At 41.7% G+C, this 265,474-nt stretch overlaps 6 protein-coding genes and 1 long non-coding RNA gene across 14 annotated transcripts; 3 read left to right on the top strand and 4 right to left on the bottom strand.

Moving 5' to 3' along the window:
• Positions 1-72,052: 72,052 nt before the first annotated feature.
• On the bottom strand, positions 72,053-114,215 carry phf2 (PHD finger protein 2). 3 transcript variants are annotated; one of them, XM_040003191.1, is made up of 22 exons: positions 113,604-114,215; positions 100,144-100,229; positions 99,898-100,012; positions 98,584-98,744; positions 97,173-97,314; positions 96,873-97,059; positions 96,569-96,731; positions 95,009-95,096; positions 94,615-94,721; positions 93,320-93,411; positions 93,130-93,219; positions 91,951-92,304; positions 91,359-91,475; positions 89,845-89,960; positions 89,450-89,628; positions 83,336-83,403; positions 80,835-81,001; positions 79,718-80,025; positions 77,259-77,354; positions 77,060-77,169; positions 76,666-76,978; positions 72,053-74,193 (listed from the first exon to the last, which is right to left on the bottom strand). In XM_040003191.1, exons 1-22 carry the CDS (start codon positions 113,699-113,701, stop codon positions 74,105-74,107), a joined length of 3,246 nt encoding a protein of 1,081 aa, XP_039859125.1. In that variant the 5' UTR covers positions 113,702-114,215; the 3' UTR covers positions 72,053-74,104. The 3 variants fall into 3 exon arrangements, with proteins under 3 accessions (XP_039859125.1, XP_039859126.1, XP_039859127.1); XM_040003192.1 differs by having other exon boundaries at positions 79,718-80,004; XM_040003193.1 differs by lacking the exon at positions 113,604-114,215 and adding an exon at positions 100,603-101,903.
• A 2,300-nt stretch (positions 114,216-116,515) lies between these two features.
• LOC120715915 (constitutive coactivator of PPAR-gamma-like protein 1 homolog) lies at positions 116,516-146,140 on the bottom strand. Its single transcript, XM_040003194.1, has 17 exons — positions 145,281-146,140; positions 143,884-144,130; positions 143,718-143,800; positions 137,968-138,096; positions 136,512-136,602; positions 135,681-135,769; positions 135,348-135,598; positions 134,188-134,275; positions 133,874-134,095; positions 133,567-133,738; positions 127,397-127,646; positions 127,153-127,267; positions 126,348-126,557; positions 122,982-123,180; positions 122,731-122,869; positions 122,234-122,330; positions 116,516-118,037 (listed from the first exon to the last, which is right to left on the bottom strand). The coding sequence occupies exons 1-17, from the start codon at positions 145,752-145,754 to the stop codon at positions 117,720-117,722; spliced, it is 3,174 nt and encodes a 1,057-aa protein (XP_039859128.1). The 5' UTR covers positions 145,755-146,140; the 3' UTR covers positions 116,516-117,719.
• On the top strand, positions 144,922-146,345 carry LOC120715944. Its single transcript, XR_005691769.1, has 2 exons — positions 144,922-145,140; positions 145,242-146,345. It is a non-coding gene; the product is annotated as an uncharacterized LOC120715944 (long non-coding RNA).
• Positions 146,346-151,157: 4,812 nt separating this feature from the next.
• Positions 151,158-171,250, bottom strand: cass4 (Cas scaffold protein family member 4). The gene is made up of 7 exons (XM_040003203.1): positions 170,428-171,250; positions 157,582-157,968; positions 156,844-156,927; positions 156,649-156,747; positions 154,252-155,544; positions 154,069-154,149; positions 151,158-153,936 (listed from the first exon to the last, which is right to left on the bottom strand). The coding sequence occupies exons 1-7, from the start codon at positions 170,428-170,430 to the stop codon at positions 153,532-153,534; spliced, it is 2,352 nt and encodes a 783-aa protein (XP_039859137.1). The 5' UTR covers positions 170,431-171,250; the 3' UTR covers positions 151,158-153,531.
• An 89-nt stretch (positions 171,251-171,339) lies between these two features.
• Positions 171,340-181,682, bottom strand: cstf1 (cleavage stimulation factor, 3' pre-RNA, subunit 1). Of its 4 annotated transcripts, none has more exons than XM_040003218.1 (6): positions 181,567-181,682; positions 181,030-181,214; positions 179,834-180,111; positions 179,555-179,752; positions 179,073-179,463; positions 171,340-171,905 (listed from the first exon to the last, which is right to left on the bottom strand). In XM_040003218.1, exons 2-6 carry the CDS (start codon positions 181,196-181,198, stop codon positions 171,646-171,648), a joined length of 1,296 nt encoding a protein of 431 aa, XP_039859152.1. In that variant the 5' UTR covers positions 181,199-181,214; positions 181,567-181,682; the 3' UTR covers positions 171,340-171,645. The 4 variants fall into 4 exon arrangements, with proteins under 4 accessions (XP_039859152.1, XP_039859149.1, XP_039859150.1 ...); XM_040003215.1 differs by having other exon boundaries at positions 181,030-181,242; positions 181,567-181,673; XM_040003216.1 differs by having other exon boundaries at positions 181,030-181,242; positions 181,563-181,665.
• Positions 181,683-188,246: 6,564 nt separating this feature from the next.
• znf831 (zinc finger protein 831) lies at positions 188,247-207,654 on the top strand. Of its 2 annotated transcripts, XM_040003171.1 has the most exons (5): positions 188,247-188,994; positions 189,253-189,460; positions 191,049-195,318; positions 197,280-197,554; positions 204,482-207,654. In XM_040003171.1, exons 3-5 carry the CDS (start codon positions 191,097-191,099, stop codon positions 205,334-205,336), a joined length of 5,352 nt encoding a protein of 1,783 aa, XP_039859105.1. In that variant the 5' UTR covers positions 188,247-188,994; positions 189,253-189,460; positions 191,049-191,096; the 3' UTR covers positions 205,337-207,654. The 2 variants fall into 2 exon arrangements, with proteins under 2 accessions (XP_039859105.1, XP_039859104.1); XM_040003170.1 differs by having other exon boundaries at positions 188,247-189,460.
• Positions 207,655-216,456: 8,802 nt separating this feature from the next.
• On the top strand, positions 216,457-239,337 carry LOC120715937 (endothelin-3). 2 transcript variants are annotated; one of them, XM_040003235.1, is made up of 4 exons: positions 216,457-216,737; positions 217,375-217,612; positions 236,036-236,194; positions 237,106-239,337. In XM_040003235.1, exons 1-3 carry the CDS (start codon positions 216,665-216,667, stop codon positions 236,190-236,192), a joined length of 468 nt encoding a protein of 155 aa, XP_039859169.1. In that variant the 5' UTR covers positions 216,457-216,664; the 3' UTR covers positions 236,193-236,194; positions 237,106-239,337. The 2 variants fall into 2 exon arrangements, with proteins under 2 accessions (XP_039859169.1, XP_039859168.1); XM_040003234.1 differs by having other exon boundaries at positions 216,458-216,737; positions 236,036-236,188.
• The last annotated feature ends 26,137 nt before the right edge of the window (positions 239,338-265,474 follow it).

The following is a 265,474-nucleotide window of genomic DNA, read 5'->3' as shown; positions in this document are numbered from 1 at the left end:
TGTGGCCTAGCTGAAATAGCTAAGCAAATAGAAATAACAAACATTACGAGTTAAATATATAAATCCTACTGAATAAATCCTACAGTAAGCTTATATCTTTGTATCTATATCCATATCTATATATCTGCATAAATAATTGTAACTTCCTTTGCACCATAAACAGTCGATATTAAATAATCTACTTTGGAATGGAAAAAATACACAACACTGTTTGCTCTGATGTTATTAAATGGATTTTAAAAAAATCCTATTCAGATTTGCCTGACAGCGTGGATGAAAGGGTACTTTATTTGATCTGTTTTTGTGTGTGTTATGATAACGCTGTTAGGGTATATCATATTTTTATTTTCTGGAAATATTCTAATAGTATCTCACAGGGAAGCTCACATTTATCCTTGGAAAATCCAGCACTGTTTAGACTCAGACTCATAATTCCATTAGTATGCAGCAGGAATACTCCAGGCCTAGTTATTTAAACAATGCCATTAAACCAGATAAAATGTGTGGTTTCTTCAGAGGCCATTGCAGCTACAATATCTTTTTTTAATACACCTCATTTTAATTTGCTTAACAACTTCCCATGTAATTATCACAAAACAGTAGTTAATGACTTAAATAGAAGAATAGACTTTTAGCACTTTATATAAACATACATTACAGACATGAAACGCACACACACTCTTGAATGGTTTTACACTGAAAATGCTGGAAAATGACTTTTAAAACTTTTAGTATTTTACATATTCTGGGTCTCACATCTTTTGCCAGAGGGACAGATCTGAGACCACAGATAGTGAAAGTGTACGTTTATAAGGAGTCTGTTTTTCAATTCTATTCAAAACTTTAAAACAAAGAAGTAGAAGACATATTTGTCGATGTGGCTTATCATTGGAGCATGAATGGTAGCATTTATTTTTATGGTAAAAGAAAATAATACCGTGCGCACTAAAAGAGGTCTAAAATAACATTAAAAATAATAGATGGCATGAATTTGATTTGACAACAGCTCACACTTTAGCTGAATTTATTACGCTTATATTCATGCTTTTCATTAGGCTATAAAACGGCCAATTGAGTGTGTAAATGAACAAAATAGATACAGCTGCAGGTTTTACTGGTGCCTAACAAGTCACTCCACAGCACAATAATATTTTATGCTGGATAAGTGTTTTATTTCATTAGATTTCATTAGATTAGATGCACATCTGTTTGTTCTCCAGTCTTGAGTTTAAGACATTTGTCAAGAATCAAATGCAGTGAGATAAATTACTGTCATGATGAAGCAGTGTCAGTGCGCCTGGAAGTGCAACACTTTTCCTTCTTTGGAAACTCATTAAACAAAGACAACACACAATATACTGTAGCAACATATATATGCTTATATTTTTAAAAAAATATATATATATAACAGGTATATTAGAGAGACACTGACACCATTTGAAAAAAAATGTTTTTTCAATACAAATACAGATCAAAATCAGCCAATCACAACTCATCAGCACCCACTTGGACAGTTTAAACCACTGTCTAAAAGTATGGCTTGCATCAGAAAGCATACACAAAACTGCAACTTGATCAAACAGTTTGTTAAAAAACAAAAAGCAACGACAACAAAAGCAGTTCAAACAACCAGAATAAAAGGTCAATTTATAAACATTTATACAAATATTTATAAAAATGTATAAAAATAGGTCAAGTTTGCAATTTGACCTATTTTTATATGCCTGCTCCTGTTTTTAAGCCAACTTCCACAAAAACTCTCTGGGCCTGATGACCTTGAAATGTTGCCCTTGGAAGAGCGTGGGATCAATAAGCAGCTGGATCATAATGTTGCAAACACCAGTGCTCGTGTGTGTGTGTGTGTCCGTGTGTGTGTGTGTGTGTGTGTAGAAATTGCTGTAAACAGAAGAACAAAGCCCAAAAGTCGAGCTCGTTTACTTCAAAGGAAATGTGTCTTACACCCTGTCGTCAATGTGAAAATTAAAGGTCTGAATCTCCCAGTTAAGATAAAAAACACGAACATGTTTAGCAGTTCCAGAATCCCCAGAGCTCATATCAACACACATTACACTTAACGCTCTCCTCCGCAGTGGCCACCCCTCCGAGCCTGCCTTTGTTTCTGTAAGTTTACGGAGCGTGGCGCAGACGCTACGTGCAGCCGTCGGTGTGCTGCATCACACCTCCTGGAGTTGCAGTGGAGAATTTTTAGAAGGGTGCCACTGTTTACAGACACATTTATTTACTCTATAACTCACCGATTTGACAACGTAGAGCAAGAAAGTCAAACTTTTCAAATCTCCGCTGGCCTGGTGACGGGGAGGAGGAAGACTTATTGTGAGGGCTTTTATTCACAGAGTGCAGACTTGTTCGCTGTGGAGCTCTTACTCTCACAGTGAGGAATTTTTTGAATCCTCCCTTCAAATATAAACTTGTCATTGCTTTACATTTCAAAGGCCTTGTGTTATTAATGAGAGGATATATTAATCAGTAACCCAAGTGCCATTATTATGTAGGCAAGCCCATTTCTTCATGGATGCATTGCAGTGTGGGAGTCTCATTACGTCGAAAAAGACCCACATACTGAATTTATGGATGGATGAAATAACTGTGCAAGTGTAACTATGAAAGCTTGTTCTTAATATTATTAGTTAGTGTATTAGTTTCAGTCTGTTGATGCCTCTAAGGCTTAATAAACTCTCTTTATTCATTTTTCTTTGAAAGAGATGGAATCCAGATTCTCGGGAGTCCTGCTAATCATCTGGGATGTTTTTTTTCCAAAGGGCACCTTTCCTTTACATTGTAGTCTCAGTTTTCAGTTTCACCCAAAGATCCACAGCTGACATGGACATCTGCAATCCCCCCTCCGCCATCGCACAGACACACACACACACACACACCGCCACCACAGTCATCATCATCACCAAAGCAAATGGCTAATCAGTCCTTACCCGGGATGTCAAATTTATGTCAGGGCCTAATCATATGCAGATTAATGACAGGTTAACCTAAACAGCAGAGCTGAGGTTGGCAAAAAGGTCCCAGAAAAAAAGGAAAGAAAAACACAAGCACATTTTAGAAATGCATTTGTTAATTTGTACATGCTGCAAGGTGAATGTGTGAGGTCGCCTTGGCTCCACGGTGCAGATAAGACCCAGAGCGGGCTGGACGACGCAGGCCTCGTCCACGTGCACGTTCCTCTCTCCTGGGCTTTGAGAGGGGGCCGAGTGTTGGACAGCAATGACTTCCGACATAAATTACAATCAGGAGGAAGAGTCGGCTGCCAAGAATCTGCAAATTCGGAACATCCATATAATTTAATCATTAAAGGGACCCTTTGTGGTGGCACGATAACGCTCTGATGCAAGCAATGAGAGGTTGACCCCAATTTTTATCGAGCGGGTGTTTATGGAGTCAAAAGGTCCGTGCTTAGACGCAGCACAGGCTTGGGGGTCTTGGACCGAGGGGGTAGGGGGAAGTAGCCGCCCCAACCACGCACAGGAGAAATTCTCCACGATTAAAGAGCCCCTGATTAATCTAACGTATGTGCCAAAACTGCACATGCGGCGTATGATCCCAATTAGCCTGAAACCCAACTCTGTGCAGGCCCAGCTCCACATTAGCTCTGCCATTCTTCTCTTTGTTTTCACTGGACGCTCCCTGACAACATGCCTGTTCCACATTACATCTGCTGAGACAAATCTAACTGAAAGATGTTGATATTGATGGCAAGATATGTTGTTGTATCAGTCAATATGTGGACTGATAGAAATGCGAGCGGGGCCGCTTGGACGGTAAACAGTGAAGAAGCCAACATGACTCCACTCTGTGATAGGACTGCCATTTTTTCCAGATACTCTCATAGTCATTAGGCATAATGTTCTAAATATGAAATGAAGTAATTACAACATGCTGCTGTCGGTCGCCAGAGGATCTGACAGTTAACGAGCCAGCATTCAAATTACACTTGGAAATGATTAGTAAATAAAAAAAGGCAAATTGAAAAAGTTTGTAAGATAACACCACGACCACAGTGGAAGCAAATGAAATTGGTTTTTTCCTCTCAGTTTTCTGTGTTGAGAATCTAGACGTGCACTGCATCAGTTGATACAGAGGTCTTTACCTCTTAACCCCTTGGTTAGATAGTGGTAAAGTCAAAATAAACAACCTTCTGGGAAGAATTTGGTGTCCTCACCAGCAGGCCCAAGCGTGATTTAACAACAGTAAATGATACGCTCTTCTCTGTCTAACAGTGACATGATAAGTCATAATAATTGACCAAGTGGTTAATTATTATTTTCAAACCATCTGCGAAGATTATCTGGAAAGCAGAAATAGTGATTAGAAAGCTTTCGAAGGTTTTGGTTAATAAACTATGTGTAGCATAGATGTAGGTTCATTTGAGCATGTGCGGGTTCTTCCCTGCAAAGGAATGTCTTCATTCTGCCGTTCTGTACCGCTTTGAAATAACTGTTCTCACTCTTAATCTTCTCCCTGCTATGTCACTATGAGTCTCCTTCCCTTTTTCCGCTTCCCTGATTCCAGACATGAGTTGAAGGCTATGTCTGCTATCAGGATACACACCGCTACCTTACCTTCGAGTCGTAGCAAGAAGAACCTTTTTCTTCCGTCCACATTGTATGTTGGTGCTTGGTGGTGGTGCTAACTCTCCTGTCATCTGCCATAAAATCCCAGAGAAAGAGGTTGTGTAAGTGATGTAAGTGAAGTGAACAATGTAAAGAAATGTAGAATAACTGGAAACATAATGTTTCTATTTCTGTTTTTTTCATGTCTTAGTTTGAGGACGGCTGTTGTTGTCATCACTGCACACACATCTGATTATTTGGTCCACTGCTATTTTTCATTTTCAGTAGACCCTGAAGTCCCATTCTTAAGGTGCATTGTTATTTAGTCTGTTTCCCAAGTTTTCCACCTCGACCGTAACTTCACTGCTTTGGATCAGTCTCACCTCTCTCATCAGCCTCATTTACTGCAGCACAAGGCAGCTATTTTTGGTGGAAAAGCTCTAAAACTTGACTGTCCAACTGCAAATGACAGCCAAAGTTTTCCTCTAATCCCAGTGGGTGGAGGCAGGTGGCAGCCCACCCCAAGCCTGCTTCTGTCCAGAGAGTTATTCCTTCCTTGTGCTGACTTATGGGAGAATTGTTGGTTTGCTTGACCCTATAAAAAACATTTAGCAGGAGCTCAAAACCGAGCTAAAAGGATGGTCAGAAGACTCCAAATGATGTTATCTTAGTTTCTGATGGTTAAGTTTCCCACCTTATATAGTGATATTTGGTCGGTGCTGTGATGAACGTTGTACCCTGTGATCATGGCTGTTTTACCCAAATATCCTTTTAACTTGTAAAAATCCTGCGTCAGAAACAGTATTCCACGTAGCTGGATTACCCTTTTGTAAATACCGTTTATGTTAAATTCACTTAAGAGAAATCAGAGCTAATCCCACTAGAAATAGGTAAGAAGTCACATCGCTTTATAATTTCCTCTCCATTAACCTCTGAACCAATGTCACTGGCAACCCAAATAGGGTTGCAATGTTCCCCCTACTTTTATAGAATTTAAATCAATTTAACAGAAAAACTGTGATGACGAAATTAATGTCCAAAACTTTATTTTTAAAGTTTAAGCCTAATGCTAGACAGGCTGCTGGTAACTAGTTGGATGTTGAGAGGTGAAGAAACTGTAAGTATGACAGAAGATGGCTTAGCTTTCCAGCAATTAGAGTCCTCATATGTCACAGAAAGGTATTATTTACCTGCATTTCTCTTAGTAACATGACTGGTCCAGCCGTCACAGTGTAAACATATACTGTAAATTAAAAAAATAATAATAATAATAATTTGATGATTTATTTCCTACGCCGTTCTCACTTATCCTGGCAACGAGCTGCAGTCACATTAACACATGGTGCGTTCACAGACTCTCAGCTGTACAAAATAGCTCAGAGACCTCCATTCATTATGAAGCTGAACTGTCAACACTCTGAGGCGGGAACATGAAGAGAACTGTGGGGCAACATTTGCAGTTTAAAGTGACGGGGGAATAAAGTCGTCAGTGTTCCGCCCTCCAGTATTCGACTCGTGCAGTGAACAGGCACTCACTCTGGGCTGCAGGCAAAAATAAATGCTATTTTCTGTGCGCACCCAGACTTCAGAGTCACGTTCCCATAATTCAGAATGACCACTCGGAACATTCTGGCTTCCACATCCATCAGAGGGGAAATTATTTTTCTGGGAATATCATTTATTTTACTTCCACTCAATCAGAAAATGCGGATGAGAAGTAATAATATAACTAATAAGCAAGTAAGCAACAGTGCGGAACATTTTATAGAGCTCTTACTGGCCGGTATGAGTTAATCGTGGCTGTGTTAGTATCACCATATGCTCGTCTAACGGTGTTTATGGTGTTGTGTGTGTGACTGAATTTATTGGAATAATTGGTTCAGTTCAATTTCAGATCCAAGAAAACTCATTGAAACAAGTCAAAGCGTTTACACCCCGACTGCAGCTGATAGTCCAAAGATCATTTAATCACATTTTGACTTGTCGGTCCTACCATAAATAATAACTCACATTTTCTCCTGTCATCATTACCACTAGGTTAGTAGTAATTACAAAAGGAGCAAAGGACTAATTGGTAAAATTCTATAAATAGATTCTGGCTGTTATTTAATGCATGACTTTAAATCTGTGCTCTTCTTGGGGAAAAAAACCTACGCTATGTTGATAAAGGGCCGTTCAGATTGGAAGATATGCTTACAAAGAGCGTAATATCATCACCACCACCCACAGTATATTTCAAAACTAATGGTGCTAAAGTATAGCTTCCTCCTGCAGGTGTCAGGTGATTTCCTGTGGCTCAGCTCGCAGCTCAGCCACGCAGCTAAGGCGAGGAGGCATTAAAGGACATAAACAAGACCACATCAGCGCACCGTCTCACCCGCCATGACGCTGCTCCGTTCTCAGCCCACGCTGCCCCTCCTGCTCTCAGCTCTGCGAGCACAGTTTGTAGGAAACGTCAGCCGGCGTGATTGATTTGAGATGGGCGATTCCCTGACTTCATGCTTGTATAAAGCAAGACAGCTGTTGGGAGAAATCAAATTCCTGCAGGAGCTGGAGGAATTTTCCATCTGTTTAATGGAGTCAATGCCTTTTGCGAGATGAGTAAATAAAAAAACATGTCCGAGTTGTGGCAGAAGGTCAGTGAAACCCTCATTATATAGCAATTACAGCACAAAACCCCCTTTCCTTTTAAAATCCAGCTTGAAAGTCAATCCCACTTTCCAAAAGTAAGACATGACAGGGCAGCAATTTAACTTTGGTACAGCTTCAAGACTTACAGAAACGGAAGGGGCTGAGCCTCCTAATAAGTTTGTCCTTCACAATCACCACATCTTTTATCTTTTTCCTCAAATATCTGCAGTCATTAAATGATAAATAGTTAAATGTTTAATGGTTTCAAAGGTTGGACTGTTTTCCTTTTGAGGCCCTCTCCCCCATAAAGTATACAAATTACAAATGCCCTGGAAGTTTGTCATTTCTTTCCAAGAGCTGTTTGGACAGATTCTTCACTACAAGCATATTATCACAGCATGGCTGTGTGGAAACAGCTTCACTTCTCATTAAAGCTTTCTATAATTCATTATATATCGTGTGTTCATATGGTGAGCTTCATTTAGATGAAGCTGATAGTCTCAAGAATTTCTTCTCAGGCTAAAAGCAGCGGCCGTGCAAAAGCCCTCTGTGACTTAAGTAATACAGATTATGAAAACAGATGAAACCCAAGAAGCGGAAACTTAGTTTGAATAGCAAAGAAACACTGTGAGAAAACATTAGAGCCTTTAACGCTACTGCGCTTTTGACTTTTGATTCTTATCATTCAGTAGAACTCTAGTGGTGGCAAAGCTAAGCACAATGTGTTTAGCTGAGAAAGTATTATCTTGAGTTATATTGTTATCTTAAGTAGTTTAGTCGAGGTTCATGTACTCGGTGCAAACAGGTGGGTCTGAAGAAGAAGCTCCTCTGAGCACTTCATTCTCTGATGGGTTGTTTTCTTGTGGAGTAAAAACCATCCATCTGTGTGCGTCCAACACTGTCTCCAAAACTGTCAGCATATTGGATTCTCAACTTTACATTTACAGGAAACATATTTTGTCTAAAATAACTTTACAAAGTTCAACAGACTTTGTAAAGTCATCACAACTGTTTTAAATATATAATCGCCTTTATGCAGTTATTATATGTATTCAAAACACATTGGTTTATAAGTAACGTTACAGACCTGCTTCACTTACAGACCACACAAATGATTCAAATTCACCTGCTTAACACCTGCATTAATTATGATTGGAGCAAAGCAGGAAGTGAGGATGGACTAATGGGAATAGTAAGCCTTTGCCCAGCATGATAAGAAGTAAAAAAAAGTGATAGTTATTAAATATCTATCTATCTATCTATCTATCTATCTATCTATCTATCTATCTATCTATCTATCTATCTATCTATCTATCTATCGATACTACATTTACTACATTTAACAGCAACCACGTGTATGTAAACATTTCCATTTTTATAATAATAGTAAACATTTCCATTTTTATAATAATAGGGACATTTATTTATTTGTTTATTTACATTGAATAAAGAGGAAAAATGACAGAAAATGGAAATCTGAGAGTTGTTGACAACTCATGAGGTGATTTTGTTTCTTTGGGAAGTTTAAAAGCTGTTTTTCATGATTTTGCTGATATAATTTCCTCGCAACATAAAAGCAACAACAACAAGAACGTGTACAACAATTATATTAAAATTGAAGTTGCTTATCCAACCAACATTAACTTAAGTAGTAAGAAAGAATTCATGTTTTTTCTTATTGCTTTTAGTCATTTACAGTAAATCAAATTCTACATTATGATCAGAAACTCCTTATTGTGCCTTCTGTCGCAAAAGTTTCTTTGCTGCCAAGAGCTTTAAATAACTGCAATGAAATATTATACAGTATATTAATGTGTGTCTTTGGAAAAGTATTGTTTTGACTTTAAAAGCAGAAATGCTGGTCCTGAGTCTAAAACCCACAGTGACAAAATAAAATCTGATAAACCTTGGAGAACCACTGGCTACTGCTCCTTAAGCTTTTTGTTTTGAATGCATGCTAAGAATAACTAAAGGCAACACTAATAACAACACAGATTAAAGCTGATATACGACTTTTGTCAACTCGGGTTACATCTTATTTGGACCAAAATGGCTCAACATTCAGAGAAAAGTCCTCTGAAAGGCTTTAACAGTAAAATCAACATGAAACATGTTTTTCCTTTCTGACAGGGAAGACAGTGATGATTTATACATGGGTGCAAACATGTCTGTGAATGAACAAATTACTCCCTTTACACCTATTATAAGTGCAAGAAATGTTTTCATAATTTATAGTACTGTGACAGCTTGACTGCAGCTGCATCATATTATTGCAATTATGAGTAATTCTGTAAACTAATGTCAAAGATATAAGGAAGAAAATGCAGATCTGGCATTGGTCACAATCAAGATTTATTTTTAAGGCTTTCAGGCTGCAGCATTACAACATGTCACAACAACTGGTTTCTGAACATTAAATGGATTCCACAGCTCTACAAGAAGTTGAAAAAAACATGCACAAAACAATCTTATTCTCCAATATCCGGCAATTGTTTTTAATTTTACAGCCTTCTGTTCTGTGTCCAATCCTCTTTTATTTGGTTTGATTGCAGCCTGTTGGAATATTCAGCACAGATTAAAATAGCAGAGGGGCTTGGGTGGTTGTCGACTGGAAGACACAACCGTAGTAATCTTCCAGATGTGCCTCACATGGCTCTGGAATCAGTGGGGAAGTTTCCTTGCAGGCCTTTTTTGGATTTCAGAGAAAACAATCAGAAACTCCTGGCACAGGAACTGTAAGTAATTCAATGATGGCCTTGGAGACAGTAACGAGAGGTGACAGTTATAATCAGCATTGTATAGCCGTGACTAGTGGCGAGATACGTGAAAGAGATTCCTTAACATAGATGTAGAAGAGCTGTATGGAAAACATGTTAGATATGACTTGAATATAAGTGATGGATCTAATCTCCAGTCATGGCTTTATGATCTGTTCATCAGTGCTTCTAATTTGAGACGACTATCCTCCAAAATGACATCTGTTTATGTTCATATTAAAAAGCCCTTTAATGACCTCAGTAATTACAAGCCTTGTCTTTTTGTTGAAAGGATAAAGGAGAATAGTGTGATGTAGCACAACAACAAAGGAGGAGGTTGGGGTAGATGGAGGGTCGGTAAAACGTTGCACTATAATACCTGTTTGTTTTTCCTTCAGTCTGTGCTGGTTTATTGTATTTATTGCAGTCTAGTTATTCCCTGTTCTAACTCTGTGGTAACCAGTGAAACCATCATGACCAAGTATTTTGTGGTGCAGTCTAACCAGCTGCACATATTGTAGATATGTTTGCATTGGTCATGTTTTGTTTTTTTTATGAATGAATTTAGCTCAATAACCCTGTTATACAAGAAATATAACAGTGATAGTAACAGGTGAGACAGCTGGTAACATGTTGGTTTGGAGTCATGGTTGCACTCACTCGCTTCTCTGGTTTTCTAATCATTAGAAGGCTGAAGCTTGTTAATTTTCCTACTAATGGGATGTGCTCATGTAAATAATATACAGTAGATACATTACAGGCTAGTAGACCTATTTGGACCCACAACTCCTTTCCGAGCAGCAACTTCCAAGCAAACCTGCAGTTGTTCTAATGCCCCACTGTGGCTGTGCTCAAGAGTGACTCAGTCTCCACAGGCTTTTATGTTGAAATACCCAAAAGAATATTTACAGACAAATACAAAAAAATTTTTTTTCTTTATGGATGGTTACCCCCTTCACTGGCTCTTCATTGTAGCTCATGTCACATAATTGGGAGCCCCCCACCCCCACATAATCAATGTGACAGCTTGCTAAACAAGCGTGCTAGTATTTGTAGATAACTTAGCAACCTCTTGTTCAAATATGCAACTCTCAAAAAAGATTACACTGCAAGACTGGGAAGAATAATGTTGAATTTTCAGATGACCACAATAACCATAATAGTAGTATTATAATATAATATTTGACCTGTAAGCGACTTGTAGTTCAGCGCAATTAACTACCACAAAATTTCGGTAAACAGAAATAAAACATTTGGATAACAAACGGCACTTTTTCAGGAGTAATACATGTAGCAAGTTCAGCTTGAATCAATATTCTGGTCACAACATACCAACTCTTATTGTTAATATTAATATCCAAAACATACATCACAGTTTACAGTTGTCACAGATGTTACAGCTGTTCAGTTTTCATGTGAAATTATGAGACTAGCAACATTTTTTCTTCTTCAAACTTCATTTTGAAAACGGGCTGAACTGATGTCTCACTGCTCGTGTTGATTTTTTGTGAACACATTTACAGGTCCTAACCATTGAATAACCAATTCAAATTATAAACACAAGATATAATAAATTGGAATTATCATTTAATCCACTGTGGTCAAGCAGTTTATGGTGGCAATAAAACCTTTTTATTGGTTTTGATCTACATTTAGACCTTTTTAAATATTTTAAATAGAAACCAGCCATGAATAGTTAGAGCGGTTCTAGCTCCAGGGTGACTCCTGAAGAAACTTCCTGCTTCTGGTTGACTGAGGATGAAAATTGTTTGAATAGCTTTAAGGCAGCCTGCAACACAGGTTAACATTGAGACTATTTTATTGTTTGTCCCTGCTGCCTCACCACCTTCACCTTTAAGTCTTACACGGACATGTCTGTAAAGGGAAAAAAATAGATTAAAATGATACGGTGCTTAAACTTGCAAAAGATTCATGACCTGTTAACACAGTGGGGGGCAAAGTCCGATATGCCAGCGCATCCTATTAAACCCAGGCAGGGTGTGCATTAAGGAGCTGGTTCTCTTAAACATACTGATCAAAATATTAATGGTCCCTTATAAACACTGTGCCTTTATCTGACGGGGATTTACTTTATAAAGACCTTAATCCAAGAGCGCAGAGCAGCTCTGCTCATTAGTACTGGCCTTTAACTCACACTCCAGGATGACATACACACAGGTGGACGCTGAGCCCAGAGTGACTATTGTGTTTATGTTATCTTTTCATAAGCTTTGTTTGAAATTTGTCAGACTGCATCACTGTTTAACCATATGCCAGTCAAACCTCACATCCCCAGATGGGTGCCTTTCTGCTAACCCTGCCCAAGGCTGTTCAGCCACACAACTTTTCTCCTGCATCCAGAGCACAAAAACACTATGCTGACTCAAATTTCCTTTTAAATGGAAGCGTATGCTGCCTACATGCAAAGGTTTAGGTCCCCCCATGATAGCTGCAGAGAAGCTGACAAGACAACACTGTAAACGTCTGGTTACAGGAAATGTGTATCAAACGTGCAAGCATGTTGTCCTGCTATAAACCTACACAATCAAGTGTAGGTGAAGAGTGAACAGTGAGGTGAATTCTCAAATGTATTTCAAATGTTGCATTGGCAACTGACAGTCCAGAGGCGTAATCGTTCAATGGTATAATGATCCAAAGCACCCCAGAAAATCAACAGCAGAATGGCTTATAAAAAAGCAAAGAGTCGAGGTGTTGCAGTGGTATAGACCAGCGGTCCCCAACGCCCGGGCCACGGACCGGTACTGGTCCTTGGGTCATTTGGTACTGGGCTGCAAGCATTGAGGCTCGGGTGTGAAATTTATGGTTTTCAGGGGTTTTTTATCATTGTTTTTTTTTTTTTAAATCATGTTTATCATTAACTCGGTTTCCCTGGGTCTTTTCCAGTGTGTTATGAATAAATCTTCTGTTTTTTTGGTACCGGTACTGGTTTTATTTTGTTGTATTTACCCGCGACACCTGAAAGGTCGGTCCATGAAAATATTGTCGGACATAAACCGGTCCGTGGGACTGCTGGTATAGACCAGTGTCCAGAACTCAACCTGAATGAAATCAGTTAAGTTATTCCTACTATGGTGGTGTCATCGGGTGTACTTAGTCATTCAGAGGACTCTTTAAAAACTTTATTTCTCGCATAATCACATTGTGATATATATGCATTTTGTTCTACTTGCTCTTCTCTACTCAATTCAAATGCTCAAATCCTCATTCACTTGTTTATACGTGTGCTTTTTTCCTCTGCTAATACTCAGTGTTAGGCTAACGATACTGAACTCAGAGTTCAATATTATCCTCAAAGGATATTTTGACATGTAGGTTGAGAGAACCAGGGACTGAACCACTGACCCTTTGCTTAGTAGACAATCGTCTCTTGTTCTTGAGCCACAGCAGCCCACAATTTAAAAAGAGGTCTCCCTCTCAATTGCTAAGGCATACTTAAAAGGCCATAATCATTGGGATTCACTCTCTAATATTATAAGGTTTACTGTACGACTATAGTGCCTTGAGGCAAGTGTTAGACCACAGCCTAGCTTTTGATATCCTTGACCACAATATTTTACTTTAGCGATTAGAAAACACCGGTGCTATTAAAGGAACTATGTTGCAGTGGTTTGAATCATATCTACATTAATGGAAAAAATATTCAAACCCCTGTTGATTTTGTAAGTTTGCCCACTAACAAAGAAATAATCAGTCTATAATTTCAATGGTAGGTATTTTGAGCAGTGAGAGACAGAACAACAGACAGAATGCATTGCAAAAAAGTGATGGTGACTATGGTCCCAGCTGCCTTGAGATCACTGACAGGTTCCTCCTGAGAAGTTCTGGGCTGGTTCCACACCGTTCTCATTGTCATTGAAACTCGAGGTTAGATCTGGCGTGGAGCTCCAGACCAAGGGAGTTATTTTATGGTTCTTCTATGTTGTCACCGTTGTCACCGTCTCACCTGATGGCTTGCAGATGGTCTTGTAGACCAGTCGAGCCTTTTGTAGGTCCACAATCTTCTCCCTGACATCCCTGGAAAGCTCTTTGGTCTGGGCCGTGGTGCAGAGTTTGGAATCTGGATAGACTGATTGTTTTGATGGACGGCTGTCTTTTATAATGTCAGGTCGTTACCTGTATAAATACACCTGGGAGCCAGAAATCTTGCTGATTCACAGGGGATCAAATACTTATTTCCTTCATGAAAATGTGAATTGATTTCATTAATTAACTTTTTTGAAATGCATCTTTCTGGATTTTTTTGTTATTGTTCTGTCTCTCACTGTTCAAATAAACCATTGAAATTACAGACTGATCATTTCTCTGTTTGTGGTCAAACTTACAAAATCAGCTGGGGTTCAAATATTTTTTCCCTGACTGTATCTGACAGATTCCAATTCAGTTCCACTGGGGTTCGGTGCTGGGACCAGTACTTTTTACTTTATACATGCTTCCCTTAGGCAATATTACTAGATAACACTGCATACATTTTCATTGCTATGCAGATGCTACCCTACTTTGCAGCCAGTTTATGCAAATCAACTGGTTAACCTACATGCATGTCTTAAAGACATAAAGGCCACCCGGGGAACACAGCTGAACAGAATCTAACTAATTAGACAGGGAAAGTAAAGCTGGACAAGCGACTATCAAAATAAAGCCGAAATTAGCAGGAAAAAAAGCAGGAAATCACTAACACTGAGACCAGGACTAATACATATGAACTTGAGACAAAGACAGAAAATAAATACAAAGACTAGACTGGAAAAACAGAACAGGATTAATAATAAACCTGTAAACTAAGCAATAGGGATACTAACAGCACAGACAACAGGGTCATCATAAGCCCAGGAACATAAATATAACACTATAACCACAATACAATACAGAATGCAAACCCAAAACGCACGATTATCAAAAATACAAAATCAGAAAACCCCAGATATCCAAGACCAAGCGATCATGACACTTACAGACTTTATTCTCCTAACAAACATTTCACTATCAGACTGCTGGCTCACCTGTGGTTACTACAGTTTTCAAACTTAGAATGGGAGGCAGAGGCTTCGGCTTTCAGGTCCCTCTAATATGGATCTAGCTCCCAGTTTGGATTTGGGAGACAGACATTACCGGCATTTAAGATTAAGCTTTATTTTTGACAAAGCTTATAGCTGCCCTCCCTGAAACTGGTTTAGTTAGAGGCTATTCTTCCTCACAGGGGGATTCGGCCTAACAGGCAACTGTTGCTGTGAAAATGGTACTATACAAAAAAGCTGAACTGAATACAACTAGGGGGTCCTTAAAAAAAGAAACATATGAAATAAAATAAAAAATATGCAGATAATACACTCAATAAAACAATTTATTATCAATTAACCTGTCAGCCGGTGATCGGCTGTGATCAGCTGATCACGGGGCCGGGGTTAAAAGAGAGACGCCACCCACCTGTTCGCCGCTCAGACATCATTCTCTTCGTGTCAGGAGCTCCGAAACTCTGCCGACGTCAGTCTCCGCCTGATTCAGCAACCGTGAGTGATTATCCCTTTCAATCCTTTTTCTCTTCCCGGCTCCACTCGCTCTCTGTCTGTAACGACAGTTCCGAAGCCACGCTTCGTGCACTGATCATTACTAGAATAACTGCGTGTCTGCTCCAAACCCACCGCTAGCCTTCGCCGCGCTTGGGTCTAGCCAGCACGCCACACGGGCACGCCGAATTACTGTGTGTGATCCGCCCGACCGTGACAGGATGTCTGAGCCGCATGTAGACCCAGCGGAATTCGAACGGCTGAAAGCCGAAGTATTATATCTTCGCGGTGTGGTGGATCGGATGAGCACAAAGATGGAGTCTCTCACCGAAACTGTCCTCCAGCTTTCCTCTTCCGTCACCTCGCTGCAACGTCAGCCAGCGCCGGTGAGCGCTGAACCCCGGATCGGACTACCAGATAAGTGGAACGGAGTAGACGGCCAGCCTGATGGGTTGCTCGCCACCTTGGACATGATGTTTGAATGTCAACCCACTAAATACGCCACTGCCCGTGCAAAAGTGGCAATGTTAACCTCTCTCTTGTCTGGCCAGGCTCAGGAATGGGCCGCGGCTCTCTACAACAATAAATCTGCAGCGTGTAATGACTATGCTCTGTTTGTGGAGGAGTTAAAGAAAACTTTCGTTCCCCCCAGCAGTGAAGTGGAAGTGGAGTCACAGCTGCTTCATTTACGCCAGGGCAGTCGACCAGTCTGTTACTTCGCCTCCCACTTCCGTACCCTGGCTGCTAAGCTACAATGGGGAGATGCTTCTCTGCGCTCCATCTTTCTAGAGGGACTGGCTGATTACATCAGGGATGAGATGGCCGGCCGTGAGGCCCCAAAGACCTTGGATGAGGCCGTGGACCTTGCCCTGAAGATCGACCAACGTGTGATGTCGCGGCCTCGCCATGCCCCCCGGGCCTCCAAACCCTTCCAGCCTCAGCGGACCACGTCGTCGCGACCTCCTCCCCCCTCTGATGGAGCCATGGCTAGCCCCAGCAGCACATCCAGCGAGGAGCCCATGCAGCTGGGTGGCCTCCCCAAAGAGGAGAAAGAGAGACGCTGGCGTGAGGGCCTCTGTGCCTACTGTGGATCAGCTCGACACCGTCGTCCCCAGTGCCCGCTACGGCCGGGAAACGACGACGCCAGGTAGACTGCGGGGGTGTCCCACCTGGCCCTTCCCACTCCTCTGACCCCTCTCGTTTTCTGTTACCGGTCACATTTCACCTGAAACACCAACAGCTCTCATCCGAAGCCCTCCTGGACACCGGAGCTGCCGAGAACTTCATCAACCAAAAACTAGCCTCTCGGCTTCGCATCCCATTGACTTCCGTCGACCGGTTCCTCCCGGTGACCTCAGTAGACGGGCGACCACTCCAACCCTACCCGGTCCAGTTCCAGACCCAGCCAGTCCGCATGTCTGTCGGGGATCATCAGGAGGAGATCCGGTTTCTAGTAGTCTCGGCCTCTTCCTCTCCTCTCATCCTCGGATACCCCTGGTTCCGTCAACATGACCCCCACGTCTCCTGGTCTTCCTGCCGGATCCTGGACTGGGGTCCCCGGTGTTGACGCCGCTGCCTTCTCTTCCGGACTGGACAGGACTCAAAGTCAGAAGAGGCGTCACCCCCGGAGCCCATCGATCTGGATAAGATCCCTCCGGCTTACCATGACCTGTCCGAGGCCTTCAGTAAGAGGCGAGCCTCTGCTCTCCCTCCTCATCGCTCCTACGACATGGCCATCGAGCTCCTCCCGGGAGCGGTCCCTCCTCGTGGTCGCCTGTTCTCGCTGTCACCCACAGAGAACAAAGCCATGGAGGAGTACGTCGCTGAGGCTCTCCAACAAGGCTTCATTCGCCCTTCTACCTCCCCTGCAGCTGCGGGGTTCTTCTTTGTAAAGAAGAAAGACGGCGGGCTTCGCCCCTGTATAGACTACCGGGGCTTGAATAAAATCACTGTTAAAAACCGCCATCCTCTTCCTCTGCTATCCACCGCACTCGATTCCCTCTCCCAGGCCTGCATCTTCACCAAACTAGACCTACGCAGCACTTACAATTTGGTGCGGATTAGAGAAGGGGACGAATGGAAGACGGCCTTCATCACCCCTAACGGGCACTGGGAGTATCTGGTGATGCCCTTCGGCCTCTGCAACAGCCCTGCTGTCTTCCAACACCTGATCAACGATGTCTTGCGGGACATGCTGGGCCGGTGGGTGTTTGCCTATCTGGATGACATCCTGATCTACTCCCGCACCGAAGTGGACCATATTCGCCATGTGCGGGCCGTGCTAAGCAGGCTGCTCGAGTACCAGCTGTTCTGCAAACTGGAAAAGTGTGCCTTCCATCAACGGTCCACTACCTTCCTGGGCTTCACCATCTCCTCCAATGGCCTGACCATGGACCCGCAAAAGCTCCAAGCCGTGACCCAGTGGCCTCAGCCCTCCAGCCTTAAGCAGCTACAGAGCTTCCTGGGCTTCGCCAATTTTTATCAGCGCTTTATCCGCAATTTCAGCACCATTGTCGCGCCACTGACATCCCTCACTAAACCAGCTAACCTGCCCAGGCCCTTCTGCCTCCCCCCTGGTGCGAAACAGGCATTCCGAGACCTTATCCGTCGGTTTGCTACAGCTCCCGTCCTGCTCCACCCTGATCCTGCCGGAGATTTTGTGGTGGAGGTGGATGCCTCCGATGTTGGCGCGGGCGCCGTCCTCTCTCAACATGGCCCGGATGGAAAACTTCACCCATGCTGCTATTTTTCAAGGAAGTTCTCTGACACGCAGCGACGGTATGGTGTCGGCGACCGGGAACTCCTAGCCATCAAGTGGGCCTTGGAAGAATGGCGGCATTGGCTCCTGGGAGCGAAAGAACCATTTCTGATCTGGACTGACCACCAGAACCTGATCCATATCCGTTCTGCCAAGCAGCTCAACCCAAGGCAGGCCCGTTGGGCCTTATTCTTCGAACCGTACAACTTCCACCTCGCCTACCGCCCTGGCTCCAAGAACACCAAGGCAGACGCCCTCTCCAGGCAGTTCGCCCAGGACGACTTCACGTCAGACCCTGGACCCATCCTACCGTCTCATTGTTTCGCTGCCCCCCTTCGGTGGCCCTTGGAGGACTCTATCCGGGATGCCCTGACCGCCGAACCGCCTCCGCCGGACACCCCAGCTGGGAGGCTCTATGTGCCATCCCGGTGCCGTCAGGAGGCCTTGCTCTGGGCTCACTCCTCCCCGCTCTCTGGTCACCCAGGGCCCGACAGGACCCTCCAGCTCCTCCGTCGTGCCTTCTGGTGGCCCTCCATGACTCGGGACGTCCGTGACTTCGTTTCCGCCTGTGACAACTGTGCTCGGGCCAAGTCCTCCACCCAGCCGCCCGCTGGCGACCTTCACCCTCTCCCTGTGCCGAGACGTCCCTGGTCCCATGTCGGCCTTGACTTTGTTACCGGCCTCCCATCTGTGGACGGTCTTGACACCATCCTCACCTTTGTGGACCGGTTTTCTAAGGCGGTGCACCTGGTCACCCTGGCCGGCCTCCCCTCCGCCAAACGGACGGCCGAGCTCCTCCTGGACCATGTTGTCCGGCTTCACGGATTCCCCAAGGACATAGTCTCCGATCGGGGGCCCCAGTTCACCGCCAGGTTCTGGAAGGCCTTCTGCCGCCTGATTGGAGCGTCTCCCAGCCTCTCGTCCGGCTATCACCCTCAGACCAATGGGCAGGTTGAACGGACCAATCAACAGTTGGGGCGCTTCTTACGGTGCTTCGCCTCCGCCCAACCGTCGCTATGGCCTCGTTACCTGGTGTGGGCTGAGTTGTCTCATAACCTTCACATCTCTTCCGCCACTGGCCTCTCGCCCTTTGAGGTCTGTCATGGTTTTCATCCTCCTATCTTCAGCCATCAGGAAGCGGAGGTCGACGTGCCTGCTGCTGAACGGATGGTCCGCCGCTGTCGCCAGGCCTGGATCAAGGCGCGGGCTGCCATTTCCCGGGCCAACGCTCTGTACACCCGGCAGCATCGTCGCCGCCACCGCCCGGGTCACCCCTTCCAGCCGGGGGACCGCGTCTGGCTCTCCACAAAGCACCTGCGGCTGCGCGGTGAGTCCAAAAAGCTCGCTCCCCGGTTCGTCGGCCCGTACGAAGTCACTGCCCGGCTCAACCCCGTGGCTTACCGTCTCCGGCTTCCGCCCGCCATGAAGGTCCATCCGGTTTTCCACGTCTCGCAGCTTAAGCGGCACGTCGCTTCTTCAAACGTTCTTAGTCCTGGGAGGATTTGCCGACAAAAGGAAAATAAGTAAATATAAGTAATAAGTATCATTTAACCAGTCTTAATTGTTTGTTTTGCTAGTTTTTCAATAGCTCTAAAAGTCTTTAGGTGAATTTCTATACAGCATTAATGGCAACCTCAGAAAACATCGAATCTCACATAGTCAGCAAATATGTGAAGTCTGTACTGTTTGGTTCAACTCTGGACCTTTCAGTACTAAAATTATTTGTAATAATTGGACGCTTTTTCAGTGCAGGCCAAAATGATGGTGAACGTTGCCTAAAAATGTCCTGCCCCTGCATTTATCTAAAGCTCTATAATTATGCTCATCATTAGGATCACTCATCAGACAATTTTGGAGGTCCTACAGTGAAATTAAGATGTTAACAGGTCAATTGTTTCAGGAAATGCAAAGAAGGAAAAATCATCCTTAGAAACCTCAGTCACTTGATGTTTTTACTTTGCATGCAGCATTTAGGAGTCGACTTTCCCCAGAAGACTGTCAGAAACAAGCTCATAAAGGTTCACTAAACTCTAAACTTTCCTTCGGAGGACACGCTTGTTGTGTTGTTGCACTAAAAAAGGACCACAAATCAAGGCAAGAAAACGCTAACTGAAGCTAGCTGTTGTCCACAGCCGTGCACCGTGCCATTTTAGACAACCGTGAGTGCAGCTGTTTGAACAGATGTAAGGCAGAGTGACTCAGGAATCTGTTTTGAACAATCATCCAAAGATTAAGGACGTTAAAAGCAATTGCGAGCCTTTGTTTTGACAAGCTGAAATATTCCTCAAACATAATATTTACAGCAGACAAGCATCTTCACACTAGACACTAGACTGCATGGATGAGCTCCGTAAGTGCCTTGCATCAATTTAGCCTTGTAATGTCCAAGTTGGATCTTGAGCTGTACTCTTGTCATCAAAGGCCATAAATAAGGTGAAACCTAATGTGTTTCTCTGTTGCCTTCTTCTCTGTTATTGTAAGCGTTACTGGATCTAATGATAGAGAGGCCTGGTTGGCGGTATCAGCCTCGGCTCCCAATCTAAACACTCTGACAAAGTGCAGGTGTCCGCAGCCTCCTCTGGCAACTCGGTGGAAAACATTAGATTGGGGCAGGGCTTCCTTTATAGTTCTTAAATCGAGGTGCAGGTCAAGGGCTCCCATCCGTGGCTCTGATCAATACTGTGACCCCAGCAGTCTGCCTGGAACAGAGAGAGAGGGAGAGAGGTGTAAACCAGATGCTGACCGATGACCCTCCTGCCAGACATGCTGCACCTACAAAGGAAGCCTCTGATGGATGGCAGTTCGAGATTACTCTTTTTGCATGTTTGTATATAAGAATAGTCATTTCCCAGCACTTCTTGTCTCCTCAGTATACAGCAACTTCCTTCTTAGGGTTTTAAGGGCATCCATTTTTCAACCACTGAAGTTAAAAGAACGTTGAATACGCGTGCTTTTACTGCTTTTACGATTTTTTTTTTTACACAGTTAGCGTAAAGTACATTTCAAATGAGTTGGCTTTAAAAAAAAAAAGATTTGAACTCTTTTCTCTTGTAGATTTTATTATGGCAGTCAATGCATTACTGCTGATAGAGCTATACCAACATGGTGGTAACGCACTAGCCTACTTAATGTTATGGGACTGAATATACACTCAGCTACAGGTTTGTTAAGTACACCAGGCTGGAGGTCCTTTTGCTTTCAGAACTGCCTGATTTGTTTTTATTTAACAAGGTGCTGGAAACATTCCTCAGGGATTTTTCTTTCACATTGGCATGATGACATCACACAGTGGCTGCACATCCATGATGTGAATCATTCCACCACATCCGAGGTACTCTACTGGATTGAGATCAGGGGACTATGGAGACCATTTGAGTGCAGTGAGCTTTGAAATATGGCGTGTTATCCTCCTTGAGGTAGCCATCAGAAGATGGGCACACTGGACAAAAGGGGATGGGCATGGTCAGCAGCAGTCCTCAGCTAGTACTAACAGGCCCACACACAAGCCTTAATCATCACAAGGCAGCATGGATCCATGCATGAATTTGTTTACCCCAAATGCATTTCAGCAGAAATCGAGACTTGTCTGATCAGGGCAACCTTTTTCTAATCTTCTGTTGTCCAGTGTATGTGAGCCTGTGTGAACAGCAGGCTCAGTTTGCTGTTGTTAGCTGACAGAAGAAGCACCCAGTGTGGCTTTCTGGTTCCTGTTGTGCATTCAGACATGCTCTACTGAATACCTTGGTTGTAACGAGTAGTTTTGTAAATTACTACCCCCTCCTTATCAGCTCAAACAGTCTGTCCATTCTTCTTTGACCTTTGACATAAAGAAACATTTTCATCTGAAGAACTGCTGCTCGCTGAATATTTTCTTTTCAGACCATTCTCTGAGGATTTCAGGAGCTTTCTTCCACTTTATGATGCAAGGTTTGAACTTCTTGATCGTATCTATATGTCTAAATGCACATGCATGAGATATTTGTTAGGTACACCAGTTCAACTGCATGTTAACACAAAGTGTCTGGTGAGTGTAAAAAGCATACGTTGGGCACGCTATATCAAAGTTTTAAATTTCCTGTTCCTTTAGCAACTTAAAGTGATACATTATTATTTATTTAGTATTTAGTTATTAATTAGTAGATATTAATTACTGCATTTAGTAACAAAGCTTGGTGTTACATGTGCAGTCTTACACTTGTGGTTGGTCAGTTTCACATACACTAGCCCGGGTGGAAGTGCTTTAAAAAGTTCTTTAAACAAGGACCTGTGATTGCCGGTCATCACAGGCTCCTGTGCTATAATGTCAAGCCCTGTTTTTAGCCTGGTGCAATAACATCTTTTTCTCCTTCATAACAACTGAGCAGGAAGTGGCTTTACAAATCTGTTTTAATTACATCACTACAGTGTCGTGTGATAGTTACACGTCCTGGTTTTCCTCATGGTTTCACACAGATGTAAATATAAGACACATAACACAGTATTGTATTAAGCATCTTTCGTTAGTTAGCATCACTAATGTTAGCTTACAGCTGATGGACGCAACATGCTGTGACGTCTCTGAAAAAAGGAACATTTTTCATAATGTTTTTAGGTTGTAAAACGACGACAATAAGAAAGACAAAACTCATTTGTGATAAAAACTTTAGCCATTTTTTCCCAGTAAAGAAGAGCAAAACAGTTAAGTGCGCCGCCAGAGTTTGACCCAAGTGAGTGCAATCCACTCCCAGTGCGTTACACTAACAGCCACATTGCCCACGCTTTGTTCTCTACAGTTTAAGAACTTTATCTACCTCACATCCATGGATGTAGGAGGAAGCCTATGTAAGCACAGCCAGCGTTTCAACAAGCAACCTTCTTAATTTTTCAAACAAGCAATTTTTAAAAACATCGCTCATACTAAACTGAGAGGAGTGGACCACTGTTGAATGCTTCAGCCACAATAACACCAGTTAGCCATTATTAAAGCTTGCTACATGCACTGCAAACCACTATTATGATATATTCATCATGACCAGCTACTTATTTTCATTGTACTTTAGCTAGCAAAAGAACATTTACCTGGTTGTAGGCCGATGCACATACTGTTACACTTACTCTCCACACCTTTGAAGAATAGCAGTGACAGTTAGCAATCAATGTAATCTCACACGTTTGGACAGCTCTGAAAACATTCCACACCTCCCGTCATGCTGGAATTAATAACTGCTGATTCGTATTTAATGCTCGATTGCTTCTCAGTCACTGCAGACAGAGCAGTTCTGTTTTGTGTTGACAAGAAACAGCCTGCTGATACAATCAGTCATTTTTTGTGCTTCATTCATCTGTGACAGATTTCATCCTTTTCAGGAGAATCACTAAAGACACCAGAAGTCATCTTTGTGCCTGTACTATACCCACTGCAGGAAGACGGCAGCGTTCACGTCATTGTTAGAAGTTGTTAATGTTTCTTCAAGATGCCAAAGCAGCAACTCCATGGGATGAATAAATCCAGTCAGCCTTGGATCTGAGTCATGAGGTTTCAGGTTTGAATGGATCGTGCCATCATTCATCATGAATTCATATCTTTCAATAAGACATTTGTCACCATCTGTCAAAGTCATAGACTGAGCCATTTTCCATGTCTTCAGCCTGACCACCTCACAGATGAACATTAACGCTAGTTTGCTCGAATAAAGCAGGCCATTTAAACAAATGTAATCTACTGCAGTACAAAACCGAGCTTACAACTTACAACCGCTACTGTAAACTTTTGTATCGGAGATTAAGACTTTCTATGGCTATTTTATAGAACATTAATTGCTGAAAAAACATGCGCCTGTAGAGGCAGGGGGTTTAGGCTAGCACACAAACTCCACTATATGTGATTGCCACACCAGTCCAATACCATTGCCAAACTACTGTTAATCTTACGATGTCCAAAGTCACTAAATTCTCATTTAGTGACTTGTGACTGCAGTGGGTAGCACCATTGGCTCATGACAAGAGGACCCTGGCTTTGAACCTACCAGGCTGGCTGAGGCCTTTCTGTGTGGAGGCTGAATGTGTTGGGTCTCACTTTGCACACTGGCTTCCAAAGACAATCCAGAACTGCTGATTTTAAATTGGCCACACTATCCATCACACTACGACTGCTGGCACAGGGTCCTGCTTACAGATAAGTGGAAGAAAATTTATAGATTGAAGGAAGGATGCCCCAAGTGGTGTGGGATCTTGACTGAGAACAGAATAAAAGGCAGCCGGGAGCTTTTTGAAATGTCCTTTGCAAAGCCTGGAGAAGTATTTCTGAAGACTACCTAAAGAAATGACAGGAACGCTTCAGGCTTATGGTGAAGTCTGGACTCTGAAAGAACATTTATCATAATGTCCATTTGATTTATATTTAATCAAGACAATGCTCATGCATGGGCAGTTTTTTTCAGCATGCCTCATTGTTAATCACACTGGCATTTAGTAATAAAATAAATGGTTTATTAAACAAACAATGAGACCACACACAGATATGATACTCACCCAGTGCCTGGGACAATATGTTTTGTCTTCCATACTAATCACTATGATCCCATTGTAGTTGTAATTCTGTGCTTTGCAGTCATCGGGAACCAAATGTATTATTTCACCATACTGTTATGATAGCCTAATTCCCTGGGTCTGCCCCTCAGCATGTGAAACACAGCATAAACTGACATACAAACGCAAACAGCCGAGCAAGCCGCAGGTGTTAAAACACTCCATTGAGCAGCGGGTAATTTTGACATGTTTTTGTTTCATTAACGCTGCATTAATTCATCTGAGCGTCCAGTACACCTGCACTGTGAACTGAGAGATTTCCCTCAATACTACGGCATTCTTCAGTGACAGCTTGACATGTCACGGCGCTCTTTCTCCATGTCCCCACCTGTGGTAGTCACAACAATGTACCCCTCAGACACACACACGTTTCTCCATCCCAACACCAATCTCCTAGAGATGTTGTTTTGACAGACTGTGTTTAAAAGACAGCTGCTGGAAGCGTAGCTCAAAGTGTCAAGCATCATGTAAGAGGTCGCCTGAATGTTGGCTGACACAATCAAATTGCAATCCATTAAGAGCTCGGGGATGATAGCAGCAGCAGTTTGTAACTCATCAGCTTTGTTAATGGCCTGTCTTAATGTTCACTGTTAGCTGATGTCATGGCACGCCAGTCGAGTCTGAATACATAAGTCGGAATGTGTTCTGTCGTGACACGCAGCACTTACGGCAAACAGGATCATTTTATGATCATGTCTCAGTGACTCACTCGAAGGTGCCTCGAGGTGTGAAGTGACAGTCTGGATAAACAGGAGGTGCTTCTAGTGTAGGCACTCTAACATATTTAATTACTCTACTAACTAAAAAGAAAGTATGAAATATGCACAGAAAAAAAATGCAATTGAAAAAGCAGAAGGTTGTCTCTGATTCAGATTTGTGGCCAGGTGATTGAGGATGAGGAAAAGGAATATGAAACCACAAGGGTTTTTGCTGAATTTTATAAAATTGTTTTGAAATGTATCTCATTATTCATTCTTTGACATAGCAAAACAGAAAATATCGACAAGTCCTAAACGTTTCCAGTTATAAGTCCAGCTTGCTGAGCTACAGGTTACATGCGATCCAGTAATCCTAGAGGTTTTCTAAACCACCACATGGCCTCACTATATCACTGAATCATGCAGTGTGTGTTTTAAAGTATCCACAGCTTAGTTACTTAACTATTACTGATCACTTCTGCGTCCTTTGAAGTAAAGAGTTTGCTAATCTTTGTGTTAGCAGTAGGTAGGCTATCTATAACTTACCTTTTGTCACTTTCTCATGCATGACATGAACCCAGTTTGTTTCTATGCAGCCCTGTGACAAATGATACCCTTACTGCTTCCACAGAAATTAAGAGGATAAGCAAGGTGCTGCTAATCAAACACATCTGATTAACTGTTCATCAGCAAGTGTGAGCACGCCTAATAAAACACAAGTGGCAGTTTCCTGATCTGGAGGATTCAGGTGTGTGTTTACATAGTGCTACAATCTTTTCAGGATGTCACAGCAAATTCATTCCAACCTCAAACAAAAGCTACATCAGACTCTACAGGTCTTAATCTGTTAAATTTCATGACAATACAAAGGGTTGCAAGAAGAAAGCCTCTTGTCTCGTCTGTCTCTGCCGTATATATCACATGTCAGCACAAACACCATATACTGACTGTGAAGTAAGGTGGTGGAGGGCAGCTGATTTCCATTGCTTTGCAGCCACAGGACCTGAGCGTTTGAAGTCACAGCTCCTCCTTATAGAGGCAAATCTGAGGCCATCTGTCCAACAGACAGATCAACAACAACAGGAAAACTGCTGCAAGCAACAAATCTACAACAGAAAGGCTGGAAAAAGAAAAGAATCAAAGTGTTGCAGGGGCACAGCCCAGTCCAGACCTCAGCCTGATTCAAACGCTGTGGCGGGACCTTAGGAGAGCTGTGCATAAACAAATATCTGCAAGCCTCAATGAACTGAAGCAGTGCTGTAAATCATTACACATCTTCATAGAATCATTAATTTGTCTGTTACAATACTACAAACATTAGCATAACAATAAAGAATGCTTGATATTAATATATTTATATTTATATCAATCTATTAACCAAGTTAGCATCTTTAAATATCTTCCTCTTGTACATGTCCATAAAACGTAGTCAGTCAGCTGCTGTATTCCCTGTTCTTCTACACAGTTCAGTTGTTTCTGCCTTGCTGTGACAACAGAAACATCCTAGCTAACTATAACTATAATCCATTGTTTGCCAAACCTGCAAGTCTAAGGTCAATGGGAACTGTTTGTGTATAGCAGCTGAAGAAATATATTAAACATCTGCCTTCTTGTTACTGCAACGTTGTGGCCATAGTCAGCTGTGGTTATTTCAATCTCATAGCAGAGTAGTGCTCTCTGTCTCTGAGGGTGTTTCTGTCTCCTGTTAAGAGGCCAGCAGCTTTGTCATGGCACGCCAGTCGAGTCTGCTTGTGGATGAATCTCTGGGCTTTGACGGTAAACTGAGGGGAGACCAGAGTGAGAGGCGAGCTGGTCTGCTTTCACTGCTCGCAGATCATTTACAATCTATACTTTGTATGGAAGCACATCTAGCATTAGCGAGAAAACAAGCTTTAGTGATTCAGCAGCGTGATAGAAGTTTCATCGTGTTATCCACCTTAACCAACATGTGTGATGCAGAAAAGATGAAACTGGAAAAATGTGTTAATTAATCCTTTAATTTATTAGCAAGAAAAGCTGTGACGATGATGGAGAGTGGAAGCAACGCTGACAACGCTGGCCTTTCCCATCACTGTTAAGCACTAAATGAACAATGCTATATGATGGTTCAAATTAGCCATGTATACCTCTGGGCAACAGTAATCCAATAATTTTATGCTTCTCTGATAATTGAAGTGCTGAGTATGAACTTGAAAGTATTTTTCTATTGTGGCATATCTTCATTAATGCTGACCACGGCACCTCTGCTCTAATTAATACTTAGCAGGAGTTATAGACATATGAAAATGAGTGACATCACTGACCACGTTGAAGTAATAAGGGTGAACACAGTTTAATTTGTTGCTTCCACTGATGTGCACTTGTTTGAGAAGCGCTCATCATGCTTGCCCCCCCATGTGCTTTTTTTTGGCCAGTATCATAGCAATGAGGCTGTATTTGGCTTTGGGTGGTTCAGTCATGGTGGCTGAGTGACGTGAACCTTTGCTGGCCCCTCTTAAAGAGGACATGCTGATTAGGTAATCACCTGTGTACACAAAGCCCGCGTACTCCTTTCCCTCCATATCCTCTTTGACAGGCATGAAGGGACGACACAGTTCTGCTTTCACACCCCTTTTCATCACAGCGCAGATAACAGCTTGGCTGCAGCCTGCTAGATGGTAAAACATATTTACTGTCTGAACAGAGACCCACCAGGTGAGGTCTGGCCTGGCCTATTGTCCGTGCGTGGGGAATAAAGGAAATGATGAAAAGTTAATCTTTTAATGTAGGCCACATAGAAGCTAATTATTGGCTTACCTCTGTTGCTACAAAGCAGGTTATTATATTTTATGAAGATGTTTTCTGGTTAGTCCATAATGCAGCCTTCAACTTATATGGTAACATTTCCCAATATTAACCATGTAATTTTTGAGTTTTTGGGTGTATTTTCCAGTATTTAGTGAAGAAATACATAGTGAAACTGAAGATTTTAAAAGAAAGTAGACACAAATAACAAGTCAACCAAGCCAAAAAGACAGGTAATGAGAACCTGTAGGGTATATTAAAGAAACGCCAAGACATGGCTACACAAACATTTTCAGGTCTTAAACAAATGTGTGTTTTGTGTTGTGTCCTGTGAACTAAAGGCCACACCAAAGCTCTGTGATATATATAACAGCCACCAGTTAAAAATAATGTGTAATTACAATGTAAGGAGCAGAGATGGGCAGCAACGTGCTGTAATCCGATTACTTTTTCAAATAACGAGTAAAGTAACGGATTACTATTGCAAAAAAGTAATTACATTACTGTTACTTTCCCGTACGCACGCTGCATTACTGCATGTTACTAAACCATGATTTTTTTTGCAAGAGTGTCTCATGACAATGACGTACGAGCGTGCGACGTCCGTGGCAGCAACAGACGTGTGCAGATCAACAATGGATAATAAGGAGTGCAGGAGAGAGTACGAACGTGCAGCGTTTAAAGCGTGGAAGTACTCACATTACTTTGAGTTTGATTCTGTAAAAAATTACAAAAACATTAGCATCTGCTGTTCACTCTGCTGTGGGAAGAAAACGTCTTTCTACAGCAAAAAATTAAACTTAATCTGAGCGAGCTCCGAGCACGCTGCCACAGGAATGTGACATTCACAGAGAAACCCCCGGATCCTCCCACTGACATGATCACTGTGGCACCAGGGCAAACCTCCACCCGCCCCACTCCTGCTAAACAGGTGACAACAGATTTAAGAGTGACAGGACTCAGTGCTGCTGAATCTTTGCTTTTATTTATTTTTTGCTGTGTTTTGCTTGCATCTATTTGAAAGAGTGTAAACACAAAACTTTATTTTATTTTATAAGATGGAATCTGCAGAAAATAGGTTTAAATGTTTACCCTTTAAGACCTACCATAGAACCAAGTGCGCCAGAGCTTATCTTTATATTTTTACATGTTGTAGTGCCATTTTTGGGAGTATTTCAAGTTGCTATACATCAATACAACCATTATAGCCCAAATTTTTATAATATGTATGCATTAAGTCCATAGTAACCACACAAATTGCAAAAAAAAGTGCAATAAACTACAAAAAAATTGAAAACAATTTTTGGGTTTTGTTTTTTTTTACATATATTTCTAGTTAGAGAAACTTAAGAGGTTGATCCCTCAAAACTGTAAATACAAAAAAGTTGCACAAAATAGTTTCCAACCACGGGAAATTTATTTTGAGTGTCTTCATAGTTTTATCTTTGAGATACACCAATTTTTATATACTGCAGGAAAAACGAAAATAAATATTATAATGCAAATTTGCAAAAAAAACAGCATCAAAATAAACTTTTTACAGCAGTGCAACTTGAGTTCTAAGCATCTCAGAAACGATACAGAAAAGCATGAAGTCAAACATGACTTTTAAAAACAACAGTGTAGGCTTATAAGGCCCTAAAGGTAAAAAACAAACAAACAAACAAAAAACTACCTTCCGTGAAAATTACATCACTTCCGGTTTTGGGCAGGTAATGGTGGACATGCGATAGTTCGTGCTGAGGTCTATTGCAATGTATGAAGTGTTACGGACAGCTGATCGGATCGGCAAAGCGTGTTTCTGGAATATTATGTTTTGTTGCTGCAAGTGCTTTTATGTAATTTTTGCAAAGCTTTATGTGGAAGGAAACGGTGACCTAAGATGTGAGTACAACTCCTCCAGTTTCATATGCAAAAAAGATTATTGTGCTAGCTTACGTGGTTGCAGTGCTACCGGGATTTAAAAGTAATTACGCAAAACGGAGCGTGCTGCTCTGACCGGCTTTAAAGGGTTAAACACATTTCTTCTTGCATATAATATAATTTTTAGTTGATGCAATGTGCATAAAGTTAAAAGATTCAAACTAATAAAACAAGTTTTTAAAAGAGACTTTTTCATTTGATCGAATTTTATATGATGGATTATGCAGAAAAAATAGAACTGGGCTGAAAGGTCTGTTGCTTTACAATGTATTCAGGTTGTGTATCGTGTTTTTAAAAAGTAACTAAGTAATAAAGTAAGTAATTACTTTTGAAAATAAGTAATCAGTAAAGTAACTGGATTACTTTCTTGGAGAAGTAATCAGTAATTAGTAAGTAATTACTATTTTCAAGTAACTTGACCAACACTGGTAAGGAGTGGACGTTATAATACTCTGTGATATCCACTGATAGCATTGTGTTATGACAATGTAAATAGCAAGCTTGTGACGTACTCGTGGCATAAAGATAACCCGCATTCTTTTAGCATACTCTGAAAGTAGTCATTCCTATCAGAAAGAATCAGTAGGTCATGTGTCAGTGCAGCAAACTGCTGTTCACAAATGTGATCTCAGCCACACGCACTGCCTGGATTGCCATTCATGATACGCTAATTAGCTTAGCACCACTAGCAGACGAACTGGCCTGGTAAGGGGAGAAGGCCCCGGATGGACCGGCTGCCCTCAGAGTTCTGATGTGGCTCAAACCTGCGCTGCTCAGCAAATTGATTCAGTGGCACGCTCCGCGCTGAATAAAAAGAGCAGTGAGTGGGGGCAGTGAGAGACCAGCAGTCCATTCATTAATCACTGAGGTAAACAGGCCATCCAGTGACACCTGGTCGGGTTAATGCCCAGGACCCCAAAGTAATTACCACTCCCCTCCCCACCCGGCCCCGGCCAGCCACTCACATGAAAGCTTGTGATTATAAAGGAAATGGGAATTAGCAGAAACATTTCAGAAAGGCGGGCTCCAGTTCGCTGGTAGTGGAGAGGGCTCGCAAAAAAGCAGGGAGGGAAGGGGAAAAAAAGTCGGTAGAGATGTGGACTGATTGGAGTTTTCCCCAAGGGGCGTGAGGAAGGGGGGGGGGAGGACGATGGCGGGGTGGGGGCGGTGGTGGCAGGGGGTCAGGCCCACACCAAATTAGTAGTGTCTGTTATTTGAAACCAAAATAAAGCAGGAGCAGCAGTAAATGATTTCCCCAATGCTGGAGTGCCTTTCTGGGTTCTCTGTTGAAATTACCGAGAGGCCACTTCGCAATTAGTGGTTTGTTTCTTTTAGACTGAAATATGGCCATAATTCATAGCTTTCAAGCCATTTCATTGGGAAGATGTATTGGCTGGCCAAAGTGAAGAGGTAATTGTAACACATGATATGGCAATTTGTTACCCAAGCAGCAAGTACACAAGGTATTTGCATGGAGATGTATAATGGCGAAGTGGTATTTCAAGGAATAAAAGCCATTTGTTTCCAGTCGGATGTAACTCAAAACTCAGCGTTGCAGTTATTGTGCATCTATTCATTAGAGAGGTTTGAGGTGTAACACTCCAGTGTGTTGCTCAGCTTGTAATGGTTCCAGTTAGTGTCTTTAATGTCAAAATGAGCTAGGACGTAACATAGCTTACATTTCCTCTAAAGCGAATGCTCTCCAGAGCTTTGGCACAGTCAGGGCGAGGCCTTCATCTCCACAACGCTTTGTGCTCTCTAAAGAAAACAGGTATCGGTTACTGTGTGTTTACAAAAGCAAGAAAGAAACATTATTTGATAATTCTGGATGTTGTTCTGCACGCTAGGTGCCCTCCAGGCCCTTTGTTTCCTGGAGATTAACAAGCTAATCTTCTCGCAATGACTCATTACGCTCTGTATGTAATAATTACTGTGTGAAGTAATGATCTAAATACAACTGTTTCCACTCATAATGACTCTTTCATTTTCCAGAACGTTGACCTGGCTCGGCAGCAGTCGAGCTTTTTTTTGCCAAAGTGGATGCAGAACATTAAACTCCTTTTCCCTCCCCCCGCTCGTCACAACATTTACAGTAAAACTTCATACTTCCCAAGTGACTGCATCAAGGTCAGATTTTCTCTTGGTGGAAGTGAGCATGCAGCTTTAATGCATTTATATAGAGATAATATGTTGTAGTAATCTGCAGGTTAAACTTTGGCAGAGTTTCCTGCAGCAGACTGAGCTCCGTCTCTCTCCAGCCCTCCGCCTGTACCGCAGGGGCTATTACACAAGTCCCTTAATGACACTTAATGATTTAATTGTGCAGAAATCATGGAAACAAAGTGATACATGACTTACTCGTGTTGACATATAGCAGACGCAAATCCATGTGTTCTCTCTCCCTGAAAGGAGGGACTATGTGCTTCTCTCGCCTCGCCCTGTCCCTCTCACCTAGCTGCTAGCACTTCATTACGGCTAACCACAGGTATTTAAATCAAACGTAACCTACAATGCTAATTCTTGGGAAAACAGTCGGCGATGTTGATCGTCACAACACTGGAAACCTGTGGTTATATGCCCTCAAAGTGAAAGCCAAAGCCGTGTGATGATATTTTAGGAATAATGTGGTCTTTATCACATTTTTAGGTTGTCGCTGAGCTTAGCCTTCTCCTGCATGCTCCACTTGTTTCCGGAGGTTTACGTAAAATACTCAAAATCCGGAACCATCCCAAGGCAGAATCATTGAAAATGGTAAGCAGATTAGCAATTAACCGCATCGCTGAAATTCTCAGGGATGGGAGCGCTCTCTCGTACATCTGCTTGACTGCTCCCCAGCTGGTGATAAATGGAAAACTACACTTAACATCCTCGTCTTTTTCTTTTTTAAAATTTGGAAATGGGAATGTTTACAATTACTCTGCAATAAATGTGGCTTCAAGTGCACTTAAAGTGACAGCAAGAGTGGGTGTAGAAGTCCACTTTTGGACTGAGTACCTGAGGATCTACACCCAGCAGCTTTAGCCTTAAACTGTATCAGAATCAGCAGCCCGCTATCAACTGTTAAATTCATTTTAAATGGCTGAAAATCTGACATGAAAATATGTTGTCCAGGTAAAGTTCAAAAGGAAAGGTGACTCGAGCATCATGAAGCGACATGTTCCAGTTGCTGCTTTTTTCAATAATGACATCCTGCCCGTTGCTGTCTTTATAATGGGGATCATTTCAGCCTGACACAGTGAATGTCACAACTGCACCACTCTCCCCATGTTATCACCCGGGGCAAAAACAAGCAAGCTGTGGTCAAACGTACCAAATCACACTTACTGATTTTCATATATGGACACATTTTAACAGCAACAGAAACTGTGTGAATTTTCATTAGGATTAGAGGATCTGTCAGTACTGGGTACAAATTCAGTACCAACTTTAAATATTGTGTAACTACTTTTGGATCATAAATTGCAAATAAATACATTCAAAAATATGAATATTGAACTTATATATTGACTTATTTTAATTAATAAATAGAAACCAAGAAAAATGCAATGAAAATTTAAATAATTAAGTATTTATGTTATTTACCTGACTTATTTGCACCATTTCCATAGCTCTATTTAAAGACTAGTACATGCACTCATAGCCTGAATGGTTCATTGTTGCACATATGTACAGATATTAGGTTCAATGATCCAATCCATTTACAAATTGCAGGTTTTTTTTATTAGATTTTTGCTTACACAGATTGTGTGTACAAAATGAGCAGCATGCAGGAAGTGAGTTTACTTCAGATGTTTGTGTCTGAACCATGAACTGTAACTGAAAACCTAAAAAGCTAGAAGAGCTAGTATCTGGGTCTGAAAACTAAAGCCAACATGAAAGTGCCTTCAACTTGCATTCTTCATCATGATCACCAGGGGGCGACTCTTGTCGCTATGTGTAAAAAAAATACTACTCACCTTCCTTGATCTAGCGTCCGTAAGCAACTATCTGATGACTTTATGATGTCTTTTATCAGTTTCTAGTTAAAAATATTGTTACATTTTTATGAAATATGGAACCTATCAGCAAAAAAAATGATGATTAATAATGGTGGAGTCAACCTCCACTGTCAGATCTTCCTCATGCTAGCGGGGCATAGTTTTAAAAATCTAAGTATAACTTCAGCTCAAAACTCAAAAATCTCCAGCTTTGCAAACCAATGAGCCATGTCATGTGGCGAAATCCATCTTTTATATACAGTCTTTACCCCCCAAACACAGCCAGAATGGGGTGTGGCCAGGGAAAGTTTGGAAGCAGGCTCGATATCAACTGGTATTTATGTTTATGGTACGCTATGTTTCCATCATTTGACTCCATTCATTACAGCTGACAGAAAGCACAGTTGGACCAACCAGCTCACTGTAACCTTCATTAAAACAGCAGGATTTCTGTGTTGAGATTCTCACAATAATCAGAATTCTTGCAAACAACATTTGTAAAAGTGTAATACAGCAGTTAAATGAGTTATTAATACAACTTGAAATGTGTGACTGTGAGACTGCGCTGGGGAAAAATTCACTTCAAAATCCCGGCTACGTCCCGCATCAGAGATGTGCCTCGTCAAACCTCTGATTATTTTGGTTTTTGTAGTAACCCATGTTTAACCTACTGATACCCATGGGAAAAAACAAAACAATTTTCACCATAGGCCTTACGACACTGTGTGCCCTCCCAGGGTTTCTCCAGCAGCCGAGTTACTTTTGGCTAACGCAGCCAGCAAAATGAACTTGAAGGAATTCCCCCTGGTAAACTGAGCTGCTACGAGTTGAGACACAGCAGTAGGAGGGCAAAGGCCCCTCTGGCTGGCACACATGGTCAAAAGCAGCAGAGTATTAGAGTTAAGGATGAAGCTTTGTGTGACCTGCTCTGCATGCATGGTTTTAGAACTGATGATTCAGCTGTTTTTAATTGTTTTAACATGCAGAGTCCTTCTGTCAGACTTCCATGACTACACAGCAAAAACAGGTAACTTTACTCCCTCCTGTCCTGCTGATTTTTTGCTCTTTGGTGCCTCCTCCTAGTTGGATCTGAACTCAAGTCATTCATGACTTCATTGAAGGCGCTTCATTGTGTCTGCATTGTTTCCTGTGCAGCATGACAGCTCTGCATTAGGAGCAAAAGGAGACTGAGGGGCAGTTTTTTTCACCTGACAAAAGTTAAGCACGAAAGCGCATTGTCCTTGCAGTTAAAATGTTTTGAAGTCATCACACTTGGCTGTTTTTAAAGATGGATGGGATGGCTTTTAAAGAGCTGACGTGAAGGAGTGCAGATACCATGATTAAATATGTCTTGTATACAAAAGAGATTTTATTGCTCCATGGTTTCGGACAAAGCCATCAGCACAGTGCACTTTTCCACTGGGTGCTTAATGTAAATTCCTGCACAGTGTTTATAATTTCCACAGCAGGTGATTCACTCAATCAAAGAGGGAGCTCCACTTTCCACAGAGCCTGGACTAAACCTGAAATTGCATGTAACATCAGAGGAGTACAAGGTAACCCTGTTTCCCAGGATCCACATTTATTCGCATCCAAAAATAAACCTGATTTGAGCAGCTCACAGATGAGGTTAAAATAGTTATCCAGCTGCAGAACGTACGCTGAATTAACAGAGGTTTCTGCATCGATAATCGTCAATCTTCCATGTCAGAGAGGGTCTTCGGTGCAGGTCAGAGGCTGCCACATGTAATCAGGGAAGATCACAAACTGTCCTGGGGAACCAGAGAGACTCTTACCAAACCCAGATGGGATCGCTGTGGCACGTGGACGTCATACATTACCTCAGTCGCTTGTAGGAACAAGCGAAAATAAATAAAAAACACTCCTATACATCTGATCTGTGGGTCCTGAATTTCACTTGTAATTATATTTTTTAAACAGATACAGATACATATATCTGTATCTGTATACATACATATATATATATATATATATACATATATATATATATATATATATATATATATATACATATACATATATATATATAGTCTTTGGTTTTAAATAATAATTTCACTGCTGACTATTTCTCACTAAAGCTTATATGAGACCCAATTACTGCATTTTTTTAAATGATTAAAAAAGCTATAGGTTTGATTTACCTCCATGGTTAACACAGGGTTGTGTCAGGAAGGGCGTAAAGCCTGTTACACTGTGACAACCTTTGAGAAACAAGGAAACAGCTGAAAGTTTGTTATAAAAGCATTTAATTTCCCAAAGAGTAATTAAAGTATCCCCTCTGGTCTCTGCTGCCTATAGTCTGGTATCGGACACAGACATGCATACAATGTTCAATATCAGTATATCCAAATACAGTCAAAGGGAAATGAAAAGTAAATAATGAACCAGAATTTGACAACAAACATCAAAGACAAACTGGATTAGAGTTAGTGCATTTTAATATCTGCAGATTTCTTGAAGGAACCGTGCAGCCATGCATCATATAGTGTAAATATACACTTTGCATTTCTTTCTTTTTCTCCTTTTTCTTGTTCATGTATTTAGTTTAATTGCAGTCGTCTCGTTTTTTGCTCTTTCTCTCTGGTCTCTTTCTCTTCATTCACAAAGCTCAAGCTTTCCTTCTTTTTCTAAAACAAAGATAGTTGTGATGTAGTAATAAATATATAAAACCGTTCTGAATGAAAGAAAATGTAATATTTTTACAAACCACGGAAAATCTCTTAATGCTGCAGTTGTTTATCCCGTATCCCCATTAGGCTGGAAGACAAGACTACTCTTTGCACTTTACAGTATGGAGGCTCACGCTGCTTTGCATTTGACTCCATGTGCTTTTATTTAAGAAATACCTTGAAGGCCTTGCCAGTTTTCCTTAAACTCATCAAAATCAATACACTCAAGTTACCTGTCTCCCAAGTGTAAAGATTTGTGACATGTTTTGTTATATTGAGTCTTAAATGGTTTCAGCGCATGTAAAACACTGAACATTCACTTACAGCAGTGACTTATTACCATGCAGCCATTAATTCTGCTCACTTGCCCTCAAAAATTAAAGCAAATGTCCTCGTGCCAACTGCACTCTGAAATATGAGGTTTCCACACAGGGCCCTTGTGAAGTGGATGTAAACTCTTAAAACCACGGCAGCGCCGTGTTGAACTTGAGCTGTTTGATGTAGGCATGCCTCTGGGTTATCTCAACAAGCACTGTTTTTAAGATTTTCTTCACTCGTATCTGATCGGGTATGAGTGCACGAGGATTTATTTATCTTTTTTATTTGGAACTGAAACGTAATGAAAAGTGATTTTTCAGACATACACAGCCTAATTCATCTGTGGAATTAAATAATCTTTATCCACACTGCACACCCACATGACACACCACAGTGATTAAGCCATTCCAAACAACAAAAGCATAACAGTGCAAAGATGTAAAAATGTATATATAAAGATCTATCTATCAGTGCACCCTCTTTCAATTATAAGGCCTTATCAATCAGGACATAATGAAAATAATAATAATCTGCTTCTTCTATGTCATTTTGCAATACAAAGTCAGTACAACGTGTCTGTTGTAGGTAGCCAGGTGTTGCTAATCACAGGCACTTCATTAACTGATCATCAGCAGATGAACCTCTTTAAAAGCAGCGGGTTTGGCCGTTTGTTGGTCTGCAGGAAAGACAAAAGCAATGATTGTAACATTAGGGGAACATTAGGCACAAGTGATAAAACTTTAAAGACAGCTGACAACTTTCTCAGGCGTGAAACTCACCCCAACCTTCATTTATTTACACGCTGTTTTCACATATTTTACCAAACACAGCATTATAACAAGAGAACGTCTGCGTTGTCATTACATATGTGACCTTTTGGTTTCATTTTTATATCTTGTTTAATCATCCAGGTAAGAAAATCCCAGAAAGTTGATTCTGTTTCATCACTCATCCATGTGACTTCTGCAGGAATATTTTTTGCAGTATTCATTTTCACATCATAAAGTCTGAGTAACACTGCTAACTGTTGTCAGTGTTATCACTAAGTAATTTTTGCTATTCATGTCAGCCTTGAATATTCACAAATGTCAGCGCTATTTATTCAGAATCCCAACATTCATAAACGTATTAGCACGCAAACGTACAAACAGCGGTTCAGATGGTTAAACGAAAGATTTAATACGTAAACATAACGCCGCTTGTCCACATCATCATATTACAATATACAGTTTATTACATTTTAGTCTGGTTTTGAGAAAACATCATAAATTTATGAAAAATTTCTGTTTATAGTGAGTCATTCAGACAGCAATACCCCGACATGTGATTGCAGTCATGGTTTGTGTTTGTGCAAAATAAACAGGTCTGTGTTTGTTTCATTGTTTTTAGTGCTGCACACTTTGCTGACATCCATCAGCCCTGACCTCCTCATTAAGATGCTTTGCAGTGTTAGAACAACATCACACTCGGCCAGCTTTTGTTTCATCGATCATAAATCACACGGCCGTTACGTGTTCTTTCTTGTCAGGTAAATCAAGGCAGGGATCTTTCCAGGATTTTTTAAATGGGGTATCACAGGAAGCCCCAAGAACAGGGCAGGGTGATAAAAAATGGCATGGACATGGATTTTAGGATCATTTGCGGCCCTGTGGACTCACACACATGCATGAGCTGAAAAGTGGCTGCACATGAAACATAAGTTTGTATTGAAAGCACTCTTTAAGTAAAAGTCATAATCCTACGTTACAACTAATGTACTAAATGTACCTTTACTGAATTATAATTATTAATTATGTTGCAGCTGAAGATTATTTTATTTACTTCTGTGTTACTGAGCACTTTATGTAGAATAATACTGCATTATGTACTGAATATAATAAGTTACTAAAGTTTTAAAAGCTTCAACATGAAGAAAGTGCAAATACTTTTCATGCTTGCACAATATTTTCAGTTCCTATTGTGACTTATTAACCATACATTTAGTACATAAATCGGGTTTGAGTAAAGACAATAAGTCTTGAGTGGTGCTTCAGTTGTGATTTGAATTGCAAATTAAAATCAAACTCTTGGAGAGTAAGCGGGTGAAAAACAATGTTCAGCTTCAGCTGATTTAGCTTGTTTTACTTTCCTCTCTTTCATCTCACAGTCGCAACTTTAATTCTACCGCTGATGCCTGATGGATAAGTGCAACAGGCCTGATTATAGAGCTGACAGTCAGAAGAAGACATAATGAAGACACATCTCATAAGGCGAAAGGCTGTGCTCGCAGAGGCAACTAATTAACTGTCCATCTCTCGCAGTATTACAGTAACAGTGATAAGGTGGAACATGTTCACAGCTGCACCCAGTGCAATGCTCAGATTGCTCAAAGCTGCAGAGCATTTCTTATTGTCCTGCATGCAAACATTTTGTGATCACTGCACAAATACACTACATAGGTGTCCATGTCAGTCTGAAAACCTGATCAACAAGACAGAAATCCCACAAAGGCTCATAACTGCATCTTGTTAATCCGAGCGTGGAAAGCAAACACCGCATTAGCTACAGAAACTGCAGTCATGCTAAATTAGCCGGCCTGACAATCACACGGCTGCATGGCAGACTGGGAAGATCCACGTGATTCTCCCGTTGACTTTGAGTCAAACGTTTAAAAGGGCAGAAAGATTTATTTTGATAAGTCGGCACATGTCAGATGGCAACAGCTTGCCTGAAACTGCACATTCAATACTGTCTAATAATGCGTGCAGGGGTTTGGCGAGCGAGACTGGGTGGAGTTTGAGAAGGGGCATTCCAAGTTTTCAAGGCCTGATGAGACATTGTTAGCCTCAACATAGCTTCAAAGTGATATCACTTCTGAAAAGGTTTAAAAAGTTAAAAGCATAAATGATGATTTCAAATGAAATCATCACAAAACCTGCTTGCAAAGCTGTTGCATTTATCCCCACAAAAAACTGCTGGAGACGTGGAACAGATGCTTTTTCGCTGAGGATACTTATGAGTGTAAATCATAACATTACACTGGCTTAATTCAATAATTTGATTTTTATATGGTTTACTCACTGTCGTGGCTAAGCTGGACACCTGAAGAGAAGAGAGGCATTTACGCATTTTTAATGTCTGTTTTGTCAGTGGAGCTAAACTGATGACAGAATTTGATGATTCTGCATTAGTGTAGCTTTGTGTATACCCAGCATCTATGTGAAACAAAAATTTGAGGGATGCAAATCTCTTTCTATGCTCTTTTCCTGGATAATTGATCATTTCTGACAACTAGTTTTTGTGTAATGGACCATTCTACTACCTGCAGCTAGAGGCAAGGACATAAAGTGTAGCTATATAAGCCCCGGGGTGTCAGAAACATGTGAAAGTATATCCTGCCAGGGCTTCAGGACACTGACTCTGCCTTAAAAAGTGAACAATGCACTTTCTGGAACCATTCCTCCTCTCTTACCGTACCACTGTATAACCTCCAAGATATTATGTGGTCCAGTGACTTTTTGTTCAATCGTAATATCACATCACTAAAATTACATCACCGCACACGCCTCATTCATTCACCAAATCCTTACATAAATGCTAAGTGATGCAATAAATAAACTGTCTATTAGCGGTTTACACGCTGCTTTAGCTAACGACCTCGTGTCGCTAACATGGCATCTATTAGAATGAAAAAGGTGGCCTATCTCCCCCTACCACCACTTCCCCTGCCGGTGGCGGACTCCCTCAGGTGTCGGTGCGTTGGTGGTTCTTTGTGTCCGGGGGTGGGCGTCCAGGTACACACCGGCTCACTCCTTGGCGGCCGCTTATCGGGGCCTGGAGCCAGGGGCTCGCTCAGGCCACTTCGGAGGCGGGGTGCCCCCGGCCTCTCGGCCTGGGGCTCGGTCACTCAGGCACGGCTGGCTGCCGGCGGAGCTCACGGGCGCGTCACTGCAACTCCCCCTGGCTTCTGCTCCATGGCTGCTGGGTGAACCCTCATCTGGGACTCTCCTCAGCTCTTTCTGGGACAGTGGCGCGGCTGCCCCTCTGTTGGTCTTCCTTGGTCTCTTGTGTTCTGGGGGCCTCTGGATGTCTGGAGTTTTGATCTCCTCCATACCTGCTTCATGCCCTGGAGGACGGGGCTGTGGCCCCCCCCCACACTCTCTAGCAGATCATTACATGAAGGAACCTTTTAAAAAAAACAAGCGCGTCCATGCTCACAGGTGTACACACGGGTGATCACACCCACAAACTACACCCTTTTTGGCTCCTACCTCAAAGCACACTGTGTTCTGTTGATCTTACGTGCTGCACAATAATGTTTAATATTTAGTATTTACTGTCATATTCCCATATATCATTGTGATGTTGTTTATTCTATTACTCTTGTTCTCTTCTGCTTGTTTTCTTTTTTCTTTCTCAGCAGGTGATCCAGGTGATCGATAGATGCATTTTTTATTTCTTTTTTTTTTTTCTGCTCATTCTGTTGGTTTTTGTTTTTTGCCCTTCTCCCCCGTCCCTCTTCTCAGCTGTTTCTCTTCCCCTCTTTCTTTCTCCCCTTCTTTCCCCCAGTCAAGTCTGTCCCGTATTCAGTAAGTGAAAATAAAATAAACAATAAAAGGTGAATCAAATGGACCATTACGGCAAGGCTGGGATGGTCAATTTGGTAAAGTAAATCCGTTGGGCATCTTTCTTTGCCTTTAGACAACAATTCTGATGCAAAAGAGCCAAACGGGACAGGCAAAAAAAAAAGAAAAAAAAAAAAGGAATGCACAGGCATAGCTGAAAACATTTGCATTTGCATTCTGGGATTCGTTGCACAAAATATGTGCCGTAGGCTAACTGCTAGGTATAAATATTGAACAGCTGTAGATAAGGACCATAATGCAAGCCATATTTTACAAATACAAGAAGGGTATATGTGTACATTTTATTTTGTATATTTGTTCAAGTGTGGGTTGACACCAGTGTTTAAAGATGACAAATTACTTCTCACAGTCTTTTGCAAAAATGCTAACTGTGTTGTATGTTTAATAATAAAGCAGACAAGCAGGTCAAAGAAAATGACAGCAGGAATGTCTTAATTCCAGTGAATCAGCTTTAAAATAAAGCTCTGCACTTGCAAAAAAAAAAAAAAAAAAAAAAGAATGAAAAAGGTGGCTCAAAGTGCAGCTTAGCATTTGCTACTATCTCTGTTTTATCTTTAGTAACTACATCACTGTCTTCACGTGTGTCAAAGATTTCATATCAGTTAAGACTTGGAGTCCTGATATGGCAAATTCAGTCATTTCATTTCAGTCTTTTCTCCCTGATACTGGTATAGCTCTATCACTACGGCCATTTTTCCTCTGCATGTCCACAACTACATGTCCAGTTGGTTAGAACTCAACAAGTTGTCTGTCTGTATTGGAAGTCCCACAGGATCTTAGTTTGACCATTCTCATCCATCATAGAGTGTGTATCCCATTTTGACCTCCTCTCTCCCCAACTGGTCACAGCAGATGGCCCCGCCCCTCCCTGAGCCTGGTTCTGCTGGAGGTTTCTTCTTGTTAAAAGGGAGTTTTTCCTTCCCACTGTTGCCAAGTGCTTGCTCATAGGGGGTCATTGTTGGGTTTTCTCTGTATGTATTATTGTGGGGTCTGCCTTATAATATAAAGCGCCTTGAGGCAACTGTTGTTGTCATTTGGCGCTGTGCAGTTACATTAAATTCAATTGAACTTCCAGGCTATACTCTATATGGTTAGGCTATATGGTTTGGGGGATTCAGGCCTATGCAGAACAGCAGTGGATACAGAGCATCTCCTTGTGCAGTTGGCATGAAGTTGGCCTTTAGTAGGCTCTTAGGATCCTGTTGATCTTGTATAGTTCTAGGCATCCCAGGATCCATGTGTGAGGCATTAAGTCATAGGCCTTCTTGTAGTCAATCCAGGGGGTGCACATGTTGGCCAGTCTGGTCTCAAGTGACTGCTCTATCTACCAGGCGCTGGCATTTTGCCCCTCTGGTGTTTGTGTCAATTCTTTTCTGGGCCATGTGTTTTGAGCCATGTGTCTGTTCGTCTTAGCTGGTATGATACCTTCCAGGAGCTTCCATGTGGTGCTGAGGCAGGCTATTGGGTGGTAGTTGGAGGGGATGAGACACTTTTAGGGATCCTTGGGGGTCATGACTGTCCGGCCTTCAGTTAGCCATTTCCAATGTGCTTCATCTATTAGCAGTTGGTTCATTTGTGGTGTCAGGTGCTCATTTAATGTGGTTAGCTTCTTTAGCAAGTAGGTGTGAATCATGTCAGGGCCTGGTGCTGTACAACTCTTTTTTCCTGAAACTCTTTCTTGGATGTCTGCCACTGCAATGTTTACTGAATCCTGTTCAGGAAGGTTACTGTGGTGCGCTCTTAGGTCCACTAGCCACTGAGCATTGTTGCTATTTTATACAGCAGGTAAAACACGTACTGATCATGTCACCAATTTCATACCCCACCAGCTGCATGTCTTTGGACTGTGGGAGGAAGCCGGAGTACCCGGAGAGAACCCACATAAACACAGACAGAACATGCAAACTCCACACAGAAAGGCCTGGGCCTGGTAGTGGAATCAAACTCTGGACCTTCTTGTTGGTGCTGATCACTGTGCCACTGTGCTGCCTATCACCAACTACCCAGTTCCATACTTCATGATTCTCATGGGGGTTATTGCAGAATGAATTTGGGGCCAAAGGGTCATCTGTTTGATAGTGTTATTTGTATAAAAGTGTTTACACCATCTTTACCAAAATATGCAATCAGTAGAGTGAAATCTAGACATATTGATGGACACAGCATTCAAATACAAATAGTGCTTCAAATAGGTCCATAACAGTCAAAAACCTTCAGTCATTTCAATTTGTCTGCTCTCTCTTTCAACTGCTCCACTTCCTCTCAGATAAAAGAGAATTTAGACCAGTTGAATGCTCATTATTTTCTAACATTTACGTGATTGTGGACCTTGAATTTATTTCCCAGGCTAAGACTGTCAGAGTTCTGCTGTAAAGTCCTGACGTGTCTGAAGGAGAACATTTAGTGGGAACATGTGCCGTTCTATGTAAGCTAGGGATGTTTCTATTTAATGGATAGGGTTAAATATTCACTATTCAAGTTTATGATTAACATCCTACAATATTCAAATGTTGTTTTAAACTTTGGTGAAGTTTATAGGACTGCAGTGGGCCAAATGTAAATCTGGTTTTTAACTTTTTTGATCACCCCTCATATATATAAAATTTTCTACATCATTAAAATCACTGACAGGTAACATAATTAGACCCGATCATCACATTATAGTGTAACGTTCTGGAAGTTCTTTGGTTCAGTGCATCTTTAAATTAATACACAAAAACATATTTGCATGAAGAGAAAGAGACTGGAAATTTCCCTGAGGCTGTACTAGCCTAGATACTGTTGCAATACAGAATGAGCACAAGATCATTTCAACAAAGAGATTTTTCACCCATTGACCTCAAAAACAGACACAGTAAAGCATTTTAGCAACAGGTTTGTGTTTGAATCGTGATTATTTCCTCATTCATCACTTGCGTGACAGGTTTATCCAAGGAGAGGATATGCCTTTTGTTTTTTGGGTTTTTTTTGTTTGTTTTTTTTTGTTTTTTTTTTGTTTTTTGTCCCGTTTGGATCTATAGCCATCAGAATTGTTGTCTTAAGGCCAAGAAAGATGCCAAGCGGATTTATTTTACCAAGTGGATCGTCATGGCCTTGCCATATTGGTCCATTTGATTGACCTTTATTATAATTATGAATTTATTTTATTTTCAGTTGCTACAAACGGGACAGACATGACTGGAGGATAGGACAGGGAGAAAGAATGAAAGAAAGAGAGGGAGAGAAAGAAAACCAAATGGGAGAAGAGACGGTGAGAAGGGGGAGAAGAAAGAAAAAAAAACCAAACAAAACACCTGGATCACCTGTATGGAGAAAAAAAACAGAAGAGAAAGCAAACAACAAAGAGCAACATAATAAATAAAAAAAAAACGGCACCATCACAATAAACTAGCTAGCAGTAGATATCAGTAGATACTAAATAATAAACGATATTGTGCAGCACGCAAGATAGACAGCGCACAATGTGCTTTGAGGCAGCAGCCAAGAAAGCTGTAGTCCGCGTCTGTGAATACCCGTGTGTACACCTGTGTGCATACCTGTGTGGATCAGCATGCTTGCATTCCAAAGGTTTCTCCATGTAACGATCTGCTAGGGAGTGTGGGGAGCCACAGCCCCGTCCTCCAGGGCATGAAGCAGGTATGGAGGAGATCAAAACTCCAGACATCCAGAGGCTATGGATGTCATCCAGAGGATATGCCTTTTGAAATAGTCCTATTCACTGCTTGTGAATCATAAAGACAGATAAAACACAGTCGCTTCACGAATGATGGTGCTTGTGTGAAGCAAATGGCCCGTGGCGAAGTTCAAACACCGACACTGGAAAGAAACTGGTTTGTGAGTGTGTCATAAATCTCGGAGATACCGCGTGTGGTGACACTGTATCCACATTTCACACTTAAAGAAATCACAGGCGCTAAATAGCTGGTTATCATTCACCCTGTTCAGCAATTAACTCATTATTGGCTGTGTTTACAGAGGCTCTGGTGTGAAGGAATTCCCCTGGAAATAGTGATTTCTGTGCGCTCTGGAAATCATTGGAAAACTTTGTCCACCACAGTTAAGTTGTCTTCTGTCGTTTTTTGTTGGGGGGGGGATTTTAGCAGCCCTGCAAATAATATTTCATATGTGGCTTCAGACTGCATATAGCTTCCCACAGGGAGAGCAATACAAACACAGCAATTACAACTGCTCTAGAGAATCAACATTACAGCAAAAAAAAGGAAGCAGACTCTAGTCCCCACCGTGTAAGCAGTGCCAGAGGTTATTGTGTTCCCAAGCTTAATTATCCAAACTGCTGCTGAACTACACTGTGAAGCGTTTTGTCACTCAGATTTAAAGTTTGTGAGAACCTACAACATCCTAGTGAAATCTACATGTGATGGAAAACAATGCAGCCTTGGCTTTCCCTGGACGCTGTTATACGGTTACAAACTGGATGTCTTTTGTAATTTCCTAAAAGCATAAAATCTTATAACCACACTTGGAAACTTCACGCTGAGCTTTCGCTTGAAAAGAAGAAGTGTGTAATCATGTGTAGCTGCAGTAATTTCTTAAAGAACGGTGCGTGGAGTCCGTCAGACTTGAAGCTGTCACTGCAGGCCGTATTATTAGCATACAGCAGGCATCTTGCTGCATGTTATTTTCCTGGTGGGTGGTCCGCGCTTTGCTCGATGTGGAAACTGAATTAGCGCCCGGCCAATTTTGTCTGCGATCTGGAAACATTCTTTACCTTCCAGAAATGAGCTTAATATAGAGCTGTAATAAAACACCTCCAGCCTCTGGCGTGTTGTTTTACCAAATAACATCTAACTGCCCATTACTCCCCATTAAGGCTAATGGTCACACTAATTAGGATAATTCCATAAAAGGCCCTGTGTTTAGACCAAACTGTGGATGAGTATTAACTTAATGACAACAGTGACCACTCTCAAACACTGCCAGTATGCCCCTTTTGTTTTTTGTTTTTTCAAACCCTGCTTTTGGTCGAGTCAGTGTTGAGAAGCGCTCGCTCAGCTCTGTGAGGTTGTTGCTGCTCATGAGGTCATGTTACACTTCATTTCTCTTCATAATGTAACAGTCAATTAAACTGGTTTTAAATGCTAATGATGTTTGTGTAAACAGCAGGATTGTCATGACAGGCTCTTATTGAAGTGATAATAATGGGAACTGGTGCTCGAGATGTTTCGGCTGCTTGTTTGCTTTTTTTGCACATTTATGATGCATGTAGTGACAAAGTCACAGCTAGGTTTGTAAAGCGCGTCATTTTGCCCGACCTTCTCACACCCTTCATCTGACATCTTGCAACTTGAATTTTTATTTCACTAGATGAACATTTGTTTATTTATTTTTACCAGTTTTGGTACAGTTCTCGAAGTACACTAGCTATAAGTTTCCCCTTCCATGATCAAACTAGGGCTTTTTCACATGTTACCCACTACGCCACTGTGGTAGGATCCAAATTTGTCAAGTGACCAAAATGATTCCAAATGAAAAGTAAAATCGATGTGTAAGTACACAGTTTACTGATGTTCAGAAAAATGCTGCGATGGACAGGTGGGGTTGAAAATCTTGGTTGTGTAACCCGTTCTATCTGATGAGCCAACAACTCTTTCTTCTGAGGTCCTTGCTATGACTTAATTACTGTGACACTTAAATAAAAATAGGGTAGCCACTCACATCCTGTTTTGCATCCACTGATTGAAGACAACTGCGAATGACCTCGTGGTCCATGAGGTTCACATACAAATACCCGTGCAGATGCAGTCATGCCCAAAAGCTTGATATTTGTTGATTCAGCTTCTCTTAATCTATTCTTAAGATTGTACTTCAGGACCAGTGTTGGTCAAGTTACTTGAAAAGATTAATTACTGAATACGTCTCCAATAAAGTAATCCGGTTACTTTACTGATTACTTATTTTCAAAAGTAATTAGTTACTTTATTACTTAGTTAATTTTAAAAAACATGATACAAAATCTGAATGCGTAATAAAGCAACAGACATTTCAGCCGCGTTCTATTTTTTCTGCAGCGGTCATGTCAGTGGGAGGATCCGGGGTTTCTCTGTGAATGTCACATTCACGTGGCAGCGTGCTCGGTATTTGCTCAGATTTGAAGTTAAATTTTTTGCTGTAGAAAGAAGTTTTCTTCCCACACAGAGTGAACAGTAGACGCTGATGTTTTTGTCACTTTTCACAGAGTCAAACTCGAAGTAATGTGAGTACTTCCAAGCTTTAAACGCTGCACGGTCGTACTCTCTCCTGCTCTCCATATTATCCATTGTTGATCTGCACACGTCTGTTGCTGCCACGACGTACATCATTGTCATGAGACACTCTCACAAACAAAATCCCGGTTTAGTAACACAGCGTGCTTACGGGAAAGTAACAGTAATCTAATTACTTTTTTTGGAATAGTAATCCCTTACTTTACTTACTGAAAAAAGTACATCTCTGTTTAGGACTCATGATGTTTTCTGGGACAACCGTGGCTCAGGGGGTTGGGAATCGCATCTGTAACCGGAAGGTCGCTGGTTCGATCCCCGGGCTCTCTGTCCTGGTCGTTGTGTCCTTGGGTAAGACACTTCACCTACCGCCCACTGGTGTTGGCCAGAGGGGCCGATGGCGCGATATGGCAGCCTCGCTTCTGTCAGTCTGCCCCAGGGCAGCTGTGGCTACAACCGTAGCTTGCCTCCACCAGTGTATGAATGCGAGAGTGAATGAATAGTGGCATTGTAAAGCGCTTTGGGTGCCTTGAAAAGCGCTATATAAAGCCAATCTATTATTATAAGTTAAATCAGCCCCGTCACAAATTTGACTCCAAGAATATCGTCACGGTAACGCAGAGGCTGAGGTCGTCCGTTGACCGTGATGCCAAAATGATATAATTGGCTGCTAACATCCTTAGATGCTAAAAACAAAATGAGTTTTCTGCCCCCCACACTGTCTGTGTCACTCAGTTTGATCAGTTTGCCCAAAAACCTCCTGCAGCGACGGTGTGACGGAGCGACCCTGAGCAAATTCCAGAGGATGTGTTTTTGTCGAACTGAAACACAAGAAAGTAATTGACTACAGTGGAGCAAAGAATGCTTTTAACACTGTTTGGATTTTCCCCCCTCTTTCATCCAGTTTCCATGGAAACTCTTTGAAATCCTTTTAGCAATCAAGGCGATTTTCTCTGGATGTGCAGCACAGTTTTTCCCAAATGTTTAGAGCAGTTTAACGCTGTAATTTTTTGTTTTCATAAGCGAAGCAGCATGAACACACAGAGAGCCAGCATACCGTATTAATTGTATTTTTGCGGGTAGTGCTGATTGCCAGTCTGCATTGCCACTCATTAACACTGGCTCTGGAATGGCCGCTGTTGTCCCAGGTGCTCTGTGTTTGGAGAGAGAAGGCTTCCAACATTAAATACTTCTCAGAGGAAGTCTCTCCCAGGGCCAAGGCTGCGCAGCCAGACCACATTGAAACACTTTCTGTGTGCTTTTACTTCCTCCGCTTTGTGTTGTTAAATGTTAGGATTTATGTAACGCTGATCACAGCAAGCACTGGGCTGAAGTCACAAAATAAATTTGAAGGCTGAGTCAAGAGCTGGAATCGGGAGGCAAGTCAGAACAATTAGCATTGTTTTTTTTACCAGAGCATCCAAGGGTAGTGCGAGCGAAGCACGCTCCAGACATTTGTTTGGATCTCTGCTATGTAGCTTTCAACATACAAGATTAACCTGAATTGTTGTCAACTGATTGGATGGAAATTGTCGGATTAGTGCTTCGCTGTTTAGGCTACAATTGTCATATACAATAGACACAACAGCTGCTGCAGACTAGCAGGCCCAGCAGAATAATGCGGTACTTCCCTCTCCTACAGCATTATTGCATTTTGCTCGTTTTTGCTCCACTTGGAGCCAGAAACGAGCAGATGATTTGCAAGAATCTCCAACAGTCTTGCCATTTCCATGCTGTGCTCATTTCGACTTGTGTGAGGCTGTTAAATGTTGCTGGCAGCACTCCAGCAGGCCTAATAAAATAAGTGTTATTATTTCTGACTGGACTTTTGAACGGCGGCCTGAGCCAATCGTGCTCGAGTGTATGTGTGTGCGTGTGCTCGCTAGGCTCAGCGCGGCTCAGGTCTTCACCAGCTGAGGAGCCACTAAATGGAGTTGATTAGTGCAATTGGAGTATTCAAGAACAGAGCAGCTGCTTTGATTCGGCCTGATTGCTGTTTGAAGGAAATGGCCAAGAGAGGCACTGTTCTGTCAGGAACTGTTTGGAGGACTCCAGATGCCCCTCCCCTGCTCACACACTCACAAGGACACACACACACTGCTCGCAGACCTCCCACTCACATATTTTCACTTCATACTCCTCAGTCCGCTCAATTCAACTCGTGCCATTGGAATATTAGCCGTGTGTCAAACTAACCATGAAATAATGAGAGCAGTGCCTCCAACATTAGCCCATCGACTCATGCTGGCTCTGAGCGCTCCGCAACCAAAATGGCACAAAGAAACACACATGCTGTGGACTCAAACTTGCTTTAAACGAGTTCCTTTAAGTTCATTTATACTACTTTTGAAAGTTTACCGACTGAGTTATCTGTACTTCTGCTGAACCTTTCTACCAATTTATAAAAACCAGTATTCCCAAAAAGTGGGATCACTGTCTGTTAAACTGTATGTAGTGTTTGCAGCGAGTCTTGCAGTCAAGAGACTCCATGGAGTGGAAGATTTGGTTTTGCTTTGCAGCCACAGAACCTGTACATTGCAGTTGAGTCAAATGTGAGGCCATAAGCTAGAACGTGGTCATGCAACTGGACAATAATCCCAAATATACCAGCAAATCTACAACAGAATGGCTGAAAAAGAAAAGACTCAAGGTATTGCAATGACCCAGTCAAAGCACAAACCTCAACCTGATTAGAATACTGTGGCAGGATTTTACAAAAGCTGTGCATAAACAAAAGCCCCGCGAACCGCAGTGTTGTAAAGAGCGGGCCAAAGTTCCTCCACAACAATGTGAGACTCTGATAACGTCATGCAGAAAATGATTACTTCAAGTTATTGCTACTAAATGGGTTTAGCTTTTCATGGGACTGCAGAGTTTTTGTTTTTAATGTGTTTAACTTAAAACAGTTCTTCTAATTTATTTAACATATCCTTCTTTAGCACAGCGAGTAAAATCATATTGTTAGATGCAGATTGCACATTTCAATCAGCTGCATTCGGTTTTCTTAACCTTCCCAGTTCAAATGCATAATCCCAGCTACGGTAGCCAGTGTAGGACAAACAAATCTGTAGTGAATCTAGGCTTACCTCAACTGCCAATATGCCAGGTATTCACATGTATTTACTTTGTAAATCTTTGTGAAAGGAGTCTTTTTGAGGCTTACTTGTGTCCAACAACAGCGATAATGAGTTATTGAGAATATCTTATTTAGGGTTACAGACAAATCAGTGTATATTTAAATACCACATTCTTTTTTTTTCTATTAATAAACCTCAAAAAATTACTTAATGAACTTTTAAGTAGTATGCACTCAAAATGGACTGCACTCTGAGGTTTTTTACACAGGACTGCCTCGTGGTTTTTAGCTTTCTGTCTCACTACATACGGTAAATACTACAAATAAGTACTCAGCTTTTTAAAAAGGCAGTCATAGTGATGTTTTCTGATATTACTGTTTATAAAATTCTTAAACTGAAGTTAACCTAAGGTTACTTTTAAGTAAAGACAACTTTTTTTATACATTGCAACTCTGAGCAGTCTTAAATTGATTAAGCAACGTTAAGCTATAGAAATACATCCATGCATTTTAAATCATTAACACAACATTAAGTAAAAAATCTAAGATAAACTTTATGGTTTCTATTGAAGAAGTGTTATTACACAAATCAAGTAATGTGCAGCTTTGGTGCAATTAAAAAAAAATAGAATTAATTAAGTTCAGCAACTCAAATCAACTAAACTGTATACGGGTACATTGTTTGCATGTACAGGGTGGCACAGTATTCTTATATGCTTCCTAAAGCAGACACCTACATCAGCCACTATAGCAGTGACCCTCTCAGTCCTGTGATTTTCACCCGAGCAGATCTGTGCCAGCGCGGCTGGACAATATCAGTCAGGCATAGCGATGAGGATCACCTTCCAGATCTGCTGGGTAGATGCTCATTTTTCCCCTTTCTCACTGGCGCTAATTCTTAAGTGATGAGTGCTACGCTCCCGATAAGCCATTTCAAAAGACGAGAGAAATGAAGCGAATGTGAAAAGAATCAGGTTGTGCTGTACTCAGGTGTGGCTGCTTCACGTTTCCCTGCTAACTGTTTTCTTAATCCTCAAAAAGTATCCCATAAAAGACATGGGAATTCATACACCGCGATGATTTTGTCACACAAAACTCTTGCTCAGACGTTTCCACCAAAAGCCACAGGCTCACCAGAGGCAACCGTGCAGCAGTGGAGCTGCAGTACTGTGTGTACTTTGTTCTGGCAGTCACTCACCGAGCTCAAACACATTACTTCTCCAGCCATGCCAAGTCTGCAGGAATGAATGTACATACATGCTGCTGTTTCCTCTGCCTCCCCTGCTGCTGTTGAAACATGAATGACTCAAAAGCAGTTCGGCGCATATTTCACTAAGCTCGCTCCTTCTCTCAGAACCAATCAATCAAATGCCATTTATGTAGAAGGGTAACATACGGTGAGGTAAATGCAGTATTATTGTGTAATCCCGCTTACTTTTATCTGGAAATTACCCTCCAGTAAAGGGAATGTCAGGGGAGGAAACAGATTTTATATTCCAAAACTGACATTAATTTGCACTTAATAACAAAGTATCCATTATATTTCTATTTATGTTTTCTAAAAGGTCAATAAGAAAAGATTTTATGTTCACATAAATTCTTTGTGAACTCACCAGGAGAAGTTTAAAGGACCATTAATGGAACTCTACTTGTTCACTTCCTCTAAATACACTGCTATTTACAGGCCATTGCTGGTGACAGGCAGTACTGCTAGGTTAAATATGCCTTCCTTTATGCTCATTACATACATGTCAAGTGCACAGGACCTGCCTCTAATTTACATCATTAGGCCTAAAATTATTGCTTCCTTCAGTTATGGCAGGAACCAGATCTAGCAGGGAAAATGCAATTATCATGCTCAGAGTGATTCCAAGTGGAGAAAAAACATGGATTTCTGACAGCAGTCCTTTAACCTCACAGAATTTGAAGCTTTTCTGGATATTTTTCCGAGCTTTGGCTAAAATATAAAATCTGACTAAAACGGTGTGGACTGTGGAGCGGAAAAGGAAAGCCAGACCTTCTTCAGGAGATCAGAGTTAAATGGAGGCAAGACTGAAAAAAGTCTGGAGTAGGTTGTTAGGTGTGCAGGAAACAGGGGGTTGGGCACATCTGAGAGCAATCCCAGCATGTGACAAAACGCAGACATAACAGTCTGCTCAGACACTTGTTACCCCCACATAAACACTTGCCTGAGTGAGATAGCGGTGGAGGGTACAGCAGTGGAGGGCTTGTGTCAATCTGTCATTTATCAACCACTAATTAACTGTTAATTTGCCAACCTTTGGGTTCAAGCATGCAGTCGATTTATTACTCCCAACAAACAGTCACTCCTGAGGGGTCCCGCCGCCTGCTCACACCGACCAGCTCACGGCCTTGGAGAGCCCTGCGTGAACCATCTGCTCCCTTTGTTCACCTCTGCTATGTCTTTTCAGTGATGGAGGTGATGGAGTTGTAAGGCTTGTTGTTATGTGTGTTTGTTTATTGCTACATTTAAAGCGATGGCTTTTCATTTCCAAAGATACAGCAGATACATAACACACAATGTAAACATAACGTTAGACTCTATTTTTTTAAAGGGAGTTCAAAAAGTTGAAAGCTCTCGTACAGCTGTTCCAGATGTTATCACGAAGATAAAAGAGAGAGGTGTTTCTCTCAGAATAATACAATACAGAATAATAATCAATTAGCAAAGATATAAGGGCAATAAAAAAGGCTGAAGTAGTTCTGCCCAGAAAAGAAAGATAAAAATGAGCTATACATGTTGTTGAACTCACCTGTGCTCACAACAGTTTTAGCTGTGTGGTGGTCCCATTATCCACGTAGAGATGGTAATATATGCATCTTTGTTTTTTTGTCTTACAGGATCCATAATGTACATCATCACATTATTGTTTAAGTGCTCAGACAGAATAAGCCAAAGATGTTAGCTTAGTCCTTTTCAAAATGAAAGCTTTTAAACTGTAAAATAACTACCCAAAGGCATTCAAATATTGGCTGTCACCAGATGATTTTGCTTTTCAGACTTGGCAAGCTAGCGAGGAAATATGTACTGTATGCTAACATGTTAGCACTTAGCATGTTAGCATGTAAAAATGTACATGTTTATATGCTAACATGTTAACACTTATTATGTTAGCATGTACATGTTTATATGCTAATATTTTTAGGACTTTGTGCTCTGTTACAGTAGCTATTAAATACTTAATAACTAAAAGTATGCTAGCATCGGCCCTAATGGTAAATGCAGAAACATGCATGTACGTGTTACTTTTGCACTATTTTAAACATACCGGTAGTTTATATTTATTTTTGGGTCCAAAGAAAATTTACTTTGCATAACATAACAAATAATCAAATTAACTCTGAAGCTAGCATGATGCTTTTTTAATATTATTACTGCTATTATAAATTTGGTAATGTTACATATTAGTGTTAATGTGCCATGCATACATCATTTCCTTAGGGAGTATTCTGATTCATATTTTTGCTAAAGATTAACCCACGATCCCATAAGTCCCGCTTTGATCACTTGTCAAACACAAGCATGAGCACATTTTGGGTAATCCTTTTCGTTCTGATACCTAGACTGACCAAAATTGATAAAACTGCCTAAACTGCTTATTCAGTCTGACCCAAAATTAGTGATTGAGACTACAAATTCAGCAGGAAAATGTTTACAAAGGCTAAGTGAGATCATCGTTTGTGGTTGCAAGTCTTTTTGCAACCACAGGTATCACCTCCCCCGGTAGCCTTTAAAAAGAATGCACTTAAAGAAGGCACTTCAGTGTTTTACTTGTCAGAGCCATCTGTTATACTGTAAATACCTGCCAGCTGACACCAGCTCCAGGGTTGTCATGTGGCTGATGGTATTATGTCTCTCCCATCAGGTTACTTCTTTAATATTTAACATGCAAATGTTCATCAACAATATAAAGACACTGACAAGCTTACACACTAACTGTAACATAAATATATAATACTGTCATATTGAAAGCTAAATACACTGTGCATGGCAGCAAAGAAAACACACTCTTGCCATTTAATAGTGATATGTGATGAAAAATGTCTTTGACTTTAGAGCCAAGTCTGTAAATTATTCTGGTGAAAAGCTGTCAGCGAGTGAAATATTCAGAATCCGGTCCATCCTGATCGTTTTCTTGGCAGACAGCAAAGGGGGGGTGTTGGTGATATCTGAGAGTGGGTGTTCTCCCGAGTGTGTGTGTGTGTGTGTGTGCCAGTGCAAGAGAGTAAAACAAACATGGGTCTGCCTGTGTCCATGTGTGTGTGTGCTGACAGCAAAGGCTATTAAGCCAGCAGATGGAAGCGCCTACCACACTGAGGTGACAGCACATGTCAGAACGACAGAGGAAATGCCCCCATAAAGCATCACTGTTGACAGCTACAGCTTGGGCTGCCCGACACCCGACATGAAGCTCTGCGCCTGGCCAGGTCACGTCTGCTAACACACACACGCACCCCTCACAGATCAAACCATTCTAGCGGGAGGACAGTTCAACAGGTCTCCTCAGAACCACCACAAAAGCCTCCAGCCTGCACAGGATGGTTGGTGTTAGCTTCAGCACATACATCATACATGACAGCAGGCCAACATTAGAATCCTCATTCTGTCTGCTGACAGCGAGAGGAGGGAGATACGCTCTTGCTTGTTGTGCAAATGGGAAATAATTCCAATAATAAAACCAACTCTCCACACTAATCTGTTCCTGTGCATGCTCCACTTAAACATAATTACAGTGAAACAGAATGCGTGGGACTAATCCCTTTAAAATGAATCAGAAACTCAATGATAAATCTGCAGCTCATGTAAACAGAGGAGTCCAATGAGGGCTATTTGAAATCCTAATTTCTCAGGCTAATCACCTCTCGGAGCAAAGACAGACTGGGATTTCAGCGGTTATTACGGAAAGGTATGCCCAGAGATAGCAAACTCAAGATTGGATTCGGGTGCCCCTTCACACACACACACACTTTCACCCACTTCAGCAATTACGCTCACTCAAGCGCGCAAGTTTGAAGCCTGGTGCCAAATGAGACCGTTTTGCAGGGATTTCACTTCCTTCTGCAAATCTCGGAGGCACTTTTGAGAAACGACAGACTATTTACTAACAGTCTGATTGCATGTGTTGTGGGGCAGAGGAGCAGCACACCTGTTGGACACAGGCACACAGACGCACATACACAACGTGAACGACAACCTATGTGGAATCAAAATAAAGTAGCTGCAGTGAAAGCTCATAAATTTGATCCGCCCGTCCGCCCCAGCATGAGGGCTTTGAACCTTTCGGCACTGTATTTACCTCACCCTTACATTGCCATGTGATGATTAACATCTGCATAAGTGATTAATCCTCGTTCCATGTAATATTTGTGAACCAGGTAAATGAAGCCTCTTTTTCCAATTTGCCTAACATATTTGTCTTGGGATTAAAGTGGCTGCATTTAGCGGCTGCTCAAACATACTGCCTCACTGTGCTCACCATTAGACTGAGCATGCCTGATTGAAGGACAGGGCATGCTCAGTCTAATGCGCCCTCTCACAGTCCAACCAGAGGATTTCCTTACACCAACACCCTGGCCGCCGCTCGCTTGATCAGACCCAGGACTCAGTGCATTCATCCCCTGAGCGTACAGAGGGAGGGGGGCGTCAGCGTGTGAGAGCTCACCTCGGTGGTAATGACAGCCCACTGAAAGCAGACCTGCGGTGCGCTCGAGCTAGCCAGATCTTTTCAAGATGCCTGCAATCAGGTGCTCAGGACCATGTCATTGCACTGGCACACAGCACCGGTTCGAGCCCACTGACGGGCGACGCTTCCTCAGACTGTTCCTCGGTGAAAACGCGTGAGTGGGCGGCTTGGCTGATGGGGATTCAGAGTGAAAATGTTCTTGTTCTACTCCTGGAGTTTTTTGGCCTCTTTGCAGAACTCCCACTTTGCCAACCGTACTTTTCACATCCAGCTTAATTATAACTGAGAGCTGCTGGATATTGCTTTTTCTTTTTGAGTGTTCAAAGCTTTGAATGCTAACTGTTGTAAACATCAGAACCATTAAATGTGCTTTACATAATCTTACTCAGGGCAACGGTGAGGCGCATCTCTCTGAAGTTTATTTCCTGTAACACATCATTTAGGGCCAAGCGTTCCCAACAGGTCATTAAAATCCCTATATAAGGACAAAACTGCAAATGTTTGTGCCACAGGCTGGAAAAACAGCGTTCAATCAAAGCACTTTAATTTTAATCATTCATGTTTCCCTTGCAGTTTGCTACCCACACTTTGAAATTGAAGAAACAAAAAATAAACACAGCGTTTCTGGTAAAGAAAACACGGACAAATTTACCCCACTTTGTCTTTCTGTCTGTGATTGTTCCATGTGCTGCCCACTCCAACACACCCACTTGTGCCAGCAGAAACATGCCACTCACCCACGCACGCACATACAGGTCAGATATGGAGGGAAATAGTGCTACCATTTTCATATTTTCCCACATTTGTAAAAACAAAGTTAGATTTTGAGAAACCTTGACACACAGTTTTTCTCTGCCCTTCGAGATGACCCACAGGAATAATCTCTTTGATAACTTTAGGGAAAGTTCACAGTCTCAGTTCAGGTTAAAGCACCTTTGTCATAATGGTATAAGGTATCCAGCATTTGATTGACCCATCCATCCACCCGGATCGCTCTGAGGGGGTCGCAAGAGGGAGTCATTGGACATTTCTTTTGCTGAAATGACTCAAGAAGCCACATTTCCTCACCTACAGTATGTTGTAATCATGGATGTAGCTACAACACTCAGCCGTGCTTCTATTACTGGTCACTCATTGTATTGCAGTCAAAAAAAGCCGTTTAAACCATCCTTAAACAATTCAGTTTTTATTTGTGTAGCAACAGCAACACTCACCCCAAGGAGCTTTATAGTACGAGCTAAAGATTCTACAGATGTAAAAGTGTTAAATCTCTTGTCACAATCTCAGAAGCTCTGGGCTGAGTGTTTGTGATGTGACGTTGTTTTCTGGGTTAAATCAAGACAGCAGCCAAAGCAAAGCTTTAAAAAGACATCCCATTCATGTCTCAAAGGAAAGGAAGGAAACTTGTCTTTTTAAACTACAAAGACTAGTATGAAAAACAAACAGAACTTTTGAAAGTTTGGTCGACCAGATCAAACCAACAGTTTTTCCAAAACACGTTTTTGATGTACAGATTATAAATAATGCTGAGCTCACCTGTATACTGTCCCCGGGGAGTTTACGAAAGTATATTTTGGACAAGACTTAGACATAAAAGGTCTTCCCAACATAAGAAAACATTTTATGCTTTAAGCCAATCTCAATGTTGTTTAGATGTCTGACAAAGTTGTGTTCAGTAAAGATGGCTGTGGCTCAGGAGGAAGCGCAGGTTTGCTACCGATCAGTGGTTCAAACCCTGACCTTCATGTTTCAGTTACCCTTGGGCAAGCCATGCAACCCCAAGTTGTCCAAGTGCATGAGTGTGTCTATGAGTACAGAATATTAGTGAATGAGGCTTATACTAAAAAGTGCTTTGAGTTCCCAGTTTGTGACATGAAGACACATCTTTTTAGCAAATTAACCAACTAATATTTCAAATTGTACTAACCACCGATAATCCTTCTGAACTTCGACTTTTTTGTATTATACTTTTTTATCAAATAGAAGAAAAAGAAGATGAAATCTTCTCACCTGACTAACAAAGAAGAGTCTACCATGACTCAAAGTGAAGATCGAACATGCTGACATCCATTTCTCCTCCTACTGAGCTCACGTTCATCGAACTTACCCCATTAGGCAAAATCTCGTATGGAGATCCACACCGAGGGCGACTTATGGTCATTTTATTTTTCTACTATTTCCAACACCAACAACTGTCACCTTCTCACCAAGCTTCTTGCTGATGGTCTGGTAGCTCATTCCAGCCCTGCACAGGTCTTATTCATGAGGTAGACACTGATTTTGTGGACATGTGCGCTTTTTACCTTGATTGATTGTAATCTGTGTGCCACTTGGGCCCACATCCAGTCTGTGGGGGGCAGAATTCTGGTTCGGTCACCAAATACTTATTTCGCTCAATGACATGCAAATCAATTCGTAACTTATATATTGTATCTCTCTCCATTGAAATGAAATTACCATAAAAATGACTGTTAATTTCATTGTAAGTGAGCCAACTTACAAATTCAGGTTCAGATACATTTGCCTTCTTTACTGGAATAATATGACCAACATAACTTGCATTGAGATGGTCGGAGACACATCTATTGTACGTGTACACAACTTTAACGTCTTTGTGATTGACGAAGAGTTACACACGTGACCAGTTTTGACTGAGGAGATGACCTCAGTCATTCAGTTATGTTTTCTTGGTGTCCAGTTGTATGGCGTCTAGGACAATATACGCACTATTTTTCCTCCATAGTCTTAGGTCTGCCATACGAGGTGTTGCCGTGAGGCTTGGGCCATGTGCGGACACTGTGCAGGCTGCTCTGTGGTCCAGCCTGCTCTGCAGCCCTCTCTGTATTATTACAGCTGTATGTGTGCCAGCCGGGGGAAATTTGTCTGCAATTCACCTGAATTAGAAGCGCTAACCCAGCTCTCCCGTGGCATGCTGTAATGGTTTGTTTATTTTTGAGGTTTTGCTTTTAGCAAATCATTCCTTATCTGTCATTTGCTTATTGTCCCATTGAGAAGCTCCAAAGGGGCTTGGCGTGGGGGCGGGAGGTCGTTAGCGCGCGGCCCACGGAAAACCCCACCTTTACACTCTTTGGCTAAACAGAGCGACTCTGTATGGGTCACACATCCATCTAAGTGCCTGCTTGATGTTTTCTCTGCTCCACTCACCCTGGCTTTTTGTTTATCTGGCTTGTTTAAGATTTCCAACAAAGACAGACTTTGAATAAATGCCACTGTTATTCTAAATGAAAGATTCAACCTGCCTAAAAATAGATCTTGATTATAAAGAGTTTCTCTCTGCTCACGCTGACTGCAGCACACATTGTTTTAGCAGCGCAGCTTAGTCTGTAATCAGTGAGGCGGGCTCTGCAAATCCCCCTCAGTAAGCCACATGAATGAGGCCATCAAGATGTAAATTATCACATGATTGTCTATAAATCATGTCATATGGTGCACAAATATGGTAATGTGGTGAACATCTCAAATCACTGAAACGCTATATTTTCTTCAGACAGCTCAAATGAGCATGGGATAATGTTATGCTTATCAATTTTCCATTACGTGTTTCATTTTCTGGGGTCACTCAGAATTTGCTTGTTTCCATAAACAACGTTAAAGCGATTGGCCGAGAAAAAAGAAGGATGAGGACGATGTGAAATCGCCCAAAGGGGAAGAAATAATTAAGATACAAACAGCCGTTCTAAGGGGGTTTAACGGGAGTGACACAGCGCTCCTTGATGTGTGGCTAAGTGTGTGTGTAATGGTCCTGCAGATGTCTTTAGCTTTCCTGCCTATTGAGATGTGGTTGGTGTGGGATGTGGATTGTGTTGGGTTTTTTCTTTTTTTTGTAGCCGGGGTTGAGCCGGGCAGCTTTGCTGTTCTAAATCAGCGCGTCACACACCACTGCCTCCCTGTCAGAGGTCTATCTGCTACCACTTACTCAGAAATGCAACAAATTTTCTTATAATTGCTTAAAATTCTGTCGTGCTTGTAAATACTTGTGCTTTGACAGTTCATTTATTTTGTTTGATTGCTGCCGACTATATATAGCGCAGGGCCGCCTGCATGCAGATTCCATGTGTCATCCAAATTCTGCAATAAGACAAAAGCAGCTGTGATGATTATCCGCTGGTTTCAGGGTGTTTATTTACTCACTGAGGTCGAGGAGAATTCGGCTATAATTGACATGCGTTCGAGCTCGGGATGGCATCCCTTATGGCTTTCTATGGGAGTGTCTGACAGAAGCATAGAAAGCTCATTATCTTGCTTCTCGTCATTTTCTAACCCCATTTACTGTCAGATGCGATCAGGTTTGGGAGCTGGTGCACAAACGCAAACTAGTGGAACCTTTCAGACAGAGTAGTGTTAAGTACTGGATCTTTATCGAACCTCTGAGTTTAATCAGGACAGTCAGTTTACAATATTTATTGCAACACTTTACTTTAAACCCACGTGTGCAGCTCATGTGACTCTGAGCTATGAAAACTCCTGAGCTGCATTAGTTGCTTTTGGGGGTTTTTTACACACTGGTACTGAGTTTTAAACTTATTTTGGGCAGCTTTTATTTTCTGTGTGACAAGAATAAAATGTTCAGTTTTATATTTTATTAAATTAAAGATGCCACAAACAATATTTTGTGTATAATTTAGGTGCTAAAATGGGAAATGTGAAAGATGTTAAAATTTGAAATCTAATTTAATTTGCTTCAACATAAAAATGTTTCATGGGGCATCTTTAAAGTCAGTGGTGGATTTAGAACATTTTACATGGGGGAGGGTAAGGAGGGACACGAGTTCTAGGCAGGGTGGCAGACAGCTCTTCAGGTAAGCATGTGGAATATTTTAAAATATTCATTCTATCATTATCTCTTCTAAGAAAACAAAGCTTTTGGACAAAAAAGCAATTAGCAAATACAAGTATATTAAGGACATAATTTTTTTTTTTTTTTTTGGGGGGGGGCAGCTGAGGGAGGGCAAGCCCCTCCTTGCTCCCCTGTAGATCCGCCCCTGTTTAAAATGACAATAAAACATTATCATGTGGACATGAACATAAAGTAAAAATAAATTAAAATGAATCCACATTCAAATATTGCCCAATTCTGCAAATCCCCTTTGCTCAGTCAAGTGTTTTAATGTCATGTACTTTCTTGATTTGCTTTTGTTGCTTTTATTGCCCATGTCATCAATCTTGCTTCCACCCACATAAAACTGGTTTTTGGTGGGAAACCTCAGCATGACCTGTGCTAAACAGCAGACAGAGCGAGGCTGGTAACCAGCTAATGAACACGGTCGAGCTCGAGCGTTAAACATGGTGCAAAAGTGAGCCAAAAGAATAACTTCCATTTAAGGTTAATTTTGACTTATTCGTTGAATCTGTGGCTACATAAGTAGCTGTGCCAGTATTTACACCCCTGTGGCTGTGTAGTTACATTTCTATGAAAGGCACACGTTAGGGATGGACACACACACACAAAGCAGCCAACAAAGAGAAAAACATTGTGTTGTTCTTGTGTAAAATAAATGCAATGTTTATTCTGAGCCAATTCAATTATTTGTCCAACATTTCCTAAAAGATCATTTAAAAAAACATGTTTTTTATGATTTATTTTATTTAAAAATGAGTGAAACAAGATTACATTGTGACTAAATGACCTTTTAGAGGCTTTTTCTTCGAAGGCTCTTTACTCTCCGTCTATTCTCTGACACTTCTATCCAAGAATTTGTCCACCAGTGACAACAGCTGCATCTAGGCCTCATCTCTGCTTCTCCAGCACACGGACAATTAAGCACAAAGGAGTGACAATGTGGCTGCTGTCCATCCCGAGAGAGCCTCCAGCGGCTGCCACGCTCCATTTCAGCTCCACAAACACGCAGTAATGTTGTTCTGATTAAAGGCCTGATAGTGTGGCTGTGGATGAACAGCAACTGCTCTGCAGTCAAACAGGGTCACTGATTCTGTGGGAGTCAAGATGGGAAGATGAAGCCAAGACTCCTTCAGATACAATCAAATATGTTTAAGGGATGCTTCACTGATTGCACTTTAGATGGATTACAAAGATGCCACTCGCTTTGACAGATTTCCACAACAACGAGTTCTAAGTTGTTACAAGTGATCCTAATGCAACACAGAGCCTCAGGGCTCACACTCAACTATGGAAACGCCTAACGAAATAAAAATAAAAAACAAAATCTCTAAATATGGGATCATTGGTCTGATGTAGGAGATATAAAATGAAAAAACGGTGGCAAAATTGAAAAAATAGAAATGTTTTGACACCAAAACTCAAAGTTATGAAATAAAAAAACAGTCTTTAAAAATTGTCACGTGAAAAAGTAGAAAGATTTGATGATTCATATTATGTAAACTATGTAAGGTAAAAAAAAAAAATTATTTGAGGCAAAAAATTAAAATTATAAGAGAGAAAGTGTAAAAAAAAATGTATTATGTAGTAAAATATGAAATCATGTTGAAAAATACATAAAAATATTTTTTTAAACTTTGATTTTTTTAAAATCAAATAAAACAGATAAAAACTTGATATAATTATTGACCAGTGAAAAACATTTGGTCAAATTCTCAGCTTAAATGTCACGTTAACGCTCAATTTAAATATCAATGTTGTTATTATAAAAACAGGTCTCATTAAATACAATCGACTGGAAAAAGAAAAAAAACGACTCGTTCAGTCGTTTCCATGTCAAAGTCAACAGGTTCATACAAACCTTTAAAAATCATTTGAATGTATTTTCTCTCGTTGGCCTAGCATCACGTGGCGAGGTTGCACGCTGAATGCCTCTTAAACCATGGTGGCCTCCTCTCTTCTCTTAAACCAGTGCCTGCAAGATAACTGCACAGCATTCATCTTCATAATAAAGCCTGGCTGGATTTGTCCCCCATTTAGCCAGGGCTAAAGGAAAGCATTACAGCCAGCAGGCATGTGACCACATAATTTCAGCCAGAGAGGCCTATGCTTCCTCTGTTTGCTGTCATTATGCCCTCTGTAAGCCACATAAAGGCCCAGCCATCCTGAGGAGATCGCTGCACTCCTCACTGCTCGGCCTGATTGGCTATTATCTAAATGAACCAATGTTCTATATCAGGACTTCTGACTACATAACTACCCTGTTAATATTCAGAGGAAGTGCTGGAGGTCAGGGAGCTCTCAGTCGCTTGACCTCGGGGTCGCAGGAACCTGAGCTGCAGAGTGGCACATGGCAATGAATGAGCCCTAATGGTTTAGATGGTATCTGTTACACAGCCGGGAGAAAGCCAATCTCTCCGGGCAATCTGACTGTGGAGAAAAAGCAGAGGCTCGAAAATAAACCCCACTTGTTTCAAAGTAGGATAAAGCTGCTTCACCAGCGCCCCACTGAAATACCCATCTAGAATGACGAATAATTACACACAGATGACCGAACGGCGGCTTCAGATGCGGCGCGCCTGTACGCGCAGTGTGCAGCCGCAGTTGTTTCGAGAAACTCGTCCAGGAAATGCAGTGACTGATTTGGATTGTTTGTTTGTTTGCTCAGTGCTTAAGTGACTTCAGCACCTTGTTAAGGAGGCCACATGCTATCTGGGGGCCACTCTCAGGAGCCTGTCTGGAAGGATTAGGTGAGCATTTGCTTCGTTTGGGCCTTTGTGCAGACGTTTAAGATACTTGTTGATGCGTGGCGGAGCTTTGAGTTCCCTTAAAATACTTTGGTAAACATTGGGCTTATCCGCAGCAGCAAAACCATAACCTTAAAGAGCGCTTTCAAAAGCAATTTCCCTCCCATACTATTGCGTGTAAACAGAGTAATTGTACTTAGGAGACTCCCACTGTCAGCTGAGTGTAATTTAAATCCACATCATCCACAATGAAATCAGAGCCACTTAAATAGAAATAGCAGTGTCACTCAAAAATATTCTTAGTACTGCTGCCACTGCTTATGTTAGAATTTATAGTAATGGTGTTATTTAAGGTTTTTCTTAGTTTTCGGCTAAAATTGTAAAATAAGCTACAATTTTCTTATTACAGATCCATGTGATACTTGGATAGCAGAACTTTTGAAGAAGAAAAATAAACAAAAAGAGCACTGAGACATGCTCAGATGCCTCAAGACAGTTCATATTTTAAGGTAAAGATCCTGCAATAGCAAAACCCAAACCCTTGGCGACAGCAGGGAGGAAGAACTCCTTTTTAACACCAGGGCCAAATATCTCCAGCCAAGACATGTATAGAGACACCACAAATGACAAATATAATGTCAACAAAGCTTCTTTAAACATTTCTGTACTGTAATTTTTACGGTGGCCCTGAGAGGCCAAACGAACTGCAACTTAAGAAAACACAAGCAACAAGAAAAACGCTGCAAAAGCACACAAAACACAACGGAAACAGATTTCCAAAGCACAAGGGAAGTAACCTGACAGACCAGGTGCAAGAACCAAAATATGCTAAGAGTTGTGCTGGGAGACAAAAGAAGTGGAGGATCTGTCAGTTTTGTGAGGAAAGAAAAGATGAGCGGTAAGTGTGTTAGCCTAATATTAGCCTAAAAATCCGTCATCAGTATCACATGAATCATGATAAAACACACCTACCATGTTTTGGGTTCCTGCAACTGGTCCGTTGGGTTATTGTCTCCCCAGAAACACTTCCCTTGTGTTTTTTCCTATTTCCGTTGTGTTTTGTGCGCTTTTGCAGCGTTTTTCTTATTGCTGGTGTTTTCTCATGTTGCAGTCCGTTTGGTCTCTCAGGGCCACCATAACTTTTTCTGTATAATGACACATCTGTTATATTAAAGCTACTAAAACTACAACAATATTACCATTGTGTCTGTTTGCATTACAAGTCATTACCTCTAAGGATAATAATGAAGTACTGCTCGACTGAGCTGTTCCCAGCAAAGAAAAAAACCTCTAAAAACAACTGGTCAGCTTTGCTAACACATGTTTGCATTCATACATTTCAGAGCTAAACATGTCGCATGTGTTGTTTGGCTCCGCTGTTTACAGGGCGCAGTGACAGCGTATAACCTCGCCCGCCCCCGTCCACATCCCACACACACACATAAAGTGTGTTAACCTCTGAAGCAATTTGCATTTATTTACCATGTGCTGCTACATGCGTCCCGAGGTTGGAGTTGGATACAAATAATGTGGAATGAAAAAGACGCAGGAGGTCTTTTCATTAGAGAAGGAAAGGCGTTTAACCAAGGTCCTGTGGAAAGATGTAAATGTGCTGCAGCTACCAAAATATGGATTTACAAAACGTGGCAATAACAAGGAAAATGTAAGAAGAAATTTCAACTCCATTTGTAATTCAGAAGGAGATAACTGATTTTTATGCATTTTAAAAATATTTATTAAACTGAACTGGAGTTAATGGTTGAGCTTGTGTGGTCCCACCTGAGGACTCCAGTTCCACCCAGACAGAGTCATGATTGTGGTTATAACAGAATTACAGAACCAGCTTAGTAAGAGTAGAGCATCTAATTTCATCTTTAGTTATGGTTAGCTGTAGCTGTTTCACAAAGCAGCTCCTCAGATATGCAGTTGTAATATATTTTTGTTTACCATTAGCATCACCACGGTTCCCTCAGCGAGAAACAGGATCAGGATTTTTCCTTTGGCATTCTGGATTATTGGAGATAATAAAGTGTAGGATACTTTAAGAATAAATAAATACAGACATGCTCAAATTTGGCATCATTTACTGTTTTTCACTGGAGCTGACCAGAATTTGCTGGAGCTTCTACCTAATTGAAATCATTTTAATATCTATAAAAATCACAGCCAGCTGTGTTTGAACAAGCCCTACAAGCACATTATATTTATTTATTTATTTAATCAGTGGCCATTACTATTGCACACTGCGAGCTGGTGTTGCACCTGGAGCTTAAGTCAGTTGTTACAGCTGACGGGAAACCATCTTTGAATAATTTATAAAGACAAGAAAATATTTTCCCTTTCTGTCAACATCACACAAATTCAGTATCAAAAAAGTGGCACCTGCAGTTCAGCTTGGTTGTTTTTCATAGAAATAATCCACTGCTGCATTATATAATGACATCTCACTCATATCTCAAGCACTGAGTGTGTGGTGATATTTTAATGAGTACAATTCTTTAATGTGGCACCGACTGAGACAAAAAACCCAAATGAACCAAAACTGTCATGTCTTACTGAGACGGCTGCTGATAGACGCTGTGACCACTTAGTGAATAAAACAGCCTTTCTGCGGAGGCCTTGATCACGCTCACATTAATGATACTTTCATTTGGGTGGGCTCTTGCTTCACTTGTGACAGTCATTTCCTTGATGGGCAACAAAAATTAGCGATGACGTGTTGTTTTCCAGGTCCAAGATTTTAGGCCTGCCAAAGGTTAAGGAAACACGCCGCCATAAACGTGAGCCTCTGTGTTTGTCTTGAAACTGGGCAGCAGTTCCTTGCACTTCTCGAGCTGTCGGACATTCGTCTGCTGCCGAGGCAATGCTGTGTTTTGTTTGACAACGGTTTTTAAGTTTCAGCTTCCTCTCAGTGCTCGACTGCAGGAGAAGACTTTTACAGTGTGAGCCTTGTTGTTAGAGCAGAAGGATGCCAGCATGCCTCACCTGCTGAATCAAACATGTACCGTGATAATCGCTGATGGTAAGTAATGAAGTGTATCTGCTCAGGCTGCTCTGACATAGTTATACTTTGTTTGACAACTTTAGTTTTTTTCAGTTCTCCTGGGATGAATTGTATGAATCCATGACATGTTAGAGGCACCGTTTTATTTATTTTCCAGTTTCAGGATCCTTTTCAATTAAAGCTTGTAACAATATTTGACATAAGAAAAAGATTATAATCTGAAGCATTGATTAAATCTGTGGTCTTTAGGTCTTTTTGGGTTGGCTCATATAAAGAAGGGCTGATCCATCCATTCTCTTCCACTTATCTGATTTAAGGATAGATAGATAGATAGATAGATAGATAGATAGATAGATAGATAGATAGATAGATAGATAGATAGATAGATAGATAGATAGATAGATAGATAGATAAGTATTATCTGAAAAGTTTTGTAAAAAATACATAAATAAATATAATAAAAATAATAACAGTAGTGCCTGACACATGCATGGACATAGGGAGGGTCTAACTGTAAAAAAAATGATACAAAATGAGCACTAAACATTAATTTCACTAATATGTGCTCTTGTTAGACGGCCTGTCATAAAAAACAAGAAAACACAAATATTTTAGAAATCCTTTAAAACCTTTTTTAAACCAAATGTTTATGTGACGAATAACAAAATGCATTCAGGTTTGTACTCCCAGATTTAAGCTGGCACACTGGAAATGAATCAAGCATTCAGCCCCTGTACATAACTGTAATTTGCAGTCTTAACATATGAAAAACTATTAATATGTGTTACTGTTTTTCAGCTACAAACTGTAAACTTGGAAATGTATGGATGCTATGCTGCAATAGACAATGGCTGCTGGGGAACATAAGGCACTGAGCACCTCTACTCACGTCTTTGTTCATCGCTGCTGCATCCTGTTAACTTTTGTGTGTGTTTTGTCCTCGCCTCACTGGGCCACAGGCAGATCGCTGCCTGCTTCTGTTGGGGTCTCATCCTGTATAAAGGGAATTCTTCCTCCACACCGTCACCGCCAAGTGCTTGCTGATTTCGATGGGGTTGTCTCCCTAACATGAGGCTTGAGGTGAGTCTTGCTATGAAGTGATGCTTTATGAATACAAGTGAATTAAATTGCAATAACATTAAAAATAAAAATCCATGTCTTAACATAGAACAGGCGCTTAATCTTGATACTTTGTTATGTGCTGATATTAGTCTTGGACTTATTTCGAGTTAACAGCCATGGGGGGTTGTAGTTCTTTCACTGTCAAGGTTAACTTGACAGATTGTTTTTTAGGAAGCAACCTAGAAAACACAGGAAAACGGTGTATCTTTGTGCGTTTGGGTGTCAGCAGAAGCCAGACATCTCTCTGCACCTCTAAGCTTCCCGCCAGCAGAGGAGTTCTTGCTGGCTGACAGAGCGGTTAATCCACGCAGAAGGGAGCAGCTCCAAACAATTGCTGAAAATTGCAAGCGTTGAGTATGCCACTTCTCATCACGAAAACAGGCTCTGTAAGCTTTCCCAATGTGTTGGTAGAAGAATGACTGCACATTATTGCTAATGACAGGCCTGAACTGGGAAGAAAGGGATGAATAAAAGGCAAGAGGAAAAGTGTGGTCGCGGTGGTGTTTGAGGGGTGATCCTGCACCATTGCACGCCCAAACAAAAACAAAACTTAACCTGACATTCCTGCGTAATTTACACATCTGGCACATTTGTCTTGACCAACTGGGACTTCCGTACAGGACCGAGGGGGTGTTCAAAGCAGTGCAGGGCAGCACATTCACATCTGTGATCGCTAAGGCGCCGCGGCACGGCCATGAGAGCAGTTACACTGTAACACTCTGCAGGCATTGTTTTTAATACGCTGACATTTAAATTGTGATCCCACTTGCCCTCTGGAGGGGACAGATTTTGGCAAAGAAACAAGTGAGGAGAGGTGTTAAGGGAGCCGAAATTAAACAAGGGAACTAAGATTTTTGAGCATGAACAAAGATGGTCTGGGTGCATTTGAAAAATCTGTTTTTCCTAATTCTACATTTCCTACAAGTGAATTGTTTCCTTTTGTATCAGCTACCCTTAACAATTACTAAATAATAACTCAATACTGACTTGGTTCATTTTGTGCAAATAATCACTGCAGGTAAACAATCATTTGAAAAACCTAATGCTAAAGTCAACTTGTTGCCCTGTCGTGTGTGTAGCTGTGGCCCGTAATCAGCGGGCCGATGATGCTCGGCGGCGCAGCACTTTCTTTTCCTCCCGTGTGCGAAAAAGATCCTGAGAGGACAAACTGTGCATGAGATGCTTTCATTTGTCAGAGCACTTTGGCATTTTTGTGTTAACAATTAGCTAACAATAACAACTCACTTTGATGCTAACCAGGGTGGAAACGGGGTCACGACCTTTAACAGCCGCCTTGCTTCGCTACACCCACAGATCTCCTTCTCTCTCTCTCTCTCTCTCACACACACACACACACACACACACACACACACACACACACACACACACACACACACACACACAAATCTAATGGACAAATTCAATAAAACACCAGTGTGGGGAAATGCAGATTCCCATGAAGGTTTAATTTTGATTAAATCAATTGTGTCCAGATGTGCTATTAGTCCAGGCTTAAAACGGCAGGAAAGGAGCGACACAACGTACGAGGGCCCAACTTTCCTATTACTGCAATCAGTGTGTAATTACGCAAATGAAGAGTCCATTGACTTATTTTTGTTGGAGACGCTTGTTTTAAATGTGCTGATTAATTTTCTTATGATGCCTTCATTCATGGTTAAGTCGCTCCTTCTCTTTGAGATCGGCTTTCTTTCCTTCTCGGTGAGAAAAATTTGGTTAATATGAAGTTTGGTGCAGAATGTTTACGGTGAGAATCCAAAGAAAGGATCTGGTGCTGTCAGCAAATGTTTTCAACACATTGTTAAAAAATGAGAAAATGTAAAAACTGTACAGCAGCAAAAACAAAACTCCACTGTCAGCGAAATGTGAAATGAAATGAAAAATGTTTAACTTGAATGGTGAAGCCTTCAGATGAAGCACATCCTGTCATCTGCCAATTATCACTGCTGTGTTTTTATTTGAATCCTTCATTTCTCCATCAGTAATTTTACTCCACTACATGTACTTGACTGTTTTAGTTACTTTTCTGTTTAACAGTGCAAATTTATTCTTAAAACAAAACCAGGCCAAAGTCCACAGTGATCACATCAGCTAACAGCCAATATTTTTCTAGTATTTTTACTGACCTTTACTCAGTTTAAGAATTCTACTTACTTTTAAGTTGTAGTTTAACAATACAACGTTTTAAGATTTTCCATTAAAATAAAATAACAGAATAACTGATAGCATTTCCAGTCATTTTACTGCCCTACACACGAATAATCATTGTTGTTTCAGGGCTTCACTACAACTTAACTATTAGTGTTTGTTCACATCTGTGGGGGAAATATCATATGTAGGACATGGTTTTCTTCAGGGTTTTCTTCCAGAAGGCAAAGCCACAGTTTTATTTTTTTTAGTTACAACACAAACTGTAACTAAGTATTTTTTTAATCAAGCAGAAAACTGAAAATAAAACAAACAAATAAAAAAAAAAACATTAAGCTGTAAATCTCAAAACAATGAATCATAAAAGTCTACAGTTACTTTCAGATGTGGCACAGACATCAGTAAGTTCACCTTTAAATCCTCATCCTCAAGAAACAAGCATCATACATCATATATATATATGATGTATGATCTTTGTATAAATAAATACGTAAGTGTAAATAAATAAATATATATATAAAGATTTTCAGATTTCTTTAATTCTACAATAGTATTATTGCATCAATAATCCTATCATTATGAATTATCTAGACCTTTTTTAAAATTGTATATATATTCTATAATTTGGAAAATACAAAAACATATTTTTAAAAAATTACATAATTACACTCATTATCATATATATATATATATATATATATATATATATATATATATATATATATATATATATATATATTTATTAAGCTTAATGTCAATGCACCTCTACTCTGAAGAGTAATTAACGTAGCCATTATTACTAACATCCTCTCTGCTGCTAAAAATCGGCACCTATTTCTTGTATTTCTCCATGTGCTGGACTTGAAAGCTTCCTCTCCATAGACACATTTTTTGACTCCATCTAGTGGCACAGACTCGCTGTTGCTCCACTCTTGACTGTCTGACTGCAGATTTAAGAACAACGTCAAACGTCGCGAGGCAGTAAAGGTTTGATGTAGCTCTCTTCACTGAGCACATTCTGCGTCTTCACTTCTTGCGCACAGGACATTTAACCGCAGCCACACCTGCTGTGAAAAAAGTCGGACTGCTTTGGAGCGCTTTTTAAGTTAATACAGTTTTAATGGTGTTGACTTTGGCCTGGTTTTAATTAATGACTCGGCTAGAGCTGTGGGAGGAGTCCAAGAGCCCGATGATGTGCGTAGTGCTGGATTTGACTTTTAAGCAGGACAGTGTCAAGCAGGAAAGCAAAGAGAAACCATGTTTAGTGTTCACCACACAAACTGTCACAACGCAGGTGGGACAGGAACACATTACAAAGTAGGTTTTCCACAGTAACTGTATTGCAAAAGTAAACAAGGCGGACAATCATATCATTCAACAACAATATGTTTGTTCCTCAGAGTTGAATTTGCCATTTCTCCATGTCTTAGAAAAGTGAGCTATGATCTCCAACAGAATCGTCTAAATACAGAAAAATATATTTCAGGTCAAAAAGGATTGTAAATACTTGGTAGTACTGTGAAGAACAGTAAGGGAAGACAGCTACAACAGGTATCATTCACTGTCCTGGCACAGTGGATGCATTTAATAGGTCGGACATACAAAAATAAACCACAACAAAGCAACACACGTATTGTACAAAATAAAAACCTGAAAAGAGTGTTTGATCAGAGCGTTTCGGAGACGAAAGCAGAGCGCACTGAGACCATGTCGAAAATGTCCTGACCAAAATAACGTGGAAAAAAAACACAACCCAAGGTGTGATGGAGGTGTGGACGCGGCTGCTTCGAACCATAATATCAACAATAGTAATGATAATCATGTCACATTGGAAATGGTTGGAGACAGGGTGCAGATAAAAAAGTTTGCCAACGTGGGTTCTAGTGTGTCAAATGTCCGTGGCGCCCCCCAAATACACAAACGCCTAAAAAAGAAAGCAACAAAAAGTAAAGGGTAAATTCACAACTTGATGAAATATTCAAAACCAAAAGAAAACAAAAACTCTTTAGAATTGTACAAGTATAAAAAAGCTACAAACATTAATAAATTACATCACTGACACATAAACACTTCACAAGGTGCTAGTAAAATAACTCCAAAACCCTTCAGGATACTAGAACTCGAACAAGAGGCTGGTCATAGAAACTTTAAGTGTTGCTTTTTTTAATCCTTTTATGTAATTTTCCCTCAAAGCTTCGTCTCTCGTTCAGACAGAATCACAATACAATTAGCTTTGTGTATGTAAGGCCATATGACAATAAAATGTATCGTGTCTTCGATTGTTTTCCAGGCAACACCTTTACGTCTAATGACAACATAATACTAATAATAATAAAAGTGAACCTCTGTTATTAAAAAAAAATACAAATAAAAATTAGGACTATAGTGTATATCCATATATATACTTTTATTCATTTATTCTTATTAGCAAAACCGGTAAAAATGCTGAATGAAGCCTTAAGGGGAAAGGATACAAAAAGTAGTAATTTAAAAGGCTATGTACAAGCTACATTCTATATACTGTGATGTGTGAAGCTATAAAAATGCAGAGATGCGCCTATGTTGTCGGTGCTGCCTGGGAAAGCAAAAGAAGAGAGAAAGTATCCCCATGTAACCGCAGACGTGACGTGGATGAGGCTTATCATCAGCGCCGTGTAGTGTCAGTAATCCTATGGCCGGTCCTCCTCCGTCTGACTGCGTTCGCTTTGACAAACATCTGGACGGCGCTGCCCGCGATTCGCTTTTTGTGCTTTATAGTCGCTCCTCATTTGCGATCCACGGCTCGGCACAAACGAACAAAGGTTCCCGCCGACAGAGACGCACGCGCGCTAATCGATTCTGATCAAACACGAGGACGTTGGGAAAGGAGGAGGTGAATTTTCCCAGTTCAATCGAGCGTGGCAATGATAAGCCGCATCCATTTAGTAGGAAATAACCCCCACCCTCAAAAACAAACAAACCAACAAACAAACAAAAAAAACCCCTGACCCAAGCGCACATGCAACTGAATACATGCAAGGGATACTTTCACAAATCTTGGAATGACTGCAATGTAATTCTACTTCATGTTTTAGCAACCCCTGATAAACTCACAGCTGTAGTAAAATGAGACATGTTCTCTTAAAAAATATTTATAGTAGGTTCTGTACACTTTTAATATCTGAAAGTTATAAAGTATAAGTAGAGGCAAAAACCTATTTGACTGATGTTCTTCTTAGAAATTCAAAAATGCATGATTTTCTTCTTCTCCCATCTCGTTTCAGTCTTTTATCTCTTTTCCACGTCGTTGGCTTTAATCGGTGAACGGGGGGGTGAGGTTGGGATGGGACCCAGCTTGTGAATTCCCAGTCCTACGACAGTCCGCTGCATGCTACAGAAGGAGCTTTCCATTTCGATGGATCTTTAAAATCTTTCCAAGTCTCTGTTTGGCTGTTGCCATGCCTTTCTTTAGCCGCTTAGCTGCAGGAAAGACAAGAAAAGACAAGAGGTAAGATGCCGAGCCAGCTTACAACATCTTGTTTCCAAAAATGTAACAAAGTAATACATCCTGACATGTTCGCACCAATATTTGCTAGCTTAGTGGCCTTTATGCTGGAACATGTTCATTGGCCTAATAGCAAAAACATGTTTAACATACTCATACCCAACAGGAGCCCCACAGGGCAACAACAGCACCTCAGGCGCTTTATATTGTAAGGTAGACCCTACAACAATACATACAACAATCATATGACCCCCTATGAGCAAGCACTTTGGCGACAGTGGGAAGGAAAAACTCCCATTTTAACAGGAAGATAGTGATTTTTCATCAACACTGTCTGAACATGTTGTTCCAGACTTTTGCTTGTGTCCAACAGACAGTGGAAAGACTTACGCTCACCGCATACTTTGTTAGGAATGTCCGGTCCAGCTACGAAAGACAAATATCTAATTACACAGTCACATGTCACCACATGACCTTTTGAAGTTCAGTCCAAATAGAAAGGGGAAAGAAAGGTGATTTAAGTGCCTCTGAATGGACTGGTCTGAGAAACTGCTGACCTACTGGGATTTCCCCTCACAAGCATACAACCATCACTAACACAGAATGGCTCACTAACACGCTCAAACAGAGAAACTATCCAGTTGGTGGCAGTTCTCTGGGTGAAAATGCAATTCAGTTCAATCTTATTTAAATAGCGCCAGATCACAACCACAATCGCTTCCAGACGCTTTATATTTGACGGTAAAGACCCTACAATTACACTGATAATAATGCCTTGTTAAGGGCAGAGGTCAGAATGGCCAGACTGCTCTGAGCGGACAGGACAGCAGCAGCAACTCAAATAACCCCTCACTACAGGAAAGGCAAGCAGAAGAGCATCTCTGAACCCACGCCATGTCAAACCTTGAAACAGATGGTTACAGCAGCAAAAGACCACATGTGGGTTAGTAATGGAGTCAATCACTAATGTCATGTTTGTATTATTGATTGATTGATCATACTTTATTCATCCCGAGGAAAATTGGGTTAAGGCTGCCAGCCGTGCCAGCGCCAACGTTTATATTAAACATTATAACCGTTAAACACACAGGAGTGGCTGTAGCTCAGGAGGTAAAGAGGTCATCGTTGACTTTACCTCTGGGTGCTGCAGTCTACATACCAACTATACTTGACAACATACTGACCCCAAGCTGTTCTCTGATGCTTGTTAGACACAAAGCGTAGCACACAGTGCCTGCATGAATGAGACTAGTTTTACTGAGTGCTCAGGTAGAAAAGTGCTATATAAGCATTTGCATTTGTAATATTACTACTTTGCTAGTAACATTAGGCAGCATGCAAACTCAGATCATGCAGCTCGCTGCTGCGTTAAGTGTTTGTCTAATCAAGCCAAACTTGGCTGAATGGGCCACGAGGGGATAACTACAGTAAACAACAAGTGGGATTTGCAGCAGTGGGACTGTTTGTGCTTTGGCATCTTTCTTCTGGCTAATTTTAGTTAATGCCAGTGCGCCTGCTATTCTGACAAAATGGGCACTTTTAAAAGTTAATGCCAAATTATAGCATGTTGTGTTGTGGCCAGCAGAGGGGAACAAGACAGATCGTTTAAAATTCTGTTAAATAACATGTCTAAATGTCATTTCAATACTGGCGGGAAGAACCACATGCAAATGTAAATTAAAAAGCAATGCATTAACGAGAAGCAACCTAAAAGGATCCCTAGAAAACCTTTAAGTGAGACGCATTTCCTGGAGGAGGGAGTCACTCCCACTAAGTATCCATCATTGGCAGTTCACAACAGTTCACACAACTGTCTCTCATTACAATAGGTTGCATTTTGCATGCTCAAAGAGCAGCAGCCGCCAAACCAAACTGTTATTTGCTAATTATTATTGATTACTAGTCCGGATGAAGCTTTAGAAATTGTAAAAGAAAAAAAAAATCCTGGAAAGAACTTTCATTTGGCAAGATGGAAAACATTCATTTCCCTGAAAAACTGCTCAATTTAAAAGCCATTAGATATTCATTCATTACTGCTCCATTACTGAAAAGCTGCTACAAGAATCTCTGTGTAAAGAAGGCGAGTGATTCAAATTTATTCACGGGAAGTGAAATCTTAATCCCACAGATTACTAAAGCTTTAAAGACGTTACACGCAGCATTTGAAATTTTCTAACGAACAAATAGCCGTGCCTGTGCTTAAAGGGGACCTATTATGCTTTTCCTTTTTTCCTCTCTCGGAAACACACTGTTACACTGGCGTTAAATCGCTCATAACATACACTGCAATGGTTTAAAGGGAAATATATTTAGAAGTCATCACTGTGAGGCACAAAGTTCTGTCTGTTTCTGCAGGACCAACAACCAGTGACAGTTGCTCTGAGGATGACGGGACCATCCGTTGTGTATTTTCTTCTGCACACTCCACACTCTGTACACATGCTCACCTTTGGCGTCTGCTGAGCCCACACGGTCACCCTTTGCCATGCCACTGCTGTTGGTGCTTGTGGAGTTGGTGCTGTTGGGAGAGGACATGGACGGCCGTCTCTGGCTGAGGAAGACCCCCGGTGCCATGGGCTGCGGCCCTCCCGGTGACTTGACCGTTCCAGTGTTGAACTCGTGGTCTGTCAGGCTGCCGTCCTGGGAGTCCAGATTGTGCTCCGGCGAGCTACTGTCCTGAGAGATTTTCGGGGGCTCCTCTATTACTAGCGCCTTCTTTTTGGTGCTTTTCTTCTTCTTCTTGGTTTTTTGTTGTTCCTCCTTTTGACACATCATTTTTTGTTTGAGCAAAATGATCAGAAATATCTACAGTTGTGTAAGAATACAGTGTAAGTAATTTACCTGGTGGGAAAGCTTTGCTGCAGCCGCAGCCAGGCCTGTTTCTATGGACGCCACCCGGGCTCCATCTCTGGCTGGCCGCTCGTGTCGGGGAACTGATGGTCCTACGCGGGCTGCCAGGACATCCATATTGGGGTTTAGAACATATTTCGTTCATAAAACTCTGAAGCCAAGATGCTTCTTAAACAATGCCAGTGTTCACCTGTGGGGCTGTACGGAGTGTCGTCGCTGCTTTTCCGTTTCTTTGATCTCGATTTGAACACAGGATTATCCTCTTCGGACTCCAGCGAGGGGTAAACTAAAATCGAAACGTGGAACAGATTACTCACATGTCATGCATGTTAGCTCATTGCTGAGAAGTTGCAAAGAAAAGCTGCAATTACTTCAGTTTTCTGTAAAACGGAGGAGGTGGCAGCATGCGGTGCAGCTGCAAAGCAGCTGTTGACTGTCGGTTCACAGTGTAGCCATTCCAATCTAGACCTTTTAATATCTGATAATTGGATGATCAAGATAAAAAATGACCTGTTTATAAAAGCAGAGCAGAGTGCCAGTCTGCGGGAGAAGCTTCGGGATTTCAGAGCGAGAATGTTCGTGCTAAGAACAACTAATTGGACCAATTAGAAGTTCAAAAAGCTTGTAAAATAACCGTTTGGAACGCGTGTTAATCGCTTATTAACAAGCTAGGAGGCTCCAAACAGCTGTGTTTGGATGGGCTTCACAGGGAAAGCATTTTGCAGGAAAAAAAGATAAACTGGAGCAAAAAAACCCCAAAGAGACGCACGAAAAGTAAACATAAGCCCGTGTCACGTACACGTAATGAAAAGCTCCAGGCCAAATTGAGAAATTAAGCTCCACAAGCAGATACATAAGGGGCCAATTTGTTTTTAAAGCACCTGTTAGCAGTAGTGAGGATCAGACATGGCAGATACATTATTTTCTCATTCATGCGCTTGAAAAATGACACCAGATTGAACTCACAGAGCTCCGATCATCTGCACTGTTTTTAGTTTTTGAATAAATCAGCCCTCCTGCACATTCAACTTTATTGATGTAGAAAACAAAACGAAACAAAAAAGCGCAATAAAATAATAGTGAACCACTAAAAGTACTGCAATTTAAAAAAATATATAAAAATAATAATGTAACAAAAATGTGTTTTAAGGTCCTTTAAGACCCAAATAAATATAAATGATAAAATATAAAGACATTGCAACTACTGTGTTTTAGATTTATGCATTTAGAAACAGCAAAACGTGAGAAATCTCAGTGAGGGAGTCTTTTCATTTTTAGTTTTTCCAACAAATCCTACAAAATATGATTCAAAATGATTGAGGATTGCACTCTTAAAACTGTTCGACTGGTTTTGATGCCACGGACACGTCCTAAAATTGGCAGATTGGGTCTAACAAAGAGCACCTTGTAGAGGCAGAGCTCCTTAATAGTAAAAAAGGGCAAAAAATGCATCTTCAAATAGCTGAACAATTTCAGAATAATGTTCCTGAATGCAAAGCCTTTGACGATGGCATCGTGCGTCATCAGAAGAGTCGGATAATGTGAAGAAATCAGTGCTGATATCTGTGATCTTCAGGCTCGCGGGGAGCTCTGCAGTAAACATGGATGTGATTCTCTCACTGAAACAATTGCACAGGTTACTGTCTGTGAACACAGTCACCTTTAGTGCCTTTAGTTACTTTTAGGATCTTCTGATTCTAAATCCTTTGTATCAAAACTAAAGTCTGATTATGTCTGAATATCTGTTTTTCCACTTAGCCAAACAGTTATTCAGTTCAAAGCAATTTTCAGTCTCTTGTGTGGAGCTACTTTTCATGTAATGCTTAAAGACAATTATTGGTGCATTAATATGAAGGTGAACAACAGAACAGTTCCAGTACAAACCTTCATGAAGCTCGTTTTTAAAGCGTGTATTTGTTTACATTTTGCAAACCATCTCTTTGAAGCTAACAGACGCAATGACAACATCCTGATACACATTCCCATTCCTGATCCTGATTACAAGAATGTTTTACCATGATTAAAGTTATCCCACTTCTAATTAGAGAAATCTCTTTACGTCTGCTCTCCAAAGTCATTCATCCTACGCCCTTCAAAGCTGGTGGGTGTAATCGGGTGTAGCGCTGAGTGAGAGGTTGTTTGGATGAGCTGTTTTAATATTTTGGTTAAAAGGTGTTTTCTGTTAGAGTGACGGCTTCCTGCTCCACTCTGTGTGTAGGGGGAGGAGCACACATAAACATGCATGTTTTTTTGGAGACATTTTTGAGGTTAATGCAATCCCAAGACTCCAGCATATGAAATGTTTACCTAGTTTCATCACTCTGATGGTCTAAGCTTAGAAAGACAGCCATCCAAAAACACACTCACAAAAACACTTTTCGGTTTGTGTTTTTGTCTCATTTTCAGCATTTTCTTTGGGTTTCCTGTGGTTCTGCCCAGACAATAGGTAGGTGTGACTTATAAATTCATAAAGTACACTGTAGCTGAAAAAAACACATCCTGGGTACAATAGGGCAAAACAGGGAATGCTTTGGAACTTGACCAGCACCAGTATCATGGAAAAATGACACTCGTTACCGCCGTCACCCCACCCTGCCCACGATGACAGGAAAATAAGGAAACAACAACAAGTTGGCATTTGTCGCTTACCGTAATCCGAGTCCTTGAAACACGCATCCATGTGATCTTGGTCGTCGTCATAATCTAGACTCTCAATACTGCTGCTCTTCCTGGGTTTCTTTGGGAGACGTTTAGTCGACCGCTTGCTGTTGTTTCCGCCTCCTCCTCTGCCGGCCTTCTTGCCGGCCTGCGAGCTGTGCGAGTTGTTCTTCGACTGGCCGTTGTTTTTGGCCTGGCTGTTGCTCCACGGCTGCTGCAAGCTCTCTGAAGACGACAGGTTGGCCATGGACAGCATGCCCTGAATGGCCTCCTGTGTGCTGGGAGATGCAGGTGGCTGACTGTAAGTATGTCAATAAGAAATACACAACAACACAGCCATTACATGGTGGTCAACACGCTGGCAGAGGTCAAAGAAAGAAAGAAAGAACTGAAGAAGGCTCTGAACCAGATCTCGGTGTAAGCTAGATTACAAACTGTGCCTCAGTGGAACAAAGAGGCAGGAAAACTGTCAAAAACAAATACCCTCTTTAAGACATCGCTCCCAAAATGAATCCACACACCCATTAAGCTATCACCTGCTGAGCTGCCACAAGAAACAAAGCGACTATCACACACCGCTATAATGAAGCTTCAGCCCCTCTTCAAAGCACCAACGATGTGAGAAATTAACATATTTCATCAATGTTTTCTTTCTTTCTTTCATTGCTCATTTGTAGCTTTCAGTGTGGTGGAAATAGACCATCAAGAGCTCGCAAACAGCAAAAGGCAAAGGGAAGAGCCTGGAGCCACGCAGCGTTTGATAGATTAACACGGGATGAAACAAACACTGACTTAACACAAACTGCTGACAGAATCGGTGTAAACTGTTGCTCCAGCCGCTAGCTGATTTTTCAGCTCTGAGCGAAGCTGTAAAATTCAGCTTTTTCATCCAATTACGTCGCCGCTGAGTAGGCCATTTGTTTGTCAGTGCCTCGGTCCATTAAGAAGAGCTAAAATTCATTTACTGAAGGAAAAGGGGGTCCAGCGGGAGCCATTTAGAGATTAATGCTGCACATGTACTCTAACTCAAATGAGTTTAGAAGTCCAAGTTCTGCTGGTGTTGATGGGAATGCAGCAGAAAATTGACATGGGGGTTAGGTTAGTCTACCTGTTGGTGCCGTAGTCGATGCCACCCACTTGCTTGCTGGCCTGCAGCAGGTCCAGAATTCCTGCGGCGCTGCCGCTCTTTTTCTTCACCTTGGAATTGCGACTTTTGACCTCAGGCTTGGCCTCCGTGTCTATGTGCAGCGTCTCTTCATCTGAGGAGTCTGTGCTCTGGTGTTGAAGGAAGTGAACGTACAGGAAAGAGATATGAGAGAGACTTCAAGTTTCTTTTCTTTTCTGGCAAAAAAAGGAAAATCCATGTTCGCTTTTCCTGTAATGGCTTCTTTACTGCAGTCTCACTGTTTATCATAGGACTGCCGCCAGAAAGTCTCAGTAGGAGGCCCCAGGGCACAAATGAGCCGTCTGCCCCCGTCAGCCCCCTTTTTAGTTATTCACTTTAACATAAATGTTTTTAGAACGATGCAAAAACAGGCAATATTGATATTTGATTCTTCTGCTGTCGACTACATTCTCATTTACTAACCTTACCCCACACAAAGACACTCTAAGCAAATGTAGGGCACTTGCAGCCCCTCAGGACTGGACCCCTGGGATATTTGCCCACTTTTTCCATCTGCTGATCCAGTATGGAACTACAACCTCGTTTCGAAGAATAGATTTGTGAATAAAAAAAACACATTTTAATGTTAATAGTGACAGTTTATCTAACAGCTCTATTTTAATGCCGCCGTGCTTTTTTAGTTGTGATGGGGCATTTTTTTAAATTTCAACTTTCTTTGTACAACACTACAGAGATTTAGGACGACACCAGCTGCTTTAGTGTTAAATTATCTTTTGACATCATTTCATGAAATGCCAATAGTTAGTGGGGGACACATGTGGACTGTCACCCAGCCACTTTAGCATCAGGGCTCTTCTTCTGTGGTTCTGTTCTATTGGAGTGTGTATAGCAAGCAGTTTGATACTGTCTTGCTAAAACATGTAAGGCCTCGGCTGAATATTTTGTTGCCTAAATGGCAGCATGTGTTTTTATTAAACCTGAACATATCATTTAGTATTAATGGTGCCTTCACAGGTGCACTCATGCTTCTCATGCCATCAGAAGGCAGCATGAGCAACACTTTCCACTTTAGTCTTTTGGAGCTCAGACGCAGAAAAGAAGGCAGAGTTTCTGGTTTCTTCTTTGTGTGGGGGTCTTTAAACTTCTTCTTAAAGCCTTGCTGGCTGAGGGCTTTCAGATAGTGATAATCTAACACTGGTTTTCAGTCTTGTCCCTTTGCTACATAGATTATTTTATATTCTCTTAATCAATAATTAATTGCATGAACCACAAAAAGAAGCCTTAAATCAAATGTCCTCCTCATCGTGATGAACCTCTTCATATCTTCTATTTTACCAGAAATGTTTAAGCTACTTTCTTTGCACGGCTCTGTCACAGCAGGAATAGTATACACACGTTTCATTTAACAGGTTTTTATACCAAATGCTCCCAGTGGATGGTGTCGTGTCACATGTTGTATGAACCACTACAATATGGAGTCATTATATTTACCTATATCCAGTGTGATTAAATAAAAATGTTCCTAATTAATCACATTAGAGCTAAAATGTTCTTTGTCCTTTTTTCAGTCTTCTGTTTTCTCGTCCCAGCTTCTTTGAAACATGTTGTTAAATTCAAAAATATAATTTTTTCATTAAAAAGACAAAATTCAGTTTTAACATCTATTTATAATCTTTCATTTTAATATGTATTTAAATGAGTGGCATGGCATCACAACAACACAGAATTTGAAATATCCGGGGAAACTGCAGATCAAGGCTGTGATATGGTTTCTAGTGACCTCTCATTAGTAAACTTGGTCTAGGCTTTTTCTTCCTCTTCCTCCATTCATGCCACAGCTCTTTCTCTCATCAGTGTGTGTGGCTCCACAGCACAGGAAGTCTCCGCCTCTGAGTTAAAGGAGCACTGCAGAATTTTTTCACAGTCTGTTTATGTATCACATTAGCGTCATAACTGCTTAAGTTTTATGGATAAAACGCCAAAACATTAAATTCTCTGTTAAGTGCAAAAACTTTACATTTATCGAGTGTGTGCGTCTGTCCAAAGTGATTCCACCACACAGGTCGTGTGTATTATTTTTTGGAATTATTAGTATGCTTCATCAGCACATAGCAGGCCTTGAACTTACTGTAGGTGGGCAGTGAAAGTTATTTTACAAATAATAAACAAGTATAAAATATACATTTTTACATTTTGTCATTCTGTTTGAATGTCTCATAAATACTGATGTTCATATGTTAAAGCTTAGTGTAAAATGTCATCATATATAATAAAACAAAGGCGCAGAACTGGAGCTTACATCTTACTGCAGTTTGCAAAAGGACAACTGTTTATGAGAATCAACCTAAACAAAAATTTAAGCACTAAATCCTAATTTTGTATTGATTATTTTTCTCATTAACGGTGGGAGGCTGACGATTTTCAAGCTGGGCCTCAGTGTTCCAACGTTTGGGAATAGCAGATACAGGTGATGTCGTACATACCTTAGTCACCGAGGGTTGAAACTTTGTTTTTTTGGCTGGCTGAATAGGTTCTCTGATGTCTGATAAAACTAGGGAAAAACAAATGTAACAATCAGCACCATAACATCGGAATTAGTAACATTTTAAGACTAGTCTTCCAATAAGACTAACAACTAGGGATGGGTACCGGTATCCGGTACCATTATGGCACCGGTTCTGACATAAACGGTAGTAACCAGACCGAAAAGCAGCGCACATTTCGGTGCTTTATTTCCCTGAGATGTCACACACTTTGGATTCTAGCCAATCATTTTACCTTTGCAAGCGTAGTAGGCGGGGCCAGGTATGTACGTTCTTTTAGAGCAGATTAAAAATGCCCAAAGCGAAGCGGTCAAAAGTCTGGCTGTACTTCACAGCAAAAGATGCAAACTCAGCAGCCTGCAACAAGTGCTTTAAGCTGATACTGTCAAAGGAGTATGTCTGTGAAGGTTCTCAGTCATCCAGGTCATCGTAGTCAAAGGAGCTTGCAAAGAAAAGCGTCTGGACTTCTTTAAGTTGCTTGAAGACGTTTCACCTCTCATCCGAGAAGCTTCTTCAGTTCTAAGGTCAAATGGTGGAGAGTCCCAGATATAAACCTAGTGGGAGTTTCCCCCCACAGAGGGACAAAAGGACCCCCTGATGATCCTCTAATCGCCTGAGCCAAGGTGTGAAACTGGGCGTGGGTCCCAATCAGCCAGAGTTTCGGGTGAGTTCATTGTGAAACCTGGCCCCACCTTATCATGCGAATTCCTGAGGTCAGATGGCCCAGGATGTGAGTGGGCGTTAAGGCGTCTGGGGAGGGAACTCAGAACTGGATTATAGATGGCAGAGAGTTGGTGTCGTAAACCCCCGCCTCTGTTCAAAGATGGTCGCTCACAGTGGACATAGATGGCTTCTTTCACTCCTCTTTCAAACCATCTGTCCTCTCTGTCCAAAATGTGAACATTGGCATCCTCGAAAGAGTGTCCTTTATCCTTAAGATGCAGATGGACTGCTGAGTCTTGTCCTGTGGAGGTGGCTCTTCTGTGTTGTGCCATGCGCTTGTGAAGTGGCTGTTTGGTCTCTCCAATGTAGAGGTCTGAGCATTCCTCGCTGCACTGTACAGCAAACACCACATTGTTAAGTTTGTGTCTTGGCATTTTGTCTTTCGGGTGAACCAGTTTCTGTCTGAGCGTGTTGCTGGGTCTGAAATACACTGGGATGTCATGCTTGGAGAAAACTCTCCTGAGTTTCTCTGATACACCGGCTACATAGGGGATGACAATGTTGTTGCGTCTGTCCTTCTTATCCTCCCTCGCTGGTGTCTGGTCTTCTTTTCTCTGCCTCTTTGCTGACTTTAAGAACGCCTATTTAGGATAGCCGCACGTTTTGAGTGCTTCCTTTACATGTGTGTGTTCCTTCTTTTTTCCTTCAGGCTTAGAGGGAACATGTTCTGCCCGGTGGTGTAGGGTCCTAATTACTCCAAGTTTGTGTTCCAAAGGGTGATGGGAGTCAAAGAGGAGGTACTGGTCCGTGTGTGTGGGCTTCCGGTAAACTTCGATGTTGAGTTTGCCGTTCTCTTCAATGTGCACAGCGCAGTCCAGGAACGGCAAACAGTTGTCCTTTGTGTCTTCCCTGGTGAACTTGATGTTTTTATCCACAGCGTTAATGTGCGCAGTGAAGGATTCCACTTCTTGTGTCTTGATTTTGACCCAGGTGTCGTCCACATATCTGTACCAGTGGCTGGGTACGCTTCCTTTGAAAGAGCCAAGAGCCTTCCTTTCCACTTCCTCCATGTAAAGGTTGGCTACAATAGGTGACACGGGGGAGCCCATGGCACAGCCATGTTTTTGTCTGTAGAAGCCTTCGTTGTACTTGAAATATGTAGTGGTGAGGCAGAGGTCTAACAGTGTGCAGATCTGATCGGGTGTGAAGTTGGTCCTGTCCTCCAAGGAGCTGTCTTCTTGTAGTCGTTTTCTGACAGTCTCCATGGCCTCCGTGGTGGGTATGCAAGTGAAAAGAGAGACTACATCAAAGGACACCATGGTTTCATCTGGATCCAGGGTAAGTTTCTGGACCTTGTCGGTGAAGTCGGTGGAGTTCTTGATGTGGTGTGGGGTGTTCCCCACGAGAGGCGCAAGGATGGTAGCAAGGTGTTTAGCAATGTTGTAAGTGGCTGAGTTTATGCTACTGACTATGGGTCTGAGTGGGACAGCTTCCTTGTGGATCTTAGGAAGTCCATAGATGCAGGGTATGGCATCCCCTGGGTAAAGGCGGTGATATGTAAGGCGGTCAATAATTTTGTCCTTTTCAAAGTCTTGAAGGCAAGCTATAACTTTCTTTTTGTAGCTGCTTGTGGGGTCTCGCTTCAGGGCTTCGTAGGTAAAGAAACACACACATGTAAAGGAAGCACTCAAAACGTGCGGCTATCCTAAATGGGCATTCTTAAAGTCAGCAAAGAGGCAGAGAAAAGAAGACCAGACACCAGCGAGGGAGGATAAGAAGGACAGACGCAACAACATTGTCATCCCCTATGTAGCCGGTGTATCAGAGAAACTCAGGAGAGTTTTCTCCAAACATGACATCCCAGTGCATTTCAGACCCAGCAACACGCTCAGACAGAAACTGGTTCACCCGAAAGACAAAACGCCAAGACACAAACTTAACAATGTGGTGTATGTTGTACAGTGCAGCGAGGAATGCTCAGACCTCTACATTGGAGAGACCAAACAGCCACTTCACAAGCGCATGGCACAACACAGAAGAGCCACCTCCACAGGACAAGACTCAGCTGTCCATCTGCATCTTAAGGATAAAGGACACTCTTTCGAGGATGCCAATGTTCACATTTTGGACAGAGAGGACAGATGGTTTGAAAGAGGAGTGAAAGAAGCCATCTATGTCCACTGTGAGCGACCATCTTTGAACAGAGGCGGGGGTTTACGACACCAACTCTCTGCCATCTATAATCCAGTTTTGAGATCCCTTCCCAGACGCCTTAACGCCCACTCACATCCTGGGCCATCTGACCTCAGGAATTCGCATGATAAGGTGGGGCCAGGTTTCACAATGAACACACCCAAAACTCTGGCTGATTTGGACCCACGCCCAGTTTCACACCTTGGCTCAGGCGATTAGAGGATCATCAGGGGGTCCTTTTGTCCCTCTGTGGGGGGTTACTCCCACTAGGTTTATATCTGGGACTCTCCACCATTTGACCTTAGAACTGAAGAAGCTTCTCGGATGAGAGGTGAAACGTCTTCAAGCAACTTAAAGAAGTCCAGACGCTTTTCTTTGCAAGCTCCTTTGACTACTGTCAAAGGAGGTAACACCTCGAATCTGATGAAACACCTGGCGACGTATAGCATTTTGTTAAAAGCCGAGAAATGCACCGTATTTGACAGCTTGCTGCGAGACCTCACACTGTGCACATCTACTGCGGGTGTGGTGCCTGTTATCGAACCCGGAGTTAGCAACATCCCCCAAAAACCCGAAGAGCAGAGTCCTGGCCCCTAGCCCTGCCAGTGTAGCAGAAATGATGACGGATGATGATGCAGCAGCAGCCGTTCTTCTCTGCGTGAGTAGCTTAATGTTGTTTGTGTGTAATTTACGTTGAGTAGGCTAACCACGTTATTACATTAATGCATGTAAGGTGAACTAGCAAACATCATCATAGCTACATGCAGCTGTCTTCTTGTTTGATGGCAGATGCTCCCTTCACCCTGGCCAAAAAGGCTAAAATGACCAAAGAAAAAGTGGAAAACAGCTAAACATAAAACCTAAACAATACCCATCCCTACTTACAACAACGCTGTGGTAACTCGTGCTACCACAAGTTAGAGATTTTTAGAGTTAAAGTGGACACTTTTGTTATTCATACTTCGTCTTTAGCTGAATTTCCTTCAGCTACAGTCACAAACGAGCTGTATATACAGTGGGGCAAAAAAGTATTTAGTCAGCCACCGATTGTGCAAGTTCCCCCACCTAAAATGATGACAGAGGTCAGTAATTTGCACCAGAGGTACACTTCAACTGTGAGAGACAGAATGTGAAAAAAAAATCCATGAATCCACATGGTAGGATTTGTAAAGAATTTATTCGTAAATCAGGGTGGAAAATAAGTATTTGGTCAATAACAAAAATACAACTCAATACTTTGTAACATAACCTTTGTTGGCAATAACAGAGGTCAAACGTTTACTATAGGTCTTTACCAGGTTTGCACACACAGTAGCTGGTATTTTGGCCCATTCCTCCATGCAGATCTTCTCGAGAGCAGTGATGTTTTGGGGCTGTCGCCGAGCAACACAGACTTTCAACTCCCGCCACAGATTTTCTATGGGGTTGAGGTCTGGAGACTGGCTAGGCCACTCCAGGACTTTCAAATGCTTCTTACGGAGCCACTCCTTTGTTGCCCGGGCGGTGTGTTTTGGATCATTGTCATGTTGGAAGACCCAGCCTCGTTTCATCTTCAAAGTTCTCACTGATGGAAGGAGGTTTTGGCTCAAAATCTCACGATACATGGCCCCATTCATTCTGTCCTTAACACGGATCAGTCGTCCTGTCCCCTTGGCAGAAAAACAGCCCCATAGCATGATGTTTCCACCCCCATGCTTCACAGTAGGTATGGTGTTCTTGGGATGCAACTCAGTATTCTTCTTCCTCCAAACACGACGAGTTGAGTTTATACCAAAACGTTCTACTTTGGTTTCATCTGACCACATGACATTCTCCCAATCCTCTGCTGTATCATCCATGTGCTCTCTGGCAAACTTCAGACGGGCCTGGACATGCACTGGCTTCAGCAGCGGAACACGTCTGGCACTGCGGGATTTGATTCCCTGCCGTTGTAGTGTGTTACTGATGGTGACCTTTGTTACTTTGGTCCCAGCTCTCTGCAGGTCATTCACCAGGTCCCCCCGTGTGGTTCTGGGATCTTTGCTCACCGTTCTCATGATCATTTTGACCCCACGGGATGAGATCTTGCGTGGAGCCCCAGATCGAGGGAGATTATCAGTGGTCTTGTATGTCTTCCATTTTCTGATGATTGCTCCCACAGTTGATTTTTTCACACCAAGCTGCTTGCCTATTGTAGATTCACTCTTCCCAGTCTGGTGCAGGTCTACAATACTTTTCCTGGTGTCCTTCGAAAGCTCTTTGATCTTGGCCATGGCGGAGTTTGGAGTCTGACTGTTTGAGGCTGTGGACAGGTGTCTTTTATACAGATGATGAGTTCAAACAGGTGCCATTCATACAGGTAACGAGTGGGGGACAGAAAAGCTTCTTACAGAAGACGTTACAGGTCTGTGAGAGCCAGAGATTTTCCTTGTTTGAGGTGACCAAATACTTATTTTCCACCCTGATTTACGAATAAACTCTTTAAAAATCCTACCATGTGGATTCATGGATTTTTTTTTCACATTCTGTCTCTCACAGTTGAAGTGTACCTCTGGTGCAAATTACTGACCTCTGTCATCATTTTAGGTGGGGGAACTTGCACAATCGGTGGCTGACTAAATACTTTTTTGCCCCACTATACTAACTCGTGACAAAACAGGGCTTGCTCTTCTTTAACAACACATTATGTAAATGCAAGTAATTCGACTTGAATTGCCGAGACTTTTTTCTTTTTTGTAATTTTACTGAAAATTTAGTCAATCATCTGATAATTATGTCATTAAAAAAGTAGTCATTTTACAGTTAGGTCAGCAATCAAAACAGCAGTGATGCTTTGTGCCGTGTAGGCTGATGTTGTCACGGTTCTTAATCTCTCAAACAAAGCTTTTTTTTCCAGATGTTAAGCAAAAACTGAAATGTCAGAATGGTTGAACAAAAGCCCGGCTTTAACCATTATTTATGTACAAAAATAAACCAAACTGTTTAATGCATCTGTCTTAAAAAATCATTTTACAGAGCTAAAACATGCCCCTAAACATGTTTTTAATTTAGAACAGGAAATACCAGATCAAGAGTATATCAACTTCAAGTCTAACGCTGAGTAAATCTTTGGCACTTTTTGATACATACGCATTGAAGCCGATACTCTGAAAATTGCCCAGTCTAACTTGATAATTTAAACAAACTGAAACACGAACCAAATAAGCCCAAAATACTCACAGGAAAGATCTCTCTTAACAGTGTTCTTTTTCCGTCTGATGGGGAATTCGTCAATCTTCAGCTCGCCTTCATCTGAGACGTACTCATACTCGTCTATCACTGGCTTGGTTTTGTCCTCTTTTAGGTTTTGTAATGATCCAAAAACACTTGAGTTGGTCTGAGGTTTCAGGGTCTTGGAGCTGAAAATGAAACCGCAGGACAATAAGGGAGTGATACGAGGCTCAGCCAGGCGCTCGCAGCGAGAAGTCCTTGAATTAGCTCTAATGGATATGCTGCTGATAGCCACATGGCTCTACAATCACCAAAATACACCACATGAGAAAGCTGGCGTGCTCGTCTCTTCAAAGACCTGAAGTCGAACATTTACGTGGCGATCGCAGCCATTCCATACATACCTCAGCAGTTTCCTGTGAGACATAGTAAAGCTGAATCTGTCTTTATTGCTTGACAGCAGTGTTCTGTCAAATTTGCATTCCTCCTCCATTTTCAGCAGGGAATCGGGTTTACTATTCTGCAACATTCCAAGGAAAATAATGTCAGAGAAGCTAAAAGTAATCAGCGTTATGTTAAAGAACAGAGAGGATGACAGATATCTTGGTGTCACTATTTCTGGTTCACTGCATTAATGAGAACACTTCATGCCAATTTAAACCGACTCTGTACTTTTATTTCAAAGGAAAGATTAATTGCATATAGCTATGTTCCCTCAGTTCTACAGAGCATCTGAGCCTCTCTTAGCTCACTGTTTTGATTCTAGCTGAAGTTTAAAGGAAATGTGGCCTCTGTCTCATGCCTTCATTTTTACACTTCAATGTAAATGTAGCTACCTGGAACTTAAAAAAGTAATCGTATAAATGAAGAAATGATCTAAAACTTGGCACATAAAGATTCTCGGTCCTTGTGTACTTTAGGAAACCTGTTAAACAATCAGAATTAAAAAAAAGAAAAGAAAAGCCGCTGTCATTAACTGTTTCATCAACTCTTAAAATAAACCTTGCTGTTAAAAGAGTGAGCACCTCATGATGTTAAACCCAACAGGTCAAATTTTCTGACCCAATTTTCACTAAACCAAATCCACAAAGAGGAATGCAGAACGACTGCCATGAAAGTCCCCACTGATCACACTGTAATTAACTGAAACCCAAGAACATCCATTTTCACATTTTCAAATATTCACTCCTCAGCTGTTTTTGTTTCCTACGCGCTGTAATCTGAAACAGAAATTTCACACTGCCGTGCGACACCGACGAGCTTTATAGACCTAACAGAGAAGCTGCGAGCCTCTTCACAAATGAACAGTGATCACAAGTGAAGATGTGGTCGTCAGTGACCTTGGTAAAGGTCTAACGGGGTCTCTTCCCCATCTGTAAATGTTTGGCCTGATGTGAACGAGCAGTGGGATGGAGGTCCTTGGAGGGGTTTAATACATTCCACAGCAGTTTGGCATTGTATTTTCCAAGAAACTAAAGCCCTCTAATGTCTTCCGTTCACCAAAATTACACTTTCTTTTTCTCCCCGCTAAAAACTTCCTCCTGTTGTTCTACAATAACGCTACAACACGCTTTAAAAGGAGATGGGGGCATATGTAAATACTTAGATGGAATGCACTGGATATGGACATGGCGTAATTTCATTAGGTAAACTCTGGGAGGGCGGACGTTTCTGGAGAAGCCCTGATGAGGTGCAGGCCTCAAATGTGCGACTTGGGCCGCATCATTACTTTGGCTGATTGCTTTGAAGTGAAGTGTTCAAATCATTGTTGGATGGTCCTGCATTTTTTCTATTCAGCTGCTCAACTTGTAACCTTCATAGCTTATTGCCTAAAGAATTTCAAATGCATTGGCTGTTGCAGGCCAAGGCGAAAGTCTTCACCACCATTAGTTTAAAATAACAGCTCCGGTAAACTTACCTTGTACTTCCATTTCGCTTCAGTCTTGTTTTTATTCTGCTCTCTGATATCAAACTTTTCCACATTGTTCTGCTTTGACATTTCCTTCTCAGACATGCTCAGGACATTCTTAACAGCCTGGAAAATGAAAGCAATTACAGAGAAACATAACAGAACGATCAATCGGTGAAACTGTTCTGCCCTGCAAAGGCAGAAAGTGGAACTGCAGAAAGAGTTTAACTGAACTGTGTATCACATGTCTAATCTATAAAATCTTAATTCAATGCTTATACATACAATCATTTTCACAGATGTTATGTTACACCTCTGCAGTTAAAAAACGATGACCTGGTATATGACCGAGCAACGGCCACCCTTACGTAGACATAGACGCACTTCTTTGATTAAAAAAAGCCTGTTTAGCATGTGCACCAGTTAATGCATACTAGCAGGGAAAGCTGTGCAGCCAGTTATATATGCTAACACTTTACAGCTGCCTGCAGGCAGCAGCTGAACATTTCATAGCATAATCAGATACAGAACGGTTGACCTACAATGAGACTAGAAACCATCATTTCTATAAAAAAAAGTGCTAACATAACTAAATGCTCACCTTAGGCTTTTTTGGCTGGTCCATTTTACTCAAAATGTCCTTTGCATGGGACTCCAGCGCAGCAAAACTGGAGGGTTTAGGAGGTGGTGATGACTCCTTTGCTGACTTTGCTTTCTTCTTTCCTCCTTCCTTGACCTTTGGCACCTTTGGAGGCTTGGGCGTCTTTGAAGGTTTGGGAGGCTTGGGGGGTTTAGGGGGTTTAGGGGGTTTTGAGCTTTTCTTTCTGGACTTCTCTCTGCTGGGTGAGGGGACATGTGCTGGAGACACGGCTTCTTCAGGCTCGGACTGGGTGGACAACGGTTCCTCAACTGGTACCTTAATTGGAGCTTCGCTTTTAATGGCTTTTGTTGTGTTCTGTAAAAGAAATCAAGGTCAACTTTTGACTTTGTAACCTGCCATTAAACCTTCTGTGACTTTATTAAACCTAAATTAGGATTTTGTTTTTATTATTTAACTTTATCACTGGTGTGATCATTTACAACACTTCAGAATGTAGTCACCTGGTACTGAACTTTATTTTCTACATAAAATTACCTGTCACAGGGCTAAAACATGGACACAGACACACCTACGGGCAATTTAGAGTGACCAGTTAACCCAACTCCACTAACTGCATGTCTTTGGACTGTGGGAGGAGAGAGAGAACCCACGCAAACACAGGGAGAAAATACAAACTCCACACAGAAAGACCCCGGCCTGATGGTGGAATTGAACCAGAGAATGGGACCTAGGGACATGTTAGCTAAATGTTAGCTGTCGGCTAAATGTTAGCTGCTAAGATTTGGTTTGCTTTTAGTTGCTACCACATGTAACAAAAGAATAACTTTTTGCCAAAAGAAAGTTCCAATTTTAAAAGTAAAGAAAAATTTAGTAAAGTATTTTTTATCATTGAGATTAGCGGAAAGACAAAGGCTTCATAATCTGCAGAACATCAGCCTTCTTTGATGGCAATAAAATGTTCATTTTTCTGCAAATCTGACATTTGAGAGTTTATGGAGAGGCCTAAGTGGAAAGGGTTAATTTGCAAAAACCAAATATGAATATTAAGCTTTTTGATTAGCAAAAATAAGGCATCGTCCTCTAGACAAACCTCTATGGTTTCCTATATGTCATAATATGAAACATTAATTTCTCCTGGAGCCAAAAAACTATGAAATTACCACCTAGAAATAAAAATACCTCTGACAATCTGATCTCTTTGGCAAGATCCTTAATGAGTTGTGATGGCTTCATGTTCTCTGGAAGCTCATCTTCATGTTCCAGGAGAGCCTGTTACAAAAAAACAAACAAATACAAAAGAAGTTTCTAAGAAAATAGACAGATACATGACACTAGATACACTCTATTTTGTATTTAGTTGCCTCCATACCTGCTTCTTAGTCCAGGCTCTAAAGGCTCCATTGATGATTTTGGCACCATGTATCAGGTATGGAGCTGGCTGCTTATTCGCTTTATGTAAACCTACAGAGCAAAGAATGCAAATTTTATCACTGAGTGAATCATGGCCTTTGAACTGTGAGCAGCTGGGACTACTGCAGTTAAAAAGAGCACAACGGACAGTGTAAATTCCCAGTGGTGGCGAGATTTACAGGATCTAACTGAAATAAGCCTTTGATCAACAGGAGAACAGCTGAGAGAAGATAAAGCTACTGCACTCCTCAGTGTACAGAAGAGGGACTCCCATCAACAGGGCGACTTTGTGTTTAGACAACACTGTCCTGTTACCTTAATTCAGACGTGCAGATCAACCCCAACACAGCCAAGCGGCATGTTAAAGCTCTTAAGGTGCAAGCCACCATCATCTTGCTGCTTTACTCAGGATATTATCCTCTACTAGACCAGCTTTTCATGACTCACAATCCCTATTTATCTCACGCTGAGCCTAGCGCAGCTCTGTGTGAAACAAGCCTCTCCCTTTAAGGCCACCGTTTCTGTAAACCGACTTTCCTGTGACTGGCTGCCCCTCACAAACAAAGGACTAGTGGGTGGGGCTTCTGAGATTACCATATTGGGGTGTATTTCCTATCTTTGAGGAGAGCAGAAAATCACTGCCTGAGAGAGCCGTCTGAAGGATTACATGCAAATACACTGAACTCATTATTTGAAGCCACGTTCAATATGTGTGTCCACGACTGAACCGTATACTACATATGACAGAAAATAAGGAAAAGCATAATAGGTGGCTTTTCAAAAGAATAATGGCATATTAATGATAGAGCTTTATAGTTTGGAGGTGGCGTGCACCACACAAAATCACAATCTGGTTTTAACACATGAACATACACAGAAAATGCTGGAAACATAAACAGTTGGGCCACGCCAGCTGAAGGGAGTTTAAACACAGGCTTGTAATGGAGCAAGTGATTCTAGCTGGGCCAAACCTTTTGAAGCTAATCATCTGTGAACTCTGCGATTCACCGATTTAATGACTGAAATAATATTAGAGCATCCAGCTCCTCATCTGCGCTGCAGACATGCAGCCACATGCTGAATGTGCAGCCCAGAAAAAAAGATGCATTTCTGACAGTGTTTGTGTTTTCTCCGCATTCACGCATTCCTCTGGAGAAATATCGAGTGAAACGAGGATGAGTGTTTACATTAGAGTACCACACACCGGGGCAAAGCCGGAGTCTATAACTACACCGACGCAATTTGAGACTTCACCTTTGAATCGTTCGAGGAGGTGTCGCCCCACATACCAGCACGCCGTCTCAAAGTTGGGGAAAGGAGTGAGAGTTTTGACCTTTAGCCGTTTTTCGATTTCATATGCCCTGAGGAAGATAAAAAAAAGGTTTCAGCTAAACATCATCACGGATTACTAACAAAGGATGGAATTCACAAAGTACTTCCAAAGAGGGAGAATTCATAAACAGATTTGGTGGAATTTGGAGCAGGAAAGAATTGGAAACTACTGAATAATATCAACCGAGGCCTTTAAGGTCACACTAGATCACCACAGGAATGTCTGCAGGAGGCACGGTGGTGGATCACATTATAACCCAGTGCACTAAAAACAAGCGTAAAGAATGAATGTGTGTGAAAAGGAAGGTGCCCAAACCTCATCTGCATCTCCACACTGAGGTTGTGGACAAAGTGTCCAGAGAACGCCAGACAGTCGACAGGTGTCAGTATTGCATTGATCCAACCTGAAGGAACCAGATGAGACAAGATAATCATCCAGTATTTACAAGAATAACATCAATGCAGCATTCTGAATGCAAACAACAACATTTCTTGCATTTTTATTGTTAAGGAAGTATTACCTGTATACTAGTGCTGTCAGCGCTAATCTCGCTAAAATGACGTTAATGCCATAACCGCATCAACGCGGCAAATCTCTGTTAGTGAGTTAACGCAGATCGCCCTGTGGGAGGGGCTGCATGGCGCTAACGTGTTAACGAGCTAACCGCGCTGATGCGTTGATGCCGTGCAGCCCCTCGCACGGGGCGAGCCACGTTAACTTGCTAACAGAGATTTGCCGCGTTAATGCGTCTGTGGCGTTAACGTCATTTTAACGAGATTAACGCTGACAGCACCAGGATATGCATGTTTTATGACTAGCCACATGGCGATCTGTCCTCGCCGGCTTTAAGACAAGATAAGGGTAAAATAAGAGAGTCCAATTTTAGGCTACGTGGCAAAAATATCGGTCACTGCAGTTCAGTATCAGATCAGACCAAGTAACAAGTCCTAAACAATGTGAAAAGGAGAAGCTGCTGAAAGTGGACTGCAAAGCGGCTTGCAGTTTACTTTGGGAAGTGCACCTTCTGAGAAATGTAACTACACGTCGGGGCTGACACAGTCTGCAACTACTGTGATCAGCCTGTTCTGGACCACTGAGTCCTCTTGTGCATTTCCAAATACTTTTTTTGAATTCATCAGTGAGAGAACAACAATAATCGCTTCAGTATAAAGAACAATAATCACAGCATCGATACAAGAATCACAACTGTCAGCAGATTCCTAGAGGGAGAATAGATGTGAGGGAGTGTACAAAGAGCTGAAAAATCTGAGGGACAATTATATTTGCTTCTGGGGAAAAAACTAAAAAACCCGAAGATACAGGCTCTACAAAGATTCCCCGCACAAGTGTAAATCAGGCCAACGTTATACATGATGCACCAGCTGAAGATAACAGCTGAGCTATGAGTAAAAAGGGGCTCATACTGACTATCTTATTAGCTGTTACTCAGCACTTAGCTAAGTTAGCTTCTTTTCCCACATGTTTGCACTGATTAGGAGATGCTCTGTATCTCATTTTACATCTGTATAGTGACAATAAAGGCATTCTATTCTATTCTATTCTATTCTAGCTGCTGCTCAGGAAGAAGAGCAGGTCGTCAGCAGATCACAAGGTCGGTTGCTTGACGCTCAGCTACACCTCAAACTACCCTTGGGAAAGAAAAAAAACTGGCAGGCATGTCCGCATTGGCCTTCGTGCTGACCGTCTGATGATAAAATTTACATCACTGAGACCAAAGTGGACTCACGGACACGGGAAGTATGATTCCTGCTTGTGATTGAGTCAACAAGGCTTCTGTCTGTCCCATTCATTCATGAGAACAGGAAAAGAGCGAAACATGTTCAGCTAGACTCATGAGAGGAGACCAGCTCTGACCTGATGGGATGAACAGGGACTGGCCTTGCTTCAATGTGCATTTGTAACACTTGTCCACCTGGTCAGCAAAGAACATTTCGCTGTGATTGGACGACGACCTCCAGCGCTCGTACAGAGACAGGTTGGCCGAGGTGGGCTTAATGAGGAAGAAGATCTTTTCTCCCTGCAAACATAATCACAATTTCCAGCGTCATCGCCATCATATGAGCAAAGGAGTGAAATAAATTCCGTGTTTCCTGTCAAAGCCTCAGAATCAGTGCCGAATATATTTTGACTTCCCATCATCCCGACACACTTCTCTAACCTTGAGAACGTGGTACCAGACAGAGGCGCCACCGCACTCGATGTGGAAGTCTGTGTAGCTGTCTTTAACACAGATTAGACAGTATTTGGTGACTTTTGGCTTCCCGAGCAGAGCGTCATCGGGCCAGTAGTTTTCTACCCAAGATAACCGCCGCACAATCTGTGGACTCTCCACTATGCTGTTCATCCTGTCCCAGACAAACAGAAAAAGAAATTAGCACTGTGAGTTTTCCATGCAGCCGGCATCTTTAGAAGCCAGATCTCATTTTTCAAACATTGCCTTCGGGCAGAGAGCTAGTACCTCGTGTCAGAGAACTCCAGGTTGATGATGTTTAATACTTTCTTTCTGTTTGTGCTGTAGTAATAGTCGACAAACTCTTTGAGCTTCATCTTGCTGTCTGTCTGCTTCGTGACATCCACCACATCCACGCTGACATCGGGACCTGAGACAAAAGCCAGGGGTGAGGAAGACACAATAAAACGAGCTGAAGGAAGAGTAACCACCTACAGGCTAAACATTTTCATTAGACGGAAAACTGTTTAACAGAAAATGTCTGCAGCACAGAGAAGACAAGAAGAACACGCGCGCCCCCTACTGAAGCGCCGAGAGCATTGTACAGCTTTTTGTTTAATCATGTCATTTGTTTTAGTTTTAGGTCATCGACTAAAACAAATGACATTAGTCATTCGTTGTGCCAACATTTCCCTCTCATATTCACACACATGCTGCATTTTAAAGCCACAGCCGGTGTTGGCTTCAATCGTGTTTGTAAATGAAGATGCTCTTATGACTGTTAAAACAGGCGATCTGCACGCTTTGTAAAATGTTAAGAGTATAAGATCTAATGTCAGCAAACAAAACTTTTCTCAGCAGTGAAAAACGCAGAATTACAGCAAAAAACATTTATAATATTAACATGGATCTCTTCCAATAATAATATGCATCTCCATCCAACAACAAGAAGCCAAATCACATTAAATTTTCTCAAAAGATAATAATCACAATGTTTCATGCAGTGAACTGTTTTGAACGTTTGGAAACAGCAGGTTTGAATGGCTAACAAATGCTATGAGCTACGCTTCAAGACGTGTGTTCTTCAGTTAAAGTGAGTGAAATTCTTTAGCTGTTACTTAGCACTTAGCTAAGTTAGCTGTTCATTACACCAAAGCTATCTGACTAACATTAGCTGACAACTTAGCAGTTCACCTTCTTGTTCAAATGTCAATTCTGACATGTGTAACCTGATGTCAGCTGAAAGGTTAACGCTCAGCCTACACGTTCAATATCTTTATTACTGTTAAATTACCTTTAATGTTACTACACTACAGTTTTTTGTTTGCATATTTTTGTTTTGTTTCTCTTTCCCATTTGGTTTTAATCAAGTATTTTGCAAGTACTCACAGTAAGCTTTGTGTTTCCCTTCTCCTTCATGGACTTGCATGTACTTGTCCTGGGCTGTTAGATATCTTTACTTATAATTATTTTATATGACTTTCAGGACATACTGCAGTATGTCAGCAAGAGCAGATAAAGTAGTAACAAACAGATGCTGTTGTAATGCACCAGCCGCAGTGGCTGACGTTAGAAGAGTAATAGAAAGAGCAATAGCGGCTGCCTCAGTAGAAGTAACTGTGAATGCAGTGGTTGTTATAGAAGGATTAGTACTAGCTTCAGCTATAGTACTGTATGGTTTGGTGACAGATGTTCTTACCAACATAGTTCTCCACATCACTGATGTAGAAGGTGGGGGCGGGCATGGACATGCCCAAACCCTCTTTCTTCTGAACCAGGATTGGTTCATTGAAGCCGTTCTCCTCCAGGTAATCCATGGTCAGCTGACTGCCACTGAGCTTCACCACTATGTCATCAGCACTAATAAGCACACACAGCCAGATGAGGAGAGAACATCTTTAATGTGCTCTAAGCTGAAGAAACAGAATCACATCTGAGCTCTATGTGAGCAGCATGTGACACTATCTGAAAGCAGGTCTTTGAAATGTTACCAGGCAGTGCCCCCTAGTGGAGTTATTCAAACCCGGAACAATACACGCAATATTCCTTCATCAGTTTGAGTCATAAATATGATCACTTCAATTATAAAGAAACCTTTACTCTCACCATTTTATCTCATATTATTTAAGTCGAGCCACATATTTACAACACCACCTGAGCACAACACATCTGATGGTCTCAAACACATTAAAGCAAGAAAGTCAATTTGTTCTTTACAATAAACTGTACCAGGTGATGGTCTTATGAAGCTGTGGCTAAAATAAACATGACACACACTGATTTGTTTACACTTTTCACACTGCAAAATCCCATGTGTGATGTTTTATAGTATGAATGCCTGGGTCAGTAGGGGTGTGGCCAGATACAGTCAAGGAATCAATTCAATTCTGTTTTATTTATGCAGCGCTAAATCACAACAACAGTCACCTCGAGGCACTTTATATTGTAAGGTAGACCCTACAACAATAGCAAGCACTTTGGCGACAGTGGGAAGGAAAAACTCCCTTTTAACAGGAAGAAACCTCCGACAGAACCAGGCTCATCTGGTTTTAAGTTTTCATTTTCTTTTTCATCTCTTAACGTCCACCAGTATGGAACGCCAGGACTGCCATAATGAATTAATTAAATACACCATTAAATAATTAATTAAATGTGTCAATAATTAATTAATTACATGTGTCATAACTATTTATTTAATTAATTAATTCCAATTTTAATTAATTATTGCCACATTTAATTAATTATTTAATGGTGTATTTAATTAATTCATTATGGCAGTCCTGGCGCTCCATACACCAGTTGGTTTCACAGTTTCACTTCTAACCCTCCTTATGGAACTGTCTAGACTGACTTTTCATTTTGTCTGTTTAACAAAGTGTAACCCAAAATAAATTTAACAGATACAAAAAAGGAACTCAGAGAGGCCTAAAGTTTTCTTACTGTAGAGGAAGAACATGAAAAAAGGAACTGTAATGCGATTGTTCTCATGTAAGGAGTTGTTCTGTGTTTTTACCTCGGAAACGTTCTGCTGCGGAGCTCCTTGATGAAGACCTGACTGCCGTTCTGAACAGCTTTGATATCTGTGCTTTGGCCTGTGTCATGTTTGCTCCAGTTCTTTTTCTTTTTCACTAGAGAGCAAACAGAAAGAATCAGTCAGAACTTGACAGCAATCAAATCTAAATTGTTCCAGTAAATGAGAAGATGTGGAATGATCACACCACAGCAAATTTCAATCATTTGAATCAGTGCAACTCCTCACATGTGGATTTGCCGTGGGTCTTCTCGCAGTTTGGGCAGTGATAAATGTCGATGTCTGGAGCATCGTCTTCATCAACATCGACGCAGCTGAAATGAGAGAGGAAATACTTTTCAATGGCGCGGAACAGCCTTCTGCACATGAACTAAAGTGTGACTGGCTGTGGCCAATGGCTGCGAGGAAAAAGCTTGGGTAGATTATTTATCTTGGAAATGTAAATTTTAAGAATTAGGATTAAATCATCCTAATTCTTAAAATGAAGTACAATTTCAACAACTGGTCTGTTCTTCCACATTATAAAGAACTGCTTGTGCAGCAAATTTAGCTTTCAGCGTTTTCAACTGTAAAAAAAGAAAAGACGGGATAAAATAAATAGGAAATTAAAAAGGAAATTTTTTGCTATTTCATGAGATGTTAACATTAAAAAATGCCAGAATTCCTGATTATTTATCTATTACATACTTAGGTCTATGGGAGGTCATGACATCTCATGGTGGCGTCTTTTTCAGTAAAAAGACTAAAAGTGAAAAAACAGTTAAAAGTAAAAAATTTGAAGCTGCCTTTTGAAAAAACCTTAAATTACTGAAAAAGATTCAAAACTTTTCTTCTATATTTATATGCATATAAATCGATTTTGTATACGTCTACAATAGAATTTGTAGTGACAGAGGAGGAAAGAAAAATCTACACTCCAGCGTGGTCACCAACCAAAGAACATCAGCATGGTCCTTTGAAGTGATGCATGGTCTACGCTGACAGACAGCAGAGGGCCATCAAGACCTCAGGACTGGAACATGTATCAGTAGCCTATAAATATCCATCTACACAGATGCAGACGCAGTCTATATTGTAGCTCTGTGGTTTGTAGCACGACTGTAGTAAAAGGAAATGTTGGTTGAATTAGCACAAGGGCAAACTGCTAGTCGTGAGAAAATGACTGTTGCTGTTGCAAAAGTTGCACTTTTGAAGTGAAGAAAAAAAACAAGAGTTTTGCAGCTCAAATGCAGCAAAGGAAAAATCACCAAAGATATTTCAAGAAAACTTTAGTGTTGTTTGTTATGATGACAGTGATGCGCAGCTCTTCCCTTCTCTCTCTAACTCCTGCAAGTCCAAATTCCTCCCGTTTGGAGCCGCTGTTCTCAAACTCGGTGAACTGGGAGTTTCTACACAATGTATTCTTTTGACTCTTTGTGGGAGCTCCACAGCTTTACTACCAGGCCCTCTCACATCCACTGAAGTCACACAGAAGAGTGGGTGGGTGTGTTTGGACAGAGGGACACATGGCTCTTCGTGACATTTTCACATCAGTGGCTTTAAATCCATACTAAATGTGAAAAGTGCACAATTGTCAGTAACAAAGGAAATTATCGACACGTCTCACAGTGACAGACTGAATTCACACTCATGTTACCTGTTGCTGCCTCAGTTTACAAAGTGATTGTAACAGTGCAGGATGTATTTTTAAACCTGGGTCAGGTCTGAGCTACACCAAAGTTCTTTCATCTCTTTGTGAGTGCTGTATTTGAGCAGTTCTGAAACTGACTTTGACCTTTTACCCTCCTGTGTGAGGCACAGCATTGATGCTTACAATATCATTCTTCATTTTACCACAGGTTCACACAATTCAGTGCACAGTATGTATCTCACTGTGGTCAAGTGTATACTTAATATAGAATATAAGACAACAAGGATTCCTGTGTAGTAGGGCTGGGCGATATGGCCTAAAATCCATATTGAGGTATCATTTGAAGCATGTGCGGTAACGATATATATCGTGATATATTCTTTTCTTCTATATACCATATTTTCCGCACTATAAGGCGCACTTACAATTCTTTAATTTTCTCAAAAATCGACAGTGCGCCTTATAATCTGGTGCGCCTTATTTATGAATTCTGGTTGTGCTTACCGACCTCAAACCGATTCTATGTGGTACATGGCGCTCAAAAATCTATCTAAAACTGTTTTAGTACGACTTTGCTAAGCTACGAAGCCGCACCGATTGATGGATTGTCAGAGCATGACAGCTATCGCAGTCTCGCAGAGTAATCTGGGTCCAAAACGCCGTCCACTTCAGGTCCCAAAGTCTAACGAACACTGCTGCATCACTGAGAGTTAAAAACTGTCTACATTCTTTCATCTTTAATAAAATCATCAGCGTTGCTGCTTTACCAGGTTTAACAATTAAGTTTAACATCCAGGCATCCATGAAAACAGAATTTATTAAATTTAACGGAGTTAGAAGTTCGCAGGAAGTTAGCAGGAAGTTAGCTCGCTAGTTTCCACCTAAACATGACATACCATGTTCTGACTGAGAGATTTCTGAAAAATTAAAATGTACAGTTCTGCTATCACTTCCAACATAAATGAAGACAGAAAAATAAACAGCAGTGACTTTTTTAGGGTTACTGAAGTTGGGCTAGCTGCTATATAATGTTGTGCTACGTGATTGCTAGCAACACAGCTATGTTAGCATAACATAAACACAGTGAAGCTGGAGGGATGAACGCTAACTTTTTTCCACTCGATAAAAGTTAAGTGAGGGTTCCTGATGGTTAGAGACAAATGCAATCACATGGCAGGATGTTGTAAATGGACCAAACTTCAGTCAGGAGAACAACTGAGATAATCCATCCACAATACGAGGTTAGTCATTAATATACTGCAACAACATGGGAATAGAGCAGCTGCGAGAGAATTCAGCATTAATGAATCAAAGGTAGGGAAGTGGAGGAAGTGCAGTTTTTGGCTTTTCTCATATTCCAAAACGTGTTTCGTCTCTTTGCTTTTACTGTCGCCCGGCATTATTTGGAGATGATATTGTTTGCAGCCGCTGCAATGCTTTCGGCCAAAACAGGCGCAAAAACAGGCGCAGCTTGATGACACCATCAACCCCTACTGTGTAGTGTGTTTAATGCAAAGCTATTTTAGTACAAACCTACTAAGGTTGGGCGATATGTAAAATTTTGCAGCCAACAATCGTCAGTCCAATAGCCGACGATAGGTGATATATTCGCGGACGCGCAGACTTTTTGATGGGCAGAGCAATGTAATCATGCATGGACTTTGTGCGTTTAGAACACAGAAGTCCAAACATGGACAAACTAATTACCAAATTGCACACTGGAGGAGAAATGGACTGTTATCTCAGCGAGATGGTCATAGATGGAGAAGACAATCAACTGGTTTGGTGGAAAATGAAAAACGTTTCCCATTGATGTCACACATGGCACCAAAATATCTGCGTGTACCAGCCACAAGCACACTTTCAGAACGCGTCTTCAACACCGCTGGTAATGTTGTTAACCACCTGTGCACACTGCTAAAACCTGAGAAAGTAAACATGCTTGATTTCCTGTCAAAGAATTCATGCATTTTGTTTGGAGGGAATATTTTACCTTCTTTTCTTGTTTGTTTCAGTATTAATGTAGCTACTTTTTGGATTATTTATTTATTTATTTATTTATTTATTTGAGATGCGCCAAATCGCACAAAAGACTTATGTTTACGTTGGAGATTTTTTTTTTAATGTTTGCTGGAAGAGACATTTTGATTTTTAGCTAATTTGTTGTTTGGTCGAGTGTGTGTCGAGTGACAGATACGTTTTTATTTAAATAAAAGGCTTTTTTTCTGAACATAGGCTACTGCTGTTCTTTTTTCTGTTATGAGTTTGAGTAAATGAATCACTGCTGCATTTGAGTGCACTCCGAGGAGGGTGCCGTTAACACAGCGCTATTATTTATTTCTGTTGACTGCTTCTGTTGGCTTCAACCAACATTATCAAAAAAATTACTCATGGACAAATAAATAAATAAATGGCCCTTGTAAAAACTATCAACGACAGGGCAGCCCATCAACGATAGTCGATATATTTGTCCAATTGCCCAACTTTAAAACCTACAATAAGCAAACTGGAAATGAGCATAGGTTTCAGTAAAATAGTATATCAGCTGCTTCTTATAAAGTGCTTTTCTACTCTACCTGAGCACTCAATACAATATGCCTCAGTCACCCTTTCACAATAGAACTTTTTTCTATGCTTTCAAACTGATATTCATGCACATTCACTTGGGGTTAGTATCTTGCCCAAGGATATTTGGCATGCAGTCAAGGATCAAACCACCAATGTTCCAACTAGGAAGCAACGTGCTCTACCTCTTGAGCTACAGCCACTTGTTATCAAAGTCCCAGACAAGTGAAATGTGTAAGCATTTAAATGGTTAGTAAGAAGAAAAAGACGGTTAGATAAAGAAATACAAAATAATACATTCGTTTATGATTATTTTGTCATGACTTTTTTTTAGTATAACAAACAAAAGCGAGCTACTTTACAATGAACTACACTCTTGAAGAGGGGTGTCCTGGCACAGATTCCAATCCAGCACACTGGAATTGGAAAACGTGAGCATAAATGGCATAAATTTTGGATGTTTCCTACTGATAAGGACCTGACACATGGCCATTCATAAAAGATGAAAGTAATTAAGTTTTAAACAATTAAATAACAGAAACATTACTGGGTTTTATACAGCCCACATGAGACCAAAGCAGGGTGTATGTGGTTCAAGACTAGTTTGACATCCCCATTCTACACACTTTGCTCTTCTGAGTTGCAGAGTAACCTTAAGAAATCAAGCTGAACATATTTAAAAAGCCAGTGATATTCATTTTCTGAATACAAAATGCTTCCTCTCTGTTGTCTTAGTCTTATAGATCTTCTAATACCAATAAACTTTTGGATATCTTACTTTATGTGTAATACAGAATGTAGCTCTAGACCCAGCAGTCTTAGCTAATTATAGGCCAATCTCCAACCTTCCTTTCATATCAAACATCCTTGAAAGAGTAGTTGTCAAACAGCTAACAGATCATCTGCAGAGGAATGGTTTATTTGAAGAGTTTCAGTCAGGTTTCAGAGCTCATCACAGCACAGAAACAGCTTTAGTGAAGGTTACAAATGATCTTCTTATGGCCTCTGACAGTGGACTCATCTCTGTGCTTGTCCTGCTAGACCTCAGTGCAGCGTTCGATACTGTCGACCATAATATCCTATTAGAGCGATTAGAATATGCTGTAGGTATTACAGGTACTGCACTGCAGTGGTTTGTATCATATCTATCTAACAGACTCCAATTTGTTAGTTATGGAGTTCCACAGGGTTCCGTGCTAGGACCAATTCTGTTTACATTAAACACAATTCCCTTAGACACTATTATTAGAAAGCAGAGCATACATTTCTACTGCTATGCAGATGACTCCCAACTTTAACTACTGTAATTCATTATTATCAAAAGTCCTAAAAACTCCCTGACAAGCCTTCAATTAATCCAAAATGCTGCAGCAAGAGTCCTGACAGGGACTAGAAAGAGAGAGCATATTTCTCCTGTTTTGGCTTCCCTCCATTGGCTTCCTGTTAAATCCAGAATTGAATTCAAAATCCTGCTCCTCACATACAAGGTCTTGAATAGGAAGGCCCCGTCTTATCTTAATATCCATATCACCCCATTAGAGCTGCAGTCTGCTCTCAGACTGCAGTTTTACTTGTGATTCCTACTATATTTAACGGTAGAATTATAGGCATAGCTTGCAGCTGTCAGAGCACTCTTCCAGGTTCCAATTTGGATTCAGGAGACAGACACTGTCTCTTTACTTTTAAGATCAGGCTTAAAACTTTCCTTTTTGCTAGAGGACATAGTTAGGGCTGGATCAGGTGACTGTGAATCCTCCCTTATTATGCTGGAATGGGTCTTGGCTGCTGGGGATTCCATTGAGTGTTTCTTCTCCAGTCACCTTTCTCACTATGTGTTTATACACCTCTCTGCATTTAAACATTAATTAATTATTTAATCATTCATCGTTGGCTCTCTTCCACAGCATGTCTTTTGTTCTGTCTCCCTCCCAACACAGAGCACAGACGTCTGTGCTGTCAGAGCACAGCGTTAAAAGTTCTGCCACCTGCATGCTCAGCAAATTTCCTCAGGCTTTTATTGTGAAGCAGTTGCAGGATGTGTTGAATTCGGCTTGTGATATGTGCAAGACTTGCTGACAACTGTTTCTGTACTATGCAAGTCCCCATACATCCAGCTATGTAAAGCCGGTGAGCTTTAGTCCTGTTTGAACTCTCTGTTTAGCTTTAATAGTGCATTTATTTTACCACAGTCAATCCAGCAGTAAGAAGTTCATATAAACCTATTGTACAGCAACTCCCCAGGACCCAGTGTGGTCAAAGGGGGCCTTCCCCTGTGGATAGTGTGGGAATGACACATAATGCAACTGTGGTTCTAAGCAATGACCACACCAAAACCATGGTTTTAGTTAAAGCTTTAACACAGTCAACGCCAGGACGCACTGATGAAGCCATTCTGTGAAAGAAGACGTTATATCATAAAGCAAACGTTTACAGGTGGCATGTTCTTGAAATCAAGTCTCCATCACCAGCTCGCAGAATCTGTTTTCTTACAGTACATCAAAATATATAAACATATATTTTTATTAGGCAAAGTGTCTGCCGCTGTGAGGATAACATCTATCTACCAAAAAAAGGTGTTGTATCTTGTTCTATATAATACGTCACACTGAACATCGTCCAACAAAGTGCAGATTTGCTGCAGGGCATGTTTTCAATAAGTTAAACAAAGCTCAAAGTCATCAAAACCTGCTTTTAGTGTTGAGACTTGTTTGCTCTGAGGAAAATTGCAACCATTTGGACACCAGTTTAGCTTACTGGCAGGCTGCTACCACATGACCAGAGTCTGACCCAGCGCTGCGTCTTCCCAACTATCTGTCTCCGCTTTCCTGTCTATCTCCATTATTCCTACCCAATAAAGGCAAAATGCCCCCCCCCCCCCCAAAAAAAAAAAAAAAAGAATTAAAAAGTTTCAATCATTTCAAAAAAGTGAAAGAGATGGTTTTCAAGGGCATTGGAGGGCTGTGTAGTCAGTGTGTGCCAGGGCAGGGAGCAATGATTAAATACAATAAGTACATGTATATACAATCATGTTGGCTAATAAGTAATTGCTATTAATTCATCTGATTTCAAAAAGCTGCCAGATAATTGCTAAATTATCAAGTTGCCATACATTCTTTCTTTAATTTATAATGTTACTTTATGCTGAAGACTGCAGAAGCTCCTAACTCATTTCAATGCTCGGTGTTCAATGACAATAAAGATCTAATCAGAAAATGTTTTTTAAAAAGTGGGGAAATAATTATTTGATGTCCTGCTGAATTTGTGAATTTGCTCACTTACAAAGAAATGAACAGTCTACTTTTTATTGTGGCGTTATTTGAATGGAGAGAGACAAAATATCCTCTTAAAAATCCATAAAAAACACATTACATAAAAGTTATAAAATGATTTGTATGTCATTAAGTGAAAATGGTATTTGAGTATTTGGTGAAAAAAACATTGTTGGCAAGAACAACAGTAAGAACGTCTTGTAGTTGGTCATCAGGCTTCTACACGTCTGTGGAAGGATTTCGCTGCTCTCCTCCTGCGTTAGACTCTCGAAATCCTTTAGGTTGCTTGGCTGCTGCTTGGCAACTCAAAGCTTCAACTCCCTCCATAGATTGTCTATAGGATTGAGGTCTGCAGACTAGCTACGCCACTCCGTGACCATAATGTGCTTCTTCTTTAGCCACTCCTTTATTGCCTTGGTAGTACCCATCTACGACCCATCTTCAGTGCAGAGGGAAGGAGGTGCGTGTCCAGGACTGAATACTACATTGACTCGTCCACTGACTTCTTAATGCGGTGAAGTCATCCTGTACCCTAAGCAGAAAAACAGCCCCAAAGCACTTGACAGTAGGTATAGTGTTCTTTACGTCATACTCTGCTTTTCTCTTCTTCCAAAGCTGATGGGCTGAATTAGTTTCATCTAACCATTTCATTCATAGCACTGAATCACTGAAATGTTCACTGGCACAGGTTCACAGGCGTGTACATGGGCCTTCTTGAGTGAGGGGAGCCTTGCAGGCACCGAGAGACTTCAGTCCATCCTCATGAGGCAAGATCTTGTATGGCACTCCAGACTGAGGGTCATTTCATATTTCTTCCACTGTCAAATAATCGCACCAGCAGTTGTCACCTTCTCACCAAGCGTCGTGCTTCCAGGCTCGTGCAGGTCTACATCTTGTCCCTGATGTCCTTTGATAGCTCTTTGGTCTTGAGCTGGTGGTGGAGAGGTTGGAATGGAAGAAATTGATTCTGTGGACAGGTGTGCTTTATACACATTAGCTGAGATCAGGAGTACCTGTAATTGATTGATTGATTGTAATCTGTGTGCCCATGTGGCATACAACCAATCCTGTGGGATCAAATACCTTTTTCACTCAATTGCATGAAAATCAATTTATAACTTCGTGACATGTTTGTTCTGGATTTTTGGTTGCTAGTCTGTCTCTTTCCATTAAAATGACATTACTATAAAATTTGAGACTGTTTGTAAGTGACCAAACTTGCAAAGCTGTTTCCCCCACTGTAAACACAAACACATGATTTCCTGATTTCCTGATTTTCCTGATTTCCTTTCCTGATTTCTTCCCATATTTGTTAAGATTGTCATACTAATTTAAACATGCACACAAATATAACACAAGTAAATACAAAATGCATTTTAAAGGAAAAATGATATCCAAATCTACCAGGTCCTGTGTGATAAAGTAAATGCCTTACATATATCTAATCACCATTGATAGCGAGAACTCTAATCAAGCATTTGCATTGACTGGCAATGAGTCTTTCACAACGCTTTGCCTCACTTTTCTTTGTAGAATTGGTTTAATTCAGCCACATTGGAGGGTTTTCAAGCATAAAGGACCTATTTAAGATCATGGCAAAGCATGTTGACAGGACTTAAGTTGGACTTTTACTAAGCCACTGTGTATTTTGGATCTTTGTCCTGCTGCACAACCCAGTTGTGCTTGAGCTGATGACATTCTCCTTCTAGATTTTCTGGTAAAGAGCAGAACACATGGATCTATTAATTACGGCAAGTTGTCCAGATCCTGAAGCAGCGAAGCAGCTTCAGACCATCACACTACCACCACTATGACTGATAGGATGTTCGCATGATGTTAATAATAATCATAATAATGGATTGCATTTATATAGTGCTTTTTGGGGCCCTCAAAAAGCGCTATAGTGGAATTGCAATGCGCTTTGCAATTCCACTATTCATTCACTCTCACATACTGGTGGAGGCAGCTACAGTTGTAGCCACAGCTGCCCTGGGGCAGACTGACAGAAGCAAGGCTGCCATATCGTGCCATGGGCCCCCCTGGCCATCACCAGTAGGCGGCAGGTGAAGTGTCTCGCCCAAGGACACAACGACCGAGACTGTCCGAGCCGGGGCTCAAACCGGCAACCTTCCGGTTACAAGACGAACTGCCAACTCTTTGAGCCACGATCGCCCCATGTTCTTTTATGAAATGCTGTGTTAGTTTTATGCCAAACATCCAAAACCTGAACTTTTGTCTTTTCACTACACTGACACTAACTGAGGTAACTGACCTTCTGGATGAGCTGTCGATACACTCATGGAGTAATTCTGGTAGGCCAAAGACACACATGTGTCACGGATGTTCCTGCTGATTGCTTTGCTACTTGTTTAAACACACTTTAAATAGACAAAGTTCAACATTGTCCAAACAAATACACTGTGTGCATTTTAGTGGCTATATGAAACCACTAATTATCTTCCCTGTTAAACAATTCATGTTTTAAATGTCGCTCAGTTATGTAACACTTCGCGCTGTGTGTAACTTTGCAAATGCACACAGTGTCAGATTAGTTTTGTCTGCTAGCTAACCCCAGCAGTGCTAGCAGTCCTAGCCTTGGCTTCTTCAGTGCTGGTGTCCACACATCTTCGTGAAGAATGTGGTTACACCTGGTTTCAGTTGCTTGGTTTTATTCCAGTTTGACAGCCGTTCGTTTAAGTAGAATAGAATAGCGCCAGTTAAGACGGCTGTCCTCTGTTTACTTTCCCTCTTCGAATTTACAACTTCACTACACCATGAAAATGCAGAGCATGGTTAATGCCAGTGTTTCACTCATTCACATGCATTAACTCACCGTGGCTGCTGGTCAACGCACAAATTCAAAGTAAAGAACGTTTTTGTTACTAATTACCACAAGCATAAAGTGAATTCATGCAGCGCCAAAATAACTGCAAACATCAAGTGGGAAGAACAATTGCTCAAAATTGTAATAAGGTAATATATAATATGTATTACAGTATTAGTTTAAACATTATTTACCAATACCTGATAACAAGTCATATCACAGCCATGTTCAAACACTATTCTCTTGAAATACATAGTAACATGTTGTATTTTAATAAAGAATTATCCAGAAATATTTGGTTAAGACAGCTTTTGTTACAATTTGACGGACTTTAAATACATAAATGTTGGTGTTAAGCAACATATCAGTTGTCTTGGAAAGGAATGGCCTTGTATAGCATTTTTCAGTCTTGTTGACTCAGAATGTCACAACATCAAACATTTTGTAGTCAGCGCCAGTACGAAGAGAATTAGATGATTTCAGCCATAATTATTTATTAAAATGTGATTTAAGCCACTGACATGGTGTTGGTAGACCATTTGTTTAAACATTATACTCAGTTGACAGAACATAGACTGAGATGTTAGGATGACTGACAGGCAGCCTACTGACAATCCTATAAGACATAACATTAGTTATGTCATGTTAGCTTCAGCATATATAATGTTAACCACTGCAAGCATTTTAGCCTTTGGATCATAACTGATTTTACAACAGCAATGACAAGTGTCTCAGACAAAGTGGTAAAATGTATTTCATGATAACAACACAAACTACTTCCTGATATAACCCTTACAGCCCTTCTTATCAATAAGTCAGGGCTGTAAGAGTTGTGGCAGCTGCACTAGTTGCGATCTTCAGCTTATAGTTTTTGCTGTTCAATGTGTTGTTTTTTCTGTGCTGGTGGGCATGTTGCATTTTCAGAATTTTGGTATTCTTTTATTCTACGTGAACACCCGTCCAGCTCACATCCATGGGTAAGAAAATCCATGGATGGGCAGAGTGCAAACATACAAACTAAGCAGAAAGGACCTAGCTGAGGTCTGAACCAGTTATTTTATTTTCACTGTAACAACGTGTTCTAAATCCTTATTTTTACTTTTTTTTTCTTTTATCTAACAACTGGTCACCACCTCCTGAGAAAAATATTCCAACTACTGCTTTTTGGATAAGCCATCACCAGCTAGCTTTGTCACTAATTGTGGGTTTATTGTAGGTTATTTGCTGAAAACAGCTGCTTGCTTTTTGCATCAAAGGTTGATAAGTGCAGTGAGACTGAAGCCAGGTGGTAAACTGAGCTCCCACGAGTATTAATAATGAACTAAAACAGACTAAAGCAGCCTTCCTCAATAAAGACACTTTTATTATAAGGTTGATTTTTATTTTTAAAAAAAGTTGCCATTTTAAAAATGCAACAAGTCCGAGGCTAACTCACTTGGTTTTGTTCATTTAACATGAAGATAAAACAGAAATGTACAGTGAAAACCAGACAGTGTGGTTTTAGGAGCAGTTAGCGTTTGAACTGTTTCCTGATCAACAACAGCTGGGTGCCATGACTGCAAGCAGCATCTCCAAAGCGCTGTCCTGAACACTGCAGTGACTCAACTGTGGCCCAAACCAAAATGACTACAGGATATAAAAACGAATGCATAAAGGTTGTAGGAAAGTAGAGTGTTGTCAGACATGGCAAAGCTAGGCTGCTGCAGCTCTTTGTAGAACGATTGTTTCTGACTCTAACAGCCAATGTATATGTGATACCCATACATGTATGGATCACCATGTGTATAAGTCCCGGAGGATTCAGTGATCACTTAGATGATAATGATTAGATTTTGTTCAAGTTTCTGTTACATCACATCATCATGTGTGGACTCATGCTAAGACTGTGAATCATAATTATATTGATGATACATGTGAACTTAACACATCCGCTCCTAACAGCTGAACATGTACATGAATATTATTTTAAAATGCAAGTATTTATCAGTGGTCTAATATTAATTTGAGAAGAAATGCATTACTCGGTCCAACATTTGTTAAATTTTTTTTAAGGGAACCTGATGTTAGTAACCTGATTTATTCCTCATGATGGTCCACCTCAGGGGCCTGAATAATTGGAGCGCCAATGTACGGTGTGTGCAAATCCACTTTAAATATACTTATGGTTTGAAAAATGCAGTTATCCATTTTTATCAGGATCACAAACTTACAGAATGTGACAGGTAAGTGAAAATGTGTGATGCAGGTAATAACACAAGCAGAAATACGATGTTCCTGGGGGGGAAGAAACAACATGTATTTTGCTGGTGGTTTGGCTTCTAGGTCTTGGACTATTGCCATCCCTTAATTCTCGAATGATTTAGACAGTGTGATACAGACAGCGGGCAGCCGGCCGGCGGAGGAACATTAAAGGGTTAACGTTCAGGCGCGTAAATACTGTTCAATGCTCTGAAGGGCTTGTTCACCGAAAGAAACGCGATTAACAAATGACGGGTTAACAAAAAGACAGGCAGTGAGCAGCCGAACAGCTCTAAACACCCCAAAGCAAAGGCCAGTCCAGACACAGACTCGTGTAAGAACAGATATAACGACAGCAGGCAAAAACGAAAGGATGATAACTGGGATTTGGTTGAGACCATTACAGTGTGTGTACAGCAGGGAAAGTGATGAGCAGCGGCGGGCGATACGTTTCGCACTATACTCGGGGAGACGTATGAGCTAACAGTCGTAGTCTACACTAGTGACAAACCAGTCAAACCAATACTAATAATTATTTCCCCTCCGCTGCTGAAGCTTAGGACATCCAGCACGGGCTATTGTCAGCCATAGCTGCCGCCTGGCAGGAAGACTGCGGGGCTGAGTTCGGGAAGCTCGGACTCGAGTCGTGATTTTCCACCGCGCTCGGTTAACACGGCCGGTGAAAACTGGAAGAGCGACTCGAATGTGACAATATTTCCCGGCAATAGGCACGAAATGTTGCCCTTAACGTGTCTGGAAGGACGAGCATTTGTCACAAAAATGAGCGGCGAGTTTGCGGAGGCTTCCCCCGCTGTCGTCCGCTCCTTACAACGGGAAGGCAGGCTGGGGCTATGCGGGGATGTTAAAGAGCCGTTAAGTGCAATTAATAGCCGAAGCTCACACCGAAATCCTCCCATTAACCACCGTATTTATTCCAATAAGGGAAATCTGTTTTGTGTTATTCGCGAAAAAATGTCACAACCCCGGTCGGCTATATATAACTCCGCCTTCTTCTTCTTCTCCAAGCGGCCTCTCTTCAGATGTAGACGGGCGACTGAGAGCCACAAAGCTGTCAAACGCAACCGAGACCTCGCCATTTTTGTTTGTTTCCCACAAATGCAAACCGCCCCAAAATACAGTACGGCGAACAATCGAGACTTACCTGCCGTGGAACCAGTCCTTGCAAGCATCGCACTCGATCATAAACTGGGTCACGTCGTAAGGTAATCTGCAGATGCAATATACTGGTACAGTCGCCATGTTCAATTCACAACTACGTCGGGATAGACTGGGGGGGCTGCAGGAGGAACAACGTCCTGCAAACAATATGATCCAATATGATCTTCCCCAGAAAAAAAGCCAGGGGCAGTCCCGCCGGACACATGAACCTAAGCGCACAGCTCCATCACGCCGCGGCCGGGCTGGCGTTTGTGCGGGGAGCTAGAAACGATGGAGGCTCGTCGTAGCAGGCTTTCCTCAAATGCATTATTATTGTTATTATTACTATGTGCATGCCCCCTGGTGACTGCGCGGCACCGAAGCGCTCATATTAGGAGCCACAAGAAAATGTAGTCTCGATGTCGCTGCGAGGTAAATAAATAAACAAATGTAAGTTACGTCAGGGAGCAGCTTTAGATCCGATGAATGAGCGTAAAGATCGATCTAAAATGGACTTGCGGATTTTTTTCCCCTGTGGTGGAACGCTCAAATGCCGAGAAATAAACGCTTTCTGTTCCCAGACAGTTTATTGTTAATCGATGAATACAATTTAAATGCCGCGTTCTTAGCCGCCATTAGGAAAGATATAATTGTTTAATTATTACATAATCTGTTATTACGGAATTACACACTATTTCCGTACATCATGATATCCTCTCTATAAATACAGTTGTTATTATTATTGTTGTTGTTATTATTATTACTACATTTCATGTATTTGGAATTTAATAATAATAATAATAATAATAATAACACAATCATAAAAATATTTCAACATCATCTCAGCAAAACAGAATCGAAATCAAATGTCATTTTGTAATAAGGTAGTTGAACTATAAGCTTGCAAGAACAGATGATTCCCTGTCAGACACATGTTGCATTCTTCACCAGTCCACTGCCCTTCCTGGCTGACTGATTATAAACCAGCATGAGGTTTTGTCCATGACACCAAATCTCAGTCTGCACCTTTTTATGTATTAAACAAGCCATTTTACAGTGGTGTGAAAAAAGTTTTCTCTATGCAGCCTCACCTCTATGAAAGCAGAAGAAATTCACCCCCAATCAAACCATGTAATCTTCAGGGAAACTGCAAACCCCCCGCTACAGTTAGCATGTTAAACATGTTACATTTAGAAAAAGACCAAACAACTATGGCTTGTCTGAAAGCCTTTTGTCTCTAAAGAAAACATGGCAACATTGCTTTGGTTTGCAAAGTTGCATCTGAAGAAACCAAAAGATTACTGAAATAATGTCCTTTGGATCGACAAGACCAAGGCGAAGAAGTTTGCCCAAAAACCCAACACAGCATATCAGCATAAATACTGCATACCATCTGTAAAGCACAGTGGTGGGGAGGGGTGATGATTTGAGCTCGTTGTGCAGCCACAGGAACTGGGTACCTTGAAGACATTGAGCTGACCATAAACTCCTCTGTCTACCAAGGTGCTTGAGCATCAAATATGAGGCCATCTGTCCAACACCTAAAGCTCGGTTGAAGCTGAGTCATGCAACAATACAGTGATGTCAAGCACAAATCTGCAACAGAATGGCTGGAAAACAAAAGAATCAAGGTGTTGCAGTCACCCAAAGTCAAGAACTGAAATGCTGTGATGGCACCCTAAGAGAGCAGTATATAAATGAATGCCATCAAACGTCAATGAAATGAAGCAAGGTTGTAATGAAGAGTGGGGCAAAATTTCTCAAGAACGATGTGAGAGACTGATAATGGCATACAGAAAATAATTACTTCAAGTTTTTGCTAAAGTGCTTCTACGAGCTATTAAATCATGGGATGTGTACTAAGGTTTTTCCATAGAGTCCAAAGAAAACGTCCTTTTTCTTACAGCTGTTAACGTGAGGGTTCCCAATGGTTAGGGACAAATGCAATCGCATGGCAGGAAGCTGTAAACGGGCCAAACTTCAGTCAGGAGAACAACTGAGATAATCCATCCACACTACGAGGTTAGTTATTAATGTACTGCTGCATGTGCTGGGCTGTAGTTACATGTGAGGTTTTAAAAACTGAGCTTTAAAACATGCTGCAGATGAATAGTGATGATAGAAACCGAGAGAAGCCGACAGTGATCACTGACTTTTTTTAGGGGCTTGTTCAGATTAAATAGAAGAAGATACAAAGCATTAACACATGTTAAAAACACAACAGCCTTAATACATACATGCAGAGTAGTTTGGACCTGGAAACGGGGTTCATCAGGTCATCACTTAAAGACCGGATGACAACTTTGTTTGTCACAGAGCTGTGTGGGAGATGACCACAGTTTGTGGTCTCTTCTCTTTCACCCAACAAGTAGTTACATCATACTGCTGCACCTCCCCAGGTGTAGTTCTGACAGAGGTTTCTTCCTGTTAAAAGGGAGTTCTTCCTCCCCACAGTTGCCAGGTGCTCGCTCTCTGTCCATCTCTAATATTGTGGGCATTTTTGGATCACATGGTAAATACACTGACCTTATTATCTGAAACTTTGGCCATGGTTAATATGATCATCCACTCCTGGACAGTTTATGTATGATAGATAATAAGGTAAAGTACAATAGGCAGCTTCATCCTGGGCATCATCCATTCTCCCTGGGGTACCCAGCTCTCTTCCCTCCTATGATGGTGGGGGAGTAAAAAGTGTGATATTGCACCGCTATTCTTGTGCCAGTAGCTTACTAGCTTTTGCAGTGTATCTGCTTAGCCTCGTGGAAGACAGGCAATGGGTGTAGGTGCAGAATCTTTCTTTTGACTGTCACTTGGATATAAAAAAAATAAAAATTTGTGTAAACTTAGCAGCCCACCACAGTGTTATGACTACATGTCCCAGTGTTAAGAGAGATCAATAAACCACCAACAGTGTGTACTAAAAGAATATAGTTTTATTAAGCATTGTAGCTAAGTTGCCTTCAAGTACACCACACCAACATCCACGAACATTCAACCAAACCCATCAGCAGTTCATTCTTTTACAATCCAAGAGTTAGGCGGAAACTCTGATCAACTTACACAGAAGGTAACCCATTTAGCTCTTGCAAGGGGGACAGGGGTAGGAGATTACACCATCTCTCCAATCACTAGTGATAGATGAAAAGCTTTGGCAGTATTAAGTGAAAACATGAAATGATGATTCTGGTGAAGAGGAATTACAAGTGTATAAATAACACTAAAGGAAATCTCCCTAATGATTACTGGTTAATGGCTAAAGTTTTGATTTAAAGGTGGAGCACGCTGCCTTTTAGCTACACAAAGGGTGAGTTTCATTTTTTTGACTAAAACAGGAAACAGTAACAGAACAATATAGCATGAATACACTACTCCAAAGTGGCTAAATAACCTTTTTTTAATGCAACAGAGGTCAATATCACAAGAAGATTCCAGGTTAGAACAACTACTTTTTGGGACTTTTGTTGGTATTAGATGTTTCATTAATTTGTAATTGGGCACCGGGAAGAATGGAAGAAAAAGGACAGCATGCATAATAACTACACACTGGTTAGACTGCGAACCATGCAGAAGATTTCTATCAAAGTGGCAACACTACAGCTCTACATCTTCGAGTACAGCTCAAAACCCCAATTCAAGCTTTCTTTGTTTGCGTGTGATTCGCGAGCTGTTTCTCGAGGCGTTACTTACAGTTACATAAGCGAAACAGCGTGGAGCTCACGTCTAGTGAGGGACAGAGCTGTTTAACCATGAACACAACTCAAAGTGGTGATGGAAGCACAAGATTATGCCTCACTTGTTTCACTGAGCGGTTACAATGACAACACAAAATCCATACCTGCAACACGGTAAGTACTAGAAGCAGGTCAAACACAGATGAACTCATATTTTCAAATTAAAGCGTCTTCAAGCAGTAACCCTCTGATTTGAAGTGACAAGGGAGTGAGTGACTCCAGGTTACCGGTGTTAGGATCTCGTGTGTTTAGAGAGAGGGATCCGAATTACATCTCGTTTCTTTGTTTGAAAAGAAAAAAGTACAATGAATGTAAGCTTTCCATATTTCCTCGTGTTCCTAACCTTGCTCCATGTTTCATCCTTCACCCTCTCTAGAAAAATAGGTTTAATCTTCTGTTGAGACAGTGACCTCTAGACCTTCATCTCTATGGCAGCCACTGTCTACATTTAGTGCATTTAAGTGAGGATTAGTATTGCACGTCTTGGAGTCACTGCTAAAGGCACTTTCAGGTTGGATGAGAGCCCCACATTCCTCTCTCTCTCCGTTCAGCTGCTCTGGCTCCTTGTCCTCCACACCGTTCTCCATGGCTAAGCTCTCACCGTGCTGTGCAGGGGAGGATTTCTTTTCCTCCTGCTTGGGCTTCTTTTGGTCCTTCACTAGGTTGTTTCCAGATGTTTGAGCAGGCTTGTAAGCAGGCTTGCTCTGGTAGACAGACAGAAAAAATGACGGTGAGGGTTCTTCAAAGAAATCCTGAGAATGCAGACTTTATCATCCACCCATTTTTTTCTATTTATTGCCATTTGGACACGGTGCCCATGCAACATGTCCAAAAGGCATAGCTCTAAACAGGTGAAGTGTAGGAATAAAATGCATGGATTACACGCCATCTCAAAGGTGACACTGTCTGTTACTTAAACTAGTTATGCTAGAAGAGAAAGCTCAGCAGCATGCAGTCATGTAGCTTGCCTAAAATATAGCAAAGCTCGAAAGGGAACACGACTGGCTACAGTGACTTAAAATCTTTTAGGAAAAAAGATCAAAGAACCCATTTGGTTCTTTGATCTTTAGACTCTTATAGACTACATAGATAGAAATAACTGAGGGACATAATTTGCTTCAAAAGTGAAGTCACCCCTGTTTATTTACTGTATTTTGCCTAATGTGTTGTCAATGATGCACATTGACACTTGTGAAATGAAGCAAGCTGTTAAGTTTTGCACAGTCCAATGGCTCTAACCACGTGTAACATCTCCATATTGAGAAAGGTTTAAACACTATAAAACTGCTTTCAAATAGATTAAGCAAGTAGAGCCTGTGGTGTGATGGTCATCAGTTATAATATGATATTTTTAAAAAGCTGTAGATTTCTGAGTTTGGTAGGTTAAAAAAAATCTCACCATTGTTGTTTATACTGCATTTATATAGTGCCTGTTCACACCAATGGTCATCTAAAGAAGAGCCTGTAATATTAAGAGAGGGAGAGAGCCCCAGCAATCTAATGATCACTTGCACATGGCAAAGGTGGGGAGTAGGGCTGGGCCATATCATACCGTTCACGGTAACACCGGTGTAATGTTGGGCAACGAAAATGAAATATCGCGACAGAATATGAGTAAAACGCACATGCGCAGTGCCTTTGTTTTCATACGCACATGGCGGAAAAAGCATGACGGCGACAGAGAATGAGAAGAGCGAAAGCGGATCGTTGAATGAAACAGATGAACCAGAACTGGTTTGTAAAAATGCTGCAACTTCAGTGGTGTGGAACTGGTTTAGCTTTCGCCCGTCAGATACACAACAAAGCACTATTTTTGGTAGAGCATGCTAGCGGGCCGTCGTTATTACCGTGTTTTTTGGAAAATACGGCACACTTAAAATCAATCCTTTGATTTTTCTGAAAATCGACAGAGCCCCTTATAATCCCGTGCGCCTTATGTATGAATTCTGGTTGTGTTTACTGACCTCGAAACGATTTTATGTGCACGGCGCTCAAATATCTGTCACGTTTTAGTACGACTTTGCTAAGCTACGAAGCCGCACCGCTTGATGGATTGTTGGAGCATTACGGCTGTCGTAGGCAGGAGCCTCGCGGAGTGATACGTACTGTGCTTCAACATAATATTATCGTATTGTGTGTGTATAACCTCTTTTTAAGTTTTGTGGATATTAAACATGGTTATGCTGAGGATATGTCGGCCAGTTTCCACTTGGTTAAACTGTCAGCGAGGAATTTGCATTTGCAGTGTTAAATTTTTATATAACTTTAATGCACATATAAAAAGCTGCTTGTTTAAGTGAAAATACATTGATTTTTTTTTTTGCACTAATAAAGTTGTGGAGTTGTAAAGTATTTTGTCTAGTGTCAGTTATATCGTCAGTTATATCGTTATCGCACATTTTCAAATGTATATCGTGATAAATATTTTTGGTGATATCGCCCTGCTTTAGTGGGGAGGAAGAACTCACTTTTAACAGAAAGTGGTCTCTAACAGAACTAGACCGCAGACAAACAGCCATCTGCCACGGCTGGAGAGAGAAATATAGAGGGACCGAGCGAGGTGAAGAAGATCGATTTTGGAGACAGTGGCACTGACAAAGACACAGGAGGCTAAGCTGAAGACAGCATGGAGACAAAGTTAGAGGCAAGGCTGAGATGGCTTAGACATAAACAGGGACAGTGAATGTACTGGACAAAGCAGACCTCAGAGAAAAGTTATGGATGCAGTGAAGGAGGACATACAGCGCGGTGGTGTGACAGGAGCAGAATGATATGGACAGGCTGAAGCAGGTGATCCGCTATGGCGCCCCCTAAAGGGAGCAACCAAAAGAGAGACCAACAGCAAAACGCAAACTATAAGATAGAGAAGATATCTAAAAGAAATCAGCAGGTTTTGTGAGTACTTGGAGTACATGCATAAAATTCAACACCAGAAGTGCTGAAAACAGTTGTGGGTCTTCAGAAGATTGTCATTTTATATCAGCATTTTTCTACTCTTTACTCAGAAAATATCAGACAGAAAATATCAGACAGAAAATATCACTCTCATTGTTTCTTTTAGATGATAACAGTCAAATACAGCCATTTTTATACTGGTAGAAATGATGATAGTAGATGTTAGATGCAACCAGTCAAAGACCCAGAAGGCACTGTGCACTGTGATGACCTTCATAGGTCAGAAAATGTCGGAAACATTTAGAAACACAGAAACAATGAAAATAACTTGTGTGTTTTCAATGGTGTGATACAGTAGAAGAGGATATTTAGAGCTTATTAAGGCCCACATGTTACAAAAGTCAGGACAAAAATCATGTGCGGCACAGAAAAATGCATTTGTGGGTTGGAAGTCCTGCCAACAAACAAAAGGACTCAAGAGTTATTTAGAAGTTAATTAGCAGCAAAAGGAAGCCCAGAGACATGCAGGGAGCCTGTTTAGTTCCCTCTCATGTTCCCATGCTGAAAGCTCACACAATGGTTATGTTCTGGTTTTGCACCGTAATTAAACAGTGGAAAAACCAACAGCTGCATCGGGAGTTTTGTGAGGTACCTTCCTGGGAAAGCAAACTACAGGCTGAGCTTCAATTTAGGAATTATTCATTTCTCTGGTACCAAAATCCACGTGTGACAAACACTGAGAATTTCAGACACTGATGATAAACTTGAAGATTAAAGCTTCAAATGGTCGATGATGGTCAATAACCAATGATGGCAAACGTACAGTCACTATTGCTTTGGTCAGTATTTTAAACTAGATCAACACAATTACTTATTAATATAAGCATTCAGGTTTCAAACTCATAAACAAGCTTTTACACTGGACTGTAGTGCAGTGTGTCCTTCAAAAAGATGAGAAAACTGAAAGCAGACAGAGATCTAGCAGTGGCCTGACAGATACATCCGGCACTAATTCATAAATAACACATTCATCTGTTGTTCTTAAAGAAAACAGAACGAAATGCTGGGATTTGCTACACAAGAGCTGGACTGAAGATGTGGCAACAGGTCTGATAGAGCGATGAATGAAATGTGAAATTTGGCCTCAAATCGCTGCCTGTATGTATGGAGGTCAGTGGGGTACAGTTAGGTCCATACATATTTGGACAGACATTGTGGTTCTGTACATTACCACAATGATGAAGTGCTGACCTTCAGCTTTAATTCAGTGGGTTGAACAAAAATAACACAATCTCTTCATTTCAGGGGCTCAAAAGCAACAGGACAGATTGAATAACTGAAAATAAAATGTTCATTTCTAACACTTGTATGAAAACTCTTTGCTGGCAAAGACAGCCTGAGGTCTTGAACTCATGGATGAACTCAGATGTTGGGCTTCCTCCTTTTTAATGCTAGTAAACACTAGTGTGCCAGTGCCGCTCACAGCCATCACACTGCCTCTGTGCCATGCTTTGGATCATGAGCTGCACACCTTCTCCACACTTTTGCTTTTTTTTCTTCAACTCCTGGCCTTTTATCTGCTTAACTGATAATGACATAACAAAGGAAATGCCCACACCTGTCCGTGAAATAGCACTTTGAGTAAACTGTCCAATTACATTTGGTCCCTTTAAAAAGAGGGTGGCACATGTTAAGTAGCTGAAACTCCTAAACCCTTCATCCAGTTTGAATGTGGATCCCCTCAAATGAAAGCTGAGAGTCTGCACATTATGTCCATAGTATATCTGGAACATGTTTCAGTAAACAGGTAAAAAAAACTAAACTTGTGTCAGTGTCCAATATATATGGACCTAACTGCACAACAGTTAGTGTTTATCTGTTGTGCTGGGGATCCTGTCTGCATCGATGGAATTAGAAATCCAGAGCAGTGTTATTGTTTCTTTCATAGATAATGTTTTTTTTCTGCACAGTCCCTCCAAATAAAATGAAATCATGACTGACTTACCAGGTACGTTCCCTGGCTCTTGAAGGTTCGGGCGTGGTACCGTCCTCCCCGACCAAACGTCCTTATGAGCGGTGTAGAAATCACGCCTCTTGGACGACTGCAAGAAACAGACAGATTTCCACTGTAGATTCATTTTAATCTGCTGTTTTTGCCACATTTTGAATCTCTACATGAAAAACAAGTAGTTTTTACATGAGCTTATAGACAGGAAGGCTTAGACCATACATCAGGACCAGTCATAAAGTGTATTACAAAGAAACCTGATCGTTTTACACAAAGTTCAGATTCGAAAAGTCTAGAAAAATGTGTGAGTTCATGCATCGAGCCGTATTACTTCACTATGGGCGCGATATGCTGATGTGAATGACACAGTCTCATTTTCTGCAGTTGTAAAAAGAAGAAAGTGGTGTTTTCCTAGTTTGCTCGTGTAACGTAAATGATGGAAAAGTCTGTTCTCAAAGTAATATGAGCGAGACGTTCGATCTTTCTGCCGTTACCCTCTGTTTGGTCCACCGACAGACACCACCTGCAGAGGGATGCCTCCTCTTCCTCGGCTGCGTCGTGTACCAGACCACTGACCCACCACAGTGCCGGCGATCTCCAGCTTCCCACCTTGTGTTTGGACTGCTTCCAATCCTTACAGAAACAGCGAGAAGTTGGCATCAAATGTTAAGACCACGCTTTGTTTCTGAAGACTTGTGAGAAATGACCTTAATCTGGGCTACATGTTTTAAAGAGCAGAACTCACCGGGCACCCCCCTGCCTCTCCCTGCAGGAGGCGTCATTGGAGGCGGATTGTAGAAATAACCAGTGGGAGGGTAGAAAGGCATCCCGTGAGGAGGCAGAGGTGGCGGTGGGGGGAAAGGAGGCAGATGAGGTGGCCGAGCAAAGTTGAGACCTTCCAGGATACTCTGACGCATCTTTTCCACCCTGGCCGCCAGCTCAGCCTGAAGAGAGAGATATCACACAAGCACTGGCTTAACATAGAGAGCTCTTTTTGTCTGTGCAGTCATCAGCCTCTTGAATCAGCAGCTATAAAATCAATATCACACTGCTGTCAGTTAAACACAGTGCCTCCCTTTAACAGCTTCATTAGATCAGCTGCGGTGCTCGCCGTCTGACAAGAAAATGTTCAGTGTCTGATTAAATCACGGTAAAATGAAACTGGCCTTTCGCCTCGATTCATGAGATCTGGGACAACAGGTGCTCAACAGTAGTTTCAACAAAACAACAGGAACAGCCTTAAAATTTTTAAGAATGCGTTAAACTAAATGTGCAGTTTTAAAGATTAATGATATGTGTGCAGACTACCTTCAATCTCAGGCATCTTCAGTCAGTTCCCTATTTTCAGGCACTCAGTAGACGACCCCCACACTCTAAAGCTGCTGTGTTGTGGTGACCGTCGAGGCCGTTTGAGTGCAGTGAACTCATCATCATGTTCAAGAAACCAGTTTGGAATTATAGGAGCTTTGTGACACTGGTGCTTACGCTGCTCGAAGGAGCCATCAAAGATACGTACACTATGGTCATAAAGGGATGAACGTAGTCAGCAACAATACTCAGGCTGGCCGCGATATTTAAATGATGCTGAACATATGTCCACACACCACCAGCAGCTGCTTCAACTGCTAATACAGGCAGGATGGATCCACGCTTTCATGCTGCTAACACCAAATACTGATTTTAGCATCCAAAATGTCACAACAGACATCGAGGCTCAAACCAGGCAAAAGCTGCTCAATCTTCTCATCCAATTTTTATGAGCCAGTGAAAACTGGAGCCTCAGTTTTCTGTTGTTAGCTGATAGAAGTGAACCAGTGTGGTTCTCTGTCTCTGTAGTGCATCTGCTTCGAGATTTGTGCGTTCTCCTGCAGACCTCGTCTGTGACAAGTGCTTATTGAAAACATTTCCCTTTAGCTTTTAGCCTTCTAGTCATTCTCCTCTAACCACAGACATAAATAAGGCCTTTCCATCAAGAGAACTTTTTTTTGGACCATTCTCCGTAAAACCTAGAGATAGTTTTCAGAAACTTCCCACACAACTAAGACCAGCCTGGAACTGATAACCGTGTCCTGTTTGAAGTCACTTAAAACAATTTTGTTTCTCATTCTGAGTAGTTACATATATCGCTACATATGTAGCTACTCTTCTGAGTAGCTACTGCTTTGCTGAAGAGACCCTGCCCTCTATGGTCAGTTTAAGGAACTTCATCACCAGTGTGGAAATCACGCTTCCTTTCTCAGACACATTTCAGAGCTAATAAAATACAGCAGAATGCTTTTCTAGGCAAGATGCTGGAATATTGTTAGCTGTTCTTTGCCGTTGTTTAATAGCAGGTTGTACCCATTTTTTACACTCCTTCATTTCCAGTTGTGGTCAGACGTTTACATACACTCGTGGCATGAATGTTACAGCAATTTTAATGATTCTTTTGAACTGTTCTGTTTCCAGGGTGGAACAACTGTACAGCACACATCTTTAATGATTAAAAAAACTGGGCAATGCAAAGGTTTGAATTGATTATATATACAGACCTTCACAATAATATCCAGTTAAATACCCATTACCAAGTTGTACCTTATCCAGGTGCTTTTGTTACCAACAAGCTAAAACTGTATGATGTTTGATGTGTGTCCTGTTAGAACAACCAACCGTGTCCATGTTTCAGTTTCCCAAGCGTTCTCGGAGCCTTGGTGGGTTGTTCCTGAAAATCCTAACCAATTTTCTCTCATCTGAGGATCACAGTTTAGGCCTTCTTCTTTGGCATAATGGTGACAACTTTAAATAACTTGTACTTACATACAACTGTTTTTTTTAACTGGCACTGAGAAACCTTTCTACAATTCTCCTTTTAGCTCTTCGCTGAGCTCCTTGGCCTTCCCCACTGTTCTGAGTACTGCTCCATCTAATGAATGCTGTCAAACAAACCCTATTTATGCTGGCTAAGAGAAACAACCTGTTGTAGTCGATCATAATCACTAACGAGAAGTTAATAGGCCTTGGCCTTCTCTCTTATTAAAACAGTGAGCAAATGTAAATATCTGAGCTTTTCTTTATATTTTTGACCCTGTGTGGATTACAGAAAATTCTAAATTGTAAACCTTTTTTTAAAGTCATTAAAGCAGCTATGCAATTATTCCACCCTGGAGAGAGAACAGTTCAAAGAAATCATTAAAGCCCCAAATTACCACAGCACCCATGCTCACGATGAGTTAATGCAAACCATAACTGTAAGTCTTTTAATCATTTTTACATGTAAGTAGGTCCAAATAGGAAAAGATGGCTCTGCACACACCACAGTCAGTTGTTGGACTGAAGATGCTCAGCTGGAAAATTAGAACATATTGCCCAACTCTAATGTGAGCATGAAGGTAAATAACCAATAGCGGCACTCGGGGACGCATATACTTATCCCTCTGGGTTTGTTCAAAATCACGACCCTTTCAGTTTGTTTGAGGCCAAAAGTGTCCACCGACAGATTAGGTCTGTAAGTTTTATCATTTTTATGTTTTTTTGCCATTTTTTCTGCATAAAGCTTTTAACTAACTTTAGTTTTTTTCATAAATATAAAATAGTTATTACGTTTTACATTTTTAACCCTTTAAACACCAGTTTGTTTGTCCACTGCACTAGCTGGAAGACAACCTCAAATCTCACAATTTTCTATAATTGCATTGCTACTGGAATTTCTTGTATTATTAATAGTAGAGTCTGGGGCGTGTAATTGATTCACATGAACATTGATTATAATGCATTGTTATTTTTGTGCAGGGAGAGCAAAAACATAAAAACTCCCTCTCAGCTTGTTCATGGCCACAAATGGCCACCATAAAGCCCAGAGGGTTGAGTTTTGGGCAAATGGTATTCTGTTTATATATGTTTTGAACCCCATACAGGACACAGTTTAGGGTTTGTTTTGTTCAACTGTTTGATTCCCTGAATGTCTACAGCACAGCTTTGAGAGTGTAAAGTTAGCATCACTCATTAAGCTACAACAACAATATTAATGGCAAATACAGCAGGCTCAAATACACTAGAAGCATGAGAAAACCCTATCCCAACCTTGATACTGGAGCGTATTTTGCTGACGTGAGACGGGTGCGGCTGAATCTACCTGACCGTCACAGAGGTCGATGAGCTGGGCCTTCTCCCTGCTGGCCCTGACGAGTTTATTCTGAAGCAGCTTGCCATCAAAGTACATCCACGGGCAGCAGTGCTCCCAGGGAATCGGCTGCCCGCATGCGTCATTGGCGAACAGAGCCATGTCCACGCCGCTCATGAACATAGCAGCCAGCTGGACTCCCCTAGGGTCCAGGTTGTCAATCTGTGGAAGCAAAATATGAAAAACTTCTAAAATGCTGAAATGAAAATAAAAAACTACCAACCCCTAACAGCCCTGCTGACCATTCAGATTGAAACGGGGGAACTGCAAAGCGAAGCACAGAGCGGGTGTAAGCAGCCCATTCACACTCAGCTGCTAAAACACAGCGACGAACAAGCTAATCGAGCCAAGACAGAAAGCCAACACACACAACCCAGATGTTCTGACACAGGCTGAGGGGAGCTACACACACAGAAACCACAAAGAGGAAAGCGCACAGCTCGTGTGGATGGTTCAATTAAAAAGGGTCAAATCGATCCAGCTTCTCTTGAATTTATAAACCATCCACACACGTCACTGAAATCCCGCAAAGCTCTACAAATACATCTCTTAACACAAAGCTACAGCTTCAGTAACAACAAGCTCTGCAAAACAGTGTTTTGCAGAGCTTGTTTTTAGGAACATGAGGAGTGTCCAGAGAAGAGAAAGAGGTGGAATACAAAGCAAGGGAACGGCTGACTGAGCAGCAGATTATAGCCGAGATATTCCCGGATGCAGTTCTCAGACGCTCCTCATATAATCAAGACTATAAAATCACCTTAAGTTCCTGCAGCTGGTCAGGTTCATAAAGTTTAGGAGAAAGTGCTTGAGCTAGGAAAGCGTCAAGTTCGTAACGACGCAAAATTCTTACTCCTGGCCAATGTAACATAAACCTGAAGCAAAACACAGAAGATTAACAGTGTTACAGAAAGCGGGAACCGATCGAGCCCGTCCTCATCAATCCTCACTCCCTTAAACTTTAGCATCGCACTGCTTCCGGCTGTCAGACTGTGGCTACTCACCGGAGCACACAACACAGCACTAAGAGGGGCGTGGGGACGTTGTCGGGGTTCAGCATGGCCGGGGTGTCAGAGCGCATGCAGGCCAGGAACGCCCTCATCCTGCGGTTCTTGTCCTCCACGGCTTTCCCCAACCACAGCTTCTTGAGGTTGGGACATGTCCACTCCCTAAAGGACAGAGCCTCCACCAGCTCTGGAGTGTGGGGAGATTTGCCTTTGTAGGCAGCCCACTCTTTAACCATGACATGTGTGTCTGCAGGAGGACAAAAAATAGTGAACGATTCGTACTTTTATAGCATGTAAAAAAATATGTTTAAAAGCCAGCTTTATATCAGTATTAGGGCTCAATAGCTGTTATTTACACGTTGATCATGACTCAAAGGTTCCAGTCAAACCTAAAGACATAACAGGTATCAACAGTGGTCGAACGGACCGAAACCAGAATCGGATGATTTTCACCGATCTTGGCCTAGACCGGTGACGAGTCAATCGCTCAAATCTGATTATATGCTGGTCCCTTTCATGCACAGCGGTCACTCGCACACACTCACAGCCAGATGTGGTTAGCATGTGGCTATGGCTGTAATCGAGTTCTTAACTTTGGTGAGCTTTGTGTCTTCTTCATTCAAAGTAAACCCAAGTCAACAATACAGAATGTAAGCTAGTCTGGGCAGGCAGGTAAAAATAATATTTAGAGTTTTCCGAGGTGAGGAGTTTATTTACAGTGTTCTCTGTGACATGTGAAAGTTAGACCTCCATATTAAACAAACCAACACAAAAAAGAAGCAGCACACATCATCTCCTCACCAGAAACAACCTCTGACTGACTCTATGCAGGCTGTCAATTCACAGCTAATTAGTCTAGCCGGTACCAACAGCTCAAACCTGTAAATCTAACGTGTACATATGAAAATCTCATAACAGTCACTAAACACTCACAGATCATTAACACAGCTAAATGGGTCCCTATAAAAGAAAAATACACATTGAAAGAAACAAAAGAAAACAATTCTACAAGTAGAGCACCCTTCTGCTTGGTTTAGCGCAGTGATGTCAACAATGACCTGCATGGTGGCTCAGAACAAACAAACACAATGCCAAGTGGTCAGCGCTGTTGCCTCACAGACTCCACACAGAAAGGCCGGTCTGTCTGTGTGGAGTCTGTATGTTGTCCCTGTGTTTGTGTGGCTCCTCTCCGGCTTCCTCCCACAGTCCAAAGACATGCAGTTAGTGGGGTTAGGCTCAGTAGTGATTCTAAATTTCCCATAGGTGTGAATGTGAGTGTGAAAGGTTGTCTGTCTCTCTGCGTTAGCTCTGCGACCTGTCCAGGCTTTACCCTGCCTCTCGCCCCATGGTAGCTGGGATAGGCTCCAGCCCCGCGCGCCCTGATGTGGATAATTGGAAGAGAATGGATGAACAATATTTATAACAATATAATACTATAATTATGACTGGTGGTGGTCAGAGGGCCCGGTGGCGGCAGTGTCCGGCAGCCTCGCCTCTGTCAGTGCGCCCCAGGGCAGCTGTGGCTACAATGTAGCTGCCATCACCAGTGTGTGAATGGGTGGATGACTGAATGTAGTGTGAAGCGCTTTGGGGTCCTTAGGGACTAGAAAAGCGCTATACAAATGCAGGCCATTTACCATTTGTACATGCTTTGATATTAACTGCAACATAATGCTAACACAAAGAAACCAAGTTTAGTATGTGAAGCTATAGCAAATACGCACATGTATGGTAGAAAAAACAACATGATGGACAGTGGTCCCTCGCTGTAACGCTGTTTTGTGGATTTTCTTTTGTGCAATTTTGCATTTTTAAAAATTCTTTTTATTTTTTTACGGCGCATTGTGTTCTGCGTCCTGATTGGCTGTACAGTACTGAATGCGTTCAGCTTGTCAAATTTACATAAATCTTCGATCCTAGCAGTGTGACTCTGAAGTGATGCACTGTATGTTTCTAAGTTTTCTCCACAGCAAACACAACAATGTCAACGAAACGTTTTGCACCGTCAAAAGCAGCTGCGGTAGCACCCAGAAGGCAGAGGAAGATGCTAACCATCGCACAGAAAGTTGGATTTCTGGACATGTTAAAGGAAGGTAAAGTTACCATAATTTTCAGATTATCAGAATCAGAATCAGATCAGAATCGTGTTTATTGGCCAAGTATATGTGCAGACACATACAGGGAATTTGGTTCCGGTAGATGGTGGCTCTCAAGCACAGCAATGTAGATCTCACACACACACACACACACACACACACACACACACACACACACACACACACACACACACACACAAGTGTCTATATATACACATTACACATACATACACAAAGCTATGTAAACCAACTATAAATAACGAATCTAAACTTATATACATAAAATACAGAAATGAATGAGGTGGAATGAATACTACAAAATGTACATAAGGTGCAGCTGCAGTCTGGCAGTGGGAGCAGTGTGACAGGTCAACTGTTAAGAAGGGAGATGGCGAGGGGAAAGAAACTGTTCCTGTGTCGGGTGGTCCTGGTCTGCAGGCTTCTGTACCGTCTGCCAGAGGGCAGCAGATCAAAAAGTCTGTGTGCAGGGTGTGAGGGGTCTGCGATGATTTTCCCTGCCCGTTTCCTGGTTCTTGAGAGGTACAGATCCTGGATGGGGCAGGGGCGTGCCGATGATCCTTTCTGCTGCCCGTACAGTCCGCTGCAGTCTGCTCCTGTCCTGCTTAGTGGCTGCTCCATACCAGACTGTGATGGAGGAGCACAGGACAGACTCAATGACCGCAGTGTAGAACTGGATCAGCAGCTCCTGTGGAAGACTGTACTTCCCCAGTTGTCTCAGGAAGTAATCCTCTGCTGGGTCTTTTTGAGGATGGAGTTGATGTTGGTCTCCCACTTCAGGTCCTGGGAGATGGTTGTACCCAGGAACTTGAAGGTCTTCACAGTTGACACAGGGCTGTCTGATATGGTGAGGGGGAGCAGAGTTGAGGGATGTCTCCTGAAGTCCACTGTCATCTCTACAGTCTTAAGAGTATTCAGCTCCAGATTGTGCTGACTGCACCAGAGTACCAGCCGCTCAACTTCCTGCCGGTATGCAGACTCATCACCATCTTGAATGAGGCCAATGACAGTGGTGTCATCTGCAAACTTTAGGAGTTTGACAGCAGAGTTATTGGAGGTGCAGTCGTTAGTGTAGAGGGAGAACAGTAGTGGTGAGAGGACACATCCTTGAGGGGCACCAATACTGAGGGACCGGGTTTCAGAGGAAAGGGGGGTGAGAGGTGTGGTGGAGGTCGTTGAGTCTGGATTGGGGAGGGTGGGGGTGGTCGTTGAGTCTTGATTGGGGAGGGGCAGGGTGAAGGGGGGAGAGGTGGAAGATGTGTTGGGGGTCAATGTCTGAAGCAATGTCCCTGGGGAGGGGAGGGTGGGGCGTGGGAGTCTGTCCGTCTCAAACCTGCAATAGAAAGTGTTTAACTCGTTGGCCAGGTCTTTGTTTGCTTCAATAGTGGGTGGGGGGCGTCTGTAGCTGGTGATTTCCTGCAGGCCCCTCCACACTGATGCAGGGTCGTTGGCTGAGAGCCGTTCTTCCAGCTTCTGGGAGTAGATCCTTTTAGCTGCTTTGATCTCCTTGGTCAGTGTGTTCCTGGCTTGCTTGTACAGGACCCTGTCACCACTTCTGTAGGCGTCCTCCTTGGCCTTACGAAGATGTTGAAGTTTAGGAGTGAACCATGGTTTATTGTTGTTGTATGTGCAAAAGGTCTTTGTTGGCACACACACGTCTTCACAGAAACTGATGTATGATGTCACAGTGTCCGTGAGCTCATCTAGGTTCTCAGATGCAGCTTCAAAAACAGTCCAATCAGTGGAGTCAAAACAGTCCTGCAGTTCCTGCTTTGCTGCGTTAGTCCACTTCTTCACAGTTTTGACTACAGGCTTGGCACGTTTGAGTTTTGGCTATAAACTGGATAAGATGGACCATGCGTGATCAGAATGCCCAAAGCTGCCCGGGGCACAGAGCGATAGCATCTTTAGAGTGGTGTAACAGTGATCCAGTATGAGTGGTTGCCTGTGTGGACAACTATATGTCTGCCCTGGTGGGCAGACTAATGCTGTCTGATTTAGGGAGTCGTAGTTTAGGTTTCTCTGAAAATCCCAGAAATTGTAAAGGATCCGGAATTCCTCTCCAGGGAGTATCTGGTCAGCCGCTCGCACGTGCGTTGTTCGCGTTGGCCTGTGGCGGATGTAACCCGACCGCATGAAGGAGAAACCCCGGGGATAAAAGGTTATTGATAGAAAACTTCCAAGTGTGGGCTGCAGTGTTTCTGTACACGTGACTCGTACACCAACCTTCATTAATGTGAAGCAGACGCCACCCCCTTGTTTTCCCTGAGAGCTCTGTTTCGCGGTCCGCCCGGTGAAGTTGGAAGCCCGGCAGATTTAAGACAGCGTCTGGGACTCGCTCACTGAGCCAGGTTTCAGTGAAGCAGAGGGCAGCAGAGCGTGCAAAGTCCTTGTTAGTCCGGTTTAAGAGCAGTAATTCGTCGACTTTGTTTGGAAGAGAGCGGAGATTCGCGAGGTGAATGGAGGGGAGTGCCGTGCGGAATCCTCGCCGACGTAGTTTCACCAGCGCACCGGCGCGACTCCCCCGTCTACGTCTTCTCCAGGAGCCACAGAGAGCTGCTGCGCCTCCAACTAAAATCTCCAAAAAACTTTCCGGGTTTGTGAAAAATGGATAAGAACTATAGTGAGATGACTGCCTGATGTTAAGCAGTTGATCTCTGGAGAAAGTGATGTGGTCTGAGTGACCAAAAGCGCAGAAAATAAACAAAAACAAGAAAAGTGCGAGAGAGCGCAGTACCGAGGCTGGATGGCAGCCATTATAAGGCGCATTAAGGCGCATTAAGCGAAACAAAACAGTCAGATAAGTCAAACTTTACTCAGCTCATTCTTCTTGCTTCCTCTACTTCCGTACCATTGATTTGTTTATGTTGAATTCTCTGGCAGCTGCTCTGTTCCCATGTTCTGGACATAAAACAGGGTTTGATCCTTGGTTTCATTCTATAATACTGGACTGATTCTTCTACGAAGGTTTGAACTTTGAGAGTTTAAACAAGAGAGAAAAAGTGTGAAAATGTTCGTGCCTGTCTGAGAAAAGTGTATAAAGTGTGTAGTGACGGGTTTTACAGCCTTAAATCATCTATAATAATTGTAAAAAATAAAGCTGGCTACTTCGCAGATTTCACCTGTCGCTGGTTATTTTTGGAACATGACTCCCACAATAAACGAAGGACCTCTGTAGTGTGGAAAATGAACTTGTAATGAAATTATAAAAGTGTGACAGCTGCTCACCCACTTTGTCACAGAGAACTACCACAAAATGGTTTGTAGCAACAAACTTAACAAGACACTTGAGCTGCTGACGTTGGATATTCTAAACAAGCTGACAAAGTAAAAGTGTCTGAAGTTGTTTGGAGCTCAGAGCCAGCAGCCTCGGTTTGAACAGTCAGAAAATCTGTTATGAGTTATAGTTCTCAGAAAAAAAATCCAAATCAGAATTAAGAATTGTCCGACACAGTTGCTACCGATGCACCTGTAGATAACAAACTAATGCAACAAAAGAGCTCTACTTATGGACTACACATACTAGAGTAGCTTTGCATGGTTCAGTTCAAAATACTCTGTCTTATACCAGCACAACCCCACGCATGCCCACACTCAATAGTTGTGGATGAACAAAAAACGTTTCCCTCGTGTGTCCCACAGCAGTTTTGCTCCTTTTGGGCTCCTAAGAGGAATTCTGTGTGCAACCCATACTGTTTGTCTACAAAAACACTCACTGGCCCATGTCTGCCCAACAACAGTTTTACCTCTCAAGGTCCCAGTGACTATTTTCTAAGGGCCCTGGCTGCTGTGGCCCCAAGTGGGCACACCCGCTTGGGGCCTGTGTGGGTTTGCCTTGTGCACACAGCCCCAGTGAGCCCGCACGGGCATGTTTGTTGGGACATTTCACACCAGCCTCATTATTTGAAACTTGAAACCAGTACCCCTAAGAGGGAAAAAACAGTGGAAGTGTAGAGCCCTGCTCTCAGTCTTGCTCTAATCTCAAAATCCCCGCCCGTGAGTTTTCACTACAGTGTTAAACAGACATAAAGGAGCTGTTTGATCATAACTCACACTCAGGGAGGCAGTTCTTCCTCATGGCGAGTCTCTCAGCCTTCTTTCTGGCCTCTGACAGGCTGAAGAGCACTCCGTAAACATACTGACGGATAGGTCGAAACAGTTGCACTGCTGAAGGCAGGTCTTTGTTGGCTTCATCTTCAATGGTGACAGACAGCTTAATCTCTCCCTGCAAAGGCACACTGTTAGATCAGTGCTGGACAGTGACAAAGGCCGCTCAACACAGGCACTTCACATTCTACCAACATGCAGAGTTTGTATATGCCAAATACAACACGTCAAAGATAAAAGCAGTCTAGATGACCTTAGTGAGGACGTGGTAGACGTAGGGGTACATCAGGCCCTTCTTGTGTCTGTGCTCGGCAACCCGCAGGACCTCGGGGGCCGCGGCAGGGAGAGGTGGGATGGTAATGTCCATATGGTTCCTGGTGGGCATGGAGAGCAGGGAGGGGATTTGTGCATTCGAGCCTTGGAGATCTCCATCCTGTGACCCCAGGTTCACAGCAGAGGTCCCACACAGGTCAGTCTGAGGACACAAGGGGGTGTGGGGATGTTCAATCAAGTCTATTGTCAGATTCCCCATCAACCAATATGTAGTACTGGTCAAGCTAGACTCACTTTCGCCCCTTCACCTCTCTCTGGTGTGTTGGAAGCGTGAGCAGCCTGTCCATTTTTGTGCCATTCTTCAGTGTGCTTGCTCACGTGACTAGAACAGGGAAACAGGTTTGTTGCATTTACAGGTAAGTGCTCAGCATTACTGTCTCTTACAGCAATCAGCCACAAGTCAAATAAACTGCCATTCACAATGACTATAATCTTTTTGGCACAACATCACACTAAGAAACCTTTGACCCTTTACTTTGTCACGTACTACCTGCCTACGCATCATTTCCAACAAAGCGTAGCGGTTCTTGATCTTGGAACCAGTCCAGGGAGGAAACCTGAGCTGGTGACAAAGTCATGGCAGTCAAAGGCTCAGTGATATGTGCAAAAGGGAGGCTTATGTGTTCTGATCGCATGAAAAAGCTACTGTGTCAAAAACTTGAAATGTGTCTGTTTACTGCAGTTTGTGGCTATTTAACCACAGACCTGACAGAGTGCCCAGAGTCCACTGGCAAAAGAACCCACAATCGACACATCGATGTCAGAACAGGACTGAGCGACCGAACAATCTGCTCTGGGCTGATGAATAATATTTCAATCGTGTTGTGTTTCTCTGATGGCAGCAGGATTGTTTATAGGAAGAAAGAGCGAGCCAGCCGAGACCATCCACCGCTCTGTGGATTATTCTGCTGTGGAATCTTTTGCTTCCATCTATAAAGGTCACAAAACCCAAACATGAGGTCACTCTAACCCCAACTGTATCCCTGACCTTCTAACCCTAAGCCCATTTGCGGATCCAGATGACACCCAGACTGGTAGAGCAGGTTCTTCAAAAGCTGCAAACCAACTCTACCCTGGCTGCTGCTGGTGTCTGTCTTAATGTGATAGCTGTCACCGATGCATGCTCTTTCTATGCTGGGCTCACGCTGCTGTTCTACTCAATTTCTACATATTCACATAAAAGAGCCAAAAGCTGCCAAAAGCAAATTTACTGTACTTTTAGGCCAGGTCCATTGGTCCTGACTGAATAAAGCACAAACTAGCTTTAGCTGATTATGAACAGGATACAGCTACCTTCACCTTTGTCCTCTCCCACTGCTGCTGATCTCAAACAGTCAGTGTAGCCGCTGATGAATCGGCACACCATCAGTGAGGACATGCTGTGCTCTACTCACTTGGCAGTTGTGCCAGAGCTCTCATCGTTCTCTGAGGAAGACGACGTGGAGGAGGCATTGAAGAAAGGAGCCTCTATGTGGTTGGGGCTGCCGGCTTGCCTGGGGTTAATGGGAGAGGATCTCTCATAGAGGGGAGTGTGCCTCCCTTCAGGAGAAATGCTGCTGAAGCTCTTTTGCTCTGGGAGAGCTTTCTCAACCGAGTCCACAGACTGGCTGCCCTCCACCACAGCGTCTGTGTGCGAGTGCTGGACCTGAAGGCAGGGGAGACACAGAAGCATCAGGAAAGCTGAGGCAGCTGGAGCACGTTGCCGTGGTACTGGCTGGATTTCTTACCCCGTGTTTGTCAGGCTGTGGCGCCTGTGGAATGGCGAGTAGTTTAGGAGATGGCACTGCGGCTGGCACCCCCATGTGTTTTGGTCTAACTGTGAAACAAACACAAAACCTCTAGTTCATATGAAAAGTAACTTCTACACTTACAAACGTAGATATTTTATGTGCTTCATCACATTCACACTGAAATTTGATAGTGGTTACTAAGTGGCAAAGAACCGTGTAGGAGCAGTACTGCATTTGAAGAGCTTCAAATAGAACCGAACACAGAGCCAAAGAAAATGCACCTGAGCAGGTGGACTGCAGGCCGTCTTATTCTGAGAAGCTCTTTCACTGTTAAAATGATCAAATTTAGTCCAGTGAGTTTTGATACGTCTATCTGAATATGAGTAACAGACTGTATAAAAAGATGGAAAACACTCCTTTATATTTGTTCAGTGCGTTTGACCTGCTGCTTCGGTCAGCAGTGACATGTCCAATCAACTCAGTTTAGTTTTATGTTTTTTAACCTCTAAACTTTGAACTCTTTGTGTTAAACTCCCCATAAATAACATTTACAGTTTATACTTTTCAACGTTATCTACTGTACATCCCCCACACAGCAGCGAGTCTCCGAACAGACGGAACCCAAAAGTAGTTTAATGGAAACTTTAAAAAAAGTATCATCTCCGACACGATTTTGATGTAAACTCAAGTTAAAGCAGAAACTCTGCACGTTAATGTCATGAATGATATATTAAAGTGTTGAGTCTCAGCGCCGCGTCTCGACGGATCAGTGCTGCTGACCCGAACTCCAGAGTTTTCAGTTTATGGTGAGATGAGGCGAAAACCCACCCAACTGTAGAGGTAAATGTTGGGGCTGGTTGGCCACTGAGTAGTACTCCACTGCCTTCTTGAAGCGGAAGATTTTGTCATCAGTGCAAGACTAAAAGAAAAAAATGAGAGAACAGAGTATTTCTGTCTAAAATAAAAAAATCTCCAAATTCACTTTCAAACAAGCAAATTCTTTATTCCTCTTATCCTGATTTTGACCACTTTCTACTAAAACATGCAGTAAAAATAATATACATAGCTTAGGTAACTCAAATGGAATCAATCACTGCACGCTCAATAATGTGTTTAGACCACTTCATCATCTTCCCATTTTCTGAGCATCCTGCTGGATCCTCTGCGACTACATATTTATCGCCACAGCTCAGATCTCACTCTGATCACTTATGTGTCGGTGTCACCAAAATAAAGGAGTAAAGGACAGAAACTGGCCATACAACTAGATTTAATACCAAACTGAAGCCATAATGAAGAGAGACCACCTGTCAGAACCTGTTTCATAATCAATTTTCCCAAAGCTTTCTATTGTTTGTGGTGTAGTGTATGCTAAAGGAGGCACGCGCATGCAGTCTAACTGCACATCTGGCAGATCAACAGTTTTTATTTAGAGCACGGACGTTCTGCATCTTTAATCAACAGGACTACATCTGAAAACTGTCAAATCACTTTAGCTGGCTCTAGCTCCATGACCCATTCACGCCTGTTTTTTCTTGCTCAGTCAATTCAAAGTCACAAAGAATCACTTCAACATGATGTGAACTGGATTTATTAAAGGATGATCAGGATCGACTGTGACTGCCTGAAAATCAGAGGGATTTTTAGCTCACTGATGGGATTAAATGTCGTCATTTGGAGCTTCACAATAAATCGAATCTGTTTCACTAGAGTGTCGTGTTTCATAACCACATATAAGCAAAACTTGATAAACACAGGTTCAGTCCCACATGCTTTCAAATTAGTGTTTGTGGAGCAGTTTCACTGATCCATCATCAATTGGTAGAAAACAGAAGAATGATATTTCTGCCTGGCGGTTCGAGGTTAATGTGACTGCACTGGGAGAACTGCTCATTTATCTCATCTATATCATTTCTTTCCCCCCGAGCACTGGCTGTGTATGAAGAAGGGCGAACTACATGAGGACGGATTTTAAACATATGAAACTGCCACTGCTACCCTTCAGCTTCCAAGCAGATACACCTACGGTATGAATGTCAAAATCCTGCGTTATTGCATTCACAAGATTTTCAGAAAAGGTGAGTAACAGAACTATAGCTCTGAGGCGAAAATAAGTCAAATGCAGTGTCAAGCATACTGTTTTAGCTGGTCCAACCACTTACTGTAAAGCTAAATCATATGAATCTGTAAATATCTCACTGTTTGCATTACCAAGGGTAGAGGGGATGACAGGCTGGAGCAAAACATTCAAACTTTGTTCAAAGGGCTTTTGGAAAGTTCATACCTGTGAATTCTTGAAGATGTCCTTGCCAATGGTCTCCAGGTCAGTGATGTCGGGGATGCTGCGGACATAGTCGGCCACGGCCTTGATTACAACATCACAGGGAGGAAGCACGAGCTGATGGGCACGCACCTGTGAAAGACAGATTGTCCTGAACGCAGCCAAAGCTTATATAACCCTTCACTGCATAAGAGGGAAGGTTACGAATCAATAAGCACAAATGATTTAAGTCAAAAGTAAAAGTGTCTTCTTCCTCTGTAAGTAAAGTGTATCTGAGAAGGATTCAGGCTCAGGGGTGTCTGCTGGTTTGTGAACATGTTCAGATGTGTCTGCAGTATGTCCACATCAAACTGAAATGTCGACTACTGTAACACTCGTGCACAAAAAGCTTAGATTGTGCTTCGTGTTGTGAATCATTCCACCGTAACAGTGTCAAGTGAACTTTGTTCATTAGACTCTCTGGTGCCACGACAATGAACTCACTTAAGCTGGAATTAATGAAAGTGAGGCTGCTTACATTTATGCGGCAAACAAAGAACTTTGCATGTTATCTTTTATCATGTGCACATCCACACACGTCCAAGTGAACTCGCCCATCCGCAGCACCACAAACAGAATCTGAGTCTTGTGCTGTCAACTTGAGAGCATTTTGACAGCTTCATCACTACATGAAAGAGAAGACTGTTATTTTGAGCAAAGAGGTTTTGTCCGTGTCAAACTGTGCATGGACTGAAGATTTCCAATCCTGCAAAACATGGCTCTGAAACACTCTGTGGGATCTGGACGGTCATACAGACACCATCAGAATCAATACAACAAGCTTTGTGACAGAACAGATATAAAACCCATTAAGCACATGCCTGTTTTGAATGTGAATGCTCTGGATATTTCTACACAGCCCTGTGGTTCCTGTGACTTTCATGGACCCGGGTATGAGGTTTATCCGAGGTCATATACGCGAAACGCTGTTTACACGGAAAACAGATGTTTGGGTTCTGCGTGTCCTGTGTACATAATAAATACTAGTATCCTGGTAACTGTGTGATGTTAGTTTAGGCAGGTGTGATATGTCGAGAAACACAAACAAATAGGTAGATGTACCTATAACTATTACCTGAGGGCAGCTGCTGAAACTTGCTGGTACTGATACCAGGATAGCATCATAAAAGGGAGCCTAAGTGTGCTTTTCCTTATGACAGCAGTGATGTTAAACAAGGCGAGTGGCTGTGGCTCAGGTGACAGAGCGGGTTGATCACTTAGGCAAGACAGTGAACCCAGAATTGCCTCTGGTGTGAGTGTAAGTGCTAGATATGTATGAATGCATGTGTGACTGGGTTAATGAGACTTGTAGTAGAAGTTTTAGTTAATTTACCATACCACAAGCACTTTGCAATAATCTAGAGATCTCAGACCTACCATTTATCAGCTCAAACATCCAACGACATGAATGCTTTAAAAGCATCAACATCAGCTCTTCTCTGACAGCATGGTGGGAGTTTCTAAAATTGACGGCGTCTTCATTAATCCCATGCAAACGTACACCTATCTGGAACAACCCTGACATATTACAACAATAATATGATAAACTTTTCAGATTGGAGTGGTAAAGGAATCAAATATTTAGAACATATACTAGAAGGAACAGAATTTATCTCATTTGACGGACTAGTTACACAATATGGGATCAACAAGAAAAGATTTTTAGAATATCAACAAATTAAATCCATAGTAAAAAAGAAATTTAAACCGGGTCAAGTTGAACTACAAACACCACCAAGTGTGGTTCAATTTCTTACTCTTAAAACCCCCAAATTACTATCCAAAATATACAGAATGCTTTCTAAAACAGATGAATCAATATCACTTCCTATTGCAAAATGGGAAGCGGATTTATCAGTTAACTTAGACCTAAACTTCTGGTCTCAGATTTGCTTAAAAACCTTTCATCTAATTAGAAATCCCAGTCTTCAATTAATTCAATACAAAATATTACATAGAGTGCACTATACAGGTCATCGGATGTTCAAGATGGGCTTTACGTCTACCAACAACTGCTCACACTGTCAAACCAATTCACCGGACAATTATATCCACGCTCTTTGGTTCTGTCCACCAGTTCAGAAGTTTTGGCGCGAGATATGTGAAGACTTATCGAAGTGTCTGAAATGTAACATTCCAACTTCCCCCTTAGTGTGTTTGTTGGGCAGCTTAGATAATGTCACTTCAGAAAAGAATATCGCCCATATGGTTTTCACTGCCCTATGCATAGCCAAGAAAACAGTCCTCATGAACTGGAAAAATAAAAACAATCTTAATTCTAACCAATATAGAAATTATCTATTAGATTACATTAGTCTTGATACAGCCTCTGCCACCACATCAGATCAATTGCTCTGGGCTCCTTTGATCAGCTCCATCACCTAGTGGGGGTGGTGGGGGGTCATAGTTTGGTCCCGCCTTCACTGTTGTGATTGGTGTGGGGGTAGGGACAGGCTTAGGGCGTCGGGGGGTTCCCCGGAGGCATCTTCCTTGGGGGGCTCAACCCGGGGTAGCGGTCGTGTCCTGTTAGGGGCTCTGTTGGCTCTCAGGTGACTGTTTCCTCGCGGCTGCGTGCAGCGGGGCTAGGGGAGGGTCTGTGCTGACGGACGTGGGTTACTGACCTGGTAGCCTGGCTGCCCCTGGGTGGGTCCGGGATGGGCGTGAGGTTCTGGGGGCGCGCCGTCTCTGGGCTGGGGCCTGGGCTTCGAGGGCTTGGGTCCTGGTTGGTGTGTTGCCGGGGTTGTGGGCGGGTGGGTGCATGGGGGCCCAGCCCTGGAGCAGGGTGCCGCCGGTGCATCGAGCCACCTGGGGGGCTCTTCAACTGGTGGGGAAGATTGTCACACCTTGCAGGAGCTTTCCTCTCCTCAGGGGCTCTCTCTGCAGGAGGGGGAGATACAGGAGAGGTGGAGGAAGATCTCAGCCTGGGCGTCTATTGTCTCATGTAGTCTGGAAGATGAGTGGATGGTGGGGTGGGTGCAGTTTTCTCTGTGGTGGGGTTGGGTGGACTGTCCTGGGCTCTGTGGGGCCGGGAGGCGCTGCTGCGCTGGGCACCGGTCTGGATGGGCCTGGGCCCCCTTTCCCTGGCGGGTCGCGGAGTATGGGGGTGCCTACTGGGGTCAGCAGGGGAGCTGGCCCCAGGGAGGGGTCACCTGCCCCTCCCTTCCTTCCCTCCCCATCTCCAGCTGCCTCACTCTTCCCGCTCCACCACAACCACCCACACATGCAGGGCCTTGGAGTAGGGGTATGTCACCAGGGTGCAGAGGAGGCTACCACCCCCCCTGTCCCCTTCTGGCTGCCTCTGCCTCAATTTTATCCCACAACTTAGACATTCACATTACTCACACTCTCATTACACATACATATAGGATCTTGGGGGTGGGCACGATACACGGAGTCCAAATTACCATCAGGGTGTACACCCCACCCCTGGCGTCGTTGCCCACCTCTCAATGTTAAATACACGTAGACATTGAGGGCCAGCAGGAGGGACCACGCGCTTACCTGCTGCTCTCTGGCAGGTAGCTCCATGCCCTCCTGGGTTTTAAATGCACCTTAGAACACACATGCATCAACACTACAATGAGCGGGTGGAGGGAGGTTTGGAGTCTTCTCTCACCCCCATTCTCTGCGACCTGCTGGAGCGGGGGGCTAGGAGGAGGAGTTGGCCGTCCGACTGCGGTCTGGAGTGTGGGGCCTCCCTGCTGCTGCGGAGTCGGGGCGGTCTGCCTCCCCCCACCGCAGGGAAAAGGGTAACACCACCTGGGTCTGGGTGCAGTTCCCCCCTCCAGGGGCAAGGGTACCTAGACCCGGTTTGTAGAGTACGCTTGGGGAGTGTGATCGTGTGTACAGCGTCTCTTTATGTCTGTCTCCACGTTGGTTGAGTGTGGAGTAAGTGTTTATGAGAGCATGAGGGTGGGAATGGATGTTTGTGTCTGTGTGTGCCTGTATTTCTGTGTCTATATGTCAGGTTGGGTGTCAGGCGCCACCTCTCTGGGGACATCTCAGGCCCTCCAAGGTTTGGAGGCCTATCTCCCCCTACCACCACTTCCCCTGCCAGTGGCGGACTCCCTCAGACATCGGTGCGTTGGTGGTTCTTTGTGTCCGGGGATGGGCGTCCAGGTACACACCGGCTCACTCCTTGGCGGCCGCTTATCGGGGCCTGGAGCCTGGGGCTCGCTCGGGCCACTTCGGAGGTGGGGTGCCCCCGGCCTCTCGGCCTGTGGCTCGGTCACTCAGGCACAGCTGGCTGCCGGCGGAGCTCACGGGCGCGTCACTGCAACTCCCCCTGGCTTCTGCTCCGCGGCTGCTGAGTGAGCCCTCATCTGGGACTCTCCTCAGCTCTTTCTGGGACAGTGGCGCGGCTGCCCCTCTGTTGGTCTTCCTTGGTCTCTTGTGTTCTGGGGGCCTCTGGATGTCTGGAGTTTTGATCTCCTCCATACCTGCTTCATGCCCTGGAGGACGGGGCTGTGGCCCCCCCACACCCTCTAGCAGATCATTACATGAAGGAACCTTTTAAAAAAAAAAAAAACAAGCGCGTCCATGCTCACAGGTGTACACACGGGTGATCACACCCACAAACTACACCCTTTTTGGCTCCTACCTCAAAGCACACTGTGTTGTGTTGATCTTATGTGCTGCACAATAATGTTTAATATTTAGTGTTTACTGTCATATTCCCATTTATCATTGTGATGTTGTTTATTCTATTACTCTTGTTCTCTTCTGCTTGTTTTCTTTTTTCTTTCTCAGCAGGTGATCCAGGTGATCGATATATGCATTTTTTTTTTCTCTTTTTTTTCTGCTCATTCTGTTGTTTTTTGGTCTTTTGCCCTTCTCCCCCGTCCCTCTTCTCAGCTGTTTCTCTTTCCCTCTTTCTTTCCCCCAGTCAAGTCTGTCCCGTATTCAGTAAGTGAAAATAAAATAAACAATAAAAGGTGAATCAAATGGACCATTATGGCAAGGCTGGGATGGTCAATTTGGTAAAGTAAATCCGTTGGGCATCTTTCTTTGCCTTTAGACAACAATTCTGATGGCAAAAGAGCCAAACGGGACAGGCAAAAAAAAAAGAAAAAAAAAAAAAGTTAATTTACCATTAAACATAAAGGTCAGTGTATGTGCAATAATCTGAGAGCCAAACGCTCAAATTAAAGCCGACTTACAGGGACGGAGGCTGGACCTGGAGTCCCGTTACCAAATCCAGGTTGAATAAAACCAAAAAAGAACGATTAAAGTTTGATTTTAAATACTCTGATCATGTTTACATGTGCTAACGAAACAACTACATACTTCAAAAACTTTATCATAACCAGGACACGAGTCCATGCAAACACATCTACTGGTCTGAAGTGGGGGTGCGCTCAAATGGGTGATGTCACATAGATGCGAGTACCAATAAAGACGAACTAATAACTGGTGTTGAATCCTCTGAAGCTGACAGCTGGTCACCTGCAGACATTCCAGGGTCCAGTTGCCTAGGTAACGCCTCTATTTTCTACCAGGTCATATGTCAATCAATGAGATCCTGCGCTGTTGCTGGTAGCTACTTCAGTCTAGGCGTCGCTGGCGCTTGCTACCATATGTTTGAATGCAAAACATGTGCACTTTTCCTTCCCATCAGTCAAGGATGTGCACTGCACGAGCAAACGAATGACCAGTAACCATAATATTTAAGCACAAGGCCGACAGCTCTCGCAGCTCACAGAGAAAGTCCTTACCTTCAAAGATGCTAAGGGATGCTCTGGTCCAAGTAAGCTCCAGTGAAAGGCAGCCAAGTCTTCATCAGGCAGTAAGTGACTCCCTGTTAAAAAGAAAACGTGTATCCGTCAGCCTCACCGGGGCAAACACTTCCACCAACACACTTGCTCAAACTACAACACTAACCTAAAAGCGATGCAAAAATGACAAAACGATTGGGGCTGAGATCGAGCTGCCGTGCCACTTCATGCATCAGGTACTGGCTGGTGGTGAGGTTTTTGCCGTTGCGGCTCAGTTTGAGGATGTGGGCGTTGAAGTAGTATGGGATATTGCTCAGGGCGTAATCCGAGTCGTAAGCCACCAGACCATGGAAGCCACTCTTCCTGCATAAGGCTATCACTTCCAGGTGGTGGTCCTCCACACTCTGGACAACCTGAGGAGAGCCACAGACAGGAATTGAGCTAACGCCTCAAAACAAACCTCCTTACAGACACCAGTGTGCTAAAGCACTCAAAGAATACGCACAGGAAGAAAACTACAGTCGAGGAGCACATTCGTGTGAGCTGTTGGTGAGTGAGCCTTGCTCATAAGTCCCGTATAAGTTTTCACACTGGAGTTAAGTTTTTATTATTTCACTGTTATCATCCTGTGGGCAGACCGAAAATTACAATACGAAACACAACTTGATTACTTTTTGTCAAACGTGTACCAGTAGGACTGGAGTCTTCTGTCTGTATTCACTGTTACAGCAGAATCACTGTAACCACAACACTTTCACGTTCACTTTGCTGCCTGCTTTGTGGTCACGCTTGAACAGGCTACTAAAAGAAAGATCCTGTGTATGCCATCTTTATTAGGATTAGTACAAATATATAAACAGTTCAGCCATATTGTCAACACATCACTATCATTGCTCTGAAGAGCCAGAAAACATGTTTCTGACCTCAATGACCTGCAGGTCTGTGCCTCAGGTAAAATTAGGGTTTTATTTTTGGTGTGTGTGTTAAAAAGAACACACACTACAAGTCTTAAATGTAAGTGTGAAGTTGTGGCGTACTGCATTAATTTACCAGATTCCAACAAATCGAGCAGCTGTGTGATGGGAATCACAGCTGAGGTGGAGGCAGAGACACTGTCAGAACTTTCTACTTTATCTCATCAGCTCATCGTTTTATTAACTGAGCAGAAAGTATCTTTACAGTTAGTAGTTTGTTTGTTTTGAGATTATTTAAACCTCAGCCATGAAGTTACGTTCTTCCAGTGAAACAGGGACTTGTTCGTTTATGCCAAACCTGTCTGGACATCTTTTTGTTCACTCTGTTTACTTCTGTCAGATGGGAGGACAAACAGTGATCGCTGACAGAGGGGGGCCAGCATCTGACTCAGACCAGCAACCTGTTGGATACTAGTCAACCACCGCAGTTGCCCACCCTCGCACAGCAGGTTAGAACTTGTCTAAGTGTGGGAACAGCATCCTATCGTGGGTCAGGATGCTGTGGTGACATGGTGGGCAGCTAGCAGGCTAACTCGGGCTGTGTCCACAGCTCAACAGGCAGACACTGCCGGGCCGAGTTTCCACTCACCCCGACGCGGAACTTGAGGAGAGCAAGTCGGATGCAGTGGGCCATACACACGGGAGGCAGGAACCAGACTTTGGGCGGTGGGGTGCCTTTATTCTGGACGTGGCTGATGATCTGCTGAGCGGTCTGCCTCTCGTTCACCTGCCGCTTGACCCACTCGTGAAGACGGCCTTTCTCCAGGGCGCCATTGAAGCACACCAGGAGCTCAATGTTCCCGTTGAAGCAGGCCTGGGAGAGGGCGGCCAAGTAGCCCAGCATGTGGTTCCACTGGCCCCCGCAGACCCAGTCGGTGTAGAAGCCCCCGTAGAGTCGATGGAGGCAGTTCTCGGCGTCCACCAGCAACCTAAGCGGACTCTGAGGGGGTTTCTGCCGGCCACCTCCAACCAAACTCCCCCGGGCCAACCTCTGGAGGTCCACCGGCACCACAGCGCTGGGACAGTGCTTCTCAATATACTCCAGGAAACCTTGCACACCCATGTCGAGCTTCTCTTAGAAAAGACGGAAACTTAAAAGTGACGGTAAAGAAAGCTGGCTATCATAGGAAAATAAACCGGGGGAGGTTGCAGTGCGCCTCTCCCCCAGTGTGACTGACTGCTAGCTGGAGATATTACCGGAGTTGCTGTAATTACAAATGAAATCAAACACGCCTGCTATTTAAATGTGTCCGCTTTCCGGTGAGTTGTTGTTGTTGTTTGTTGTGTTTATTAATTTGGTTCATGGCTTCAAGATGCCATGTGTCGCTTCACGAAGCCATGACTGCGATCCTTAGTCTGTACGGGAGGAGAGCGAGAGGGAAAGCACGTGACGATATGACGCAAGGCACGTAGGCTCGAGAGGCCCACGTGAGAAGCAAGAGAGTACACTGTCGGTGCTTCGCTGTTTGTTTGTTATTGTTGTTGTTGTTGTTGTTTGCCTGAATTAAAAAAAAATAAAATAAAATCAGAAAATTAAAGACCTTTTATACAGAGACTGTATATGAAACATGACTACCGTTAGCTCTGTAGTTTTGTGATCAGATTTGGTCACGAAGTGAAAAATATGGATGTGGAAGGTAGTTCTGTTTTATTTTTTTTTTAAAAGAAAAAAGATGCGATATCAATCCAAATATATTGATGGCTATTTTATTTCATGACTCTGTGGCTGTTGCTCCAGACTGCAGTTTGTCTGTTTCATTATCTTGTGACTTTAGGGTAGAGATAGATGTTATGTTAAGGTTACCGCTCCAGTTTGTAGATGAGTGTGGCTATTATTTTCTTTTTTTAGTATAAAAGCTAGAAGCAGTGAGATTGGGAATCAAAATTTCACATTTTTAAAACCTACTGCTGAAATGTGTTGAGTTAAAGACTCAACACAATGGTTGGTGTTGAGCTGCAGAAGCTAATGGGACAGAAGCTAGCCTTGAGAACTGTCTGGCAAAGGTTGGATGTGAACTATCTTGGCAAGTTTCACTCTTTGGGTGTAAAAGCGTTCCTTCCTGATTTGTGGAGGGAGGGGGTGAGCAAAGGTGCAAAGTTGAGTCTCTGTACAAAAAATAGTGTTCTTAATAGCAGTTTGGTAGTTTTCCATCTGCTACATGGAAACGTGTTAGAAGTAACAACCGATCTAGAAATGACAGCTATTTCGATATTCAGAGCTCATTATCGACAAGTCCACCACCCTCTCACCAGCTGGTTATAACAATGCATTAATAAATGTGTTAATGAATGATACAACAGGGTTTAATGGCATTGTTTTACGAAGCCTTGTGAACTACTTGGTTTAACTTAACAGTTAACCCCGAATTTCTCCTTATCTTTCTGAACGCTTGGTTAAGAGTGAAAAAGCAGCCAAAATATGGGATTAAAGTCATTTCCGTTCAGTGTCAACAGAGGGCGGCATCCAATCAGTAACTGCACGTGTGAGCAGTCTTTCGGTGGTTAATACACTCTTTTTTGTCATAAACACGCATGAGAATTTCACTTGCATTTCCAAGTAAATAATACTCATTTATTTATCGATGAGCTGGAAACGTTTGTGAGCCCCCTCCCCCTTAGTCTCTTAACCAGGTGACCAGCAACAGGTTAGGGTTAGGGTCTTGGTGGCCATAATCCTTAGAGGTTACAAAGTTAACTGGTTAACATGTGGCTCTGCTTTAGCCACATGTTAAACAGGCATTTTATTAGAATCTACACATTACATTTCAGAAAGGTTCAAATACTGTAGAAACAGGTGGTTAACTAAACTCAACCCCTGGGTTTCCAGCGACCTGGTGGATGTTAAGAGGTTTGTAATCCTGGTATTCTTTTATATTATATGTTGTAAGTTTTATAATAGAGTGAATATAAATACTCTTCCTTTTTGCTCAGCACTTTTTGATATTGACCCCACTGATTCCAGGCCTAGTCATTTCTGTGTTTGGCTGAGACTTTTGTCTTTTCTGCGTATCACAAGTCTAAAAACTACAAAGTTATTATGTTTGCAACCCTTTGTAGCTTTTCACGTGGTCCTTTAAAATCTCACAACGTAAACTACAATCGCTGGACTTACAGTATCCTGGACGGCAATGTTTTTGCCAAACTAAGTCTTCAGTGTGACGGTTAAGAATATGAATTAGTAGTAAAATTCAAACCATACAACAATATATTAAAACTGAAACTTGTGTTGAGACTGATGTACTCCCCATTAGCAAACCTTCGGGCTGAAACTGAAGCCAGTGTCAAAGTAACAAAAACTGCAGTTCCTCTAATGGCTCCAAGAGGCTTGTTTGGAAAGGCTGCTGCGAGAAAACAACTGGACTTCTGGAACTATGGACCGCATTTACTAATATGTGCTTAGCAATGATGCTAAACTGCACAAAAAACCAAAGTGTGAAAGCAAAATGACTCTTTGATCTGTCCTATATTGTTCTTACCACCATTAACATGTTAATAAATCAGAGTCATTCTGAACCAATAGCCCTGTACCTGTTTACCAGTTGCATACAATCTGCACAACCACAATCTGCTCTCTATGAGCAAATTCATTTACCTTCAGATGAAGCAAATAAAGCAGTGACGATGTTGTAAGACAGAAGCACGCACCTCTAAATGGAAAGTCATAGAAAGTCCTGACTGAAAAAACCTGAAATAATTGTCTGAAGAGGAAGCCAGAAAAGGAACAACTTTTGAGTGTTTCGAGGCTCTGGTTAAAATAATGAAGGTTGTGAATACTGTTTCCCCTGAAGCACTCACAGTGATGTGTGAACCTGTCTAAACTACAAGAAAAAGAAGAAACCAACATCAAGCAATGATATAAACAATGTGAATTTAAGATAAGATCAAATGAGATAAGCAATACTGGAATATCTTTAGGCTGAAAAGGTTCAAGCTTACACCCTTCACTCCACCAGGCCATCATTGGTTGATCTAGATGGTCAGAGGAACTTCTAATGTTGTTCATAAAGTACAAATCTAAACAAATTTAGGTACATAAATATTGATAAATCACTGATTTGCATTCTTACACATGACTTATGCACAGGTTTGTGCATGCACACGGTTAGTAAGGCAGGACCTTTGAGCTGACCATGAGGTCCTCCTTATCCATGCACACTCCAATGAACTGAAGCAACGATGTAAATACAAGAGGGACAAAATTCCTTCACAAAAACTTTCGACACAAAACACTTCAAGTTATTGTTGCTAAAGGTAGCTCTACATTCAGTTTTCCATTTTAGTTTAGTTTTTGTTACACAATGACACAGTGGAAGCGTTTGTGTCTTGCGTTCCATGTGGTTAAATCATTTCATAACCTGGTAAGGTTTCTGGTGTAATACGATGCACACATAGCTCTAGATTTGTCCACCATATACTAGACGTGGTACAACCACTGGTTTCTAGGGAAATGTGTATTCCCCGACGGCTTGGCAGTTGTTTCTGGAGGTTGTTGGCACTCGGTGGGTGAGATCAGTTGATCAGTGATTGCTTTGTTTGCTAGCAGATTTCTATGGTTGCCTGTAGTTCTTCATGCTTGTCTGGAACCACTTGCTAACTCCCAGCCAAATGATCAAAAGAAAAAGTGCAATGCAAACTGGGAGAAGAGAATAGAGAAGGTAAAAGTGCCTCAGAGGAAAAGCCAGCAGGTATCAAAAGAATCAAAAATTATTGTAGCTATGCATCAAATTTAAATCAGCAAAATTTGAATGAACATCTCATAATTTGTGAGAAAATCTGCCCGAACTGTTGCTCGCCCAACTTCATAGACAACCAAAACAAAAGCTTACAGAGATGTAAAACATGTATTGATTGAAAATAATCTTCCCCATCTTTTGAACAGTGGTCTCTCTAAAGGTCTTTTTGTTCATTCATTTCATTGCAGTGCTGTGTTTTTCACCACAGACATTATATACTACCAGCAGTTTTAAAGGTAGTACCCAAGCAGAAGAGTGGGAGGTAAAAGGTTAACTATTGTGCACAGTCCACAGTTAGGAAAGACAGCATACCACCCTAAATCCAGTTCCTGTTCTGTAATGACTCGGATGTCTAACAATCACTTCAGGGTGTAAAAATGTTTTCACGCTTCAGTGACAGAAATAGAACAATTACGCCATTAATGGTTGTATTTCACTGTAACGCAAATGGAACGAAAAGAAACTCAAAATAGATTTTTCAAATGAGGTCCAGTATTGAAGCAGCAGAGACTGAAATATCCTGATGTTTAATCTCCAGTGTGGGTTAAACACCGGCTTCAACTATCCTAAAATGCAGCCAGTAGGATTTTTTGTGACTTTGCTTGTCTGGTAAACACTCATGTCTAATTAACAAGTTTAATTTTATATTTCCTTGTAGCCCCTTAGCCTTTTTTCTTTTTAAAACAACTAAACTTTTCTGTTTAATCGGGCCTCTTGCTGATATTCTTTTGATATTGTGTTTGAATTGTTCGTGACTGTTATGTCTGTGAAAAGCACTACATAAAAGAACTTTACTTGCTACTTACCGTCAATTATAGATGATCCATGTTGTTGTCATGATAACCACTTCAATAAAAGTTTGAATTTAAAATAACAAAACATACGTCATCCAGTCATTTTCCTTATCTTATCTGAAGTCAGGTCACGCAGCAGGCAAAGCAGGGAAGTACAGAGCTCCCTCTCCCCACCAACTCCCGCTTATCCGGAAAAACATCAAGTGGTTCCCAGGCCATCCGACAGATGCCATCTCTGACCCAGGAGGTGACAGCCTCAGACGGCTCCTTTCAATGTGGAGGAGAAGCAGCTCTACTCTGTCGCTCCCAAATGACTGACCTCCTCACACTGTTACTAAGGGAGAGCCCGTCCAGGATTCAGAAAAAGCTCATTTCCATCACCCATAATCTAATTTTATTAGTGTTAACGGAAAATGGCTGTATAACATATAGGAAATAATAATTTACTGGCTTTTGGTCATTTATGTGCGACTAGTCCAGTTGTCCTGTTGCACACATCCCTAATAATGACCTCGGTAAGGCTTTCTCCTGGCAACCGTTCTAAACAACCCATATGTGTCTTTATCTAACTTTAACCTTTAACATGAGGCCAGGCAGGTCCGGATGGCTTTTTCTTTTAATAAATGTTACATCCCCCAGGAGGATGTCTCTTCTCCCTACTAACCCTTTGTTTTGTCCAGGCTCCACCTCCTCTGTCCTGATTGGATGCTGCGCAGAGTCCGGCTAATTGGTAATCAGCAGAGCACTATTTAAGGCCTGTGGAGCTGTGCTTCTGTGCCCTCTGGCCATTTTGGTTGCCATACTTGTGCAGGCCTGCATGCCTCTGTGTCTTGTGTGAGCATTGTTGTTTCATGTTCGGACTGCTTGTAGGGGAGAGCTGCCTTTTGTTTTGACACCCTGTTTTCTCCTGTTTATGTGTTGTTAGGTAGGTTATGGTTATAGGTTGTATATTTTGTTTCTTTGGAGTTAGGTAAGTTTCTTTTATTTCAACATCAGGGATGTTTTGTTTGTTATGTTGGCCTTGGCTCTCCCTGACGTTATACCTCAGTCTGATCCCATCACCAGTATTAAATAAACCTTCTAAAATTACCATCTTGGCTCCTCCTTCTCTATCCACCTTTATGTTCGTCCCTTCAACCCCCTAGACTAGCCAGGGGACGTAACATAAATGAAATCATTTAAAAACTGAATTTTTATTTGCTCCGGTTATCTTTGTCTAATATTAAAATTTGAAACACTTAAATGTGACAAATATGCAAAAAACAAACAAACAAAGTAACTAAGAAATCAGGAAGTGGGAAAAAATACGTTTTAATGGCAGTGTAGCTGATTTTGAGTTTGTTGCAGTTCCTCTGAGCATTGCAGTGTCTGAGTTTGAGCTGAATTAGCTGGGATGATACTTTTAGGAAGATTGTGTAACACATTCACAGAGAGGGCAAGTAATGAAGTACAAATACTTTGTTACTGTACTTAGGTAGAATTTTCTGAATTATCTGTACTTTGGTTGAGTTTTTATTCATTTCTAAACTTTTTTTACTTCACTCACTACATTTTTAAACAAATATCTTTCCTTTCTACTCCCCACATTTTCAAAACAAGCTTCTTACTTTAGGTTTAACACATTAGAGGGACGTTTTTATTTGCCATCACTGGAAGCCTTCAAACATCAAACTGATTTATGACACCATTCTGAGGATTAAAGTGGATCTGGAACCTCGTTTTTGGTGCAGATTTCTAGAATTTCTAGCCAGCGCTACAGATAGGAGAGAGCATAAATGGAGTAAGTGCCAGGTCATTTCAAATGTAACCTTTCTATCTGCTAACAGCAAACACACAAACTGTGTGCAGTTTGTCACACAATGTGTTGCTGCTGTGTTTCACAGGGAAAGAGGAGAAAGAGAGCTAACTTCACTCAGAGATGGAGTCAAGAGAGGGGAAAGACAGGACGGAAGAAGAGAGGTTAGATTTGGTAAGGTAAGGACTGCTCAGTGACATTTGATAAAGTGGAAATTTAAAGCTTACGTGTAATGTCCTGATGTTTTAAATCAGATAACAGATCTGTATATGATGTGAAGTTGTTTTCATATTGTGAACTGTCCTGCAGAAAACAAACTGAGGCCTTACTCAGCAGTCGCATGAAAACGCTCGGCGGTTTCGTGAAGGAGTAACAGGTTAGCTTGGTGTACTGCGTACATTTTCAGTAAAGAACTGTGGTGGGCTGGTGCTCAGTGGCTGTGGTGCTCATGGTTAGAGTTATATTTGAATCTGAATTTAAGCTAATGATATTTATCACATATAAATGATATTCATGTATTTAATTTCACCTTTACACTAACTGTATACCATTAACCTTTTTGACATTTATTTCATGCTTTAAAGGGCTAATGCATGGGCGGTAAATCCCCCTCACAGTGTTTTGTTGCGTGCTTGGCCCTGCTGACTGAATGACAGAATACCACAGAAATTTAAAACAGAGAAAACAGGCTAACTGGCTCACAGAAGGCAAGTGAAAATAAATAAATAAAACAGAAGTACTGAAAAGAACATCCAGGCGAACAGGTAGAAACAGAATACAAATCTTCCCCTTTGATCTCATGCAAAAGCATCATTTCAATACCAAGAACTAAGATAGCCGGCGGAACAGTTTGTAGGGGTGCAATGTTCTCATTTCCAGTCCCTTTTTAAAAAATCTATTTTCTATAACATGTTAACAAAGCAGAAAAATAAAGTTTTCAGTTGTGTGTGTCTGTGTTTTTATTTCAATATCAACAGAACTTCAACATATGTTGTACTCAGTCTTTTGTCAAGTAAATTTTGGGAATGCATAACAAATGTTTTTTGAAATATTTACATAGATATTAACAAAAAGTAGACTGTAACAACATGCTACTCAGAAGAATATATTCCATACACAATATAACAATATAGTAAAAAAAAACAATGAAGAAAAACACAGATAACCAACAAAACTCAAAGAATATACATTTCCCATAAGTCTAGAAAAAAATACTTTATACTCTGTACTTAAAATGCATTTTAACATTGGCTTAATTACAGCATCTTGAATGTGCAATTTATATTGATACTGCCTTTTAGTACAAATGCAATACCTTTTTGAAATAACCTGTGCCGGCTTTTTTCTACAGTTGTTAATATTTAAACAGCAACCTGCATTCATCAGCAAAAGCAACAGCATAGTTAGGCTCAGAAGTTGTACACTATAAACATGATTAAAAAAGAAATAGCTACATGACTGATGAATAAAACCTTCCTCTTCACATAGATCTGTACGCTTGATGCCGTGGGCTCACCCTCAGAGATCAAGCGATAGCCGAAAGTGCTGTGCTCTCTGGGCCAGCTGCATTGCAAACTCTTGAGCTTCGTGAAGAGCTTGCTTATCAGGAAAGTGCAGTGCCGCCTTCTTGGTGGCCACAGCTAGCTGCTTCAGGAGAGCGCACAGGTGGTTGCTCTTACACAGCAGACTTTGGTTAGACCCTTTACGATGGGCTTCCCTGTACAAAGTGTCTACCAGTCTCTGGCCCACCATAATCACCAGCTTACTTTGTGAGATGAATTTCTCTGGTGGCTGGCCATCCTGAAGGCTTGCCACAAATCCACCAATGGCCTTTTGGAGAGCACCAAAGTAAAGTCTACAGTGCTCTGACATGGAAGATAATTGCTTTTCTTCGGTGCCAGAGTCGGAGGAGTGTTGCTTGGCCTGGGCAGGGGAGAAACAGAATAAAGGTAAATAAAAGCCTTCTAGACTGGTTTGTCTGCTTCAGACTAAAAATCCTTTTATAAATTAAAAGGTCTGTTGTACAGGACTGTGTCAGCTAATGAGGAGACATACCTTCGTCGTCTCTGTTCTTGGTGTGACATTCTCTTTAGGTTCCTTCTGCACTTCCTGCTGTTTGTTTTCCTCTTTCTTGGTCTGAGGAAAATTCAAAGCCAATATATTAATAAGTATGCAGCATGGGTTTCTTGTGGCTAAAAAGTCATCTTTGTATTATGACAGAGGAGCAGAAGTTGATACCTGCAGCTCCACGTAATCGTTGTCATCCTCAGCTAAGTCCCCTTCTTGTTTGGTTTTGTCAGGACATTTTTTTTCTGGAGGATCCGTGGTGTTTACAGACTCTTGATCTCTCTGAGGAGTTCGGAACAGAAGCTTGCCATTGGCGTTGATGATCGATACTAGGCGCTTTACATCGTCTGGAATAGTTCTTGCCACCATAACAAAGCGCTCCAATTGGTCAGGTGTCTGGACCTTCCCTGGTTCCTGACTGAGCTTATTTAGAGGCCATTTGGCCTCATTCAGATTACTCACTGTTTGTTGTAAAATCACACCTGAATCCTCTATGATGGAAAGCTGTTTAAAGAGCCTGGTCTGCAGGTTGGCATCAGTCAAACGACGGGCATTTCCTTTAACATCTAGGGCAAAGTTTAGGAAGCCTGTCAGAGAACAAACAATCAACTCTGCTGCTTCTTTGATCTCCTTGAGATGTTTCTCCAGATGTTCCTTACACCTCCAATGACTGCTGACAAAATGCATGAGTTTGGGCACAGCTTCACAAACAGACTCCTGCAAGTCCAGCAGTTTGCGGCACGCCTCATCCTGACCGAGTGTTACTTCTCGCAGAAGCTCGGGGGAAGAGGAGCTCAGGGCCAGAGAGTCACAGGAGCTGTTGGAAGAGCTGGAGGCCGTGCTGATTCTTTGATTATCTGCTGCAGACAGATGCTTGTTTCGACCTTGCTCATCTTCACGCAATGCAGTTTGCCCGCTTTCTTGAATGCCGTGAAAGGTTGTACAGACCAGAAAGTTCCTCATCCGCTGCAGACGCACTCTTTGGAGTTCAAAATCATTGCTTGAGTTACCCCTGCACTCTATGGGGTTTTGATCATTGGGCTGATCGGTGACACCTTGGATGAGGTGTTCCTCCTTGGCTGGAACCACATATACAGACTCTTCTGTTGGCTTCGGGGTTGGAAGTTTGTTGTAATCTTTTGGTAATACTTTTGTTTTAATCTGGATATCGGGAGATTTTGGTTTGGGTATATCATAAAGCAATATAGGTGGACTTTCTTTTCGATGTGCTGGAAGAGTGTCATACATCGGCCTGGAAATTGATTTGCTGGACAAGGTATCAGAGATGCCACAGGATGGACTTTGTTTCTCAGGTCCCACTGGCACATCATAGATCAACTCAGGTTTGCGAGAACTGGGAAGGGTGTTGTATCCATCTATCATTTTATTTCGGGATTCTGTGGCTGATGGAACGGGGATGTCATAATTTGGCTCCTGAGAAGGGGGTGGTGGGACCGGATACACCTGTGAACAAGAACAAAGTTGTTCAACACTTAAAGTACAAGTCCTACATCTGTTTTGCGGGAAACCTGACAGTTGAGCTAGTGCCCTGGGACTTTTGTTTCCCAAACCCGATCCAATGAAGCATCTTTTGGATGTTCAGGAGCAAACTTGACTCATAAAGGCCCAAATTAGCACTTCATCGACCCCAAAAATTTGCTGGTAACATCCCAGTGCCATAAGTCAGATCTATGTCCTTACCCTGATAATCAGCAGTACTTTGTTAGACAAAGGAGTAACAGGCAGGTTAATTTTGATGTTTTGACTGATTTTCTGTATTTAAAAATAATAACAGACCACATTTATAAAAGGCACCAATCCTTGCTTCATTAACCTCTTAACATCTACCATGCTAGTTTTGTTTTGGCCAAATGCCAAAGGAAAAAAAATGTTACAAAATATTAGATTTCAAAAGAAATCTTCATACATTTTTACATCTCAGGCTTCATGTTCCAAACAGGTGAAAATTTTATAGAAAGGATGGACATTAACCAAATCTAAACCATATTAACCTTTGAAAGATATTACGAAATGAATGACTTGGTAGAGAAATTTATGGAAGAGGATTAGCGCCACTGGAAAAAAGTGGGAACGTCTTTTTTTCCCCCTTTTCTAGAATTCTGAGAAAAAAGTCAGAATTCTGACTTTAATCTCGGAATTCTGACCTTTTTCTTTTCAGAATTCTGGAAAATAAAAAAAAAGATGTGCTCACTTTTTTTCTCAGTGGCCCTAACAATCAAAACTGCTCCCAGCATTCATAGATGTTTACATCTGCGCTGTAACTGCAATAATTTAATCAACCGATTCACACTACAACCTGCGTTTGCCTCTTATCTGTAGTTACTTTTATTTAATTTAATAACTGTTTATAGTAACCATTGTTCTTGATGTAAATATGCATGAAATAAATTGTGTATGATTCTGTTCTGTGTCCTGTGTACTGTTTGTTTGTATATGTGTCTTTCTGGCTGCTGTTACAACCAAATTTCCCCTTGTGGGACAATTAAAGGCTTATTCTATTCTATCCTCTTCTGTAGAAATGAATCCTCTAAAACATCTGAAACTTACATAAGAGTCTTCTGGTTTGCTGCACATTAAAGTCTCCGGAGAGTTAAGGGCCTTCTCCAGAACTTGCATTCGTAGCATCGGTGTAGGAGGCGTTGTCTTCTGCGAATAGCACATTAGAAAGAAAATGAAGCTGTCGGACCAAAGCCCAATCAAATAGTATCATCTAAAGTTATCTTGACTTTGAGACATTCTTACAGTGTAAAAGGAAGCTTTTTTTGGTTGGTTCGGCACATCGTACATCTTCCCATTTGGACTGGATGCTGTACTGAAGGATGAAGGCTGCAGACAAAACAGTCAGGCTGTAATATTGGAGTTGACTGGCAGCATTTGCTCTGCTTTGATCAAAGCCACTTTTCCCCACTGACACATGCGTTAACACGTTTATGGGGACAGTGTTTGCTCTGAAGCCTGTTGTAAGTGCTATTATTCATACACCTTGCCAATTAATGCAGCTCTGTAATGAAAACCATGCTGTTCAGCGACAATTAGGTAGCTACTGTAGAGAGAAACAGGACTTCCCTGGAGCAGGAGAGGAAATGGTGAACATGCGGGAATATATCCCCCTCCTTCTGCTGCAAAGGCAGCCGTACAGACACTTCTGTTTTTCTGGGGTCCCTGTCAGCATGTGCTGCTGTTTGCAGTTAAAAGTGTCTGAAGTCTGTGTCTGTTTGGCTTTTACAGGCCCATAAAGACCCCAGCGCTGCATGCCTGTCCCCATGGAGAGGCCCCTGGTCTCCATCTGCAAGCTCTTTTGTCAGCAGGGGTTTCATTTCTACAACATTTCTACCTCTCTAATCATGAGCATTAACACTTCCTAAGAAGCATGAATGACTTTGACCTTGGACAAACAGACTGGCTATCAGCTACAACGAGCTCCTTTCCAAAAACTGCAAAATAATAATTTTCTAAATATAGAAAAAAAACTACTTGTACCTTGTGTGCTTCGGGTCCTGGTGCTTCTGGACCTTTTGAAGCCAATAAGTGAGCAGAGGGGACCTTGTAGATCATGTCCATGCGTTCATAAGCAGGACTGCTGGTGGTTCTGGGGATGCTGGGTGTCTGGTAGATATTTTGCACACTGTCATCAGTTTTACCATGAGTTGACCTGGGCACTTCATGCACTGCTGGTGTCACCATCTGCGGTAAGAGCTTTAGTCTGTTTGCAGGTGCCAGGCCATGTCGTCCATACAGAGAGCACATCCACCACCCGCTGGTTCCAGCCACGTTTGGATTTATCACTGTGAGGATGTCGCCCTTTCTAAAGGCCAGTTCATCTGGACACTCTGCTGTGTTGTCATACAGAGCCTTTGCTAATTGGTTCTAAACAACAACAAAAAAAGAGAGACAAATGAAATAAGGGTTAGAAGGTTGCATGTGGTACTACCACACAGGAAATAGGCTGTGGTCACGTATAATGGTATTTCCTCTTGCAAAATGTGAGTCGAACTCAGTCGTCAGACTCACAGGGGAAAAAATCATAACCCGATTGAAGGTCTAATTCTTCAGTGGCAACAATGCCAAGCCCAGCTGCAAACCCTACGCTAGCCATAGTCCTGTGTTTTAGGAATAAGCAAAAAATACTGTTAACAGCTTCTGATATGCATCACTTATACGTGCGTTTTGTTTCCCGATTACCAATAGTTGGAAAAGAAACTAAGATGACTTATTATGATGGAAATGGTGAAGGTCAGGATTATTACCTGTAATAACTTAGACTCCAGAGATAAATTAACTTGTTAACTTCTTTCAGTGACATATTTCTTTGCTTTCACTTCCAGATTGCACTTCCTATCGAGAGAAAAATAGAAAAGCTTCCCCTGTGGGCGATACATTTTGCTAAACTTGTTTTGAATCCCAGTTGCACTTTCTAAAAGAAGAATGGCTGCTGGGTCTTGTGAATGTTTTGTAGCTAAACCACTGCCAAGCATTGGTAAGCATTGTTAGCCATCGTTAGTTCTCGATTCCATAAAAGTACCCAGCTCTTCTATGTGTGACATGTGTATATATAACATGCGGTGTGTGAGAGTTTCTTGCAGCTTAAGCCTTGTTTTCTGTGGTACCCGTGTTGTGGGGAGACATTCAGTATGAGAACACAGATGTCACACACACACACACACACACACACACACACACACACACACACACACACACATCTAAACCAAAAACAATGGGCAGTGTTGAATGCATAGCAAATAGTGGTATGGTGTGCAGCCACCAACTCAAAAGAGGAAAGAGAGTTCAGGCACTAACTTAGCTCATAACTCTGTTTTCAATTCTTGTGAATCTCGTGCATATCAAAGGTTTTTTCATCTATAAATTTAATTCACTTTGACAGTTTTGAAAGGAGCATGGAGAGCCAAACCACTAATTTATTTGCCTGTAAGCAAAGACGTGGACATTGCTACTGACATTATGGGTTGTGTCTTAAATCATGTTTTTAAGACTCGAAGATTTTAAGTTGAAAGATTTTTTTAAAAAGGCATGTGAAAAGGAGTGTTTTTGGTTAACGACATGTCTCTCACAAGTCATTAACTAATTAGCAAACCATAGATAAAGCTTTTTAAAATGTTATCATGCAGAATTTGTGATTTAGCCCATAAACTCAGGAAAGCGTTGATGCATTTAAGTGTACTGGCCGTGTATACAGCAGTGCTTAAAATATTTTAACCATCATATCAGTCTCTAGTTAACACTGACTTGAGTGCTAAACAAAAATAGAGAACAACTTTTTTCTGGTGGTCATGCAGGTTGTGCATAAACTTCTGGGTTTCCATGGTAAACTGGTGGGAGACCAGCAGGTGAGACAGGATGCTGCTGGATCAGCCTTTACTTTGAGATCAGCTGTGATATGAGCTTTGTGTGGAAACACAGCTAGCATTAGCAAGTAGATAAGCTTCAGTGATGTGTAAGAGATGACTTTTCTCTCACTTAACAGCTCGGTCAGCATATGTGATGCAGAGAAGATCAGTTGTTAACTTCTTTAGCATTTCAACAAGGAAAGCTGTTGGTCTAGTGTAATAAACAGGCACGGCTCAGCAGCACCTTCAGATTAGCTGACTGAATGAAACACGTTTAAGCAGCCCACACTTTACCTTCATTTTTCAATAATATTCACTGTAGACATCGACAGTTAAGCGTGTCACAAACTGCTCGAGCCTTTTAATTCAGCTGATTTTATTTTTTTTATTTGTATATTTTAATTTACTGTTTTTAAACAGTAAATCAGGCCTGTGTTTCTGTTTATTTTTAGAGACACATGATGCCCACAGGTCAGCCATTACAAACTGATGATTTATTGAATATAATGCTGGACACTAAACAGAATCTAAAGTATTTAAAATGAGCTTATGATCTGAAACATACGCAGCAGTAATATTCATCCTTTTAACACTGATTAGGAACATTTTTCACACCTTCTGTAAAAATCACAAAATACCACTGCCACTGCTGTAACCTCCTTTTAATGCTGTTTAAACATTAGAGTCTATGGGAATCGACTCGCTTTTTGAGAGTCAGATGACCGCTAGAGGAAGCGCAGTTTTTGGGTCTTTCTGGTGGTGTAATTTCTCAGCATCAGACGTTTCCCACTAACTTGTGACTGAAAAGCTTCTGAAAAGCTTCAAAGATTACAGATTATGCTATTAAATTGTTTGCTCACACCTACTCCTGTTCTTTAAAGCTAATACGTATAATGAAGGATAGCTGGGTTACTCAAACACAGTTGCACAGACGTTGGGATAAACAAATACCGACATGACCTCCCGCTGATAACTCTGTGTGCGGGGAGAGGTTGGGGCAGGGGTACTGTGCTGGCTCTGCCCTCTCTCTGAGGGTGAATCTTCTGAAACAAAGAGCCCATTCAACATCAGAGACCAACACGCTCAGCACCTGTTGGGATGCGGGCCTGTGTTGCACACTGACCACAGCAGACCACGGCCTCCTGTCAACACACACGCGCAGACACATGCAGCAAGCCTCAGCAAACTCCCTAATCCTCGGGGTCATGCTACAGACGTGCAAGTGAAATACACAGGGTCCGATGACAGTCAGGCACCGTGGCACTGCGATCTACTTTCTCCTTATAATAATCATGCACATTATCCTGAGAGGACAACTGCTGAGCTTCATTATAAACTATCCAAACTCTGTATATTTAACACCCATAACCCATGAATGCACGTAAAAAGACTGACCTAATTGTCGGTGGCCAAATTTCATATATAGCCCTTATTTGAATGACACGCCGTCTGACATTTATAGGTCGCTCGTCCTCGGGCGGCACATGCACTCGTCCGTCCTTGCCTTGTGGCCGTGGTTCTGTGTCTGTGTGTTGATCCCCGAATATAGTGACAAAGTCAGATTCAGCTGTGACTCTTTTGGATTCCTGCACGCGCCTGCTTGTGCAGATCATGCCCGTGGACAGCTGGGCTTCAGCACTTCAGCTGGACAGCTGCCTCTGCCTCTCCCATCTCTTCTCTGTCCTGTTCACAAATTAACATCAGCTCACCAACGCAAGGAGTGGCTACTAAAAGTCAGGTGTAGAAGCCAACGAGTTGTAGCGGTTGTACATCGTGCGCTCTAAAGATAAAATGTCTTGTTCCAAATCTCACCTCACGGAGCGACCTGGATTAAAAACAAATCTGACACGTTTCAAATGATGTGTTTATTTCTATTGTATTAATTACATAGATTAATGTGTTGTTAAAAAGGTGAAAGTGAATTGGTAACACTGATGTCATTGTACCTCTTTTAAAAGGTCAACAACAGCAATACCAATGCACAAAAATACCGCATTTATTTTAGTCATTGTCATGCCAGGAAGCATCATGACTAAATGTGAAACAGTGCCACTGTCTCAAAATGATATCATGTTAGATTTATTTAAGCAAACAGCCTGGTGTCCAGGATTGAAGTAGTTCAAGGAAAGGAAACTTCTTGATGTTACTCCACAGATATATGACACAAATGTTACATGCTCACATCTCTGTGATGGGCCTTAGGATGGACACAGAGCTCGGACAACAACCGGTGTCAGCGGTCAGGGAGGGGACGTTGATCTTAGCTTACGCTATAGACTCTTCTTCAACGATGCCGTTCAAAAGCCCAAAACAGGTGCAGCCTTGCTAATGTAACAAAGACAACTGCAAGTATGGAACAAAAGAGAGAAACTCATAAACCACAAGTCCACACAAACAGATCATTCAGTTATAGAATTTCACAGTCAATTATGTATAATCGACCAGCTTCGACATGTATACACACACGTATTAAAATATGAGCACATATTTACTGCATAGGTGGTAACAATTCAGTCATTTCTAACAACGAAAGCACAGACTGCTCGGTCATCATAACGTCATCATTCAGACCCTGCACTCTGCAAAGTCGGTGACGACACTGCTAAAGGTCTTGGCGTACACGGCTCTGTTCTTTCCTTCCTCTTTTTAGCTCCCTTATTTTTCTGTTTGGCTTGCTAACCATAATTTGTACTGCCATTGCACCATTGAAGTACTCTGTAAGACACATGCGGAAAAACAACTCCTGGGAGGGAGGGGCTTATTTTTGTAGTCATGTTGATTGGGCCTTTGAGTCTTTGACTGCCAAGCACATGGTGACTGTGGGAAGGACAAACTCTTTTTTAACAGGAAGAGGTCTTTTGCTAAACTAAGTCAAAGAAGGCAGGTCATCTGCAGCAGTGAGGGGATTTCAGAAAGACCGGCCTGTCTCAGAGCTCTCCAATGCCCCATTACTGGACTTCTCGAAACTCACCTCTCTAACAAGGCCAATGTTTTCATGTGATCCATTTACTTTTTGTAAAAGTTTCCTACAAATGAAGATACAAATCTTCATTACTATTAGAAACTGTTAGTGAGGTCCAAAATGCAGTCCGTCACAGGCTGTGAGAGAGTTCACATAGAAACTCGCTGCTTCTTGTGTTTATTCATAATTCTACTGCCAAAGTATTTTGTAACCAGTGACGCACATTCAGCGGGTATTTTGTAACTGTACTACAAACTGGGAAGATAACTGGAACTTTTCTTCCTGTATAGCCAAAGAGCATCGTGCAAGTCGTATTTATGTGGTAGTGTTTACTTTTAGAGCCAGTGGAACATGAACAAGCTTAGGATCAGTTCCTAGTGTGGGAACATCCCCCTTTTGGTTGACCAAGACACGAACTCGGGGTCAGGTCAAAGCCTCGTCCATTATACCTTCAATGCAAATCTGTCACACAGGACCAGAGATGCACTAGGATTTAAGAAACAAAAATTCTTTTCCCAGGCAGAGTGGTGGGAGTGCAGTGCCGGAGATGAGACATGGCTGAGATCAACTCCTGTCTTTAATGTGTAACGGAAGTCAGCTTGTAAATATGACATATTAGAATTTCCCACAGAAACAAAGACAGTGTTGGTGGGGGCGGTGTGTGTGTTTGTGTGTGTGTGCGCAGATGGAGACAGAAGGAGGAAAAAGCAAAGTGTAATATCCCCATAAATTATCATTTGACACGTGTGGAATCTGTCTCTGGTCAATCACTTTTTCAATTTTAGATGATCTTCAGATGTGCTTCGTGGAAATCACTTTTGTCAACCTTCCCCCAACCCAAACAAACCCAAGAGGAGGTCAACACAGACTCTGTGGCAGTGACACCGACTCGCTGCAGCTGCCCTGGTATTTCCTGTACGGGAACTGGTGAGAACTATGTCAAAAACTCAACTAATGAAAACTTCCAAGCAGCTTTTGGTGGACTGATCTATGACTGAACTAAAGAAAAGAGACATTTAAAGTTTCAATACTCTTTTTCTACTGATGGAATAACTATTGGATTCTTTTGTTAAACCTGATCTCAGGATTAAAACTAGTAAGAAACAAAATATTTCCTTTTACAAATTAAAAGCGGATACATAAGAAACAAACGACACCATTTGGAAATTCGATGCTGCTGATGTGGTTTTTCTGCTACACTTCACTTGACAAGCGCAGCGTCTGTGGCTGAAGATTGAAGCCAACTCCAGTGTGCCAAAAACTGCAGTTTCTCTATTGTCTGTATGAGGCTAACTGTTTGTACAGCATAAACCATTAAATGACTCTAAACAAGAATTGGGTGCTCAAGTGTGAATTTATTTTGGACTCCCTTCAAGCGTGGTCAGGTGTGAGTCTTCAATAAAGCGGTGACGCATCCGAACAACTTGTATCTGTTTATTTACAGGGAGTGCAGAATTATTAGGCAAGTTGTATTTTTGAGGAATAATGTTATTATTGAACAACAACCATGTTCTCAATGAACCCAAAAAACTCATTAATATCAAAGCTGAATGTTTCTGGAAGTAGTTTTTAGTTTTAGCTATTTTAGGGGGATATCTGTGTGTGCAGGTGACTATTACTGTGCATAATTATTAGGCAACTTAACAAAAAACAAATATATACCCATTTCAATTATTTATTTTTACCAGTGAAACCAATATAACATCTCCACATTCACAAATATACATTTCTGACATTCAAAAACAAAACAAAAACAAATCAGCGACCAATATAGCCACCTTTCTTTGCAAGGACACTCAAAAGCCTGCCATCCATGGATTCTGTCAGTGTTTTGATCTGTTCACCATCAACATTGCGTGCAGCAGCAACCACAGCCTCCCAGACACTGTTCAGAGAGGTGTACTGTTTTCCCTCCTTGTAAATCTCACCTTTGATGATGGACCACAGGTTCTCAATGGGGTTCAGATCAGGTGAACAAGGAGGCCATGTCATTAGTTTTTCTTCTTTTATACCCTTTCTTGCCAGCCACGCTGTGGAGTACTTGGACGCGTGTGATGGAGCATTGTCCTGCATGAAAATCATGTTTTTCTTGAAGGATGCAGACTTCTTCCTGTACCACTGCTTGAAGAAGGTGTCTTCCAGAAACTGGCAGTAGGACTGGGAGTTGAGCTTGACTCCATCCTCAACCCAAAAAGGCCCCACAAGCTCATCTTTGATGATACCAGCCCAAACCAGTACTCCACCTCCACCTTGCTGGCGTCTGAGTCGGACTGGAGCTCTCTGCCCTTTACCAATCCAGCCACGGGCCCATCCATCTGGCCCATCAAGACTCACTCTCATTTCATCAGTCCATAAAACCTTAGAAAAACCAGTCTTGAGATATTTCTTGGCCCAGTCTTGACGTTGCAGCTTGTGTGTCTTGTTCAGTGGTGGTCGTCTTTCAGCCTTTCTTACCTTGGCCATGTCTCTGAGTATTGCACACCTTGTGCTTTTGGGCACTCCAGTGATGTTGCAGCTCTGAAATATGGCCAAACTGGTGGCAAGTGGCATCTTGGCAGCTGCACGCTTGACTTTTCTCAGTTCATGGGCAGTTATTTTGCGCCTTGGTTTTTCCACACGCTTCTTGCGACCCTGTTGACTACTTTTGAATGAAACGCTTGATTGTTCGATGATCACGCTTCAGAAGCTTTGCAATTTTGAGACTGCTGCATCCCTCTGCAAGATATCTCACTATTTTTGACTTTTCTGAGCCTGTCAAGTCCTTCTTTTGACCCATTTTGCCAAAGGAAAGGACGTTGCCTAATAATTATGCACACCTGATATAGGGTGTTGATGTCATTAGACCACACCCCTTCTCATTACAGAGATGCACATCACCTAATATGCTTAATTGGTAGTAGGCTTTCGAGCCTATACAGCTTGGAGTAAGACAACATGCATGAAGAGGATGATGTGGACAAAATACTCATTTGCCTAATAATTCTGCACTCCCTGTATTTGTTGTTTGTGGACGAGTAAGAACCCAGACGTTGTCTAATTTGGGGCTTGATGCTCTCTGCAGCAACACTCAGTCTTGTCTGTGTTAAGTTGCAGAAAACTGTTTGTCAGTCCATTAGAACAGATAGTTTATCCAGATTACAAGGTTTAAAAGAGAGGTGCAATTGGATATCATCTGCATGCAAATGATAGGAAATGATTTTAAAACTAATAATAATAAGGCCTAATGGCAGGATATGTAATGAGAATAACAAGGGGCTTAAAACAGATCCTTGCAGAACACTGCATGAAAATTCAGCTACATCTGACCAAAAGGTTTCCACTGACACCAAAGTGTTCTATTCGCCAGAATTGAAATGAACCATTTCACGACAGATCTGGAAACCCGGTATCAAAGGCTGAGCTACGGTCTACACAAGAACATGCTGTACAAACAGTAAGCCTCATATGGACAATAGAACAAGGACTGAGCAGTCACCGCTATCTGCGGCCATCGAAAGGTCATTTGTGACTTTAAGGAGAGCCGTTTCTGTGGAGTGCAACTTCCTAAAACGCGATTCAAAGTTATCAAGAATATCATGCTTCTCCAGCAGCGCCTTCCTTACTTGTGACCAAACAGCTTTTCCCGATCTGTGTCTAAAGACACAATTTTTAGATGTACCTTGCAAACCAAACGTTCTAATTAGAAAGCTTAAAGTTAAAGACCTGATAACTTAGCAGTTCATGTCTAAACCACTTGTGGATCTGAAAAACCAAAGTGTTAAAATGACCAAAACGCTAAAAGCGGGGCTGTGCTCAAAATCAGCGAGGGCGCGCCTGTGATACAGACTACAAATGGTAAATGGTAAATGGCCTGTATTTGTATAGCGCTTTACAAATGCACTACAGTGAGATGCATCTTTCATCTGCAGAGGTGTAGCATGAACAGTGGTTGACAGGCTGGTCAGAGTGAGGAGTATTTCTACAGATAACACTCGGGCTGCAGGCCCACTGTTTCCCTGACAGGAACTTATCTCATTGCTTGCACTCTGGTTTTATTTATAGTCACACTTCCTCATGCTCATCTTCTGCATTTTCTCTCACTAAAGATATTCACTACGGGATTGCTCAACATATTTTTTTCTTTGGGATCATTTTGATGCGTTAGTGCAGTTGCAGTAGTGAAGAGCAAGGTGACCGTATCAGCTCATTTTTGCAGTAGCCCTTGGGTGTCAAACATTCAAATTTCATGTTATCGACGTGTTTTCTTTACTTTTTGCACTCGAATACGAAAAGGGAGAGACGTGCATGCAAACAGAGGGATTACTTAAATGTGCTTTGGTGGTGAAATTTGCAGAAATGTAGTAAACTTCATACGTAACTTCACTGACAACTGAGGAACTAAAATATTGTTTCCTAAATCAAGAATGATCTCATGAGCTCAAGTATGGCCACTGGGAAGTAAACATAGCTCAGTTTATTTACAAAAATCCCCACCGGGGGACTTAAATGACAGAATATATCTTTAACATGAGCTTTATGCCACAGAAGCCACAGGGTTTAGGGAGCATGTGGGGGGCGCTCACTATGCTACTGACATACTTACCTCAAAGGTTATACAATCTTGAGTTCATGAGACCTGCGTGTTCTATGAAATTAACATTATATTCAGTTCATTAGAACAGCGGTCCCCAACCTTTTTTGTGCCACGGACCGGTTTATGTCTGACAATATTTTCACGGACCGGCCTTTAAGGTGTTGCAGATAAATAAATACAACAACATAAAACCAGTACCGGTACAAAAAAATAAGATTTATTCATAACACACGTGAAAAGACCCAGGGAAACCGAGTTAACGATAAAAACGATAAAAACCGATAAAAACCGATAAAAACCCTGAAAACCATAAATTTCACACCCGAGCCTCAACCCAGTACCAAACCACTAACGGACCGGTACTGGTCCTTGGTCCGGGGGTTGGAGACCCCTGTATTAGATGATAATGTTTCAAAAAGCCAAAACAAACTTTTGAAGAGAAACTCAAAGGTCTGATTTAAAAAATGAAATCTGCCGTTTTGTCGGCAGGCTGATATTAGATGTTGGCTGATCTGCTGACATTTATGACAGCAGACATTTATACTCTCTGTGTCTTAAAGATAAATGAAATGTAGGCCAGTATATCTGAATATTGAAATCACCAAATATTGGTATTGGCCTTGAATATTCTCTATCAGTCAGGCTCTATATAAACAACTATTTGTTGTCCGACTTAGGATGCTTCAGTTACGCTGTTGTGGTATAAATTTCCATTACATGAAAGTACAGCCCAACACTAATACATCTGATATCTGAGCGTCTGCTTTAGCGTCTTTTTCTTCACATTCTTTTGTTTTTCACTTCATTTCGGAAATTTTTAAATTATTTTTTAACATTGCAATTTACAGTACATGCATCTAGGTAGGGCTGTTGCATTGGCTACTATAATATCTCTTTAGTAGTGGCATAAGCTGTTTTTTGGTCACTTGGGGGAGCTCAGCAAGCTGTGAGAGAAACTTAATTTGGCCTCAAACGACTTCATAAACACATCTAACTCTTTAGCTCATACAGTAACACACTGTGCGCTCAGTGAAGCTTTTATTTATTGCTCCTCACTGATGGGAGTAGAAACCAAAGCAATAAGCTGGAAGACACAATAAAATTCCCTCACATGTGAAAAAAAAAGCCATGTAAGGAATGGGCGAGCGTGAGCATTCTCCTCGTGTTTGTAGCTGATGGGTTCGTTTTTTTGTTTTTTGTTTCACAACTACCTTTTTGCTATTACAAACTTGAACAACTTGATCTGTTAGCTATGGTTTTCAGATAAACCTCCCACTAAATGAGCTGGATCCACTCATTTATCATTACTGTAGTAATTAGTAAGTACTGTAGTCTGTTTGAGGAGGATCCAGTTACCTACTTTATTAATGATTTCCTCAAAAGTCCTCAGGAGTTAAACGCATGACTGAAGATCACAGGAGTTAAATTAGCTCAAGAAACTTAGATCAGCTTCCTTTTGTGGGTGATGTTGTTGCCACTTCTCCACACCAGCCTCCTGCTGTGTAAACCTCTGTGACTGTGCACTGACTACTGCTCTCAGATGATAAAAACAGACACTAAGCAACACACTAGGCGGCTCAAAATAGCTTTCTGCATCCTGATAAAGGCAGGGATCGGGTATAAAACAACCTTCATGTAAGGGAAGTTCGATTGCTTAAACAGAGTTAGTCATCAGCCAAGCCAGACAGTATTTTTAAAGGGAAAATGAATAAGATGAGCACAGTCAAACTGGTTGCTTCGCTTGGGGATTGTCAGAGTGATGCATATTCTTTCCCACCACTGGTAACTCCAGATAGGGTTTGGGAAGATTGCGCTCTGCTGTTTCATTCATCATATAGAGGTTTTTAAACTTTTTCTACCACCCGACCTTACACACTGACTGGCCTGAGAACTGTCCAACGCAGCAACTGGAGCAGAATTCTCAGCTCACTTTAATGCTTTCCACATCTGCTGTTGGCCGCAGTGCTCCCCTGATCCGCGACTCTCAGAGTGCTTCAACAAACACTCGTTTCTGGAGGCAGAATGGTGAAAATACACGATGACAACCGTGATACGGTGGGAAATGGTAGGATTCATTACCCAACTGGTGTGGCCTATATTAATGACGCTGAAGGTTCTCAGTCATCCAGCTCATCGTAGTCTAAGGAGCTTGAAAAGCGTCTGGACTTCTTTAAGTTTCCTTGAAGATGTTTCACCTCTCATTCGAGAAGCTTCTTCAGTTCTAAGAGCGATTGGTGGAGAGCCCCAGATTTTAAGCCCTATGGGCGTGTCCCCAAGAGGGTCACTGACCCCCTATTGATCCTCTACCTAATCACATGAGCCAAGGTGTGAAAACGGGTGTGTGTCAGAAAAGGTATTACAGTATTAAAGTGTGCGCAAGCCCTCCACCAAGTTTGATTTCTGTAGACTTTTTCAGCATATTCCCAAATGTCACAGTGACTGCCTTTCACAATAAAGGCACACAAAATAAAGGCTCCAATAAAATGATAATGGAGGACACTGTGTCATAATGCACATGTGATCCTCTCAGGAGATCGCCCGCGTCCCTCTCACCCTATCCCAGCATCCCCTCCTTCACTACATTGTGAACCTCCTCTGTGGTCTTCCTCCTGCCTGACCGCTCCATCCTCACCCATCTCAGCCTTTCCTCTAACTTTGCTTCCAAATTGCTCAACCTGAGCTGTTACAATAATAAATGATTGTGTAATTGTTCTTTTTGTGCGTATGACAGTTCTGGTTACTGACTCATCATTCACTTGTATTTGGAGTTTAATCAGTTTCCAAAAAAGACAACAAACAAATCAACAACTTGACTAACACTTATTTTCTGTAATTTGCTATCGATATTAGGATAATATTATAGGGATTTTCTTTAAAATGAGGATAATCATTAAGTTCTGAAGCTGCAGCAGCCCTATTCGAAACAATCATAGTGTTTGGGCTTGAAAACCACAAACATATCTAGAAACCACTGCATTAGTTGCTGCAGTAACTATTTTTGTAACACGTAGTTGATGAGTGAGCTGAGGTTGCAATGCAATCACGCCAAGAAAGTTGATTTTCCACAGTGCGTAAAGTTTCGGTGATCAGATGATAGTTTGAATATTAAGAGCTTGTGTCTGTTGGTTTTATCATTCTGAAAATATCCAGCTTCACATCCTCAGTTATCTGCGGCTGAGCAACTTCTAAAGGCTTTTGTGTTAATGAGGCTCTTAGAGTTTCCCTCTCAGCTGTGTCAGGATGGACTCAGGTTACAGCCTACAGTAGAGCAGGTCACAGGGGTGTGTGTAGAAATAGGTGGTAGCCGACACCGCGGCTTAAAGCGAAAGCCGAGCAGGTGGTCTACAGGCACATTCCTCTGACGGCGGGACACAACAGGGTGGATGCTGCATTACAAAGTAAAAGCTGAGTAACCGTTGAAGCGCAGAAGCAGCTGCAGCACTCACCATGATCGTTAAGGAAGTAGCTGCATCCACACAGAGAAATAAATCCGTCTGCCGAGGGTCGCAGTTTCAGTGAAGCGTGTGTGTGTGGAAAGTCTGCGTGCTGTCCTCTTCCTCCGTGCCTCACAAGCATATTGTCTGAGCTGTCACGGCGAGCCCGGCTGTTTTACACAGGGCGGAGAAACTAAGCTGCTTTCCCGCAGCCCCATTGGTCAGAGAGACACTCCTGCACACACTCACACAAACTTGTGCCCCACCCACTGCTTTTCTTTATGTTTTAACCCATCTTCATGGCACTCTGCACTTCCTTTACCCTCAATTTTTCTTGTAAAGCAGAAGTACCCTGCTCATCACTAGTCTGCCCTTCCAACTAACTGAGGGAATTTTTCTCATTGCCTTTTATTGCGTTTCCTCTTTATGTTTAAATATGGAACATTTCTCTATATTTGTGACTGATTGGTTTGGTTGGGTTAGCCAAGAAAACGGGGGTAGTGACTGTTGAAAGCACAAATTCTTGGGACTTTCCTTATTGTTGTCTGAATGACATACGGCGGGGTCGGGGAGAGCTGGGGAATGCAGAGGGGCGATGGGGCAGCCTGACCTTCCAGGCAGAGGTCAAAGGCCACACCAGAGAAGGGAAACCAGGAGCTTTGAGAAGTTTGCTTCTTTTTTCCCCTCTTTCCTGTTTTTGAAGATAAGACCAAGCAAGTTTAGAGGGATCGCTTAAGCTTAACTGTGACAGAAAGTGCGAAATGGCTCTGGCTGTTTGTGTGTTGTGTCCATTTGGTGCTCCTGACAGGTTGCCGCTCACTTTTTGCGGCAACAACTGTTCTTAAAATATCGACAGGATATCACTGAGACTGTGTTATAAGCTCTGAGGGGGACTTTACGCCATCAAATTCATAGGACAGACAGTTTTCCTTTGGATTGTTTATTAAAATCAGAATTACAACATAAGGACATACACAAAATATAAAAGTGGAAAACTAATCAAACCTGCAGAATGATATCTAAGAAATGTGAGGAGAGTGTTACCACTGAAGTTTCTACACTCTTTAATAGGTCATAAAAAAGAAAACCACATGACTGATTTTTCCTCCTAAGTACTGTCTCTCTGATTCCACTGTCCTCTTTCCATTGAACTGAAAATGATTGAAGAAGACTGCGAGTGTTTGCTGAGGTCAGGGAAGGCTTCACAAGAGTCAGACATCCTCTTGTGGCTCAGTCTGTGGTTGTGCGGCGGTACCAGAAACGGGCCCTGAAGTCATCACTGCAGGTCATGAAGCCCGGGTTGGTTGGTGAGTGGACGATGCAGCGGACAATGTTATTGTGACCCAGAGACAGCAGGTTTTTCCTCTCGGCTGTGCGGGAGTCCCAGCAGCAGAGGCTGATGGTGCGCTCGTCGGGCAGCAGCACGTAGTCCTCCGTGTGGTTGAACACGCCCTGCGTACGGTGCATCTGACGGCCGCTCAGCCCTGCGCCTGCAACAGATGAGCCCGACAGGTCAGTCTAAGTAACTGAGCATTAAAAAAAATGCTGTAATCATTTTCACTGTACTTTCAAGTAAATATCAGCTGATAAATACTGTCCTTACTTCCCATGCCTATCAGCTATCATGTGTACTAACAACCGATACCCAAAAACTAAAGTGCTCAAATTATAACAGTGAAGGCCAGATTGTGTGTTACCGAGTTACTCTACAAACATCCAAGTATAGTCAGTCCAACTCAAACACAGAAAATAAGTCAAGCGTTGGAGAGATGCCAGCCAGAGCCTGACCACCGATGAGGAAGCGCTCACAGAGAAACAAGATATTTGGGCTCACTTTAGCTTCTGTCCCTTAGAACAGAGATGGATGTGAATCTGTTTCAATTCAGTACTTTCACATAACAAAAAACTGTCTCATTGGTGAAATGATGTCATGGTGAAACAAAGTGAACTGAGGATAGACACAATATTATTACTGCCTAAAATCACAGACACTGATTCCAAACAGGTTTTCCTTTGGGCCTTTAATAATGAGCATCTCTGTGCATGTGTGGTATCTGTGTAACACACTGTAGTATGTATCTTCTTAGATGCACAGCACATCCCTTCCTGAGAGTAGGCAGCTCTCAGAGACATGCGACCATAAAACATGTGTAATTGATAAATTGTATAGTTTATGCCAGTTGAGCTGGATTCCAGCCAGTCTATGCTCACTGCTACTGCCCTCATGCATGTGGCGAGTGTCAAAAGTGATACTGTGAGTGCTGGCGGATGGTGTGTTTTGTTATCATTTTGGTTGGTTGCGAACCGCTAAACTGTTGAGACTGAACAGGTTGGATCCTACAGGTGTTTCTATGATGACTCACTGCAGAAGTGGAGCAAGAGAGCTGCAATAGTTAGAGAAAACTTTTCAGCAAGCTTTTTAAATCTTTTACAGGAGAAGAGAGCAGCAAGTCAAGCTTGCCTCAAGTTGTGTAAACTATGATGACAACACAGTTTGCATAATAATAACCAAAAGCGCAGACTATAACCGTAAGCCACTTTGCAACCCACCTCAAACGTAGCTCCTCCTTTCATGACGCCTGCTCTGTTCTGTGCTCACTACTTCACCGTTTTGCTTTCCCACTGTGGACATAGAATAGTGGGTTTTACGGCTCTCTAATAATCACCTCTGACTACGGTGGCCCTGACTGAATTAAGCTTGCACGGATACACCAAAATATCAGCTGTGGCTTGTAAAGTACACATGTTATTTATGTGATCAACACACAGAATGCCATGATTCTGTCACATTGACTGCCATTCACAAAAAAGGCAGTACAGATGAGTTGCAACACCTCTAACATCATCACACTGAGCTGTGTACCCATTCCTCTGCTCTTCACTCAGCTGACTCACAACTGCACAGCAACACATAACACCAACCACATTATCATGTTTGTTGCTAACACGACTGCGTTAGCACTGATAAGCAACAACGATGATTCCGCAGATGCCGATGAGCCAGTAGCTGTCAAACTGGTGCACAGACAACAATCTCTCAACGTCAACACAACTAAAGGTCAAAGGAGCTTGCAAAGAAAGGCGTCTGGACTTCTTTAAATTACTTGAAGACGTTTCACCTCTCATCCGAGAAGCTTCTTCAGTTCTAAGGTCAAATGGTGGAGAGTCCCAGATATAAACCTAGTGGGAGTTTCCCCCCACAGAGGGACAAAAGGACCCCCTGATGATCCTCTAATCGCCTGAGCCAAGGTGACTGAGAACCTTCACAGACATAACACAACTAAAGAGCTAATGTTGGATTTCAGGAAGACCTGACCCACTCATCATAAACTGAGATTGTTGGAGGATCAAGTTAGTCTGTGTCCATATAACTGAAGACGTCTCACACAAACAACACCATCTCCTCAACAAAAAAAATTGCTGCAGAAACTACACTTCCTGAGAAGGCTAAAGTTAACAAGCGGCTATGCAACAGCTTTTATCCCAAGGCCGAAAGGCTTCTCAACACCAGGCTGCCTACCAGAATCCTCCTTACTGCCACACCCCTCCAATAACTGACTGATAGAAACACTCACTAATGCACAGACACTATATCCAAACGACATAGACTGGCAGTCTTATACTGATCTTGAAGAATGCACCTGACACCTGTCGTGGTCATATCTCTAAAGTCAAGGCATTATAGTCAGCTTAATCAGCTGTTTCTTCTTTATTGCACTTTTTCTAATGTAATTTATATGTTGCATAAATGTTTTGCATATTTTATATTTTCCAGTTGGTTTATGGATTATATATTTATTTTGCATTCGTATTTGTAAATCTTGGCATCTGAGCATGCTTTGTTATTTGCACTGTGTGTACACTGTGTACATGGCAATAAAGTTTACTTTCACTTAGCTGCTATTTGTCTTTGAGCAGCCGGGAACTTTTCTTCTTCTTGTCTCCAGTGACTGATGGAAGTGGACGTGGAGATGACTTGGTGACTTTAGGAACTATTCATGTAGTACAGCATTTGATTGTGTGCCTACAGCTGCCTGATGTATGTTAATTTGCCACCATAAGAATGGTGATTGCATAACTCTAAAAATGAACCACATTGCAATCTTGTGCATGCATGAATGCTATTGGTTTGTCCCTGTACCCGTAAGAACATCACAAAGATGGAGAAATCTTCTCCACAGGCTAATTGACAGCGTGTTTATGGGTCAGATTAGAAGTTGCAGGGATGATGTGTGTTGCAGATCTCATTACAGATGCAGACACATCTCCAACCTAGAGCGTTACCAGTAGAAATCAATGCGATCTCTATAACACTAAGATCTCCAGCAGTGATGACTTGTCCAAACTTTGCCTGCAGAGTAATCTCACAAAGAATAACAGTACTTTTATCTCATACTGAGATACAGGTTACCCAATTTTCTCCTTTTTGTAGACTTAGGACATTCACAGAGCGCAATCACGGCAGTGTTGCTGATTCCCTGCTAATATCAAATGCATAAGTGCTGAATGTTAGCAGGCAGCATTGTAGATAATATACTTGCTATATGACAGCAAAACTATAACTACCAGCATGTGAATGGGCAGCTGTGTAGTTAGGACTGCTTCTTCTTATACAGCACTTGTCTAGTCTAACTGAACTCACCTCATTCACAACTATTCACACAGGCATGTTTTTCTGCACCTAAATCTAGCACTGGATGCATCGGAAAACTACTTGGGGTTATTATCTTGTCCAAGGATCGAACAGAAACCTTCCAATTAGCTGATACTTAGTAGACTAAATTATACAATTAAGCTCTGGTTTCCTGGGTAACCCTTTTTTAAAATGTGTAGCCTGTGTATAGGCCACACATTTATCTATAGTTATTAATTACTGTTAAATAAGCAGGGCCTTGAAGCCAAGAGGTTTCTTAAGAAAAGAATCAAAACCACATTAACAATTTTGAAAAAATCCCCCCAGTCTTTGAGCACAACGCATTACTACATCACTGTGTCTGCACCCACCACCCCCGAATTCTCAAAGCACGCCACAAGGGTTTTCTTATCAGATAAACATTTACAAAAAAATCTGAAACTATGATCATTCTTACAAAGGAGGAAGGAAGTGGCAATGCAACACGTCTGCAGACCCTCCAACATAGCGTCATCAGGCTCTTGAGTTGGCAGGAGTTTTTGCAACATTTATCAGAACAGTAGTTGAAGACGGAACAGTCACGATTACTCATAATCTGACTCAGCGTGATGAAGATTGTACTTTGTAATGAAAGAGAATGAAATCTTTTTATTTTTACTGAGATCCAGCACTGCCAGCTGAAAGCTACTGTATATTTAAAACACAGCGTGGACCTCGATCACACTGATGTCCCAACAGCAGGTAATATGTAGCATCACAGAAAATAAACCAGTGAAGGCACAATGACCTGGTTATTGCAATAAAGTATAATGTAATCCAATCAGCTGACAAGTTCTTCACTGCAGTTAGAAACATTAACTCAGCATTGCTCTGCTAGGGGGCAGTGTAGTCTTCACAAGCCAAAGAGCATCAAACCTAAACAGGCTGTAAGGGAGCAAGTGTGGCATGGACTTTCAAATCATTAACAACGGCAGATTAGGAGAGAAAAAATAAATAACACACACACTTCACATTTCACTGTGTGTTGTACTTGTTTAACTATGCACGTGTCAACTAAACAATCTTGAATCTTGAACAGCTCATGCTGCTACACCACCATCCATAGATGACACTTATTTCTACATCTCCTCACTGTACTTGTCATTTCTCTCGTGAGTTACTGAGGATTTTTGATTTTTTTTGATTTTCCATCAGTAAGCTCTGCTGTTTTTGCCTCTGTTAGCTCCTTTTCACTGCTTTACTGAAACTATATATTTATTCTCTAAATGATCAATGTGAAATGGCCAAATATTACTTGAAACAGATACTGGTGATTTTAAAAATGTAAATAAAGCATAACTTATCTCGTGATAAAAACTCCTTGATGACAGCACTGATCATTTCTATTCTACAGAAATGGTTTTCATGACCAACATAAACCACATCCCGGAGCACTTCATGCACTTTTTACTGTGCTTGTAGCACTTTCAACTAAACGCACTTAACCACACAAACTTATCATAAATTTCTCTTTCCTGACTGATGAAAATAATCAGGAGCAGAATGCTTGTAACATTCCATGATTTTACAGTGTCCAAATAAAGCTGCATGCAGCCTGTGACTCTATCAGAGGGAGAATGTTACAGCCCACCACAGACGGTGTTATACTGTCACAGCAACAGGATAACACAGCAGAGAGAGCAGCACTAAGCCACGAGGACGCTGACACACTTCCTGTTGAAATGCAGACGCTTTTTTTTTTTTTTTAAAAATCTCTTAAAAATGTTTAAAAAATACTTGAAGTTTTATTTGACATTTTTACAAAATGACCATTTTGAGAATAAATATATAGTTTCAGTAACAGCCATGAATAGCAGTGAACAAAGGTAAAATCAGCAGTGCTTACTGATGGAAAATTGAAGATATCCTCAATCAACTTGCCTCAGTATCACTGTCACAGATGTTAGATGGTAATATGTTAATATGATAAACATCAGGTAAATTTGCAGTGACCAGTGACCGTGGTTCAGTTGTTCAGGCAGTGACTGCAGAGGCAGAGTCCAGTGACTCTGTCACCCATGTTGGCCTACAAAAGTTTGGATGCTTCCAAACTTTTGTAGGCCTTTGGATCGCGTCCAGTATAACTGTTGATAACATAATGATATAAAGTGTGTGGCATTTGTTTGTTTACTTATAACTGTCATAGTTTATCTCATCTCCATGACATTTAGTGGGTTTTTTACTCACTTGACATGTTACGCATCTAAAATGGTTGGGAAGTGATAAGGGGTCACATGCCTGCAAAACCTCTATAGATTAGATATTTCTAACATCGTGTAGATGGTATCTGCAGAGTGCGTTGAGAGAAATGACAGTACAGTGAGGAGATGTAGAAATATGAAGGGTCGTGTGTGCAGACAGCAGTGTTGCAGCATGAACTGTTGCACATATGGAAGCGTAAACAGAGTTTATGCTTAAGAGTTTCAGACGCCACTTCTAAAAAAACTGCCATTTTTATTGATTTGAAAGTCCATGCACACTTGCTCACTTCCACTGACTGTGGATCTACTGTAACATTATATAGTTCCCATGCTACAATACTGCTACCATAAGTGCTTTGTCTCTTTCACAGCATTACACAAGTCATAAAACTGTAGAATAACACGTGAAATTTACAAAGCATTGTGGATCCATGTGACAAAGTGACAAAGTGACACCCAGCTTAAGTCCATTCAGCTCATGTTTGTATCATCTTAGTGTCTCTCCTGTAACTGCAGCTCATTCCTCTGGTTTTTACAGTGTTGAGCGCCACGTCTCTTTTTTCCTGTATTATTTCCTTCTGATTTGTTTAATTAAACACTATTAAATGTTTCATTATTATAAAAAAATTAAAAGGCGGATAAAATGGCATCATAAGTGATTTTTTTAAACTAAGGCGACCTCTAGTGCTGACTGACAAATAGGATCCTTATTACCACTGCATTATGATCATGCTTGATGGAGACGTTACAGAACAGTGCCTAAAAGCTGATAAATAGGAGTAAAAACCCTTTTTACTCAAGCATGGCACGCTAACACTTATCAAGATGAAACACTGCATATATCCATTTAGGAATTTTAAGGGACAAATGCAAAACATAACACTCTGGATTTTCACACACACACACACACACACACACACACACACACACACACACACACACACAATGTGGGAGAAAGCGCATTTTAATTACGTTGACGGCAGCTAAGCTCCTTACTGTAAGTACTATCCAAGCTCTGTCATTTAAATCCTAATAAGAATTTTTAATCAAACCACCTGTTCAGCAGCTGGAGAACAGTAAGCTTTGCCACTGCTTCCATCCACAGCACGGTTATGAAACTAAGAATTAAAAATCATTACAAAAAAACAACACAGGGACGGCAAACACATGATCCATGTGAAATTCTGTTCAATAGTGCCAATATGATACACAATCGTGTGTGAAATATAGAAATATAGATGCTGAGTAACATAGCAAAGTGTTAACAGCTGGGCTTCAGTCAGAAGCTGTGTGGATGCTTTCAGTTCTTTTTTTAAGTTTTATTTCTGTGCTGGACTAAAAACAGAAATGACATCCATGCTGAAGGTTGTAGAGATGTACAGCAGGCACGTTGTAGAGGTCTGACTCCTCGTGCCAAATAAACTTTTGTTAAAACAGCCAGAGAGCTGACTTTTTTAGTTGGTTAGTTTGTGCTGTTTACTTTATTTCTTGCATTTTTTTCTCTTTTCATATTCTATACACTCGTGACAGAAACAATACATTTATATAAACTATATTTCTGGTCATATGTCTCAGCATGAACAGCTAATATGCACACTAGATAAATGTAATTCTTGAGTGTTAGAATTTTAAATATGAATTTGCCATAAACTTGTTATAATATTTATTTTTTATAGGTTTTAAATGTTGCAAGTAGCTCACTATAGGTAAGTTATGCATCAGCAAACCTGTGACTGTGAATGCTTCAACTGCCATAGTTTAGAATAACAGCAAATCCTCCCTACCTGTGTACTTGACCAGAGTCCTGCCTGTTGAGATCTCCCAAAGTTTGACCACCGAGTCTTTCCCACTGGACAGGATGTACTTGGAGTTCTTGGAAAAGATGGCGGAGCACACCTCCGCTCCATCATGTGCCTTCTCAAAGGTCGTCACGCAGCGGTTAGAGACACCGTCCCACAGCTTGATGCTGCCGTCCTTGCTGCAGGTGACATAGCTATTAGCTGTGGGGTTGTAGCTGACCCCGCTGATGGTGTCTGTGTGCTGGTCCAGTGGGTTGCAAGACACGAAGCACTGGAAAGTGTTGACGTCATAGAGGCGCAGGGTGGGGTGCTGCGTCCCCACTAGCAGGAAGTCACCAGAGGGGTGGAAGGAGATTGAACGCAGCATTTCTGCTTCCTGTGGGTAAATCGATAAGACGACAACTGGATTACAAAGATTTGCATTTATATACATCAGCTTTGGCACTTTGGATTTGAATATGTCCGACCTGTATATATTTAAAGGCTCTTTTTGCAGAGGGCTTGGAGTAGTCAAACAGTTTGAGGGTGTAATCTCTGGAGCCAGATGCCAGAATCTGTTCGGTGGGATGGAAGGCAAGGCAGGTGACTTCATCGACGTGGTCGTACAGCGTCCGAATCACAGGGTGATTCTCCATGTTTTGCTGCGCCGTCTCATTCATCATCACCTGATGTATGTAGAAATGAAAAAATGTCAGTGCACTGGCTTAAAAACATCCAGCATGCCTGTGCTGTCTGAGCTGCCTCACCTCAATGGGCATGGCACTCTTCGCCAGCATGCGCTCAGTATCCAGGATCTTGATGGAGGCGTCAGCAGAGCCTGTAGCGATCAGCTGACCATCTCGACTGTATGTAGCAACGCGGCAAGGGCCCTTGTGAGATGTGACGTAGCAGGTCTCATACTCTGACGCCTCTGGAGACATGGTCTGGACGTCTGCATCAAATTCCAGATCGATGCCAACACCCGGGGCTACAGTATCTGAGCGACCGATCGCATACTGAACAGCACTATCGTCATTTTCCATCCCTGTAATGGATTATAGGTTGTAGTTAGGATCTGAAGACATACAGTACAAAAACAAGATGTGGATGAAACAACTGCTACAAAAGGCCTGAGAATCTGAGATTATAACCCCAGATAGAGGAGATTAGATAACTAGATAGACAGAATAAATAAAGCCAGTAAACGTAGCACCAGTAGAAGACTTGAAAAATCTGCCCTAAAAGAAAGTCAGTCACGCTATAATCAGTCATGTTTTTCTTTTTCAAGCTGTTTTAGTGTGTTCAGTCTGAGCTTCATAGTCCTGAATCTTTGTCCTAAGGGCAGAGGGGAAAAAGACAGTGTCCAGGGTGAGCTGCATCCATTACGACACAGCTGACTTTTTAGCACATGTTTCGTGTATATGTCAGTCAGAGGTGGCAGACTGGAGCTAACCTAGCAGAAAAATTAGGAGGCAGCTAAAAGCAAAGGGTCAGCAGTTTGGAGGCATTTCACACTGCTACGTCTACTACGTCAGCCTCTTTTCATATCTTTGCAAAAGTTTTAACTTAACTGGAAACTGTGGTTATGCCACATGAGTGTTTCGGAGGATGCAAAAGGGAAAAGTCCTGCAACTGTAAATGGTGCTGCAGTATGGCACACACTAATGACTCTCACTTTCAATCAAAATAAGACCAGTGCAAACAAGCAATGCATGCAGAGCAGAGAAGAGTGTGACTGATAGATGATCCCAAAGGTCTTACTGAAGTGGAAGAGTGCATTCTTCAAGCAAGTCAGAATTAGCATTATTTGTTTCACTTCAAAAACAGCTCGTCTTATAATTAAGCAAAAGCTATGACGTCGGTGTCGGCTGTTTCTTTTAATTGCACAAAATACTTTTAGGTATCCCCCACCCTCCACCCCAAGATGCTGTTTTCAAGATCAGAATAAGGTCTCAACTCTTACCTATCTTTGCCAGCTGCATGAGCTGCTCAGAGGGAGACACAACGCTCTGTGGCTTCACCTCATTGATCAGACTGTTGGCGATGCTAGTGTATCCATCGTAGAGCAGCTGGCTGATGATAAGCTTGTACAGGTGCTGTCGGTCCTTCAGAGTCGGTTTGGGACGAAACATGTTGGGCCACTGTCACCTAAACCGGGTCGTGACAACTGTGTGAACTAAAGTCGAAAACAAAATGTTAACAACCTGCCCCAGGTCTATATTAGCGGATTAGGTTAATGTCAAATCACAATATTAGCGAACACCGTTAGCTGTAGGTATGCTAACAGTGTGGCAGTTATAAGGAATGAATGGATGTGTTAGCCTTGCAGCTAACACATCTAGCTTTGTTGCTACAGCGATGACAGAACTAAAAAAGAACAATGTGTCCATTGTGAACCATGAGCCTGTGCATTGTCCAAAAGAAGCGGCACATGCTACTTAACAACATAACTGTAAAAAATTATCTGTTTTTAACACTGAAACACATAAAACATACCAACCCTCTTAAAAGTTCCAAGTGCGCTTCTTAATCCGAACGTCCGTTACGTACTACGTATTTTGCGCACTACGTCACCGCACAGAAAAACATCATATCCGCGCGACGCGTTTCTGGAGCCGCCATCTTGCTCAGGGGCTCTGGCTAAGGTTTTGGCCTATTCCGATACAAAATACCACGCTTTATGCTGCTTTTTGTTGTTCAAATGAAAATAATAATAGAATAACGTTCAGCTAGTGAAAGCCGTTTAATTTGATACATCATAGTTAGAAATCCTTTTAAGCTAATGGTTTATTGACCCCTGAAACCAAATGAAGGTAATGCTGATTAGAATACGTTAAATAAAAAAGAACATATAAAGTAATGTATTGAAAAGATGTTGAAAATTAAGTTTGTCAGTTCACTATATCTGACATTGTGCCCTGCAAATTATTGAAATGAATTATGAATTATTAAAATGAGCACATTGTAAAATATTTCTCATTTCACTAATGCCTTATACATTAACAGTTATATATACCCCAAACTCCGTTTTTAATAGACAAAGATCCCGTTGGGGTTGCATCAGAAAGTTATGGTACAGGCTTTAGATGGACTTGTGTGAGGATTCTCAAAGAAGACATTTGTGGATAGAAGCCAATGAAAAAAAAGAGTTTATATTGGGCCATTTTAAGTCTGACAGTAATCTTGCATTTTAAAGTCAGTTTGTACAGCAGAATTTCACAAATTCATCTGCAGAATTGATACATTTGAAACATAATTATTACACAAATATTTTAGGACAGTAAGACGGGGTAACAGTGACAGATGGTTTCAAGGTGTGGTCGGATTATATCAGGGATTGATCCACCCCCTAACTGTTTGCAGTGCTGATGGACAGGTTGACAGATGAGGTCAGGCAGGAGTCTCAGTGGATTATGATGTTTGCAGATGACATCATGATCTGTAGTGAGAGCAAGTGGAAGAGAGCCTGAGGAGCTGCTCTGGAGAGAAGAGGATTGAAAGTTAGTAGGAACAAGACAGAATACATGTGTATGAATGAGGGGGAGACAGATAGAAAGATGAGCATACAAAGGGTAGAGGTAGTGAAATTAGATGAGTTTAAATACCTGGTTTCAACCATCCAAAGAAACAGACAGTACACAAGAGAGGTGAAGAAGAGAGTGTAGGCAGAGACGAGTCAGTAGAGACGAGTGTCAGAGGTGATTTGGGACAGAGGAATAGCAGCAAGACTGAAAGGAAATATGCACAAGATTAGCTGCTGTTATGTGTGGTTTGGAGACAGTTACACTAACAGCAGGGCTGGAGGTGTAGCTGGAGGTGGCAGAGTTGGGTATATCAGCTCAGGTTCAGGTTGAGCAGTCTGGGGGCAAAGTTAGAGAAGCAAGACTGAGACGGTTTGGACATATGCAGAGTAGAGATAATGGATATGAGATGAATAGAGGAAGACCTGAGAGGAGTTTAATGGATGTAATGAAGGAAGACATTCAGAGACTTGGTGTGAGAAAGGGAGCAACCAGAGGAGAAAATATCACTACTACCAATAGTAACATTGGTAAGTAAAAAGAAATATTGCAAAAAAAAAAAAAAACAAAGAAAAATTTTAAAAGCCAATCAAAAGTTATAGTTAGTACTTTTATTGCTTCTGAAGGTGCAAGTGAAGACCAGAGAGAGATGGTGAGCACGTTCATAACATGTCTGTTTCTATTCTGGGACAGGATGTTGATGTGATGCAAGTACCTGATGATCCACTCAGGCACCAGGCTGAACTGGAACACCAACACGTTTTATACAACAAGACGGGTGAGCAAGCTGTATTTCATAAGGAAGGTGAGATTCTTCCAAATTTGCAGTGAAATGAGATTTTCTGTCTCTAATATGTGCTGGTGTGCTGGAAAGCAACATCAAAGGTGGCGACACGAGGAAACTGGATAAACTGATCAGAAAAGCAGGCTCTGTGATTGGCTGGACACTTTGAAACTGTGGTGGAGAAGAGGTCATCCATCATGGCTAATCCTGACCGCCCTCTGCATCACTATAATAATAACAACAAAAACAACAACAATAATATTATTAACACAATTCTAACACTTTTAATGCAAATACGTTCTATTTATGGGTTCAAGACTTTTTGTCAGCCATGATCCAGCAGAGGGCGCAAAAGAGCACCATCTCAGACACAAAGGGAAAGAAAAGAGTCAAATTTCAGATCACTTTCTGATTCTTTGATTAATGCTGGTTTGCAGTTTTTACACTGACGGGAGTGTCAGTGATGGCAGCTGGTTGTGGACAAGAGTGGGACATGAGGCTGCTGTGCTTAAGCTACTGGGAAGATGAACATGTAAGTGGTTATAGGCCTGCAGCAAATCCCACCCACGTACAGATGCACACACATTAATGCTCAGTTACCACTTCCTGTAATGTGGTTCATCACTGCTAGTGCTGGCCAAAAACAAAGAGACAAAATGCACCGTAATACAATCAGATTACAGGGATGATGGTGGAAACCTGCTATGGAAAAGGTAGACTTTTTTGAATGATCCCCATCAAACACCGATGAAATAGGCAGAATACCTTGCAGTCCTTGCAGTGCGGGTACATTTTGAAGGAAGCTGATTGTTTTCTGTCATTTCTTATACCGCTCCAGTGGTGGATGCTCATATTTAACATGGCAAGAGCTTGAAATAATGAAATCGGTGCATGTATAATAAAGCTCAGAGTGAAGTCTGAGCTTCACACTGATCGAAACACTTTCTGACGGTTTTTTACTCTCTGTATGCTGTGAGAGGAGGTATCCCTGATATTGTCAACTCAGGCACAAAGGTCATGCTGTGAGCACAAAAGCCCCACCTACCTGCTGTTCAGATCTGCTGTTTACAACCACTAAGACATGGGGCTGAAAATGTCTATTTAACGTTTTGCTGCATAAGAACATTTTTTGTTACTGATGTTGTTTCTAGAAGTATTTAGTACTACTGTGGTTATGCCAACATCCACGGTGTGACTCAGCATGTGTCAGACACTCCCAAGAGCAGCTGGACGCACATGGATAAAAGTCTACATTGCACCAAACAACCATCTCTCTTAAACTATGTTGTGCGTCGGCAGCTGAGAGGCCAGCAGGAGCAGAAGGAACATGTTGTTTGTCTCTTGTCGCTGCTGACCATCAGCTGTAAAACTCGACTCAACCTTGTATCCTAGTAACCTGAGCAACACAGCCAAATAACAATTTATCAACATCATCGGACCTGCTGACTTTTTTTCAGCAGACTCCTGCACACATCCACACACTGTCATTTTGTTTCATCTGACTGGGGCTTTAAAACCATGCACTAAAACTGTGCTTCCGCCCTACAGGGCAGTGTGCAGACTGTAGAAAACATGCGTGGTAGGAGGTGTCTTGTTGCCATGTCGACACAAACCATGCTCTTAGCAGACCGGCCTCTAGTTGCCTTGGAGACCGGCTAGAGTCTGTGGCGGTGGAATGATAGAAAAACACTTTGTTTTTTAACAGCAGATGTCATCTGATAATTACACGGCTGATCCCACGTGATGACATCATGTTCAGAATAACAGCAGTAAGGATTTGACAGCAAAATTAAAGCATTTAAAGAAAGATTTTCATTAAAGGGGACATATTCTGCTAATTTCCAACTCCATCTTTCTATTCTTGGAGTCTATAAGATTCCCATTTAAAAAAAAATTGTGTCTGTCTTATAGCAGGCCTTAATGTAGTTTATATTATGTTATATATTATGAAACATGCCATTTTAGTTTCCCTTCCCACTTTGTTAAGGCCAACTTTGTTCTGTTTGGCTGCTTCTTGCAAACAGAATGTTTGAGTAGCTGGTGGGCGGGGCCCAAACTGGCAACATTAGAGATGTTTTTGGTTGCTTAAATATATATTAAGATAAAAATAGAGAAACTGAATTTATATGTGTAGTTAATAGTTTTGTGTTAACAGTGGATCGATTTGCTTGTGTGTATTCATCGTCATAGTAACAAATTCATGAAAGGCCCAACACGGCCTGTAATTAAATACATGGACTGCATAGTCACTTTTTGTGAAACTGGCCAGTAGACTCATAAAAATCTGATCCTTGAGAACAACTTAAACATATAAAACAACATTAGTTTGCATTTTTATACTGAATTGTTTTAACTAAACCTAACCAAAGATACAGAACTGTAAAGTGAAGACAGAATGAAACAAAAGAGGACAAGTGAACAATCTTTAATAAAGGACAGTATTTAAGGTTTGACTTATCCGATCACAGCATCCAATAGTGTTTAAACAATATAAAACCATGAATTCAAATCACATGTATTAGTCTGATCAGCTGCATCTTATTATTTAGTGGGAAGTGAATTCAGATGTTTGTGCTGTCAGCATTCACAATACAAAAAAGGTTGTTGATATCTGGATGTTAAAAATACTACACATTACTCTGTTTTTGTTCTCACCTGTCCACATTTAGTTTGTTTTTACCCACAATTGCAAATTTCCTAGCATCTCTTTTTTACCCATGTTTTTGTGGTTAGCCCAGTTGCAGAGCACTGGCAGAACTAGTAAATGGTTGCATGTACGGTGTGAACACATAAGCTTGCCATTAACATTTTAAGGCAATATATATATGTAAATAAATACTAATGTTAAAAAGTATAAATCATTTATTGTTAGGTCAAATGTTTGATTGGATCCAAATGATGACTGGTCCGTAGTCTGCCACTGTCATATCAGCTTTGTTAGGGAGTGTGGGCATACTGAAGGCTGTGTTAACTAGGGGTGCAACGATACACAAAATTCACGGTTCGGTTCGGTTCGATACTTTGGTGTCACGGTTCGATATTTTTTCGATACAAAAAAAATGTTCATGCCTTTTTAATTTGTCATTTATTAAAATTATAAATATATATTTTAACTCAAAAGTACAGTTTTTAAATTTAACCCTAACCCTTGTGCGTGTTTTTTTATTTTGACAGCGAATGCGCACCTGCGGACCACTTATGTGCAGCCCTGGTTATTTAGCTCGTCATATTGCAGCCACAGAAATTCTTTTGTCCATGAAACCATAAAGCTGCACTTTCTTTTTGCCTTATAGTCTGATTTGTCATAACTTTTCCGTTTTGTGGTAAGCTTTTCTTTGGCTGTCACTTCTTCACCCTGACCTGTCTTATTTGGCTCAGCAGAACTAAAATATATATCCTGCTGCTTTTACACACGCACTCACATAAGCTCAGCGATTCTCTGCGCGATCAACCTCTCACATGTTTAAGCTGCTGCGGAGATTTCACTTGTCATGTTTGCATAGTAAGCTAACGATTAATAAGACGATGTCAGAGGAATTGGTGCACAAATTATCATCACTCACAGATCACTGCTGTCGCTCTCTATACACAGTTCGCACGATTGCAAAGTGAAAGCAAAAAAACAAGCGCAAATTCAAACGCGATTTCAATATGTCACATACTGACAGTGGCTCACCGATGCCAATGACATAATTACCCAGCTACATTTCTGAAAGAATGCAAAAGCATTGACATATATTTTCTTCCTACAATAGCCCGACGGGCAGGGAAGAGATAGATTTTGGTAGCCCGACTGAAAAAATCGCTAGCTCCAGGACGTCGGGCTAGCGATATTGCAAGCCCTGTATCTGATTGAGGAATCACTCATCTTTGGAAAAGAGAGTTTATTACAGAGAAATGGCTCCTTCCAAAATAAAAGCTATACTATCCGCTTCTTCTGGGCTATATTCTCAGCAGCATAAGGAGAATCATGTGCTAACAGCTGTCTAAATGACTCGGCTAAAGTTAGTAGCATGCTTGTTGTTTTTTGTCCTTTTGCACTAGGATGATGTCGGCGTAAATGTGCAGTCATATTCGTTGTGTTCCCACTAGTGCTTTCAGGTTAATCTCGTTGAAATGACCTTAACGCCACAACACGGCAAATCTCCGTTAACGAGCTACCGCCGATCGCCCCGTGCATGGGGCTAGACGGCAAACACGTTAACGAGCTAACTGCGCTAACACACTAGTTCCCACCCATGTAATTGAGCATTGCGTGGCACATCCAACATACTGTTTTACTTTAGTCCATGACTCGCTTACCTTCAGGGTCATACGTCACATGAAAACCAAAATAATTCCAAACGCCAGATATGAATGAGGGTGGGGGAGGTTCAATTTGCCATGTAAGGAGAGCTTAACTTCTGTCTTGCTAGCTTGCCCTGCGCTCTTCCTTCTGACTATGCTGTCTGTGTTGAGCGCTCAGTGGATCTGCGCTCGACAGTGCAGCCTAGGCGGAGTAGTCGAACGCAGATTCACTGAGCGCTCAACACAGACAGCATCGTCAGAAGGAAAGTTGATAAAATAAATTACAAATGTTGTATTGTTCGATACATATGCGTACCGAACCGAAAGCACTGTATCGAACGGTTCAATATCGATACGAATATCGTTGCACCCCTAGTGTTAACATCTTGTTGGACTGCTCCTTTGAAATGCAGTACGTGTCCATCTCCATCATCTGGTGCCGTAGCTATGGTAACGACATTTTCTTTCTGTTAGCATAGGTACTGTAGTGTGAAGCCACCTGCATTTTGCATTTTGTCACCAACCCTGAAATTAATTATTCGAAATGCAGAAATAAATATAAATAAATAAATGTATAAAAGTGATGCATCTCAAATGAAAATTAATAGAAATTAAGGATGCATGCGTTGAGTCATACTTTTGGCATTGTTAGTCTTCCATACACATGTGGGAATTTGAAGGGTAGGTGTGTAGCCACAGGAAAAGAGCTATGATCTAATGTGTTGCTTGTTGTCTGAGTCTTTAACGATGGTAGAAATTTCACCATTAGATATTTCTCCTTGTTTTCCACTGCATTGTTTGAGAACAAACTCACCACATTCTATCTTTGCCAGTGTACTCTGGTTCAAGCTAAGGAGAGCTACTGCCAAAAATAACTCCTTGTCCTCACTATTTTCTGTCTGAAACAGATCAATACAGTCAACAATCTCTCTCCTAATATGCAGTCAGTCTCAGCAAACCAGTAACAATATATGGAGCAAACCTATGTGAGTCCAAATGGGATAAACGAACATTGCTTTACAAGCACGTGCATGTGAACTCATGTACTTCTGCACAATAATACATGCTGTCTGACGGGGGCTGTTGTTGGAGGAGGGAAATTCACTCCAACCTCTCACAACTCATCCATTTGTTCTATGCTTGAGAGAGTGAGAGCAGCACACGTGCAGCCAAGCAGCCACATCAACATTAGCTTTGCTGCACCCTTGTGTATGTGGGTGTATGAAATACGATGTGTGGGAGGAAGTAGGTGGGGGGCAGCGAGCATATAAGTGAACCAGGAGTCTGGTACTGCCTCAAACTGTTGACGGTAAAGTCAGTCATTCAGCCGCTGAAGGTAAGCTTGCCTTTGTCACTGCACTTCCTCTGTCCTAGCCCGTTGCTTTCACTTTTTTTTTCTGTCCAACTGTGTTAGCCTCGTATCCTTCCATCTGTGCTTAGGGCCTCACCGCTCATTCACTCCCGCTGATCTCTTTCTGTATAATCTATGTTTTCAACTTGTCCTCCGGAAGTCTTTGTTTGACAGTCACACACACACACCCAGCCAGCCCTTCTCCTTCCCTCACTCCCCTCCTCTCTGCCTCACCACTTTCAGAGTGCATCTTCTCTCTCATTTGCATTTCTTCCGCTTCCTCGTGACAAGAAACAGTTCATGTCAAAGAGCCGTGAGAGAAGATCAGATTGGAGAGGTGCTAGATGGCAGAGCAACACGAAAGGAGCAGGTACACAGAGGATGGGCCGGTTCACTGTGAATGGCTGTTTAGACTGGATAATTATCAGTGATTGGAGTGCAAAGCGAGACGGTAAGTGACTTCTGCTTTATTGTCTTCTGCTGTTTTTTCTTCTCTCAATTGTTGCGCCTGAGTTTTGACCTAGTTAAACACACTAAGTTCTGGTTTCTGGCAGTGCTGTTCTTACCTAAACACTGTGATGGCTGGCAGCACTGTCAGATATTTCCTCTTTTCAAACTTTCATTTTATAAAGTCACATCCATAACTGGAAATGACATTTTCACTTTCCACAGAAACATTTAATACGTCTTCTTTATGTCCCCATGTCGAGAGATTTTTGTGATGTTTTGTTCTTAGTGCAAGCACAGGCTGGTGCAACTTCTTCTTAAAACTAACTCGCACATCTTTAACCTCTTAACAACCATTTGGTCAGTAACAACCAGGGTTAGGGCTGGAATTTAATTTTTTTTTTGACACATCATAATAAATACAGAAATATCCAAAAATTACAAGTTGTTACTCTTCAAGTTTTAAGTCGGCTGTTGCAAGCTTTTCCACTTGGTGTTCCAGATATGAGAAAGGTGGATGCTCACTAAACCCTAACCTTTATCTCTCACTTAGACTAAGCGTGCTTATAGGATGAAAGCTCCCTTCATTTCTCTTCCTACATGAAGTTGCAGCATGTGCACCATATGACATATTTACATAACGGTAAGGAAGTGAAAGCACATTACAGCAGGAGGGTCGAGCTCCATGAATAATGTTGTAAAAGTAAGACACACTCACAAGGGGCTCTTCGCTCACTCAGCCGAATGTGAGCAGAGACCAACTTTCCTCAGTTCACAGCACCAGAAAAAGTCTCTGACGTGGGCGTGCTCATGCTGTACAACCAACAAAAGAACGTGTCGAGTGCCAACTGTACTTCTGTGGGTTAAAATATGCAAAATCACCATCACAGCAACAGGAAATGAAATTTTCTCACTCTAATACACAGCTCCCCTTTGATTTGATTTGATCTGATTATTGCACCAATATGACAGTCAGTCAGGACCGAACGCTGCCACATGATACATGAACATCAAAGGTTTGCCTTATAATTGATGCAGACTGGTGACAGAGGTAACAGCTAATGCCAGCAGACATACTTGATTTGGCGAGATAAAAGCCCGCCCCAACACACAGACACACACACACACACACACCACTGTGACACTACATGCACGTATGTGCACATTTCTCTCCATGGTTTCGACTAACATTTCCACACGCAGTGCACATCTTAACCTGCCACTGAAATGAAAAAGGAGAGCTTGAAATGCCTTTGCTCCCACTGTGGATATTATTGCTCATTATCACAGTGATATTACTCAGAACCAAGTGTGTTTTCATTTTTTTTTTACATTGCAAAACACATCTCCCTGGATTTTTATCAGGCAAAATCCAGACTGGATTAATTGCTTTATTAGCCATCTGTCCTGGAGAATATTGCATATCTGTCATCAGTACTGTGCTCATTTCTTGGGGCTGGTCACCAGTTAAAGAACAAAACATACTCCAAGAGTAATCACATTTTCCTCTTTAAGTGAGATGTAGCAAAATTCCTGCCCCCTTTTAATCTAACGCAAACTGAGGTCTAATGCAAACTGTTCTTATCTTACAGGTAATTAGAGACCTGCCACTGGTACATCACGACAGCAGCAGTGTTACCATGGAGACTGGCAAGCCAGGATTGGCGAGTGCTCCAGTGCACATCAGCTCCGTCACAGCGCAGGCAGAGAAAAGGATGGATGTCCAGGCTCCCCTGACGGCTGTTTACATCCACACAGTGCCTGCGCTGCCCGCGCAGCCTTACCCTCAGCCGCCTGCAGCTGCTCCAGAAGCAGCCACACTCCATCTGGGCATGCCGCCGCTCTACACCAAGGAGACATTTCCCATCCTCACGCTCCATATTGCTGGTGGGTTGCAGTCTCAGCCGGGATTGAGCCTGGCAGCTGCTGCTCCCGCAGCCAAACCCAAGTCTGCAGGAAAGCACGTGTGTCCTCACTGCGGACGGGACTGCATGAAGCCCAGCGTGCTGGAGAAGCATCTGCGCTGCCACACGGGGGAGCGGCCCTACCCCTGCACCACTTGTGGAGTTTCATTTAAGACTCAGAGCAACCTCTACAAACACAGACGTACCCAGGCACATGCACGCCTTTCACTGGAGTCAGAGCAGAGCAGCTTAGACAGCATGTCTGGCTCAAGAGAGACTTGCACTTCCAGTTTGTCTCTGGAGGAATGCGTCGAAGAGCCAGGCAGCACAGAGAAGGACTCCTCACTATCTGCTGCTGAAAGCACCGGTCCAGCCAGTACTCCAAAGGTCTGCTCTGTGAAGACACAACGCTGTGTGCAGGAAGACAACGAGCTGAGCCTCACAGTTCAAAACTCAAAACCAAATGGAAGCGAAACGGTAATAAAGGAAAGTGAAAAGCTTCCACCGAGTGTTAGTAGACACCTTCCCCTTCAGAGACAAGAGGCCACGCTGTTTTCCAAACAGTGGGAAAGCTCAGTGTCAAGAGGGAAATCGCAGAGTCACGAGAGCACAGACTCTGGCTTCAGCGAGACTAGTGACCACTATCCAAGCCCTGGCAGTGTTTTGCTCGATCACAGTATGGATTCAGTCGCAGAATCCACCAAAGAGCATCTTGAAGAACCCGCCACCAGACGCACACCTACAGAATCAGATCACGGCAGACAGGAGTCCAAAGACTCTGCCAGGGAGCAGGAGCAGAAGGCCCTAGAGGAGCGCATATCTAAGCTGATATCAGATAATACAGCTGTTGTGGAGGACAAACAGCTGGAGAATGTGAGGCCACGGAAGACCGTTTTATCAAAGCAGGGAAGCATCGACCTTCCCATGCCATACACGTACAAGGATTCATTTCACTTTGACATGAAATTAGGTCAGACTCAGAATGTTTTGTCACAAAGAAACAAGAAGCCAGGGATTTACAGTTCTGTGCCCACTCAGCGCTCCTCCACCATGGACCATGCCCCCTTGACTCGCAGCAATTCCCTCCCCTTCAGTGTCACCCTCCTGCAGCCCGAGAGAAGCAGCCCAACCTCCTCCAATCAGAGGGATTATGTAACGCTAGTCCGAAGGGGAAGCTCTGGCCAGATCAACCCAACAGGTTTCACGATCAAGCCTGCGAACCAGCAATCATCCACCCACCGCCCACTGGTCCGGCAGACAGCCGTAGACTGCAACCACGCAACAGACGGTCTCATCAGGAATTCATCTGTGGAGGAGGCGTGGAGCAGCAGCCTCAGTTGTGACGGGGATGGCGGTGACATTTGTGGAGAACCGAGCAACAGAAAGTTCCGGAGGAAGAAAGCGCAGAAGTTCGCCTACAACAAGTGGTACATGTACGGGGGTGGAACATTTAAAAAGCTATACAATGCTGAGAAAAGTAGCGATAACAGTGTTATCAAAGGCAGGAAATGTTCAGCAAACCCTGAGCATGAGCTTGTTCAGGGTCTGCAGAAAAGGGCACCGCTGGCAGTAACGACAACAGGTTCGACAAGCAACGGTACCACAGTTGGCCCTCCTGCCAATCTCTCCTTTGTCCCTGCTGTGGATTTTAATCTACAAACTAACTCGCTTAATTCATCATGCCTCGCTCTCAAAGCTCCACTCAGGAGGAATCTGTCTTTGTCAGTACTGCCATTACCTTCTATCGGCTCACTGGTTAGTCACAAAACAGACTGTGTGAACAGACCAGAAGCTGGGAGACTGATGAACGAAGACAAAAAACATAGTGTTTCCACATCGCAGCTGTGCGGAGCCCATATTCCTTCAGACAGGAAAAAGCTGAGAACTGATGACAAAATAATTTGCCCTCTGCAGATGGAGACTGACCCAAACACAATGCTTGCTCATCCCACACCCTCTGTCACTCAGCAGGAAGCGAACCTCTCTTACATCAATCTTAACAACAATCCACAACATACTCCGCTCAAAGGGCCTCTTTTCAAGTCGGGCATAATCAATGCAAACACAACCTCTGTTAGCACCTCAGCAACTGCTTCTAGTCCCCCTGCTGCAAAGAACAGCTTCCTGCCCAAGTACCAACTCAAGTTACCCAATGTTGCTGAACCTGATTTAACTTTTTCACCACAAGTTGTGGATAAACCACCAGGAACTGAAGCCCACACTTTCACCTCAGTTCTGTCATCTCCTCACATCGAGCGCAGCGTGACCTCGGTCACAACGAGTGTAAAGAACTGCAAAGACCCCACAGCTTCACAGCTGGGGCTAACTTGTGATCTTAAGAAGACGAATGCTTTCAGCTCCGCGCAGGACCAGCTTGTCTCAACAGTTTGTCATGCTGCAACATCACGACTCAGTCAGAATTTGCCAGGTAGCGTAGCTGTAGTGCACAAACAATTTGCAGCAACCACAATAACCACAAGCTGCCTGCAAGATTATCAGGCAGGATTATGCAGCACTTTGATCCAGCCTTCGAAATGTACGACGTCTGCACAGCAACCCAGACCTGTTGCACCTGCTGTTGCTACACTTACCGTAACCACAGCGAGCAGTCAGACATCTGCCACTGCCGTTAAAGCTGCGTCATATGATCAGTCTAACCCTCCACTCTCTCACATACAACTCTCAGCACAATCAAACCTGCTGAATCCTGTTAGCGTACCACACGTTAGCACAAACACCCCAGTGGTGCCTTGTCACATTGTACCGTTTGACCAGGTACAGCCAGCTGCTCAGAACGTGTTCCATGTGCACACAGCAGACCTCCAGATCTGCCTCCAGATCATATCTGATGAGCAGTTAGCCCTCATCGAACCCCAGATAGAGCGTCTATCGGGTACCAGTGTCTCCCAGAGACAGGACACTGAAGGTGGGACCTTAGAAGGTGTCCAAAGCAAAACTCTGGGCTCTTTTGCTGCTGAAAGCAACAGTGAGGCAAAAGAGAGTGCACAACCCAGACAACAAATGGACAAAAATGAGTCTTTCCCTGCTCTTACCACTGAGAGAATAATGACTTCTGTGCCTTTGCAATTTGGGAAAGCAGAGCCAAGTTCCCACCTGGCTCAGCAAAGCACTTCCACTCAGGCTGCAGCATCAGCTGAATCTCTCCCTCCGCCACTACACCCACACAAAAACAGTCATGTAAACATGGTCACAGAGACTCAGAGCACTGCGGGTGATATAATGTCAACTTCTGCTCTGCTTGGAGGTGTAAAGTCAGGAAGACGACAAACTTCAGTGGAGGAACAGACTCTCTCTCTGAACCGCTGTGCTGAGGAGCAGGTTTTGCTGGATCGGAGGGTCAGCCAAGGTGCAACCGTCTTGCAAGCTCTCTCTGGCCAACACAAGCTCAGCAGGAGCTCTCCCTGTTCCAGCACAGAAAATCACAATAACTTGAAAAGTGAACTGCTGTGCAAAGAAGGCCAACATAAGCTTAATAATCAGGGCGACTCATGTAATGTCAGCATAATGAAAACTAAGGGCAAGGCCTCCGAATACAAAGGAAGCAGGTTAGAAAGTGGAGAGCACTGCAGCCATTCTCCCTCTCCTGCATGCTCTGATAAAGACTCTGGGTCAGTCTCTTCACTTTCTGTCAATAAAAGCAAAGCTGTGGGACAGCCAAACCCACAAGCATCCATCTACTGCAGTAATCAAGTGGAGCCCACAATATCTGAGACTTTGAATCCATCCAAAGATACAAACATGGGATGTGACAGAGTCGGATCTGTAGGTGATTCCAAAACTTTATTGGACATCACCCCTCATGGATCACAGGATGTAATCAGCTCACGCCACTCAGAAAAAAGACCGACTCACTTTGCTTCAGCGTCCTCGAACATCCAGGTGGACAGATGCAAAGACAACACATCTGTGTGTGCAAGTATTCAGAGCCAGACAGCAGGTACAATTCACTATTTAAATGTATTACGTAACATATATGTTATTATTGCTTCCTACAGTGCAGTTTAAGAATATGACATCATTTTTGGCTCCGCACTGCAGTACAGTGGATTTAAATACAACATGGAATGAGAAAGGAGTGCCTGCTGTCCCCAAACTGCACCTGTCCCCATCTCTTTAAAGTCAACTTAAAGTAATGTGCTGACACTGACATGTCAGTCAATATTAAATTCAAAATATAGGTTAGCTGACAGACATACACTCAGTAAATGATAAACATCTAGCATTAAGATACAGTATAACTAGTATGTTTTATTTGACAGTCATATTTAATTAAGATTCTGTTAAAATATTCCACTTCCTTCTGTTATGTATCGTCATACATAGTCTTAAACTGACAAATTGTTTTAAAACAAGGTGAACTGATACGGTGAAATACAAATACTAGAAAATACGCATGCTTTATTGCAGTTTTTGCATTTTTTCTCTTTCAACACTAGGTGGCACTAAAGATTCACAGATTTGCAATATGGAGCTCTGGTCTGTGCTCGCACAATTACCCAAACTTACAACTTACTGGGAATCAAATGTTTAGGCGAGCAGGGATTTGAATTGTAGGGAAAACAATCCAGTGGAGTTTCATCTGGAAATGTTTCTGTAGCAGAACACGATATGGCTTCAGTTTTTGATCATCTTTGTCCTTTTCCGCTGTGACGTGTGAGCTGTTCTCAGGCTTTCATGCAGAACTCGTGTGTGTCCCACAGTGTTTGAAAGTGTCATTTGATCACCATCGCAGCATGGATCACATACTTTCACGCTTTTTAAATGAAAGGACTGAGGGATTTCAGACAGCTACAGGGTTAAAGGTCACCCCAGAGAGCAGAGGATAAACAAAATGCCTGCCACTCATTGACCTCCAGCTACTGCCTCCTGGGTAAAGGGGTTTGTACCTGTCCTGTATCGCTGACACAGAGGTTCAGACACATGGTATCTGTCTGCATCTGTTTACCGCTAATAGGATTTTCTTGTAGTTTGTTATCATCTCTACCAGGCTAGTGGCACTGATAAAAAAGGTAGCTGTGGACCACAGAGCTTGCCAGGTTAAAAACATTTTCATTTCAATTGTAGTCATATCCTCAAATGCATATAACAGATGTGCACATTTATCTGTGTGTGGCACAAGAATGGGCACGCCCACTGGAAAAATATCTTTTTATCGCCCAGTGAATTCTTGTTTTATTGCTTTTACTTAGCTGGAATAAAGAGCTTTGGTTTCCACATTTATGCTTCTTCTCACATCGTAAAATCTCAGGTGCCCTTATGAACCAGCTTTCACTTGCTGTAACCCTTCCTCTCCCCCTTCATGTTGAACAGGGACCTCTTTATGTTCACCTGGTTTTATATAAAAGTTGTTTTTTAATAAAAAATCTGTTAATGTGGCTGATTAGCATGCAGCCAGAACAGTATCTGCAAATTAGGTTCCTTCTGACCTGTCGAAGAAGAATGTTTGAGAATGTTTTGTTGTGCATTTTTTGTGTAGTATAAGTAAAAGGGAACAAATCGTTCCAAGCAGTATCCCATTCAAAGTTTATCCTGATGTAACTTAGGCTGTAGCAGACTCATGTTGTTATCCTCCAAAATTATTGCCTCTTTAGTATAAAATCCCACTGTTGTTTACTGCCTCACCACTGCAGATACATACTTTGTCTAACCGACCCATCTGAAGCCTCATGTGTGCTCCAGATAAACTTAAATACCTACCAGAAGGAAGATCAGAGTAAAAGCTTCTTTCAACAACCAGCATGAATAATATGAAGAATTACAGTGAACGCAATCTGCTTCAGTGTTCATGTGTGGCTGACTACTGCTTGAAAAAAATGCAGAATGACTGATAAGCAGTAAAACTGTGGATTCAGTTCCTAAAGAAAACAACTGCTTTTTCATTTGTTTTTCTTCCTGGAGGGCTTATGGAGGGAGCCTCCCTGGCGAGGTGTGCAGCCCAGAAGGAGCTGCAGATGCAGGAACATGTAAGGACTCCCGGGCAGCCAGACAGCACAGACTGGAAGCAGAAGCAGAGCCAAGGGGCTGAAGAGAAAAACCACCAATGCCTGGGAGAGCGAGGTGACAGTGGGGTGACGGGAGAGGAGGAGAACAGAGGAATCAAAGCAGACAAAGCTCCAGGACTGTGGGGGAAGGCCGAGTCAGACTGCAGATCCACAGTTTTATCAAAGGCAGAGGTGAGAGAGAGTGCATCTAATCAGGATCCGTGTTTACTATACAGTTCTTTTTTTCATGTGGTCTTAGTGTTTACAACACACATGCTGATTTACAAGAACAATTACAACACAACAAAAGCAAAGCCTCAGAGCCGCTTAACCGCCAACATCCAAGTTTTATATAAAATTTACAGTTTTCCGAAAATGAAACGCTAATAAATAATAAATAATAACCTCTCATGCTAATAAATGCATGAGAGGTTATTGAAATGTACCGTACTCTTGATTCTAAAAAACGTACCTGATGACCTGCATTTTGGGAACTGAATGTTTAAGAGTTTACATATAAAAGACTTGTATCTGCAAAGGAAATAAAAACTCTATCAAACTCAAACTCAGGAGAATTTGAATGTTTAGACTTCTAAAGTTGAGTCAGTTTTATTGGATTAGTTAATTAATTCAAGCTCTTAGGAAAAAAGCCAGGCTGGAAAATAGAAAAATGAAAAACATAAAAGTATAAAACCACGTAACACAAGACAGAGAGAGGAAGCAGGAAGTTACAGTTAGAGATCGTAAACAGCACAACTATCACTAACCTTTCTCTCCAGCCGTCACCAGCATGCACAATGAGTTAGGAAAATAAGATGACAAGGATCAAATCAGAATTTAACAGTCCTGGAGTTGACCCCACTGTATTCTCTCTAATTTGCACTTTGCTGCAAGGTTATTAAGCTCTTAACATCTCTCATTTCAAATGTAGAGTCAGGATTAGGATTTAGTTTTAGAGACCCTCAGTCTGTTTGGAACACCCGCTGAAAAATCTGGAATTGCAGAAATTCCAAAACAAATCATCAGACTTCATTTAAATACAGAGTCTTATTCTTCAAACATGTCCTGTTTAACACGTGGCTAAAACAAAAGCCTAATGCTAGATCAGTTGAGGTATGAGGTTAACTAAACGTATCCCCAGGAGCTCATCTCTCTGGCTTTAGCTACACTGGTTTTGGTCCCTTTAGACAGAATAATGAAAACACCATGACTTGGATTATTAGTCTCATTACATTAGTCTATGCAAAACTCTTATAGGGTAGGTACAATATTGATAAATCATAGCACTGATAATGATATAATCAGTTTATCATACCTGTTCTATCGCCTCCTCAGCCACTGTAGAGCTGGTTCTAAATCCATCAGCTGCTGAGGCTGCACTTCTGCAGTAGCCTTGTTACTTCCTCAGACAGAGGCAGTGGTTAAAGGCTCATGGAGCTGGCTTCTCTAATATTTCAAGATGGGCTGTTTTAAAATTTGTTGTTGTATCACTGCTTTTCTTTGTGAGGATAAATGATGAAGAAGACCATGTAAGGAATGTTGTCACTGACAGAATAGAAATGGGATGTTTTTAGTTTATAAGATTTACATAAACACATGTGCAGTAACGCGTTACTGTAATGTTTTTCAAGTAACAAGTAAAGTAAGGGGTTACTATTGCAAAAAAAGTAATTAGATTACTGTTACTTTCCCATAAGCACGCTGCGTTACTAAACCGTGATTTTTTTTTGCAAGACTGTCTCATGACAATGACGTACGAGCGTGCGACATCCGTGGCAGCAACAGACGTGTGCAGATCAACAATGGACAATATGGAGTGCAGGAGAGAGTACGACCATGCAGCGTTTAAAGCTTGGAAGTACTCACATTACTTTAAGTTTGAGTCTGTAAAAAGTGCCAAAAACATTAGCATCTGCTGTTCACTCTGCGTGGGAAGAAAACTTCTTTCTACAGTGAAAACTTAAACTTCAAGTCTGAGCGAGCTCTGAGCACGCTGCCACGGGAATGTGACATTCACTGAGAAACCCCCGGATCCTCCCACTGACATGAACGCTGTGGCACCGGGCAAACCTCCACCCGCCCCACTCCTGCTAAACAGGTGACAACAGATTTAAGAGCGACAGGACTCAGTGCTGCTGAATCTTTTATTTATTTTTTGCTGTGTTTTACTTGCATCTATTTGAAAGAGTGTAAACACAAAACTTTATTTTATTTTATAAGATGGAATCTGCAGGAAATAGGTTTAAATGTTAAAGAATTTCTTCTTGCATATAATTAAATTTTTTGTTGATGCAATGCGCATGAAGTTAAAAGATTAAAACTAATAAAACAAGTTTTAAAAACAGACTTTTTCATTTGATTCAGTTTTATATGATGGATTATGCAGAAAAAATAGAACTGGGCTGAAAGATCTGTTGCTTTATTACTTATTCAGTTTGTGTATCAAGTTTTTAAAAAGTAACTAAGTAATTACTTGCTTTTGAAAATAAGTAATCCGTAAAGTAACGGAATTACTTTTTGGAGAAGTAACCAGTATTTAGTAACTAATTACTTTTTTCGAGTAACTTCACTAACAGTGCTCCTATTTGTATGACCTCATTATTTAATGTTTAATACGACAGTTCACCATTGTTATATACAGAGATGGGCAGTAACGCGTTACTTGTAACGCGTTATTGTAATCTGATTACTTTTTTCAGGTAACGAGTAAAGTAAGGGATTACTATTGCAAAAAAGGTAATTAGATTACCGTTACTTTCCCGTAGGAACGCTGCGTTACTGCGTTACTAAAACCGTGATTTTTTTTGCAAGAATGTCTCACGACAGTGACGTAAGCGAGTGCAACGTTCGTGACAACAGCTGTGTGCAGATCAACAATGGATAATATATCGAGTGTGGGAGAGAGTATGAGCGTGCAGCGTTTAAAGCGTGGAAGTACTGACCTTACTTTGAGTTTGATTCCATAAAAAGTGACAAAAACATTAGTGTCCGTTGTGCGTGGGAAGAAAACTTCTTTTTACAGCGAAAAAAACCCCTAAACTTCCGAACAAGCACCGAGTGCGCTACGACGTAATGGGAAACTCACAGAGAAACTTGTGGATTCTTCCACTGACCGCTGCGGCACACCTGCACCAGGGTAAACCTCCGCCTACCCCACTCCTGCTTTACAGGTGAAAATAGAGCAACAGGACCGCTGAGTCTTTGACTTTATTTATTTTCTGCTGTGTTTTACTTGCATCTATTTGAAAGAGTGAGTGTAAACACACAAAAAAATATATTTTATTTCATGTGCTGGAATGTGCAGAAAATAGGTTTAAATGCTAAACTAATTTATTCAAGTCAGAGAATGTTGCATATAATTAAATTTTTGCTTGATGCATAAAGTTAAAAGATTAAAACTAATAAAACACATTTTAAAATGGGACTTTTCCATTTGATTACATTTTGTATGATGGATTATTCAGAAAAAGTAGAATTGGGCTGAAAGATCTATCGCTTTATCACCTCTTCAGGTTGTAAATCGTGTTTTTAAAAAGTAACTAAGTAACTAAGTAATTAATTACTTTTGAAAATAAGTAATCAGTAAAGTAACAGGATTACTTTTTGGGGGAGTAATCGGTAATTAGTTACTGATTACTTTTTTCAAGTAACTTGACCAACACTGGTTATATATATGCGGGTAATCTGCAAAAGCAAACAGCCTTTCCCACATTGACTCAGACACATAAACAAAGCTTGTTCTTGTACTGTACCAAACATTATTTTGGATACTTATTTATTTACTTATTATTGCTGTATTCTTATTTTACCAAAGAGCGTGAGGTAGGTGATTCTTCCTCTGCTGTTTGAATATAAACCCTCTCAAAACAAAGTCACCACCCAAATCTACACAGTAAAAACACTCTCACACTGTGCACAATCCTTTCCAATCCAGCAGTCTTTTGCAATACTTTTTACCATTTTAATTTATTCTTTATCTACTAAAGTTTGCCACAAATCCCTGGTGCAATAAGGCCGTCCTTATTTGGGGATCATATAAAAGCAGGTTTGAGGCACACTGGGTTGTTACATCACATGATTGTTTTTCATTTTTTAACACATTTACCAAACAAAGCACAACAGCCAAGCCAGAATTTGTGTTCTTTCATTCTTATGAAATATTTGCAGCACCATAAATATAAAACCTCCCAAGATGTGTCACAACACAGAAGAGAGTGGTGCAAGAAAAAAAAAGATTTATAAATATACTGAACAAAAAAGTGTATACTACCAAGCCACACACAGGGGCAAATATTTTGTGAGAATTTATGGGGCATTTGCACTAAAGCAGCAATAAATTCAATTCCGCAGTATGTTAATACTAGAATTAGGCAGCTGACAGCAATTACAAGAGTTTTTTATGGCAGTAATACTTCTTCTGGATTTCGAACTTCAAGTCTTATTATAAAGAAGAGTGTTTGTCACAGCAGGTCTCTATCAAATTCAATAGTATTTAGAAGTGGGTCACATCAATCCTTTATGCAAAATGTCAACAAGATCCACCATTTTCATTCAATTAAGTTTCAGTTCAAATGTATTTGTACAGGGTCGAATCACAACGACAGTCATCTCACTTCACATTCCTTGTCTATGTAAAAAGCAATGCACGGTATTCTTTAGCAATTAGGTTGTTCACTCCTCATTTGTATTAAGTTGGCTCCAGGCAATACAATTACAAATCAAAGTGTGTTGGTATCAGTGAATGTTGAGTGCAGTAATGTTGATACAGATGTTCCAGAAAGTGTTACAGCTGCATGTCCAGCATGTGGTGCAAAGGGTGTTGGGGGTTTATGAATTATCAGTGTCGTCTGTTGGCTAGCTTATTATTCCAGCTAGATATCTGATGACCAGGAGGGTGTATGTATTGAGGGCTTCTCAGCATCTCCCTTGCCTTCTGGAGGAATTTGGCTGTGGCTGCCCTTTTTGCATGTTTGCCATGGTCTAAGGAGCTTGGAAAGAAAAGCATCTGGAATTCTTTAAGCTTCCTTCAAGACATTTCACCTTGAATCCGAAAAGCTTCTTCCCTATGGGAGTGTCCCCAAGTGAACCCATTGTGAAACCTAGCCCAACATGTGACTTACTGAGGTCAAATAGCCCAGGATGTGAGTGGGTGCTAAGGCGCCTGGTGTAAATCTGGGACTCTCCACCAATTGCTCTTAGAACTGAAGAAGCTTCTCAGATGAGACGTGAAACATCTTCAAGGAAACTTGAAGAAGTCCAGGCACTTCTCTTTCCAAGCTCCTTAGACTATGATGACCTGGATGACTGAGAACCTTCACAGACACGTTCGCCATGATTCTTATTGGTCTGTGGAATACCCAGGTACTTGTAGCTTTCCTGTATCTTGGCTATTCTACCTTCTGACATTCAGTCTAGATCTTTCCTCTTTTTGCAACCATTTGGCCACACTTATCCAATCAAAATGACATGTCTATGTCCTTGCTGTAAATCTTGGTGAGGTGGATCAGTCAGTTGATGTGTTGCTTGTGCCTGGCATACAGCTTGATATCCAGCAGGGACAGGATGTGGCTGATGGTCAGTCCACTCCTGAATCTATATCTGTATCCACTGGTAGTGAGGAACTGGTTCAGGGGGTCGATCCATATCCTGAACAGCAGTACAGACTCTCCATCGCATGGGTATATTCTGCACTTGGTGATGACTTGTGCGACTGTCTTGGAGCTGGCCTCTCTAGTGTTCCACAATCCCACTGAGTTCCCAATGAATGTTATAAGTGCACTATTAGCCACGTCCAGTATCCATGTTCGGAGCATTGAGTTAAAGACTTTCTTCTAGTCAGTCCAAGTGGTGCTCAGGTTGGTCTGCTGGTCTTAAAGTTCTGGTGTGCAGCCCTATCCACCAGTAGTTGGTGCTTTGACTCTCTGGTGTTATTTCCAATGCCCTTCTGAGCTATGCTTATGCACTCACCCATGTGCGCACTCCGGTTGGTTGTTATGATGCCTGAGAGGAGCTTCCATGTTGTGCAGAGGAAGTTAATCTGTCCGTAGTTTGATGGTGTCTTGTGTTGATCCTATGTGATCAGAATTGTTCTGGCCCATGTTAGCCAATCTGGATGAGTACTTGCTGTTATCAGCCCATTTATTTGTGCTGCCAGGTAATCATAGAGTGCTGTTAGCATGTTCAGCCAGAATGGATCGTGTCAGATCCTAGCGCTGTCCACCTCTTCATTGCATGTCTGCCTTTGTGATGTTAACTGGTTCTTGGCATTGCCATCTTGGCCTTTGTTTGTCCAGTTATGGCCATCATGTTGTATTTATTCATCCAGGACCTCTCACTCACAACACCCTACTGCACCTCAGTTGGGTGGAGCGTTCTCTATATGCATTCTTTATTTTTATACCCAAGTGTTCCTGGGATTACTGCGGCAGTACCACTACAAGCTCAGTGGTTTGAGTGATAATGGTAATGGGGGTGGTATATCCAGAGAAGATCAATATCCAAACACTGCTGGGTCATAAAAATTGAAACTAAAAATTGCTGTAAATACTTAATACACTGGCAGGATACTAGACTAGCCCATGTTGACAACTTTTCCTGAATGATTTTTCTGTAAGATCATTTTACAACAGTTGTGTGTGTGCTTGACCATGGTAGTTGTTTATGTACATGCTTCTCTGTCCAAGTTTGAATAAACTTTGAAGTTTGAATAAATGTTATGAGCTACAGAATCAAAATGAATTGAAGTTATATTCCTGTATTTTATTAAATAATTTAAAAAAAATCACATGTATATAGACATGTTTTTAAATTTCTGAATAAGTGAATAAGTTGTGGTCAGTTGACTGAAGTGGTTAAAATGAATAAATACATTTGGGTAGGCTGTGCTGAACAAAAGATCTCTTGGAATTGAACCAGCACTTATATTGTGCTTTTGTAGTCTGACTGATGACTCAAACTGCTGTCTTTGAGGGGTGAGTATGCATGAGGTCTAAGACCTAAGCTGTGCAGTATTTGGGTAATCCAGAAAGATAATGAGAGGGTTCAGTGGCTATAAAATGATTCCATTGTTTTGATGGTATAGTGGTAATAACACTCCTCATATTTTTCTCTCATTAAAAGGAAGAAGATCGAAAGGTCAAGAATGATTCTTTTAAAAACCCTTGGCCACCCGAGGAACACCTTCAGCATGTTTCCCAGACGCACTCAGGAATGTCTGAATACCCCCAACTGAGCTGTCAGCAAGCGTTGAATACATCGAGTAATCTCAACATACCTGCGTGCAGCATTCAGACGACCCTTTTCACTTCTCCAAAACTCCCTCTGGAAATTAACCACTCGTATCACTCGCAACACAACTGGGAAAGCGGTATCACTCATAACCAACCAACACAGGTCTTACCTGAATTCAATTCAAGTCGACATATCAGTGCAGGAGCTCAGTTATCACAAACACAACATATTTTTTCAAGAACTGAGCCCACTATTCAACAAACTTTCTCAGTCCCAGACCAAAAGCAAACCAGCATCAGTCTGACCATTCAACAAGGAAATAGCACTGCAGGTAACAGCAGCACAACAATAAGCAGCTGTAAGAAGTTCAACTTAACAGGTCACCAAAACTCTAATGTTGGGACATTACCCTCCACACACGCCGATCAAGTTTCTCAAGCCTGTAGAGTTGCTACTGGAGCTAGAGGAGACATCCAACCATCAAAGATGTATCACGATACTGGGTCTCCATGCAAGCCTTTTCTATACTCTGAACCTGACGAGAAGCATGACACTACAGCCAGTGACTCTGGAAGAGCTGACATTACCAGCAAATATCATTCTTTTTACTTGGCTGGCCCACTTCATGGCTACCAGTCTGCTGAGTGTCTGAACAGTGGAGTGAGGCCTGTGCAGAGCTGCCAGGAGTATACAGAAGACACGAGCAGCAGTGACGATGAAGGAAAGCTTATCATTGAACTTTAACAGACAGTAAAGCATACATAGAGTCTATTATTTTAATTTTATTTGCTGTAGATATTTGTTCAGAGGTTAAGTTGCTCAGGAGGCATAAGTAATGTCAGTGACTGGGTTAACTCAGTGGCAGAGCTTTGTTTAATTAAAAGTCACGATATTTCAATATGGGGCCATACATTAAGGTAAAGTAATGCTACAGTCCTGTAATTTTGTACCACTCTCTTAATTTGACTGAACAGGAAGTTCAATCACAGTATCTAGCATATGGCGCAATAGCGCAGATTTGTGTTTAGCTTTGTTGTCACTTTATGAATACAGAGTAACAACTGAGATAGTCATCACTGATTCATGTGAAAGCACTGACAGTCTAGAATAACTGGAGTTCTTCCTCCTCTTTCCCACTCTGCCAACAGCAGAACACATGTAGCGACACGCTTGCAAGCCTACAATGCCATTAACAGGCCTCCAGGCTTGCTTGGAAATCTTACAGTTGATATAAAAGTAGGGGAGTGTTCAAACGCAACAAACAAGACGAAGCTTCAAACTCTCTTCTTCACAGTAAGGCTTTCTTTTTGCACAGAGAGTGAACTCTGAGCTTCTGGCTTTTCCAGCACTGGTTCATTAACAGCTCATAGTTTAGCTCAAACAAACCTGAGGTGCAGGTCATACTATAAGAGGTTATTCATTAGACTTGCATGAATGTAATTGGTCCTTAATGTGTTTTGTTGCCTCAGCTTCAAACCCTCCACATAGGAATCCCCAAAGTGTCCATTGCACTCATGTTCACTCGTATGACAATTTTTTTCCTCACCTCAGACAGGTGAGCTATTAGAAACACTTTTTACAGTTAAATCAGCTCTTTTGTAGCATCTGCCCTCAGTTTGAGCTCCTGAGCTCTGTCATAGCTGCTGGAACATTTTTTCAAGCTCAGGAAAGTCTGACCTGTTTAAAGTCCAAAAATACTTCCGTAGTATCCTTAGTATTTGGAACTGTCAATACACAACCTTGCATTTTCTTAACCACTTATCTGGTTCCTGATGGTGGGAAACTGGAGTCTGTGTGAGTTGTGATAGGCCAAGAGGTAGGGTAATCCGTGGAAAGGTCATCAGGCTATCACAGGAATAACACACAGAGACCAGCATTCACCTACAGCCAATTCAAAATTACCAGTTAACCTAAGATGCACGTCTTTGGCCTGTCAGAGGAAGCCAGAGTAACCATGAAAGCAAACTCCACATAGAAAGGCACCAGCTGGCCAGTGGATTTAATCCAGGACCTTCTTGTTGTGAGGCAACATTGTTAACCACTGCACCATTGTGTGACAATCATGACAATTGTTACATCATTGTTGTGCACGTGATGTTTTTTACAGAAAGACAAATTAGTAGCAATAACAAGACATTTTCTGATACAAGAAGTTGCTGTAGGTGGATACATTAATAACTAAAAATGCTTTTGCAAACAACATTAATCATTTATTAAGTTGCAAGACTTCAAACCCAGGCTTAAGTACTCCAAAACACCAAAGCTAATCCATCGGCTATTTAAAAGGCGCGTTCATTAAAATGACCAAAACCATTTTGTCTGCCTCTCGGGGGTACACTGTACCAGTACAGTCGATAGCGCTGTCATTGCTAATGCCACTCGATAGTTGAAAGTTCTCAACTATCACTCAGTTTGCTTAACCCAGCCACTGAGTTTTCTTCTGCCTCTGAGAAATGTTGTGCGACTTCCATTCTGCTCTCTCACACATGCACATATACACAGACACACAAACAAACTTTGCCATAATTAGTGTCTACCTTCCCACAATGACTCTCTCTGATAAATTGCACTTTGTAACTTTCCCAGACAACACCTGCTTGTGTGAATCATGTACACATGCTGCCAAGTATCTATTAAGTTGATCTCTGCTGTCAATCAGCTCACCCAGGTAAAACAGACACTGGCTGCAGGGCCGTGACCCTTTTCCTAGTCTGGGTTTTGTAATGAATCAGCATCTACATTAAGGCACCTGGGACAGGAAGTGTGCATGTGTGTAACATTTTTGTAGATAAATCTGCACTCGGCTGCACGCTGACTCGCTTGTCACTCGTCAGCCCGTTAATAATAAAACCCCCTTTTGCACCTGACGGAGGGAACATTGTATTCAGTTGTGTTTCCTGTTTGGTTTGACACAAAGGAAAGCTATCCTTGTTCGTGTTTCAAGCAGATTTCTCAATGTGTTTTCATTTTCTAATTTTATATTCTTGTTTCATCTCCAATTATTTGCATATTGTTTGATGATTTCAATTATTTGAAAAAAGTAAATGAAACTTTACCCCAAATACTTCTCCTGTTTTCACTGCGTGCTCTCTCTAGCCTGAGCTGCATCAGGCCAGTCATTTTTTTCTTTGTAATTATATCGAGCATATAACTGACACACTCAGACACACGTGTTAGCACACTATTATCAAATTAAATCTTCATGTATTAGCTTGTTAATTCATGTTAACAGTTGCTAGTTTATACATCCAGCATATCAGCAGTCTTCTTTCTTGGAAACTTCTAGTTCCAGAGGTAATAATGTAATGTCACTCACTTTTATTTTTTCCCAATAAATCATGATTGTCCTATAATTCAAGTGTTGCAGACAGCTGTAAACACTTTGGTTCTTGGCAACTATCGCAGTCAGAAAAATGTGAAACAGCATGGTAGCAAATTAAACAAAAACTGTGATTCAAAACTGATCCACCATCCAAAGACGAACTGATTTAAAGATGCTGTGTTGTGCTTTTTGCATCTTCCCCGTCCCTCAGTCATGCAGCTATTTTGTTCATGTAAATGGTCCCCCTTATGAAAGATTGGTCAGGCTTCTTTTTTAATGCACAATCGGCACCAGCCATTTCAACACTAATGCTGATCCAGTAACGGCACAGATAGCACATAGGACACTTTACCAATGGAGCTGCACAAGTAAACCTGTGTAAGAAGCAGGGCAACGAGCATGAAACATATTCTAACAAAACATTAACAGAAGCTGAAGCTTGCTTAAAGCAGTATGATCTCAGGGTGCATGAGGTGAGAAAGTTAACCTCATGAATTATTTCTTAATTTTTAGTTATTGTTTAGTTACAGTCAACAAAGACACAGTGAATATTACACTGAACCACAATCAGTCGTTTTCAGCTCCCCACTAATGTGAGTTGTCACACACCATCACAATCTCACCATAAATCATTTGTTAGAGCTGCTGCTTGTCAGTTGAGTCCTGAAGTCTACCATGGACGTTCCTGCTTATCTACGACATCATTCAACACCTTAACCAGAAGGGCATACACTGTTCTGTGGTCTGTAGTGCATTCTCAGATCTCTACTTTGAATTTCTTTGAGTACAATAAGAAATGGGAACTTCTGCAGTGGAAGATTGAAAAACAATTTAGCTAACTGTTAAGATGGCTGTTGACAGTTAAACTGTGCGAATAAACAATAAATAAATATGATACATTTCAATTAATAATTTTAAAAAATTGTTTAGCTTGTTCATCAGAGTGTCTTTAACTAAAATAATAGACTGGCTACACATCTGGAAGGTGTGCTAATCATGCATTAACATTGCTGCTTTTGAAATGTGACATTTCATACTGCAGCAATAATAATAATAGCAATTAAAAATACCAGCAGTAATTATAGGGGCCTTGCACATTTCAATCCGTTGAGATGTGCTGCATGCTGCAGCTGAGGGAATATCCTGTTGGCATTGAGACTGTTTTCTAATCAGACTGTTGAACATATATAGTATATATAGTATAATAGTTCCTTATTACTTCCTCTAGGCTGCGTCAAAGAAGACACAGTAATTATATGTCAAATGAAATGTCATGTACATCGAATAATGTGTATCGCCAAGTCACTACGTGGTGCTGTGAGTGTGACCTTATACTGACACACAGATGTTTCCAGACTTGGACGCTAATCATGTGATGTTTGGCACAGATTACGGTTATGACAGCTTCTGTCAGCAGGTCTGTAAATAAAAAACAGAACAACAGAAGGGTTGAGTCTAATTAAACTAAATCATCATCTGCGTAGGTTGATTACTGATATTAACATTAAATTTTGTATTGATTTATGGGTTTCATAATAACTGCAAACTGATGACAGCTGTAACGCTTAAAAATGAACTTGTAAACAAAACAACACCGTAGATAACTGTGTAATTGTCCTTTTTGTGCGCTTTTATACAGTTAATATAACATGTTAGTCTCACCACCTGCAGGTACTTGTGTTTTAATTTTAATTTGTTAAAAATGTAAATGAACATTGTGATAACATCATTTTTACTTGAAGCTATCTTCCATAAAAGTATTTGGGTCACACTCCAAGGGTGTGGACTAAGAAGTCATTGTCACCACCACACTGATCTGTAACTCATCTTTGAACTTGGCATAGTTGTGCTGACACTGTGTTTACATTGTTGTGCTGATAAAAAATAAACCCAGATGGTGTCACGGTGGTGGAACGGACTCAGGCGCAGACTGAGAAAGCACGGTTCAACAATACTTTATTAATCACACTGGTGCGCTATGTACACGTGAAGGGGGGGAAACACCAGGGTCCCAGGGATCAATAGGCTGGGGAAACACACTTCTTCGCACTTGCTCCGCTCCTTGTCCAAAAAATCTCCACACAAGCAGCCCACTCACACTCTCGGGGTCCAGGGGTCACAAAAGGGCTGATCCAGGTAAACCTATTAACACAGACGAGGGTAAGTCAAAGGCAAGCTCGGGAACAACAGAATCGCAATGAAGCCAGGCAATGCTAACAAGAGTCACTCAATATTCCAGCGACGAGTAGCTCAGAGCCCCTGCCTTAAGAAGAGCTGCAAATCACCGGACATCAGCTGCAGGTGCATGGGCCAATGGCGGGAGCCCAATCAGAGCTCCGCCCAGGCGGACAGGTAGGAGAGAGAGAGCAAGGCGAGGGGAGCAGACAGAGAGTAAAACAACAAACACTTGTGGCCACACTGGGCTGGCCGGGGAGGCACAGGGACCATGACAGATAGCAAACGATAGCTGAAACTATTTTAGGACAAAGATGTTGTCAATCTAAATGTGATCAATCAACATGAACACTAATGTTAATCACTTTTGCACTCTTGGTTATTAACCAGTCCCAGGTTTCATCAGTTTGTTAACACTGATCCAACATTTATTTCACGTTGACTGTAATGATGATTGTTCAGTGTCTTCCCATATGGAAAAGAAATAGTAAAAACTTACATGATTTACTCATGAAAGTGGCCACTTTCTCATTACTTTCATATATTCTTTTAGTAAATATCCAAAACATACAAGTTTCATTATATAATTTTTCAGGGGATCTTATATCTGTTTTCGCTCTTGTATGCTTTTCGTACAAGTTTCACACAAGACAGATACAAACTTTATAAGATTTATATATAGCTTTTCCATATGGGTTCTCTCTGCGATCTGTCTACAGACAGACCTTTCTTCAAACTTAAGCTGCTTTTTGATGTCATCTGAATGTTGAAAGTTTGGTGACCTTGTGTTGTTATGTTGCTGATAAAAATCTGTCCACAGACATAACTGATAAACTTCCCCACACAGTATTTGTGCTTAGTTTATTTCAAATTAGCGTATTTGTCCATTAGAGAGCCTATACAGATACCAACACAGAGGGCTGTGCAAGGTGAAAATAATGCCAGTGTACAAGCTGTGTCATGCCCTGCTTCTTATTAAGAGGCAAAATATCCAAACCTACATGGTCCTATGTGAAAAAGCGATTGCCTCCTAAAACCTAATAACTGTTTGGCGAGCCTTTACAGCAACAACTCTACTCAAGCGTTTGCAATAACCTGCAGTGCACCTCCACAGTCTTTTACAGCACTGTGGAGGAATCTTGGCCCCTCATCTTTGCAAAATTGTTACAATTCAGCCACACTGGAGGGGTTCGAACATGAACTGCCTTTTCAAGGTCATGCCACTGCATCTCAATCAATGACAATCACACAAAGAAATAGGAAATCAGGAAGGGGGCGAACACTTTCTAACACCACCGTAGTATCCAACACACTGTCTGTTGTTCCAGACAAACAACCCCTAAGTTTGCACGGGCACCCAGCATATTATGATCCATAAAATTATTTATTTGTGACAGTACCATTTTCCAGCTTTGTGTAAAGGAGAAAGTATAAGGTAAGTTTTATGTCTATACAGTCAGGAGAGAGTCAACAGAGGGAGGAGTTTAGGGTGATGAATGACACCACGAGGCAATGCCACTATCTACGATCTTCTGTTTATTTCCATAAGGATTCTACTTGTTGATATTTCAGAAATGGGTTTTTTGTTTGTGCTGTAGTTATGTTGATTCCTTGTGTTTATTTTATTGTGACAACCTTTTCTTTCTCATAATTGTTACTCTATGTAAGTTATTTCCATGTTATGTAACTTACTGTTTTGTTTTAGGAGGCCTTTGTCTCTTGTATCTGTTTTCAGTTTGACTTCCTTCATCTTATTTCCATTGATTAGTCTGTACCTTGTTTTTCCCAGCTGTGTCTCAACCCCCTTATTAGCCCTCAGTGTATTTAAAGTTTTGTCTCTCCTTTGCTTTTTGTTGGTGTGCCTGTTTACCTGATTTGTGTGTTTCTGTTTTTATTGTTTCATGCTCTTCGCGTACTTCTTAGTTAATGTTTAGTTTGTTGCGTTTAACTTCAAGCCCATCTGTGAGTCACACATTTGGTTCCTGTGTCTTTTTTTTTTTTTTTTTTTTTTTTTTTTTTAAATGACATCAGAAACAGCAGTATGCGACATTACGTGATGGCAGAGCTTCAGTTCATCCTTTGTCTTTTTTTTTTTTTTTTTTTTTTTAATAAATAGGACAGGGGGAATGAATGAGAGAAAGAGAGGGAGAGAAAGAGAGAAAACCAAAGGGGAGAAGAGACGGTGAGAAGGAGGGGGAAGAGAGAGAAAAAAAAAAAAAAAAACTCCTGGGTCACCTGTATGGAGAAAGAAAAAACAAACAAAAAACAAACAAACAGAGGAGACAGCAAACAACAAAGAGCAACATAATAATAAAGAAAACAAAGCACCATCACAATAAACTAGCTAGTCATAGATATCAATAGTTACTAAATAATAAACGATATTGTGCAGCACGCAAGATAGACAGCGCACAATGTGCTTTGAGGCAGCAGCCAAGAAAGCTGTAGTCCGCGTCTGTGAATACCCGTGTGTACACCTGTGTGCATACCTGTGTGGATCAGCATGCTTGCATTCCAAAGGTTTCTCCATGTAACGATCTGCTAGGGAGTGTGGGGAGCCACAGCCCCGTCCTCCAGGGCATGAAGCAGGTATGGAGGAGATCAAGACTCCAGACATCCAGAGGCCCCCAGAACACAAGAGACCAAGGAAGACCAACAGAGGGGCAGCCGCGCCACTGTCCCAGTAAGAGCTGAGGAGAGTCCCAGATGAGGGCTCACTCAGCAGCCGCGGAGCAGAAGCCAGGGGGAGTTGCAGTGACGCGCCCGTGAGCTCCGCCGGCAGCCAGCTGTGCCTGAGTGACCGAGCCCCAGGCCGAGAGGCCGGGGCCACCCCACCTCCGGAGTGGCCCGAGCGAGCCCCAGGCTCCAGGCCCCGATAAGCGGCCGCCAAGGAGTGAGCCGGTGTGTACCCAGACGCCCACCCCCAGACACAAAGAACCACCAACGCACCGACACCTGAGGGAGTCCGCCACTGGCAGGGGAAGTGGTGGTGGGTGGAGATAGGCCTCCAAACCTTGGAGGGCCTGAGATGTCCTCAGAGAGGTGGCGTCTGATACCCAACCTGACATATAGACACAGATATACAGGCACACACAGACACAAACATCCGTTCCCACCCTCATGCTCTCATAGGCACTTACTCCACACTCAACCAACATGGAGACAGACATAAAGAGACGCTGTACACACAATCACACTCCCCAAGCGTACTCTACAAACCGGGTCTAGGTACCCTTGCCCCTGGAGGGGGGAATTGCACCCAGACCCAGGTGGTGTTACCCTTTTCCCTGCGGTGGGGGGAGGCAGACCACCCCGACTCCGCAGCAGCAGGGAGGCCCCACACCCCAGACCGCAGTCGGACGGCCAACTCCTCCTCCTAGCCCCCCCGCTCCAGCAGGCCGCAGAGAATGGGGGTGGGAGAAGACTCCAAACCTCCCTCCACCCGCTCATTGTAGTGTTGATGCATATGTGTTCTAAGGTGCAATTAAAACCCAGGAGGGCATGGGTTTTAATTGCACCTTAGGGTGCCTGTGTGCCTTGGTTCCTGTGTCTTGCTAGAGTTATGAGAGAGTGTCCAATCCACAAGGTCCAGTGCGGTCTGTGAAGCCTGAGCCAACATGTCCCGTGTTACCAAAGTCTCCAGTGTAGCCCTGAACTGTTCCTCAGTTTTGCTCTGGCCTCGGGCCGGCCCCCTCAGCTATTGCTTGGCTTTGCACCACTTTGTAATTGGCCACCCAAACTGTCCTTCTGCTTTGTTTTACCCTTGGGCCAACCTCCTAAACTGTTTTACCTTCATTCCTGGAGTTTTTGCATTTGTTTTCGCTTTGTGGGTGTAGGGGGATGTGGGCTGTTGGTGGAAGAAGGGGAAGGGAGAGAAGCACAAACACTGTATAATCAAGTGTTTGTGCTTTATTTAGAAAAAAGACATTTTTATTATTATGAAACACTTTTTTCAGGAATTTTTGATTAAAATGTGTCCTCCTTGCAGATTCACAGCAATGTCTAGAGAAATACATGTTTCAGAGTGATATTCTGGTTATATAGTATTCACTTAAAATTTGTTTTCTCTTGTTACTTCCAGTAACAAATCACTACAACAGTCGCCTCAAGGCGCTTTATATTGTAAGGTAGACCCAACAATCATATGACCCCCTATGAGCAGCACTTTGGCAACAGTGGGAAGGAAAAACTCCCTTTTAACAGGAAGACACCTCCGGCAGAACCAGGCTCAGGGAGGGGCGGGGCCATCTGCTGCGACCGGTTGGGGTGAGAGAAGGAAAACAGGATAAAGACATGCTGTGGAAGAGAGACAGAGGTTAATAACAGATATGATTCAATGCAGAGAGGTCTGTTAACACATAGTGAGTGAGAAAGGTGACTGGAAAGGAAAAACTCAATGCATCATGGGAATCCCCCGGCAGCCTACGTCTATTGCAGCATAACTAAGGGAGGATTCAGGGTCACCTGGTCCAGCCCTAACTATATGCTTTAGCAAAAAGGAAAGTTTGAAGCCTAATCTTGAAAGTAGAGATAGTGTCTGGAAACTGGAAGCTGGTTCCACAGAAGAGGGGCCTGAAAACTGAAGGCTCTCCCTCCCATTCTACTTTTAAATACTCTAGGAACAACAAGTAGGCCTGCAGAGCGAGAGCGAAGCGCTCTAATAGGGTGATATGGTACTACAAGGTCATTAAGATAAGATGGGGCCTGATTATTTAAGACCTTGTATGTGAGGAGCAGGATTTTGAATTCAGTTCTGGATTTAACAGGAAGTTTACGTACCTGGATGATTGAGAATGCATCAAGACATGATCAACAGAAATCAAAGATTAAAACTTGACAGATTGATGGTAACGTGTCTCATGAAAGCACAAGAAACATTAAAGTTATGTAAGACCCACATTGACCTCCTGAATTGTAGCGAGATGTCACAACAATAACAGACTTCACTGCAATTCTATCATTCCTCACAGTGACTAAGTCCTGACTACTGCTTCACACCCTTAACAAATGGGAATAACTGTCAAATTATTCATTAACCATATCATTCATCATCCTGTGCTTATAGGCAGGATCTGACTGAGTAGGAAGACTCACTGAGAGTATTTAATGGCACATACTGAAAATTAAGTTTTGCTGACATCACTTACAAAACATCCACAGAGGAAGTGATTCAAGGTGATGTGGTAACCAGAGACCATAAAAGGTCAATCACATTCAGCACCTGAGATTACCAATGTGAGCAGAGGATACGTGACTGACGTGTAGTAGGGTAGTACAAGGAAGGATAATGATTTTACTTAGTGGGTGAGACATGAGAGTGAGGTTGTAATGAAAAAAAGCCAGTAATCATGCTTGTAACAATTCAAACCTACTAACCATATCTTCTTTTCGTTGCTCCCTTTAGGGGTTGAAACAGCAGATCATTTGCCTCCATCTCACCCTAGCATCCATTTCTATCATACCAACCCTCTGTATTGTATCATAGTTTGTTTTTTTTACCATCTTAGTTTGTTTATCAGAATCAGAATCAGAAAGGGTTTTATTGCCAAATGTTGAGCGGGTTTACAACATTAGGAAATTGCTATATTTTCTTAGTTGCTTCACTTGTAGAATACAAAGGTATGATATACTGATGCACTGCAGCTGCCTGAAGCTTATGGCCGGGAGAACCCTGTGAGGGAGTGCATCCTTTTAGAGATCCTGACCTCTGCCCTCATGCATCACATAAAACACCCAGCTGCTGGTGTTCTGCAGGCACAGCCAATGTCAAATTGGCAAACCAGAACTACAGGTAGAATAATAATTACTTTCAACATAAAAGCATAAAAGCAACACAAACAATAATACAAAATACACATATGATTTCTTAATTATAATTAAGAAATTTGCACAGATATATAAGCCCTGCATCAGATTAGCATCACTGTCCAGAGTGTATCCCGCCTCTTGCACTAAGAGGATAAGCCCTATCCCCAGAGTCCTCCTCTGGCACACCAACCCTCTGCATATCCTCCTTCACTGCATCCATGAACCTCCTCTGAGGTTTTCTTCTTGTCCTCCTACCTGACAGCTCCAACTTCAACATCCCTTGTCCACCCACTATTCTCCACCTTGTCTCTCTAACTTTGCCACTTAAACTGCTCAACCTAAGTTGTCGCTCTGCTTGATATCTGTGTGCTAGGCCACTATTTGGAGTCACTAAACTGGGTCTTTGTGTCATGTTTGTGCTGTTGGCGCACAAACATGGGTGTAACGCGTCTTTGATTTCAGCAGCGTTCAACAGGGTCTTTTATTTTGAAAAGTGTCTCAGGAAGCTGGCGGGATATCCATGCTCACTTGTCACAGCGGTGTCAGCTCATAACGAACCCCAGTGGCTGTAAAAGGCAAACGGAGTGTGGAAGCGCAGCGGTGCAGAGTTGTATCAGACACATGATGCTCTATGAGGACATCTTTGACTCGCTTCACTGAGATAAGATACTCGAGAATTTCGGACGTTTTCATTCACCTGTTCTCACATTTCGACTTTTTCGTTTGTTTTTTTAAGTTGATTATTCATTTCTAATGTTTGACGTGTGATGGCTAACGCATCATCATCGCTTGATGTGGGAGTTTTGTTTCTAATCGTGGTGACAGCATCTTTGACCAACGGTGAGTAGTGGTCGGTCCTTGTTGTGTTTGTGTTTTAGTGAAGCAATGATCACACAGACCAGCTGGTGTGCGTTATTGTGCAGCAGTGACTGACAGGTCACAACAGATAGATCAAAACATGCAATTAGACTGAAATCATAAGTATAAGATTATACCGATTATTATTATAACATTGCAATTGACGTCATGATATCTATACAGTTTTAACCTTTTTAAAACAAACAAAAAAATCCCACTAAAAGTGAGCACATGTTATGTCTTAGATCTTTTGAAAACGGTGTTTTGTGACTCCAACGCGTTCGGTATTTTTATTGTTTTGAATCACTAAAACAAGAAATTCACTATTTAAAGTTCCATCAAAGACTCCGACTGGGACTTTAAATATATATACATATATTTTCTCTCTGAGACAAACTCTACTCTCAACAGAATTGACCAATTACTGTTATGAAACTAAAATATGTAACTATTTATGCTTGATATTTTGTTTTAACTACTCTAGAATCTGGATCTTTTGTAACCTTTTCAAGCAGAAATGTAATATACATGCATCTATAAAGAGCTTTTCCATGCTTTACCAAACGCTGTTTCAGGTTAAGACTATGAGAGGAAGCTCTCATATGCTGTAATCTTGCAGGTTCTTCATTTAAGAAAGATGTGAGCCAGAGGAAGGAGGTGAAAGCATTCGAGCAGAGCACACGTCTGCCTGGCGGGGTGGAGGATCTCGCCACTGTTGCTTCCCACGTTGAGTCGTGTTCTGACTGCGAGCCACCATTAGCCAGGAGGCGATCCAAGAGGTGCACATGTTACACTTACAAAGACAAGGAGTGTGTGTATTACTGCCACTTGGATATCATCTGGATCAACACACCGGAGTAAGTGTCCTTCTCCAGGCATTCTCAGTTTGCACCAGTTTTTAAGCAAGTGATGTGTGTAGCTAATGTCTTATTAGGTTACTATAGGTTACTAATGTGTTAGGCATCATGTTTCTTAGTGTGCACTGTACACAAATAATACAGAGACAAGAAATCAGATGTTGAAACGTAGAAATTAGATTTCTTTGATCATTTGATCTGCATCACTTCTTACTTTAGCTACATTTTCAAAGTCTTTGTGATCTGGGGAGGCCGGGTGCTGTAGTTTTAAAAGTCGAACATTTCTTCTTGATATAGGGTTTCAGCGGCTCAACAGTTCAAGGCCTCCTTTGTCTCGTGTTTTGCTTCTTAATTGGCTGAATGTTTTCGCAGGCCAGGTTAGCTGGCCTTATTTTTTTTTCATATTAGCAATGCTGTTGGAAAACTTAGAGAGGGTTGTGTGCAAAGGTGTAACATGTGGTGAGATAGCCGGGCCCAGAAGGTAGCAGGCACCCCGTGAAAATGTCTTTCAAAGTGGGCCCCTCCCCGTCTACATTATACTGGATGCTTCACACAATTTGGACACATAAGATTTTATCTTGTGAACCAAAGCCAAACATTGCTTGAATGCAGTATACATTTTCCTTATGAATTAAATTTCAACTGCAAATATTTACTCAGCCATTTCACATTTTACTGATTAAATTAAGCACATTTTCTGAAAAACTTTGCAGGCAGAGAGGCATGCTGGGAAACGCTTGTACTTCATGACCTTCCTCTCTGTAATTTGTGCAAAATGCCCACAAACCTGTTGATGTCAACTACGCAGGAATTAGTTTTTTGGAAAGTATCTTATAGAACAGTTTTAAATTGTGTTTATCAAGCAAAGTAAAAAAGTGGAAGGAAGAGAGCAGGATGAAGATAGTGTAAATACTTTGGATCTGAGCAGTGTTGGCAATTACTTTAGTGAATGCAAGGAAGGTCCAATAGATAAGTTCTGCTGGGTGAATAGTTTGTGTATTTGTGAAAAACTGAAACATTGTTGCCAATTGGGGTCATGTGATTGTTCGGTTTCTCTCTATATGCATTATTGTAGGGTCTAGCTAACAATATAAAGTGCCTTGATGCAACTGTTGTTGTGATTTGGCGTCATAATATCATGGATGCTGGCGAAGAAATGTGCACTGCTAACAAGATTGATGGTTCTTCTCCTCTTTCGATTTGATGAAATTGAGAATTTTGATTGGTCAGCTGCCAGGCAAAGTTTGCACTTCACCTCAGTGCATTTAAAAGAGCTTAATACCAGAGACAACAGCATTGTCCTCAGATCTTGGTTACAGTATATGGAAGAGTTTTAACTTCCATTTGTATAACTCTGACAATTCACTGACCAATCAGACTGGCTGGTTGCTGTCTCATTCCCATTAAGTTTTCCGTTTTGTTCTTTGTGAACATTTTTCTTGAGTAGCCATAGATCATGAAATTCCTAAATTCTGTTTAGAACAGACTTTAACAGTACGATGGACCCCTCCCCATATTTACTTAGAAAACAAGGAATCTTTCTGGGATTTTATTATGCCTTTGCTTTATGAGATGTTCTATAGAGTACTTTTTCCCCCAATGGTGACGGTTTTTCCAGTAATTTATTGCCCCACCTATTTCGAAACATGTTGATAGCATAAAATTCAAAATGACCATATATTTATTTTAATATGTGTATATATATATATATATATATATATATATATATATATATATATATATATATATATTAGGGGTGCAACGATACACAAAATTCACGGTTCGGTTCGATACTTTGGTGTCACGGTTCGATATTTTTTCGATACAAAAAAAATGTTCATGCCTTTTTAATTTGTCATTTATTAAATTTTTCACGGCACATTCCGCACCACATCTCTGTGCGTTCATCATTTGTTTGAAGCCAGCTCACCTCCTGCAACTACTTTTCCGAGAATACGTGCTTCTTTTGTGGTTCGGACTCCTTCTGAAATTTCTTTGGAGGTGGAGGAACATCACAGTAATTGCTTAAAGGAGCTTCTTCGACATCTTTAAGAGTTCTAAACAAATGTCTGTCCTCCTGAAAATCTTATGTACGCAAACACGCGTTGCAACTTCTTATCTTGTGCGCATTTTTTATTTTGACAGCGAATGCGCACCTGCGGACCACTTATGTGCAGCCCTGGTTATTTAGCTCGTCATATTGCAGCCACAGAAATTATTTTGTCCATGAAACCATAAAGCTGCACTTTCTTTTTGCCTTATAGTCTGATTTGTCATAACTTTTCCGTTTTGTGGTAAGCTTTTCTTTGGCTGTCACTTCTTCACCCTGACCTGTCTTATTTGGCTCAGCAGAACTAAAATATATATCCTGCTGCTTTTACACACGCACTCACATAATGCTCAGCGATCCTCTGCGCGATCAACCTCTCACATGTTTAAGCTGCCGGAGATTTCACTTGTCATGTTTGCATAGTAAGCTAACGATTGATAAGACGATGTCAGAGGAATTGGTGCACAAATTATCATCACTCACAGATCAGTGCTGTCGCTCTCTATACACAGTTCGCGCGATTGCAAAGTGAAAGCAAAAAACAAGCGCAAATTCAAACGCGATTTCAATATGTCACATATTGACAGTGGCTCACCGATGCCAATGACATAATTACCCAGCTACATTTCCGAAAGAATGCTAAAGCATTGGCATATATTTTTCCTTCCTACGATAGCCCGACGGGCAGGGCAGAGATAGATTTTGGTAGCCCGACTGGAAAAATTTTGCGAGCCTTGTATCTGATTGAGGAATCACTCATCTTTGGAAAAGAGAGTTTATTACAGAGAAATGTCCCTTTCCAAAATAAAAGCTATACTATACGCTTCTTCTGAGCTATATTCTCAGCAGCATATTAAACATATCAGGTCCCCATAAGGAGGATCATGTGCTAACGGCTGTCTAAATGACTCGGGTAAAGTTTGTAGCATGCGTGCTTGTTGTTTTTGTCGGCTTCCACTTGTCTTTGCACTAGGATGATGTCGGAGTAAATGTGCAGTCATATTCGTTGTGTTCCCACTAGTGCTGTCAGCTTAAATCTCGTTGAAATGACGTTAACGCCATAACACGGCAAATCTCCGTTAACGAGCTACCGCGGATCGCCCTGAGCGTGGGGCTGGACGGCCAACACGTTAACGAGCTAACTGCGCTAACACACTAGCTCCCACCCATGTAATTGAGCATTGCGTGGCACATCCAACATACTGTTTTACTTTAGTCCATGACGCGCTTACCTTCAGGGTCATACCTCACATGAAAACCAAAATAGTTCCAAACGCCAGATCTGAATGAGGATGAGGGAGGTTCAATTTGCCATGTTGCAAGGAGAGCTTAACTTCTGTCTCGCTAGCTTGCCCTGCGCTCAGTGAATCTGCACTCGACTGCTCCGCCTAGGCTGCACTGTCGAGTGCAGATCCACTGAGCGCTCAACACAGACAGCATCGTCAGAAGGAAAGTTGATAAAATAAATTAAAAATTTTGTATTGTTCGATACATATGCGTACCCAACCGAAAGCACTGTATCGAACGGTTCAATATCGATACGAATATCGTTGCACCCCTAATATATATATATATATATATATTAGGGGTGCAACGATACACAAAATTCACGGTTCGGTTCGGTTCGATACTTTGGTGTCACGGTTCGATATTTTTTCGATACAAAAAAAATGTTCATGCCTTTTTAATTTGTCATTTATTAAAATTATAAATATATATTTTAACTCAAAAGTACAGTTTTTAAATTTAACCCTAACCCTTGTGCGTGTGCAGCCCTGGTTATTTAGCTCGTCATATTGCAGCCACAGAAATTATTTTGTCCATGAAACCATAAAGCTGCACTTTCTTTTTGCCTTATAGTCTGATTTGTCATAACTTTTCCGTTTTGTGGTAAGCTTTTCTTTGGCTGTCACTTCTTCACCCTGACCTGTCTTATTTGGCTCAGCAGAACTAAAATATATATCTGTCTGTGAAGGTTCTCAGTCATCCAGGTTATCGTAGTCAAATATAAATCCTGCTGCTTTTACACACGCACTCACATAAGCTCAGCGATTCTCTGCGCGATCAACCTCTCACATGTTTAAGCTGCCGGAGATTTCACTTGTCATGTTTGCATAGTAAGCTAACGATTAATAAGACGATGTCAGAGGAATTGGTGCGCAAATTATCATCACTCACAGATCAGTGCTGTCGCTCTCTATACACAGTTCGCGCGATTGCAAAGTGAAAGCAAAAAAACAAGCGCAAATTCAAACGCGATTTCAATATGTCACATATTGACAGTGGCTCACCGATGCCAATGACATAATAACCCAGCTACATTTCCGAAAGAATGCAAAAGCATTGACATATATTTTTCCTTCCTACAATAGCCCGACGGGCAGGGCAGAGATAGATTTTGGTACCCCGACTGAAAAAATCGCTAGCCCCGGGACGTTGGGGTAGCGATTTTGCGAGCCCTGTATCTGATTGAGGAATCACTCATCTTTGGAAAAGAGAGTTTATTACAGAGAAATGTCTCTTTCCAAAATAAAAGCTATACTATCCGCTTCTTCAGGGCTATATTCTCAGCAGCATATTAAACAGCTGTCTAAATGACTCGGCTAAAGTTAGTAGCATGCTTGCTTGTTTTTTTTCTGCTTCCACTTGTCTTTGCACTAGGATGATGTCGGCGTAAATGTGCAGTCATATTCGTTGTGTTCCCACTAGTGCTTTCAGGTTAATCTCGTTGAAATGACCTTAACGCCACAACACGGCAAATCTCCGTTAACGAGCTACCGCCGATCGCCCCGTGCATGGGGCTAGCCGGCCAACACGTTAACGAGCTAACTGCGCTAACACACTAGTTCCCACCCATGTAATTGAGCATTGCGTGGCACATCCAACATACTGTTTTACTTTAGTCCATGACTCGCTTACCTTCAGGGTCATACGTCACATGAAAACCAAAATAATTCCAAACACCAGATCTGAATGAGGGTGGGGGAGGTCCATGTTGTAAGGAGAGCTTAACTTCTGTCTCGCTAGCTTTCCCTGCGCTCCTCCTTCTGACGATGCTGTCTGTGTTGAGCGCTCAGTGAATCTGCGTTTGACTACTCCGCCTAGGCTGCACTGTCGACCCTATATATATATATATATATATATATATATATATATATATATATATATATATATATATATATTAGGGGTGCAACGATATTCGTATCGATATTGAACCGTTCGATACAGTGCTTTCGGTTCGGTACGCATATGTATCGAACAATACAACATTTGTAATTTATTTTATCAATTTTCCTTCTGACGATGCTGTCTGTGTTGAGCGCTCAGTGAATCTGTGTTCGACTACTCCGCCTAGGCTGCACTGTCGAGCGCAGATCCACTGAGCGCTCAACACAGACAGCATAGTCAGAAGGAAGAGCGCAGGGCAAGCTAGCGAGACAGAAGTTAAGCTCTACTTGCAACATTCAGATCTGGCGTTTGGAATTATTTTGGTTTTCATGTGACGTATGACCGTGAAGGTAAGCGAGTCATGGACTAAAGTAAAACAGTATGTTGGATGTGCCATGCAATGCTCAATTACATTGGTGTGAACTAGTGTGTTAGCGCAGTTAGCTCGTTAACGTGTTTGCCGTGTAGCCCCATGCACGGGGCGATCGGCGGTAGCTCGTTAACGGAGATTTGCCGTGTTGTGGCGTTAAGGTCATTTCAACGAGATTAACCTGAAAGCACTAGTGGGAACACAACGAATATGACTGCACATTTACGCCGACATCATCCTAGTGCAAAGACAAAAACAACAAGCATGCTACTAACTTTAGCCGAGTCATTTAGACAGCTGTTAGCACATGATTCTCCTTATATGTTTAATATGCTGCTGAGAATATAGCCCAGAAGAAGCGGATAGTATAGCTTTTATTTTGGAAAGAGCCATTTCTCTGTAATAAACTCTCTTTTCCAAAGATGAGTGATTCCTCAATCAGATACAGGGCTTGCAATATCGCTAGCCCGACGTCCCGGAGCTAGCGATTTTTTCAGTCGGGCTACCAAAATCTATCTCTTCCCTGCCCGTCGGGCTATTGTAGGAAAAATATATGTCAATGCTTTTGCATTCTTTCAGAAATGTAGCTGGGTAATTATGTCATTGGCATCGGTGAGCCACTGTCAATTTGTGACATATTGAAGTCGCGTTTGAATTTGCGCTTGTTTTTTTGCTTTCACTTTGCAATCGTGCGAACTGTGTATAGAGAGCGACAGCACTGATCTGTGAGTGATGATAATTTGTGCACCAATTCCTCTGACATCGTCTTATTAATCGTTAGCTTACTATGCAAACATGACAAGTGAAATCTCCCGCAGCAAGCTTAAACATGTGAGAGGTTGATCGCGCAGAGAATCGCTGAGCTTATGTGAGTGAGCGTGTAAAAGCATTTCAGTTCTGCTGAGCCAAATAAGACAGGTCAGGGTGAAGAAGTGACAGCCAAAGAAAAGCTTACCACAAAACGGAGAAGTTATGACAAATCAGACTATAAGGCAAAAAGAAAGTGCAGCTTTATGGTTTCATGGACAAAAGAATTTCTGTGGCTGCAATATGATGAGCTAAATAACCAGGGCTGCACATAAGTGGTCCACAGGTGCGCATTCGCTGTCAAAATAAAAAACATGCACAAGGGTTAGGGTTAAATTTAAAAACTGTACTTTTGAGTTAAAATATATATTTATAATTTTAATAAATGACAAATTAAAAAGGCATGAACATTTTTTTTGTATCGAAAAAATATCGAACCGTGACACCAAAGTATCGAACCGAACCGAACCGTGAATTTTGTGTATCGTTGCACCCCTAATATATATATATGCGGGAGTATGGGGTGTCTGGCCCATTGCTACGGGCCATTCGATCCCTATACAACCGTTGCAAGAGCTTGGTTCGCATTGCCGGCAATAAGTCGGACTTGTTCCCGGTGGGTGATGGGCTCTGCCAGGGATGCCCTGTGTCTCTGGTTCTGTTTAAAATTTTTATGGACAGGATTTCTAGGCGCAGCCAAGTGGCGGAGGGCTTTCACTTTGGTAGCCTCAGAATCTCATCTCTGCTTTTCGCGGATGATGTGGTTCTGTTGGCTTCATCGGGTGAGGGCCTCCAGCTCGCACTGGAACAGTTCGCAGCCGAGTGTGAAGCAGCGGGAATGAGGAGCAGCACCTCCAAATCTGAGGCCATGGTTCTCAGCCGGAAAAGGGCGGAGTGACCACTCCGGGTCGGGGATGAGTTCCTGCTCCAAGTGGAGGAGTTCAAGTATCTTGGGGTCTTGTTCGCGAGTGATGGGAGAAGGGAGCCGGAGATCGACAGACGGATTGGGGCTGCAGCTGCAGTAATGCGGACGCTGCACCGGTCCGTCGTGGTGAAGAGGGAGCTGAGTGTAAAAGCGAAGCTCTCAATTTACCGGTCGATCTACGTCCCTACCCTCACCTATGGCCACGAGCTGTGGGTAGTGACCAAAAGAACGAGATCGCGGATACAAGCGGCAGAAATGAGCTTCCTCCGAAGGGCGGCTGGCCTCTCCCTTAGAGATAGGGTGAGAGGTTCGGCCATCCGGGAGGGGCTCAGAGTAGAGCCGCTGCTGCTCCACATCGAAAGGAGCCAGCTGAGGTGGTTTGGGCATCTGACAAGGATGCCCCCTGGGCGCCTCCTGGGTGAGGTGTTCCAGGCATGTCCCACCGGGAGGAGGCCCCGGGGCAGACCCAGGACACGCTGGAGAGATTATATCTCTCGGCTGGCCTGGGAACGCCTTGGTGTTCCCCCGGATAAGCTGGAGGAGGTGGCTGGGGAGAGGGAGGTCTGGGCCTCTCTGCTTAGGCTGCTGCCCCCGCGACCCGGCCCCGGATAAAGCGGATGAAGATGGATGGATGGATATATATATATATATATGTATATCTATCTATATATATATATATATATATATATATATATATACATATATATATATATATGATTTGTAAATCATTGTATTGTGTTTTCTGCAACTGGGCTCTTTTGTCCATCCATTTCCAACTCGGGAGTCCTTTGCATTTTTTTAAAAGCAGGAATGGATTTGGGGGCAACTAAAAATAAACTGGGCTTTTTCTCATATGTCAGTATTTCCTGTGTCTTTGTGAAGTGTAGCGATTCCATATAATCCGTAAAGGTCTAGACCCTGAGCCCTCTGGTATTTTAATTCCACTGAGGATTTCTTGCAGGCAGCAGGGGAGGGCTGTGTCCACCTTTTGGCCATCTTGGATGTTTGGATTGTTTATAGGTAGCCTTGGAATGTGAGATAGAAAGAACCCTTTGGAAATTTACTCTAAAGTTGAATCTTAAAACAGAAGAAACGGGTTGTCCAACACCAATCAGATAGGTTTGACTAGCCGAGACTATTGTTTTCCTTCGTCTGTTTTTCACTCATTCGGCATTCTTGTTCCTTTATATTAGCTTAACAGTCTTCAATTTGAAATCTCTAAATATTGCGCTTTTCTTTCCACAGCTGAACTCGCTTTGAACCTTTTCATCACTGATAAGTGAGAGACAAAGCAAAAGCTAATTCACCTGCAACAGAAGACATTAACTAATGCCTATCTGCAGAGTAGTATGTAGATTTAGCTGCCTTTACTGATTTCAAACAACAGGCCTCAGGGCAAGTTTAGCAGTACCCAGACGTAATGTGTTATGAGAATGTGTGTAGTGGGGTGATGGTTAGAGCCAGGAGGGGAATGGTATCTGGTCATCCATCTACTATCAGTTCTCAGATTTTTGCTTGAAGTGTGGCCATCAGCAGCAGAGTAAAAGCTGTCAGCCTGGTTTCAGTGCAGAGCAGCAACTGTGTCCTGTAACCACATACACATACATGTGATCAATAGCGAACATCTGCGATGAGATCAAAGAAGCTCCTTTTCTCTGCAGTAACACCTTACAGATGAAGCCTCTGTGTGTCGGCTTTCTTCCTTTGGTACCTGGGCATTGTGCCATGTGGAGTGAATCAAGATGTCTTTCCTCTTCACATGTATTGCAGATATTAATCAATACTGGCACAGCAGGTTCAGAGCTCCCAATTTTTAAGCAGTGGTGCAGCCAGAAATGTGACCAGGTGTGGACGAACAGGCCAAACTGTTGAAACTGTGGTTTTTGTTCTGAAGGGATTCGATAAAATATAATACTCCAAGTATCCAAGTTTCTCGATTACAAAACTGTTGCATTTTGTATTATTGGGTAGGTTTGGTTCTACATACATGTACAGCATCTGTTACTGTTCAATTTGTTTTCTATTTAAGTATAAATCAACATAGTCTCAAATCAACATTTCCATTGTCTCCTTCCAGTCACAAGCAACCTGTCTTGGGTCAGAGGGAAAGTAGGCTAGACTAGATGCATAGATTACGGGTAGGGTTACGATAACATTCACTCATGTTATGAAATTTCAACTGTCTGATCTACCCAAATTAATATGTTTATCACAGAAGAACTGCAAGGCCAAAATGCATGCATGTGTGACACTTAATTTGCAAAATATCAACGTTTAACTTGCTCGCTACTAGGGCTGCCACAAACGATTATTTTGATAGTCGACTAGTCACCGATTATTTTTGCGATTAGTCGACTAATCAGATCATCATCCATTGGACGTAAAACGTACAGTTTATTGCACCAGCAGCATCTGCTCTTATATAACTATCATTAGATTACAGCTTTAAGTGTTTAAGGTATGTGCTAACTAAAAATAAAGACAAGATGATAGTTTATTAAATTTGAATTAAATATGCAGATTGTTTCGGTGAAGTTTAATAAACTCCTTGCTATCTAAAATATAACAGGACACCGGAGTATATTCTCGAGCATCTCACACTTCTGATAATCAGCTGTCTGCTTGACGTTTATTCAGCTGTGTAAAAACTATAACTTTAATCTCAGCCTAACCGATTTACTCAGGAACAAATAAAATACTGAAAAAAGCCAAACAATAACATTTTTAAGTTATCTAAGTGACTTATATATGTTTAACCTGCGTAGCGAAAGACGGCAGTGGGTTTGAAAACGATCTGCCGGGAGTCCGGTGTTCTCACGGGCTCTAATGAGCCTTGCCTCCGGCTAGCTATCGAGCTAGTGGGTAACAGACGTCTTCGAAAACATCGGAGCGCTTTTGAAAATATGTGGTGTCCTGATAAACTGAGCAGATATTTGAGGTTTACACAGCTACATTCTCGCCTGAAAACACGTTAAACGTTTATTTTGTGACCCAGAAAGAATAATAATCGTAATATTAAAACTAACTAGCTGCCGCCATTGTTGGAAACTGAGCAGGGCCGCGCTATGAATTCTGGGACAGAGCTACTTCTTCTTCGGGGTTTAACGGCAGCTGGCATCCTTGTACATGCAGTGCTGCCATCTTCTGTTTCAGTCCGTTATTACACTCTTAAATCCTGCTACTTATTCCTGCATCTTTTGTGATCTTACAAAGCTTCAAACGATGCGTCGACTATTAAATCAGTCGTCGACGATTTTGATAGTCGACGTAATCGTGACTAGTCGACTAATCGTGGCAGCCCTACTCGCTACACATAAAAATGAACTCAGCTGTAAATGGGGATATCATTGAGGAGGTCAAGGGTCATCCTTAGACATCAGGCATTGGGGTTTACTTTTAACATATCACTTGGCAGTAGTCAGACTAACAGAGTTAGATTTTGGTGCGTTCCTCTGTCTGTCTCAGTCATGTATCAGTTTTGTTACTACTAATGTGAAAATGTGTATGATGCATGGTAAGACCGACCTCCATCCCAAGTTGAAAGGCAAAGATCAAACAAGTGTGAGGTATGCATGCTGTCAGAAGTGTAAGATTATCTGGTGACTTTAAAGGTTTAGGTGCAATTGATGTGTTTATATGGGGTGAAGTCGTTGGGGCTCGCTTAAATAAATCACAGTTATGGTTTTAACATTGCACTCCAGATTTATGGATGTTCAGAATATAAACTAACATCAGTCTTAAGCATGGATGCTCATCCTTTTTCATGTAAATGTTTCAACATTTTTTCCTGTACTGTATCAGAAAACTATTTTATAAAGATATACACTTTGTAGAGGGTTTACCTAAAGTAGAACTGAAAGAACTGCAATAACTGGCTGTGGGTCTTTTACATTTCTACAGAGGAATTTTAACCCAGCCACCTCAGCCCGAATGCCATGTTTTAAGGTCATGTCACAATATGTCAATTTGATTTAAGTCCAGGCTTTAACTTTAACCACTCCAAAACGTTCATTTTGTTTTTATTGAGTCAATCAGAGGTGGACCTGCTGTTGTGTTTAGAGTCACTGTCCTGCTACACAACCCAAGTGCGACTTGTGCTGCAGGGCGTAAACTGATGGCTCGACATTCTCTTTCAGGATGTTTTCATTTGTGGCAGGTAGTCTATGTCCTATCATCACACTATCGCTGTGATGTTTGACTGTTAGTATGATGTTGTTTTTATGAAATGCGTGACTGGACACACACATTCCAAAAAGTTCAACTTTTCTCTTGTCAGTCCACAGAATATTAAGTCTTGGGGATTATCGGTATGTTTGTTGGCAAATGTGAGATGAGCCTTTGTTTCTTTTTGGACAGCAGTGGGTTTTGCCTTGGAACTCTTGGATGCCATTTTTGCCCAGTTTCTTTCTCATTGTTGAATCATTAACTGTGACCTTAACTGAGGCAAGTGAGGCCTGCAGTTCTTTAGATTACTTCTCAGTTCTTTTGTGACCTCCTGAATGAGTCATCAGTACTCTTGGAGTCATTTTGGTCTGCTGGCCACTCCTGGGAAGGTTTACCACTGTTCCAGGTTTTCTCCATTAGTGGATAGTGTTTCTCACTGTGTTTCACCCTTTCCAGACTGATTAGATGTCAGTGATGACAGTTTGTTTTTGGTTCTTGAGGTTGTTTCATGGTACGATGTGTTGCTTTTTCAGATCTTTAAGCCTACTTCACTTTGTCAGACAGGTTTTATTTAGGTTATTTCTTGATTCAACAGGTCTGTCAGTAATCCACCCTGGGTGTGACTAGTGAAACTGAACTTTAATTAATTACGTTTTTTGGAAAGTTAACTCATGATTTAACAAGAGAGCACAATTCAGCAGGGTAAGGGCTATACTTGTGTTTTTATTACAACATCCTGATGTCAGCCTGTTTGTATCTCAAAATATGATGACTTCAGCCTGTTATGGTGTCACCGTGACGCCATCATATTGAGAAAATAAAAACTTTGTTGTACAGGTATCTCCAGGCACTTTCATTTGAAAAGTGACCTCGGGCGCTAACAATAAAGATCAAGGTCAAATGCTTAGCCAACCTTGGTACGCATAGCCTCAAAGGTCCAGTATATTGTTGTAAATTTTGAAGAGGGTCCATAAAAAATTGCGGGTAAAGTAAAGTTTTGACAGATTTTCACACTTGGTTTAATCCTTGACCCGATTTTCACCAAAATTAAATCCACTCGAAATGTTATTGTTATCTACCATCACACAAAATTTGAACATAACATCATAAAACTGTGGATGCTACACTGCTAACATTCTAGAAAGACAAACAAAGGGCCAGGCAGGTTTGGATAGTGTTTTTTTCCCTTAAGGCAGCTGTGGCTCAGGCGATAGAGTGGGTCATCTACCAACTGGAAGGTCAGTAGATTAATTAGCCGGCTATTTCTTTCATCCCACGATTTCCAGAACTTGGAACAATTTAAACAAACAAAAAACAAACAAGAAATGTTGTGATTGCACGCGGTTAGGGTCATCGGTGAAGATGACTTTGACCTCAGAGGGTTAATGATAGAAATCAGCCATGTGGAACAGCTATTTTCCTAAATGTATGAGGTCTCATCATGTGGGGGCACTTTCAGGCTGAGTTCATTACTCTACATAATCATACATACAAGTTTTCATAAAGTCAGCCACATACATAAACAAGTATGTGGCTGACTTTATGAAAACTCAGTCACCCGAAAAAGCTGTTTTTTGCAATACCACCGAATCTGTAACAACTGGGCCTCTGGAGAACTTCAAGACATGTTGAGGAGCTAATTTAGCCATTTAAATCTGCTGTGTTGGATCAAGGACACATCTAAAACCTGCAGGACAGGCCTGGCTTTACCTTACCACAACCTTATACTCACGATGGGTCACCAGTAATCTGGTGGATGCAAAAAGGTTAAATACTCAGAACTAGAGTAACAATCAGTCAGACTGCACTTCTCTCTCCAGGTAGAGTTTACCTGATTTTACCCCCAGGGCTCATTTTTGGACCTCTAGATAACTATGGAGACGCACGCTTGCATGTGAAGATGACCTATGAAACTAATTATCACACTGGGGAAGAATGGTCATTTAAATAACTTTCAGTGTAGTTGGTGCCAGACAGGCAGCTCAGAGAATTTCAGAAATTTCACTGACAGGTAGCATTCCTGCTCAAGTTCAACACTCAAAGCATTTTCAATTAAAAATATCATTCACCCAGTTACACACACAGTCATATGACTGTCGCACTCTGATGGTTACATTGAGGGCAACTCTGGGTTCAGCATTCTCCGCCTCGACAGGTCGACTGGAGGAGCAGAGGATCGGTGCATCGACCTTCTGCAACACCCGAGTCACAGCCATCGCAATAGATAATACTGTATATGTTTAATAAAAGAAAGCTTACAATGACAAAGATCTGTACCCAGACATGTGACAAAGCCATATCATTAAACTCATACAGAGGTATGGGTAATGTCTTCTACACTGACTCTGATTTAAAACCCTGATGCAGATGCATGTAAAGATACTGACTGACTCAGTTCTGTGTGGACAGACCGTCTCTCCTTTCAGAAGTCAGTAGATGAAACATTTTGTAAGAGAAAGGATCACCCACATGCTGTTTCTGTTTGTAAGAGTAGAGAAGAGGAGGTTCGTGGACGCCCCTCCCGCAGCACCACAGCTTATATTGTTCAAGAGACCCGCTTCTGAAGTTCAAAGGAAACAACATGTTCACTGTGAAGTGATCTGTTTTTTCCAGCTCGCACTTTATAGCAGTTTACAGCTATTTAGGGAGACTCCAACAAGACTGGACAGCAAGGTCAACATGATGAGCTTACATGTACAGCGTGGTTCTAACTGGTCTGGTTTTTGTCATTTTTTGTTGTAGTACTGATAGACAAACTTAATTATGGAGATCTGTGTTTGACATATCAGGGGAAGAAAGAGAGGGGATTTGGTGACCAGTTTGGCCATCCACCAGATGGAGGACATCAGTTTAGGGTTGTAACACTGGAAGCGATGGGCGAAAAAGCCTGTAGGAGACCATAGTTTGTGAAATGCTTTTTTATCATGTGGCTAAAATGCATTCTAACACTGACTCCACACCTAGAAACCTGGAAACCCGGGTGTTGCGAAGTTAAACTCTCAGTGAAAAAATTTGTTACGTTAGTCAACTTATTTGGAAAAGAAAAGAAAGTGAACGATTGATCGATAGATGATAAATTTAAAACATGAAAAAGAAAACAGGTTATTAGGGTGCTGCCAAGACACCCTTATTCCTCAATGACTTTATATCTCTGGAACTTTACTATAAAAAGCACAGGGCACCAGTAGTGGACCATCAAACTCTGGTCTTCTAAGGCAAATGCCGATCGGGCTCCACTAGAGGACGCCGGGTCCTCAGGCTGCCCTCATGAAGTCTGTTTGTAATCGTCTCATTGTTCCCCCTCTAGTGCACCTGTTAATTTTATTAATACCAAAGCAGCTGAAAGTGATTAAAGTTAAGATTAACTGACTCTGATTAGAAAGTGTACAAAGTTGAGCTTGTTTTTGATTCAGTGAGCCTTCACGACATCTAGATGGAGTCGTTGTAGGATAACGGTGATCAGTCACAAAAACTTTGGATTTGCAATGAGCCTTCCCTCTGAGGTGTTACATGGACCCAAACCACAGCAGCATAGCAGTGTAGCTGCCTCACATCTTTTATATCAGCATTTTATATGGGCCTGTTCGTTTGACCAGTCCATTTTTCTCTGGCTACAGTTAACAAAGAAAAACAAAACATATATTAACAAAAAACTGCAATAAATTTGCCTGATATCAGAAAGAATTAATCTCCTTCCATCTCTGTAGGATTAGCACTGCCTCCATTCTTTGGCACTGATGGCTAATCACTAGTGCGCTCATTTTTCAAAGGTTGCTATGTATGATCTGTTTTTCAGTTTTTATTAGGGATTAGTAAAAATATGAATTTTTTTATTTTGGACTCGTAGGACATCGTACTATTTGACTTTTGAATGTTTTTTAGTGTGAAAGTTTAAAAACATAAAACATAACTTCAAGCTCAAGGAATTAAAAACTAAGTATCTCTGGCTGTCATCCTAAATGTATAAAAAATGCCCACAAAAGAGAAAACTAACATGGACTTTGGGTTCAAATCATTTAAAAATGCATTAAAAGTTATAGCTTTTACTTTTGCTGTCATCTATTAGATTGTTGATATTATATATATATATATATATATATATATATATATATATATATATATATATATATATATATATATATATGTATATATATATATATAAAGAGTACCTTCAGCTCACTAATCCACGGCGTTTAGGATCAGTGGAATCACCTGACCTAAACCCAACTGTGCATGGTTTTCACTTTTCGCAGAAAAACGCCTGAAAAAGCAGCAGTTGAGGGCATTTGCAGTTAAAGCCTGACAAAACATCATGAAAACAGAAACTAAGCATCTGGCAGTGTCCATTTGTTCCAGACTGAAGCCAAAACTTGCATGAAGATTTCTGTTTCCATTTACATTAATTTGTCCATGAAAACAGAGAAACTGTGCAAAAGTTTCTGTACTTGCTGATATATCATTTTTGTAGAAACTGAGACGTTAGTGCATCTTTATTGTTTCATTTCAAGTCCAGGAAAAACTTGTTATGTTTCTCTCCTTTTTGCTTTTCTCCAAAAACAGACAATTAGAGTTTGGAGCTACGTTTGGGACTGAGGTTGGAGTCATAGCCATGGATGATTAAAAAAAACCCAAAAAGCTAGCGTGGTGTTGCGTTTTGTTTTATACACATGCTCAAAAAGCATTTCCAGAAACTAGAAAATGTTACAATTCAAATGAAGTCCTATACGTTTTCACATTACTGTCTGTTTGGTCTAAACCAGGGGTCGGCAGCATGCGGCTCTTTAGTCCTTATAGTGCGGCTCCGCGTGGTTTGGGAAAATAAATTAGAAGTATTTAGCTGAAGTGTAATTTATTTATGTTAGTTCTTTTTTTACCTTGTAGTTCTAAATTGGAAGATTATTGTGATCTTGAAATATAAAAATAAAATTATATTATATTATTTTATTATAAGCGTCACACTCACGGAAGCCGGTGTACTAGGGGTGGGGGAAAAAATTGATACTGTGTAGTATCGTGATATTTTGTTTGCTAATAATGTATCGATACAGGGACAGCAGAAATCGATCTTTTGTTACAAAAACGGTTTTTGTGCTCAGAGCATGTTGATCCTTTTTCTGAGCAAGAATCCTGACATTCCTTCACTGTCCAAATGTGTTTAACTTTTTTTGGCAGCAATAAACATGACAGTTTACTTATTTTAATTTAAGACATTTTTTATTTTAATTAAGTTTAAAACTTTTTTATTTAATGTAAAATTATATTGTTTTAATTTACATTCAAATTCTTCAGTTGCTGAATGGGCTGCATAGTTTTCATAAATTGCATAGTTCAGAATAGCTATAATTGTACCAGATGGTTGCATTCAGTTAAGTTGGACTAGACTGTAATACAAACCGTTCAGTTTGTCAACAATAAAACTGACTGAAATGAGAGAAAGACTGAGTGCGAGACTTTGATATTAGATAAAATGAATATTGATAAAGTTTACCTTTATGTACAGAATCTGAATATCGCAAAATATTTTTAAAAATTGCAATAATATCGTATCGTGCGTTAAGTATCGTGATAATATCGTATCGTGGGATATATGGTGATTCCCACCTCTACGGTGTACCCGCCGAAACGCCGTGCATTTATCGAGACTTTCAACCCCAGGTAGGCCAATTATGGATCCACATTATCAGCTGTTCTCCACCGTGAACTATGTTAAAAACAAACACCGCTCACGCCTCACAGACGACAGCTTACAGTCCTGCGTAAAGATGAAACTGGCTTCGTACAGCCCCGATCTGCAGACGCTGTGCGCAGAGGTTCAGGAGCAGAAGTCCCATTGTACCACGGCAGACCTGACGATGTTTGCATGAACACGCTTTTCAGCATCTCTTTATTGACCACTTTTCACACGCGACTGCACGCATGGGTGCAGCTTTTTTTTTCCAATTATTTTTGTAAAGTCAGGTCAAGGCTCCAAAAGCCCAAAGGCGATATAACAGTTTTTGTTTGCTGGATCATTTTAGTTCAGCTTTCCTTTTGTTATATTTCTTTAAGAGTTCAAAATGTGTTAATTACATAAATAAAATGTAATTTTCTCTGTAGCACTTCATGGATTTCATAAGCAGCACACTGTAGTTGTTCAAACAAAGCATAAAGGTAAAAAAACAATATAGTGTTATCTTTCATCCTAAAAAAAAAGAGGGTCACTACACTTTACTACTTTCATTTCTCTGGCTCAGCAAATCAGACAACAACCTCATGTCAATTTCAAAAAGTATTTGCGGCTCCCAGTGTTTTCTTTTGCGTGGAAACCGGGTCCAAATGGCTCTTTGGGTGTTAAAGGTTGCTGACCCCTGGTCTAAACTAATCAGGTGAAAATTTCATGAAAAGGAACGGATATTAACTGAATCCTAAACTTAGATGGCTCACCTGCTTGATGTTAAGAAGTGAATAACAGGGATATTTTTAGGCAGCAGTGTCGTGTTGTGGTCGTGATGTGCTGGGTTGAATTGTTCCGAAAGGTGTCTTATATATTCTGCCCCCATTTTTTATCACAGAGTTGGAAGACAAAAATTAGAACCACCACAGAGTACCTTTACCCTCATATAACCACAACAGAGTGTAAGCTGCACCCCTTTGATGCAGAGTCAGAGAATAAACATCCCAAGGCCAGGATTATGCTTGCTTGTGGACATGCACACAGGCAGCTGGGGAAACCATGAGTAGCTGTTCTCTTTGGTTCCATCCTTCAGGGTGCATGTTGGTGCTTTGTAGTGTAGTGTCTCTGCAGGCACAACAGGGGGCAGGTGATGACAAAATTCATATCACCCAGTAAAGTGTACTTCAGAGCAAATGTGGAAACTGTAACACTGATGTATGCTTCCAGCTGTAAAACTCATAGTTCTGTGGTCAGTAAGTGCATTGTGTCTGCTTTTCTTCTTTTAGGCACACAGTACCATTTGGTATGTCCAGTTACCAGGGTTCCCTGCGTTTAAGACGCTCCACTAGGACCAAGCGGGTGAGGATAGGGGTGGAGGCTCAGCGCTGCGTGTGCTCACAATACAGCGACGTGGACTGCATCAGCTTCTGCAAGATCAGGTAGAGGTGCGATACGAAATAAAACAAATGAATGTGTTGTATGCCAGTATTATTCTATTTCTTTAAAAAAAATTAAAAGGTCTTAAAATGTCTTACATTTCCCAAAATGTTGCTGTAGTGCAATAACCTACCTAAGAGCACAATTTTCATCCTCTTCTGCTGTGCCTTAAATAACTTCACCATCCAGATGGTTCTAGCATGTCAGAACAGAGACAGCATAAAGAGGATATACTTGGAAGACGGCATTGAATCATCAGCTTTGTTCACATTCGGTGACAGATATTTCCATCCATCCTTTTCTGTTCTTGTCCAACTTAGCATCACAAGGGGTCTGAAGCCTACTGCAGTTGTTATAGGTGGCCAGTCTATCAGAGGATGAATGATTTAGCCTCCTGTATTTAGTGAGCATCCTGGGGATGCATCAAATTTACGCCTCTAACTTTACAGCACAAGGAGCTTAGGGGACATGACGGAAGTGGAGAGCTGAAAAACCTGAACACTAGACTGGGAGTACAAAACAGCCAAAACCTCTTACTGGGCATAAATATAAAGTAAATACACAAAGTGAAAAATTAAACTGCAACCAAACAAAGACTCAAACTGAAACACAGGGTCAGAGATCCAGGATCATGACACCGTTCTTTTCCAGTGCAAAGGAGTTCAACCTTACTGTTACCTAATTAAACTTATTCAACTAACAGGTATATAATTCAAGAGAGGGGCCTGAAAACTGAAGGCTCTGCCTCCCATTCTACTTTTAAATACTCTAGGAACAACAAGTAGGCCTGCAGTGAAGAGAGCGAAGTGCTCTAATAGGCTGACATATAAACAATAATAATGATTGTAATTATGTTAGCAGTATTTCAGAAATGATCCTCTTTGAATTTGACTTTAAGATGTGTGTTGTTTTTCCACAGTCAGACGAGACCACACACAGCATTGCCAAAAACAGACGAGAGGACAGCAACTCAGCGCAGTGGCCCTGCTGTGAAATAAGTGCATTAAAAGCGGCATGCCTATGAACTGAAAAGTGGTTACACATTCTAAGACATAGCGTGTATATCTGCGTTTCTGTAGGTGGATATCTTGTAGTGTCTTGTCATCAGACTGAAGGATGTGTAACACCAAAGGTGCTTGCACAAATCTAAAAGCCAGCAAATCCACGTTGGACGCTAACAGAATCTCCGCCCCTCTTCTCTCCTGCCAACCTCTGCTTATCTTTCAGAACTTGCTGCCTGTGTCTGTTCAGCAGGTGTGCATGATGGTTTCCATTACTCTGACACAACTGAAGCTAGTTTACATGGCTGATTTGTGCAGACTATAAGACATTTGATTGCTCACACACAATGTGGATGCCTCTGCTCCAGGGACATCACTGAAACTCCATGGCAACATTGGCACAACATCAAAGCCAGGAAGTCAGCATTACTTTCTTTTTTTTACAAATTCAGTTTGTCACAGTTACTGAAAGAGTCAGGATATCTTTTTTTTTTCTTTGTATCATTACATTAAGGATGTTCTTTATTGTAAAGCACGTCTGAGATTTTTGGAGGTAACAGAACTGAAAACAAAAGTTAGCAGTCTGTTTTATAAGCTGAATCCATTCCACGGTCGTGTGTGTGTGAAATGTGTTCCAATATATAAAGGCTATAAGTTATTTTTCATACAAACCAAATACGATAGTAAAAGTGTGTGATAAGATGTTGTATATAGATATATCTGATTATTCTAGCCAGCAAGTCTCTGTATTGAAAAATTTCGAAAAGTACAAAAGTTTGTACCACAAAGTAAATTTAAGGTGCCACTTCTTTTTCGTCTGTTTTTCTTAACCTCTTAACATCCATCATACTGGCAGTAATCTTTTGGGGAGTACTGGCAAGGTTAGATTCACATCTACTCTGTTATATTTACCTCTCTGGCATAGCACATGGAAATCTAACAGAAAATCTCTAAAGCCAAAGTGCATATAAGAGAGTTGATTTCAAAGTTTCACTGTTTCACTTTCTAAAACTATGCTTTTTTACCACGTGGCTAAATGTCGACTAACTAACTCTACCACTACGTGGTTAACTGGCAGCCTGGTGGATGTTAAAAGGTAAATGACTGCACCACGGAGTAAACAGCTGACCACCTGTGCAGGACGGATGTTAAAATAACTAAAACGCAGATGAACTCGGACAAATGGAAGACTTCTTTGCTTCATGTTTGAAACATTCTGATGAACATCAGGCTTTATTTAAAGATATTTAAAATAAACTTGATACCTAATTAACATGTCTGATCAGAGGCTCCGTTACACAGGGATAATAAACTGTTGCAACTAGCTGTTGTATCTGTTCTGATAAAGTCAGCACACCATGTTTATTGTATTGCACAGCCAGGTCAGCACTATTATAAATATTATCCTGCATTTGAGTAACTGACATACAGAGCTATGCAGCATAACTTCAGAGAGCTTTAGCATTCATATTAAATCTGCTGTATTTATGTCTCTGTAATAAATAAAGATAAAATATTAAAACTGTGCATGGTTTGTACATGCCGATGATTCCTAGACAGGGTAACATTAATGTTATATAGTATGCATATAAAATAATCCCAAAGAAGTGCCAGTATTTGCCGTATATGTATTTAGGCATCAGTCAAGAGTAGTCAAAAAACTTTTGTGTTACCCGTCAATAGAACTTAGCACCGTTCATACTGTGTCGTAAAGAATTTCACTAATTCTGAAGAACATGAAGTTGGGTAAGGGGCATTGCTCCATGCCAGTGTAAGAAGCAGTCAACACTGCACATGTTTGTGAAAGATGGATCTGTATTGCAATTTTCCTGCAAAAGAGTAAAGAAGGATTTGCATCGTGTCACACTCCAGCAGACAATGTGTACTTGTCCTGTTGGATGATGGCTTGGATCAGTAAGTGCTATTAAATGGGTGTGCAGTGACTTTTTCGCACACAAGAGTTTTGTCAAAAACACTTCAGACTTGGTTTTTAACCATGACCACAAAGATCTCCTAATCTTTGTTGTTTTTTTGCCCAGCCTTAATTATGGTTTACGTGGCATAAACACAGTCTTAGACGTACCGTGGAATGACAGTGATTACTGACCGCCTACAGCCTGGTTTCTGAAATAAAAGTTTTTAAAAATCAACCAAATTTTATATCTTTGTCAATATGCCACTCTTAGCAACATTTAGTAACAAAATAAGGCAGTTTGTGTTTTAACTGGAGATGCAATTAAAATCCAGGGATTGCATTACACGGTTCCAGTAATGGTCTGCACTTGTATACGGTGGTAATTCAAGGTACTTGCATGCCATCTGAACAACATGGGATCTTGCCCAAGGGCATTAACCTTACAGCTTACAGCCCCCCCGACCCCACATTAATTATATCTGGACAGTTTTCCTCATTATGGCAGAGGAATGTACCTTAAACATATAAGAGCCAGTTCTTTCGTATTGTCTGTAACTTGTGACTGCAGGATTGTTGCCAACACAACATATTCAAGAATGTTCCACATAAATTAAAGTACCCACTTCTTTGCCCACACGGGCTTGTAATGACAGAACCATTCGAGTACGAGTGATAAATAGAACAATTATGTGACTAAATTAAAAAAAAGCTTGTGGTTTGTGGTTGTTCCTGATATTGGCAGAGGACAGTCTCAAGCCAAATAACAAGTTAAGACACCTGGGAAAATGCTGGAGTCAGTCATGGAGTAAATTCATTCATGTTGGTTATTCTTCAGTGTTTTTCATTATGTTTTGATCTTTTAATAATACATGGTATGAGCATTGCTTTGAACATTTAATGAACATAGCTCTGAGGAATGTATTCTATTGGTACGGGCAGATGTTGTGTTCTAAATAAAACTGTGAGAATAAGACTATGAGACGTTTTTAGTGCAAACTTTACTTTTTTGATTAGATGGGGTATTCATGTTTTCCTTTTAACCCAGAAATACATTATTGTGGCGCACCCATCCTCACTCCTCGGGTGGGAGTGGCTGGTGCCCGGTAGGGGTCAGCATCCGTTCCTGCTCCCCAGAGGAGGGCCGTTGAGCAACAGCCAGGCCCACCATCGGCCCACGCACCTGCCCAGCCAGAGGTGGAGGACTAGGCGTGCGCAGCCGAAGATGGACGTCGTGAGTGCTGCGTCGCCGCTGCTCGCCACTTGGGTGGCCTTCGCTGCAGGGAAGGCGGATGCACCTGCAATCCGCAATCACGCCTCACCGGCGTAAAAGTCTGTGACTGTTAAATGTGGTTGTTGTTGGTGTTTGTAAGTTCAGCTGGTGGCTGAAAAGCTGCAGCTGTGCAGGAACGACAACCGTGTATAGAAGCGAGTCAATAAAAGTATGCTGAAAAGCATTGAATTGTGGACCGGTCTGCCATGGAGTTACTACAATTACATTACAGTACATTACTTAATTACTCACTCAAGAAAGTTATTCAGAGGGCCCGGAGGCGCCAGTGTCCGGCAGCCTCGCCTCTGACAGTGCGCCCCAGGGCAGCTGTGGCTACAATGTAGCTGCCATCACCAGTGTGTGAATGTGTGTGTGAATGGGTGGATGACTGAATGTAGTGTAAAGCGCTTTGGGGTCCTGAGGGACTAGAAAAGCGCTATACAAATGCAGGCCATTTACCATTTACCATTCCGTAAAATGGCCTGAAACACATTGTCTCATGGCTTTCAGTTAACAATATAAATCTTAGGCTGCAGCTCTGCACAACATCTAAGCCCTAATGTAATGAGAACAAACATACAGTCTTTCTTTCAGTGTTTATATATGAACACAAAGCCAACGACACAAAGCAAAGATGAAAACCAGCAGAATGAATCTTTAAAGTGATGACTGCAGTGATTCTACTTTAGAAACATGAACAGGTAGGAATGGAGGTTACAAGCCTGACTGCTCATCACTTCTTTGGTTTCCTGTTGAAGTTCACTCTCTGGCTGCTGGACAAGGGTAAACATTTGATGGTCTGAAGACTGAAGACTTTCTGAGGGACTGTTTCAGAGCCCTGTTCCTCACGGGGATGACACTGATAGCTTAGGTCAGCACTGACCTTGCATCTGATAAAGACCCTCGTGAGGCTGGTCCTCAAACATCTCCACCCCACGGGGAGGTCTTCTGCAGTTCACCAACCAGCCTGGCTTTGTGAGCTAGGTGCCTCCTTCACCAAGCTCTGACCCACCTGGGGAAGCCTGGACATACTCTGAGAAATATGTTCTCTGATTTTGCCAGTGCTTTTAACAACATCCAGCCTGGACTTCTGAGAGACAAGCTGAAGCTGTCAGGAGTGGACCACCACCTGTCCCAGTGGATACTGGACTACCTCACTGAGCCCCCACAGTATGTGAGGACACAGGGCTGTGTCTCTGACAGGCTCTGCCCGTCTCAAATTACCCCAAAACATCAAAGTCCATAATGTCTTCCATGTGTCTCAGCTGAAACCTGTCATCTCCAGTCCTTTTTCTGTGTACACACCTTCCTTGGATTTCCCTCCCTGGAGTGTTTGGTGAACCTGCCTGAGCTGAATGAATGTGGAGTGTCTTGTATTGTGGATATTTGGCACTCCCCCCAATGTGATATTTACAAATGGTGATGGGAAATGGGGCCTCCAGGGATCCAGGGAGGAGGGAGCGCCAAATATCCAAGACACTTTGAACACTCCACATTCACTCAGCTCAGGGAGGTTCACCAAACACTCCGGGGAGGGAAATCCAAGGAAGGTCTGTACACACAGAAAAAGGACTGGAGATGACAGGTTTCAGCTGAGACACATGGAAGACATTATGGATTTGTAATGTTTTGGGGTAATCTAAGATGGGCAGAGCGGGACCTAATAATAGAGTCAATAACAAAAGGGCCAATAAAGGAGAAAATCTTTGGGCAATAACACGAGTAGAAAGCCAAACTTGCTGATCAGGACTGTACAGGATCAGGGACTTAGTTGCAGTCCACCATTTATTCTCTTCCTTTGTGCAGAGCAGAGCAGCCTGGATGGCCCTCCAGACACGGTGGCACCTGCGGAGATGATGTTTAACAGATGGAACAGAGAGCTCACCTTCGAGGGATAGGAAGAGATGAGGTTGATAGCCAAGAGATGATTCAAATGGAGATAGCCAGGTAGCAGAAGAGGTCATAATGTTGTGAGCATATTCAATTCAGGACAGCTGAGAGCTCCAAGTGTTTGATTAGTAGCGACGATGCAGTGAAGGGCAGTCATCAGTTCTTGGTTGGGCTGCTCTGCCTGGCCATTGGTCTGGGAATGAAACCTGGAAGATACACTAGCCGTAGCACCCACGGCCGAGCAGGACTCAGCCTACACGTGTGAGGTGAACTGGGGTCCCGGTCAACGACGATGTCCAACAGTATGCCATGAAGCTGGAATAAATGATTGGTAAGGAGTTTGGCAGTCTCTAGGCATGAAGGGAGTTTAGGCAGAGCAACAAAATGTGCAGCCTAGGTGAACCAATAAGTCCAGTGACAAAATCGAATATAGAGCATGCTAACACATTTTCACAGACATCCTTGATTAGTATAGGCCACCAGAACAGGTGCTGGATGAATGTTATGGTTTGGTTGATTCCAGAGTGACAAGAGAATTTGGCGATGTGTGCATGATGAATTACCTTGGAACGAGTGGAGGATGGAACATAGATAGCCAACTAGATGGACCATTTCCAGGATTGGGTTCGGCTTGTTGAACTTAGTGGACAGTCGACTGAAGCTGGACTGTTGACTCATCTGAGAGATTATCAGAGGTGGTGAATTGTTGGGAGAGAGCATCCGGTTTGACATCCCAGGACACAGTCCTGTAAGTTATTGTGAAATTAAATTGTGTGAAGAATTTAATTTCCTGGCTTGACGAGCGTTGAGCCACTTGTCCGACTGGAGGTAAGCCAGGATCTTATGGTCAGTCCATACAATAAAGGGATACTCAGCTCCTTACAACCAATGCCTCCATTCCTCTATGGCCAGTAACTCATGATCCTCCACATCATAGTTGTGTTCAGCTGGGGAGAAGTGACAAGAATAGAAAGCACAGGAATGCGCAGTACTGTCCTGTTGTTGAGAAAGAACAGCCCCCAGGCCTGAGTCGGAGACATCTCCATAATAAATTGATGGTAGAGGTCAGGTTGAGATAGAGGTCAAGTTTTCTGAAGATGGGACTCTGCAAAAGCTGAAAAGCAGACATCAGCAAAGGCAGTGGATATTTATCTTCCGCAGTGATTGTGCTGAGACCCGGAAATCAACAGATGGATGCAGAGTTTTATCCTTCTCCACAACAAACCCCCCACAAAAACCCAGCACTAAGTGGAGAGAAAGAGAGTTGAATTATGCCAGCAGCTAATGAATCCTTAATGTAGTTCTCCATGCATTCACGTTCAGGTTTGGGTAAACTATGCAGGTGTCTAGAGGGTATGGGAGCACCCAGAGCAGATCTATCGCACAGTCATACAGTCTATGTGAAGGAAGAGATCCAGATCCAGACCCAGATCATGACATACAGGAGGAACAGATATAAGGTCCGGTGAGTCTGGAGAGAGTGAAGGGGGTGTGAAGTGGAGAGGTGGATTCTAAACAAAACTGGTCGCAACGATTCATGTGTCCTTTGCTGAACCTCAGGGTAATGGTAGGTGTAGTGAGTTTATTTACAGTGATAATACCAAAGTGATATATACAACAGATGATGGGGAAACGGGGGCTCCAGGGATCAAAGGATGAGTCAGAGCAATAACCAAAAAATCCAGAAAAATGCATTTCATAAAAATGATAAATTAATTCTCATTTTCATGGATGAAATAAGTATTTGCAAAACATGCTTTAGTACTTGGTGGCAAATCCTCCAATTTTGTCCAACTCCTCCTTGCATATCCTCTCCAAGTCATTAATGTGGAGACTGACTAGGCCACACCGAGATCTTAATGTGTTTCTTCTTGAGCCAATCCTTTGTTCCCTTGGCTATGTGTTTTGGATCATTGTCATGCTGGAATACCCACCCACGACCCATTTTCAATGCCCTGGCTGAGGGAAGGAGATACATGCCCCCATCCATCTTCCCTTTGATTCAGTACAGTTGTCCTGTCCCCTTGACATTCCCAAAGCATAATGTTTCCACCTCCATGTTTGACGGTGGGGATGGTGTTCTTAGACTCACAGGCAGCATTCTTCCTCCTCCAAACATGGTGAATCATTGGGATGTTCAGTGGCAAACTTCAAACATGTACTTTCTTGAGCAGGGGTACCTTGTAGGCACTGCACGATTTCAGTCCTTCACAGCGTTACCATTTTCTTGGTGACTATGGTCCCAGCTGACTTGAGATCATTGATCATCAGTTCCTCCTGAGCAATGTTCCCTCTAAGCTGCGCGCATGCGCACTGCTGGCACGGTCTCTGCGCACAGAAAATTTGCGTTGCGCACAAAAAAAATCCAACCTGAATTGAAATTAAAATTAAAACTTTAACAATTCTGTTTTGCAGTGTTAGTCAGTAAGTGACTGGCTGCTCCGGTATGGGATTAGAACGATGCCACCTTATCCCATAGTCCAGCCAATGATGCGATTCACATTCGTATATACGCAGCTAATCCACGTCATTGACAGGCTATGACAGCGTCCTTATGTGCCGGCACCGGTGTTTTAGCTAGCAAAGCGGCGTGGCTGATGTGGAGTGAAGCCACGTTAATGACAACGTGTACAACCACTGGAGATGTGAGCAGGACAGAGGGAACAATTGAGGGAAAAAGTGTGGACCAGAGGCGGAGCCAGACATTTGAAACACCCGGGGCTTAGCCCTAAAGGGTAGTATGCATGTGGGATTTTTATTTATTTATTTATTTATTTATTTTGGGGGGGGGGGGTTAGAAATGACTGAAAGATTAATTGGCTCTGTTTTGAGTTTTGTTCAAAAAAGAATGACTTCATATAGGGAAAAATATATATCACATATGCATCAAGGCAGAACAAAGTCAGGGCTGTATCAGGACACGAGGACTAAACCCCAATTCAACCAGACCCAGAACTGATCCGGAATTAAAACGGGACTACAACAGTTCAAAATCAGGAGTGCTCAGGATTTAACCAAGACAGAACCAGAATCAGAACTAGATGATAGCAGCACTAAAAATCATCATAGACCTGCACTACACTTTTTTTTAATTCTACCAAAGTACAATATTTAGATTCAGAAAAGTTTATATAATTATTTAGCCTTGTTGTGCAAACAAGCCTGCATAACTTAATAAATATACAACTTGAAAAATAACAAACCTAAAAAGAAACACTAGGTACGAGATACATGAGGACCTATGATACGGTGATACTTTTGGTAAACAACCATTTGACTAACATGTGTGTCTCACCTGCTCTTGTTCCATCTCTGTTCTGTCCTCATTCTCCCTCTCCCTCTCTCTCCCTCTCTGCTCCTCTCTCTCCCTCTCTGTCCCTCTCTCTCCCTCTCTGCTCCTCTCTCTCCCTCTCTGCTCCTCTCTCTCCCTCTCTGTTCCTCTCTCTCCCTCTCTGTGCTGACAATCATCAAATATACAGTTGAAACCAGATATTTACTCTTCAGATCAAAACACAAACACTTTTTTAATTGTAACATCAAATCAGACAAAATGTTTATTTTTTTAGATTGATAAATATAAAAAACATATTTGTTAACTTTAAGAGTAAAGAGAGAAACTATCTGTATTTCTTAATTGTAAATGGCACCAAATTGTATTCAAATTGAGCCACACTTATGGAGCTCCACAATTCTTTTCCTGGTGTTTTGGTTGACATCTCTTGATTTTCCCATGTCAAAGAAACAGGCTCTGTGTTTTGCCTTATATGCATCCACAGCTGTGCCACCAATTTACTCACATGGACTCTACTAACCTATCAGAAGCTTCTTCAGCTCAGAATGGAATCGTCTGGAGTTTCTTATAATTAACAATAAACTTAGTGTATATGTACTCCTAAATTTGATGAAAATGATAATAAATAGAAGCTCTGTCTCTCTTTATTCTGACATTTAACTAATTCAAAAGATATTTCAATATTTATTTATCCAAAACAAAACAGGTTTACTTTAAATTGATGTTGTACAGTAAAAAAATGTTCTTGTGTTTTCCATAAAGTGTATGTAAATATCTGGTTACAAATGTGAATATACTGCTGTGAAATCCCTCTTGTTTTGCATAGAAATATACTGAACAACATACAAAGCATAATATATAAAATAACATCTACCAGAGTTTTTTCTTTGAAAGAAGCTCCTTATGTCCATTCTTGTATATCAGTGCATTACTGAAACCGATTTATTTAGCCGTGGAGGGAAACAACTGAAAATATGAAATAAACACATGTAAGCTAAGACTCTAAAGAAACAGCATTGTTGTTGTTCGGCTTTTCATTTCGCCATTTGTTGATTCACTTGAAGAGAAAGTAACGTAATATGGGTCAAGTGATCAGTTTGACATCAGTCTTTCTTGATACACCATCATATTTACATTATTTGTACAGTATGAATGATTTGCTTTGGTACCTGGTCAAACTTCAGTTCTCTTCTGTCTGCCTAGCTCCCCAACAGCGAACTCGCAGGCTGCAGCTGCCCCGCCCCGCTTAGTGCCTGAGCTCGGATCATACCAATATTAGGGGGGATTTACGCACAGTCGTAAATTCCCACAGTGTGCACTATGTGCTTCGAATATTGTGTGTAGTTTTTTGTTTTATACAGTTGTCAGCCAGGCATCTAACTATGAAAAAAATTACACTCCAAAAAACCCCGGGCTTCTGAAAAGACAACACGGGCCTAAGCCCAGTAAGCCACCCCCCACCCGCTCCACCACTGGTGTGGACTTTATACCAGTTTTTTAATTGTGTTGATCGGCCACATAAAACCAGAGTTGTGATAAAAATATCTGCAATGTTTGGTTTTCTTCCTGAATATATTTATGTTTATATTTACTGCAGGAAAAACGGTAAAAACTGTGTTTTATAAGGAAAACGCTGGAAAGCCTGTGAGCAAAAACAAAACCAAAAAACCCCCACCCTTTCCTATTGGTGGAAAAATGTACCATGTCGACCAATCAAAAACTGATATGGCAACATTGCCTTTAGTTGTTTAGGAAGGGGGGAAGTTTTAGGAGTGAAGGCGGTGTTTTGAGATGTGAGAGATTTGCGACGTTTAGCTCAAATCTTGTGTAGTCAGTGTGTAGTGTAGTCAATAGTTTTGTTGTGTGTGTCAGAACAATGAGGCGACTGCTGAGTGTTACAGGTGTTACAGCAGTGATACATCTGCTGCTGTCAGGCCTGCAGGTATCAGGCTGTTGTTCTCCTTTATCTCATAGTGGACAGAAATTATTTTTTGGAGTGGCACAAATAATTTGTGTGGCATCAGATTTGATGCAGAACAGCTGATTGTTCTGTAAATAGTTTGAAATGTTTATTTAATAAAAACGCCTTGGCTGCATTTTTAGGTAAACAGCTGCAAAAAACTTTGTTTGCAAAGCTCAGTTACTTTTTTGAAGAAGTAACTATATAATTAATTACCCAACATTGGTCATTATTTACTGTATTTTACAGAGAGAGAGTTACAGACTCTCTCCCAGACCACAGACTCAGACTCATAATACAAGTCAGAGCTTTATTTAAAAAAGAAAGAAAGTTGTTTTCAAAGTTGGAGTTTGTTTTTTTTACTTCCAATAGTGTTAACATCCTACACAGGTCATGAACAAGATTTTTTTAAATTTTCATTGTAAATGGGCTAAAGCAGTTAATTAAAAGTAGTCTAACATAAATGTAAATCCTGTAATTTGATTATTTTAATAAACATGTAACTTGGATGGATTTGATGCTGGCGTGACCACAGTGCACACGCTTGCTGTTGCTCACAGTGGTCCAAGGGACCGCTCAGGGAGTTTGTGTGTTCGCTCAGACACATGAAAAATTAGAGATAACATTGCTCCTGAGTAGTTCTGGGACGGTTCCCCACCATTATCATTGTCATTGAAAGGTGAGATCTTGTGTGGAGCTCCAGACTGAGGGAGACTGGGAGTCATTTTATGGTTCTTCTATTTGCAAATCACACCAACTGTTGTCAACTTCTCACCCAGCTGCTTGGCGATGGTCTTGTAGCCCATTCCAGCCATGTGTAGGTCCACAATCTTGTCCCTGACATCACTGGAAAGCTCTTTGGTCTTGGCCATGGTGAAGAGTTTGGAATCTGTATGGGCAGAACTTTGTGCCAGAATTTGAATAAGTTAAATTCTAATTTGAGTTGCTCAGATTGAATCTTTATGTCTCCTTTATTTTTTTAGACTAACTATTCACTTTAGCTCAAGTTATTAAGTTAGCTAAAGAGCTGGGATGCTGTGTAAGACATAAATAAACCTAAAATACCATTGTTTGGACATTTTTTTTGCACATTTCACCTACTGTAGCGGTCTCTGCAAGCACACAGGGCTCTGAGAGGGTACAAAATCACAACTTTGGAATTCTACTAGAAACAGTTGATCATATTTGTTTGTCAAAGCTGAATCCAGGGCAAACTACGCTAAATTAGCGTTTTTAGCTAATAGCTACAATAAGCATAAAAGTTACTGTACATGACGCTTCTTCTCACTGGGGTGGCAGTGGCTCAGGTGGTAGAGCTGATTGGAAGGTTGGTGGTTCGATCCTTGGCTTCCCCACTCTGCATATTGGGCAAGATACTAACCCCAAATTGCCCTTCGATGCGTTCATCGGAGTGTGAATGTAGATTAGTTTGTACTTGTGTTTAGAAGTGCTTGTATGAATGGGTGTATGTGCATGTTGTATACAGTGCTTTGAGTACTGTATAAGAATCAGTCCATTTACCATACATGTATTACCAACCTGAGAGTTTATCCGCTGGTCATTTGACATGACTTCTTAGGTCTTAATCCAGCTCCAGCTCAACATGCTGTAGATTCCTGTCCGTACACTTTCAATCCGCTGGTAAAACGGAGTTCAATTAATCTGTGCTTGATTACTCTGGAACCGGATATAAGTCCCAAAAAACTGAATTGTGAAACTGAACTTATTCGAGAGCTACATTTTTAAGGGATAAAATACAGTTTCAAAGCAAATGAATTCATTTTCCAAATATAAAATTCAATGTCAATTTAGTGCCAGCCAAAAAAATTTATTTCTGTTCACTATAAAGGAGAACATCACAGCCTGACCTGCAGGTCTGACAGCAGCAGGTGTATCACTGCTTTTTCTACCTGGAGACAGCAGTCGCCTCATTGTTCTGACACACAACAGAAAATTGTCCACAACACTACACACTAACTACACAAGACAACACATTAACTACACACTCCAAACACGCTAAACATCACAAATCTCTCACATCTCAAAACTCGCTCTCTCTCTTTTTCTGCTCTTTCTCTCTCTCTCTCTCTCCTCACTCCTAAAACTTCCCCTGTTTTTTTTTTTTGGGGGGGGGGGGGGTTGCTCATAAGCAGCGAGTGCTAGAGAGTAAACGTGACGAAACTAGGAAAAAACGCAGCGTAGATATTGTTTATCATGACTCTGGTTTTACGTAGCCTATCAACACAATTTAAAAACTGGTATATATCACCTTGTTGCTTTGGCTTTAAGTGGTCATGTGATCGGTCAAACAGCAGCACTCATGCGATTGTTTTGCCCCCTGAGCTCCAGCTGTTGTGCAGTGATCGTGATTACCGTCCGCGGGAGCGCGCAGCTGCTTAAAGCTGTAGCGTCCAGATTACTTACAGCTGCTTCCGTGCAACTGATATAAGATGCGGTGAGATGAACACAGCTTCAACCGTCTGTTTGTTGAAAAATAGTAACGGACCGCATTTTCTTATTAGTAACTGTAACGGCGTTGTAACGATAGGAATAGTAGTTAGTTAGATTACTCGTTACTGAAAAAAGTAACGCCGTTAGTAACGCCGTTATTCCCATCACCGATTATAAGTGATTATCAGTATTTATTTTTGAGTATACTTTGCTTCATATTTGTCTCTTTTACCCCGCTATTACATCTGATTTTGAAGTGACTGTTGAGGGAAACCACACCATTGTTTTGATGTTTTGATGTTTTTTATTTATTGTGGGCCAGAGTTGCATGGACTCCACACTGAGATGAAGAGAAGCCTTCCCATATGCAGTGAGCATGTCTTCTTCAATCACCTTTCTTCACACCTGTCATAGTGTGCTGTGTGATAGGCAAGGCAGGACTTAAATGCAGGACCTAGAGACAGAAATGATTAACTGAAAGAGGCAGGTTTATTGCTGTTACTAAACACAGAGACACAGAGACACAGACTGAAACATGTGAACTTGACAGGGGATAAACAGGCAGAGAAATGACTGGGAAGAAATAAAGGAACAACAAAAAATGATGACTAAACATAATCACACAAGAAACCATGAACCAGAAATACAGATAATAAAACATAAAGGCACTAGGAATTAAAAACAAACAGGAGACTATGGAGTTGAAACACAAAAACCTATGTTAACCAAGAGTGTACCCAAAAATCTGTAGAACAGGATTAATTGAAAACCCCCAAAACATCCCAAAACTTAAAACTCTGCATAAATGAACCGGGTACCATGACAACACCACGTTGCATTTAATCATTAGTTATTGTTATTGTCCCATCTCACTTCACTCACCCCCAACTGGTCATGACAGATGGCTGAGACTGGTTCTCCTGGAGGTTTCTTCCTGTTAAAATTGAGTTTTTCCTTCCGACTGTCACCAAGTGTTTGAAAGTGTTTGCTTGTCTGATTGTTGTTTTTTTCCAGCCTATTACTATAAGATCTTTACCTTAAAACATGAAGTGTCTCGAGATGAATGTTGTGGTTTGGAGCCATACTGAAATGAAATTAAAACTGAATTATTGAGGCGAATAAGAACAGCGGAAACTTTTGAGATCATTTTATAACCATGCCTTGTTTGTCAGCATAATTCAGTCTCGGCAGTCTGCACTGAAATCCCTGAACTTCATAGCTTGTCTTGACACTGTAAGTTATGGGGCTTTTTATACAAAATAGCTCTATGTCTAGTCCATTCATTTTGCCACAGGTGCATTCCAGGTGGCTTAAGTTCTGTTACATATGTATCTTAAGGAGTATTTAAGAAAACTATATGGAACATCAAAGGGCTGAAATACTCGTACTCGTTCGTACATGGCTGCAAGCCAATAGTGAATACTCAAATTAACAGAGCAGTAGTTTTACATGTTTCCAATTAAACTTACTTCCTAGAGACATCTGTGGGGAAAATGGCAGAAGCTATGTAACATCTTTTCACACAGACCACCGTACAGTTTTATGTCTACGACATACTGGCTTTGATTTATGTCTCTAGTACAATATCTGTGTGTTAAAGGCTCCAGCTGAAACAACTATACATATTTTTCCTCTTTTCGTGACACATGCCATACATTTATGTTTCCAATTGGGATTAAAGTCCCATAAAAGATCACACAGACACATGTCTGATCAGATGTCATGACACCACCACCTGTACAGTACCTCGGGAATCAACAGCTTTTGCACAAAGCCACATGCACATTCATGCAGCGCTTTTTTTGTGCATTTAAACATGTGTGATACTTTCTGTCTTAAAACACAATCCGAGGTTCAGCATCTTTCCTGAGGACACTTGGAGACCAGACCAGAGGAGCTAGGAGTAACTACACAGCAAATCCAGCATGTCCAAATTAACACTGTCAGATTTGATTTCAACACTATTAAAGTGTCTATATGGGTCCACACCAGAGAGTGTTAATTTAACTCTTTTTGGAGAGTTGGTACGTTAACTCTGATTCAGTGTTAAACACCAAATCTGTCTGGCGTTGATAATTTAACACTTACTAATGCTAACTAGGTGTTAAGAGTTTATATATTAACTTTCAAAGAGTATTTTAGTTTAACTACGTAAGAGTTATCTTCTAATTCATTCTAAAAAGCGGGAATTTTCCTGTTCTGAACTTCTAGAAATTTCTTTTGGAAATAAACATTTACTAAAAAGATGCAATGGTTTTTGAAAAACATTTATTCTGAACTGTGCACCACAATTTCAAAACATTTTCTGAAAGATGTAACAGTGTACATGTTCTCACTTTCATTAGAATTTTGTTTATCAAAAGGTCTGACGTAGGTGAGCTGGTAATTGCAAATAACAGCATTCTCATCACTTATTTCTTCAATACAATATGCATGTCCTTCATTCATCCCTTTGTGGAACTTCAACGCACTTCTGCTCTCCCCCATATTCCATCTTCACAAGCATATCCTGTGCGGAGATTGAATAAAAATTAGTTGACACTAATTAATGGCACAAATAATCCAGTAAACAATTGCAGCACAGTAAAAAAAAAAAGGAATCCTTTTTGAGCCATTACTTGTGTAAAGTATTTTCCTTTTTCATTTTTACCTAAACCGTGTGCACAAAACTCTGGAGGGATCTAAATGCTAACGTAGAATCCAGTCAGGACGCCTGCTACTGCTGTTTGCTCGTTTTTTTTATGGGAGATCGTTTTCAGGCTTCAAGTAGCACCATTATACCAACATTTCACATTCTAGACATTGTTTTAGGTGTATTTGACCAAAAATTTGACTGAAAATTCACATGCAAGCTTTTTTTCAAGGCTGTGTGTTAAGAGATATATTCTAAAACCCTTCTTCAGTAGAGAATCAGAGAAGAGAAACACACAGAACTTCTTGCTAGCAAGGGCAGCCTCCAGAACAGAGACTGCCCTGGTCTTTATTTATATGCTTCAGTGAGCGTTTGTTCCTTACATTGGAATGTGGAGGTGTGTGTGTGTGTGTGTGTGTGTGTGTGTGTGTGTGGTCAGAGTGTGGCCCCATAAACGACTTCCCTTAACCTGCTGGTCTGGAAAATCCAACAGTTCATCTATATGTAAAAAAGGCACTTAGACTAAAACTGACATAGCAACGTTAATCCTACCGTAAAACAATAAAACAAGGTACGACCTCTCCCATACTCCCAGGATGTGGGGGTGAACGCCAGAACACCCTGGAATGTCACAGACCCCCTAGGATGAGACATTCTTTCAATATGCCACCAACTATATACTTCTAAACACTAATGATTACATGCAGTATTCTACCATATGCAAACTTATATCATTAAAAGATTATACTGACTACTAAGTACAATTTTCTATTGACACTGTGTGGTATTTGCCCGCAAACAATACCTTTTAGCTAGCTAAAACAGAATATTATGCTATCAGCGAGCAACATGGCTAATGCCTTTCACACAGCTTTGTCTCAACTCCAAAGAGCCACAGAAGTAAAAGCTCATAATAATAATTGAAACAATCTTTGAAAAAATGACTTACCAAGCATGGCAAACAACTCAAATATGTAGAGCAAAATGTTCTGAAACGGCTTCACTTCAGCTTCGATTGGAGCCGTGCTGGGGGCGGAGTCTGTGAATTTACTCTATTAGTGTCATAGCCCCTGTAGGAGTTCAGAGTTAAGAGGTCAAGAGTTAATGTTTCCATTGTAACACCTCCAGATTTGACATAGAAACACTCATTTTTAACACTCGATTTTAACTACTATCATTTTACACCTCAGAGTTACATGAAAAGAATGTGACTCTACTTAGAGTAAAATTAACTCTACTTTTGCAAGAAGACTACTAACACCAAAACATTTAACACTTTTGAATTTGTCAGTATACTGACAAATAATTCACTCTATGTCCTGAACCATAGGCTGCTAACAACAATCCTTTTCACACAATAGGTAATTTTGCTGACCTTATAAAATGATAACATTGATAACATTTAAGTCCCATTTTTGTCATACATGCAACTAGGGATGGGTACCGGTATCCGGTGCCATGATGGCACCGGTTCTGACATAAACGGTAGTAACCAGACCGAAAAGCAGCGCACATTTCGGTGCTTTATTTCGGTGCTTTTTTTCCCTGAGCTGTGATACACTTCTAGCCAATCATTTTACGTTTCCGAGGATAGTAGGCGGGTCCAGGTACGTACGTTCTTTTAGAGCAGAGCTACAGATTAAAAATGTCCAAGGCAAAGCGGTCAAAAGTCTGGCTGTACTTCACAGCAAAATATGCAAACTCAGCAGCCTGCAACAAGTGCTTTAAGCTGATACTGTGATGCTGTCAAAGGAGGTAACACCTCGAATCCGATGAAACACCTGGCGACGCATAGTGTTTTTTTTAAAAGCCCAGAAATGCGCCGTATTTGATAGCTTGCTGCGAGACCTCACACCGAGCACACCTACTGTGGGTGGGTTGCCTGTTATGCAACATCCCCCAAAAACCCGAAGAGGAGAGTCCTGGCCCCTAGCCCTGCCAGTGTAGCAGAAATGATGACGATGATGATGCAGCAGCAGCCGTTCTTCTCTGCATGAGTAGCTTAATGTTGTTCGTGTATACTTTACGTTGAGTAGGCTAACCACGTTATTACATTAATGCATGTAAGGTGAACTAGCAAACATCATCATAGCTACATGCGGCTGTCTTCTTGTTTGATGGCAGATACTCCCTTCACCCTGGCCAAAAAGGCTAAAATGACCAAAGAAAAAGTGGAAAACAGTTAAACATGAGAGGTTTTTGGACAAAGTTTGTGTTTTTTCCATTGTTTAAGCACTGCTTCCAGCCAAGAGTGATACCATATATGCCCCATAGCTGCAGAAAAGGCTAACATTGTTATCTTTTTACAAAAAAACCAGCTGAACATGAGAGGTTTTTGGACCAATTTTGTGTTCTCCATTCTTTAAGCACCGGTTTGAGCACCGTTTGAGCACCGGCACCGTTTCAAAAGTACCGATTTGGCACCGGTATCGGATAAAACCTAAACGATACCCATCGCTACATGCAAGGCTTGTTACAGCTGTGGTTTCATTAAATTATTAAGGAACTTTTAAATACTGAGTTCACTTGAGTTGTTTCAGGACACAGATTCAGTCCGAATCAGGCACAGCGAGCATGTAGCAAGACTGCTAATCACTCCCAAGCACTCAAATGCTTCCTTAAATATAGCCACCTCGATAAAACTCACTGTCAGTTAATAAGGTATGTGACAGGACAGTGTATCACTGCTTCCAAGAACTGTCCAAATCAAACTATAAAATCACAAACCTCATTGTGTTCTGCAAGAATGCTTTTTATGAATGTATGTGTGCATGAAAGAGGGGAGCTGAGAGGCTGAGACTCACAAAGGATACGTAGGCTTAGATCTTGGAGTATAGTGCAAGTTCAGGCTTTTAATGATTTTTTTTTACGCTGCGTGGATTAGGGAAAACCTTAAATAAATTCCAACAGGTGGTCATTTGGTAATTCACAAAGAGCATAAGACTACTACGACTGAATCTGTTTAGTCGTAATGTGTTTTCATGTGTCATGTTGAAAACATGTTAGTAGGTCTAACCCAGTAGGAATTCTGTTGGAACTTTTTTATTTTTAAGAAAGTCAACCAGTTTGGTTATTTAGTCATGTGTCACGGCGGGGTGAGGTGGACCCAGACGCAGACAGGGTGGAGACAAAACTAAGTTTCAAAAATAAAGCGAGCCTTTATTGTGGCTGATGGCACGAGAAAAACATGAAACTAGGGAAACTAAGAAGACCATGAACACTCTGTTAACCTAAAGACTATGACACTCAGTGAAAAAACTATGAAAAACTATGAACACGGAGTAAACTAAGAGTAATATGAAGCACAGTGAAACAATGAGGTAAACCTATGAAATCTGTGAGGATAACGGACGACCTGACAATAATTGAACAGAACCACAGTGACTAAATACACACAAGGGTGAGTAGGGGGAGTGAAAAAACACGAGGAAACAGCTGATACACATGAACCTAATGATGCTACAGGGGAAGTGAAACACGATGAACGAATAACACAAGACTCTTTCAAAATAAAACAGGAAACATAACAAGACACAGACATGACTCGAACTTGACAAACAAAGAAAACTTGGACATGAAACATGACAGATAAACACACGTAGACTTAACATGATGAGCCGACACGGGAAACTTAACACAGGGATGAGACAAAAGGGAAGCTTGATAAATCATAAACTAAAACTGTAACCTAGGCATGACAGAATGTAACTAGATAAACTGAAATGGAACTAGACTCAAATAACAAAACATCAAGAAACTCAGAACCAGTGTTGGTCAAGTTACTTGAAAAAAGTAATCAGTAACTAATTACCGATTACTCCCCCAAAAAAGTAATCCTGTTACTTTACTGATTACTTATTTTCAAAAGTAATTAATTACTTAGTTACTTAGTTACTTTTTAAAAACACGATTTACAACCTGAATAGGTGATAAAGCGATAGATCTTTCAGCCCAATTCTACTTTTTCTGCATAATCCATCATACAAAATGTAATCAAATGGAAAAGTCCCTTTTTAAAACTTGTTTTATCAGTTTTAATCTTTTAACTTTATGCATCAAGCAAAAATTTAATTATATGCAACATTCTCTGACTGGAAGAAATTTGTTTAATATTTAAACCTATTTTCTGCACATTCCAGCACATAAAATATATATGTTTTTTGTGTTTACACTCACTCTTTCAAATAGATGCAAGTAAAACACAGCAGAAAATAAATAAAGTCAAAGACTCAGCGGTCCTGTTGCTCTATTTTCACCTGTAAAGCAGGACTGTGGTAGGCGGAGGTTTACCCTGGTGCAGGTGAGCCGCAGCGGTCAGTTGAAGAATCCGCGAGTTTCTCTGTGAATTTCTCATTACGTCATAGCGCACTCGGTGCTTGCTCGGAAGTTTAGGGGTTTTTTTCACTGTAAAAAGAAGCTTTCTTCCCACGCACGATGGACGCTAATGTTTTTGTCACTTTTTATGGAATCAAACTCAAAGTAAGGTCAGTACTTCCACACTTTAAACGCTGCACGCTCATACTCTCTCCCACAATCGATATATGATCCATTGTTGATCTGCACACAGCTGTTGTCACGAACGTCGCACTCGCTTACGTCACTGTCATGAGACATTCTTGCAAAAAAATCACGGTTTTAGTAAGGCAGTAACGCAGCGTTCCTACGGGAAAGTAACGGTAATCTAATTACCGTTTTTGCAATACTTTACTCGTTACTTGAAAAAAGTAATCAGATTACAGTAACGATTACAGTACGCGTTACTGCCCATCTCTGCTCAGAATGCTGGGTCACATGACCCAGGACCATGACAATAAGATGATGTGGAAGTATTTTGAAGACTGCAGTGTCCATGGAATGTACCAGGGATGAACATAAAGAAGTGAACTAATGTTGTACTCATCTTGTACTCTGTTGTGTGCAAGTTTTAACAGGTAGCACATTTGGCACCGTGTGCTGTGTTACGTAGCAACAGAAGGCTCTGCAAGCCTCACTCATTAAGATGGTGAGGCTTTCTGCTTGATTGGATCAGCTGGAGCTATGTTCAGAGTTTTAGTTTAAAATGCGATGAAATAGCCACATTTTTCACTAATTCTTTTACAGTTTCCGGTATGTGCCATATAGATTCTCTGCTGAAGGAATGTGTTATATATGCACCCTGTGGAGCTGAACACAACCAAATGAACCCCAGCTGTAAAAGTACTGTACCGCAGCACAAACTGTATGTTGCAGTGGAATTTGCATTTGATTGGTAAAAATGCAGAAAATCTATATTTTTTTATGCTTGATAATCTATTGCCAAACCCATCCATCCATCTTCTGGCGCTTATCTGGGTTCGGGAGGTCTAAGCACAGAAGCCCAGATTCCCTCATCGTGATCATCTCTGACCATGGCCGTCTCTTCCAGCTCATCTGAAGGGAGACTGAGTCATTCCCAAACCAGCTGAAAGATATAATCAGAGAGTCCTGCACCTTGCTTGGGGCCTCCCGGTGTGATATGCCCAAAACACCTCAACTGGCTTCTTTTGTGTTTCGACGAGCAGCGGCTGTACTCAGAGTCCCTCTTCAATGACCAAACTCACACAGCTTAATGCTCCTGAAAAGATTCTGAATACTGATGATCACTAACCCTGGACTTACCATCAATACATACATACACAGTTTTACCTTCAAGGCACTTTACGACACTGTATTGTCTCAAATAACCATAATACTTACAATTGTCTCTCCCTGTAAGGAATGACATGTACTGTTGCAACATGCAGCATGGAAGAAATGGTGACCACATTTTGCACTATGCTACACAGCCTCATCAACTTCATGTGCCCCAAAGGTTACTTTAATCCTAGAGTAAACCTTCTGGTGTCAGGAATTACAAGAACAGTATATTTTGATTTCACACATGTTGAATTTTAAGGTGTCCATCTTCTGCTGTGCTACATGTTATATACATGTTATAGATGTTATAAACATCTATAACAAATCTCAGTGTTTTGTATATGAATATGGCCAGGAATGCTCTTGTGCTGAAAAAGCCCTTTGTGTGCTTCCACATTCCAGCTTGAGAAACTCAAATACAGCAAGTGAGAATTGCTTATTTTTGCTCATGCTTGTGATTTTAGCACAAAGCCCATTTTTTTTTTATCAAGTATCAGAAGTTCAACATTAATTTTCAATCTGAATTTTCATGAATGTGTTGTAAGCTTTATCCTTCTTTCTGAAGAATCAGTGCAGAGAAGGAAGACTTGAGCTGGCTGTCTGATGCTGTGAGAGACCATAACTTCAATTTAGATTCCAGAAGCTCACTTTTGTCCTTACTGACTTGAACCTTACATTCACATCAAAGAGACGCTTGTTTGAAAATTCCCCAAAAGAGGGGTTGTAGAGTTTATGTTTACACCGAGAAAATTACAAGATAATGCTTAATGGTAATGCTAGAGTATATTGCAAGTCTTTTTGAGAGCAAGTCAAGTATTCCTACTTGTCTAAAGAGAACTTTGGAGAGTAGATGCTGAGGGAAAGAAAAAAACTCAGGCAAGAAAAAAAGCTTTTATTTCCATAATACAATTTTAATTTCCTCTTGTTGTGCTTGGCTGATTGTGGCTTTGTATTTAACACGGTTAAAAATGTGCTGTTTATGTCGTGGGAGGGTGATCAAATTGTTCAGAGCAGGTACAGTACATCCAAGTTACATCTCACCTGCGTTTGATAAAATTTCAGCTGACCTCTTTAAAAGTAACAGTGCTCGACCTTTTGCCCCGAACCATGAAATTAATGTTTCTCCATCCTCATCCACAGTAGTTTGCTATAATCCCAATGGAAGTAGTAGAAGTCTCGAAGACCCCAAAATGTCGTCCTAGAGTCTGTAGGTAACTGTTGCTTGAGTTAGGGATAAATACATAATACATTACTGTAAATACAGTAATGTATTTACAGAGCTACATTGGAGTTGTGCCAGGAAAAAGTACTTGCTGTCCAAAAAGAACAGAGTAAAAGTGCACTGATGAACACAGAGGCAGAAGCAGAGTATTGGAACTGTGTGCTCTGAACAGACGAATCAAAGATAGAGTTGTTTGGCCAGTAATACTAGACAAGCTTAGAGCAAACCAACAGTTCATTTCTAGGATAACATTCAAAGTTACAAATGTTTGGTGAAGTACGGTGGTGAAAATGTTATGGTTGGGATTCCTTCTCTGCCTCCAGGATTCTAGTCAGCGACTCAACTCTGCATCAGATCTTTAAAATAGTGTTCAGCCATCTGCTTAACACTGCAGGAAGAATAGATTTTTAGTTCCAGGAATGGCCACAATGTTCAGTGATTAGCAGCAGTTAACATCAGTTCACTGTCTGCAAATCTGATGTTCACCTTTGCCACTGAGTTTTAGTTGTGTTCACACGCTGTAAGGTTCAACTGCATGTTAGCCAAAGGCAGCTTAGTACAGCTAAGCTTTCGGCATAGTGACAGATGTTTACATCAGCTACACATGATATAATAGACCTCCCCATGATATACATAACATTTATGGCACAATGATTGATGTAACCATATTAAAAATTGAGTAACTGCAGTATATTTTTTAAATACGAATCATAAATGCTAAATGCTGTGAATGTGGGAGTAAATGGTTGTCTCTCTGTGCTTAGCCTGCAACAGAGCATCTGTCCAAGTGTGTACAAGTAAAATTCTTAAAAGTTTATTAATTGAGACAGGATAGGGTAAACACTTGTCTATTTTCTGGCTCTAGGAACCTTTGCAAGGCCAGAGTCCTGAGATCGTAGAGCACGGGATGGAACATAAAGGTGTAAAAGGTCGGAGACATATGAAGGTGCCAATCCATTTAAAGCCTTGTAGGTGAGCAGCAGGACCTTAAAATCTGCACGAACCTGACAAGGTAGCCAATGCAGAGATCTCAGTACAGGAGTAATGTGCTCAAAAAGGCCTCTGAAATTTTTCTTTGGTTAACTCAGAAAGAAGAGCATTACAATAATCAATACGTGAAGACACAAATGCATGGACAAGAACCTCTGCAGTGTCGCTTGATAAAATTTGTCTGATTTTGACTATGTTCCTCAAATGATAAATAGCGGTCTTTGTTATCTCTTTAACATGAGACTCGAAGGAGAGAACTATGTCGAACCACACGCCCAAGTTTTTTACCTTGTCCCTGCAATTTAAATGGTAAATGGCCTGCATTTGTATAGCGCTTTTCTAGTCCTTAAGGACCCCAAAGTGCTTTACACTACATTCAGTCATTCACACACTGGTGATGGCAGCTACATTGTAGCCACAGCTGCCCTGGGGCGCACTGACAGAGGTGAGGGCTGCCGGACACTGGCGCCACCGGGCCCTCTGACCACCACCAGCAGGCAAACATGGGGTTAGTATCTTGCCCAAGGATATTTGCCATGCAGCCAGGAAGCAGCCTGGGATCGAACCACCGACCTTCTGATTAGTGGCTGACCTGCTCTGCCACCTGAGCTACAGCCACCCCATCTTGAAAATTGTCATCAATTTTCAAGATGAAATTTTGGGGCAAGTGCTGAGATTTTTGTGGTCCAATGACCATCAACTCTGTCTTATCAGTATTTAGAAGCAAGAAATTATCCAATAACCAGCTCCTAAATGCAGATAGACAAGATTGCAGTTTAGAGACTTCAGCACAATTTCCAATGGTTAGAGGAACATAAAGCTGCAGGTCATCAGCGTAACAATGAAAGGTTACATTAAAAGAACAAAAGAACACCAAGAGGCAGCAAATAAATAGAAAACAGCAATTTCTATGTATCTGCTGCAGCCTGTCACTGAAGGAGCTGTTCAGTGCTGTCAGAGTCTCCTGCATAGGGTGGGAGATGTTGTCCAACAGCTTAGCCACCATTCTCCTGTCACTCACCACCTCCACTGGATCCAGAGGGCTTCCTAGAACAGAGCTGGCCCTCCGGATCAGTCTGTTCAGTCTCTTCATGTCCCCAGCAGAGATGCTGCCCCCCAGCAGACCACACCATAAAAGATGGCTGAGGCCACCACAGAGTCATAGAAGGTCTTCAGGAGAAAAGACCTGAGTCTCTGCAGCAGGTACAGTCTGCTCTACAGCATTCAGCTGTAAGTAAGTGTCTTTGAAGAATGGCAGATAATTCAACACATGTAGAGAAGGATTGAGCCTGTCATCAAAAAGAAAGCTAATATAAAAACACAAGATTTGACTTATACAGGCATACAGCCTTTTTATTGCATTACTTAATATTAGGTTGCCTGCAGTTTTAATGTATTAAATCTAAAATCGATAGTGTTAGATATTTCACAGCTAAAACCCTACTGTCAATCTCTTCATAACATAACATTCAATTAACAAATATAATAACAGTGAAAGGGTCAGCTGAGATCAATACAAGATTTTTGCTTTTTGTCTGATTATTTTCAATTGATAATCCACCATAACGTTTGTGTTTACTGCTTTGGTTAGCTGTCAAGCTGTCAGCAGATTTCAGTGTAGCTGGATCCTGTGAATCGCAGCTGGACTCAATCAACTTTGAACAACAAAAAATATTGGATCACTTTGCTTTGAGGAAATAACCAGCTCCTCTTTTCTTCCCTGACAGCTCCTTAGAGAGAGAAAGACTGCTTGGAAAGTGAATTTGATCGAACTCACACTGCTTTGTCTATTTCTCTCCAATTTGTTCTGGTTATTATCTGGCTGTTTAACTGCATTTTTCAAAGCAAAGTCTAACTGAGCAGGTCAGCCTCACTGATGTTTCAGTGCTACGCTGATTAGCATGGTGTGAAAGAAATCCTGGTTAAATTTCATGACCTATTTTACCACGCAGCTTTTGTTCTGCCCGGAGATTCACAACTAGTTCCTGCAATGCATCGAGTCAGCGTTTCTGGGCTGAATTAGAGTGGCACAAAACGTGCAGCTGGCATCAGTTGAAACAGTTTCTAATGTAAGAAAGACTAAAACCAAAGTCTGTCAAATTCTTCCTCCTTGTGTTTTTAATTTTTTTGCTTGCACAGTTGTGCACCAGCTTGTAAGATGATGACCTTGAGGCTGGTTTCATTCTGGTTATACTGGGACAAATCGTCAGTATACTTTAGTATCAAGATTTTAATATCCACCAGGTTATTGGCAACCCATCTAGGCTTAATTCTAAGGTTCAGTTGCAAGTTCATGGTTTTTAGGATCAGTAGAAATTGTCTATTTAGTAGAACCATACAAGTACAACCATAACCCTTGACGGGTGAGCTGGTAGATAAGACTTTGAATAGTCTTTAATTTTTTTTAAACCCAAAACATAATATTTGTTACACCTATCCAAATAGGTTTGATTACAACTGACCAAGCTTTGATTTTAAGCAAAAGTAAACAGCCAGGCCTGTTGCTCATTTGTCGTTGTCATTTTGTGACTTCTTAATTGAACTTCTCAAAGCTCAGTGGGATTTCTAAGCATTCCACAAGTTCCTTAATTGATGGAGTCCGGTGACACCGTTCTGTGACCTACAATCTCTGAGTAATGAAAGATACGAACCGGACGCAGTAGCATAGTGATTGCTTTAAAAGATATGTTTGAAGCAGTGTTTCAAGACCAGACCTGACCTCTGTGTCTCGATGTTTAGACAAATTACAGCACTGGGTCTCTAAAGGGACTCGTTAATCTGCCGAATGCTATCATTTATGAGGCAGAAAGCCCAACTCTCTTGGGCAAAATTTGTGGAATGTGATTTCTGTGCACTAGATGCCGAAATATTTATGCGCCCTTTTATTTAAGGTATGCAGAGCATCTTTCCACTTGGAAAGGTGAGCCACAGGGCAGTACTCAAAAGTCAATGCATAGTGGGAAATAGATGTGCACACACACATCCTCCCACTTACACATCATATTGAAGGAATGCTAAATGTTAATGTTAAGGGTGAAGCACACTAGTGACACTAAGCACCTACACCATGTGTGTGAAAAAGAAAATGTTTCAGAAGGCACACAGAGAAGAATAAGTAGGCATGTGAGAGAAGGGGCACTCTGAATCCATGGAAAGTGCTTTCAGTGCATACACATACGTATGATTTGGCACCTTCCTGAAACTCTATTCGAGCTGTTTTAAGTTGATTGTGACAGAAATGTTTTTATTTATCCTTAATATTTAAAACAAACTTGGAAACTAGCTCACAAATGAGATTTTTCCACAAAACCAAAGATCTGCTTAGATCCACTTTGTTGTAGATTCACAACTGCACGTCCCTTTTTGAAACTCATAGCATATGATATGAGTCCAGAGGACAACAATAAAGACCTCGAACAACTATTAGCAGCATCTCACTGGCTCCAACATCCTACCTTTAAATAGCTACATGCACATTATAGTCCATCGTACAGACTAGTCATAGGGTTGATATTAACATAAGTCCAATAATTTAAGAACGTAACTTCCTCTGCGTTGGTTTTTTTCACTTAACAGTTGTTAACAACTGACTGCAGGACAGTGTATGTTAGATCATTTCATTAGATAACAGTTTATAAGAAAAATGATGGCCAACAATCTCAAGCCCATACATTAGGGAGGTAAAAACATACATGACCTGCAGAATCTCAAATGAGTGGAATTGTTTTTAGTTGTCTCAGCTGGACAAAATATGTCTCAGAGGAGGCTTTTTAGTCAGAAAGGAGATACTATCTTGTTTAGGGTCCATCGGCTACATATGAAATCCATAATATCAAGGGTTATTGTAGTCATGTATTATCCATGTAGGAATGAAAATGTATATTTACTCCATATGATATGCCCCATATTGTTAAAGAGATAGCCCCATGTCTTTCTGAAGGAGGTTATTCCTCCACTGTTATATGTCTGAAGGTTCTCAGTCATCCAGGTCATTGTAGTTCAAGGAGCTGGAAAAAAGGCGTCTGGAAGTTTCCTTGAAGACGTTTCACCTCTCATCTGAGAAGCTTCTTCAATTGCTCTTAGACCAATATCAATTGGTGGAGAGTCCCAGATTTAAAGTCCTATGGGAGTGTCCCCAAAAGGGTCATGGACCTCTTATTGATCTTTGAGCAGAGGCTGTGGCTTACGACACCAACTGCCTGCCATCTATAATCCAGTTTTGAGATCCTTCCCAGATCACGATAGGCTGTTGTTTCTGTGTCCGATATACATCAGATTATTGAAAAATTCCAGCTGGACATATGTTATCCACAAAACTGGAAATGTTTCCAGCTTATATCTTATGGAGAAACTGCACTAGCATACTGCCAACCACTCAGAACTGGTGTCACAACTGAAAATAACCACATGCAGTTATGTTGGCTGAAGATGAGCAGAAGAGCCATGACTGATGTGTCTCTACCAGAGATGGGCAGTAACGCGTTACTGTAATCTGATTACTTTTTTCAAGTAACGAGTAAAGTAAGGGATTACTATTGCAAAAAAGGTAATTAGATTACCGTTACTTTCCCGTAGGAACACTGCGTTACTAAAACCGTGAGTTTTTTGCGAGAATGTCTCATGACAGTGACGTAAGCGAGTGCGACGTTAGTGACAACAGCTGTGTGCAGATCAACAATGGATCATATATTGATTGTGGGAGAGAGTATGAGCGTGCAGCGTTTAAAGCGTGGAAGTACTGACCTTACTTTGAGTTTGATTCCATAAAAAGTGACAAAAACATTAGCGTCCATCGTGCGTGGGAAGAAAACTTCTTTTTACAGCGAAAAAACCCCTAAACTTCCGAACAAGCACCAAGTAGCTACAATGTAATGGGAAACTCACAGGGAAACTCGCGGATTCTTCCACTGACCGCTGCGGCACACCTGCACCAGGGTAAACCTCTGCCTACCGCTGTCCTGCTTTACAGGTGAAAATAGAGCAACAGGACCGCTGAGTCTTTGATTTTAT

This window comes from Simochromis diagramma, unplaced genomic scaffold (genome assembly GCF_900408965.1).
Source record: "Simochromis diagramma unplaced genomic scaffold, fSimDia1.1 OVJJ01000646.1, whole genome shotgun sequence".
Taxonomy (NCBI): domain Eukaryota; kingdom Metazoa; phylum Chordata; class Actinopteri; order Cichliformes; family Cichlidae; genus Simochromis; species Simochromis diagramma.
This window is presented reverse-complemented; position numbering and strand designations above follow the sequence as displayed.

What these genes read in the sequence shown, in the direction of transcription:
- cass4 (XM_040003203.1), bottom strand. An exon ending in AAAAAGCTTCCTTTTACACT is followed by an intron (nt 156,748 to 156,843) that starts GTAAGAATGTCT and finishes TGCTATTCGCAG; the next exon opens with AAGACAACGCCTCCTACACC. An exon ending in CAAGAACAGAGACGACGAAG is followed by an intron (nt 153,937 to 154,068) that starts GTATGTCTCCTC and finishes TCCCCTGCCCAG; the next exon opens with GCCAAGCAACACTCCTCCGA.
- phf2 (XM_040003191.1), bottom strand. Translation starts at nt 113,701, where the DNA reads ATGGCGACTGTACCAGTATATTGCATCTGCAGATTACCTTACGACGTG. An exon ending in AAGGACTGGTTCCACGGCAG is followed by an intron (nt 100,230 to 113,603) that starts GTAAGTCTCGAT and finishes CTCTCATTTCAG; the next exon opens with CTGCGTCGATGTTGATGAAG. An exon ending in ACCAGCCAAAAAAGCCTAAG is followed by an intron (nt 91,476 to 91,950) that starts GTGAGCATTTAG and finishes TTCATTTTCCAG; the next exon opens with GCTGTTAAGAATGTCCTGAG.
- cstf1 (XM_040003218.1), bottom strand. Translation starts at nt 181,198, where the DNA reads ATGTTTCGTCCCAAACCGACTCTGAAGGACCGACAGCACCTGTACAAG. An exon ending in CATGCAGCTGGCAAAGATAG is followed by an intron (nt 180,112 to 181,029) that starts GTAAGAGTTGAG and finishes AATCCATTACAG; the next exon opens with GGATGGAAAATGACGATAGT. An exon ending in GACTCTGGTCAAGTACACAG is followed by an intron (nt 171,906 to 179,072) that starts GTAGGGAGGATT and finishes CATCTGTTGCAG; the next exon opens with GCGCAGGGCTGAGCGGCCGT.
- LOC120715937 (XM_040003234.1), top strand. Translation starts at nt 216,665, where the DNA reads ATGGCTAACGCATCATCATCGCTTGATGTGGGAGTTTTGTTTCTAATC. An exon ending in GACAGCATCTTTGACCAACG is followed by an intron (nt 216,738 to 217,374) that starts GTGAGTAGTGGT and finishes GTAATCTTGCAG; the next exon opens with GTTCTTCATTTAAGAAAGAT. An exon ending in ATCAGCTTCTGCAAGATCAG is followed by an intron (nt 236,189 to 237,105) that starts GTAGAGGTGCGA and finishes GTTTTTCCACAG; the next exon opens with TCAGACGAGACCACACACAG.
- znf831 (XM_040003171.1), top strand. Translation starts at nt 191,097, where the DNA reads ATGGAGACTGGCAAGCCAGGATTGGCGAGTGCTCCAGTGCACATCAGC. An exon ending in TATTCAGAGCCAGACAGCAG is followed by an intron (nt 195,319 to 197,279) that starts GTACAATTCACT and finishes TTCTTCCTGGAG; the next exon opens with GGCTTATGGAGGGAGCCTCC. An exon ending in CAGTTTTATCAAAGGCAGAG is followed by an intron (nt 197,555 to 204,481) that starts GTGAGAGAGAGT and finishes TCTCATTAAAAG; the next exon opens with GAAGAAGATCGAAAGGTCAA.
- LOC120715915 (XM_040003194.1), bottom strand. Translation starts at nt 145,754, where the DNA reads ATGGGTGTGCAAGGTTTCCTGGAGTATATTGAGAAGCACTGTCCCAGC. An exon ending in TCCTCAAGTTCCGCGTCGGG is followed by an intron (nt 144,131 to 145,280) that starts GTGAGTGGAAAC and finishes GGCTCTCCTCAG; the next exon opens with GTTGTCCAGAGTGTGGAGGA. An exon ending in GTCGGTGGACCAAACAGAGG is followed by an intron (nt 122,331 to 122,730) that starts GTAACGGCAGAA and finishes TGTTTCTTGCAG; the next exon opens with TCGTCCAAGAGGCGTGATTT.